Below are 259,783 nucleotides of genomic sequence, written 5' to 3'. Positions count from 1 at the left end.
AATTACGTCGGTACAAGAATGTTAAAATACTTTAATAAATATGTAAACGTGTGATTATAATCGCAAGGTAATGATGTATTGATGAGATCGATATGATCAAGAGATTAATTATAAGAATGCACTGAGAGACTTGATTCGAGTGGAATAACGGATGTACTATGTCGAGTGAAGAACTCATGACAATAGCGGTACCTACGTCTCGTGATGGACTTGATGTATGGAGTGTCGATTCATAGATTGTTCTTCTTATTTATATTAATGCAGCACATAATATATTACCATAGATATTGTCGTAATTCTCAATCATTACACTATTGGTCTAGTTATGATTGAGGAAACACTGTCAATTATTATTGCTACAATGTTTTGTTTTAACAACAAAACGTAAATATTAAAGTGGGTCATTGATGGTATGGTAGGATCATGGTATGATTACTACACATAATTTTTTTATCCAAAAATAAAAAAGAATAAAAAAACCTACTTTTTCAATGGAATTTTTGACATCAAAAAATTTGATACTAGTACTATGTTTGGAATATGTGTGTTGATTATTTTATATTAGTACTTATAATAATATATAGTAGTTATTGGTTGGTAGGTATTAAAGCCTCTCTCCTCTTCTGTTGAAGGTTCCCTTCTCGATAAAGTATGAAATTGCCATCGTCATTATGTATTGCAGTATTCCGTTTAAGTTATTTCTACGATGTTGTGTGGGGGAACATGGTGGAGAAAACTTTAAAAGAGAACCAACACGTGGCATTGATTCATTTACCGATATATCATACACTAATCGCAATTTAAGCATAAAACCAATGGGCACGTGGACCGATGGAAAAATGACCATAAACAAAATATAGACATACTATTACATTTACGGCATAAATGTAGATTACGATAAAAAAACGGAAGATTTATCACACGAGGTTATCACTGAGCATATTATTGCGCCTCGGGGTCGGAAGAGCAGGGTCGTTTCCGGGTTTCTAGACCATGTCCATATCGTCCGTAAGCACGTTTACTGACATCTATTAAAATATTATGAAACTGTTATGACTGAAAATGAATCCGCGTATTATAATTTATGATAATGAAAAGTTTTCAACCATAATAATAATTACTCCAATTTACATCGCTCATTGGTCATAAGACCTATTTAAAAATAATTAAACTATGTTAAACTATACTCCGTTTTGGTCATTTGTCATTTTTATTTTTTTTCAGACAATGCCTTGCCAATATAGAGATCCTATACTATAGCCTTATTGGCCAAATATAGGCTTATTGGCAACAGTATGTACCAAGGCCGATTATAATCAGGCCGCGACACTGAATTTCAAGTTACGATGGTAGTAGGTACTAGCCATTGATTATCTTCTAATGCGGTTACCCGTTTGCAATAAATGAAGATTTTGATTGCATAATTTCCTTCAAATTATTACTATTTATTTCAACATGAAACAATCATCATTTTCTACAAATAGTTTACTGTATTGTATCCGAAGTGTGAGAAATAACTATCACTACGATCGAAGTTTACAGTTTCGCACCGCGGTCAGGCTATTAGTGGGCCTTTTGTATGCACATAAGTACAGTAACAGTGATAATACGACGAAACGCATTGGTAATTTCGAGATAGTTATACAGCTTGTTGAGCTCTTTCTTATTGTAAATGTAAACTATTAAATTAATAATAGTGTTAATTTGATGGTAAGTTTTATAATTTTTACCATTTCAAACTCTAAAAGTTACCAAAGACCACAAATAATATATTGTAACATTAAATACACCCGCAAATTTTTTTATACAAAAAAAATAAGATACAAATATTTACGTTTTAATAAAAGCAAATTTTTGAATTTTGAATTAAGAAAAGTATTATAAGAAAATCTTTGTATGTAATATTTGGTTGCAATGCGAATATAAGGGTAAGCCACTGAGTAAATAAACGTTGGTGGTGAGGCATGAGATTCTAGTTTATCGCGAGCAAAATGATTTTTTTCTCATCCGCAGAGTGGCTGGTATGGTGATGGATGATAATGGAATAAGAAAATTTCGTGTTTTCCTTCAGTGATTATGAATTGATGCTGAAACAAAGCTCTACGTGGGATTTGAAATCATTATATACGTACTCGTAACTAGCCGTGTATAGGTAAGTTTATAAAAGAAAATAATAAGTTATGGGACTAAATCTAATTAAAAATAATGTGGTTAACAACGCAAGACATGAACATATTTCAGTTCTTATATTATTAGTAGGTACATACTAAACTTTAATACAACCTATACATCTACTTAATACATTCTATAACAATATAATTATTACCTATTGTTAGTCCTATGACAACGTTTTGTTTAAGATTAGATGGTCATGGATTTTTATGAAAAAAATAGTAGTTGGTATATGCATCAAAATTTTTCTTAAATGTTTTATATAATAGTGATTATACACAATATGATATAATATTATATATTATTATTAATAATAATAATAATATAATATGCTTATTGTTGAAAATACATAATTTTGAAAAATCTCAGAAACACACCGATTCGAAAAAAAAATTAAAAAAATATCGGATCGAGTGGGATTCGAACGCATCTATGAATATACCTGTATGTACCCGGATCTGTGTAAGAACACTCACAAGGATAGTGAATGATGTGAGTTTAAAGCCCGCTTGTTCCAATTTACTTTTCTAATTAACTATTTTTTTTATTCAACGAATAATTCACAAGGTTTAAGAATGTAATGTTCTAAGTATTGATGCCAATAGATGCAGGTTCGATTCCTGCGGGGGTGTCCATCGTTAATATAAAATTTTTATATTTACAAATAACATTGATAAAATCGGTCAAAAATAAATCTAGTATAATTTATACTATTTAAGACATTTATTGTTAATATTGTATACGTTCAATCTTGGAAATACATAAGTTTAATGGAGTAAATAATATTGTAATATAAATATTAATGTGAATTTAATATGAGATTGCTGTTTCTGATAGTAAAAACTTAATGAATGGGTTAGCGAGATTTAAAATAGTAAAGCAAATCATGGTGTACTTATTGAAATCCCTAGTTATATAACACATTTTCTCATGTGTTTTCAAAATTATGTATGTTCATTACTTTTCAAAGAGTTTTTTAGTACACTATCCTAACCGATTTTTTTAAACGGTACATGTTCAAACACGCGCGTTAACATCATTTTCATATCATATCACCCTACTTCAATTATAGTTTGTCAATTTATGGCTACGGCCGTATGTTGTAGCTGAACCACTGGGAAATGACAAAAGTAATGGCGTATTTAAAAAAAACACTACCTTATTCTTAGGTCAATAATTATTATAAAGCAATCATTATTCGTAGGATGTCTATCACACTTGAATGGTCAAAGACATAGCTTATAATTACTATCTTTAGAATTATCTTCAAATGTGTTAATCTTGCCCATTTTTTTTAATAATAAAACGCCTAATTCTTGTCAAATTTGGGATCACAGAGATTATCAATATAATTTTTTATCGTAAATCTTTCACTATAATAATGCCAACATAAATTATAATGATGGTTTTATAAATGCGTTTAAAAATTAATAAATGTAAAAAATCTTAACACCACTGCACATTTATGTACTGAAATATGACTATATTCTAAAACATTAGAGCGAGAGGTTTAAAAGAATACTATTTTATGTAATAAAAATACTTTATGCAGTCATCAAATGTTTAAAATAAATATAAAGGATAATAATGCTTCAAAATTATATAAATAGATTATCTACGACATTTAAGGAATGTCCAGGATCATGCTTTGAAAATAGAACAAAAGCTCCATTTTGACATACGTTGAGCATGTCCCCCCTTAATATTACTTTTAGGTGTAATCTTTGCTAATATTTAAGTATTATTAAGATTGCATACGTATTTTTATTTAATACTATTACGAAAATTATTTACGATTTGCTTTCTTTCAGCGTGTACTTATAAACTTAACTTATTAGTTTGAAACTAAACTATTAGAAATGTATCATACAGAGATATTATTAGCCGAATCGGGTGGGTAAGCATCCCTTTAACGACATCCGCGTCACTTTTCGGACATCCTGTATTATCGTGCCAAAGAATTGGTGTTCCCGCCAGATGGGCGCAGATAGGTGCGCGCCATTATGAAAAAGGTCCTCCCAGGAGAGCCCTTGTCGAACGGAGAGGGAAGATCCGCGATAGGTCCTCCTCTGGAAGATAGGCTGGCGAGACGACACAAAGGACGTGATGGAGAGGCCCTCACCGCAGCTTAATGCCCGAGGAAAGTACCTCCACGAGTCTGTGCCGGCTGAGAAATCGTTACACCATTGTTTTTATTTTATCTGCTAAGCTTTATCTCTGTGTTTTGTTGTTTTTTTTTGCGCCGTATCCGACGTAGGTAATTGTCTTGATAATAATGTCTTGTGGTGTTTTGTTTTCGTAATATTTTTCACGCAAAATGTTTTCTTTTAAGGTTTTTTTGAAAAATGTTATCTGACTTAAGTGGTGCTATGGTGGGTCTCTATAGTGATTTATTTTTAAATTACACTTTTTTTTCAAAAGATTGCAAATCATTGATAAAACGATTTTTGTAATACTTTTAGTTTTCAATGAATGCGAATATATTTTCATCATCATAAATTATTATTTTAACTCCACTGGGATGAAGGTCTCTTCAAACACTTTACAACCAACTTAGTTGTAACGGTATTTTAGCATGTGTAATTAATAGCATTTTAAAATCTTAAGTATGGAAATATTTAGAAAATATTACTTAATTTACAAATGATAATTTTCATTTCTTCAATTCTTCATTACCTCCAAAATTCCTATTTATCTTAATTTACCTCAGATTCTCTTCCCCTGTTCTAATATTATTTATTAAATAAATAATTTAACGTTCGAAGGCTTTATGAATTACTTATTTTCAAGTTATCCAATAATTTCAATCAATTCAAGCGTTTAAGTCAATCACTACATAGTAACACCATAGGCGATTCACGTGTGTGTTGGTATTATTTGCTGCAATGCCTGTTTCAATACTAGTTAACAATACCACTACAATAATTATTATTACTGCTAGTCGCCTTTACTTTGACTATGGTACCACTGTATACTGATTTGCCTACAACGTGGCATATCTGGATATACCAAAACGATAAATTGAAATATATTATTGAACAGTACAATAAAAATTATATTACTTATACTGAAATATCGCTAAATATTGCATGCAGCACGCGTGAGTATGTATACTTACAAACAAAAATAGTTAAAATAGTTATTATTATGCTACGAATTCTTCAAAAAAATATTTAACGTTATTTATTAAACAACCCAATACATTTAAAGTAGGTAGGTACTATTAAATACACGAAAATCAAACATTATGGCTAAATTATTGTCATCCCAGTTCCAACTTAAAGAAGGATGCAATTTGTTAGCTTTGAGGTAATCGAGATTCAAAATTAATAATCACTAAATGAGTTAATGGCGAAGTTATCTTGTGAGATGAGTGTCTATTTAAAAAACACATAAAGCGTGCCAGCCAAAAAGATATATATTTTTCTGATACTACTCACCGTAACAAGTAAGCAAGAACAATAATTATATACATTTCTACTTCACAGTGAGATAGGTACTTTATTTTGAAGACATCACAATTTATACACAAAAATAATTATACTTCTTCTTCTTTCTTTCTTTCGACCATGTCCGATCCTAATAGGATCATATGGGCCTCCACAGAGTAGAGGTTTGTATTAACAGATTTTGTTTTTTTACGAGAAATGGATGTCAGCCACTTTCACAACCTATTAGGTCCATACCCTGACAGACACAAATTGAAAAACAATATGTGTACTTGCCAGACCCAGGATTCGAACCTGGGACCCACAGCGTGATGGTCCAACGCTTAAGCCGCGCGGCCATCGTGGGTATTCAAGGATATTAAACACATTGGAGTATCATAGTATGTACATTAATACGAATCAATAAAAAATATTTAAATAAACCTTGTTTTAATAATTTACGTTGTGCATTCAGGGTACTTATGTGTTTTTACAATTAATACTATACAGGAGACGTAAAAACATCACGATATTTAAATAAAAAAATTGTGTGTATTTAAAAAATATTAACACACAAGCTAAATTGTAACACAAATGTATGTAGTACCTAGATGTTAAATATTGTATAACACAGTTGCATACACCGTTATTAAAAATGCGTTAAATATGAATATGTTTCTAGGTAAAGCGTAGTCAAAGTAGAATATTCTCATCTAAAGAAAAAAAATATTTTTACCTATCAAAGTAAAAGTAAATAATTTCAAAACTCCCGCGAATTTTCCCCGAGTGCCGGTATTGTGGGCGGATAGTATTATATTTGGAGTAGTGTGTAACGCAGCGGAGGCACAATGAGTTTTCCCGCGGTACGGTTTCGGGGCACTTCAGCGCTAGATCCGGGGAATCCTGGGAGGTGTCAGGCCAACACTGGCGGGGAGGAACCGAACCGGAAAATGGAACTACTTGTTAGCTAGTGCCAAGGCTTTGTGCTGAGCCGCTGCACCGGAGATCCGGCCGCCTCTCCACCCCGTCGTATTATGTGCCATGTGCTCCGCTGTTTGGTGAATAACTTTCTAAAGTTTTTCCCTTGACACAAATGAAAGCTGCGCGGGTACATCACGTGGACCATAATGCTAAACCACTTTTGATATTACTCATAGAGTTCCGCGAAATTTCAAAATATTATTGTGTTAATAGTTTCAGCAAAGTTTCACACACTAAATTTCACCAGTAAAGGTGAGAGACAGGCCAATATTTTACCTATACACCAAACTTATACTTTATGTTTTAACCTGTTAACTGAAAATTTAAACTATCTGTATACATGTTGATAAATAAGTAATACTCTATGTCTTCAACACCAAATAAAAAATGCTAATAAAAGTGCTAGTAAACAAATTTTAATTAATCACAATATAATAAGCTTAATAAAAATGAAGATATCTGATAATTAACGAATACCAATAACTCCATTGTAAATATTAATTATAGCCATAGATGACCATCGAAATATTAACCGCTAAACCTTAATGGAAAGTTAAAGTGATTGAATAAACAAAACAAATTTTGTTTTTATTACCTATTTTTTTCATTATTTAAAATGAAAAAAGTACTAATACGTTTGTTATTTTTTTTAATTACCATGGAACAGGTATAAACCTGTATTGTATGTTTAAGAGCAATGTATTGTATGTTTATCATTTATGGTTATTATTATATGGCATTTTAAATAAATATATTTTTCTAATCTCTATTTAGTTGAATTGTAAAATACATAAGTTTATACTAATTCTGTCATTGTCTTACTCAACACTCAATCACCCGACCACACAAACATGAAGAGATGCGAATTAGTCATTATATGAAATCATAAAACCTATGAAAGTTACAAAATTCATTTATATTTTTCATAGGTAGGTAATCAAAAGAAATTATCTTTCATAATAAATCATGCAGCTAAAGGCGTCGGGTGGAAAATACGTGAGCCGAATAAGATTTTTTGCATAAGCAATCAGCAGAAATTCGTATTTTTTTGGGATACTGAAGAATCTATGTGACACAGGCATAGAACAATGAAGTGTATTGTATTTTACTAGTATTATATTAGTTTTGCTATTTCCTCTCACCAACTTCCCCCCATCACAATACGTGCAAAATAAACTGTTATTGCAATGTGTAAGTTCCATTATCTCGAAAAACATATTTCTTATGGAAACCGTTTTTGAAGAATCTACTGTTGAAGGTTTCAGATCGATAACGAAATTAACAAAAAAGTTTATTAAAATTACTGTACAGAGTTTCAATGTTTGAAGTAACAGATCGCCTCCAAATTAATGATAATAGAATATACCGCATTAGCACACGCATATCTAATTTAAAGTCACTGGGTATACATGGAATAGGAGATAATTGAGCATGACAGAAAAACTTTGCAGATTTTAGAGTATTTTTTATAGTATAAAGTAGATATAAAACGGAATCGGAAGAAGACGATAATTACATAAGTAATAAAATTGATATCATCGGGGTAGGTCCATTACTAGATGAATGCCTCCCATTGTTTAATCTACTCTTCTCGGTTCGTAGTTCTTTGATGCCACGTTTACCATGAATTTTTATGAGTTCGTCTATTCAGCGGGTGTTAGGTTGTCCCTGTGGTCGTTTAATGGCCCTTAGGTACCACTGTATGAGCGACACGTCTAGCCCATTGTCATGATTACCCATACAAATAATTATATTTTAATCTAGCACGAAACGACGATAATATGTACGACTGTAGTTATCATCTAACTCATACCATAAAATAATTATAAACAATTTATTATGGATAAGTATTTTTTTTAAATATTTAGTATAGAAATTTTATTACGAACTTCATGAAAAATTGTTATTTATTGAAAACAAAATTTTGTTGAGCTTTTAAAGTTTTCATTTCATATTCAAGCTTAGAAACTTTTTACTTCTTAAAACTCATGTAAAGAAAAGGAGATTGAACATTTTGTGTGGGCTTAGAGATATCGATAATAGTAATTGAAATTTGTTCAGAAAGGGAAAATGTCTGTCTCCGGAATATATTATTATTACCTAGACTCTGAAAGAGAAAAAAAAATCAATTTCTTACTAATGGTATGATAATAAATTATCGGTTTTCATTAATAAAGCGGTCAGAGGTGATCGGTAACGTAATATTACGTAAGTGAAGAAAATATATTTCTAATAAAATAAGGTAGGTTTATTTGATTACATCGCCAGGTGTCTTTGACGGATTAAGGGATTATTCCAGAGGTTTTCAAATTGGTAATCTCTTTAACAAAAAATATTGATTCTATGTGAACATTTCATTTTACAATCGAAATTAAACTTAATAAATTATATGTATTTTAATATCGTCGTTTAAATACAGTGACTAATTTTTATTTATGATAATATAGCCACATTTATAATATTGAAATCAAATAATGTCATTAGATGAAGCCAGTCTTGATATATTATAAATGTGCAACATTTAGGTACTATAAGTAAATAAAAATATTTCTTTTCAATCGCAACATTCCACCAATATACGAGGGGGGGTCAATAAGTCCTTAGAAAAGCCGACAGGTGGCGCGACTAGTACTGTAAGCGGTTTGTTTTTATGCAGCGGCACTACCGATTCAGTATGCTGCGAAGTTTCAATCAGGTTGGTCGGGTTGTTGTGTGTTTCTCGTACATTTAAAAAAAAAATTTGCTTGTGGAAAATGGAAAAATGGAAAATGGAGAAAATTGAGTTTAGAGCTGTTATTAAACATTTTAATATAAAAGGGTTAACAGCAAAGGAAATAAAAAATGAGTTGGATTTAGTTCACGGCATATCTGCTCCTTCACTTGCAACTATTTATAACTGGTTAAATGAATTTAAACGTGGTCGTACATCAACAAAGGATGAACCACGCTCAGGACGTCCTGTAGAGGTGACTACACCAGAAATGATCAATAAAATCCACGATATGGTGTTAAGTGACCGAAGATTAAAGTTGAGTGAGATAATTGAGGTTACAGGGATCTCAAAAGGTAGCGTCATTTCTATTTTACATGACAAATTGGGCATGAAAAATATTTCTGCAAGATGGGTGCCGCGTTTGCTCACAGTCGACAATAAACGCAATAGGGTGGTGGCCTCTAAAGCCCTGTTGTCGCTCATGCAACGCAATCCGGATGAATTTTTTCGTCGCTTTCTGACTGTAGATGAAACATGGATACACCACTATACTCCCGAGACGAAAGAACAGTCAAAGCAGTGGATTGCGAAGGCAAACCATGTCCAAAGAAGGCGAAAACCGTAAAATCAGCTGGTAAGGTTATGGCTATTGTATTTTGGGATGCACGTGAAATTATTTTCATTGACTATTTGGAAAAAGGAAAAACAATAACAGGGGATTATTATGCATCTTTATTGGACCAGCTAAAAAACAAAATTGAAGAAAAACGGCCTCATTTAAACAGGAAAAAAATCATCTTTCATCAGGACAATGCCCGTGTTCACACATGTTTACGATCAACGGCTAAAATTGAAGAATTGAAGTTCGAATTGGTCGACCACCCACCGTATTCGCCAGATTTAGCCCCCAGTGACTTTTTCCTTTTCCCAAACTTAAAAAAATGGCTAAGTGGACAACGTTTTTTTTCAAATGAAGAAGTCATCGATCGGACAAATGCTTATTTTGAGGACCTTCCGAAAACTTATTTTTCTGACGGTTTAAAAAAAATTGAGAAACGTCTAACCAAGTGTATTGAGCTCCAAGGAGATTATGTTGAGAAATAAAAAAAAAATACAAAAATAAAAACTGTTTTAATGCTTTTTTCTAAGGAATTATTGACCCACCCTCGTATATAGCTAAAATTATTAATTTTATTATGCTTTGGTAAGAAGTAAACAATACAATACAATGTAATTTCTTTATATTTATGTTATTCTTACTCTCTATCTTGTTAGGCTTAACTATATTATAATGTATACATGGAAACTTTGCTGGTTGCAATAACTTTTCATTATCATATTTTAAATTTTTTTAATCAATATGTAACTGTTTGTTTCCTTAATAAATTAAATAAAAATAAATAAAAACACCTTAAAAATAATTATAATTGTTATTATAATGTTATAAGTTATAAGATTCCATAAGAATACTTGTACACATTAACTAATCTAGGATATCATTTATTGTCCGGTGGCTTCTACTCTGTATAACTATTCATCGTAATGATGGAGTGGAACTGTTTTATTCTATTGCCCCTTTTAAATTAAATTTCTCCAAAATTTGCCACTCATAACAAATAGGACGACTGTATTTTTCAATGTATTTTTTCTTATATTGTCTGTATTCTCTTCATACTTACGTATTATTTAGTATATTTTATTTTTTTATATGTTTTTCTCTTTTAATCAAATTTTCATAGTACTCTTCACTGTAAATGTTTGTTTTAATTTTGCTTTCTGTGTCCGCCTGTTATTGGCGCCATAATTTATTATTTAATTTTATATCTCATGTTAATCTTATTCTATTGTTCTATAATTATTGATCCTGTTTGTTGATCTAAATAAATAAATAAAATAAGAAAACTTACAAAAAAGTATACAAAATAGTGCACGCAATGGGGGCGGGACGGTGGATATAGTTCTGCTACCTTATTTTTATATAGAATCCGTTATATAATATTCACATAATATTATGTATTATTTTTCAATGTATGTTTAAATCAAAAGCAAAACAAATAAGCAAATGACTGAAAAATAACACATTTATAATTGGAGTTAAAATGTTAATTTCCGATTGTTATCATATTGCTTAAAATATTGATTGATGGAACAATTTAGATTATGTAGATGTTTAATAGGTACCGTATTATACCGATGTTTATTGATTTATATAATGATTTATTGTGCCTGAAGAAGAACTGTGAGAAAGAGGTCAAAAAGTATGATGAAAAAAAAATATAATAATTTGTTTTTCAACCATAATTGTATTGAAGCCTTCCTTAGATAATATATATTGTTCTTTTCGACTTCGACGAAAAGACAACAGAGAGTTATGAGTTGTGATTTAATTTAAGCAATGGTGCGGTAAATAATAACATGTAAGCAATTTATGATTTATTTCTAGAATTTTTATATTAAACAGAAACTTAATTACAGATAAGATGATAGGAGATTGGTTGCATATAACATTTTTCAAATCATTACGTTTTGTATTACTCAGACATTAGCTAGTAACCCGATCCCGGGTAGTAAGCTTAATTCAAGAATAATGGCTTAAATAGCATTTAACCGCGCGAAATACAAAATTTACTAAAAATGACCAGAAAGGTTTAGGTAAAGTTAAGTACTCCCAAATACAATAACACATTGCTAAACTATGCATTATTTTGTTGGTTACAGTACGAATCTAAATGTATGCAAATTGATATAAATAATGATACTGACCATTTGGCAATGCCAATTGGGAGGGCAATAACTGTGTTCACCCAAATCACCCAGATATTGACATATTCCACTTGTATGAGAATGAGTATAGGTTGCAATTGTTTTATAAATTCTTAAAATAGGGTCTGCTTAGCTCATTCGGTGTACTTCCTTGTATCTAATTTTTGTATTTACACTTTTCTACTGCTTAACTACTTAATACTGATCTATTTCTTTTTTTAATTGTAATGGATTCTAGTTATAAAACGTAATGGACGTTTTAAATTAATAATTTGTAATCTTCACTATATGTAAAAATAGATAAAATTTGAATTTGAATCTGAATTTTATCATGAAAAGATATATATTATAACATTATGAAACATTTAACAAGAAAGTACTTACATAAATTTTAGAGATGGAGTCCACTGGACATTATTGAAAAGTTACATACTTAGAAAATTATTCGCTCACCGATGTAAAAAAGCAAGCTAATTATTTTTATGGTAATCTAGGGAAAATAATTGCTATTTTAATAAGATTATATTATTATTCAGAACCTCTGTTGGAAAATATAAGCGTTTTCTTTATTCAGTTATCTGAGCGACACGCAGGGATAATGTGATACGCGGAAGGGGATGGAATGAGACGAAGGAAGGAGGATGGGAAAAGGGGTAAGGGCTATCAAAATAGGACGTTTTGTTTTATGGAGTTGGATGATATGAGGTCCACTCGATGAAAACTGTTCAAGCAATTTTCTGAAAAATAAAAAGTAATGAACTAACTAGTAAATGATTCGGATCACCATTGAAACTAATTACAACAATACAAAACTATTATCAATAATTATTATAAAGAATAATTTTAAAAATTGGTTGGTATTATGCAACAAGGAACCAACCCTCAACATGTTAAAATATGAGTTAGTGCTATAATGTGGTGCCCATAGGAGTCAATTTAATAAACTTTCATTTATTCAACGAATAAGACACAAGATTTGAGAACGTAACATTCTAGGTATGTATTGAATATACATAATTTGAAAACATCTCATGCATATACACACTAGACAACCAATGGCACTTGAACCTGTATCTGCTGAATTCGCGCCACTATGGTTTTTCAATTAAGCTACGGGCATCTACAAAATGATTTTTTCTAGTGTGTATATGCATGAAATGTTTTCAAAGAGTCAAAGAGTTTAAGAGTCAATTCGTTAGGAAAGAAAATCCACGCGTATTGTGAACGTGACTGCCATCTATTGTTGTAAGAACCAACCAACATTCATCTATGGACTGTTTCAATTTTGCAACAAAGAACCAATCAACATTTTTTGTTAAAAAAATGCATTAATTTCCTCAGAAAAAGCAAAAGTTAAGTACTTTCAATATTTCTGAACTCGCAAAATATTTGTTCATGAATACCACATTGTTTACCAATCTCAGAACTAGATTGGTTTTTTGTTGCATAATACGGTCCGATTATTGATAATTACATTTGTACTTTATTTTTTTATAATTCAGTTACAATATTATGTAGATTATTTTGATATAAGAATGATGAGATAAGAAAGTAGAACGGCGACTGGTTCGGCCATGTGCTACACATGCCTTTGTGTGGTACGATACGGTGGACCTACGGGATGTTGACATGACCTGGGAAGATGCAAGAAGACTGGCAAGGAACGGCGTCTTCTTTGAAATGCTTTATAGTATCCATATATGTCCCACTTAAGAAACGGATACAAATAAAGGAGACGAATAAATATAACAGTTTCTATTTACTAATACTATACCTACCCGCAGTTATTGATAAAAATACATGGGTTGCAGGTTCGAATCTCTAGTCAGACAATTTCACATGTTTTTTTTCATATTTTCTTTGGAACCTGAGCCAATAGGTTACATGTAAGTTGTACGTATGCAGTTCATCGTGGGGCACTTATTCGTGCGCCGCAGTACGTGAAACATGAGTTCGTTTAACATTTTATCAAATTACGAGTTCTTCGTTGAACATTTCACCGTGGAATACATTTGTACGTATCTTACAAAATGCGGCGATAGTTTGCAAATAGTACTGTTCCAATTAGATTAACCCAAACCTAACCTAAACCTAAATAAAATTCGCCACATGTAGCATACGTACAAATATACTCCACGGTGAAATGTTGAACGTAGAACTCATCATTTGATTAAATGTTACACGAACTCATGTTTCACGTACTGCGGCGCACGAATAAGTGTCCTGCGGTGAACTGTTTACGTACAAATTTCCGGATACGGAGCCAATAGGTTAGGCAATGGCTAATGATCATTTCTTGTTAACTAACATTATTTAAAATATCTTTAAAAGGCAACGAACATCCACATTCAGATTTTAGAGCAAGTTAAAATAAACTACATTGTTATACGAATTTATAAAATACAAAACATACAAGGTTTTAAAACAGACAACCCATTCATAACAGCCCAATTGACGGGTCGACGAGGCTCTGTTAGCTGGTGTGAAAATATCTCACGACGTTTTGGAAGACAGTCAGTCTCCAAAGAAATTGCTCATATCAAACAAACGTGCTGGTAGATCAGTCAGCCCAAATTGTATTATACGAGTTTCATATGGTACCTACATGTCCCCACGTATGATTTTCATAATATAATATTTTCATCCGGCAAGAAAAAAATTACCCTTTCTTTTGTTTCGGGCTGGTTATATTATGCATTCACAGTTTACACAGACCGGCATTTTTCAAGTTTGTTAATGGTAATGTAGTTCTGAAGTGATTGTGTGCTATTAGTTTCTTTTGAATTCAATGGCGTGCACATATATCTTTCATATGTTGTTACGGAAAATAGACTAGGAACAATATTAAGAAATTCTTTAAAAAAATGTTTTCATTTATACCACTCGGTTTCAATAATAATAATGTCAGTAAAAAAGGCCACGGTGGCCGCGCGGCTTGAGCGTTGGACTATAACGCCGTGGGTCCCAGGTTCGAATCCTGGGTCTGGCAAGTACACATATTGTTTTTCAATTTGTGTGTGTCAGGGTATGGACCTAATAGGTTGAGCAAGTGGCTGACATCCATTTCTCGTAAAAAAATCTGTCAATACAAATCTCTACTCTGTGGAGGCCCATATGATCCTATTAGGATCGGACATGGTCGAAAGAAAGAAAGAAGAAGAAAGATTTAGGAATTTTGTCGGAAAAATTATTTGCCAAAATCCTTTTTTATTATTCACACGAATCGTAGATGGATCGGTAGCTTAGAGGCGAAATCACTGACCCAGAAAGTCAAAAACGTGAATTCGAGTCTCACTCAGCCGAACTTTTTTTATAATGGGTATGTTTTTGATTTTTTTTCAAAATCATCATCAAGCATCACCAAACGAATTACTCCATACTTTATGTAAGTATATCTTACACTGAGACTTAACAGAAAGGTATACCTGAGTCATGCGCAATAGTTAGGAAAATAGGCGTTGAATTTGAAGTACACGTGGACGCAATTTATATAAAAAATACCATTTTTTCCCCCGAATATTACTAAGGGGCATAGCTCTCAATTTTTGGTAGGAATAACCTCCTCCAGCCGCCATCTTCAATTTTATAGAGGCCATCTTAAAATATCTATATTATAAATAGCTTGGTTTCCAAAGCACGCAGGCTTACAATCTTTGTATGTCAATATGTACCTATACATTTTAAAGGTCAGTGAATGTGTCTAGTAAATTTTGGTACTGTTCGGTTATACCGGAGGCAGCGGAAAACGCATTTTGAAAATAGCCGATAAACTGGATTATTTGTTAGGTTAACCTAACCAAACCTAACTTAACCTAACCTAACCTAACCTAACCCAACCTAACCGAACCTACACTAACCCAAACTAACAAACAATCCAGTTTATCGGCTATTTTCAAAATGCGTTTTCCGCTGCCTCCGGTATAACCGAACAGTACCTAAATTTTTAATAGCATCAGAAATCAATTTACCTACAAAATAATATTTAACTCGTGTACCATTTAGAAACTATTCACCAATGTTTAAAGACACATCATTTAAAAGTTGTCATTATGGTGCCATTATGAAAATGCCATTGTTATTTCAAGATGGCCGCTGAAAAATCCAAGAAGACTGCTGCAGGAGGTGGTTTCTAAAAAACAATGAAAGCTATGCTTCTAATTAATAGTGTGTAGAAAAATATAAAAAAAACACATTTTAAAGCTAAGCTGAGTCCAAACAAGATTTATTTCGGTTGCAATTTTTAGTCATCGTTCCAATTAAAAATAAATAATTTGATATATAACGTATCCTTACGCCTCACGATAAGTTACAATGAAGAAAATAAGTTATAAATTTAATACATTTGAGGTATGTAACCTATTTTATATTTAGGTTATAAACACATCAGGGCTCGAAATGGACCGGAACACACCGGAGCGCCGTTCCGGTCCATAAAATCTCCAAAATTATCGCTCCGTCTCGTGGAAATATTAATTTGACCGCCTGAGCTAGATATGTCATATAATAAAAAATCTAACAGGCTTATTTTTATAGAATACATATAGGTACAATTAGATAACAACGTTAATATTTTCATTAAATTATCGAGCTCTCGGGTTCGTAAAATTTTCCATTTCGAGCGCTGAAACACATACGTAGTAGGTATATTAAGTCCATTATAATGACGGTATAATATAATGCTCCTATCAAAATGGCTTGAGTTTTTTTGAAAGTCGATAATTAATTGCTTTCCTATTATAATGAAAATACACCCCACGTTTTTTATTACAATGTTTTATCAATAATATTTATCGATTTAGAAATGTGTATGCAGAAAAAATAAATAAATTCATGTTGGGTGAAATTTCGGATCAAAGAATGATAATATTTCATGTTGCGCTGCCAAAAAAGCTTATTCACGGCGCAATAATTAATCAAATAGCGATGTTTTAAGCTTCACAAGCTTTTAGTGAGAATGGATTTTTGCAATATTATTATCTATTTTAAAAAAAAATAATGTCTCGGCAGTAGAACTGATTACAGAAAATATTTCACGCGACGTCTAGCTTTCTAAACTATTTGTGTTCTTTTCGTCCAAGTATTTATGTCTCATATAAATCACAAACAGTAAGCCGTTATCAAATTAAAACAAAGCCCAAATTCTATATCTATATTCTAGTTTTGATTTAAAGTTTTATTTATCTCTACCATACCAACTATATTTTTATTTTTTAGCTCCACAAAAATGTTTTATCCAATAACAAAAGTTGCAAAGTTTATATATAAAATTATCCATGTCTATTTTGACATTTCGTAACCCCATTTCTAAGTTTTTGTAGGGAAAAAACATTTTTTCACTTGATTTCAGCTATTATAAATGTACATAACTTTGGTCTCTCATTGGCATTGACATATTATTCTATCAATCGATATTAGTTTTTGGCATTCAAAAATCTGCTCTGTAATCATATCGTATATGTATATTGCATAATATTTGAATTCAATCTTCAAACTCGATTAAGACTCATAAATCACTCTTACTTACAACTTCGAAGTGAGGCCACGATTTATTATAAATTTAATACTAAGTTTCTTTCATTCTTTTATATAGTTTTAGATCGTTATATAATAAAACAAATAAATTTTATTTAAAATTTCCATTAGAATGAACCGGTTCTGCGTAAAAATTATAAATTAATTGTCGAAAAACTAAAAAAAATATTTTTTAAGTATTATAATCTTTCCGTCTAGTATTCACAGTGAATAAAAATATTATAAATATACCATTAACTGCTTTTATTAGTAAACGTCGGTGACCATTATTGATATAGGTACCTACCTACCAATTAATTTTAATCAAATCAAAAATATGTATAACAATATTTTCTAATTATCAGAATACAACATTTTTAACGTTATTACATTTCGCTAATTGCATTCTTAATTATTTTATATTATATTATATTTACCAATATGGATATTATATTACCCCTCCCGTGCGTCCAACGCAACTACTGCGTTGCAATTAGATGGGCATTTGATACCATTAGCATTTGAATTAAATGTGGTAATAAAATAGTAATTAACTGGTTCGCAGTGGTATGATGGAGCTTTCTGTGATTATATTGGAATAAAAATTGATGAAAGTAATCAACTTTGCAACCAGCAGCCTCGATAATCATTGATTATAAATTAATTATAACTATTACATCAGGCTAATTTCAACTGAATATTCTGAACAAATTATTTAGATGTTGATTGGGTAATTATTATGTTCAACAATAATATTTTTTTGTCGATAAGTAGAATTTATTATAAAATATTGTAGGTATACTCGTACCTCGTACGTATTTGACTTGCGCTATAAAGATTTTGCAAGGCAGTTTTATAGGTTCTGGCCAAATCTGGCCTCGAATACAAATCAGTAATACCCGATGCGGGTAGACGAAATGTTTTCAACAAGGCATTTTTCTCATCAGTACAACGTTCATTTGACTTAGCTCATTACAGTAGTTAGTAGTACATTAGTACTTAGTTTGCGTGCCAACGTCCTTAAAGAAACCTTGAAACCTTGATAGTAAATGTGAGGGATCTATAAAGGCAACTAGGAAAAAAACTATATGAACATATAATACAATTTGAAAAAAATACGGGAAAATGTGCATTATTAAATTGCGCTACCTACGCTATATCTAATTAATATGAATTAACTAGTGTTCGTTTATTTTTATAGGAGTCATATATCTGAGGTGTTTTCAAATTATGTATGTTCAATATAGAATATTACTTTCTCAAATTTTGTGAATTGATCGTAGACCAATTTTTTTTATGAAATTTAATAATTATTGGTTTCATGAATACGACACGTCGTGTGGAGTTAAAAAATGTTTGACGTTCGATATGAAGAAATATATAACTCCGGAAGCGCAGCCGTAACATAAATCGATAGATAATCAAAATTAATAGTCTCATCATTGATTTATTGAAATAGTTCTGTTTTTTATCACTTCGACGGCGCATTCATAGATGCCAGTGTCTGTCAGTTGTCGCAGTAATTTGGAAAAATTGTAGACACTTTCTTGAGCGCACTTAATCCTCCCGCCGTCGTTCAGGGGAAGTTTCGCTGAAATATCTCGACAGCTCCTGATTTGCGTCGTTGTTTTTCCCGGCTTAACGACTTTTATCAATACAAATGAGTTAGCGGAAGGCGCTAACAGTGGTATCTCACTAACAACGGCAAGTCAAGGGGCGGATAAATTGACTTGGAAAATTTTGTAAACTTTAAGTCGTAACAATGGGCGAACAAATCAACACACAAAGAGAAATTTACCTCGCTTAGTTCATTGTTGCATTTAATAGCATAAACATAACTTTTACTCTCTCATAAATATAACGATTATATTGTATTCATTAAAAAATTACATACCCTTGTACCCTCAATTTGCTTTATCCATTTTTTTAGTAATCATAAATAATACCTATTAGTAGCAAAAGACGATTATTGAAAGAAGGTAGGCTGTGGTAGGTTACTGAAAAAAGTTTTACGGGACTTGGCTATCTACATAATTTACTGAACATAAAATTTTACTTTTTTAAAAAAGTGAAAAAATACAAATTCACTAAAATAAATATTTTATAAGAAAAAGAGATACACAACCAGGAATCAAACTTGCGCTATAAATTATATGACCTTATTAGTCGGCCCTCTTATCCAGTAGGCTGCTGGTAATTCAAATTACTGTATGTAAAATAACAGCCATCTTACAATATGCGCAAAGCAACGGAAGCCTCTGTGAAATCAAAAAAAATCGATTCAAATTACATACAAAAAAAACTTTGAATTATCTGAAACCTATAATTGCAAGAAAAAGATTCGATATTGGTACCTGCAATATTACCTGTATGAATAAATCATAAATGCAATATTTAAAAACAGATAATTGCTTTTTGAGATTTAAAATACATTATAGGTTATTTAAATTTATTTGTTTTAAGAAGGTAGGTAGGCCTTAAATATCCGCCTAGTACAGAGTCTGCCAGAAGCATGTCCAATGTATTTATCACGCCATATCACAAGTCATAAAACTGTGAAAAATGTGTACATTCATAATATAATATGATTCCATTGAGGGAGAACGCTTGATTTGTATTCGTACAATCACGGCTTACCACAGGGGTGAGAGAAAGAGAAGATGTGAATCTCCGCGATTTCAATAGAGGCGTAGTTTTTCCTTACTGTCACGCAGTAAACTCTTTGCACAGTATGATAATAGTTTGACGATGAGTGCTATGAGTGCCTAAAAGAAGACCAGAATATATTATCTTCATGATGAATGAGAAAAGTACTTATTAATTAATAATTTATAATAGGATTTAGAAAAGTTTCCTGGATATGCCACTGTATTATTGCAGAAACTATTCCGCCAATATACGTGGTCATCAAAGTAGTGCTTTCAAGTAATATATCGACCGGAAAGCTTTTCAAGATTCTTAAGCAAAGAAACAAGCTACACAGCTTAAATTCTATAAGTCTGACACGAAAGCTTCCAGTTTATTACGGACATAAAATCAATAGATTATTTTCAATATACTCCCTACCTATAAACATAGAGTTGTGATTATTATTGGAGTTTTTTTTTATTTGCTTACTGTTAGTAAATAACGTATAGAGTCAATGTTTGAAAACGATAAAGCCAATTAGTTGGCATACATTCCTCATTAAATTTTACTTTGATCGTGAATGACACCGCAATGCCCTGGGTGACATTTACTGCGCTTAAATAGAGTGACAATATGACGTCTGGCATGATGCAAATTTAATGCCACAAAGCAATCTATGGCATTCGTATTAAATACTGAAAATTATACCTACTGATGCAGTTTAGTTATTATAGTGCAAAGCATATTTGGTTTAATTTTCTTTAGTTTTAGGGTAATTTATGCCGTCTATAGACTATTATCGTAAAGTAATTACCTATGAAACAAACCCACACATGCACACTATCCGTTAAATAAAGAAGTGTAAATATTGTTAGATACTAGTTCACCATTTCGTATTAAATGCCTGGTAACTTATATTCAATCATAACCAAATCCTGCCTATTCACAGCTAATATTCTTTATGGTAGCAAGTCATAGCACCTTACAAATACTCCATGTGAAGTAATAATATGATTATATCGGAGACAAGGAAATTAGATCAGATCATTAAATCTCTCATCGTATAGAATATGAAGATGCAACTCTGAATTTGACTCAGCCACGGGATGCGGTTGCATCAGGAAAATATTATAACATCATATGTTCCTAATAGGTATGATTTTAAGTACATATTCCAAATTGTGAGTAGGTATAATTTTATAAACGCATAAGTACACAATTGAAGAATATCAGATTCTTATTGTTGAAAATATTTATTTTAAAAACCTCAGAAACATACCTCCTAAAAATACTAGAAAAATAATCAAATCGAGTGGTATTTGAACTCACATAAAAAATAATAATTATTCACAAGTTCAAGACGTCATATAAAAATTTGGTTAAAAGCTGACACTATCTATAAATCATATCTTAATTTAGTCACAAACCTCGTTGCCTTTCCTTGTCAGAATTTTAAATAATCCGATAGTGTAGATATCAGAATTCATTCGCGTGGGTCATGATCAGATCGATAGTTCAAATGATAAGAACAATTACCCTGACTGAAAGTTGTGAGTTTGAATCTCAATCGAGACAATGTTTTTCAAACTTACGTATTTGAAAGTTAATTGTCCATTTTTTTCATCGGTTGTCACATTTGTTATCTGATATCGGTAATGGTACCCATCAGTCACAATCATCTGGAAAGTATTCTGTTTTAAGTTTTTCGGTGTCTTTTGAACGATTTTTTATATACGTTCCGGCGAATAGCAGCGGATAAGATGCAATGCGCAATTATTAGAAAATATTATTTCCACTTTGGATTAACAATCATAAATGTGTCAACATAAAAAGCTACGAATTATTCTGTAGATTGCAAAAACTGTCGAAATATTAGACTCAATTTAATAATAAATTATATTAAATTAAAAAAATGAAGCGATGTTAAGGAATTATAAATAATTTATCTATTTAATTTAACTTGCTTGAATACTAACCAGTTCCTTTTTAATTTAATTGTCATGTTGTGAATATCTTAAATTATGATATGTACCTACACAAACGTTAGTTTTAAATAAATAAATAAACAATATAATGTATGGCAATTTCATATTATGGCTAATCGTAAGTAATCTCACTTACCTATCTCAATATTAACATACCTACTTATTTATCTTTAATAGAAAGCAACCATACATAAATAATATAATATATGAGCCGGAATATTTACTTTAAAACCAATACCTGTTTCCCTGCTAATCAAATAAAAAAAAAAACTAACATACCAGACTTGAGTTAAATATAAAATCAATAGAATAACATTAGAAGAAAGGTTATAATAATATTACGTATGTCAACTCGCAAATGTTAAATTTGTTTATGAAGGGATTATTTTTCAATTACCTACGTTAAGTCTAAATCATATTATAAAAATATCCACATTTTCCCTTAATATTTTCAGCTTCAATGGAAACATTCTGGTTAGTACATGTACATTTTCCATTTTGATCCAGGAATATGCTTGTACGAGCGAGCTTTAGGCTTGTTTGGCAATTAGCTTTAACGTATGTCGCTTAGAGTGTATTGTTGTTCCGGGAAATACAACATACACGTCAAAAACAGTCGCAGAATCTGGCACAATGATGCCGAACCGATGACACGTGGAACGTTTTTGGGAAACTCACGAGAAAATTTCAGTTTTGTGATACCCAGAAAATCTTTTATGAATTCACAAATTGAGATATTCAACTAGAAATAAATCGTCTTTTGTTAGCAGTGCTCTGTACGTAAAGTGTAATAAATATAATGTAGTATTTTAATTCGTGAAAGCTTATATAAATATTTAAATAATAAGTTTTCAAATAAAATATTTTTTTATTTAAATATACCTATAGGAACTTAGTACACAAGATTTAAGAGTGCGGAATTTATTTACCTAATAATCATGTTTTAAGTAGTAGGTACATCAAAAACATACATATGAAAAACTATTGTAAACAAATATTACTTTAAAAAGCCCGAAATACGATATTAATTTGTGGTTCAACTCTCATTTGGTATAAATATTTTTCTAAGTGTGTGTGAAATAATTAGTAAGTAATCATTAATCAAAGACAAACATTTTTTGGTATTAACGGATACCGATATTAAAATATTTTCTATATTCGTATTTGCAAGACGTTTGTACCATTCCATAGAGTAATTTTTTTGTGACAGGTTTTTTTGCCTTTCGATTATTACAGGATTTACGTATATATCTATGTACACAAATGACCACAGTTTTGTATACGTATATACTATATACTTGGGTGAATTGTAAAGCCCATAATCGTTTAAAATTATATCTATAGAAACTAAAAAGTTTTTATTGGTGAAAAAACAACACGTGAATTTGAAATATATACAATTCGACCTCAGAAACTCTAGCTTCAACAGGCTTATTCTAATATATCACTTACCTAATATCAAAAAAAAGCTAATTGTGATAAAGATATCACATTTATCACTTTACGTATTCTGGCGGTTGTTTATGTAAAAAAAGTTAACCATTTGAACTGTCAAAAGGTGATATCTTTTAACAGCCCCTCTCTTGGCCGTGATAATTTTAAGAACGAGACAGAACGTCAATTTTAAATATTGAGTCTCAAGATCCGACTATTCTGCTGCAATCGCAATGACATGACTAAACAATTTGTAGGTTATGTTGGTTTGTCAGAAGTGTCAATATAAAATATAAATAAAATAATAATATGTAACAATACATATAACGGAAACGTGCTAAAGTGATAAAGCGTACATTTTTAAACTAGAGCGGATGGTTTTCATAATAAATTGTTTACCAAATAATAGTGTTTTTAAGATCTTATTTTCAAAGACTTTCTGAAAAAGATTCGTCGTCACTGATTAGTATAAGACAATGACAATGGTAACGACGAGCAAGTTGCTTATTTGGCATAGTATTTTATTGACGTAGTTTTAGCATTGTTAATGAGCCACAGAAAGTTTTTTTAAACTGTCGTATAAAGGATACGAGGCTAATGACAATGTGGAGGATTGTTTTATTTTATGTTATGTCATGTTATTAGATTTATTTCAACCCAGCCTTAAGGGCGGACGTGCTCAGCGTGGGTCAAAATGGAGCTTTTTTTCTATTTTCAAAGCATGATCCTGGACATACCTTAAATTATAAAATGCCTAATTCATGTCAAATTTGGGATCACAGAGATTATCAATATAATTTTTTATCGTAAATATTTCACTATAACAGTGGCTCTATAACACTTTTGGCATTCCCCAGTGGTTAAGCTACAACATACAGCCGTAGCCATAAATTAACAAACTATAATTGAAGTAGGGATTAAAATGATGTTAACGCGCGTGTTTGAACATGTACCGTTTTAAAAAAAAATCGGTTAGGTAATATTAAATATTTCACTATAATAATGTCGATATAAATTATACTAATGGTTTTATAAATGCGTTTAAAAATTTATAAATGTAAGAAATCTTAACACCACTGCACATTTATGTACTGAAATATGACTATATTCTAAAACATTAGAGCGAGAGGTTTAAAAGAATACTATTTTATGTAATAAAATACTTTATGCAGTCATCAAATGTTTAAAATAAATATAAAGGATAATAAGGCTTCAAAATTATTTAAATAGATTATCTACAACGTTTAAGGAATGTCCAGGATCATGCTTTGAAAATAGAACAAAAGCTCCATTTTGACCTACGCTGAGCATGTCCCCCCTTAATGTACACCAAATTATTTTACATTTTTTATAGAAATTTATCCATTAAAATAAAAAAAATTACCCCGCATTAGGATAGCATATTCATCAATCGGTATCAGATATCACGTGAGTAATCATCACTCATCACTATTCGTGACGCATTTTGTTCTATCTCCCCCCATACTCCCCCAAATCAATTGTATTATAAAAATATAAAATAAAAACGTATAATTTAATACGGATGGTCGACATTTATTGCAAGGAAAACAAACGATGTGCAGAAAGGCCGATAGTAATACGGTTTTCTGTCATTTCGAGGATATTATACCGTATTCCGTATAATATAAAGAATATTATTTCCTCTTTATATGGTAGAGCTCGGTAGGTTTAACCAGTTTTAGCAGTGGTAATAATATTAATAATAATTTTATAATATAGGTAACATGTTGGCTGTGATAATGTCGTCGAGCTCAAATTCTGGATCTGGAAAATTCACATGTTATTTTTCAACGTGTGTTAACAGTTAAAAGGTTTTTAAAATTAATTTATTACGAACCCTTGCTTTTTCTTACAAAGTGGTTTAAAGAGACAATTGCTTATAGTTATTTACATATTCGCTTTAACGGTAAAGATATTTAAAAAATGCTTCCATATATTTCTTTAATTTTCTTAGTCTGGATTATTTTGTGTAGTGTTTTTGTGTTATTTTGTATTTTGTCCAGAATTACATATTATTTATATTATATTATTTTGTGTAGTGTGCTTGTGTTATTTTGTTGTTTAGTATTTTGTGAGGTGTTTTGAGGTCAATTTCAGGTTTATGTTGTCTACAAAGAATTTCGAGAGCCCAGCGCTCCTTTTCTAATATTGGGCAGTCGTTGTAGACATGCCACTCTATTTGAAACGTGTAGCCGTCATATTCACAGCAGTTATTGTTCCTCAATTTAATTCTAGGTATCTAATTATGCTTTCAGTACTCTGTGGCCTGTATAATCTATGTGAGTTCGTGTGATGTCTTTATGTTCCTTGCAAGAGTGGTGGCTGACATTATGTATGGCATTATTAACCTAATAGGTAAAACAAATGGCTAACATCCATTTATTGTAAATTAATATCGTTATAATCTCCTCACTGTGTTGACGCCCATGCCTTTTAGGAATATTATAATAAAATATGTGTATTTAAAAATAACTATGGAAATTACTATTAACCATGAAAAATGTATAAAGTTAATGTATAACATGTATATAATTTATGAAACAAATAAAATGTATAGAGCCTGTAAAGATACTATATGCAGCGGCAAACAGAAAAATTTCTTAAAATCGTCGCCGATGTTCTGTAATGGATATGGTACGAAAAGAAGATAATCGTAAAGTATTAAAACTAATCATTAAAATGTATTATGACGTGAAAATAATATTTGATAATATAATGTATTAAAATATATTAACACCAATTGGTAATTTTTTAAATACAATAATGAATACTTCCTTGATTACAATATTTTTTTAGTGTGAGTAGTTCATCTCGAAATATGTTTTTCCTCAATACTTAGACCTTTTTAACTCTAGAACCATGAAATATATTGTACATAAGATAACAACTACAGTTTAAAACGTAGATAAAAATATCAAACCAAATAGGTTTTCAAATAAATATTTTTTTTGCATTTTGAAAACACTGAGACTCATGCGAAAAATTCGTTTGTTCCCTGAAAGAAGAGGGTTTAGGGAAAGCCGGCCGGATATATTTAACACCCTTAGAAAAAAGGGGCCTTTATTTTCTAGGCTTACTATTATCCGAAAATCCAGCCCCCTTCGCTTGATTTATTGCTTTACAAGAGTAAAAAAAGATATGTTACCATGTGTCTGTCGATATTCGATAATAGCATTCTGGTTTATAATGCAGGTCTATATATAAAACTATAAACCCGCAAAGAGGATTATTAGTACTTACAATGATTGATAAAAAATATTATCAGCAATAATACTTTTTATTGCATATTATTGAACCTATCTAAACTAAGTGATATAGTAATTGTCTTTCTTAAAATACGACTATTGCATATACATTTAGTATATTATACTATATATAAATAGTAGTTTCGGTAGATTAACTCTGAGTCATAGATATTATCATATAAAAGAGGAGGTCGGATTATTTATAGGGAATACATATATTATGTATATTAATTAAGAACCTTGAAAGACTGAAAAATGTATCTATCCCAGTTTTCTTTTTATTCAAACTTTCAGATATTCTGAATACATTAAACCATATCAGGATGCACGTTTGCATATAAAATCTTAATATTTTAATTCAAACAAGTACTTAAAAATGTCATGTGTATGTTACGACATTATACCGGACACATGCAACCGCGTTAGCAGAATTGGACAACAGTATTGTGAAAACATGAATTCTGATTAATAACAATGAACCATCATTGTATTTTTCAATCACATTTATCTGTATTTATTTCTATTTGGAATGATAATTCTATTTAACATGTCGTATCCACTAGTAAGGTAATTAATACCTTGGACCATATTAATTTACATGATGACTTATGAAATGTAGGGGTGACTTGGAAAGTATCCTGAAAAATAACATAAATACCCGAAGGCATTTAGTGGTGGCCATGTGCTAAAACTAGAGGACTGTACGTGGTATGAATTTTAAGATTATGAAATAACTAACGTTCGTCGATGAATAAAATTTTATCTGTGTTTTATTCGTTTTAAAAATATGTTATATAACTAAAAAATACAATAGATAAATACAGTATTTGGCGAACCATCATTATACTCAGCCTAGATCAATTCACTGCCACACGTAAGCCGGTCCTAGTAGATTCCATTCCTTTTGTTCTTGTGCTCTGTGTGGTGACTTACCTATTTCAACAGATCTTAACAAGCCTGTCAATTTAGCGACCACTACATAAGTTTTACCTTTCGGATTTTTTATGTGTTAGATATGTCTGGATGACCACATTTTGAAGAACTATTATTACCTAGGGAAAGAACAATGGTATGCAAATGTATATACTATACCTATTTCAGTAAGAATCTTGACAGTAAAAATGAATTAATTATCAAATTTTATTTATTAATGGAAATTTTCAGCATTTATAATTATTATCTCGGAGAAATAAATAGGTATTAATAAATTATTTATTCTTTACATAAGATTTTATGTATGCATATTGCATATTATGTAAACATGGTGAATAATACATTTTTTTTTAAATATAAACGAAGCATATATCTGCCCTACGTTCCATCCGATACACAATTTGAAAAGAGAGGAATAAATAAATGCTCATTGATTCCTGCAATGATGTACCTACCATAATGCAGATAGGTGAAAAACCCTGATTGGTGTTGAATCGAAACGCCGACGAAGAAAATCTTTTCATAACCGTTTGGCTTTAGAATATATACGCACAGGAAATTCTTTCAAAGAAAATTCATTTTCCGAGATGCAAATAAGATTTCGGAAGCCAGAGGTCCCATGGGTAGTTTGTCTATCATGGTAAGAATTTGATTTGATTCGCCTTCCTTACATTTTCAAAGATACACATATTTTGTTTTCCTCTTGTTTTGGCCAATGTACAAAGTTGAATCTATTTTTAGTGGCGTACAAACAAGAAAAAGATATTACTATAATTTTCATATATGTAAGTGTCGAATGAAATTTATGTCATTTTAGACAAGCAAGTGTTTGACATTCTTATTTAATAAATAAATAAATTTGTGGTGAAAATTTAACCAATCGAATATTTTATCATAAACAGTCTATTGTTTATAGGAACATTTATTTCTTAGTCAGGCATGTCTTTTTACTCAGTTTATTCCACAATATCACTAAGAAATTTGACAAGCTTGCGAGTAATTCATCTTCAAGCTACAGTCACGATCAATAACTACGACTTTGCAAACGTTGACGAATTTAAATATCTAGAATAATAAATCAGTCATCAAAACGACATCAGTTAAGAATGTAAATGTAGAATTACACTGGCAAATACAATAGCTGGCTAGTGACTATGGTTTACTTTACAGATACATTTCAGACCAAGACTTAATATATAACTAAACCATATCTCTTTAAAACCCTTCTCAACGCCATATTTACTTAGTCAGATTATTGAATTTCATTCAAGAAAAAAATTCTAGATCATCTAAAAACTTAGCTATATTTGAAAGAAAAATAGTGAGAACGGTCTTCAAAGATGGCACATGCCGAGGTTGTAGAGTGGAGTGACTCCATTAGACAGGCCATGCTTGAAAGATAGAGAAAATCCAACCACCCTTAAGGCTTCGCTTCAATAGGCCGGTAGGAAAAATGAGGGTGTAGAGATATAGGATGTGGTGATTCGACTGTGCAGAAAGCGACACAGTATACTTGGGGCCAAGGCAGTGGAGAAAGCTTGTGGTATACCGAAGGGAGTCGAGACGTTTCCTGGAGGCGGCTATTACTCACATTAGATTCCATCATGCAGTGAAAAGTTAAATAGTAACACAAGGCAGGTTTTAAAATTTCCTTTTATTTTTAGGTATCTATTTAGATGAGTTAGGTAAATCAGGAAAAATGGTAATAAACAAAAGTAGTATTCACCTTTTTGCAGTTAGCGAAATTTGTATTAAAATGAGAGAGTAAGTAAATAATATGAAATATTTTCCATAAAAAGCAGATTCGCCATCGCATTGAACCAGCTGTTTTTATGGTTGATTTTAATGAAATTTCCGTTCATTTCCATTCGACCCTTCAGTGAAATTCTACAAGCTCGCCTATGTATGTCGATGTTCATACATGATACTTGTAAATTGTGTTCTCTTTGGATACACGTACGTACATTCTTACGAAAAGTGGAGTGCTTATTATTAACATTAAAAAAAATACATACTAAAATATTGTTCTTCTTTGTTTACTTTCTTGACAAAATCTATCTATATTATCTTTCTAATAATATTAATAAACTGTTATTTATATAATGCTTACCATATTTTAAAACACATTACGAATGGTACTTTTTACGCTTATTTTTACTTTTTATAAAAGTTGACATACAGCCACGAGTGTTTTCGGATTTGGGTAGAAACTCTTCAATGCAAAACATATTCTAAAACTAAAAAGCAGTTTTAAGGATATGAATGTAATAAATAAAATATGACATATAAAATGCCTAATCAATAAAAAATGCATTCAAAATATGTACCAAAGTCATCACCAGTGCTTATTACTAATCGATACATCAATAATTTATTATGTGGGTTTTGGTATTAAAAACTCCGATTTTGTCTTGCTTTCAACATCTATAGGCTTCCTGCTAAAAAAGGTTTAACTTTCTGATTTCTCAGTCTGCATAATGTTATTTTTTTAAACTAATTATCTACAATGGTTCTTGAAATAAAGTTTTTTTTAAATTCTACCATATCTTCTCACATAGAAATTCCATTATACCAAAAAAACTTTATTCTCAAGCCAATATAACGGAGTTCTACCACATAAACCCCAGTTTTTCGCCCAATCAGAATTAAATCACAGTGTAAGCACAATGTTGTGCAATTTGCTTTAGTCCATCACCACGAACCGGGCCATTTATCAAGTGATCGCTTCTGTAGCACAGCTTAAGGCTATACCTCAGTTGAGGCATCGTCTAAAAAGATCGTGGCTAGGTGATGCGCGGTTTGTGCAAATGACGCGTGCCGAACGAATTATAATTTGTCATATAAATCCAACACGCGTCCATTTAATGTTCTGTTTATTATTCTATTAGTAACAATAATAATATATTCATTGACATGTTTTCTTTTTCAACTAAATGGGTAACGTTTTTTAGTCATCTTTACACGATTTAAAAATTAATACCGCCCGTCGCCATCACGAAACAAATTGACGTGTTCACAGCTTGACGTTCGCTCTCCGGTTGCCAGTGAACCCAAAATTTCGTCGCACCTATAGTTGAAAATTATTTGCCGTTTCACTGCGTCTGAGTTGCGCGCGCTGCTCAACGCTCCACCCACCGCGCCTACGCTGGACGGGGGCCTAAGGGTGAGGCAAGTTCAGCCAGTGCAGCAGAACTCATAAAGTGCGGATACAGTTGCATCCGGAACACATGTTTAAGGCACGAGTAGTGTCTTTACATGATTACATCCATTACTAAAGACTGACGTGTCAGCTGGCGAATTCGGGTGTTTGTATCGCGATCGTACCAGTGTACCTTTCAGATTTGATCACGTCTCATTGTCATATAGGAGCACAAATAGTAGGTAGCTGTGGACAAGCAATGTGCGGGAGTCACAAAGACAACAATAACATCGATGAAATCATCCTTGACTCGACAATTGAAAGGTTGAAAGTAACGGTGACCCGTGTGAGCTCTCACGTGAATGCGGCTTAGATCAGCGCATCTATTCTATACACAAGACTGCTTTCGGCCGCTACAATTACAATAAGTTAGTTGTAATTGTTACAATAAGTGCTATGTTTTAACAGCAACTCTCTTGGCTATGCTAAATTTTAGAGCGAGATAGACAGTTTTGACTGTTTAGACGGCTAACTTATTGTAATTGTAACAATAAGTGTTAATATTTTTATGACTGATGATTGACAAACCTACCCTAGATAGCTGCCGTAGCGGCTGAAAGCAGTCTTGTGTATATAGTCTTGTGAATACAATGACATTATGGACGAATCATCTGGGAAAAAAATGACACTCACTTTATTGTCGGGTCTGCCGAATGGCATAATCTGTTCTAACGCCATTACAATAAAGGTGATATTGCTATAAATTCCTGATGCTTTTTGTTGGGTCTGCCGAATGGTTCGGTTCGAACGGGTTCGCTCAAATGAACATTGACATTAGAAACACTGCTCTAACGCCATTACAATAGAGGTCATATTGCTATAAATTCCCGATGCGTGATATCGCATAATGGAAATTGCGTGACGTCTACCTATACATGCGAATGCGCGAATTTAATTGCTAGCTACTGTATTGAGTGCGTCGTCCATTAATAATGAATGTTATTGTGTGAATACATGCGCTGATTCATGTTCAGTGCTACATGTATTAGCGCTGACGCTAGTTTCTTGGTGAATAATGGCGATCTCTGTAGTGAACTTGAAATCCGCACGCCATGGCGGAGTATGCATTCAGTCAACTTAGAGTAGAAAAAGATTATAAACATTAAACAAATAATTTATAGATGTCTCTAAGTACATACTAATTTGTTATAAATATTTATCTATCAAAGAATAATTTAAAATTTTAAGATTTAAAATTTAGTTAGCGCTCAAATATAATATTTTTTTCTTATACATATTCCTACATGAGACTTGTGACTTTTCCCGGCATTGAAGATTCATGAGCGTCGCTTTTCACTCAACCCAACCTCAACATCATTTATTTCTTTATACAATTAATCAACAAGCCACCACATAAAACCTACATATATGTATGTACGCGCATATGAGTGCATATATTTTATTTAACATTGCGATGAAATGGATCCACAGCACTGTCTTTTGAATGAGAATTAAAACGTCAGCACATTATTAAAATATTCAAGCGTCTACATAGATAATAATATACTACCAAGGTATATTATGAATACCCAAAAGGAACGAACACATAAACTGACTTAATAGGGACTTTGGATTATAACCAACATTACCGAGGAAAAATCGAATGACATTTATTTAGATTATAATAGTGTTTATAAATTACCAAAAAGTCAGTTAACATATTGTTATTAATTGTTCTTGCTATGAGGTATTCGTATAAAAATCATAATACTACTTTTATCAACCGTTTTAAAGTCCAGAAGTGATAACATATTTTATAGCTGACCTGCGTGAGTACATTGATAGTATTAATACAAGTTTAAAGTCCATGATTGTCGAGCGGGTCTATGATGTCGTGGCTCCCACGTTCGAATCCTGGATCTAGCAAATACATATAATGTTGTTTTCTAATGTGTGTTTATTGTCAAAGTATGGACGTAAAAGGTTGAGCAAGTAACTATCATCCATTTATCGTAAAATCAAAAATTTTGTAGTACAACCTCCGTTGTGTGAGGGCCCATAATATGATCTTCTTAGGATCGTTAGGTTGGTTAAAATATAATAAAAATTCAGTTTAAAAATAATTACAAGATAAAAAGAACTTTTTATATACCACGTTTTTAAATTTTCGGTTGAATCATAATATAAACTTGACAATTCTATGTATTATTAATACTCTTTTTTGTACTTGATAGAAATACTGAATAAATTTTAATATAGGATACTGAAATGTCATTTTGACATTTCATATTGATTTTCATAGTAACGTACGCATATATTAATAATTTAGTTGCTAGGACCCCCTTAGCAACCAATAATAGTGTTTTACTTTTTACCAATTTTTTCCGAAATAACTTTCCATAAAAAAACAGAATTAACTGAAAATGATTTTCAATTCTGCTTAAAGATGGCTAAAAGTATTAAAAGAATGCATTTTCGTCGTGTTCTGATATATTCTAAAAGTTTCAAATGTCTAGCTAGTCGAAAAGTTAGTTTAAAATCTTCAATCATCCCATACAGATCTTGGACAAATAAGAATACGAGCTAATAAAAACGTGGTAATAATAAGTGACTGTCTGTGATTTTGAAATATTTGTCTATTGGTTAGCGTTTTGACTATTTCTATGGACAAAAAATGTTTTTTTTTTAATTTTCTTATTTGTTTGCTACTACAGTATTGATGAAATGTAATATGTAAAATATAAATACGTTTTCAAAGGCTATTATGTAATACTGATTTGACCTTCGTCTACGATCCACGGCGTCAGACGGCTGCGGTATTATTGGATCGCGTGGCATGGGAAGAGTTGGCCATCGTGTTTTCTACGAAGCGCGTCGTGTGGTAAACTCCTCACTCCAGCACCAGCATCGTGATGGAAAGTAATCGAACTTGATGTCGCCTAAACCAAAGTCAAACTGGAAACCATTTCAAGTTTTAATGGTGTTTGTTGCCGCGGACGTGATCCAAGTTTATGATTAGTGATCACCGATCGATGTAATACTGTACTGTGTGATATTTGAGCTGGCTGTAATAATTGTCTACTTCATAATGGTGACATGCTTTAAGATTGAACTCTGAAACACTGAGTAAACTTTAAATTATATTATACACTATTTTATTCAACAGTGGTGTATCTTAATAAGTACCTATGTATTAAAGAAACTTTACAATTTTCATTGGGTTGATACTAATTATTATTAAAAAAACCATGTCACTGCCTATTGAATCATTGACGTAATAAAAATAAAATTACTACAAAATTATAATAAACCATATTTTATTAATACATTAAACGAGTAATTCACAAGATTTGAGAATGTAACAATCTTTATATTGAACATAAATAATTTTAAAATACATCAGGTATGTACCTCAGAGAAATAAAATAAAGAGAATAGGCGGCGCTCGTGGTGCAGTGAGTAAGACGCTGGCCTTCCACCCGATTCTGGGTTCGATTTCCGGTAAGGACACAATATTTATGTGATTTCCTCAAAGCCTGGGTGCTTGTGATTTTTCAAAATTACTAACAACCACCTTGTACGAAAAAGCAAGTACATGATTATTAATAATTCTAAATATATTATATGTATATAAAGAAAGTGTGTATTATTCAGCAATATAAAGCCGTGTTTCTTGCATATAACGCACAGTAGAACCACAATTTTATTATTATTAACTTAACTATGAAACGTTATACTACCATGTTGCTCCTCAGTATGGCTACCAAATTTGAACACAACATAGTTAACCACATTTTCTACGAAATTAACTAAAATAATTACCACTAACTTTATATTTAACACAAAAACAATACATTATAGCAATACGTGCTCGCAGTTTTTGATGAATGGTGTTATTCAAATTAATATTTCCCGGCGACGTATACAAAAAATATTTAATTCAGCCGTAGAAATTCTATCTTACTCTAACGCATATTGCGGAGAATATAAGCAAGCCGAATGATTTTTCACTCGCACTTATGGTTCGTTTTTGTTCAGGCATTGTCAAGTACCTATATTATACTTAAAAGAATAGAATCTTATCAAAAATTTGAGTTGAAGTGCTTATTAAATTGCGTTAATTTTTGGCTTTTGTGTTTTTAAATCAAGTAATCAATTATTTACTAACCTCTCTGATCTCAGTAAATTTTACATCCTTGCACTAGCCAAACATTTAATACTTACACTATTTTTTTTATTCAACGAATAGGTACTTCACAAAATTTGAAAATGAAACATTAACTTTATATAAATACCTCAGATACATAAATTGAAAATAGTACCTCAGATATATTATCTGCTGCGAATCCAGTGGATATGGGTTCATATCCTATCTGAAATCATATTTTGTTGAAATAGGTTTTCTAGTAGTTAGTCAAATTATGTGTGTTTAATACAAATAAGTTTTTCTGAAAAAATCGTTGGGTGAAAATGATTCTATCATAATAAACATATTATAAATACAGATGAAAATGACAAAAAAATGAACGGTACTGTTCGGTTATGAGGAATACAGCGGAAAATACATTTTTAAAATACCCGATATACTGGATTATTTGTTAGTTTGGGTAAGTATAGGTTAGGTTAGGTTGGGTTAGGTTTGGTTAGGTTAACCTAACAAATAATCCAGTATATCGGGTATTTTAAAAATGTGTTTTCCGCTGTATTCCACATAACCGAACAGTACCAAATGAATTTTACCTGGATTTTAATAAAAAAATAATTTCCAAAATGGGTTAATACGTATATCTACATTAATTTTATTGTTACTATAATTTAAATAAAAAAAAAGATAAAATTTTCGGTTACTTTTTAAGATAATTGTTAAAAATACAATATTATGTGTACTCAATAAAGGTGAGTCTTATAGTTTTTTGTCAAATGATTTATTTGTTTCTAAACAAATCAGGAAATTGTGAACAGCAATAAAAATTATTTAAAAAAAATCAAGATTGGAACGTTATATAGAGTATGTAGAATAATTCAAGGTTGAATTAATATTTATCCATAATATCTTTACAATATAAACAATTGTACGGAGATTCAGTTTTCAAAGAAATATTGTGGAATGAACAGAAATTACAAAGGATTAAGAGGTCTTAACCGACGAAGATTCCATTTTAGATAGAAAAATGCACAGAGTCTGCAAGAAAATATTCAAAGTGGCGTTAAGATAAGAAATTAGTGTAGATATTATACAGAAAATCCTACAGTAATAATATGAAGGGGTAATAAACTCAAACGTAAAATTTTGTTGCATAAAATATATGTTATTATGATAATTAAATGTTCATATAAAATAAAAACTTTTCAATGTTGGATGGTACTAAATGATTTATGAAGAGATTGTAAATGCGCAACATATTGAAAACAATAAAATCAATAATAATATGTCATATTAAATCTTTATTTGATGTAAATACTTAATAGTGGTATCTCCATAAAATAAGGAACCTATGTGATAGTTGTATATAATATGGGGATATAATTATATATCGTTAGTAAAAGTAATCCTTATAGTTTAACTATTCCCTAAATTCGAATGTTATTGCACCTAAATAAAAATGTTTTTTACTGGCTATAACTGATTAATTGCTTTCTTGTCAATATTCAATGAACAGAAAAACTTACTGCTAATGAATTTCGAAAGCCATAGTAATTTTATTTATGGCATGGCATAGTATGCAAATAAAATTGCGAATAATGAATACTAAATTAAGCTTTTATTTACTGCAAAGAAATTTAAAAAAAAAAGTTAATTTTTTGGAACTATGAAAAATAGGACATAATAGCAAATGCGTCATTCATAATATATAAAATAAATTCATATAAGAATATTGTTATTAAAAGTATTCAACTTTCAAATGGATCTAAAATGTATAACAAAAAAAAAAATTGGATTGCGTGGGAATCGTCAAGTTGCCCTTCATAATTTTACACTCCAGTTCTACAATGAAAATGATGTAAATTACTATCAATATGAATATAATTTGATCTAATTTTATGCGAGGTAATCATGCAAAGAGGCGTATCAGTGTAGTTAAAAGTACAAAAAAAGTTATAAAGCGTATACTCTACCATTTGAGGTATTTTTGAATTGCGTCACTTCATGTCTACCAGTTTTGTAATTTAAATTAAGACAATAATAATAACATTAACGGCCCACGTGCTCGTCGTAGGTCAAAATTGAGTTTTTATCGTATGATCCTGGACACTCCTTAAACGTTGTAGATAATCTATTTATATTTATACTTTAATTATAGTTTGTCAATTTATGGCTACGGTCGTATGTTGCAGCTTAACCACTGATGGTTTTATAAATGCGTTAAAAAATTAATAAATGTAAAAAATCTTAACACCACTGCACAGTTATGTACCGAAATATGACTATATTCTAAAACATTAGAGCGAGAGGTTTAAAAGAATACTGTTGTATGTAACAAAAATACTTTATGCAGTCATCAAATGTTTAAAATAACTATAAAGGATAATAAGGCGTCAAAATTATATAAATATATTATCTACAACGTTTAAGGTATGTCCAGGATCGTGCTTTGAAAATAGAACAAAAGCTCCATTTTGACCTACGCTGAGCATGTCCCCCCTTAAGGATGGTATGGAATTTCTCCAAATTTTATTAATACGACGGGAACCCGTGGTGAGATAGAATTTATAATATAAGAGAATATCTTTGGACAAATAATCTACGAATTTGTACTCGAGAGGTATGGGTAAATCTGATAATTCGCATCTAATGTCAATGTTTCAATGCTAGCAATGAATACTACTATAAGAGCAAATCGCTTTTTCCGTACCCACGCTGCTACTGTAGTACTGTAGATAAATTATTTAATAGCTTAAAAAATAAAAATACCTACCCGAACAGTAAAAACGTATTCGAATATCATTTTTTTTCTAGAATTCTTTATAATATGTATGTTTCTGAGATGACACAGAAAGTTGAAACTTTTAAGACGTGACTGTATAGACGCATCCTCAAAATTCCCCGGACTGACCAATTGACAAAATATTTTGCTTTCTCAAATAAATAGGAAAGGACCAAGTAATTCTGCGTAGTATCATCATTATGAGAGGACAATAAATGGCATTCATCCACGTGTTATCTAATAAAAGCCCAAGTAGAAGAAAACGACGCAGTATTTTGTGACAAGAAATTCCGTGATTAGTATGAGTGCACCGAATTGTTCCAGGTGACAGATGATATAAATAAACTCGGTCTATTCATGGCTGACTTCCGTTAGAGCAGGGTTAGTCAACCTTTTTATACCTACCGCCCAATTTTGTATCTCTGTTAGTAGTAACATTTTATAACCGCCCACCGGTTCCACAGTATTTGTGATTTATAAAGCAGAGAAGTAACTTACAGCAAGTTGAAGCATATAATAATAATTACTTAACAAATACTTATAATAAATAATATAATGAATAAATCTTTATGAAATAACTTAATGTATTTAAATCTATCTTTGTATTTATACATACTTTGCATACATACACGATGTCTGATTTTCTGAAATTTAAATTGTCACGGGGAATTTTTTGAAAACATAATGAAAATGCTTTAAAACCCTTACCGCTCACCATGAAAGCTAGTGGGCGGTAGGGACCAGGTTGACTGCCCTTGCGTTAGAGGATGGCACGATAAGAAGAATGTTTTTCTGAGGTTTTTCTAAATTATGGATTCGAAAAAAAGATTTAAATAAATTGAAAACAACTCAGATATAGGTATACATACTAGAAAAAAATCATTAAAAAAAATACGACGCACGACGGGACTTGAACTTGTGGCCATTCGTTGTAGGATTCGCGCCAATGTGCTTTAAGCAATTAAGCTACGGGCATCCTACTTAATTACGACGAATTTGACTACTGTCCTTAGATGAAATACTTAAATTAAGGTATAATTAATTTGCCCTAATTACTAACCGATGCCTTGATCACTCCAAAATTATTATAACGTATTTGCACTTTTAAATAATAATACCTATAATAAACATTTTTTTTAATTAACCAATAATTTACAAATTGACATTCCATATTGAATATACATAATTTGAAAGAAGGTAAAGAGTTAAGAATTTTGAATTATAATGAATGAAGATTAAGAAAGAGATATCCAAATAAGAAAATAATCATAAAGTTTCCAATTATTCGTTGAATAAAAGAAATGGTTTATATGCCTACATTTCCGACAAAAATCTAGAAATATTTTTTCTAGTAGTAACAAAAACGTAATAATAATGTATATCTCTAGAAGCATCATAAAACCTTTTTGTATCAATTGTGTCCTTTAAGACGTTGTTAGTCGGGTTAGCAGTAGAGAGTTTCATCTCTGGCTACATTAGACTTCTTGTTGGAGAATTTTCATGATAATTTATCTTGCGCACATTTCAGCGAGTTATTTTGTAATAACGTACAACGGTTTTACCTTCGCATAATTTGTAACGTAACACTTTTCACTTGGGTCGCGCTGCTCTTTTCATTATAAAAGTTGGCACATAATGCTCGTGTATCTAATATGATACAAACTTGATACACGGCCATATCGTACACCGTAAAAGATATTACAAACAAGATCATTATAAAGGTACCTTTTTAATATCAAAAATACAAATTACAACCTTGTTAAAATATAAACCGCTAAATAAATTTGCTTAGTCATTTATTTGAATAAGTTTTACAGCTTTTGGAAAAAGCTCTACCATCATCATATCGAATAGCGACTGTACACGTGCATGGATTTACTTGCAGCAACAGTATGACGTATTTTAAGCTATCGCGATAATAACTGTTTACACGTAAAAATGCTGACTGTCTCGCCAATCTCATTCTTTAAGAGTAAACGAGACGCGATGTTGATGGTACTATTTGGCAGTCGAAAAAATCGGTTAACCTAAAAATGAGTCTACGTAGTTTGTTTGTTTCGTTCTACCGCGCAGGCGTAGATATCAAACGAATCACAACTGTCGCGTGAAAATTCAGAAGCATCTAATTTTTTTTGATTCATGCATGCAATCTTGCAACTTGCAGGATAATACATGTTTACACGTGCATTTTCTTGTTATGGCCTCGATAATACGTACTGTCAACATTAAATCCATGCACGTGTAAACGGGGTATATTTTATTCTACTTATATAAATATATATGTACTTTCTATAATTGGAGTTACCAGACATTATCTAATTATTCTTTTTTGCCGATTCTTATGAGTAAAGATTGAAAACCGGATGATTTTGCCGTTTAAAAGCTTTCTCTAAGACCCAGGGTCTATCTACATCAGTATAAAACCCATAGCATTTTTGATTAGGTCCGCCTTAATAGACTAAAGCATTTGATAATTAGATTATTTGAAACATAACACAGATTATTAACGTAACGTAGACAATTGCCGTAGACTAAAACTTTAACAGACGTTTTAGTTTATAATAAATTAGAGAGCAAGTCATCAAAGGTAAAATATACAAAGCACAATGAATGTCTTGAAATATTACCATTATTAAATACAATTCTTTAACATGTGTTTAAATTTTTCCTCATATTTTCCCACACTCAAGAATCAAACCTTTTTACAACAACGCCCAGAAAATAACGTATTTCTCATTATTTTTGTATTACTTTATTAGAATGTAAATTTTCAACAGACTATATTATCATAATCAGGGATTGAAATACAGAATGAAATAGATAATACTAGTATGTCGGTATTTCATATTAAATACCGGTATTCGTTGTAAACACTTTCACAATTTTCGCTGCACCCAAATTTTAAGACGTTACTTAGCAACAACGTTTCCATCATGAAAACCATATCGAGAAAGAGCCAAAAATTAATATGTGGTAGATATTATGTTATTATTTAATTTTTGTCGGTTGATTCGATCATTTTCGTTTTAAGATTTTCCAATTTGTCTATTTTTTTAATACCAAAAATACCGGTATTTTGGATTAATTTAACCGGTATTTTAGTATTTCAGTATTAATTAATACCGGCATTACAATCCCTAATCATAATGCTTTCACCCTTTTAATCGTGTCAGTAGGTACCTGGTACATGGTACATGGCTAACAATATTCTTTCAAGTCCCATTGAATATAAAAACCTTATTGGCCGTAATGAGGGTAATGGTTCAAAGACCGCTAGTTTACTGATATTCTGCTATATCCTTTCTTAAACATACTTATGAGTATACATATGATAGTATTATTTCTCCCTGTCATGTGTGTAATTAGCAAACTAATTATAATAAACGAGCTATTATGAAAATCATTGAGCCTAATGCGATGGAATTTATCAGGTTAGGTAGCATACATGCTGTGCCCAAATGACTACAATATGGTAGGTAATGAAGTAATTATTTTATCACTATATGTTGTGCAAAATATTTATCTTTACTATTGATACAGTTTAATCGTTTGTCTGTCAATATAAAATATTTACCTTTTGATCAGTCTTTTGATTTTTTCTCACGATAAATAAAAATAATATACATATTATAGTTGTTTTGGACATGGTATGGACGTGCTATTTAATTATGAAAAAAAGTACAAAAAACAATGTTGATGAAACTTATATTGCTTATATACTGCATTGTTAGTAGGTATACATTTAATATAGTTTCATATTGATATTTCAAAACGTTAATATAAATCGCAGCCACAACACGAACTTCTTCACAATATACGTCTTATAGAAACTCGTACATAAAGTAGATTTTAAAACACTTCTGAGAAATCTATAACCAATAGAAAAATAAAATTGAAAAAAATTACGAAAAAGAATTTTTTTTTCCCGACCATGTCCGATCATAATAGGATCATATGGGACTCCACAGAGTAGTAGTTTGTATTAACAGATTTTGTTTTTTTTTTTTACGAGAAATGGATGTCAGCCACTTGCTCAACCTATTATGTCCATATCCTGACTCACACACAAATTGAAAAACAATATGTGTACTTGCCAGACCCAGGATTCCAACCGGCGTCATAATCCAACGCTTAAGGCGCGCGGCCACCGTGGGCGCTAAAGCGGCGAAAGGCGCGAAAAAGAATGTTACATTCTTGAATATTGTGAATTATTCGTTTGGATAAAAAAAATAGTTAATTATAATATATAAAGTGATCAGATAAAAGCGATAAATAGTGGTCAAGTGAAGTATAGGTAGAAAAGTGCGCCAAGATCCAACTGTTTTATTCAAATTTTTTATTCTAAAACTACAAATAATAAACGTGTGTTAAAGTGTGTGTTTTGGCCGCATCAAGCAGTATCCTCAGAGATATCCACTTTTTCAGTTTATCATTTAAGGAAGATCTACGGTAAGTCATGCCCTGGTAGAAAAAGAACGTTCTGGTTCAAGAACCTCAAAAACTGATTTAAGCTCAGCACTCCATCCCTATTTAAAGCAGCGATGGATAGGTAAAAGATTGCCAATAGCGGATATGGCACAAAAAGAAGAAGAAAACGTATGCTAGTGTAAGCAAATGTGTATTGTTTCAAGCACAACTTTTGAATTTAACAATTTTGATGTGTCGCAAAAACTTCAGAAGTTTTAAAGTGTGTGGATTACTCAAAAGGGTTACAATATACCTTCGTACTGGTCTATCTAATTGAGTTGATAAAATTTAAATCTAATCATTTTATTTCTAAATTCTGTTTACCTGTCTGTTTTTTATTTCCGAATATCATGCGGGCTATCGCTTATAGTCGACTTGAGTTAACTCACAATATTGTATAAGCTCATCCATTAACTTAATATAAGTATAGATCCTCGAAAGTTTAGACCTCTGCCTCAAGGTTTGGTTTATGGAATTTTTCAATTTATTTTTGGGTTCCCGGCTCCCTATCAATTCAAGGGTCCTGGACGTTAGCCCACATTATATCGAGCCCTGTTTGTGTTTATTAATGTTTGAAGGCATTAAAATAATAATGATATTATATTGAAAAAACCATTAAGGCGCCCCGCCCCACATGCTCAGCGTAGGTCAAAATGGAGCTTTTATGGTATTTTAAGAGCATAACCCTAGACATTCCTTAAACGTTGTAGATAATCTATTTATATAATTTTGAAGGCTTATTATCCTTTATATTTATTTTAAACATTTGATGACTGCATAAAGTATTTTTATTACATAAAATAGTATTCTTTTAAACCTCTCGCTCTAATGTTTTAGAATATAGTCATATTTTAGTACATCCATGTGCAGTGATATAAAGATTTTTTAAATTTATTAATTCTTAAGCGCATTTAAAAAATCATTAGTAAAATTAATGTTAACATTATAATTATGTTATACATTATATTATAGTGAAATATTTACGATAAAAAATTATATTTTATAATCTTTGTGATCCCAAATTTGACAAGAATTAGGGATTTTATTATTTAAAAAATGGGCACGATTAACACATTTGAAGATAATTCTAAAGATACTGATTATAAGCTATGTCTTTGACCATTGAAATGTGATAAACATCATACGAATAATGATTGATTTATAATAATTATTGACCTAAGAATGATGTAGTATTTTTTTGAAATACGCCATTTCTATTGGCATTTCCCAGTAGTTAAGATACAACATACGGCCGTAGCCATATATTGACAAACGATAAATGAAGTACGGATTAAGATCATGGTAACGCGCGTATTTGAACATGTACCGTTTAAAAAAAATCGGTTATGTCCAGGGTTATGCTCTGAAAATACCACAAAAGCTCCATTTTGACAACGGTGTTTTGACTAAACCCTACGCTGAGCATGTGGGTCGTTATTGTTTTATTCAGTGTAAGGAATACAATAAGCACTTCTCAAACAACGTACTTTGAATCTTAATTATGTGAAATGAAATTAAAATTGCTCCCATTGCATTTTTATGATGTTACTAGTACTCATTTAACCATTAAAAATATCGGTTATGGATACCTAAATAATGCCAATAATGTTTTTCAATTTCAATGGAATAGGCTTTGAGTGGTATCTACAATGATGCAATCATATTGAAATTGTTCAATATTGGATCAATTTGGACAACATGACCGTCTCAACCCAGGGTTATTCATCTCTCTTTATTCGTCTGCCATTTGCAGGGAGATAGTGAGTACGTAGCAACAACATTGAACGCGCGTCCTTTTATCTATATTCCCCTTTCATTCGCGGCGATAGTAGTTATAGATTTAATGAAAATAAAGGCCCCGTTTCCTTACGCACTTTCTAGTATATCTCGTCGCTTGGAACGTCTGCCTACAGTCAGCATCCACCGTGCCAAGGGAAAATAACATAACTGATTTTATTTCTTAGTTATTATTATTAATGACCACATGACTTAGGCGTATTCACATGTTGTTTATTAAATCAATATATATTCTGAAATCAAATGAGAAAATAGTTCATAACAAATTCTTGTCAAATTATGTTAAAATACCTCCCTCCACAAAATGTTTGCGTTATGTTTGGAATTGAATTGAAAATTGTGCATTACTTTTTAACTTATGAAAGCAATACATTATATCACGAAGAAAATGTAAATATCACATTTTTAAAAAGACATATTGGGATTTAAATTATAGACATACCTATTTCAAAATAACAAAAAAATTAATGACAAAATTATTAATCGTCTTAAATAATTATCTTTTTATGCTTATAAAAAGTAAAAGTAATGTGCAAATATACCAAGAATAATATTATTTGTATATAGAAAAATACTAGGCGGTAGTCTCACCTGTATGGATGTAGCTTTCATCAAAGATCATCTTAATTAATATCACATTTATACTACTTTATTACTGAAAAACCTCTCTGAACATAACATTTCGATGTGTCAAATGCGGAGACAGAGAGATAGAGATTTCCTGTGTGTCATGTGCTATGTTATGCATATTTTTGGCATAAAGACATAGAAGAAGAGCGTATCTGTGCTGTTATGTGTTATACACAGTTAAATCAAGACAAATATTCGTATATATTGTAATTACCTATGGTCACTATGACCAATACTATGTACTTCTGTCGTATGAAATTCTCGCATTCGCATTCCTCTTTCTGCTCTCTGTTATATTACCTATTCCAAATGCAAACCTTATTTATAATATACCTACCACCAGCATATAATAGTAAGTTACATATTGATAATACGAATTAATATGGTTCATTACATTCTATATCATTACAGACATTATGAAATATTAATTTAATTACTTAACTCAAAATAATGTAGGTAAATTATTGCTTTAAAAATAATTTTCACCAGTAATAAATAAAAATCATTTTGAAATAATATATGAATACAGAAATGAGATAATGAATAACATTTTAATTGATGGAGATGACAATGATTATTCTTTGATTATCTCAAATAGTACTTGTCTTAATGTAATTTATTTTACCAATACTTAAAAATAGGTGGCTAAGATAAATATTATCAGCCACATCAGGGACTTCTGGCCTGCAAACAAGAGGCCCAGGGCTCCATTCCCACCCCGGAAATGTGTACTATGATGTGGTTTGTTTGCTGCCACCTCAGACACACTCGCACCAATCCCGATAGTCTGTTATCAACAGAAATGTTTGACAATGTCATATAGTTTACATGCGTTTAGTATTTGTTTATCTATACATTTTTCATTGACAAATACGCACGACAAAATAGATTTATTGGTATTATAATAAAATATTATATTATTTAAAATGTTTAGAGCTATAAAGCAGTGGTGAAGGGGAAGGCTGATAAGATCCGACATAAATAGTGCATACTAAACTTTGGCAGTCATGCGTATTTATTTACATTAAACCCTTCGTAATCCAAGCCATAGTACATAACAATAAAAAATATTCGTTTATATACTAAATATCTAGAATTATGCCATTAAACCGTACACCTCTTTAGATATTTTATAGATAAAGGAATATTTTTTATCGATTACGGTTGGGCTTAGGCAGGGCTTATAAATTTTACATAACTAACCAACATCATTATTTTGTAATATGTATTCTTAATTCAACGAAAACAAAAATAAGTATGACTGAAAAATATTAAAGATAAAATTACTATTCTTATAAATTCCATTTATATAATATTATTGTAAATATTTTGTAGATATTATTGCAGTCATGATCTTTTTATTTTGAAAACTTATAACAAGCTGTGGCCAAGAGTAAAATCCTATTTAAAATATATAAAAAACAGTATAAATCTGCAAACAAAAACATTGAACCTATAGAAAAAAGCGCAATCACGCTTTTTAGAACTTTTTTTCTATAGGGAAGCCTTTCAACGAGATTTCTATAAATAAAGCTGGTTAAATTAACGACCCTTTTTTGCCATAGCACAAAAGTATTTTCAACGATATTTGCGCGCGTTCGTGTGACAGAGAACACCATAATTTTCCGCCCCTCCGTGTGGTCCCTTCTCGCTCCCACTCACTTGGTATATGTCAGAGAGGGTCGGAGCTTTCCTTAGTTACCGCCAGTCGGCGACATGTTCGCGTCGAGAATTGATGTGTGAGAGGTTATCTAGTGAGTTTTCCGAAAATAAAAGATCGTATCGTCGTAATATTGAGACAATAAAAATGATATTAAAAGCGAAAGGACGCCCTTGGCTCTCAAGTGCCAGAAACAGTTGATTTCTTTGTGAATATTTCTATTGAGAATTGTGAAAAGTTTCTTTTTGACAAGACAGTGTATATTCAACAACTGTAAACAAGCGTGCGCGATTCATTTTGAAAGTAAAAAAAATACACAATGTAATTAATTCAGCTATACATGTGCTATCAATGAGTAATTTTATTTTACAGTGAACAATAATACACTTCAAGATTCGCGCATATTTTGGTATTTATAATATATATATTTAATATTTTTAATTATTATTAACCTATTTACTGTCATTGATATTTTTTGGTATATTATAATATATTCATCAACATGCAACGCCAATAACGTATTACGATAACTGCTAATGACATCATTTCATTGGTTCTAAATACATCTCTGTAATATTAAATTATATTAGCATTAAATATTATATTGTATTATATTATTATTAGGTATACTAATTTAAAAAAATTAGAAAGATAACAATATTATATAAGTAATTCAGAATATATACATCCGTCACATACCTATCTCTTATTTTAATTTATAAAATTCGTTTGAAAGTATTGAACATTATAGTTATATTCTCTTGAAATACGTTTTTATTATCCCATTCTCTTTATTTTTCTTACCGTCATTCGGTTAATACCAAAATATGTATATATTCTTACTTTTAACTGGCTACCTAATGCTATTTTTGTATTTACGATTTCAAATTTTATGTTTAATTTTATTTGTGATTTATTTATATTATGCATATATATTTTTATTACATAAACATAACAGAATATTAATAAAGCATAAAAAACGGTTTCACCATCTGTAAAGTAAATGCCTAGCTTTCTAAATCCGATATATTGAAATACAATAAAAATTAATTTGAATATTTTTTTTATTGAAAAGAGGTATTTAAGATAGTTTTGTATGTATAGTAGATTATTGTATCAATCACTTGGTATATTATAATATACCGCATAGGTACAAAAAATACTTTACCGCAAGAATTTCATTCACATGTTGAGCTTTATCAAGTATGTATGCTTTAAGTATATCAATAAACATACTTGATAAAGCTTGATATGTGTGCGAAATATGTGTTATTAAATAAATTGTATATTATGTGATGAAGTTATTGTATAAATTATAATGAATTACGACAAATTAAACGCTGAATCTTCTAAAAATATACTTAGCTAATTTTTCTTGATATGAATGAATAAGTGAGCCAAACAATGAATGATTCATTTTTTAATTATCTCATTATAATAATATACCAAGCGATATTATATAAATAAAAATAATGAATATTACTCGATACAAAAGAAAATAATGATTCATGAAAAAGATTTTTCAATGAGATTGACCGAAAATGGAATGAATAGAACCCATTAAATGTTCTTCAAGAAATTTAGCATAAAAAGAAAATGAAGACAAAGGATACATTTCTTTTACGAACACCAAACCATACAAATACATTCAATGCTCTTTAGTATCATACTATTATTGTATAATATTCTGCGAGATTGTTTTTTTTAATAAGTGAGTAGGTAGTCAGTATTATATTTTTGAACAGTTAATTTAAAAAAAAAGAATACTTTAAATAGCTTCAAACCACTTTAATTACTCTGCTTATAAATATATAGTTACTTACCTTACTATGCTCCAGCCTCTGAGCATAGGACAGTAATAATGTCGCGCTATTTTTCTTAGACCAGCAACGTCTCTTGTTGTGGTAATCCTGCATTGCGTAAATCGGTTGTGTAGTATCGCTACAGAGTGAGAAAGGGTAGTTTACTTAAACTGTTCCATGAGACTATTGTGTAAAGGCGCTGACTATAAATATTGTACTCTTGGACGGCATTCGTAGCACAACTACGTGAAGTGCCTTTTTGCGATCACATCCATCACTAGGAATTGACGAAAATCCTCAATAACGTAGTATAGTACCATGAAAACTATATTCGTTTAAATTAAATCGATATACTCATATTTTTATTTATGTATGCTCCGTAAATACAACAGACACCACACACCGCCTCTTAGAAACCCTGTCACTCACCAGTTTTCTTTTATCTTCCAAAGACATATCACCATCTCGTAACTCTGCCGTATATACAATATAAAATATAGATAATATTTTACCTAAACCCAAGATGCCACTATCTGATTAGCTCGGAAAAAGACAGGTCTAGTTGACGTTACAGGTTCAATGTCACAACTTCACCATAGATATAATGAAATACTGCTTTCGGTTCGCTTTGTTAGTTTTAAAGTTATACAACATTCAGTATCCGCATCGAACATCTCTTTACGAAACTCAGTATATCGTTTTTCTGAGCTTTAGAAGCTAACACAAAGCGGTATTAACAGAATGCAAACGTTGAACATGCAAATTTTCATTTGAATATTTTCCAGCCATTCCCATTTGGTATATAGTGATATTTACCATCTGTAGTGATGTGCACTTATAATAAGTATTTAAAGCTGTCGACACTCACTATTCTATCTATCACTGATTAGTAATTATAGAAAAATCTGTATCCTGGTAGCTGCTATTGCACATGTCGTTGGTTTTTTTTTTTTTTTTAATTAAATCAATATATTATAAGAGGAATGAGGAGAAAAAAGTGGATCATGCAGCCTATCTTTATATTGAAGGTATGAAGGTAAAGACGGGAAGTTGGACCTGGCTTGGAAATGCGTTCTGAATGCTTCAAGAAAAAGTCTCAACCTGGTTTACCTTTAGTTCAATCGTTGGTTTCATATGCTTTTACTATGGAGCGAACATAGAAGAAGAAGATAATATATAAATCTAAGAATAGAATATTTTATAAATTATACTACACAAAATATTTAACCATGTTTCAATAATATATTGTATTATTATTATTTTTATATTAATTTACATAGACTAAAGTCGGAAGCTTTTGATTCAGTGGGAGGACTTGATAATCTAATATCAACTTAAATTTCTTTGATTATGATACTCTTGATGTCTCTTGAAAATATTATTATTATCTCTGAATAAATATCATGTATATATATTATTGTATTAATTATTATTAATATTTGAAAAAATGCAGCTCGGTAGATATGATAAATTATATGTGTACTATCTATTATGAATGTATTTTAATTGGCGTAAAATTTCGACCGATTATTTCGTTCGAATATATTATTAATATGGCGTTAATTTTCACGCACTGAAAATTTCAAATTGAATATTATTTATTCATGTATCATGAACTGATAGCATTATTAAAATTATTCAATCGAACGATTTATCGAATGTCTGGAGAATTTATCCAATGAAACGTGAATAAAATCGTGTAACTTTTGAATTGAAAATAGAATTTAATATCTTCTAAATTATTTGATAACAATGAATTAAATTTTCATATAGCCAGTAATTTATTAAGACGTATATTATAGACATTAAAATTAAAGGCTGGTATATGTTATATTATACTTTTAAGTACCTACTTAAGTAGCATACTTAGAATAACGAGATAGAATGTTTATAACGATATAATATTAAATTTGTTTATTATTATCATTATGAACTTGATTATTCACAGTGGGTAGTAGTCACTATTCCACCTAAGTATTCAAAATGGCCGTTTTCTAATTTAATACCTTATAATATACGACAGTCGTCGGTAGCTCCAATCTGTTGTTGCCTTTTTCTTCTGCGCTCCATTAGACTGTTATATTATTAAATAATTATTTATCATATTGATTTTCAAAAAAAAAGGCTTTTGTTAAATCTACAATATTTGGTTCACAACTATTTCAGGCTATAAAATCATCACTAAAATGTTCTTAATATTGTATTTAGAACATTTTTACGTTAGGTTTGTATCCCAAAATATCTATCGACATAAATACCTTATTTAAATATTGTAGAAATAACAAATGTTTTATGTTAAAATCATTGTATGCTTTTTCTTAATATGGATATGGTTAGTGAATATTTCTAATTTAATAATATCCATCCAATAGGACTCTAATCTGCACTTCCATTTTATTTATGAAGATTTGTAACCAATTCATATATTATGAATACATCAATTTAGGATCATAGAAATAATATTCAGTATTTAATAGTTCATTTTTTATATCAAATATAGTTTAAGAAATTAAATAGAATGCTAAAAATGTCGGAGTAATAATATTTCAGTCCGGGCGTCGGTTAGTAACTAAAGCACTTATTTTATGTAAAAACTACTAGATAATTTCGTCGTGTTTAGATAGAATGCACAGCTTTATTTGTAAAGCACATGTTGTAATTTTTAAAAAATGATTTTTACTAGTAGGTATATAAGATATTTTCTAAGGCAGTGATTCCCAACGTGGGTGTGCGCCCCACCGGGGGGCAATTTGAATGTTTTGGGGGGCATTGCGCAAATCATTAAAAATGGGTAATGACTTAAATGACAGATTTCCAGATTTAAAAGAAATTGCTTTCCCACCTTGGATAATTCATCCAATGTTGCAATGTTGTATCTAACAACTGGTGTGACCATGCAGTATCAATTTCAAAATAATGAATCTTTTAAAACAATATTCAACATAAAAAATTCAATGGCGTGGCTTTGTATCGAGACAGAAACAAAATACTAAAATTACTGTTGCCATTACTATCATCATATTAAGCGCTGTAAATGATTTGTTACTGAGAAAGAAATCGTTTTGATATCACAAGCCTTGGAGATTTAAGATTAAAATTGACCAAACTGATACCTCACATAAAAACTCTTTGCACCTCACACGAAGCATAAGGATCGCACTAATTTTCTTCTGAGTTGTACATGCAATATAATATAGGTACATATTTACTTACGAAAGTTAAATTAAAAATAGTACCTGTTGCCTGTGTGCATTTTTTATTTGAATGAATTCATTCTTTCAGAATTTGTTAGGTAACTATAAAATTATGATAGGCATGGCACAAATAAGGTTGGGAAACACTGCTAAGGTGTTTTCAAATTATGTATATTCAATAATATATTATAGACTATGACATCCTCGTATCTTTTTGAGGATGAATAATTATTAATCGAATAGAAGATATAGTTTATTAAAAAACTAATGAGTTTAGAATTTGTAAAAGAAATGCCTAAACAAGAAAATAATCATAAAGTTTCTAGAGTGTAAGAAATGGATTCAAATCTCTTCGTGGATTGTGATCAGACATGTAATGAATACCACTCGACGAAATCTGCATAATCAATAATTTATACCCTACACCTATCCGGAAAACGCATACCAGGGGAGTGAAAAAAACCTCTTTTGTTATTTAGATTTATTATTTATATACATCAAGACGGTATATTTTATTTTCCAGGGATTTTTCAATAACAAATATTCAAATATTTTTTTTATTGCGTCTTTTATTCTATAAAAGACGGGAATTATATTTAATCAGAAAAATTAAATGTTTGATTATAATATTATATCATTACCATAGAGGTGTAATCGATGATCATCTTGATTCAGAGTAAGGTAAAAATTATTGTACGAATGGTTAGCGAATATTCATTGTAAAAAGTACGTTCGTATAAACTTATTAACAAAAATGGTAGTTTACTTTTTAATATTAATACCTCCTATAAGTCTAATTATTATAAGTAACAATAATTTTATAATTTCCACATATCCAAAATTTCTACCATTTCAATAAATACCCAGTGAAGGCTACGTTAAGGAACGATAAATTAATATATTAATATTAGTTCATTAAAATTAAATTGTTATTATTAAACACAAATAATTTTGAAAAACACTTTCTGAGAGAGTATATAGACAAAATCTTTTTTGAAAAAAGTAACCCCGACGGGGAATCGAACCCTGTATCTTCCGGGTTTACGCCCCATCCGTCGCATTTACCAATATGCTACGCAGTGACATACTAATTGCGACAAATTTTAACTATTGGTCAATTTTTAATACCTACTCATCAGCGCTGTTCCAAATCAAGCTACTTTGGCAATCGATTTTTGTTTCTTAATTCAAAGTAGATACCTATTACTTCGATTACTAACCGACGTCGTGGATTTCTCCAATATTTATTCCTCCATTATTATTAGTATCAGAATGAATAAATGAAAATAAATTCATTCATTTTTTTCAACTGGGTAACCACATATCTCTTTTTTATGGATTGATTTTTATTCTACTTATTTAGACCACTTTAATTGTTTTGATCAGTGAAGATTTGACCAGTGTCTGCCATACTATGTGGCCCGACATACTAGTGTACCGTAAGAGGTTTTAGGTGTTCCGTGAACAACAAAGTTTGTGAATCTGTCCGTATTGTGTATTAGAACTCTATTTATTTAAGAGTCTCATCACGTAATCTTAAATTTCTGCACTGTGATTGGTTGTTCAGTAAAAATGATGCATTTTCACATATGTGCAAAGTAATATTTAGTAGTACCTACTACTACTAGTGTCCAGCCACTCCCAGAAGTACAAAAGACAGTAGAAAACCTATCTGCATTTTCTAAGGAGGTATTTTACATAATCGATTATTAAATTTACGAGAGAGTCATCAATCTTTTCTTAAAATACTACGATATTATAACCTGACATTAATAGTGCAATCTAATATACCTACTTGAAAACCGATGTTTTGCATAAAGCCTCATTTTCTAAGAGTTGTCAAAATTTTGGACTGAAATGTCCTCAATTAGATACTATAGCCTTTCATTTTCCATTTCCATTTGGATAGTTGTATCTAGCAAATTAGGCTTCTTAGCACCATCAAAATTAAATAAAAAAGAGGACAATTGCAGATGGTAGATCAGGTTCTTTTTTTTTTTAATCTATTTACATAATTAATTACATCCTTCTTACTAATGAAATTATTGTCTATATTACCTACCTCTGTATATACGAGTATATATATATGTTGATAAAACAATATTATTTTATTTTTATCTATATTTTTTTTATTTATATCATTTAAGAATATTTAATTGCTTAAGGGGTTTTAATTTGGTGTAACACGAAACAAATTCCCCTTCCCCAGTGTGCCGTCAGGTAAAAAAGTTTGCCAGTGCCTATATCCCAATTACTGCCATCCTTACCATGCGAGCTTTCAAAAATATCTACTGTTATCTTCTTATATAATGTTGAGAATTTTAAAATAAAATAAGATATTTTTCTGACACAATCATTACATATTATGAATGTGGTTGAATGTTAAACGTATCTAGGTATAGTCATGCATTTACCATAAAATGCATTTGTACCTCAACTCTTGCTGACTGGAGAATTAGATTACGCAAATTCAATGGTGGTATTCAATGGGGCTTATCGAATAGTATTCGCCGTCAGAGCCAGAACTTTAAAATGATTATAACTTAATCAACGCTTCTGATTTCACTTTTATGAACAAAAGTGGTTGGTATAATAGTTTTCTTTAAAATACAAGTAAATGAGTACGTAATAATATGTAGTCTCCCAAGTCTAAAAGAATATTAATAATTGAAAATGTAGTCTTCTCATATTTAATAATACGTTATATAAAGATTATCAATATTTTTTTTGTTAATATATTAAATTATTTTTAAATAACAAAGTATCTGAATTATAACTAGATATTAAATAATGCCGTTTATAAGTTAATGAAAAAATAAAATCGCTAAATATGTATCAATTAGTTATAAACACTTTTTAATTTACACAATATTGCAAGGATAATGAACAATTCAGAGCAATTCTCTTAACTATAAATGCTTTTATTTGACAATGCAAAATTAAAATGTATACCACGGTCCTAAAGATTCATAGTTATTATATTAACATGGTATCTAATAATTGTTTTTAAGTACATAATAACGTATTTAATTTACATTTAAAAACTATTTAGGTAAGTAGTTAACTATTTTGTACATAATTTTAACTTAATCCACGGATTCTAACTACAACCAAGTGTGACGTAATGCTAACACTCCAAGTGTGTAAATGAATCCAAGTATTCAGGTGATTTTACAATAAATAAAAGTTGTATTTCAGTATAATTACAATGGCCATCAATTAAAAGAACATTTATTCACTCATCAACCCTATTCGAATAGTGATTCGGATTACTTCAATTACTAACTCTTTAGTTTGTAATCGTTTCGAAAAATAGCTTTTCAAGGGGAGAGTGGAGTTCATTTTATGGCAATAACGAAGCTACTTTTCTGGGCGTTCGGGATCATTAGCGAGTGGAGCGAACTGCAAAAGCTCCGAAGGATTAGAGCCTCCTAGCGGAAGCCTTTCAACAAAAATATCTAACGCGATAATTCTGTTTTTACACATAACTGCCTCAAATGAGGGGGGTGCATTTGGGGGCTTTTAAAACATGCTTAATTTATATTATGTGTACTTCATTACAAACATTTTTGTACAAAAAAGTGTGTGAGTGATATAAATAACAAAGTCTATAAACCGTAGTATAAATTAAAATAGGGAAATAATATATATTATTATTATTTTATACTCGTAAAAATAACATCCTAATAATAGCAATTGAAGATAATTGATAAAAATTAATTTAGAATATAAATATATATAATTCGTATAGATACATTACCAGAGCCGCACGATGTGGCAGAGTGTCGTAGGTTTCTGTTAAATTTCGCATCTGGAAAAAATAATATGCATTTCATCAATATTTGATACAGACCGATAATGAAATAGGTTAGCAAATGGCTAATAACCATTTCCCGAAAAACAATATTTTAATATAAACTTCAATCAGTAAAGGGCAATTTAACTGTTTTATCATCATCTTCACCATAGTTATCAGTCAGATCCGTTCATTACTGGATGAAAGTATCCGTTGGGTCCTTCTACCATTCTTTGTTTCTAATTTATCGCTACCATGTACTTCTAGCAAACTTGATCACTTCGTAGGTTCAACAGGATTTAGGATGGAACGTCGACATTGTGTACATTTCAGCCTTAGAGGTCGCTGGATTGACAAGATAATTTTATTCTACGCGAGTCCATGGCAACACAGCGCACAATGATGAAATTAGCTTAGAGAGAGAATAATCCAGCAGTGAATTGATCCAGACCGAAGATGAGGTCTTGCAAAAAATTATCCAGAGAAATTTCTATTTAAATAAAAAAAGACAAATTTATATCGAAACTACATGGTACGAAGTAGCCACAATTCGTATATGTTTGTATATTCTACGAAACGTTTATACGAAAGTTTTTTTTTTATAAAAAAAACTCTGATTTAAAATAGTCACGTAGTGTAAAAGAAAATCACTATCTCACGCGCGAGAATGCTGCCATGCAGAAAACTTTGATATATCGGGCATTTTTTTTAGTTTCAGAAATAGGGCGAAATCAGGGCTGTGATGATAATATATAATGTATCCTTAACCCAGAAAAAAACTTTTTGAACATATTCTGAAGAGCTAAATAAATATTATAAGATAGGTATTGTATTTTACACAAGTAACGACTAGTACTAAAAAGATTTATTGATATACGCCATACATTATTATTAACTTCACTCCCACTTCTTCTTAGTTAAATTACGCTCCTTGGATGGAGCATACGTACACGCCGTGGCACGTTTAAGAATCTTTAACAGAAGTCATTAAGCGTCTTCTCAGGTCATACCAGCATCATATGGCTATAGTGTGTAGGTAATTGTGAATGGTATTTACCGGCCTTATATCCAATCAAGATCCAGAATGTGAGCGTAGAAGGACGCGTTATTCCCTCGGTCCATCGTCACGTCCCGCGGCACCTACCATGATCTACAGCGCCGTAGGATGAGGAAAAGTCGGTCACTACGATGAAAACCGTGCGGCTGTGCAACAAGCGTGCGTAGTGTTGAACTTTGGGCGCCTTCACTTGTGTGGCTTCATCTTGGGACAAAGAAGTAAGGCATTTTTTTATTCAGAGACGTTGATAGTATCATAGAAGGTGGTCGTGTACAAATCATGACTGCATACATATATATGACGGGTAGAGATGGGGAAATTTTAAAGCATTGGACCCCTTCATTTTATGTTCCTAACGAGTAAATACTATTATTGGTACCTATGTCTCCGGCATGCGTTGGACATGGATTTTCAATTAACGAGAATTTGAATGATATACAATTGAAATTAGAACTAATTCAACTTAAAAATCTACACGGTTTTCTAAATATTTATCAGCCGTGATTATGTTAACTATCTATATACAATATCGGGTCATTACTGAACAGTTCCTTCTGAATCCATAGTTTATTTATTTTTTAATGTAGAAATTGTAATATTCTTTTTTTAAATAATTTATGTCGAGTAAAAATTAGTATTGTTATAAATTTTAACAAGTTTATTATAAAAACACGTTTTTCAATGTATATATTTTTATAATCTTAACATAAAATACATTTTATTTCCATCAAAACGTGAGCCTTTATGGAGAGTTTCAAATAATTATTTTTAAAGAAGCGAAAACAACTGACAAGCCGCGGTCAAAAACATAATATCATCTGAGAGATGTTGCTTAACTTTCTTTTAAGTCTTGACTAATTAAAATATAAAATCTTTTAAAGAGTTTATCCTTCAATGTCAAATGGTGTTAGGTATCTACCTCAGATTTACTACAGACAGTCTGCAGGCCACTTTCTTTCACATAGGAGAGAGTGCCAACACACCGGTGATAAGATATCAAAATTATTGCATAACGTAATTGGAAGCATCAGCTCTTACATGATTTCTACTTCAACTACACTAGTATCTACTTATGCACCATCAAATCCAGAACGTTTTTGGAACGAAGTATTATAATAAAAGCTGTAGTTAGTGTATTCATACAGAACAATAAAAAGCTAACTCCATACTAAGTCTTATTTTGACATATTTAATGAAGTCTTCATGATTACTAAGGAGTGTATCCATCAAACAGGCAACCTTTAGCAAAGCCGAGTTTAAGTTTAAGCTAGTAAGTAATTATTAAAAACGTCACTAAAGACATAAAGTAGACACTACATGTTACCGATCTTCTATGAATCTGTATGTTTACTTTTTGATGCATAGGTCCTAAGCTGATTGTAAAGAAAATATCAAATAAACAATTATAAAATGAAATTTCATAAATATGCAAATTATTGACTTGGCAACGGTGATTGCCAGAAAATGTATATCACAAGTAAACCACAGTTAGATACACTGCATTCTCATAGTGGATTTGAACCACATTATGCATAGACTATTCCTTGTTAGTTCACCGCTCTCTGTGCCAAATGAAATATTTTATTTACTATTCAATACTGGTTGACCGCTTTAACGCTGAAAATGTTTTGTGCATTTGGTGGAATGGATGGATTTATTGAGGATGCAGTGTACATACATATAATTAGAAAACATTAATAAAATAAAATTTAAACAGCAAACAATATATATAAAGATTGTGAAAGAATAGCAAGAGTTTATATCATTATATTACGAGTATAATATAACAATAAAACATGATTATTACTATTAATATATTATTATATACCAAGTATATAAGTTTTACTTTGACCGAAATTTTTCTCTGGATTTTGTGTATGTTAACTCATTTTTTATTATTAAACTCTTTATGGTATACGTTACTTTAATTACAGTTATAATGTATGGTTACTTCAAATATATATATTTATTGTGGAAAATATATACCAAGATAGTTGCATTAGGACGTAGTTTGCTCATAGAATCTTCAGTAAAATTGCAATTCGCCAGAGCTTACTGTGCAACTGAAGCTTAATGGGAAACAAACACAACGAGAAACATTAAAATTGCTAGTATAGATTACTACTTAACTGTTCAGTTTAGAAAATATAACGAATTATAATAAAACTTTTGACTTGTCGAACTGTCTGACTTATTAAAAGTCAAGTTACATTAGCATAGGTACTATCTCTGTATACATGACAAGTTAAGGATGTGATTGGCGGAAGTAATTAAATGCTATTTAATAAAAAACATTTTCACATAGTTAAGTAGTACTGTACTTTAACTTAAAAAAGAAAGAATTTATTACTTCAAACATCATTATATTTTGATTTCTGATAATAATTATTGTAATATATTAATTTAAATGAATGTAGAAATGCAATCATCTTCTAAGTAATCAAGACTCTTCACCCCTCATTCTTCTATTTATATTGGGGTAGAGTGAAGGCTACTCCAAGTAAGCTCCTTTATTTAGTCACTTTAGTCCATCGACGCTCTTCCTCTGCTTTGCCTTCCCTAAAAGCTACCCAAAACTAACATTTTCTCCAGGCTATCTGATCCACGCTGAAAAATATGTAAAAAAAACTGCAGATTGCGTTTCAAACATATTTTCGAGAGCCGTTCCTTTATCAGGAGTCTCTGGATGAACTAGTTTGTCTTGTGCTCTTTCCAAGAACTATGAAATATTTGACTACAATACATACCAAATTTTTGGTGGCATCAATTTCCTTCTACTACCTCACTCGATGACTTGACACCGTACAAAAACACGGATAACATTAATGATTGGACAAGCATCATTTTCGTGGCAATTAAAATATCTCGATCTTTCCATATTATAGTGGTAAGACGTGTCATCACATTTTTTGCAATGTGTGTGCGTCTTCTAATTTCCGCTTCACATCCGCATTTTCCACCAATAGTCGATCACAGATTTACAAACTCGTCCTATATTTATTCATCTCGAAGTGTAAGTACTTGCTAAGGTTATCCAGATCGGTAACAATTTTATACCTATATAAATCTATTTAGACTCCACTAATTTACGATTTACTATGCAGATACACTTTTTATCATTTACGCCAGACAAATATATTTTTGGGAAATATTGTTTTGTCACATTTTGTCAGAGTTATATAAAAGCAATTCAATAGATCAACAAATATGACAAAAGCAATGCTACAAAAGTCTATTATCATCAAATAATATGAGAGTGGACAAAAGGAAAAGAAAAAGTCCCGCGCATTAATTCCGCCATAACTACACAAACACACACCCGAGTACAAAGGGCAAAACACTGGGCGGGAACATACTAAAGATAGCTTCTGATAGAGCCATTGTAGGTGGAATAAGGGCCGAGAATAATAATATTATATTATATACCACGAAGATCCTAGTAAGAAAACTGCTATGTCATCATAATATTATGTTCACATACATAATATTATATAATATAATATTAGAACTTATTGATTGAAATTAGATTGTCTTATATTATACTCCAATATGGATAACGACGTTACGAGTACCTTTATAAGATGAAAAAGTTTACTTTTCAGAGGAGTATAATAAATGATATAAGTATGTTATTTATTTTACTTGCAGATGATGAGATAGGTTTTATTCTGATCTATGATGCAATGTTGAGATCCGGCTATTGGGAATATCTTTCTCAATAAACCATATTTTTAACTTTATAAAATTCGCTGACCTGACTCTCAAACTCTCGTCTTCAGTCCGATTCTCAGTTGGAGTGTCTTAATTTATATGCATCGCAACATACATTTATGGCATTTATTTTGGCTGTATCTACTTTAGTATCAGTTCCATATTATGTCATAATTGATTCTAAAAAAAATAAAATAATAAGCAATCTTTAATAATGACAACCTATTTAAAAACTATTATTGAAATAGTAAAATCTGTTCTATTTAAAAAATAATAATAAAGTATATACAACTATTTTTACATAATTATGACTGTGAACAGTTTTAGCTATTTCTTTTGGACTGTAATGACTAATGAAAAACTCCAGTTTCAACCCGTACTAGAATCTAAGTGGGTTTGAGTTGTACTTTTTGTAATCAATGATTAATAACTTTTTATGCATGAATAATATTCACTTTTTTATTTGACATATATAATAATAGTCCATATTTTAAGAAAACTCAAAAACATAATATATATAATACGTATTTAAAAAAATATATCTCTAATGGGACATGAACCTCGCTTCGATCACATTGTTCGGAATGCGATGCATGCGGATTCAAGACATGCTCGGTATAAACATATTATTCGACGTCACACATTACGCAAGTTCAAAATTAGTTTAATTTTCGGAGAGTAGTAGTTTCAAAGTAATCACAAAAAGCCGTCAAGCACATTTAGGGTAGCAAATAGAATATTTTCTTTTTCGAACATATTAGTGAATAATAATAAAAAAGCATCTAGCTACATAAAATAACTTAAAAGTTAATACAATTAATAGATAACCATGTTTAAATATGGCTGAGAAACATTATATTTAATCGACTTCGTAATATACTTTTGTTTTAATACTATTTTACCAATCAATATATCGGAATTTGATATTGTATAAATATACATACAATGGTAAAGTGATTAGAGAACTAGAATCAAAAAAATATAAAAACAAATAAAAACGGAGGAAACCGATTTCAAAACTAATAGCCTTAATTAAAAGATTTTAATCACATTTAATAAACTATAATCCACGTAGATTGTAAAGGCCCCATATTGCAATAATTATATCACTATTGCTATTATGCTATTATGGTCGTTAAATATTATAATAAATAATATACATATTTTTTATAATAATGTATCTAACCAAATAAACTACTAAATTAAAAATATCATGAAAGTATTATTTCTTTTTATATAACTGTTTTCAAAGATAAAACGACAAAGTTTGACCGTATAAGTTTATTTTTAAATGACTAATTCATCTGTCGTTGGGTTTTTACTGCCATATATTATATACTATGATATAATCCCCTTACAACATGAGTGACGTAGTTGTGAATGTCTGTCCCAACCCACTACAGTCCCAGTTTTAACCCCTTCAGTTGAAAGGGGAACTTTTGGTACATGTCCCATTCTTTGGAAAAGCCACCTTCTCTCGTGTCTCAAACAAAGATGTTGATACGGTTCAAATGGAAGACTCGCAAAGTTCTCTTTCTCTCGCTCTGTTGGTGACATTCGGAAATAATAATAAAAATGAACGTTGTCGATAGATATCTAGGTCTGTTGCAAATGTGAAAATGTTTTCTTATAGTGATACAATGCTGTTTGTAAGTTCAGATATTTTTGCAAATAATTATCCACGTATCCACTGGTCATTTAGACAAATAACATTAGGTTAGATACATTTTTACGAAAACACTTCAGTAATTTGTATGAATTAAAGCAATGAGGTTACATTAATAAATGAATTTGAAAACATTATGAATCAGTCTTGATTAATTTTTTTTCAGCATTAAATTTATCTCGACTATGTGCGTTGAGTTGCCATGTACTTAAGGCTATACTTCAGCTGAGGCATGGTCTAAAAAGATCGTGACTACGCAACGCGCAGATTGTGCAAACGACGCGTGCAGAACAAAACATAATTTGTTATAAAAATTCAACATGCGTCCATTTAATGTTATGTTTATTGTTATATTAGTAATAATAATAATATATTCATTGACATGTTTTCCTTTTCGGGTAAATGCGTAACGTTTTTTAGTCATCATTACGCGATTTAAGAATATATTCCTCCGTCGCCATCACTAAACAAATTGACGTGCGCACATCTCGACTATCGCTCTCCAATTGGCAATGAATTTGAAATTTGGTGCCACGTCTTGTTGAAAATTATTTGCCGTTTCACTGAAGTATGCTCTTAAGAAACTAGCGTATAATGTAACTGTGTCGTTAGTCTAGTGGCATTTAAGCCTATCTTCCGCATGTTTTAGTTATCACCGAATGATACTATATGTGTATTCAACGCTTATGTCTTTGTAGAGTTAAGTTTTTTGCTCATTTTCAAATAATAAGACATTTGCACATTTTCTTAAAATAGTACAGATTAATGCAAGTCGTTTTAGAGACATTAACCTAAAAACTATACCTACCTAAATAATCCGAGGTAAAATCAAGAGGAAAACTACGCATCTCATAGTTAAGCAAATAAAAAAATGATGTAATAAGTAATATGAGCGAAAAACGAATGTTTCATTACCTAAGATACATACATATTATATACTTTATTAGAAAAATATGTTTTACCAAAAAAATGGGACATGGAATTACAATCATCGCATCGGCGTGTACTTTACGAATGAAGCTAATACAGTTATTAATCACGCCGAAATTTTCAAACAATATTCTAAAACTAAAATCAAAAATAAAAAAAAAATAACTTAAGAAAACTTAAATTTTTTGGATATAATAATATTATGAACTAAATACAATGAAAATGACATACTGACGGTTGAGTCTAATAATGCAATGGAAGATCATTTGTAAAAGAAGTTCATGATTAAAAAAGAGAATATTTCCTTACTGCAAGTATGAACAGTGTGCTCTAGGATTGATATTGACAAGATGATTCCTGATATTCAATGAAATTGCATACGAAGTAGGAGAATATATAATATGAAACAGTGCATTGTATATGTATTATGTTCGTTTATTTATTGATTCCATACATAGGTACTTATTTGTTTATATTGAAATATCATTGTCTCTTTACTTGAAGGAAAAAACGTTTGGAAACAAAATGTGTCAATTAGTTATTTTTAAAAGAATTTAAATGTTAAATTATTACCAACATTTATTTCTGTTGAGAGTATTTCGCTTCTCACTAATGAGATTTGGTCTTAAATTTTATCATTGGTAAAACAATTTACGTTAAACACTCTCTAAAATATAACAAAATGTGTTTTTAAAAAGGAAAAGCCAATAACTTAATGAAACGCTTCAAAAAAAATTCAAGAAGGCTTCCTACAAAAGTCACGAATCTTGGCTGTAAAAAAAATAATAATGACAACAGCATAATGTATCAAAGGGAGAAAAGTTTCTAGATGATCGAGTATTAAAAATTCATTGTTTTATCTTTGTATAAGAAATAGCTATGAAGGTATTTATAATATATAATTGATAAAAAGCTTAATATATTTATTATCTATACAGAAACTGCAGAACTAATATAAGTTTGTTTCAAGTAATTAAAGTAATTATATTATTACAAGACATTAAATGATTTTAAGCAAAAGAAGGTATCTATCTTATAAATTCAATCAATAATTTAAGACAATTACTACATACTATATAACACTTTATTGATAGTATTAGCTGTACAAGAAATAAAGTAAATTTGATGACTTTTTAAATAAAACATTTATTATACAAATCTAATACAATATCAAGAGTATGTAAATCAAAAAGGAATACCTAATATAAATTTCATAAAACAAAGAAACCCACGAAAGCTTTCACTACTAACATTTTTATGTTATTTCTTATAACACAGGTAAATAATGAAGGCGTATGTATTATAGATCCATACACTACTATATGATATGTGGGGCTTGGCCTGTCAGAATTTATGAGTTAATTATTGCTAATATATTTTATGACCGGAAAAGGGGTATTTTTTACGATTTTATTTTTTATTTGAACATATTACAACATTGTATTAACAAATATTTCAGACGCGAGGATTCAATCTGGCGCTGTATCGTTACTCTCTTGCAGGGTCAAACAATACTTATTTTTAATAAATTAATATTTGTAATTGAAAACAAAAGAATTACGTATCCTTATGTGATAACGGCTACGCTAACCATAACAATTTTCTCGTAAAATGAGAGCTTCAACATAACCGTACAGATTCGATTAATTTTACACCCAAAAATCATATCCAAATTTATAATATAATAATTGCAAATGAAATTTAAACCTCAATAGTAGTATCTATATCTTAAAGTCTTAAATCACTTTTTTTATTTAAAATATTGATTAAGTATACAATAACTTTTATTGACAATTAGAGTATTAGTAAGTACATTTACATTTAAAATGGCGATAATTGAATTAAAATAAACTTATATATATATATATATTTTATGCTACTCGTATAATATTTTATATGTTAAAATATGAATATAATACATATTATTATGACATCCACTAAACTAACGCTCCTTCCAGAATTAAGTCAGTATCAGTTACTGGCAGTTTTATATATCGGATTTAGTTTAAATTTATTAATAATAACATTAAGTTTTATTTTGTGTTTGATACTAAAGATAGTTTTAATAATTGTAAATTGTAATATTTTACCTATCAAAGGTTAGCTGGCCAAATTAAAATTCGCGGGTACAAGGTTATGCTATTTTAACCGTGGGATCGCTAATAGGCGTCGATAGCTGATACCTGGGTCATTCCAATTCAATATGCTACCGAAACCGGTGGATTGCTTATCTCTTGCCCAGCTTATACCTTCTTAAATAATGTAAATAGTTATATATCGCTTTAACTGTCTTCATCATCAAATAAAAACCGTTCTTCGCCACAACTTATATTATCGGACTCTCCCTAATCACGATTGTCATAATAAAGTCTCGAGGCTTCGTCCCACGGTGTTAAGAATACTTACATGATGCATTATAATTATTAGTACCTACTCATAGATTTATTATATGCCACCAACCATATTTATATCGATATCATCAATTTTAAATATGTATATAGATAAAGTTAGAATATTAAATTTGATAATAGTTAATTAGCAAGGTAGTCATTTTCAATAACTTTACGTGGATAATGAAATGATAAATAGCATGCACAATCGTTAATCATGACTCTAAACGTCTTAAAAATTGAAAAAAAACACGCGCGTTACCATGATCTTACTCCCTACTTCAGTTATCGTTTGTCAATTTATGGCTACGGCCGTATGTTGTAGCTTAGCCACTGGAAAATGCCAATAGAAATGGTGTATTTCAAAAAAATACTACCTTATTCTTAGGTCAATAATTATTATAAAGCAAACAATATTCGTAGACTGTTTATTACATTTGAATGGCCAACGACATACTGTCGTATGCATGAGATTCCCAAAAACCTTATAGGCTATATACTGCACGTTTGTATGCATGAGTAAAAACGTAATTAGCTGTTAAGTGACGTCACGAATGTGACATATCATGTGTCATGGTGTTCGTATTATAAAATTTCATTCCCCGATAAATAATTCAAAATTTTGAAATTGTAAATGTGTCTGAAAGTGTGCGAACGGTACCATATAAATTTGATAATTATACATGAATAATTATTATGAAATTTAAATAATTTATCAGCTATTTTATCACATGTATTTTATAATTATTCTACTGTACGAAAGGTTGTATTGCCAGTAAATTTTTCCATTTGGTGGCAACACTGAATACATTTGGTGGCAATACTGAATATTATTATGACTAACTTCACTTCAATTATTGAGATCTCAAAAGAGAATAAGAATAAATGACAGAAAATGCAAATGATTTAAGACAATAATATGTAATGATCTCTGTATAATATTATCATTTATACCAATCACCGTATGATACTATTGATGTTTCCAGTGTATTTGAGAGTTGTGCCTTGTTTATTACAGTTATCTTACTATAATTAACTAGGTAGGTAGGTGGTACCGTAATATTTTGAAGAACGCAGAATGCTTACAATTGTATATTTTAATGCCAGATACAGCAGTAGATACATATTTTTGCGGTGGTTTAGCGGAGATATTTTATCGTAATCTTACGTAAGTCCATCTTATGTCTCCATGAGAAATATTGCAAGCGAAATAGGCGAAATAAGCGAGGCATTTATCAGTTACCTATTATCTAGATTATAGACTAGGGATCAAAATTATACGTATTTTGTAAACAGCACGACTAGGAACTGTTTTTAAAGTTCGCAAATGTTTTACAGAATCTACAAAACGAATAAGGGCCTCAAACAAATGTTTTTTTGCAATGAATGCAAAATTAAAATGACATTTGAAAGTGACAGCTAGCTGAGGCAGCCATTTTTAATGGCGCGTGACGTCAGATCGCTTACGTCACAAAGAGTGTTATTAGCTATTCGATGGAAAATCGGTTAAATAGCTTATAAAGAATTTGGGAATCTCATACATACGGCCCTTTGCTTATAATCAGTATCTTTAAATGTGTAAATCTTGCCCATTTTTTGAATAATAAAATGCCCAATTTTTGTGAAATTTGGGATCACAGAGATTATCAATATATTTTTATATTGTAAATATTTCACTATAATAATGTCGACATAAATTTTGGACAAAAAATGCTTTTAAAAATTAATAAATATAAAAAATCTTAACACCACTATACATGGACGTACTGAAATATGACTTTATTCTAAATCATTAGAGCGAGAGGTTTAAAAGAATACTATTTTATGTAATAAAAATACTTTATGCAGTCATCAAATGTTTAAAATAAATATAAACGATAATAAGGCTTCAAAATTATATAAATAGATTATCTACAACGTTTAAGTAATGTCCAGGATCATGCTTTGAAAATGGCATGAAAGCTCCATTTTGACGTACGATGAGCATGTCCCCAATTTTAATCCAGAAATTTTGGTATGTGTTTTGATAAAAATCTTTTAGATAAAGTACAACCACTCGAACGATTCGTTATGTGTATGGAGAGCCGTTTGATTTATTTGCAACGCATTTGGCGTCGAGTGTGACATGGGTCACTTGATTTCCATACCTTTAAAACAATATCTCCACCCCAAAGGCCCGCTGCCCCGACTGGGTAAATGGTGTCAACATTTTAGTCAAACAAAAGAGGTATTCCCTGATTTTAGAAGCGGTATAATATTATAATATTATAATATCATTAATCATTATGCAACATAAGCAAATTTTTTGTATTAATTGAAATTTAATAATCGTTTTTATTTTCTTCTATTTTATTATAATATAGTAATTAAAATTTATTATAAACAAATACCTAATCAAAAAAATACATAAGTGTATTTTATGACATCATTAATTTTATTGTATGACACCAAAATAAAACTATATACCTATCTAAAAATAGTCATAGTGGGTTAATTACCAGCATTCTAAGTTCATTGAGTACCTACATAATATAAAAAGTGCAATACTTTTTGATTTTGTTTTTTTCATACAGATACGTGACTGTTGATAAAAAAGAAAAATATATTCAATGATAAAAATGTGACAAACATTGATAGAAATTTTGTCAACAACGACATATTATGACCTTTCAGTATTTGAGTAACATAATATTATTGGCAAACCCCTATCAATATTAGACGTACAAATCAATTCATTCTTTTCAGGTATCGACATCAACACGTCTTATATTTTATTTGTTAGTGTTAACAAACATAGGTACGATTACTATCGCAATGATATATTATAATATTTGGTATCAATCTGTTTCCAGCTTTATTATTATCTACCTACTTTTGTCCGTTATTATTGAATGACTTCCAAATAAAAACATGTTAAAATTTATATTTCCTTAATTTATTTTTTAATCATTTTAAAAGCATTTTTTTGGTTAAAAATATCAATCCTAACTAAGTGTTGGTACATGATAAAAATCAATATAAATGTGTTATAATTATATTAGTAGGCTTTAAGTTTTCACTGAAATAATGTTTCATATAGCAGCACACTTTTCGGTTACTCATTTTCACAAACATGGAAATGTTTTCAGCTGTGGCTTCTTTCAGAAAATAATTATTCTACCGTATGTCCATTTGTGACTGGAAGTGGGTCCAAAAAGGTTTAATTTGTTTTTAAGCATGTGGCAACTCTGGATATGTAATTTTCGAGCTTTTATAATCAACTTAAAATGAAATATTTTCACCTAAAATACAATGTCTCTTCTATAATATTGCGATATTTTCACCTAAAATATAACGCATTTTCTTTATATGATAAGAAAACATTTTTGTTTGGTCTTATCTCAATATCAAGTACTTATTACAAAAACGAACAATTAAAATAATATACATTAGTGGCCTTTAATAATCTAACCATCTGCCATTTTGTTTAAAGTGCTCTTTCGATTTGCTCAATCAAAAAATCACAACGTAACTGATAAATAATATTTGCTTATCCATTGATTAAGTCTAAGGCATAAAGCCCACCAAAAAAGCGTTCGGTGCGCTCACTACTGAGTAGGCCCCCTCCCACCCGCGCATTACCCTTCACCGATGTAATAAGGGGCCCAAGAAGCACAAAATAATTATTATTATCAGCGTCTCTCATAACAAAGCAATAAAAATATTATATTATATCTCGGGGCTTGTAATTACGCAATAACTAAACAATGAGTTCTCTGTTATTAAATAATGGCTTCTCGCCGACGACGACGGCTTCTATCGACGACGCTACCAGAGCGTAATTTTGCTCGCCGTGTTCAATGAATGGACTACGTTGTATTTTCGTTAATTTGTCCGGCTGAAAAGCCACCAACGGTGACTCATGGGGCAGGCGGGCACAAAGCGTCGTCAAATCCAGTGTGCGCTGGCGTATTTGATTACGTTGTATTTTCAAGGATTTACACGCCACTTGTGAAATTTTGCGCGAGAGCCCCACTCGCTCCGTTAAGTGGGTTTTACGCCTAACGATACAATTTTGAAATATTTTTGTATTTTTAACTCAAATTTTGCTCGCTATCTTTGAACAGAGATGTCCACGGTAATGTAACGGGAACATGTCCGCTTTTAATGTCGTAGGTCTCGGAATTGTTTTCCAACGTGTTATTGGACCCAGAGTATGTATCTTATAATTAGTTGACGACTAAGTATCTCTAGCACAAACTTCTCCTAAAAACAAAACAATGTTAATGCAACTCTACACTGTGGGGCCCCATATGATCCTCTTATGATCGGACATGGTGATGTAATATAATGTAAATATTTTAATATTGGTCATCGTTATAAAATATATGAACAATAATACAATATATTATTATTCTGACTGATATAAAATGTTTATCTGAAATATTGTCATATTCGAAAATAATAAAACATTTTATTTTTCCGTAAAGATTATTAGCGACTTTGGATTCAGCTTTTGACATGTTAAAGCTTTCAAAACAAAAATAAGATCAATACTCATAATGTAAAAGTACAAACATTCATAACTTCGAATTGAACTTCTTTCATGTAATCTCACATTTTTTAAAAATCTTATTCATTGAGTAAAACAAAAGGTTGTATGTTGTTATGTATAAAAATGGATCAGTAAAATTTCCGCACAAGTATATAAATACATAATATAGAATATGATAACAAAAATGGTTACATGTAAATTGTACATATTAAATTTCACCGTACCGGTGAGATAGCCGTATAGGGTTGAGAACAGAAAATGGCGCGTTGTTCGTCAAATTGTATTAGATTCAGTAATAACATTCATCTGATATCGATTGATATCGATTGATATCTAATATGTGATAATAAAGCTGTTATTATTATCGGATACTTATTTGATTTGAGATACAAATTAATACTTACGAGCACCTACTTGCTAACCTACTTTTGAATCATTCAGAAGTTTATATAATTAATATATATGATAATATGATTGTATTTCTAATTAACTTATGTACTTCAGTCTTTCCTTTCTATTTCTGTGGTTTTCTATTAGGTCTTTAATTTAGACATGTATTTGATTTAAATGTTATATGGCTATCAGTTTCGGATATAAAATCTTATGGTGAACTGTGATACGATCAGCTTAATAGGTACACATATCCAGAGACGATTAAAAGTATTATAAATTAATTATTTTCGTTTGGTATATTTAGATTTTTTTTAAATATGATAATAAGAACTTACTTATCTTTTTACATTAATTAACTTTGGAGACTATTAATCAAAGTAAGGTTTATTAACACAAGTTTCTATGTTTTTTATGTTAGAAATATATAAAACTAAAAGAGTTCTAATTGCACTCCTCCTTTTTCTAGCATTTTTACACGTCGCGCCTACTAATGCGACTCGGTAGACTCAGCGAAAGTTTTTAAGCAAAGAAAAAACTTTGTAATCAAATCACGTATTCAACAACATTTTCGCTCTAACGTTATGGAAATAAGTTATTTGAAGCTTTGGCTAAAGATCCCCGTAAGTCTTTGCGCGGACTGCTCTTGGCAAGTCAAATATAAATGCAGCCTTACTCAAAAGAAGTCAGCCGAATCGTTTTCACAACAACTAGGTATATAAATACTATTATACTAATATTATAATATCCACTACAACTCATACCAAACAAAGATAAAATATTATATTACTTTAATGAGAATTTACTTTATAGGATTTTTTTTTCTTTCTTGATCGTGACCCTATGACTAAAATCCTTCTATACGGCTTAGCTCTACCCTTTTCGGCATTTAGCGGCAAGCAGGGCTAGTATCCATAGAAAACCCGTGGCATTCTCAATACGGTTTATCTTTCTGAAATGAGCTCTTCCTCGGTCTTCGATCTTCTATTTTACAAAAATATAATGTAGATAATTCACAAATTTAGTTATTTTATAAGTCGATAACTAGTTCGGCTGTAATATCATTATCAAGGCTATATGAATAAACAATAATTTCTTGTATATATTATGTTATGTTACTTACAAAATAAAACGATATCTTCTTTTAATTTAGTAATAGTTATAACATTTACAACCTAAAATAGCTTCAATGAGTATTTTTCTACGTAACATTTTTTTGGCATGAAAATACTTAATGTGGATAATTATTTTGTTAATTTAAAATAAGCTTTGAAAAATAGTATACATTTACAAGTTTAAACTAAATATAACATAGTACTTTTGAAAACAATTTGGTCTCAATTTGATACCTAAGTATATTAAAAATACACATTTTTTTAAATTTCTGAAACTTACATATTAGAAAAAAAAAGAAAAAAATTTGAACCAAGTAGGACTCTAACTAATATTAGTCTCATTTGGTCCATTTTTTTAGAATTATTTCTAATAAGTATATTTTTGAAGTTTTTCAAAATTATTTTCTTTAATTAAGAATCCAACATTTTTATATTTTCTGTAAGTATATTAACCATTTTTGTATGTAGTATTAATCAGTTAATAATTTTCGATAAAATAAATGTCTATGATAATATTAAAACTGATATGATTCAAAAGCATTCATTTTTTTCAGGTCAACAGTTTTTTTTTAATGAACTGATAAATAATATATTTTTCATCAAACAACTAAAATACATTTTGATATAATATAAAACATCTTATTTTCCTGTGTTTTTAAGTATACAATATGGTATCATACATTTAGGCGCCTTCTAATAATATGAAACATTGAAGATAAATAAAAACTTCATAAAATAATATAATATCAGATCTTGATAACGCAATAATATTGTGAATAAAAAATAACAAAGTAATCGCATACTCTTCTGAATAGATACTGTTTACAAAGCTATATTCGTAGACATGCCGTAGATACTCGTAGCAGCCCTGCGAGACTATAAGTGCAGCTACGGAGGGAAGTTTACTTCATAACGTGCCCGGCAGTCAGTGCGTGTAGACCCCGCCGTAGCCAGTCGTAGCAATCCGTAGCAGTCTTACAACATCGCGCTTTTGTTGACTGTCAATGAAAACTTCTCATTCTTAATGTGTAGAGGTTTATAATGACATTACAGTATTATTTTTATTAACAAATCGTGTTGAAGTGGTTTTATTCTATGCACAGATAATATTTAATTCTGGTAAGTATTTTTAATTTGAATCACATCAACTTTTATTGTTCTTAGAATATATAAAACACTTATAACTTTACTTTAAAATGGATTTAAATAATATTTAAAAATTCTTTTTTTATTAGTTTATTTTGCTAACGTTTTTTTTTAATTATAAAGACAATTAATATTGTTTATACAGTACTGGATGTGTAGGTAGGTACATAAACGATTTATTAGACAGACATTTGATTGTTATTAATCCAAAGTTCACCAAAAATTTCAATAAAGAAAATAGTGCACTTATATTATAATAGTTATAATATATCAATTTTTCGCTTAAAAGCATAATAAAACTACTTACATTTTTACTCCAATATTTAAACGAAATAAAAATTGCGTTTGCAAATTATCCACATTAAAAATGTAGTAAAAAAAATAGTAAATATAATATTAATAATTGTTTAGCAATACTTAAGCTATTGTAAATGATCTAGGTAAGAGTATATTGTAGATGTAGACAATAATATTGTGTAAATTGTATATTAGATACATTACAATATATAGTTAACTCAATTTTTACACCCTTTTACTATATTAATATGTTATATAGAAATAAATTCTAGGTAGGTACATTTTACCATGTATTTTTATTTATATCATAATATATATGATGAAAAACAATCTCGAATTTTATGTTAAAATAGGTATGCTATCTATTATGTGGAACAGTTAATACAATTTTTAAGGACAATAATCGATTATTAGATTAAGTAGAATGATCAATGTATTTTACAACGTTTTTATTAGTTCGTATTCTTATTTGTCCGGTGGTTGTTTATCCGGTACAAATCTTGCATTCGATTTTTAACTAACTTCCCGACTAGATAGACATTTGAAACTTTTAGAATATATCAGAACACGATGCTAATGCATTCTTTTTATACTTTTAGCCATCTTTAAGTAGAATTGAATTCATTTTCAGTTAATTCTGTTTTGTATGAAAAGTTATTTCGGAAGAAATCCGTAATCCAATCCACTATTATTGGTTGCTAGCGGTCTGGGGTCCTAGCAACTAAATTATTAATATATACGTGTGTTACTATGGAAATCAATATGAAATGTCAATATGACATTTCAGTATTCTATGATCGTTTAAGCTAGTCAAGTCAAGTTTATATGATTCTACAAAAAATTTAAAAACGTTGTAAATAAAAAGTTATTTTTATCTTCTAATTATTATTTATTAATAAAATTGGCTATAATACTTATAGTTTTTTATATATTAGATATTATGATTATTTGGCTGAAAGTATTTCTATAGTTTAATATACTAAGTATAGCGATGGACGAGAGATAAAGTGTGCGCTTATGAAATTGTGGGTTGCTGATTCGAATTATGTGTCTGGAAAAAATATATGTGGTTTTTCAATGTGTGCTTTAATCCTCAATATGGGTCTATTTTTATCAAGTAATTAACATACTTATATTTATCGTAAAATAATCTTCAGGAGGCGGCCGAGAATAATATTGCAATATTGAGTCAAATAAAAAATAACTTCCGCGAAGGATTACTTGATCATACTAAAAGACCATAATTCTTGAATGAATCACCTTAAAATCAAGTTATCAGAACTTCATTTACCTCTATAAAAACTTTGCTGATAACTTGATAACGACATTGGCGGAACTTCGGCGAGCATAATCGCTCGATGCATTTTAGTCGCCGGCCAGTAGGTCGGTGTTGCCAGTGAAGTCTTTGTCCGCCGCAGAGACGTTCCCTAGCGCGGCCGGAATATGTAATTTGTTCTCCGTGCGAGGCCTAATGGGCCACTTCTACAAAGAGCCTCGCTGACAAAGCGGCGCCATGAAGAAGTCCATCGTTAACCAGGGCATAACTGACTGTCCGCAAACCCCACGGACGCACTAAATCACATACTTAGGCGGCAATAGAAATTTATGTAGGCTCCAGACGTCTTTAATTTCAGGCGTTTCTGAGAATTTTTAATAAGATAATACTATCATAAAAGAAAACTTGTAATATGACATAGCTGTTATGAATTTAATTAGTTTCTCAACAGTAGCTATTTCTCTAAATTGACACAAAAATACATCGATACAATCTTAAGGAAATAATGGATTTAAAATAAATGAATTTAAATAATCATGACATGTTTTTTATTTAAACAAATATATTTAACGAATTTTATCATTTGTTTTAATCATACTATGATATACTTGAAACCATATAATTTAAAAAAAATATATGGATATTTACACTAACAATTAAAATAAACTAGCTTTGCACAGTTTTATTATGATATCGATCTTTTATAAAGCAAGAGTTTTAATTTAATGCTATATATAATGTTAACATAATATTAAGTATATTATTTATAATATTATTATATTTCGTTCCTAATTTTTAGATTTTTATACAATTATAATAAAAAATATTTATACATAATTCGCACCGTGAGTGTAAATCCAAGGCATCTGCAAAAGACATATTTTGGATATATTAGGGTTTGAAGTCTTCGTTTTGTTAGGAGAAATAGAGTTTCTAAAAAAATCATAATATTTGGTTTATACCTACATTATATTGCATGTTCTTTCAGTTATTTCACTTTTACATTATCAAGTTCACGACTTTTGCAGTTGTTTTGCATTTAATCTCGAAATTGAAAAATTTGCAGATGCATTGGTTTTACACTCACGGTGCAAATTGTCTACTAAATTATGACTGTCTACTTTATTGGTACCTAAATCATTTTAAGCATTGCATTTCCAATACTTATATTATTAAATTGGTCAAAAGATTTTATTACTGGAATTTCTTTGTAAGAGTCATTTAAGGATAAATATTACTATTTCACAATGTTCGATCCTTAAAGGTTTATATGGGCCTCCACGGAGTAGAGGTTGTATTAATTGACAGATTTTGTTTTTACAAGAAATGGATGTTAGCCACTTACTTAACCTAATAGGTCCATACTCTGACGCCAAACACAAATTGAAAAACTATATATGTATTTGCTAGACCTGGCACATAGGTTAAAAGAACTGTATTACTAATTTATCGGATGAATAAAATATTAAAAAACAAATATGATTACCTATGTCCTATACTTTAAATAAATATAAAACAAATATCTTGAAATATAAAAATTATTATTTTTGGAAAATTAATTTTTTTAAATGGTGTTTATTGTCAATTCAATGTGGAAAGAAATTTGCATTGAAAAAATAAAGCCCTACATGTAGTAAGTACTTATTTCACATTCATAAATAAACATCACGACCAGTTTCATTCGCCTTAACCAGACATTGTCGATTAATGTATATGTAATAATACGTAGTTACCATCTTTACAGTAAACTATCAAGCTGTAAATTTTTATTGTATTGTGTGCTGTATTAATTTTATTCTACAGTAGCACAATACAATATCAAAGTGTAATGAATATGAGGAAAAATATTTTTTTCCAAAACATCTGATTTTTACTATAATATAAATGATAGTTATAAATAATGGTACAATTTTCATGAATGAATTTTATTTAATTAAATCCATTGAGTCCATTGTCAATTTAATGAAAAATCCTTCTGTTTATTACCGCACTATGTGACGATATCATTCAAAGGTGACCATATGGATAAAGTTTTAAATATTTACTTTTATAATTACTTAATATAATATTTTTCCATCAAGAATTGACAAAAATTAACATACATACATTATAAACCTGTTGTTTTTTTTTTATCATTTTCATTGTGCTTTTTTGAAGCATTCGTAAAGTTATTTTAATAATAAAACTCTAATGAGAAACTTAAATAATGATGTATATTGATGATTGAAAAAATAATTCAATATACCTACTCGTATGTGTGCATTTTCGTGTGGTCACATTAAATTATTTTACTGAATATTTCGATAAACTTTCACCAAGATGGGATGGGATTATGATTTACGAAAACTGATTAAAAAGATGAAATTAGAGAATAATACTTGACTGATATTCACTCGCAAAACTGAGTTTTCAATTATATTTTTAACCGTTATTGAAACGGAAGATATTCATTTTTAGTTATATAAGAATTTATTATTAACGGTAATATGGTAGTAATATTATACTAAACTAAACTATAAAGTCAATATAATATTATATTATTAGGCATGTTTAAAGAAAAGTAGTTTCAATTGTGTTTATATTATACTTCACGGCAGTCATTTTATAATCGAAATTTATGCTGCACCGTCAATCGTATTAAATAAATGCAAACAAGCTGAAAGCTCGCTGTGTAATCCTCTCGTAAAATCTCAATTCACTCTGCCACAGCAATATTACGTCACGTGAACAACAGCTGATGTACATACATCTAGATTCCTTGTGTAAATATCAGTGGTAGTAGGTAAAACATACGTAGGTAAAATTAACCTATTATACGCATGGATAAAGATGGAAAATAAATTCAACAAAAAGTAAACATAATTTTACTAAAAAAAATATTTCGCAGAGAGTGCTACTAACTAATATCATCAATATCGATCCATTACTGAAAGAAGCTTTCTCCTTTTTATCGCCAATGTTCTTGATTCTCTGTCGTTTATAGCCCATACTTATGCTAAACTTGATTATCTCATCAATCTAACGGGTTTTTGGCAACCCTTTAGATTTATCCTGCGCTGATTTATTTTTATGGTTATTTGGACTGCCCATCTCCATTTCAAAGCCTTAAATAATATCTTGTTCTTCTTCCTGACGCTACAACACTTTGTAAGTCTTAAGCTTCTTCTATCATCTGCTTCTCTCCATTTTTGGATACTCAAGATTTTTAAATCTAGCTCGACACAATCACTCTATCTTGTATGAGGTTGACTACGACTACGCTTTTTAAGGCTACCTAAATGTCAGTTTATTTATCATGTTTTATTAGTCTATACCATACAATAATTATTGTGACTTTTTTGAATGACCTAATTATATATCTCAAGCGACCCCTGCATTTCACAGTTCACATAGATGAAAGTATCAAGAGCCCTAGCCTCCTTCCAAAATAATCTAATATATACCTGATACTTATTTTATATACTTTAATAATATGAGCATGAAGTCAGTCCTGATATTTGTTAAGTAGAATAAATATTATATATTGTATTTTATTTTGATTAATACAACGTCTTTACACCAATAAATGTTAATTGACACCATTAATGTGATAGTATTATCATTGAGAAAAGGGTTCTCGATTATTTGAAATGTGTTATTTAAAATTTCATTGGATTTATTTTTATTCATTAATAATGAATTAGTATTTTACTTACCCTACTTAAATACTTACCAACGTATTGTCAACGAATTCAGCATTTACTTGGATATAACTTGTGATACGAGTACTTTGGTAATGTAGTTGTGTAACTTTGTATTCACCGCGTATGAAATTGTTTTAATTTGACAAGACACTTCATTTACATTGTAAGCTTTATCAACTTTGTTATGAATTATGAAGTGATACAAGAAAATTGAAAAACATGTTGATACGTTATTATTACCCGGTTTTACCAGTTATGACTGGTAAAACCAACATATATAGAATATGTGGTTTCAACATATTCTTCAATTTTACTATAATAATTATTATAATTTTTTTTACAAATTTTGATTTATATATGAGTTTGACGGTAAAATCTTCTATGGTATTGTTTTATAAAGAGATATTTTCGGTCGTTGGTAAGGCATTTAACTTGGCAAGAATTTCGTTTTGTTTTCTTTCAATGCGTGTGTAATTCAGAGTATGAAACCTAAGTATTAATCAAATGCCCTGTAAAAAATGTTAATAAACCATAAGTACATTTAACCCTTTATAGGGCAAAGGTCCAAAACGGTTTATTTATCGACCACCTCATTTATGAGCTATAAGTCATACACTAAATATGGAAATATCAACCTTAGTGCGTCAAGACGTTGTCGAGAACGTTCTCTGGTTATGAAATAAACCATCTAATATGAAGTGTACGTCAATCGCTCGCAAAACACTATTTCAACGAATGGTCGATGTATCAGCCATTGCGCGTTTACGGTCACGACTCGACGAATTCGCGAGTGACACTTGACTTTGCAAGTCATTTTGTTGCCATTTATATTATGTGTTGTGAAAAAGGGTATGTACATAAGTATTTAATATGCATTTATTTATCGATTTACATTATATTTTTTACAAATATATTGTGATAGAGTACTTGTTTCATCATTCTATTGCCAAGCGGGAAGTACATAACCTCAAATTTGCGATTCGCACGGCTGACTTCTAGAATTATTTTAAAAATAAAAAAGCAGCTTAGGCAGCTGTGTATAGTTATATTTTATTGTGAATATAGTATACTATCATAAATATATTTTAGTTTTACTCAAAATATTTGGGATCGGAAAAGTTTTCAAAATATCCGCAAAGAAATGGTGTTTTTCTGTTAGTTGTGACATCAATTGAATGCTAAAGTACTAAATTACTATCAATATCGCAACTTTAATGGGTTTGTATTGTATTATATTTGACTGTTGAAGTCACATCATCATCAGCTGGGGTCTATCCGCTGCTGGATGAAGGCCTCCCCCATCATACTCCATTTTTCTCGGTCATTTCGTAATATGGTAATGTTGTAGGTTGGTAGGTACTGTTACGATAATATGTTTTATTTTTGTTTCAGTTCATGAGTAAATCTAAAAAAAAAGAGCTGTCGATGTGCTTATTGTAGTACGGCTAAAGAGCCAAAACGCATATCTTATTTTTGTAAGCAATGTAACGTACCGCTTTGCATACTATGTTTTGAAAAGTATTACGTAAATGGGTGTAAAAAAATAAAAAATAAATTGTAACCTTTCTTATGATTAAATAAATAATATGTACAACCATTATTTATTTGTTTTATTTGAAAAAAATATATCAAAAAATCAAAAAAAAAAACACCTGAATGGGCACTGGTTGATAAAAAAACCATCATAAATTATAGTTTTTCCGAATTTCTGATAGATATTTTTTATTTTTATATTGAAATTGTTTTAAGATATTAAATATCTGATGCAAAATGATAGAGATCGGTTTGAAATGAAGAAAAAAATGCTTTGCCCTATAAAGGGTTAAGAGTGAAAATTTTATATAAATTTAATAATACAAGTAAAATTATAACAATAAAGATATATTTATCTACACTTTAAAAAGTATTATTATAATAATAGAGGTAACTAAAATATGAAGTTAGTGCACGTATTTAATGGGAACGATTATTAATAAATTAATAAAACAAAAAACCACTTATAATTTTCAGAAGTGTAATTAACTTTGTCTTGCATCCCTGTCAAATAAATCCACGTGCAGCGTGCCAGCACTCCACTGATTATGTGGGGTAGCCCGGTTGTCGCGGTTCGCTGAATGACTGCGAGCCGGCTCCAGCTACTTCCATCTAACAGTGGTCCAGCACAAAGCCTTCTGCATTACGTCTATTTCTATTATACATAACTCCTACCAGTGTTTTTGCCTAAGAGGAACGACTATTGTTTATTCAACCTGCATCGACGTATGACTTTATTAAAAATATATATTTTTATTTTAAACAGTATTATTCATATGGGTTGTAAGGTATCGATATTCTATGTTACAACTTATTTGCAAGAGATATTATATCGTAGGGGAGAAACAAAAAACGAAATAATAACTCACTTTCAAATTATCCAATACATAAAACATATACTTACTATACTTATGAAGATTCGACAATAATTTAGGAAGAAGTATGTAATTATTTATCTTATTATAATCTAATCACATTAGTTAAGTATTCTTCTTTTTTTATTTTACATAGAGACAAACACTCTCGTATTTACCAATATTAATCCAGCATTAGGTATAACTGGGAAAATCCAACAAGAAAGCAAAGTTTTAGAAGATATAAAACATGTTATACATTTAAAACAATTGATATTGTCACCATCTTGGTATTTCATAGACTTCAAATTACAAAATATAACGTTTAATTTAGAATTAGTATTTAGTACCATAAAATATATTTTAAAACAAAAAATCAAACGCTGATTATAGAAAATTCAATTTATGTCCACCATTTTGGAATTTCGAGGCTTCTGGAGAAATTTGGAAGTAGATCAATAGGTTAATAACTTCACTTAGGAAATGCCAATTTATCATATTTCATGCTCTAACTGTTACTACATTCAGGAATGTGTTTCTCCTGATGTAATCCGTTATTTAGTATCTTCACAATGCTTTGATATTTCATTAAATTCTTACATTCCTTTATTTTGCATCGATAAACTTCTCTACTGACTTAGCTGACCCACTAAATCCTGGGATGTGATGGACGATTTTCGTAGATTTTGTACACTAATGGATATATGCATTTCTAATTTTATCCTTCAAAGAATTTTTTAAAATTGATCATTTTATTGTTGGGCTATTCAATTCTTAATTTATATACTAGAGTATCTGTTTTCGATACATCATCACGGAGAGCATATATTGAACGAAGACTATGATTTAGAGGTGGTAGATTGGTGTACATTACATAACCGATGATATCTGATAAATCAAATACTAGAAAAATACGATAGGCATAGTTGTATCAAAAATCTATCAGGAAAGTAATCCAAAGAAGTAGTGAATTATATAACAATTAATTAAATATATTATGTGTTTACTAAAATAATAAAACAATAATACATCATACTGTGTTTTTATCGCTCACGTGTTGTATAAAAATCTACATCTGAGACATGGCGATAGTCTGAAAATGATGTTTGAATATGCTCATATAAAATGAAAAATACATAAACCTTGTCAGTAAAATCTAAATTCAATAAAACCATATTAATTGAAATAAAATACAAACACTATATTATAAAATAAAATTGCAAATGTTAGTAATATTTTAATATAATGAATGCCCTTTGATCAGGAAATATCAAAGGAAATAATATAATCTAAATTTAATTTAAATCTTATTACTTCAAATAAAATACAGTGAGCATTTACTTATTCTATATACTTTGGCATATCAGAGCTAGTTGAATACACTGATAGATACAATATTTTTACAGCTATCCTACTAACAAATTAGTGATATCAATGATTATTTGTTTAATATATGAAAAAATACAGTGATAATTGCAAGAAAATCAAACATACTAAAGTAACACCAATCATTAAACATGCCTTGATTTTAAATTAGCAGTATTTGTAACGATTTTTTTTTAATTATTACTCATTAGTAAAAAAAATAGTATAATAACTTTACAGCGATTGGGCAGTACGCATAATCTAATAAAAAATACATAGGTGCCTTCATTTTACTTTATTGTATTGAAGAAAAACACGGTTACTGTATTATAAAAACAGAGAAAACCAAAAGTTATAATCAACAAAGATTCCACAGATAGTAGATAATATAAATTATTCTAACATGATGGTCAATGTATATACGGAATAAAAAAAATATTGTTTATACAATACATATCAACATCTTGTGTACAGAGAATTTTATTAATTTATTTATGTCTATTTGTCTTGAATAATTAATTATCAGTAACCCGATAGAAAACATATGAAAATGTGTTAAAAAGAGCTAAGTAGGAAGAAAACATAAGTATCATACATACATATTACGTAAACGCAAATTGTAAACTTGAAGAACCGTTTATTTTAATCGGGTTGTAAAAAAAATGACACTCTCATCATATAGAATGATTGGAGTATCATGAAATTATTGTATTAAACAATAGATTTAAGGGTAATTATAATAGGGATATGGTGCTGTAACTTACTGTCACCTTAGGCAGGTAACATAAACAATCAATAAAAAAATAGATTCATTGTAAATGAGGTAAAACCAAAGTCAGTAGACAATATAAAGTCTCCGCCAGGCTGATGCAGCAGCTCACAGATAAATAATTGAGTCTTAGATACTAGAACAAAGACATTAAGACAGAACATATACGTAACAGTATGAAGTAGAGGAAACTGGGAGAAGACGTATGAGAATCTAGACAGGTAGTACCGTCACCTGGTAATATTTGCTAGTATATGATAATTAGTTTTCATGTTTTCAATACAATATTATTTTATCAATAATTTTTCCCTGCAGTGACCGAGCGGCTTATTAGTCGATTTATAATGTCGTAGATCCCAGGATCGAATCTTTGGTCTGGAAAATACACATATTATTTTTAATTTTGTATTTGGAGTCAGAGTATGGATTAAGCAAGTGACTAACATCAAATTTTAGTGAAAACAAAAATCTGTTAATACAAACCTCCACTCTGTGAAGACCCACATGATCCTATAAGGATCGGACATCAAAAGAAAGAAGAAACTTTTAGTATAAATAGCTGTAAATTGTATGTAATCAATTGAGAATAGTTTGCTATGCCGATGAAATTTGTCATGATCTTTATAAATTAAATTTAAACAATTCTTTGTTAATATTTCACATGTCTATTCACCAAAAATTTTGTCAGTTCACATACAAGAGAAGAGAACTTTTTCCGTGAGGTTTATTTAACGATATAAGCCAAAACCAGTAGTTGATAAATTTATCTCAAAATATAATATTTATCAACTTGATCAATGGTTTTCATGCTAATAATATTGTATAATATTATGATCACGGTAGAAAGATTTTATCTTTATTGTGTAAAGTATTTTTGATTCATAAATAATAATAGAGATACGATTCTATATTTAGTAGTTTTTGATTTAGAATCGCACACAAACTTTCTGTTTCTATCGAGTTTTCAAAAACTTGTTACAAAACTGTCGGCGTGAACTTTTCCTGAAATAAAACACATCTTCTCTTATATAATATCGGCCGCTATCGATTTTTAAAAATATCTTGTATGGCCAATCTACGACGTCTTCTTTGAGAAAATTTATATGCCAGACGCGCAGTGTAAAATTTCTTCTCACGATACCTAATGTATCAATATAAAATGTGATACTTAAATAAAAACTTGAGGAAAAAAAAGTAGGAAACTGTTTATCCCTTTCAAGGCGTAATCATATGTAAAGTGTTTTTTTTAAGAACGCTAAGTTTCTTTTCGATAATGTAAAAGTTTTACGGGATTTTTTTTATAGGTGTTACGTCTCAAGTAGATTAAAGGGCGTTCGTTGTTTTTCTTGTAGTTTTGTTTGAGTTTAGCGCAAAGAAACCTTTTCGTTTGATAAATTATACATATTTTTCACTTTGACGAGCGGATACAGACTCGAAAACATTCCGTAATAAAAATAATAATTCACAATAAATTTGCTTACATACCGTACGCGCCGACTGGCGCTTGTAAAATTCAAAAAACTTATTTGATTTTTACAGATTGAAGATTTGTGAATCTTATATTTATAAACCAGTTTATAAATCACAAGATTCATCATATTTTTACTGGATACATAAGTAAATATCACATTCAATGAAAGTACTTATAATATACATATTGAAATACCTTCTTTGAACTGACATAGAGTGAATATAAGTATAACTAGGTAAGTACTTATAATCATTCATAAAATACATGAATTTTCAAGTTGAAATGATATTAATTCATGATTAATCAAATAAAAAAAGCTGTGTATTGTAATGTTTAATTAGTAAATATTCACATCAGCTGTGACCAATTCACTGCTGGAAGAAAAGTTTCCTCTAGCTAATTCTATTAATCTTATTCTCTAGTTATTTGCTGCCATGTAGATTCACCGAAAATTGTAAGTTTGTCTATGCAGCGGGTTTTAAGGTCATATAGTGTCCTTTCGTTACTACTGTATGATTACATCTAGCTATAATTGTCCACTCGCCAAGCAACGTTTTCAGCCCATTGCCAAGTGATATGTTTAACGACCTCATTCATACCATGATAATTATTGTTCAATATAGACTTAGTTATTGACTAACTTTATTTGAGTGTCATTGATGAAGATTCGAGACATTTATCTTTAAACCAAGTTTGCGGCTTTGATTTTCAATATTCTGCATCGAGTAAAATATTGATTAACTAAAATTAAATGAATATGTTTTCGTAAAATTGGTACTTTTACAATTTATTTAAAAATCCGTACAACTGTAAATGAATAAAATACATTAGTTCACCGAAAATTTAACGCAAATGATCATTTTTTGTCAACTTTGTGGTTGCTGCGTTATGAAAAAATGAATAAAAAAAATCGTCGAAAGTAATTCTTTTAATTGGCTAAAAAACTTTCTTAGCAAAACTATAATTATTATATTAATATAGTATTAAGTAAATACTCCAATCCATTTTATTCAACGTAAATAATTATGACAAAGAAAAATATTGAACACGAAATAATTATTATATTTTTCTTATACAATTTTGCGATGAGTATACGATCGTTTTTTTCAAGAGGCTTATGATTCTATCTGTGCGTCCAATTATCCTAGTACCTACTCTCTATAACTACATGTAATCCATAACTCATATCGAAGAAAGAAGACAATGATATGGTTTCATTTATGTAATATTTAAAAATCCTTCCGAGCCATATAAAAATAATTAAAAATGACTAAAATATCTAAGAGGATATTAAACAAACTATAATGATATAGATAATAAGAAAAATCCGTTGTACCCGTTGAACATTATTACCCGTATTACCTGCTGGTAATGATGAATTTTTATGACTAATAATTTTTCAGGTGTACTTGAAAGTTTGCTTTTTTATCAAGATTGCTATAAATTTGAGTAATAAATTTCTTATATTATCATGGTTTGATAACTGCGTCGTAAAAGATTGTTTGAAAAATTAACAGTTAAAACGTGAAAATGGCTAAACAGCCTTTCTGTTAGTTTCCACAGTGCTGTGGCAGCACATTTATTTTATAAACGTACAACTTCATCCTGTAAGAAAAATGTGTATTTTATTATTATTAGGTATTGTCAATTTTTAAATAACGCAAAAAAATAATTATGCCCCACATTAGATTGTTATAAACTATTTTTACTCAAATAATTCACAGTATTTGAGAATTTAATATTATTTATTGAGCACACATAATTTTCTAATCACTCAGAAATTTAACATAGAAAAATCTTAAAAAAAAAAAAATATGATGCTGGATTGGACTCGATAGGATTTTTGTGTTTTTTCACTAATCACGTGTACAACAATTCATATTTTTTGTATTTTATTATGGGTAATCGCTGAAGCTACTTTGACATTATATGTAATGTTACATCATTTCTTATTTTTCTATTAAATTCACATATTAAACAAAACAGGCATTTAAAATATTGCACCAAAAAAAAATTCACATATTTAAGCTTATATCCTGGTTGACAAAACTTTGGCAAACTTATTAATTATGTTTTCTTTATATTGTCATTATTATAATATTGCAGTCATCACATTATATTGTGATGGTGATAAATTAAAAAAAACATTTTAACAAAATTTTCACATCGGAAGTTTTAGCAGCTCTATGAAAATATAAGAAAAGCTGATAATACTTTGAATATTTTAGATTTTTTCCTGTAGGAATACACTAAAGTCATGTACCCACTGTGGTATAATATGTTTTCTTTCTAAATGCTTATTCAATAGATATGTGTCGAATTCAATTTGATCGAATAATAGAATTGGTTTTCAACATACGTAAAAGATTCAGTCAAGCAGAGGTAGAAACGTAATGCGATTGCTTTTTTGTAATATCGTTTTGTTGATTTGATTTTTGCATTGTTCAGCCGAATTGAACGCGAATAATCCTTTAATCTATAAAATTTTCAAATCAATTAACTGTTTTCGACTATAGTAATACCATTCTTGATTATGAAACGAAATATCATTACGGCAGATTGGTTTTTTCGTGCAATTAGATACAGTTACTTTGTTGATATAAGGGTCCATACATTTTCACAAGATTTTCGGTATTTCTTTTACCTGTCCGGGCATCCGGTCTAAAATACTTCGTATATTTGAACCCCTCCTTATTCGGCAATAATGATCGATTCAGTGTGGTATTCTCATGGAATATTTTCTTTTGGGATTTATTTGACGTCACATTTTTTACAGTCCTCCACTTATCCTTTCATCACAAATCATCACATTCTATCAAATGTTGTCATCCCTTAATATACGAGTATAAATACATATATATATAATAAATATTAACATATATAATATATATATATATATATATATATATATATATATATATATACAAGGCCAAGGGGCCTAATGGCAGGAATGTAGTGATGATACTAGTGTATTTAAAAATCACACATATATATTATGACCATATCAGGAACCAGATAAAAGGCCAGCACCTTACGAACTGCATCACTTGAGGGCATGATTTCATATATGGACGACCACTTAGCTACTAAATTTTCTTTAATTATTCACACTAATAAAATGTATAATTTTATTACTTACTAGACGCTATTACAATTGTGTTAGTCGTGAAGTTTTTGGCTAATAAAAATAGTAAATAGGTATAATACATCGGCCAGATAATATAACAATACCTTATAAATGGCTTATATCGTATATGTTTATATTATATTATATAGGTAATAAATGTTGTATTAGTGGAATGGGTAACTAAGGTAAAAACAAGTATAATAAATATACAGAACTAGAAACGTAGGTAATATAAAATCTATAAAAATGTTTAATAATGAAAACCGAAATCAGGAGAGAAAGTTTTTATTTTGACATTACATTTGCATTAGGTATTATTTGATTTATTCATAAAAATCGGATTAACACAGTTTTGTTATTACCCAAACTCATCAGAACTTTACAATACCATGTAACATAATATAAATTACAATGAAACCACGTACAAACTTATTTAATTATTTTCAATCGGTTACTTATCAATTGATTAATTATTATTTTACATGGTTTTCAACAAATACATACGTTACGATTTGATTAATATAAAATTCAATGAAAGACCAACATGTACACAATAATTACTGAGGATGTCAGTTGCAATGCAATATTTAAAAAAATCGGTGTGTGTACTTATGTACACGCGTTAGAAGTTATACTTCTTTGGCGTAACAAAACAAAAATAAAACTTGTGATAGGTACACTAGATTCTTTGACTAGCTCTTAATTATCTTGTTAAATTACACACTCAAGAAAAAGAACCGCTTATTGGAACGCCGTTGGTTTATTTCTATACACTTTAACTTATATTATTTAATTATATAATGGTATCTCGTTGTTTTTATTTTTAAAGTACCAACTGTCACTCTGACGTTTACTAGTTTGTTTACGTAAAGAACTACAAATGGCCGACAATAATAAATTCGCTGCCTAGGCAACGGAACAATTCTAAACTATAATATTATACTGTATAATCGTCACGATCGCAGTATCAAACTGTGGCGTAAATGTAGTGCATTCGGCTGATAACCGAACAATCGGTAGTTCGAATCCAATCGAGTGCGTTTTATTTCGTGTAAAAAAATAAATTATGTATTACATGTCACACGCCAAAAATACACTCTGATCTGATTTCCCAAACGCGCCAAAAGAAGTATAACTTCAAAAAATTCTACTGTGATATTATTATACTCTGGAAATTTTTCAAAATAATATTAGATTATAATACATATTTCTTACGGTGCCCATGATGACCGAACGGCTTACGCCTCGGCTTATAATGCCATGGGTTGCTCGTTCAAATCCCAGGTCTAGAAAATACACATATTGTTTTTAAATATGTGTTTGGAATCAGAGTATAGACTTAATTCAAGCAAGTGGCTATGATCCTTATCTCGTAGAAACAAAAATCTGTTAATACAAACCTACACTCCACGGAGGTTCATATCGTGGTGATGCTGTCAAAAGTTGGTAAGTTGATAATTTAGGTATTAAGAACCAACAATGGATTGTGCGTTTATATTTAATATATTATACGCTAGAAAAAAAAATCAAAGTCTTTCGATATATTATAGAACATACATGAAGCACAATGCAATTAGCATTATGCCTGATTTTATTGAGCATGTCAAACTTAAAATTGCAATTACTCCATAACAAGATTTCGAGACTTACGAATTTTTAGCAGTAACCTCGCTAGTATGATCTTTTTAAGATCAGACAAGTGCAAAAATATGTCTTACAATTATTTTACGCCATGAATAGAAGTTACTTTAATTAATTAACTATAAACTAACTATAATAAATTAATTATAAATAATTCTCGTAAACCATCTATTAACGTATTTATCAAGTTGACAAATATTTTAGTTAGGTATATCCAGTTTTTACTGAACTTCATACAGTTATCCTTTGAGTATATTACACGTAAAAATTAGAATAATATATTATATCCATTTCTCCTAAGATCTTAAATCCAATCGAATTCCTTCAAATTAAATTTGTGCAAAAAAAAGTAAAGTGACATACAATATTTGTGCACAAACTCATCGATATGTTGGATATATTTTTTTGTTTGCGAGCGATCATGGTGAAAAATTTATACACGATAAAAGAATCTGAACAACAGAGTCAAGCGTTTCTTTATAAAACGATTAAAATAAACCAACGTTAAAAGTTTTCTAAGAAAAGACTTGGAATTGATTGAGTTTGTCGTGCACAAGAAGGAAGAGTGTAAGGGGTAGAAATAAACACCAGCTGAAATGGCAATATTTCACACTTACGTGTTTAACTTCACACTGCTTCCGTGTTCAGTCCCCACAAAAGTAACTAACAAAGAAAGTGTCTATGTCTTTTTTTACGAATTCCCTCGTCGGTCGACTTTCGAAAGCTTCGCGAGTCTAATTCAAATTTCTTCAGCAATACAAACAAACAACTAGAAGTCTTGTCTATATATTAAATAGGACTTAAAATATATTCATTGAATGAATTTATTATATATTAACAACATATGATATTATTAAAAGTGTATGACATCAAAAAGAAGACATATAATGCGTATGTTTTCTGCGTCAATATATTTTTAATATCACTGTTAGAATGTTTATGCAATGTTAAAAAAATATCAATAAAAATATATATTAATACTTGAAAAGTTTTTTTGTGTTTTAAGTATTTAAATTGTAAAGCCAATGTAAAATAAAAGAAAGCTACGAATAAATAAACTGCAGACGAAAAACAATGTTTTTTTATTTTACAATTCTGTTGTTGATCATACATAATTTTGAAAAATACTTCTGAAAAAATATATTATAACCAATAGAAAAAATCTTTTTAAAAAAGTAAGACACACAGTATTCAAAAGGAATCAAACCTGCATCTCTTGGTTTTACGCCCCGTTTGCGCATTATTCACTATGCTACGAGGTGACATACTAATTATGACAAATTTTAACTATTGGCCTTTTAATACCTGCTAAACAGCGCTCTTCTAAATCAAGCTACTACTGGCAATCGGTTTTTGTTTATTAAATCAAAGTGGGTACCTACTTTTTTATATTGCTTATAATATATTTTCTCAGAAGTGTTTTTAAAAATTATGTATGTTCAATAATTAGAATGGTACATTCTTAAATCTTGTGAATTATTCGTTGAATAAAAGAAATAGTTAATTAAAAATTCTGTTGTTTACTTTGTGATTGCTGCATTATTCCGAATGAATACAAATACACTAGTATTACTTACATAATTGACTAAATACTCTAATTATTCAAAATTATAAAGGAAATTCTCCAATATTGATTGCTACTATTAAACAATAGTAAATTTGCTATGAACGAAGTTGTAAAATGGTTAACTTCCAATCACCGTATTGTAATAATATATTATCATAGTGAGTATTCATTTTCTTCAGTTATCGTAATTTTTTTAAGAATCTTGTGAATCCGTCCGTGCGTGTAGTTTTTTGAGGATATCTATTAATTTTCCGGAGACACATTTTTTATAGTATAAGTGAACTGTATCACTATATTTTTTTTCTAGGGACCCCCAAGATTTTTTTAAATATAATTTTCAATGTACTTATTAATGCGGTGAGGTAGAAGAATGTTGTTATAAATCCATTCATAATAATATTAACGTGTCAAGAGTATAAGACGTACAGCTTGCTTTGTAATTATATCTACCTACAGTTGTTTTTTTCAGTGGATTTATGATAACAATACATACTAAAATAAGTAGAGATATAACCTACACTCTGTAATGGTGAATTAGTTTTACAACCACACTTCATGTTTTTACAATACTTATAGATAGAGCTAAGAGCTCAGTATTGAACCTATCAATATATCGACAGTCGATACCAGTGGTGTTTGGTGATATTTTCTTGTAAAGATTCTGTTAAAAAATAATATATAACAACCATTAGGCACAATATTTCTACTTAGGATTTCTAACTGACTAAATTTTGGTGTTTACTAACTATTGCAGCGTTGGAAGTTCTGTTGTATTATTAAAATATTTAAGTAATATTAATGATATAGAACCTTAAGAAGAAGAAGAGTTAAGTAAAATATACTAATCAATCGAAATATGTATATATTACGAGTATTATATCGAATATTTTTGGGGATGGTCCTCCATACAGAATAAAGCTTATTAGTTATAAATAAATATCTTTAAAATCTCTCGTATATTATGGCATATAATCAAATAAGCCTTTCTGGAATTAATCTGTATTTTAATTCTATACTGAAATATCTGTGTAAATGTTTATTCAACTGAAAAATCATTGTGCATTGCTAAATTCAATTAAAGTGAATGAAAAATAAAAATTTAAAAATTGAAATAAAAATTTGGTACAGTTCGGTTATGAGGAATATTAGTTTGGGTTAGTTTAGGTTTAGACGCCCACGGTGGCCGCGCGGCATAAGCGTTGGACTATAAAGCCGTGGGTCCCACGTTCGAATCCTGGGTCTGGCAAGTACACATATTGTTTTTCAATTTGTGTGTGTCAGAGTATGGACCTAATAGGTTGAGCAAGTGGCTGACATCCATTTCTCATAAAAAAAAAACAAAATCTGTCAATACAAACTTCCACTCTGTGGAGGCCCATATGATCCTATCAGGATCGGACATGGTCGGAATATTATCAGTTTAGGTTAGGTTAGGTTGGGTTAGGTTAGGTTAGGTTTGGTTAGGTTAATCAAACAAATAATCCAGTATACCGGGTGTTTTCAAAATGTGTTTTCCGCTGTATTCCTCATAACCGAACTGTACCAAAAATTTTTGCAAAAAATTCAAACGCCATTATTTTAGAACAATGTCGTTTTTCAACGATTCAAAATAGTATTACAAGAAAGCATCTGTAAATTGTCATTTATGGCTGGGTACGTTCATATTAATCATTTTCTTCAGAAACTTTACAGAGTACGCGGTTGCATCGGAAAGCATTGTTACTTTTATCTTTGTTTTCCATCATCTTTATTTTCCGCTGTCCCACATTTCTCTATTTTTCCCACTCCACTGGCATATGTTTTTAATTTCAAAAATAATAAATACTAGAGAGCGTTAGTTGTGGCAATGCTCTGCTAAATTGCAGTGCAGTCGGAGACTATAATGCAAAAGAAATATCAGAATATTGCAAACATTCCTTTCATGATTTTATTTTTCTCACAACAAAATTTATTACCTTTTTATGGTGGTATCTTTTACAAGTAATAGCGCAATATTAATGGTTTTGTAGCTATATAATGATACAACTATCAATTATTCTAGAATATTTTTCCCTTTCAGTTAAAATTTAAAACATATTATAAAACAATCAATATATAAATATATATTATACATATTAATATTGTATTCCATCACTTAAGTCCCGTTTACATGATTCATTTTTGAGAATCATCGCGGAGGAATCATTTTCAGTGACCGGTGTATCGCACATTCATTGACATTTTATTGAATCAAAAGTGAATGAAGTTAAACTGGTTCTACTTTTTAATAATTTTTTGATCACTACGGATGATAAAATGTTGCGCGCGCGCACCCGCGCTATAACTGCCCACGCTCGTACCCGGAAATTTGTACGTAAACAGTTCACCGCAGGAGACTTATTCGTGCGCCGCAATACGTGAAACATGAGTTCGTGTAACATTTAATCAAATGACTAGTTCTTCGTTGAACATTTCACCGTGCAGTATATTTGTACGTATGCTACAATATGTGGCGATAGTAGTTTGCTGTTCCAATTAGACTCAATACAAATTTTATGAGATGTCTTTACTAGGTTAGGTTAGGTTAGGGTTAATCTAATTGAAACAGTACTGTTTGCATACCATCGCCGCATTTTGTGGAAGAGCGCTGATGAGTAGGTATTAAAATTGACCAATAGTTAAAATTTGTCGCAATTAGCATGTCACTCCGTAGCATATTGGTAAATTCGACGGATGGGGCGTAGACCCGGGAGATACAGGGTTCGATTCCCTTTTGGGGTGGCTTACATTTTTCAAAAAAAAAAATTTCTATTGGTTATAATATTATACTCTCTCAGAAAGTGTTTTTCAAAACTTGTACTTTCAATAATTAGAATGATTCTTTCTTAAAAACTTGTCAATTATTCGTTGAATAAAAGAAATAGTTAATTGTAAGTAAGGACCTTATTGGAGGAAATTTTGAGTGAATTCTATACAAGAGACGTAGGTACGTAATAATTTTATTTAACATACCTACGAGTGAATAACAAAATTATTTTTTTGTTATTTATTTACATCATTTGAAATCAAAATAATGAACAATTAAAACAAAAATAGTAAATTACTTCAATGTATCCTAATGTTTTAATACAAATATACAGATAACACTTTTGTCGCATACCTACTAATAAACATTTTTTGTGACATAGGTACTGAGTGTTTTTGAAAAACACATTAATATTAAATGACTTTTTTGAAATATAAAATATGCGAACGTTGCAAATATTATTATTCATAAAGAGTATGCATAATCTATTTAAAAGGGTTGCCGTTGTATATATTATTTTTTTAAATGTCATATACTCGTATACGCTTCGCATATGATTTTTACGCTAAAAAACTTTCTAATGAACAACACAGACGCGAATCGTGACCAAATGGGGGATACGGCAAAATACAATATACATGTATTTTAAATGCGTTTTTTATTCCGTTTTTATAGTTTAAATTTAAAAGAATATTTAAAAATATATATATAAAAATTTGGGAGTGGGACAACTGGGCGCCATGACAATTGGGCGCCGCACTGTCGAATGAAGTAAATAGATGTTCGTTACGATTTTATACATAAATTAGACTAGAAATTTTAATCAGTTTCTATTTACTACTTAGTAGTTTTAATTTATTTAAACATAATGTTTTTATTGCGGTTTGAAAATTATCATGCCTGAGGCGATACTGGTAAAAAAAAATCTCTTCTTGTTAGAGCTTAAACACAGTATGCATAATTATATCATTATTTACGTGTGCATATTTAAATTCTCACCAAATATTAAATAATTATGTAATAATTAAAATATAAATAATAATATTTAACATATATTTTCAATAATTTAAAGATGAAAAGAACTTTTTATATACAACGTTTTTAAATTTTCTGTTGAATCATATAAACTTGACTTGACTAGCTTAAACGATCAAAAAAAATTCTACTTGATAGAAATACTGAATAGTGAAATGTCATTTCATATTAATTTCCATAGTAACGCACGTATATATTATTTAATAATTTAGTTGCTAGGACCCTAACCTAACCGATTTTTTTTAACGGTATATGTTAAAACACGCGAGTTAACATCATTTTACTCCCTACTTCAATTATAGTTTGTCAATTTATGGCTACGGCCGTATGTTGTAGCTTAACCACTGGGGAATGCCAAAAGAAATGGCGTATTTCAAAAAAACACTACCTTATTCTTAGGTCAATAATTATTATAAAGCAATCATTATTCGTAGGATGTTTATCACACTTGAATGATCAAAGACATAGCTTATAATGAGTATCTTTAGAATTATCTTCAAATGTGTTAATTTTGTCCATTTTTTGAATAATAAAATGCCTAATTCTTGTCAAATTTGGGATCACAGAGATTATCAATATAATTTTTTATCGTAAATATTTTACTAAAATTATCTCATCATAAATTATACTGATGGTTTTATAAATGCGTTTAAAAATTAATAAATGTAAAAAATCTTAACACCACTGCACAGTTATGTACTAAAATATGACTATATTCTAAAACATTAGAGCGAGAGGTTTAAAAGAATACTATTTTATGTAATAAAAATACTTTTTGCAGTCATAAAATGTTTAAAATAAATATAAAGGACAATAAGGCTTCAAAATTATATAAATAGATTATCTACAACGTTTAAGGTATGTCCAGGATCATGCTTTGAATACAGAAAAAAGCTCAATTTTGACCCACGCTGAGCACGTCCGCCCTTAATAGAATGTCGATGTCATGTTAATCTAACTTATGATGAAAGTTATGCATATATGAAAATGGAATAACATAATATTATAACAAAACCTTCACTAACGTGACAGCGTAACTTCTTGCTATTAAAACTGACGTCTCTTTTAAAAATAGATTTTCCGGAAATTATTAAAATATTTTATAATTGATATACCATGAGAATATTATAAAAACTGCCCAATGTAAACGTACAAATTAATACTATTAAGACTATCGACTGACGGTTTTTGATCAAATTGGAATATAAATAATTAATAGTTAATGTTACAATAAATATAATAATATGTTTAATAGTAAATGCACGTACCATAATAATTAAATTATTGCAAGCATGATTGTATTCAATATAAAAATGGCGATATTCTAATCACAAACGTAGTTTTTGAAAATCCATGGACACCAAAAATTATTACAAATTATACATTCCTTTTTGTTTGGTGTTTGCGTAGATAACCGATAATCCAGACAATTAAAGTTTCGTCAAAAGCTATCTTTCTATAATATACAAAACGTAATTATTTAACAACTGTCAATTATTATGTTTTAATATTTTGCCACCGTCATCGTGTCGTCATCTGCGCTCACCTACTTTCGTCTGCGATCAGTTAGTAAGAAATTACATAGTCACCAAAACTTAAGGTACCAATCCAAATATCGACTAACAAGTGTAAAGGCGACTGCATATGTATGCTCTGTCACTACATAACAAGCAGGTGCATAATTATGATTGAATGCACTTACTTTAAATTATCATGGTTAAATTTACCTATAATCACTATTCGAAAGATTTATTTTTCATGGTTTATGGTGAAATTCTTGATACTTTAATTTATGTGTGACAATACTTAGATAAAATAGAAAAAAATAATGAGTACGCCTTTCATACCAACATTGAAATAAAATAAAGAGTGAAAGCACTTGAAATCTAACATTCCGTGTTTGTAATGTTTTAATAATAGTTTATATGTTTTTTTTAATGTTTTGTTTGGTACCATATCCTCTCCATTTTCTCAATTATATGAGTGTAGCATATTGTTATTCTGGTGCCCGCTATGAGTGGAAAATATCCGGCCGCCTGAGTTTCGTTTTTGTAGAGAAACAAACCTCAAAACAAACGTTCAAAGCAACTTGTTAGTGACACTGGATATATTTTTGTTATTTTAAAACTTTTATTCTTCTGCACACGTGAAATAAACCAATAATGTTACGAAGCACAGTTTTGATTATCAGACATTTCCTTTTTTGACATTCCGTTTTATTCAACGCCTGTAATACAAACAATATTGCTTTGATAAACATAGCGAAACAGCTGTGCTGTGATAAACAAATATGATAAATAACTATTGAATTAGAATGAGAACTGTAAACCTCGCAAATATCTATAAATGTCATAGTTGTCATCACTATTTATTACATTAATATATTTACTTATATCATATGTGAGTGAGTCCTCATTATTATTCTGATTATACGGAATAATATTTGTTTTACTTATTATAACACTAGTATTTTTATTTTGATTGGATAACTCAAAATATACGAAATTTCTATCTTTATATAAATACTTACATTTCTTGACAATAAGTTATCCCCTGGATAATTCCCCATGGTTAGTAATTCTTCCGCGTCAACATTCCATAAAAATAACGTCAATGTAAAACCCTCATGGATATTAGCCCCCCTTATAAAATAAAAGTTAATTAAAAAAATAAACAACGGATAAAAATGAAAAATCATTAGTTAAAGAGACTGGAAGAAAAATTAAGTAGGTACCTTCTCCAACTAAAATTCTCAAATCACCAACACAAAATATAGCTAAATATAATTATTATTTAAAATTAATTTTATTAAAATCATACACAGCGTGTAACAGAATTTCATGTACATCTAATCCAAATATTTTAAATTTTATTTACAATATGTGAAATCTGTTTTTCTTCGTATTTAATTTAATCTACCAATATTCAGAATGGGGTTTAATATCCAGAATTATTTTTACACATGAGATTTTCACATGAGTGTTTTAAACAGGCGGATTATTGTCTAGATATCATACATATAATTTACGTAATGAAACAAGATTAAAAGTCTCCATAACACTATATGTTATCAAATTTTAAACAATATTTGAAAATAAAATATTAATGTACACAGAACAAAATGATATATGTAAAACAATCCTTAAAAATGTAATTACAATTATGTTTCGTCAAAAACATTCTTATCAATACATATTACCTATATTAGGGAGTGAATAATTTTTCATCCGAATAATAAAATTTTGGTCGAAGACTGTTCCAAACATAATCTCTCATATTATAATATATATTATGGATATTTCCATTTAGAATAGTTACTAATTATTTTGTTTAAACAAAAACACACAATATTATATACGGCGGTAATAAATAATTTTCTTTTCATAAGAACATTATCAACAATGCAGTGGAAACTTGTTTCCACCTGGTCACTCCCGGTTGCATGGGGACAATAATATGTTTATAAACAATGCACCGTTTTGTAGGGAAAAATGCTACATTTAGTCGTCGGTGTGGCGAAAAACGCGAAAAACCGACGCTATTTTCCAACAATGACGCCGTATCCTGGAATTTACGACGCGGCGTTTTCATATTTTCAACGGGCGAATAGCTTTCTTTCACGCTTGCCAGAGGGCGCTATATGTTTTACTAGCTAAATGCTAGTTTCTGACGTATAAAGTACGTGCTGACTTGTTGAAAATGTGAGACAAATTGAATTCTATTTTAGTGTAATTAATCATCGATAGAAAACCGGTCTTTGTGTCTTTGACATTGAAAAAAATATGGTTTTTTTAAAAAAATATTAAAGAAAAATCGTCTTATAGACAAATTAATAATGGTTTTAAATTTATGTGTATAATATGAATTTAAAACTGTTAAAATGTTAGTACAGCTAATAGTTATATTATTGCATGAAAAAATCATCTGTCGCTAGTTCACATGCGTATTTTGAGCCGTGCTTTACTATTAAAAGCTTAAAATAAGTTTTTTTTTTCATGATAAACTACGCTTTTTACAACGTTTTTATTAGGTCGTATTCTTATTTGCCCGGTACAAATCTTGCAATCGATTTTAATTAACTTTCCGACTAGCTAGACATTTAAAATATATCAGAACACGATGTCAATTCATTTTTTAATACTCTTGGCCATCTTTAAGTAGAATTAAATTCATTTTCAGTTAATTCTGTTTTGTATGAAAAGTTATTTCGGAAGAAATCCGTAATCCAATCCACTATTATTAGTTGTTAGTAAATTATTAATATATACGTGCGTTACTACAACATGAGTATCAAAATGACATTTCAGTCTTATTTCTATCAAATACAATTTTTATTATCGTTTAAGGTAGTCAAGTCAAGTTTATATGATTCAACAGAAAATTTAAAAACGTTGTATATAAAAAGTTATTTTTATCTTGTAATTATTTAATTAGCAGTCATGCAAGTAATAGTAAATAAATAACCAAATAAATACATAAATAGCAGGCAGTCATTTTAATTTTATTTTATTTTCGAACTACGCTGCCAATGCAGAGAATAATACCTTTTATATAGTTACTAGTTCAACGAATGTAAAAACACTCTGGAATTCATATTAGTGATATACAAATAATTCGATAAGGTTTCAATTTAATAGTCCAAACTCTTACGCACTTGTTATTTCAAATATTGTCGATGACGATATTATATTTAATAAAATACAATTAAAAAATACTACATGAACTAGTTTAATATTTGTATCTAGACAGTATTTTATATAATTGATTTTAAGTGTAGGTTATTTCCATTTCATCCTCAAAATAACTAAGAGGTTTAGTTCGAAGTAGGCTTGAGAGTGGGTCTATTGTTTGGGCACCGCATCAGTTGAAGTATGGCCTTATGGTTGAGAGGGTTCAGAAGAAAATTTTGAGACTCCTTTACATGAGGTTATATGGATACTATCCGTGGCTTTATCCAACTGACTTTCTCTTAGCTATGATTACATACTGCAGTCTGCAATTTAGAAGAGATATTTATTTAGCTACGTATTTTTTTCGACTTATAGGAGGTATAAATGAGAACTCTACCATTCTTGGCAGTATTGACCTGTATGTCCCTGATAACTATCTTAAAAATAGAGAGCATCATTGGTTTATTATCCCAAGGTGCAGAACCAACCTGCCACTGGTAATGCCAATTGGGAGGGCGATAACTATATTCAACCAAATTGCTTCGGGTGTTGATATATTCCACTTGCGAGAGAGTAAGTTTAGGTGGACGCTAATTTATAAATTCTTAAAATAGGGCCTCCTTAAGGCGAAGTCTTCACTGAGCCTTTTTTAAAGAGGCACCTAGCGGAAAAACACGAAGCTTGCAATTTGAGACATTTTTTTGATAATTTACAATTTCAACTGTATTAATGAATAAATATGTATCTGAAAACATTAAAAATAAAAATATTTTTTATTTTAAGTCAAAGACAAACTTACAATTGTAAAAAATGTAATAAAATGTGAATTTGTTCTATCGGTCCGCACCCTATTATTACATATATTTTATGGTCATATTTATTATTAAAATTTAGTTTATTAAGTTTTCTAAGCATCACCTAAGCGATTTTTGACAAATTCATAGTTTTAATATTTTTTATATCTATTTTAAAAAACATCGATTTTTATAAAAAATATAAATGTGTATAACTTGAAATCCTTTTTATTTATATCAAATCAATTATTTTTATAAATATAAATAAAATACACATTTTGTTATACACATTTATATTTTTTATAAAAATCGATGTTTTTTAAAATAGATATAAAAAATATTAAAACTATGAATTTGTCAAAAATCGCTTAAGTGATGCTTAGAAAACTTAATAAACTAAATTTTAATAATAAATATGACCATAAAATATATGTAATAATAGGGTGCGGACCGATAGAACAAATTCACATTTTATTACATTTTTTACAATTGTAAGTTTGTCTTTGACTTAAAATAAAAAATATTTTTATTTTTAATGTTTTCAGATACATATTTATTCATTAATACAGTTGAAATTGTAAATTATCAAAAAAATGTCTCAAATTGCAAGCTTCGTATTTTTCCGCTAGGTGCCTCTTTAAAAAAGGCTCAGTGAAGATTTCGCCTTAACAAACTCGGTGTACTTCTTTGAACTTCTATAGATGTATAATTGTATTGTCAGTATTGTCACTGCTTTTGTATGTTTATATTATGTTCTCTTTTTATTTTTTCATTTTTAATGCTTTAGATAGATAGGTAGATATATTTTAGTCATTGTTAAGATGCTTCTATTTTTTATATCTTTTCCAACCATCACATTATCTTGTTAAATAAATACTATATATTTTATATAAATAAGCGTCGGTCTAATAGCATTGTGGGTCCCAGGTTCGAATCTTGGGTCTGGCAAGTACACATATTGTTTTTCAATTTTGTATGAGTCATAGTCGGAAGATATAAATAATATACTATATTATATAAATAATAAATACTATGTATAGATACTGAAAAAACGTTATTATTACATAAAGCAAAACACTTTAGAAGTAAATAAAGGAGCTTTTAAAACCTTGAGATATTTTAATGTTAAGTACCATAATAATATAATTATTATTATTTAGAAAGTATTTTTTAAATATTTTGAGTAATGAAAAAGTTCCCATGAACTTGGAATTTAAATTTTCCTGAAATATGCTGGTGAAAGCTGACAGCGGAATTTTCCGTAAAATTTCCGCACTTTCATATACACGTGTTGTGTTTGTGAAGATATTTTGTCGAAGTCTGTGCAGAATGCAATTTCCAAGAAAATTACTTTCTAACAGGTTGAGTACCTACTTAGGAGAATTTATGTTTTTTTAAGCGATACAAATATCTTACAAATTAATGTAAGTATTTTTGTATGAAACCTGCATTTGATATAATAATAATGCGACATACTATTGCAACCAACGTTATTGCATTATAGCAAAAATGAATGTGAATAAAAATACTATGAAATAAAAACCAATTTGTGGAAACAAAGTGGAATAGTGAATAAATATAATAATACACTATTTCTTTTTACAACGAATAATTCACGAGACTTAAGAATATAAAATTATTTATATGGAATATACATTATTTTAAACCGCTCAGATATACACATATCTATATAAAATTTGGAGTGATCCCGGCGTCGGTGATTATTTTAAAAGTACTACTTAACTTCATCATAATTAAGTAGGACACCCGTAGCATATTTTTATAAAGTACATTAGCACGAATCTAATGGTAAGGTGAGGTAAGTCTCGTCGGGCGTCGTATTTTTTCAAAAAAGATTTTTTATAGTGGGTCTGAGGAGGCTTTATATTCCTAAGACTCAGTCACTGTTACCTTGCTTGCATAGACGGATCTCTTTGATAAACAGCATACCTTGACGGTTGCCGCTCGGACGGCATCCAGTTTAACATTTACGACAAGTAGCTTCATTTGGAATTTATATAGAATCGGCGAATACCGAAAGACGTACCATTCCATTAATATATAATGTTTTTTATATTTTTTTTGTATCTCCGAACATTGATCACGAGTCTCCATTGTTAGTAAATACCATGTCTCAACTCTTCATTTATTTTAATTAGATTAATATGTATTTTATCTTTTTCTTAATTAAATCTAAATTACAGTGTTTCCTTTACACCTACAGTATTTCATCATATACATAATTTAGATCACACTTGGCGCCCTATATTATACTAATATAATAATAATATATATACCTACAAGGTTTTCTTATATAACATCTTTTATATTCTACTGATATTCATTTAATTTTTATATATTCTATAGATTCATGTTTCACTGATAGTCAATTTCACGAGACAGCGCGATCACACGCCTCGATATTGAGAATCAATTTAATTAATCTAGCTTTACCATTGAGCATTGTCAATCTTTTCTACATTTCTCATTTCTCATTTTATGCCTTTACATTTCTTTCTATTTTTGTACCAATATGAGTACTTGCGATTGTACTATGACATTACGTACTCTCGTATATATATATTTAATACTCCACAAACTGCTTTTATTATTTAGATAATAATTTAAATGTCAAATGTTTAAGTGTCATTATTAAAGGATTGTATTTTTTACAGATGCTGTCGAAGACGTATTAGATTAGTCATTTATTTTAACAGAAGTTTTCTTACGATTTAGAATAAAAGAATTTTCCCATTTAAATTATGTAAGAATTATTTTGCTCAAGTAAAAAGAACTTCTGTCAAACTCGAAAAAATTCTCTACAATTGACACGAGTTAATATTAAATTTTCAAATGTAAATTTGAATAAAAAACTAAAACAAAAGTTTTGCTTTAAAAATCGTGGATTAACTGCCAAAAAAGTAAAATTTAAAGTTAGATTATACGTTTAGAACAATGAAAAACAAAAAAGTTTTCGAAGTAGTCGCTTAAATCAACATTTTTGTGAGCTGTCAAGGTTCTGGAGTGATTAAGTACGAAAATAAAACTTTTGAGTAGAGGGGAGAAGGAATTTTGAGTTTGTGACGTCATGGGGGAATCAAGAGAGGCGGTTCCTCCTTCCCCAACTCGCACATGTTGCTGGTCAGCCAACTACAGAAGAGATAAAGCCCAACAGCAGTTTTACCACGACAACAGGGGAAAGAGTTGCAAGAAACTCCTCAAGCACAATGGATACCCAAACAAGGTAATTGCATATTTTCATTCAATACCTTTTCTATTTTTAGATATCTAAAAATGTGTAAATGTTGACTGATTTACATTCTTTGCTGAAAATATCACAAAAACTTGTGCAGTCGTTCTAAATACTTGCTTACTTATTAAGCTGGCAAAATAGCCCATTTAGATTCATGGGGTCGACTGCACAATAATTCTCTAGGCAGGTCCGGTCTTAGGACTCGTGCTCTACGTGTGAAAATGAAAAAAAAATCGACAAGAGAAATTGAAGTTTTTAGTTATATTCAGATATTATTGATTATACTTATTGGGCAAGCGAATCGTATAATGATTGGGAGAATTGAACCGAATTCTTCATGAATATCTTAGACTTATTTTAAATAAAGACACTCGGGACCAATACTTAAAAAATACATTCCTTGTAAACGTTTGAGAATAGTGGGCGATGTTGATGTAATAATGAAATATAATTTCAAGAATCGAATAAAAATGAACTAGTAACATAATAAAACTAAAGCATTTTAATATGTAAAAACTGAAAGTTAGTTTCGTCGTAACTAGATATGACGATTGTAGCTTAATTGGTAAAACACATTATCGCGAATCAAGTGGATATGGGTTTGTGTTCATGGAAAGGTGTCATATTTTTGATAAGATTTTTGGTTGGTTGATATCTGAGGTATATTCAACTGATGTATTTTAGGTTATTTCTTAATTAATTTAATTAATGATATTGAAACAAATTATTATAGAAATAACAAAAGACTTTTTTTAAGAAGTGTATTTCTATAAAGGGCAGTACCTACCAGAGAAAACTTGTGTAGAGTCTGTAAGAAGAACATGAAAGATTATATAATTTGTAATACAAAATACCTATCTATTAATAAAATATGTTTCTGAAAAATATGGGTCCTGAGCGGGACTCGATCCTGTATCAATCAGATTTCAGTCACTGTGTTTTATCAGTTAAACAATCTGTATCATATCAAGCACATCGGATGATCGAAAAAATCGTTAATGTTGGCGACGATTTTTTGTTTTTGATTCCTAGGTGGCTCTTGATTTTTTATTTTTAGCATCCCCCATCTGAGAGTCGTCTTTTAATGACGTAACACTATCCTACAACTACCTTTCATCAGAATATATTTTACCCCTTTGTCTAAATCACTTCACATTTACGTCACAACTCCTCCCCGATTTGTTAATAACAAATTTGTTGAAAATGGTACTTTTTTCTCAGAATAAAATGAGTTCATCTTTTGTCCATTTTGTGTTTCCACTATCTCATTCTTTCCTAATTATTATCACATAACACCAGAGTCCACACTATTCCATGTCTATGAATCTTACTATGTTTCAAATTAAACTATGACTGTACCTATTCTTTTATGTTCCTGAGTGTGCCAAATGATGTGTGTACAATTTATGGAATGCTAAATACTAAAAATCTTATTTATTATTGTTAATTAAATATAGTTAAGCATAAAGTGTTAATTATTATTATTTTTTGTTTGTGAATTACATAATAATAATCATGGAAGATTTTTTATTTTTAAAATTTACTTACTTCAAACATTACAAGGGTAATTAATTGCATGAGAAAAATTCTTTCAAAAACTGAATCGCATTTATTTCGATTAATCGCTTTTCTTGCCGATATTTCGTGTTTGCTTATTCATGATAATTATTTACGAGAACCTATATCACATGGCTGCTTTTTGTTTTACGCCATTAAACTCTCTTCGTCTGAATGTGAAAATGAAAGTCCACTCCATTAAACTGCGAGTGTATAGTAATAATACAGGAAGAGAATAACGCGGGCTACAGGATGAGGGGGAGGGGAGCTCATTTGGCCATATAATTTGGCCCATTTTGCTCAATTTGCATTTCAAACGTGAAACCTTAAGCTCGCTCTGTGTGTATAAGAAAGACACATTTGTTTTGCTCATGGAAATTAAGCGGTTTTTTGTCAAGCTGTAATATATTACAGATAGTCGGCTTAAAAAGCTTCTTGAATGGGACGTAATTGTTTGCCTAAACGGCGATTCATCTTTAGGATGGTAAAATAAAAATACCATGTGCTAATTGTCCCTTTTAAAATAATAATAAAGAAATACAAAATTGTATAGATTTTTTTACAGTGTCTCCGATCTTAAGAAGATTATAATGTGGGCCTTCACATGGTGGAGATTATATTCACAGATTTTTGTTTTTACGAGATATAAATGTAAACCTCCTTGTCCAGCCTATTAGGTCCAAACACACATTGTAAAACAACATGAGAATTTTCCAGACCTGGAAGTGGGTGGTTAATAATATTATTGTTGCCATTTAATAAACATTGCTCTTTCCGATTAAAATACATAGATGTTTATATATTTTCATTTACCATTATAAAGTACCGATATAATTCATTACCTTTTGATTATTCAAGACTGAATAATATACAAGATTCAAAAGTAGTAGCATAATTCAAAATAAGTCATTTTGAAAAATTTAATCTAGGTACTTCAAGAACGATCTAAAAAAATTGACAGCACTAGATTCGAACACAAATCTTTCACAGTCCTCGCGAGTGGACAACCGATCTCTATATGAGTCACGAGTCTACTGGACTAGGTATAATAGGTTTATTATCTTAGAGTTTTCAGGATATGAAAATTCATTACGTAAAGTAGTTACACAGTATTAAATTTACAAAACATAGGAAAACATTTTAACCGTATATACTTACTAAATGATTTCACGTATTTTATAAAAAAAATACCTACTATTACCATTGTGATATTACAGCCTAACTAGATAATTGGTTGACCTAAATAGACCAAATTTAATTTTATTTATTCAAAATTACCGCCCATTCAGAACATAATTTCAAAATATAACAATAGAAACGTTAGCCGCCCGGCCACTAGATTGCTACTATTGCTAGTACAAAGTACCTGGACTTTTTGAAAAACGGCAATTGGAAAAAGGCAAGGCGCACGATTACGCCATTTTTATTACCAACCCATAACGTTAACTCATATTCAAACAACATGTAATCGAATAATATGTATAACAGGGCGGTGATGTCTTCGTAACCTCAATAGCCACATAACCTGTGACCGTATGTAATAGTTTATCTAAATATAACTTACTTCTACCCCACGTGCTAAATGCAGTGTCCAAATACATCAAACCCACCCTCCAAGAAATCTTGCTCGATCGTATGCTGTAATAAGTTGACCTAATGTCATTAGTTTACACTACTTAAACTCTTTCCAAGAAGTAGTAGCATTGGTACATTCGAACAACACAGAATGTTACCCATTCAACATTATTTATTCTATCTAAAAAGATTTAAATTGAGAAACGATTACTGTTGTCCATGTGACTGCTACACATCTCAAACTATGTGGCATTTCATCAACGACTGCCCTATACTAGAAAGGGAGCGATGGACTCTCATAACTCTATGTAGACAGCATAAGTATGAAATTGAACTTCAGAAATCTTAAAACAACACAAGAAATCTACAAAAAATATTTAATTCTGGCCATAAAGAAAAATAAAGATATAAATGGAGGAATATAATTACTGCCATCAATGTAACTAACCCTTCCAACCAGCTTGTACGAAAAAGCGAGGGTACAGTTATTTAAAAAAAATATTATTTATTTACATTCTAGTTTATTTCAGTTTTTTACTAGGTATTCCATTTTTTACTTTTTTAGTTATTTACTCAAAGTATAAAAGTTATATCAATTTAGATCCAAATTCTTATCAAGTACACTCATTCGATAGTTTTAATATTTTTTTTCGTTCATACTTTCTAAAATTGTATATATTATATGCACACGTTGAATTAATTGATTCCATATCAATATATTTTGCATTCCGGAAACGGTTACGGTAGTGTCCTTCGAATGCTGTTACTTAACGATCAGAGCTCTAACGACGGCTCGTAAACGGCGTAACGACGTCGCTAACGCCACTGAAACGCCGTCACCCTGCGGCCGCATGTTCCATTACTATATTCGTTATTCGTTACTCGTTACTACACTCGTACGAAAAGAGTTGGCGAGACCTCCAGGCGATGCGCTTTGTTATTTAGTATTTTTGCCAATGAAGCTGCATATTATATTAGTATTATACCTATATTTAATTCATTAAAATTCTTAAAGGTTTTTTCAGCTCTCAACCTACTGTTAGAAAAAATACTGTAAAGTGGTAGGTAAGTTTTAAAGACAACTAGTACATACATACTTGAGATTTTTTTAAAATATAGAATGGGTGGGATTTGTAATATAAAATTAAATATAATAAAAAACCATATTACATAGAAAATCATTTGTCCAGATTAAGAATAATTATATGATTTTTTTTTACCTGTGAGTCAACACATTTTTTTTGTTGGACTGATATGTCATCGTTGTTTGCGTACCTACGTATTGCATCAAAATCGACTTAAATAAGATATTGGTGTATCTTGGTTTTCAAAATGTCAAAAAAATATATTAGTAGGTATATTAACAAACATGCACCATGTAATTTAATCCCTCTATCTTGTAATATCATAGATTAAATGATTTTTTTATGATAAAATAATATATCTAATTTTCTTTCCATATTAACTAAATGAATAGTATTCTTTAAATCACCTTAAATAATATGCCACTGAGTAGATATTGCATTATAATATTATATATACACATTTAAATATCATTTTCTGGATAAAAATATGTATATAATTATGTTGTTTTTCAATTATTATTATTATGTAGCTATAAGGATCCATTCTATGTTTATACTAATTGTTCTTATATTGCTATTTTCTAGCGGAATCGTTTAGATTAGTAACAAAAAATCCAAATTTGAACGTTACATCTAGTACGAATTTGAATAAAAAGAACCACAAAAACAATTCACACGGAAAAGTACAAAACTTAAATTAATTAGAATTTCGTATAGTTATTACTTTAAATATAATATACACATTTATTTTAATGTAAATATAAAATAATATAAGCTATGTGCATTTGCTATTCATACCGTAGGCGTAACCAAATATGAAATAATCCAGAATAAATATTTAATTAATTGTTTGTATATAATAGGTATGAAATATATTTATTTCATTACTCTTTTCTTTATAAATCGTAATTATTATAACCATGAAAATTAAAACAATCTCTTACATTTCTTTTGTTTGTCAATTTTTTGTACTTCCATAGATCGATTTTAAAAAAATCATTTCGTGTTTTCGTCAGTCCATTTAAAATTCTTTATATTAGTAACTAATCATTTTCATTTTCAACACTCGTAGGTCTGCGGTCTTTAATATACCCCATCTCATAAAATATGTGAGATTTTACGATGCTTTATATCATACGGTTAACTTATTTGATAACATAATTTAAGGTTGTCTATAAATAATTTGTATTTTTAAGTATTTAACAGGTTGAGTAGCTAATTATTAACAAAAATTATTTTATATTGTATTTTATATTTTCTGTTACCTATATAGACCAATACTTAATATTTTTCGTACTATATTGTGTGAAATAACTTTATTTTTATATTTTCTATTCTATTAAATTATATTTAATTATATCTATAAAATTAACATTATTTATCCCTAGCGACAGCCTGCGACTATGGCCGTGTGAACTACGCAAATAAAAGATAGATATATTACGTAGAATAAAGCATTTTTCTACTCAATGAAATACACAACAGTTGGATTAAGGCACTCACTTTCTAGCCGCTTTTTACTTCACCACCCCATCGCTACTATCTGACTACTACCTACTCGTGATGATTTTTTGCATTTGCGTTATTTTCGAGAAGTTACTTTAGATCACAAGATATGAATCGAATATTAAAAGAAAAAAAAATACCAATAATGTTACAAGTTTCATCACGATTAGTCTAATAGTTTTAAAATTATAACAGAACAGACACACGACAAATTTTAAATGCTATTATTTGTACTTATCATGGAACTAATCAAAGACAAATATTTTATATCTATATTAGTATATCACGAACATTCACTTAATTATTAGTATAGACACCGACTGTATACTTTTCAATTCTTCGTTTGTAGTGTCCATGCAAGGTATGCGCATAGAATCATCTCAACCATGCGCTGACCACTTGAGGACGGAATATTTCCGATCCCTCCATAGATTCACCAATGCCAACTCCTGACTTCTCTGTTTAGGTAGAGTTTCATTATACGGGTGTAAAGGACACTTCACTTTGCAAAAGATAAATGACGACAGAGCAAGCTAAGTTTTTTAAAATTTATTTTCTAAACTCTTTCTTTAAGACGATACATCAGTGAATATTTTGGACTCGCTGGTATTCCGAGAAAGAACGTTGAGCTGGAAACACGTCAATTTGTTTCGTGATGGCGACGGGGGTATTCATTTTTAAATCGCGTAAAGATGACTAAAAACGTTACCCATTTACTTGAAAAAGAAAACATGTCAATGACTATATTATTATTATATTTCGTTCGGCATGCTTCATTTGCACCCGCAATCCGCGCATCGCCTAGTCACGATCTTTATAGACCATGCCTCAACTGAGGTATAGCCTAATAGCTCATTCGACGCGGACAATACGGCTGACCGTTAAACGGCCATTAGTTGCAATTAGCATGTTATTTACATGTGGAAATTAAAAATTAATTAAAAGGTACGCAGTGATTGTGTTAAGCACCAATGTGCATAGTTGCTGCATCAGTCCCGTGCAGCTTCCTATCAGAAAAAGGAAGTGTGGCGCTAAAATATTTTCTTTCTGAAACCTTTATACCGTCATGGAAAGCAGACGTGCACAAATCCCAACTGCATATATATGGCAAGTGGAGATGAGGTAACTCAAAATAAGACTATAACACGCTGTTTGAAAGATCATAGGATTATCCCCACTTCTTCGTGTTATTTTTTACATTGTATGATATTATGCATATGGCTCATATTCCAAAATATTTAATGCCACAATATAACATTAATAAATAAATAAACAATATTTTAGATATAAATAAAAAATAAACAATTTCAAGTTTAATCTTTCACTATCGCCTTCCAGATATGTTGAAGAGACTATACTCTATTCAGAATAATATTATATCGCAAAATTCACACGTTCCAATAGTAGTGTCAGTTTTCGCCAGTCATAAGGGTGTATAGGTTTTTGAGGAACGACTTCTGCATCTGTAATTAATTCAATTGGCACCTCGGTGTACTGGGAGAGCATCCCTTATTCTGTATCCCCCGCACATTCCGATATCCCGAGGCCTTTTGAATGCTAAAATTTACACCAGGGGCACATCCCGCTTTGTAACTCCAAATTGAAACAACCGACCAACCAAAGCGAAATTTGGTTTAGTTAGATAGGGCCAATCTGAAGCGCTTTCAAAGACAGTATAATCATTAATTAAAGGAAAACTAATAAACATGACCATCAATTATGGTCGAATGACTTTGATACAAAGGCAAGAATATTAATGGATTAATGAAATTGTACATATATTCTCTATGATAGTTAAATAATTAATTAGTAAAATATATTCACTAAGCAACAACAATTCGTTATAATACAAAATTTAAAAACATCTCAAATATAGACCTACTAAAAAAATCTTTATGCCAATGGACTTCAGCATCTTTTCTAATTACAATGATATTAACTAGTAGTTTTTACATTTCTGCAACACTTAACAAATCGCGTTAATTTTGCCAGTAGACTTTTGTGTTTAATTCAAAGTATCGGTTACCTTAATAATTACTAACCGGTGTCAGGATTGTCCAAATTTTAGTTGTAACGTACTTGCACTTGTCAAAATATAAAGATCAAAAATGAATAATTTGGAATTTATTTGAGAGTGAAGTCTGAATAATTAGTTGACTTTATAGGTAAGGCATGGTTACATCGGTACATGTAATTTCTATGTATTACATTTCGAGTAGCACAGTTTAAAAATACGCATTGTTTATGGAGCATTGCAGACAGCAATGTTCCAATTTTATTAGATTCGATATAAACAATAATATGATATTGATAGGTATGATTTAATACTTATGAGCACCTTCCAGAATTTTATATTAAATTAAACGATACTATGATTATATTTCTAATTTACTTACCAACCAATTTTCTTACGTCTTTCCCTTGAATTCCGCTGGTATTTTTATTACGTATTTTTCAAGTGATTTATTTATAATATAAGTGATTTATTTATAATAATATACGGCGATCTTATTTACGATACAGCATCTCACGTTGAACTGTGATACGGTCGTCTGTGTATGCATGATTTTTTGTACACGAATATTTAAATAATTATGTTATTTGTGTATGCGAAAGATAAACTTCAGTAAGCCCACATTGACATCTTTACAGGAAAGACAAATTAGTGATTTTTTTTGCGCATTAAGCATTTGGTAATTTTAGTTTTAAGATTTAATGTACCTACATATTCATTTTTTTTAAAATATATAATGCATGATTTTTGTTCTTTCGAGTTTAAAATATATTTTTAATTTTTGGTTTTTTTTAAGTTTACTTCCAAAGTTTTGCTTTATTTTGACTTAGTGCTATCTTTCATGTTATATTGGATAAAAATAAATTTTAAACATGTTAATAAGTAACTTTTAGTAAATTTGGATTAATCGCAGCTTACCTCTCGTATACAGATAAGTATGTCATTATGATGCCTTACCTTTTTTCTTCCAAGGGAATTACAATATAATAATCACAATTGTAAAAACCTATTTGGTTACATACGCGTAATAGCAGTTATTAATATTGTCTTTTTCAATGGTCACATAATACAATTGATTTAATGTTCTTTTAACATTATATTATTTATTATTATATTATTATTCTTGTATGTTCGCCTGTGATGATCGAGTTTGAAATGTTCGCTTCTTAAATCATGGGTTTCCGGTTTAGAATCCTGAGTCTGGCAAATTCACATGTTGTTTTTTGACATGTGTTTAGAGACATGCCTTATCCTTAGTTGAAAAAAAGGTTAACATCCGTTTCTTGTCAAAAACTGTTACGAAACCTCCATGTGGAGCGGCCAATTATCCACATAGGTTTTTAGATCTAATGGTAAACAATTTAACGTAAATTTACTTCCATTACTGGAAAAAAAAAATCATAATATTCAATAACATTTACATAACTTAACACTGCAAATGACAATAAGATAAGATAAAAAATAATATGAGATAAAAAAGATATATAATATATAAAAAGGATGCTTGAATAATAAAAATATTTACGTTTAATCGAAACTATGCATATAATATATTATAATTTTATCAATTTTCTTATATTATTCGCTGTAAAATTTGAAAACAGTACGTTTGATAATTTAACGTGATCGTTTTATTTTGGTATATACTTTTACGGGTACATAAGCCGAAAATATTGGTATAATTATTGTAATTACATATATGAATATTTTATTCTCACCCGAACTCGTAATATGTATAAGTAAGCGCGAGCTAGAAATAAGCTGTCCCAAAGCAAAGCCTCTATAAATATATGCCTTACCCTTCTTCTATTTGTGGTAGGCCGTAATATAGGTAAGCAGTATTGCGGTGGGGCAAATCCATTTCAGTTTCGTACAAAGGTAAAGTAAAAGCACATAATAATTAATATTTCTTGACAACTTTATGACCCATATTCGTAATGATTAAAATAACATAAATCTCGTTGCAAAGGGATTAATTTATTTTGTGACTAATTTCATTGAAATCATTTTAGTCGCATGTGAAAATAAAGTCAGATATGGTTTATAATAATTCTTTCTCTGTATTAAACAAACTCTTCCAGTTGTCGTCGATCTCTTCTGAGCGTATTGGCAACACCAACAAAGACTCTAACATTCTTGATTTCATCATTCCAGCTTGTGGGTGTTCATCATCTTTATTATTGTTTTCCCAAACATTCACCCTACGTTCAAGTCACATGGTTAAATAACTGAAAAGTTAATCACATACCCTTGGTTAGGACTGAGAGTTTGTCTTTTATCTAAACATTAACTTAGACTTAGTCTATTAGAGATTATATTGTCAAAAAAGTCCAATAACTTTACATAATATAAAGAGAAAGGGTAGTTTAAAACTTGGGTATTCCTACAACAATTTCACTAAACTAGTTTTTTTTTACTTAGAAGGGCAGTATTATACATCGATTCACATTTCCTATTGACGTATTTTAACGATGTTAATACCACTTACATGGCTTGTATAATATTAAATTAGACTGTATTTTAATCACGAATACGTTTAAAAGTTGTATAAATCGAATGAATATTATTTTACATTATTTGAGCAACAATTTAATAGTATATAATCCGATATTTTCATAACTTACAGTTATAAACAAGTACAAAATAGTATATCTATCAAATTGTTAAGTTATCGAACATGACAAATTTCGAAAATGTGAATTCAATAATTCACGAACTAGACGAGGAAGATTTCAATCAAACAAATTGTTGACAATTTTTGTGTGGCGCTCGGAAATAAAAGCGTCAATTTTTTGTGTCATTTGTCACGTTTTCGTTCTCAGCCATTTTAATTCATTAGGAGTTCGTTAACAGGCAGCTGAAGACTTTTCATGGCTCGCTATTTTTCGCTTCGTTATTGAAATTATAAAGTCCGCCCGTAGCGATGATTGTGTTTTGCTCGCATTTTTTTAAACATTAAAAACGGATTCTTATCATTTTTTTTTATTTATGTCATGAATTGTATTTTATTATACATGTTTGTATAAACTGCTATTAGGATTCTTTTTTGTTACATCTTTTATCTAGCTGACAATTCTGTTCCTATATAAGTATCTAAGTAGGTAACTAAATAAATGTATTTTTATTTCCTATAATATCTTAGTATTGGCTTATCAGTGATCGTTGCCTTCCATCGTCCATATAGCTTAGATATACCAGATATGAGTAACAAAACCAATGGTAATTTTTAAGAACCCTAAATATAACATATTTTTACATTGGACAGGGCTACGATCCCTCTAATTTGTATATTGTCTGTACGAATCATAAATTCATCTAAGTAGTAAATTTTATACAAAATCATATATGTGCAAATATTCTCCAATATTTGTGTAGATTAATGAACTAGTGAAATTATTATATCGCAAAAAAGTGTTTTCTTAATAACAACCAAAATTTTGGAAACCCATACTATTTTTTATTACATTAGAAAGAATTTGAGGAGAGGGAGGGATGACAAATTGATGATACTGACCATTATTAACCTATTACACAGTGCATTGACGCTGTATTGATATTTTCCGTGAAATTCTCTAACTTACTTTATCTTGGGTATGCTTATATACTGTATTTTACAGTTAGAAAAGATTCGTATTTTGTTTTATCGGAAATTATTTAAATTTATTCAAAATTCAATTTATATAATTTTGTGATTGCCTATAAAAATTAGTCCTGTGAATACTTAATTTATATAGTGGCAATATTTTAGAAAATCCTTCAATTTTTTTAAAATTTAGATACATGATAATATAAATCCTAACGCTAACGATGACCGAGCAACTTACGAGTTGGCTTATAATGTCACGGGTCTGGTTTTCAATTTGTGTTTGGAGTTAGAATATGGACCTAATAGGTTTTTTTTTAAATTTTTAAAACAAAAATCTGTTAATAAAAACTTATTAGAATCGGACATTTTTTTGTATTAGTATGGTCCACATATTCAAAATATTTTCCACTGGGTATCTATATTAATTTATTCTTTTTATTGGATAGGTAATGAATAAATATAATGAATAAAAATGATTTCAAAAAAATATATGTAAATTTCTACATTTTTTTAAAGATTTGCATGGCACGTGGTAAATTGAACGAAACAAGAATAATGAAACATTATTAAAGGTCCAATTATTTTCAACAGCTGCAACTTTTCAGCAATTGTTTTGAAGTAGGTGGTACAAAATGCCTCTTCAGACAACATTGTCGAAACTGTTTTAATGAATTTTCAAATCGATGAACAATTCGGAAAAGTGAGTTTTTGGTATCGAAAACAGGTGAATTAAAAAGATTTTCATTGTTACTTTGGTATATTATTCACAATATAATAAAACACAATATGGCAATACTGTGTCAATGTAGTGTTTATACTCATGTTTTATTTTATTTAAATTAAATGAAGCTCGGGGTCGACTATACAATAGCGATACATTTGTTTAAAATATAAATGTAGAGGCTTCATTACATTATTAAATATCATAGATTGATTGATAATTTCAGTACGTTTTAATTGCTTTTAAATTGTGGCATAATTTAAATTATAGAAATTCACACGACAACACTAATACTAATAATAGTATTAAATACAACAAAACAGTATTTTTTAGTCGCCAGCTATATGGTTGTAGCACAATCAAGAGCAGAGCCTTGGAGGTGTTGAGAGAAAATACATTATGTATAATATTTAATATTAATCATTAAAAATGTAATTCACAAAGCATTTAATTCATACGCTGACACTTATCAATGAATGGACGATCTAAGAATTAGCGCGAATTGTATTGAACTACGTTAATAATCAGATTTATCACATGCGATGCATCACAGCTTTATAAAAAAAAAATATTAAAAACATTCTTTTACAGTATAAATAGAACAGATCAATGTCTTATCAAAATATGTGTAAAATATTTTTACAAAAATGTAATTGCCAGGAAATTAACCGAGTAAATAACCTATAATATTTAAAAGGGCAGTAATATAATAAATTTATTTAAAAGATTGAAAATAAATAGCTTGCGGCGCAATTTTTGTGTACATTATTAAACATGATAATATACATAATTTTGATAAGAATAAGATAATAATTTTACTTTCATTTATTCATGTTTCCATTAAAAATATTTTTGTAAGCAGATTCATTATTTATAAAATGTACTTATATAATCTGGTATTTGGCACATAGTACCTAAGCTTTATTAACGACATTGGGTACTTACTTAGTTTATAATAATAACAATAACATTAAATACGATATGTTTTAAAGTTTTTTTTAATATATTGTTTTGTTTTTAAATTAATGACAAATTTATTTTACCATCTCGCTTTGCTATTTTTTACAACGTTTTTATTAGGTCGTATTCTTATTTGTCCGATGGTTGTTTGTCCGGTACAAATCTTGCAATCGATTTTTAACTAACTTCCCGACTAGCTAGACATTTGAAACTTTTAGAATATATCAAAACAAGATGCTAATGCATTTTTTTAATGCTTTTAGCCATTTTTAAGTAGAATTAAATTAATTTTCAGTTAATTCTGTTTTGTATGAAAAGTTATTTCGGAAGAAATCCGTAATCCAATCCACTATTACTGGTTGCTAGGGTCCTAACAACTAAATATTAATATAAACGTGCATTACTATGGAAATCAATATGAGTGTCACAATGACATTTCAGTATTATTTCTATCAAATACAATTTTTTTGATCGTTTAAGCTAGTCAAGTCAAGTTCATATGATTCAACAGAAAATTTAAAAACGTTCTATATAAAAAGTTCTTTTTATCTTGTAATTATTTCAGATACATTAGCCTTTCACATGAAGTATTAAAACCAAACATTAAAATTGTGTCATAATTTTCTAGCAGTAAGCAAACACCATTGGCAAACATCAATTTTGAAAAGTTATCGGTAATATTTAACGGTTAAAGGCGTGTTACACTTTCCAGCAATACTTCAGCTTATTTGATTTATGCAGCGGGTAAAACGTGCGGTCAGGTTGAAAGATAGCCCCGGAAATTTATTGCTCTTTAAAGGCAGACTAATTTATTTTCCACGTGAGACTGCAGTGTTGCCACAGACAGTACCGCAAACAAATTTTCATGATTCAATTTAATCGAGGGGTTACAAAAAAGACACACTGATTTATGATAGGGTGACTTAACAAAAAATACGCTTCGTAAAAATCACCCAATATCTATAATAAAAAAAGGATTATTAATTGACATTTTAATAACAAAATATTATACATTATAATATTAAACGTAAGTAAATTTTATATAAGAACACATATAAACAAAACTTTCGTCATCAACATAAAATTGGATTATGGTTTTCACTGTAGACTGTAGAGGTAGGTAGGTACCGGAAGAGATTTAATCGATGCCAGCGGATTTTCATCAGCCTAGTGGGCGGCAAAATATCTACTTGGTTTGGACGCAGGCTGAACTGCACATTCTGTGATTTAAATTCCTGCGAATTTACACAAAGAAGAGTGATTTGATCCATAGTTATCAATTTATACGCACATATGTGTGTCTATTCTATACACAAGTCGGCTATCTGCGGCTATCGATTGTAGTTTATCATATTTATGTATTATAATTAATTTTAATAAATAAGTGAGACATCTAAACTGTCAAAACTGTCTCACTCTAAAAGTTAACACAGCCAAGAGAGGGGCTTTTGAAACTTAGCACTTTTTGACAGTTTAGATGGTTAATTTATTGTTACAATTACCCACCTCAATGCATAAATATGATAAACTACCGTCGATAGCCGCCGATAACCACCTTATTTATAGAATAGACTCACTGGGATGTGGTTGATGTTTACGATGTATTTATGACATAGATTTTTTCTTCTTTTTACAACTAAAACAAGCTAAGTAGTAGTGATTCTGTAGTATAAAAGTAGTAGTTAAACAATCCAAGAAACATTCAATGTTTGAAAAAATCATATACTAAGTATATTGCGGTCTCACCGAAAAATTACCCCGAACACTCCGGATAAGAAATTAGTACCTTACGGTAGGGCCGCTCGAGTTACCTTATTCTAAGATCCAAAAAATCCCGATTAATCTTAAGTATCATTTGATTTTATCAAAAGGTATCATAACATCCATGATTGAGTATACATTATTAAGTTACAATTCTAGGCTCCTTATCTAAGAGCTGCGGATTTCAATCACATGAATGATTCAATTTTGATCCAGGGTATGGGCTAAGTAGGTTGAGCAAATGCTAATAGCCAATATTCATATTTAAATACTTTGCTTTAGTTAGAGCATAATATATTTTATAACCATTGTCTTAAGAAATGAAATTATTGGAATATCGCAGAAACATACCTACAAAAGAAATACTTATCTAATTAGATGTAAAAAATAAAATCTTTTTTACAATAAAATTTATTCTGCTTTCATTATGTATCTAATTATATTTATATTTCAAACACACATGAAATTATTTATAACGTTATATATCTGTACGTTCTATAGTGAACCACTGAAGAAACGAAAGAGTTTTTACTGACTACATTATTGAGACCCGTGCGAAAAAGCGATTAGCATTATTTATTTACAATGACGAATAGACAAAACGCTAGTCTTATATTACATACGTTAAGTAAGCTATTTTATGAATACAAAACGCTATTTAGAATCCTAGTACATTATTGCTATCAAAGGTTTTTTTGTTTATTTTTCAAAACAATTCCATAACTACTCTGATTATGTATGTACATAATATTAGGTTTAACATTGACATATTTATAATTAAGATAAATTATGTTATCTACATCGAAATGATTACTTATTACATTAGTATTTAAATCATAAATTCAAAATTAAAATATATTATGTTTCAATTAAGAAGTCACACATTATTTATGTCCTCGTGAGACTTATACATATATAAATACACATATATTAAAACCATCTGACATAACCAGGGAACACAGAATTAATGGGAATTGAAATACCTAACGGGTGTGGAGTAAGTAACAGGCAACCGTGGAAGATTGTGGGATAAAATTAAATACGTCATTCTAAGCCTGTCCTTCGTTCTGACAACTGCTCTCGGCTTATGCACTAACGCTTATTCAATATTGGTGTATTTAAATGTTGTAACACACACTACTCCACATCTATAATATGTGTTTCATTTTTGTAGGATACTCAAACATTCTAAACCCTGCTTCAAAATGTAGTGTATTGGGGTATAGCCTATCTGAATTATATTTATTAATCTGTTCTGTGGACATAACTATATCACCGCGTATTAATAGTAATTTAATTGTCCAATAACAGTAATATAAGTAGAAAAGCTAATTAATATGTTCGCTCCGAATCGGAGCATATGTGTCTCCAAAAGTGAAGTTATATTAACATAGTTTTTTTACCAGAAATAGTTGCTAGCGATTTGACTAATCCATAGTAATATTTATCCAGATAAAAGATAACTAACTATCTCAGTCGATAACAAAGTACTCGTCACAAAAGCGTTGACATAAGTTGAAGTGTCCACCTGAAAGTGATGTAAAACTAAATAACATAAATTAAATATATATCATCGAATCGAATAAACGATAAATGTAATTCTTCAAACGAATAAATAACCATAAAACATATTTTCGTGTTTGTTAATAAACATGACGTATCTATAATATGAAAACAAAATTTAGTAGCTGGACTTAGTACCGAATAATAATTTAGTCATAATTAAAACTACGAGAAACTACAATGCATTAAATAAATTTATATTAAAAAAAACACACACATTTTTGGCCCAGTCGTGGGGTTAAAGTCGCGACCCACGGGTTCATATTTTATATATAAACGGTCGCTTTACTAGCTACAGCAACCAGGTCAACGTGGGTGCAATATGTTCAATACGGTGGTAGAACCACAGATCACGAAAAACATATTTTAAAAAAAATCAAAAATGTATGCCATTAATGTTTTGAAACTAATATGGGCGTATTTCTGCATCAAAATAGCCTGACTTTGTTCATTTTTTATGCTCGGTGGCTAAAGCGCGACAGGTTAAAGTAATAAGTAAGTAATACATATAATTATCACGTATTACAGATGTCATTTATGTCTAAAGTTAATTGCTAAATTAGCTCCAAAGCATCCATAGCGTTTTTAACAAGGATTGGTTGTAAACTATTCATCCAACCCTGGAAGACTTTTTAAAATAAACATTTGATTTTTACGAACGTATGACTCAAACCAACACCTACGATTTGAGAGACGTGTTCAGAGTTTGAGCTGATCATGATATTATATATTAAAATAATAAGGGAAATTTTCAGATACATATATTTATATATTATTATGTATATAAATAACATTTATTTATCAATTTCGAAATATATTTATATAATGCTGATAAAAAAATTTAAAAAAATTAATAAAGACAGCACTTTCTATTATTCGCATTACGCAGTGGGTAAAGTAGTTTTTTTCACATATTTACAAAGATGTCTTTAATAATGGTATTTTCTGTTTAATATTTAAAACAATTTTATTTTTTACTATCAATAGCAAGCCCCACATTTGCTCGCATATAAAATATAGCAGTACAGGATATAATAATATGGTAAGTAGTCATATTGATGTGTATAGGTAAAAAGCACATTATGTAGGACATTTTATTTTCCGAATTTTGTGTGTCTTCAATACAGTATGTTATTTGAAACCTTGTTGTTTATAAGTACATATTTATATAATATAGTCATACAAATGGGGAATTACATACATACTTCAAAGAATGATATCATTAAAAACCTTTTCAAAGTCAAACGCTTGCTTGATATACATTCGACATTCAACCAGGCATTTGAGACATTACATTCCCTTTGTATGTGGTACCTTCCCATTTTCAGACCGTGGAAGGCGAATGTTTTATTCAATGAATTTTCCCGTTGGCGAAAAACTTTCCTCCCGGAATGCGCCTTTTGTTTTCAGAAAAGAATCGGCAGAATTTTTATGGTTAGCCATCAAGTGCCGGAATAAAGAATGGAGTTTAATCCAATAAAACTATTTGAACTATGGACAGACTGCTAAGTTGAAAATTTGATGGTACCGATAAATTCGAATATCTTTCATACTGTCTTATTGTTCCTTTTTATTGGATCCGGCGGATGCGGAAGTTTATTGAAACTTGCACTATCTGCATTCAGAGGAGTAAAATTATTATTGCATTCAAGACGAGTTATCTACTATGAATGCGTTATATAATAACATGAAATACAATAGCTACATATTGTGAAAATATATATAGGTAAGTAGTATCTTTATTGAGCATCAATAATTTAATATCTTTGTTTATCTATCTATTATCTATTTTATTTCAATGACTAGATCAACCTCGTCTAACTTCAAGCAGGCTATAATATACTCTCCTGATATCTTTTACCTTGTTACTGTAGATGGTTTATCCTCAAATTACAATCGTTGTCAACAATCTTCTTCAATTTAGAGCAGTGATTCCCAACGTGGGGCGTACGCCCCACCGGGGGGCAATATGAATGTTTTGTTTTGGGGGGCCAAAAGATCATCTTGAAAATCATTTGAAGACGAGACATAGCACAAGAATCATAATAATTTTCTTCTGAGTTGTACATGTAACGTGATATACATACTTATTTACTTACGAAAGTTAAATTAAAAATAGTAGGTATTGCCTATGAGCATTTTTTATTTGAAGCAGTTGTTAATTTTTTTCAGAATTAGTTAGGTGACTAAAATTTTGATAGGGGTGGCATGGAGATTTTTGAAGCGTTGAAGTGGGGCTTGGCAGAAATAAGGTTAGGAAACACTAATAGATTCTAAAGAAATTCTACGCTGATAATTTTGCTTCAGTTGACGCCATAAGAGATCACTTTTTTATTCATGCTGTTCAGATCTGTTCGTATTAAGTGGCCGAAGAATTCTAGAACGCGTCTCTTGCAGTGTGCAGTTGGCTGAGAGACGTTCTTTGATGTTTAGTTTTATCAGTACAGATACATTTATATGCCTGGCCGTCCGTATAATGCAAAGGTACTAGTAGCAGATTTAGCACGTAGAGCCCCAATGCACTGACTGATTTTGAAGCCCCTTCCACGAAAAAAAAACCACAAATTCTAACTATCAACGTAGGTATCCAATAAAATATCAAATATTTATATATATACAATACCTGTATTTTTTTCAGCACTACAACAGGCCATGATGTCCAATGACAGTAGTGTAGTCAGTATTAGAAGTGAAACAATCACAAACACCCAGGTTTTGAGAAAAGCACATTAATATATTGTGACCTGTGTGAATTGAATCCGGAGTACCCGGATAAAAGGCAGCGCCCTACACACTGGATTACGAGGGCTGCCTCTTTCATAGAATCACATCGTCTAACTAAATATAATTATTGAATCAGTGATGGCACATAACAATATAAGTACTTTTATGTACACAAGTGCGTTTTTGTTTGAGATGTTATGATATGGGCCCTTTGATGTTAGTTGCAGGGATTGTGTTATGATTTTAGTAATATTTTGTGAGTACTCAATTTGTGAGAAATACGCATATTTTTAAGATCTTGGATAATTTCATAAATAGGTATATGACTGGTGGCTTATACTGTTTTAAGGCACAATTTTAAAAACTTTTGACGAATCGATTTGATCGCGGCAGATGCGTCAAAGAAAATTGCCGTTGTGTTCAACCTATATAATATTACACATAAGAAAACAATAATGTGAATTTGATAGACTTGGGATTCAAACATGAGTCTCATGATACTATAAACTGACGCATTACCACTCGGCAATCGTGGACGTTTGTTTGTGATTGTTATGTGAATGAAATTTTAAAAAAAATTATGAAAAATGATAAAAATCCCAAGTAATTTTCATTCGTTTGAAAATTGTTTGAAATCAAAGTCATCACAAGATTTCAAATAAAGAAATACTTTAATATACCTACATGATAACAATTAATGTAATTAATTTAATTGTGAATTTATTAGTTTTATACGATTATTTTCTACATATTATAAATCTTTAAGAATTTATCTTCATTACTGGTTTAACACTTACCTACGTTTTTAACAAAGCAATACGATTTAAATATACACATATATGTATATTATAATATCTACAAAGTTTAATACAGTCTAAAATCCAAGTATCCAACTAAGTCATTAATACCTCACTGATTCATTAAACTGTTCGAAGTGGTAACTGTTTGACTAATGTTCTGTCTATAACAAAGTGACAGATCCGAGAAACTCAATGATAAATTGTATAGCCATCGTCGATGATTGGATAAAGTTTGAGATATTAATAATATCCAAATGTAATGGTTAATTATGTAACGGACGCATATTTAAACACTATAAATCTAATTTTTATCGTTATTAATTGACATCCAATATTTTAATTAATTGATTGAGCAGGCATTATCGTGGTAGAGTTACATAATAACATATTTATCGTAATTTACTTTAGACATTATTTTTAAATTAATACTGGTTTTTCGGTTAAACTGATCGATGTATTCGCCAATAAAAAATACTGGCCAAAAAAGTTAAAAACGTCGAATTAAGAGTGAATCAAATCAATTATATCGTAATAGAATTATATTATAAGTTGTGAGAAGAAAACTTATATTAATTCTGATTTAATAATATTACCCTTATAATGAAGAATCCAAGAATATACATTTCGATATTTCTACCTGTATATAAAATAACTAAAAATTATAATCTTTATTATTCTAATGATCAAATTAGTATGCATAATGTATTGTAACCTGGAGAGAGCCACTCGCCAAAGTTTGTATATACTGTCAAGCGACAAGCGAGATAAGTCGTGACTTCATTGTGAACATCATATATATTTTCCGTCTATTCATGTATATTTTCAAGACAACCCAATTAACAATATATTTATCATTTTTGTCTAAAAAGGTTCACTGAAAAACTCGAGAAACATACGTTTTTCATATGTGTGACCTATAAGGTACAATTTTTTTTGGTAGTAAAAGGTTAAAATTTATATTAGGTACATAACAAATTATTAGTTCAAGATGTTCACAACACGACATTTAAAATAAAATAGTACAGGTACATACATAAATGAAGTTTTTGAAAAATACAAAACAAAGCATAACCTTAGTGACGAATCCCACCAGAAGCAGCGCTCGGAGCGCTCACTACGAAGTAGGCCCCCTCCCACCCACGCATTACCCTTCACTATGTAATAAGGGGCACGAGAAGCACAAAATAATTATTATTATCAGCGTCTCTCATAACAAAGCAATAAAAATATTATTATATTTCTCGGCAGCTTGTAATTCATATTCACGATGACGTAATTCTACCAAGGAAATATCGGATACCCAGTAACTAAACAATGAGTTCACTGTTATTGAATAATGCATACTCGCCCGTCTATCGACAACGCGTCTAGAAGCGGATAAAATAAAACGGCGCGCGCCCCTTTTGCTTGCCGTGTTCAATGGGCTTTGTCATATTTAACAACGTAGTATTTTCGTTAATTTGTCCCGCTGAGAAGCCAAACAACGCGTGAATCATGGGGCGAGCAGACACAGTGCTTCGTCAAAGCCAGTGTGCGCTGCCATATTTGATTACGTTGTATTTTCGATGATTCACATTGAATATGCGCGAGCGCCCCGCATGCCCGATTATATGTGCACGACGCCTTTAGAGAAAAAGCAATAACCCACGGTGCGTCTTCCTGTAAGAATTTTTGGGCATTTCGATTACTTTAGTATCCAAAAAATATCATTCAATCACCGCAGTTTTAGTCTATCGTATAATCTATATTCACAAGACTCGTCCGTGGTAAAATAACATCTATTCAAGCAATATGACCTGACCATGAGAGTCACCTCATTTTCTGAATAGAGATATTATATTTTTTTACCTAAAAAAAGCTATGAGTTCCTAGTGCCAACTTCGTGATATGAGAAATCAAGAAAAATATAATATCCACAATAAATATCACTTACTTAACATATTATTATATCATATTAAGTATCTAACAATATTTAATTAGAGAACTAGAGACATTTCGTATTAAAATACTTGATTGCGAATCCTTATCACGTTTAGTGTTGTTGAATGGATACTCATAGACAAATTCATATTTTGTATATTGACGCATTGAAAAATTACAGACTATTCGTCATATTCAGTCTATTTTGATATTTCGTCATTATGTATGTATGGCATATAGTGATTATAATTATTAATTTTAATAATCTTCTAAAAATGGTAAAAAAGTTTTCTTAGCAATATTTTAAATTATCAGTTTAAGAAATTTACTGATTGAAGAATCTAAAATCAAATGCAAGTGATAAAAGCACAAAACGTACATCAAATTAATTAATATAATAATAATTGGCCAACTTATTTGTTTTCAGTTTCTCTTGCATAAGTATATATATGTTCCGTCAATATAAACAACGTTTTTCTTTCAACGTCTTTGAGAAATACATTTTAAATATAATGGAACAATATTATGTAATTTGTATTGACTTTCTGTTCATAATCTAGTCCCACATCCGGTATTGGTTACAACAGTAGGTGCCTAATATATAACCATTATCCCATGTAAATGTTCAAAATTAAAAAGGTATACCACAATCTTACGCCAAACTACTACAAAGATAGATACTTAATATAGATTTTATAATATATTCGTAGATCAAAATATCACAATTTTATTATTACACTTTTTCAAATATCGACTTTATGTACTGTCAACATAAAAAAATATGACAGCACTGTGCACTATAGTTTGTTTACATGGGCGCAAATTATTAGTAATCAAATCACTACTCGCACTAATACCACCACGTGTAAACGGCCTGTTACCACGTGTCGGTATTAATGCAAGTAGCGTGTACTTATGATTAGTACTAAGCCCGTGCAAACAGGTTACATGTAAGTTGTACGTATGCAGTTCATTGTGGGACACTCATTCCTGCGCCGCAGTACGTGAAACATGAGTAAATGTCGAGTTCTTCGTTGAACATTTCACCGTGGAATACATTTGTACGTATCTTACAAAATGTGGCGATGTTTGCAAATAGTACTGTTCCAATTAGATTAACCCTAACCTAACCCAGTAAAGATATCTCATAAAATTCACCATATGTTGTAGCATACATACAAATATATTCCACGGTGAAATGTTCAACGGAGAACTCGTCATTTTATTAGATGTTACACGTACTGCGGCGCACGACTAAGTGTCCTGCGGTGAACTGTTTACGTACAAATTTCCGGATACGGTGCAAACAAGCCCATATTCTAGTATTAAATACAGCTCTTGGTAAAAATAAAAACATTTTTTTTTGTACACAACCATACACACTTGGCATTTTATAAAATATTATACTACTTAGTAAAATTAAATATACGTCATAGTGACAAATGTTTATCCATATTCTCGTTTTATTTTACGTATAGTCAGAGCTGTTTCCTTGTGCCATAATTCAACAAAAACTTGAAAACTTTCCAGAGTGACTTTGCAGATTCAGAATTATTGCTCGCGAAATTTCTAAAGGCGAGATGTTTTCGGTAAAAATATGGATGATCTTGATTACAGGCACTCTGCATGATGAATTGCTTCCATATGTTATACGCATGAGCGCTTATAATATCAGCGTTATCGTTTCCCTCAAAAGTATACAACATGTTGAGTTTTTCCGTTAACCGAAATACTCTTAAGGGTTAAATTTAAGCGATAACCGAGAATGTTTTTCGTAGAATTTATTAAAAATATGAAAAAAAACAGTAAATCAAAATAATGAGACTGAATGTGTATACTATTTCAATGGGAATTTTATGGTAAATTTTTGGCTACTGGATACTAGCGTTGCATCTATAATAATCGGATTTAACAACCCAAACCTATTCTTTCAATATTTTTAGACTTATAAATGTATACAATAGGTAAATATACATACATATAAGCGAAGACAAGGTGGCTAAAACTGATGCCTATAGAATATTATGACAAGTCTTGCTGCAATCGTAATTTTAATTCAATTACCATAAAGTACCCTCTATGAATAGTATACGAAAATTGTTGTATTTTGTAATTATTACATATTCAACGTTTTCTTCTTCTTTTTATTCTTTGACCATATTCGCTCCTCAATTTGAGAACAGGGATGCCATAAGTCGCTTCCAGGAATCTCTATCGCCCACCTCCTCGTCTTCCCAGATCATGACTCCGCCGTATAGGTACACTTTGTGCATGGTATTTAGCAACCTTCCAGGATGCCAGAATATGAATAGGTTGAAGAACAAGCAAGCCAGTTTGAATTTATTATTGAAATTAATATACGAACGTGAATTCGATTATTAAAGTAATATGTTGTAATTAAATTAAATAAAGAGTTCTTTTAAAAATTAGTAACTAAATTATCCGGAGAAACAATAGTATCTATTCGTAAAAGGTATAGAGCTAACCTGCCATCGGGGATATCAATGGGGGAGGCAGTCAATAGCCATGTTCAACCGAATTGTTTCGTATATCGAAACCCAGATGTAAGTTACCTATGAGGATTTAGATGAACATTGTTTTATATATTTTTAGATGAATACTATATACCTCACTGTTCTCTTTGTCTTCTCTACATACTATTTTTATTTTGATTATTTACTTATTTCTATTATTATTATTTTAAATCCGTTATCAGAAGGCTGTATATTATCAAAATTAAAATAAAACAACTTTAGGCCGATAACATAAAAACTTTCTGACGTTCATAATATTATTATAATATAGTATTTTTAAAATATAAATATTACCGAACGCAACGGTGTGTAAATGATTTTAATCGAAAAATTATTGTAATACTTTCAGATAAAAAAATATTATTAAGTTGTAAAATTAAATCTTTGTATGTACCTATCTGAAAATTAATAATATTCTAATTGATTTAAGTTTTGTACTATTCCATTTGAGTATTTTTTTGCGACCCTGGGTTTGCCTAACTGAGTATTTAAATGTATAGTATAGATTATAGATTCAGTTTCAAATATAATATAATATGATATTAATTACATGAAACATTTTCTTCTTATCACACTATTTCGAAACATAATATAATATTATACGAGGAATATATTAAAAAATAAATAGATAAGTCTATAATCTATGGTCAAAATCTAACAAAAAAACACGTACATAGTTAATGTGTAGGAATAATGTTTAAGTTATAATTAATTACATACGGTACTCCCGCATATTATTATATAAATAACATACTATAGAATAATAATTATAGATGATCGCCAGAAAAGGTTATTTTACTAGCCGAAAGCTATTTTATTTTAGTTTAGAGAATAAACAGCTTTCTGTCAAGTAGACATTTTTAAGTAAACATGTTGTATAAATGTTGTTCGCGGGAATGAGATGACTTTAAGCCAACTTTAAGACCGCTGTCTAGCAAGACATACCGTCGTCGTACGAAATGTGTCGCATAAACATCTCGTCCGAGCACGAGACTAAAGCCCGAGATTTTTGCAAGCGTCTGGATATTTTCTCGACAAACACTCTCACTCCCCGAAGCCTTGGGCTAATGGAAAATTTGCCGCCCTCCCATTCGTGGGGACCCAGATGACGTCACTTCCGCAATCGGAAGAAGGCGCGCGACATAATCCGGGAACCCTTTGATTAAATTCATAAATATTAACCCTGCGATGCGGCCGTGGTATTCGAATTTCGCCCCTCAAGACGAAGACGAACTGGAATAATATTATTTCTCCGGCACCCGGTAGCTCTTAATAGTTTAACTTAATACCGTCCTTTGTTATTACGCCGCATATAAACATGGCGATGGTTTCACTGTTTTCGCGCTCTTTGAGGAGTTTTATTATCTAATTTCATAGCGGAAAATGGTTTTAATAATATATTAATCTTTAGAATTATTACAATCACATAAAACTCACATAAGTACCTTGTAAATGAATATTCATTTAGCACACTGCGTGATTTTATTGTTAAAATTTTGTAGGTACCTACAACATTTTCGAAAACATTATGTCATGATTAACAGTGTTACATACATGTCATTGTAATACTAGCGATGTTGAAATTCAATTTCGTAAACACACATCTCAGCACGCTACAAAATTATTGCCATATAAATAATCAAATATATTAATTCAGTTTACCGTACTAGGTATACTGTATCCACAATGGATCAATTGATTTAGTTAAACAGTGATTTAAAGTTTATAGAGTTTTTAAATTTATAATTAATGCATTTATACTGTGTATTATAGTAGTCAATGATCGATGTGTTGTATTATATCTACACTAGATATAAGACAGTAATGCATGGTAAATTGTTATAATTTATTCTGGCATATTTATTTTGGATAAACCAAATATTGCACTGTTTGAATGAATTAGGATATATACTTCCATGTTGTATCCAAAGAACGGTGCTAGTTATCTCTATCTCTATTTCTATGAAATTAGTTACGATTATATTCTTATAATTGTATAGGTAGCTACTATATATTTTGTTTAGAAATTCTCGTAATTATATTTATTGCCTACATCTCAAGCTAAAAGTGAAATAACTGTATAAGTTATTTTTTTATCATATTTGATCTTTTGGTAAGTTCTTGCCGCCTGACAAATTAGCACATCATACATTTTACCTTTCTATGCTTTCTTTTCACGAGTTTAATCAATACTATAATATGTTTTAAAATGCAGATAATATTAGAAATTCATTATTTTTGTTTTTTAACAATGATTTATATTATAAAAAATATACACAACAGTAATTAATTATCGATACATAAAGTCATCAATAAAAATTGTATCACAATGATCAAACTAATGATAATATAATCGTTTCGTATTGAAAAACATTGTAAACTTCCATGTGTCAGTATCTATTAGTTATATTGTTATATACGCAGTATGGACAAGCCAGGACAATAAAAATAAGAGTTTCTATAAAACTGGTAGTGGGTACACATCACACTCTGTTGCTCGGTCATGAGATTAAAAGTCTCCCATTTATTTCAATCACGCTTCCACGTTGCTTTGTTTCCTCGCTGAGAAATAAACTCGAAGAAAGGACAACAAATTCCGATATGTATAGTAAACAGTGACTACAATCTTGACATATATTGAATAAATACATACCTATGTACTATAACTACATTTTTTAACTAACTGTAGTAAGGATTACAGTCCAGGGCCGAATTTTTGATCCTGGGATTTCGGGACTATTTTTCTCGATTCAGATTACGATATAGACGAAAATATAATATAAAATATTGCACATGTCCTATTTTGTAAGTAGTACAAAAACATATGAAAATTCTATCACATTTAGAACCTTTTTTTTGTTATGATTGAGTAGTTGCATAAGAAAGTAGTTCACCATAAAACGTTGCTGATCCCGTAGTCTCGAAAAATAAATGGGTTAATTCGATTTTTTTTTATATTAATAGAAAAATAATGTAAATTAATGATCTTAAATATGATAAAGTCAAAGATATTTTGAAATATGTACTAAGTATGTCATAATTTCTGTAAATTACAATATTTTTATTATTATTTAAAAACGTTTTTGAAGATATATTTATATATAACATAATATCAGTGGCAAAAGGTGGATTAAGGCTATCGAGATTTGACATAAATAGTGCCATACTAAACATTTTTAGTCATAATTATTTGTTTTTATTGAACTTACAATATAAATTTCGATGTAAAGTTTTTTTTAAATACAATTAAACACTGCCTAAACTAAACCATGATATAGATACTTATATTTAGCTCACAGAATTATGCTATTAAAAAAAAACGAAAATTCTTAGATTTTGGTATTTTCAACCGAGCAGAATTCCGAGTTAAAACCCTAAACTAAGGTGTACAAGTATACAGGATTTTGTCTTTATGTTTTGCATGTATATTTAACCTAATGAATATTTATTAAGGCAACGATTCCTAATAACATTTATAGTTTTTGTGATATATGATTGACACTTCCGTGCATCACGAAACGTCAAAGCCTGTCCATCCTTTCTAAGTCCGTCTCAAACTACCATGCTTCCTATTTTCTATAATGATCTCTGAAATAATATCCTAACCACTACTTATAAATGCAGTGATTAATGCAATATTAATAATATATTGGGGTAGTTAATTTTTGATGATGTATATTATGACTTTGGATTTGAATGGGTCAGTCGGCAGACATGTTCATGTTGACAGGCAATAAATTATTGTCCCTTCGTCAAAACATTAATTTGACTAAACAAGTTAACGTCAAATCAGTTTACAGTTATATAGCTCAGTCAATATATATAATGCCAAACCTTTTCATCATTAAGTATGTCTTTTTAATAATATTAATGTTTGATAACAGATTTTTTTAACTTAATGTTACTTGATTTTCTATATATTTTTTTAAACAAAATTTTAAAAACCTTTTTAATATACCCAGTCATTAACACTATCTTCTTTTACATTAGTATACATATACGTAGATTTATACTTCTAGGCGTAGAAACGGTAATATTTCTGCAAAAATTGATGGAAAAATATATAGTTAAATAATTTAAATATTTTATAATTAAAATCATATGCAATATTATAGTGTATTGGGTATTCGATTCAAAAGTCTTTTTTAAAATTTAATTAAATTAAATAAAATTAAATTTAATTAAACTTAATTAAAATTAATTTTAATGCACTAAAAAGTACATTTTATGAATTTATTGATTTTTAAAAATTCGTGACAATTTTTGGTACTTTTGGTCGACAGTATTGGAGAATTTTCTTATAGAAAACAAACAGCTTGCCAATCTTGAGTTACCTTATATTTAGAAGTTATTCATTTCTATACCTTATAGTAAGATTATCATATATCCAAAAAGAACACTCCGTTTCCGGTTTATTTTTTGGTCTCTTTAGTTCTAAAGTACAGATTTTAAGATGGCTGAATATTTTATACGTAAGTATATGCATACATTCAACAAAATACGTTTAAAATATTTTCATCAAGATGTTTGTATGTCCGGGTTTCTGTGTTTGGTATGAAGATGCAAAATTACGGTAGCTACATAGAAAATAATAATTGGTTATCGGTTGTCCATTGACATGTTCAATACTTTCGTTTAACTACTCAAGACATACAGTAAATGTTGTGAAATCAACTCGTCTCGATACATTTTTTATAATTAGTATAAATTACTTTAAATTATATCATTTTGTAATATTTATTACTTTTTCTGTAATAATTATGATTAGTATTGTATATTTCATTCTTATTTTAACTTAAAACGTAAAATTTTGTTTTAAGGTGCATGCGCTGTTTGTAAACAAATAAATAAATAAATTATAAAAGTATATAAATTTAGAATCAATTTGAATATCGTGCTGTCTTTTGCGTGAAAATATTCTATGGCCCGCTTTGTCGTAAGTAATGTTCTTTTGTCGTTTTCTTTACAAATAAATTTTCCTGAATTATTTATGCCGAGCCCTTTTTTGTCATCTTATGGTCCTCCTCTGTCGCTTAAAAACAAAAAGATATAAACTGTTTGAATAATTCAAGCAAAATCGATATACCCGCGAGAGCTTTCTTCGAATTTCAAAATAGGATGAGTCAAATTGATGTTTTTCGCCATAATATAAATCAACGAGAGGCGATCTGCAGCATGCTTGCTCGTCAAAATGTATGCTGTAATTTTCTCGTAAAGCTAAATAATTATTTTTTATAAAATAATAATGAACAAAAATGTTGAGAAAACATGATAAAATAAAGTAATAATTCCTCGTTGAATCAATAAGTAAGATTGTAATCACATATTAGATTTATAAAATATTGGGATACATTTAAAATATAAACTAATGATTAACCCATTCTAAAGACGTTACCTTAGTTATGAAAACTTTGATATACCCATTTACTTATTTATCTTTGAGATTGTATGCAATTTTATTATCCATGCACTTATATATCACTTGTAATTTTAACCCCCTAGATACTTAATTTAAAAAAAGTTCTTTAAGTGGACATCCAAATAATTAATAACATGTAATAAGACACAATTGTTTTGTCAGTACATAATATTATTATGATCAAATTATTTAGAACTTCAGCAACTTCATTAACTGACTTTTTACGATAAGTATTTATTGTTAACCATTTCCATAATATACACACTTAGTCCTTTATCCAGGTCAAATACGCATGCGAAAAAATATATGTGATTTTTTTCAAGACGTTAGATTCGAACTTGTACCCAAGCCCTTATGCTTAGAGGTTGTCTTTCTGCTACTACTCTACCGTGAATATTTTATATACTACACATCAGTGGCGAGGGGTGGGGTAAAATATTGTAAGTACACTAAATTTTGTCAGTCATACCTATTTGTTTTAATTGAACTAAGAATACAATATGCAGATGGCGCTGGCTAGTTTTTAAAATTCAATTAAACCTTGCCTAAACCAAACCATATTAATAGTTTATGTATGCTAGGGCGATCCGACTAAAATAGTGCACACTTTTTCAGTCATACTCATTTGTTTTCGTTGTTTTAAGAATACGTATTACAGATGGTGATGGTTACTTGTTTTTTTTTAAATTCATCAAGCTCTGCATAGGTAAACCAAACCATAATCGATGATAAATATTTTTTGACTTTTATCTATTATGTCTTGTTTTCAATTAAATTTAAAAAGATAACCAATACTATCTGCAAGTTGTAGTCTTAGTTCAATGAAAATAAATACTTACGGCTAAGAGGCCATCCATGTACTGAAACCGTATGCGGTTTAGATCCGTGTGCCATACTAAACTTATATATTAAAAATATATTTTCACTAAATTTGTAAGTGTGTGGTATAAACGGATACGATCAGATGCTTATAATATACTTTGTAGAAATATATCGTCGCTGTTCTGGCAGAATACACTAATTCGAAAAAATGACATATTGAGTTAGTACCAAAATGTTCCTTATTTTAAACGTTACCGTCTGGAAACCTTCTTAATAAATAAACAGTCTTTATTTTAAAGTCATCCTTTTTACGATTACTTAATAAACTCACATGATAGACCATTATTTCAAACTTTTTAACAACTTCGAAGTCAAATTACTCAAAACTAGTATTCTCCAGTTAGTGTGTTCTGCCAGAACAGAAATATTATTTCCATGACCAGGAAAGATATGCTTAGTATATATAGCACACGGTTCGAAACCGCATACGATTTCAATCCATGGATGGCCTATAAGAAAGTTTAATGTGCACTATTTATGTCCAGTCCAATCTTAACAGCCTTCTTCTACTCTTCGCCACTGCTACACATATCTCAATCTATTTCTATGCAGTTACTTCTGCAATGAGCAGAAGTTTAATTATCGTTGAAATTAATGGCTCAATTACCTGGATCGAACGCGCATTGAACAAATTAAAACATGTATTTTTTTCTGGACTCGCGATTCAAAATTGTATCGACAGCCAAAGAGATCTCCTTATAGTTGATTGTGATTCCAAGCTCATTAAAGTATCACTAGAATCTCCCAGTCGAAAGACGTCGTCGTAATAATTAAGATATATTTTTATATGGAAATCTTTGTAAATACGTTAAGCTTACATGTGTACGTGAACTTAAAATATTGAAGGTGTGGTTTTCAATTCTGTTTTCATGCATAATAAAAGGCATAGGTTTACATAAACAATGCGTTTGCGAACTGAGAGGCGAGATTACAATCGGAGCTTGGGAAGAGGGGATTCCATTTTGTGACTGACGAATGGGGGTAGGGTCTTGATTGAAAAAGGATGAAACAGTGCAAACAGAAGGGGTCAAACTACCTATATAAGATGAAATTGAAAAAGAAAAGCTGGCCTAAGTACATATTTAGATACTGCCGTAAACGCAGATCTGATAAGATTTATATTGAACGATTGCTTTGTTCAAAAGTATCAGTATAGGAAATTCGCCATTTACATTCCAAAGCAAAGCATATGAGTAGCGTAGTGAGGTTTATCAACAGACTTTGTGCGAGTATTGTTTGCTTAACATTTTCACAACTCATATGGTATATTACTATAGTTCAAATATTCATATTAATTGAAAAAGCGATGTCTGACTCAGTCATGCAACCGATAGAAAAAGATGTTAGGTTGGGTTTAAATATATAAAAACAAAGCCATGTAATAATTATTCAACAAAAGGTTTAATTAACCAACAACAGAAAAAAACATAATTGTTTAAATATTAGAACTCATGTCTATCACTTTTCAGTTTCCAGGTGAGTGATTTCGCCTCCATAATGTTTGAGGTTTTTCAAAATTATGTTGTTTCTATAATAAAGATTCTACCATTCTTAAACGTTATGTAAGTATAATCAGTTTTAAACAAAATAATAATAATTTCATTTAACATAATATTATAATAAGTTTATGGTTTCGAAGGATTTTTTTTTTGTTAATTTGTCATATAATGGCTTTAATGGGGGTTAAGGAAGGATGGGATCAGGAACGGGATATAGGATAGGGATAGGTTTGGGGATATAGGATAGGGATAAGCATGAGACTCGGGGAAATAGGAGGCAGGGTCGTGGATGGTTTGACTTATTACCTCTATGACCTCAGTTACCTGTCCGGTTACTACACTCATTCGTTGGATGTTCCTGTATAATAATAAATTACATAATGATGGAATAAATATAAATATCTCGGATTGAGCGCCACTCTATGATGATGCATAGAGACAATAGTGAAGGATAATTAAATGAAAAGCAAGTAGAGAAATTTCAACAATTGTATATTAATAAATAAGATAACTTGCGGGCTACAGTGTATAAAAATGTATAATTACTTATGTGAATCACGAGCACCTAAAGCGATACAATATTTAATTAAATAAGAACAAAAACCCAAAAGCTAATTCGGTCGGTGGACCGTAACATAAAATAACAATAAATACCGATTACACAAAGGGCTCCTCAGCCTTTTCGCTGCCCTCGATTCCTTCCAGGACGGAATCGAGGAGTGCGTCTTCGAACGTGTGGGGACCGTGGAGTTCCTCCGATCTCCTGGCGTGGGGGGGCGTCCTTCAGATGGCCATCGTCCACGTCTCCAAAACGTCAGGAAATCGAAAACCCTGTGCCTCGGGTCCGAGGCTCGGAACTGGCCAAGACGTCTGCTTCCTTCGAAAGGTCAAGACTGAGAGATCGACTCCCGCTTCGCCTTCGTGTAAAAAGCCCGCTATCTCCGATAGCGCCGGAAATAATGTCACGAACTCCGTACAAACTATCCCGTGCGCAGGCGCGATTCGGTCGTACTTTTGCGTAGTGTTGCCCTCGTAAAGACTTCTTTGGCTTAGTGTGTTATGTTATAAAATAACATGACATTACCTCCAACCTCGGTAAGAGAAGGACAAGCCATAGCGAGGACTTCGACTGTCAACTTCTCGGGGGGGTCTTCTGATAGCATCAATCCTCCCAGGGGTTGGGCATCATGGACGGCATGCTTAGAGATAGCGCGGCTACAGGCGAAGCGAAGGAGACATATAGATGAAATTTCCACTCTGTTATTTGGTGACAGAGGGAGAGGCTTATGAAGAATCCAAAAAACGAAGAAGATTATTTGCTGAAGAGTGAAGAGCTGGGAGAGGTCTCGTAGATTTACCCTACCTAACCGGTCCACCAATAATTTATAAATTTTGAAAAAAGATCTAATAAATATAAAAACACCTAAGCTCGTGTATATAGAAATATATAAAATATTATAATTTATCACAGATAATTCACATCAAAACAAATAGTGGGGATTCAACCCAGCAGTGTAAAACCGCAATATTTAGAATATATAAAAATTGATTTAGATAAAGCTTCCAAAAAGATAGGAAGAGTTGTATAATAATTATAAGTTTGAAAAGATTTGATATCAGTATAAAAAAATTGAAATAATAGCCAAAAAATTTACATAAATGCACCTCAGATAATAATAATATATGAAATGGTATAATAAATTAATATATTGTGTATAAATGAATTAATATTTTGGTTCAAGAATTTTAATTCAATTCATTAAATTGATAAAATTGCAGAGATAGTATAATATAATAAAGTAATTAATAGAAATTAAAATTGCTTCCATAATTTGAGTAAGAATATAAGCATTGAGTAATTAAGTTGAAAATAATAATAGATCGGTGAATGGTTTAATAGATTAATTTCAAATAATATTGAGTTATTGAAAAAAAGATGAACCTTTAATAGTTGGCAAAAGTTATAAAGTGCACAAAGCAAAAAATATATAAATCCTCAATCGTATATGCCGTGGTTTTTTGGCAAGTATACATAATAAAAAATAATAAATACAATAAATTCACCAACCTGGTTCGAACAAATAACATAATAATAATTAATAATCAATGAGTGCCAGTTTGGTTTTGCGTGAGGGCGAGTCTGTCGGAAGTAATAAATACTGTGCGTCAAGCACCGTCCGAATATTTAAAGGAAAAACTACTAAAACATGACTACAAAATTCTAGGCAGATGACCAATCCGACCGAACTGACAACGTGGTTAATAACCAATCGCTGTGACGTGGTTTCTCTGTTGAGCCTGTAAAAAAAATAAAAAACAAATGACGTGTGATGGAGTTCCAAGCCACGATCCGGATTCCAAGCAGCGCTCCAACAAATAACATAACGCGAACAAGTAGGAAACTAAGCTAGAAAGAAATTCCTAGTACAAAATGTAAAGTTAAAATTAATTGACGACTTTAGTATACTAATTTAAGATCTACTATTGCGTTAAGAGGTATTCGTCCAGCCCTGGATACGCGATTCTTACTTCAAGACTACGCTAGAGCTAAACTAGCCTAACTTAATTCTAGATAAAATTACCACACCGCGGACCCCGAGATCAACTCCACCTCGCAAAGCAAGAGACCCCTCATCCGATGACGTACGTTCCTTTCCGGTTGCAAATGTTCCAGCCCCAGGCTTGCAAACTCTGAGTCCGGAACCCATCAGAAACGGACCTCCCAGATACAGGAAAAAAACAATTCTACGGAGCACCACAAGAAAGCGAACAAAGGCAAGGAACCCATGATCACATCGGAAGCTAAATGTAATTAAAATGAACCACACGGTTCGCAACTGATTTGACATTCAAGTCAAGGTTGCAAAAAAAATAAAAAATTGATTAAAAGGCTAACGAGCACGTATTATAACGACCACTTTCCTGTAATAGGAAATAAAAAAAACAAAAGGAATGGCTTCTCTCACTTCGGTTCAGGCACCTTCTCCAACAAAACTGCATAAAAAAACAACCCAGTAAGACCGGGTTTCGAGGTAGGAAACAACGTCCGCATTCGGTAGAGCATCGCGTTGAATCCATACCTCCCACCATACAACCAAAAAGAAGCAACAGAATCTCAGGCAGCTGGATTCCGTTACCAGTGGAGGCTTAGCCGGATACACCTTCCGTTCCGACCAGCGCTACCAAATAATCAATAATCAATATACTGCTAGAGAGAAAAATAAGGGGTACCCTACCAGATCACCTTCAGTTCTGGTAGCGGTACAAATCCCTAGCAGGTGGACAAAACAAAACATTGATCACCATCCATCTAGCCTGAACCGAATTGAGTTGAGATAAAAAAAATCAGAAAACAATGCCAAACTCTAATGTATATGATAAAATTAAAAAAACCAAATAGCAAACAAAACCGTCACGCAAAAACAAGTACAAAGGCAGCTGGTATAATTAAAGATCACATGATCCCCAGCGCGATGTACTTAATTAGACAATTGTAGGTAATTTTAAATATAGGTATTTTATCACTAGGTAGCTAAACTGACAGGCCCTTCCAAACGCCAAGACAGCGGTTGCGTCTTCCGGGAACACCATAACTCTCATCCTGGCACTATGGTAGTATTTAGAACTGTGCTTGTTTACCAAAAGTTGGTCCAGATGCTGTTTGTGTGGTATGAATTGAGTAGGCCTCCTTCCCGAAAGGTCTGCAACCACCACCTTTGCGATGGACGTTCACCGGAACAAGGGTGTATTGCCATGTGCAGGAAAGAAGTCAGTAGCTGAAATAGTTTACCATAGGTGAGTAAAAATTCACTAAGAAATTGACATATAGAAATATAGAATTTATAATAGAAAGTATTACTCAATGACATAATATATGTATAAAATTTTCAATAATTAATTTGATAATAAAAATCAATCCAAAAAAAGAAGCTTGTAAAAGAGCAAAAATAATAATTATAATTTATAAATATCTGAGGTGTGTAATAGACAAAAGACAAAACAGTACAAAATTCCTTCACGAAAAAATTGAATATTAATAAATAGGCATTATTAAAATGCGGCCCTGACAAAATTCAAAATAATTTGTTGAGTGTGACTAGCACGGAAACACACCTTTCCATAATAACAAAAGAAAAAATATTTGACAGAGTGTGTGTCATAATGAATGCAGGTTTGATAACTCCTAAAGGTTTCAAACATAGTTGATAATAAATTAAATATCAGCATTGTAAAATATTGCCCAGTAAAATAAGCATGCTAAACAAGCAAAAAAAAATAATCAATTATTAAATTCAAGTTAAATTGAAAGAAAAAATAATTTAGTTAGTTCAAATGTAAATGTAGTTAAATATCAAATTCCAGATTGTATTTGAAAGAAAAATATTTTAATACTCAAAGAAAATTTTTTTAAATATCAATGAAAGAGAATATTCAAAATTAAAATGTACTCTAAATGCATATATGAAATAATAATAATTTATTTATATAAAAAAATTGCAAAATCAAAAAGAATGTAATTAATAATTTAAGTGAAAGTAAATTGAATGTTTATGAATAATAAATAGCGGATGCTAGGATTTGAAAAGAGAAAAAAAGAATTTAAAAATATTAATTAATGTTAGCTTATATGCTTTTTTTTTTTTTTTAAATTAGGAGAGGACGGAAAGTTGCATATAGTTGAATGAAAGCATAGGTATAGAATGAAATCAAAAAGCTTTAAAAAAAAATATGTCTTTAAATTAGAAAGGATTGTGACAGGACAGAAAAAATTAAATTGTTTCAAAAAATATGTAGACGGAAGTTTTATATAGGAATTAAGAAGGAAAATTTTATTAAAAATATTCACCTGTAAAAATAATTATTTATGTATAATAACTAATCATTCTTACGAAAGAACAGAATCTTGAAATTAAATATTTCAAATAAATTCTACGAAGGTGTCATCTCGCGACCGCAAATGGAAGCGCGCTTGATGTTGTGAACAAAAATCAATTTGAAATATGAATAATTGAATAGGAATTAAAAATGACTAAATTTATTTTAATGAACGAAAGATTACTTCAATTTTATCAATAATGCACGCGAAATTAATGATTTCAATTGTCTACATTATAAAAAGAACAGATTTGAAAAAACTAATATCGAACTGTCAAACTAGTAAGAAAAACAATGTAGAAACATATTATCCGAAATAAATGTATTCTACCGTCGCAAATAATTAATTGTAATAGCAAAATAAAATGAATAGAAAGTTAATAATTAAGAAGAAATGAATTCAGAATAATTTAGTGTCAAATTTTAACAAGAATGAAAATAAATCACTGATAATCGATGACAGCGCGACTGCCGACTAAAATAGTGGAATAACCCGATAATGATTTTATTCGAGATATAGAAATTATTAATTATTCACAATATAGAAATGGAACGAAAGGACCTTTTGTAAACTCTATTCCATAATAAGGTTCATCCAGCTGTCCAATTGATTTGGTGTTACATCCACATAGTATGTTTCAATCCAATGGTTCTGTCAAATTTGAGGTTAATAATTCTTGTCATCCAGTAGGTATATAAATGTTCCATGTCGATCTCGTCCAAATCTGACATCCTTCCTTCTCCTTTGAACTTTATTAAATCACTTATAGCACTATACTATACATTAAACAAACTTTTTGGCTGAAACAATCAATGGTTAACACAAATTCCGATGCCCAAATATTGACATTTCGATACCAATAATGTGGGTATCACATAAATTATAGAAGAAATATGTATTGATGATAAATGTGCAAATTGTATTTCAAAATTAGGTGTAAACCATATAAAACACTCTTAATATTAATTTGAGAAGGAATAATTGTAGCTTACAACACAAAATTAAATAAATTCCACAAGGACAATAATGAAATTGGCGTGACGTATTGATCTATCATTTAGATCCGTCCTCCGCGTACCGCATGGACTAGTCTCACGTCTGTTGCATGTACCGCGTAAGTCAATAAAAGACTATATAAATATATGAAAAATATAACACACATAGTTACGACCACCGAACCAGAAAAATTTAAGAAAAATATTACGCAAATAATACGTTTTAATTTGTCATTAATTAATTTATAAGTTTAATAAGTACTATGGATTAAAAAAAAAATATCAAAATGCGTCTAAAATCACGCCGTGCGGCCTAGCTTGTACTACACGACGGTAAACCAAAAAATCGGTATAATTAGAACTAATGACTCTGAAAACAAAATACCGTTACGGTAACAATTATTGTATGAAATCGTGACTAGCAAAATTTAAAGTTTTTATTATCGGAACAAATTAAATTTAGAGCATTAGGACAAAATAACGAACGAGTTCATAATCCGAAACAAATAACTGGAGTCTTTAAGAGGTAAGTCATCGTGTTTTGGAAAACAAATATTCAAAAAGAAACACGATGCTTGTTGGGTGCCAATGTCATATAAGGATTTTTGACATGGGGATTTAGGATAGGGATAGGGATATAGGATAGGTTGGGGATATAGGATAGGGATAGGTTGGGGATATAGGATAGGGATTTAGGGAATAGGGATAGGTTGGGGATGAGCATGAGACTCGGGGAAATAGGATGCAGGGTCGTGGATGGTTTGACTTATTACCTCTAGACCTCAGTTACCCGTCCGGTTACTATACTCATTCGTGTAGGTTCCTAGATTAATAAAAAGGCATAATAAATGGGATAAATATAAATATCTCGGATTGAGCGCCACTCTATGATGATGCATAGAGACAATAGTGAAGGATAATTAAATGAAAAGCAAGTAGAGAAATTTCAACAATTGTATATTAATAAATAAGATAACTTGCGGGCTACAGTGTATAAAAATGTATAATTACTTAAGTGAATCACGAGCACCTAAAGCGATACAATATTTAATTAAATAAGAACAAAAACCCAAAAGCTAATTCGGTCGGTGGACCGTAACATAAAATAACAATAAATACCGATTACACAAAGGGCTCCTCAGCCTTTTCGCTGCCCTCGATTCCTTCCAGGACGGAATCGAGGAGTGCGTCTTCGAACGTGTGGGGACCGTGGAGTTCCTCCGATCTCCTGGCGTGGGGGGGCGTCCTTCAGATGGCCATCGTCCACGTCTCCAAAACGTCAGGAAATCGAAAACCCTGTGCCTCGGGTCCGAGGCTCGGAACTGGCCAAGACGTCTGCTTCCTTCGAAAGGTCAAGACTGAGAGATCGACTCCCGCTTCGCCTTCGTGTAAAAAGCCCGCTATCTCCGATAGCGCCGGAAATAATGTCACGAACTCCGTACAAACTATCCCGTGCGCAGGCGCGATTCGGTCGTACTTTTGCGTAGTGTTGCCCTCGTAAAGACTTCTTTGGCTTAGTGTGTTATGTTATAAAATAACATGACAAATTCTACAATATTTTGTTACTTATGTTGCCAGCTGTTTCGGTCTATAAACTCATCGTGAGAACGTCTTAAATATAGTTGAAACTAAAACAATATTTTAAATAGCGAGAAATTTTGGATACATATCTCGTTAAACAATTCTTTTTAGAAACCCTCCGCTACATAACTATGACATTAGCGTAGTCTAATCGCTGCAAAAATGCCGTATTATCGTCGTCCACAAGAGACTATAAACGATCACAGTGACAACCTAAAGTGCGCTGGATCGATGAACTAATGCAATTCGGTGGATGTACGTTGCAGCGAAGGAATAGGTACTGAAAAAGTGGAGTTAGATAGGGGAGGCCTTCAACCATCAGTGAATAGACCACGATTATGATGATATAAGATAATGGAATATAATAAACGTTTATTTATACACTATTAAACTAATTGATATATATATTAGGCTATCTTTGTATTTTTCAAACATACATATTTATCACAAACTTTTGAGGTTAATACATTGGACGCTAAAGACGCGCCTAGCGCGTAACGATTAGATGACCATTCTGTATAATTAGCATGCTATTTAAATTTGGTAATTAAAAAGTAATTATCTAGTCAGCAGTCAATGTCGATGACCCTTGTCACTATGAATAAATAAATTATTTTTCTTTTTGTATCATCAAATATTTAAGAAAAAAAACTTTTGGTAACACAGTAATAATATAAAATGTCAAAATGTCTGTCACGCCAAATCGTGATACATTGGTTACTTTTTTTTTTAATCCATAATGATTCCATTGACTTTTATAAGTACATAGTACTGTAATATTTTGCTAGATTCCTGGATAACCGGACAGATAGTGGCGGGTCCACTGGCAAGCACAAAATTAGTTTGATAACTAGAATATTATGATTAAAAGTATACTCGAGATTACAGGTATAGGAAGGTTCTTGAGGTTCCACTTTGAGTTTTTAGGCAATCGTTAATGATGTCGATGATGATGATGATGATGTATCATTTAATTAAATGGCATTATTGAAGCAAGAATGTGTTAAATGAACTAAATCTCCCTTCCGCTAGTTTGTATTATATTATGTTGTAGTGGAACGCACAAATTTTCACTTAGGATTAATATGTGAAACCATTGAAACGTTTCCAGTGGGGTAGGTTTGTAGGCTGCCGTCCGAGATAGTTCGGAATCGGGGGTGGGGGAGGACACCGCAGCGGCGCCTGATTGACAGGTCATCCCTCTACCGCAAGTGAATAGAATTCAACTACAGATTGTTTAGGGAATTGACTTTATCATACTAAAACTATTATTAATCGTATTGTCATGCTATTATTTGACCGTCAATAATTAATTGCCAAAATAACTTAATATTAGATAGTTTTAAGTTAATTAATATTAATGAAAACATATTACATTACTAGGACAGTTTGATAATTAAGACTATTAAAATCATAATTTATTTAATTCGTCAAGTTACAGTTCGGTACGTCATTTTAATTCAAATTTAGCAGTTTGTTAAATAAAACTATGGTCGTATTTTTAATCTAAAAAAAAAACTACATTTTTATTGTGAAATTGTATTTTTTTGCAAAGGAAAACGGTTGCCTTGATTAAAGCTTTACTCATGTTAATATAGTTTGATAGTCTAGACAGAAAACAGGATAATATAGGAGGGGTGCAGAGTGAGATAATTTGATTGAACAGATGCGATCTAAGCACTGTCAGCGATAACGACCATAGACAATAAACAGAAGGGAAGAAAAAGTTTTGAAGATCTGCGCATTGTGATATCACAATAATATAAGTATTTATTGTATTCAATACTTAACATACACATGCATTCTTCATCTAAAATAGGTACATAACTAAATCATTAGTTATTAGCAAAGTAAAAATACACCCACGATAGCCGAGTAATAACGTACCGGCCTATAATGTCGTTGGTTCAAATCTCGGATCTGGCAAACAAATTACGTGTTATTTTTTTGTGTATTGTAAGTGTATTAAGACCCAGAGTACAGACATTATATTCATTTCTGACAAACGCAAAAATTTGTTAATACAACCTCCACTCTGTGGAGGTCCATATGAACTTCTTAATATCAAACATGGTAAAATAATGTACAAAAATGTGTTACTTATAATTAAAAAAAATATATTTGAATTATTATAGAAATAAATTAAATTGTTCCATGGCAAGCAAGAACCATGCTGTATGTAGACAGTTTCGGGTTGTAGGGCCACATAACATGAACCACATCACCTTTGCCTCCGCTTGCGGAAGGGTTCATAATGACGAAGCCGGAGGAATTATTTATCAAACTTAGGGACATCACACTTCGATTTGTAGCTTGATAAAATACCCTTAGAACTTAATGTTTACAACAAGGTTGTTTATTGCTGTGTCGAGATTTATACAGCATTTGCTTCTAACTAAAGAAATAGGTTTTATAGAATTAGTTGTTTAGCACCTGATATTTACCGAATTTAAAAATTACCTTACGAAACGTGTTTCACTCACTTGTAAGTATAAGTAGGTATCGAGAGTTTCGTTTTAGTTTATTTAATATGATAAACTTATCTATTTAACATCAAATCTTTTGAAAAGAAATGGGAAATATATATTTTATTAAGGGTATCTATCTGTATATGATTCGAAATATATCAGAATAGTTATCAGATTGCTGTACACACTTTATGACATATAAAAATGCAGATACTGCGATGGTTCGATCACGTGCATATAATACTGGATGATATACCAGCAAGGCGATCTATATACGCAACTCCCAAAGGTAAGAAAAGACCTGGACAGTCGAAATTGAGATGGCTGTACTATGCTTCAGGAGATGTAAGAATGCTCGGTTAAAACAACTGGAGAGTGTCGGCGTTGGATCGTCCAGGATAGACATAGTTTTTGAAGGAGGCCAAGACCCGCCAACGTTTGATGTACCATAAATAATAATAATTATTATTATCAGATTAATTCAATTGCTTTTAATACAATGAATAATACATAAAGCATTCGTTATTAAACATAATACATATAATTTGGTATACCTCTGAAACAAACATATTTGATAGAATAATTAAAACATACTCCTACCGAACGGTACTTCAACCTACACCCATCACATTATGAAGATTAACAAATAGTTATTATTAAATAAAATATAACATATTTTGGTAAAATTATCGTAACTTTGATGGGATAGTTGATATCCGTTCGTCAGACAAATCTAGTTTCGTATCAAACACGCATTGAAAATTAACGTGGAATTTTAACCAGATTCAAACTCGCTCTCGCAACTTCAGATTGGTGCTCTTTGACTACTTCTCCACGAGTTATTAAAAATGTAAATAAAGTATAAAGTTTAACCAAGATACTAAATTTAGATAGTCAAAGTTCATGTGTTGCGCTAGTCTTTATATATGAGTTCATTGCCAAAGTATATTGAAGTATAGTAAATTATTCTTGTTGAATTAATTATAAAATGTAGAATACTTTTCGGATGATACCTATTACTTGTTAATTCATATAAATATCAATAAAATAGAGTATTGTATATTAATTTAGTATACAGTCAAAAGCACTATTAAAAAGATAAATTTACAATATTTTCTTACAAAATTCATTCATATTCATGGTTTTATCCGTTTCATCATTTTGGGGTTGCAAATTATTTTATATTTATTCAATAAATTAGAAAGCTTTCATTATTTCGAATTGTTTTTCCGTTATCTACTTTGACGTTTATGAAAACAAAGCACAGTGTTAATAAATCAAATCACAAAACGGCAATCTTACGTCCCTCAGGAAATTAAAATTTTCGAATAAAATTATGCAATCAATCATGCTGACCCGCTAATCGACGGATTTTCCTCGTCGAAAATATAATTTAAACAAAATATATTGAAATTAAAAGTTTTTTTGAAAAAAAAAATATATATTGAGATACAGACCATTTTACCAGCATCGAAGTAATTTATCATTTTTCATGCAATTTTCATCGGGACAATATTTTATTTTTTGTATAGATAACATAATATCAAACAGGTTAGCAACTTACTTTAAATTAGAAACATAAGTTGTCGGCGAAAATGTCAAAAAAAAAATACATAGCTGTAGTAGTGATTAGTATATCTCTTAGTTATACAAAAATATATACATACCGCATACATGAGGTGTCTAATTCCAAAAAGCGATAAGTCCACATTTGGTCAAAATCGAGAAAAAAGTACGCACTTATTCTTTGTATAATTTTACATAATATGTATTGATCTATAAATTCCAAAACGCGACATAACCCTACGAAAAAAAATATTTTAAGTCTCGATTTATTACAAAAAGCGCCAAGTCCGTGTTTCATAATATTTAAAGCTTGGTTGATTTCGCGGGTGTTTAATTCAACCAATAAGGCAATGTTCAATATTGAAAAGGGCGTCTCTCATGCTGTAGCATCTGGTAAACTCATGATAGTGCCACGGAATTATGTGCCTTATGCGGAATAAATTAAAATGTGAGATACAAATAGCGCTACGTCCAATTTTATTTAGCCTATATTTATTACATTTAAGAGTTTATCGGCTGAAAAAAATTGCCATTTGGTTCTAATTTTGACATAGAGTACAACGGAAAAAATAACCTTACGTTAAAACAAATAATTGAAGCTTGAAAAATAAAAACGTTGTTTCCGAAAATATTGAATTGTGGACTTGTCGCTTTTTGTAATTAGACGCCTCACATAAAAGATTGTCTATTTCTATGAGATCTCACTAATTAAAAACGTATTTGAGATGATAAAACCTCTAATGTGACAATTTTGTAAATATATGTTTTTGTATTTTCTATTCGTTTATAATTAGATGAAATAGTTCAGTAAAACACATTTTAAAAACATCATGGCTTCCGGCACGTTCAGCAAAATCTAATATCTGATATGGTATCTCTCTCTAGTTGTTACAACTGACACAGTAGGTACTCTTTTTCCCAATTTACTCTCAGTTAAATAGATCCACTTTCGAATCACTTAGAGCGGGGCTCGAATTCATATACCTTACAGTACCTTGTAGATATCAGAAGAGAACCTCAACTTGGCTTGTCTATTCTTTAAGTCAAACGTATTTCGGCCTTCTAGAAGGCCGCTAAATGCTTTCGGTATAGTGTATACGATGGAGCTATATGATCTGAATTGTCACAAGAAGACTGGTGAGCAACAGGGTTTCTTGGAGGCGCCGTGTGATGTCCAATATAATGCTCCAGCCAAGCGGCGAATATGGCCGAAGATAACATTATGTAAGTTCTTTAAGACAACAAAATAAAGATAATTTATATTCAGGGATGACAAAACGCACAAATGACGGTGGAAATAATAAAAAAAAACTAAGTATATTTGACGCTTTTTCGCAGTCGTTATGAAATAATAATACACGAACGAAACCAGTAAAATTTTCATGCAGAACTCATCGCTGAATCCACTCACAAAGGCTTGAGCCCCCTCTCTCAGCTGAGCCCCCCTCCCGTTTGATTGCGCCACAGCTTTGCTTAAGCTCCCCACGTGGATTGGATTACTCCGAAGGGTGGAATCAGTCAGGTGAAGGGTTGCTACGGTATTTTATTCCCTATACGCTGAAAAGTCGAGATTGTCAAACTTGATTAGGTTAAATTTAAAAGATTCTAATTAAAGTTAAGTGAATTCTAAGTTAAGTAAGATAATATTAATTTTTCTGTAAAAGAAATTGTTTTTTAATACTTTTTGAGCAATGTGCCATAATGGGGTACGTAATTTGTTTTAAATTAATCTTATATAGGATAAATTAAACATCAATATAACTTATTCGTACATAATAAGTTTTTTGGTTTGGTGTTTAAGTACTCACGCACTGGTAAACGGACGGTACACTTTTGATGGATGATATTTGAGGTTAATGAATGATGATGATAAGCTCAAACCGTATCATATTTAGCGTAACGAAGGTCAAACAGGTGCATTTTGTATGAAGCACTCTAGTAAGCTTAATCAAGCCTACACGCTCGGCTGTCTTGGAGTAGCTGAATATAATGACAATTATTAATGTGTCGCTACATTTCAAAATCAACCAAGTCCACATTTAGGTATTTTTGACTTTTTTGTGAATTGCTGAAGAACTACTGCTTTCTAACATTTCTGCATTATCAAAATGTGGAATTTATTTATTTTAAATATTATATACTCGATATAATATAAACTTTCACCCTTGTGACTGTGTATTTGAGAAAACAAAAAGCTGTTTTCCTCCTATTCGTCTATTATGGACTTGGCTGATTTTGAAATCTAGTGACACAAATAAGGATTCGAGGGTTGGTGGGAAGAAAAGAATGAGGGCTCGCATATTTGGCCCAACTACTATTTAAATGTGATTTTATGTAAATCATTATCAAAATAAGTGAAAAGTTTGAGAGCCGTCATTTACCAGTAAAGTGAATCACTCCAGACTTTGTGCCAGCAACTTATCGATACTTTGTTTAGTGGAGGCATGTTATTAAATTAAGTGCGTGACAAATAAATTTAGTTGATAGCTCAATAACAATGAGTATTTACAAACAAACTTTTATTGTTAGGGATACTTGCTTATCTTATTACAGTAGTAACATAATTATTAACATTATATTAATTTTAGGGACTTTAGACAGAGCTCAAATACCGCAATCCTGCGGGTCTATTCTATACACCGGCTGCTTTCACTACGCTACTACAGCTAAATAGGGTAGGAAAGTATCGAAGTATTAACAATTATTGTAACAATTACAATAATTTAGTTATAATTGTTACAATATATGCTATGTTTTAACAGCACCTCTCTTGGTCGTGATAAATTTTAGACAGTTTTGACAGTTCAGACGGCTAACTTATTGTAATTGTTACAATAAGTGTAAATAATTCGATACTTTCCTACTCTATTTAGCTACCGTAGCGGACTGAAAGCAGACTTGTGTAGACCCGCTGGTATTTACCATCTTTTTCCTTTCCGAGCTATTGAAAATGAGCCTCGTGGATGGTTAGGTGTCTTCCATCCTTGAGACATGGCTTATCAAACAGATTTGCCCCACTTTTACGTGTAAGATGTAAGAAAATTTACTGTACAACGTACACTAATATACGTCTAGTTATGTTTACTGCTCAAATATAATCAAAATTAACTTAATGTGTTGGACTAGGTGGGATTCGAAGTCACATTATTTTCTCTGTGTAAGTACTCTTACAGATTAAGCTATCAATTCGTATGTGATTCAAACAATCTATTTCTAATAACTACGCGTTTTACGTAGTAATATCAAATTAGGACACAAAGGTAGCACCCGCAGTACATTTTTTTAGTTTAATATAGTTTAAATATACAGGTAGTTAATTTTTATAATATGTCTCAATGTGCCTACAATAATTTATTGTTTATAAAAGGGTGTGTAAGTATATATACACCTGGTGACACGCATTTTCAAACATATACGTCTGCCCACGGGGATAAATAATTTGTCATAATCTATGAAGCTTAATAATTGTTGTATCTTTTATTATGTCGTGTGACTCAATAAACCATGACGACACCACCAAATATAACGTTTTCATTCTATAATAACCCATAAAAAAATCTTACCACATTGGTACCACCACACCTCTCTCTCCCATCCTTTTGAGGTAACAGTAGGTACATAATTATACGTACTTTGAACGTATATATATAGTAGGTATGCTTAACTAACAAAAACTATATTCTTCAATATTAAAATATATTGAGTTGAAATAATCTGTTCTAGCAATGATCCGTTTATATTTTCATATCAGCACTGTACGGAAAATTTATTTTACAATATTTTATTACGATAATACTCGTAACATCCTTTTTTTTAAATATACGCTGAATACTCACATTGTATAGATAATAATATATTATTTATCTTTCAGCACGTGTTTATGTTTTATGCCCACTGAGATTTAGGCGGGAAAATTTTCTTGTTAATATAGTATATTATTTCAGATATTTACGGATACAGATAAATAATTCCAAGAAAATTGAGTGTATCATTTTATAGACGCTTATAATTCATGAGCTCGATGTATAAGTTTCAGTACCGAGATTTCATAATTAACATTTCCTTATTAATAATATTCCGGTACACATTTTCCGGTTGGAGTTTCGACTCACACAAAATTTACTTCATTTAACTTTTGTTTTTACTCGGTATAAATTATCCTTCTACGTATAATGAAGTGTTCAGTGCAGCGAATTACTTCTAGGATCTTGGCGAACAGTTTTCAGTATTTTTACAGCCAGCCAGCAGTCTCGGAAACTGGAGTGGAAGGATCTCGCAAGAGCTGTGACAGTCACCTAATTAAAAAGTTTCGAATGGAATATAAAGTAGGTGGTTTTACTGTCTGACATAGGCGAATGAGTATTAATATTAAATGAGCTTCTGGTGATGACATTCATGTTTTATAGCTGACAATATGAAAGCATTAATAATATGTCACGGGATAGAGGTCAGTGTCTCCAAAATAATTTTCTACCCATCACCGCTCGCTGAGATGTCATACTTTTACAATATTATATGATTTGCGTTATAACGAGTTATATTCATCTTCATTGTCTTATGTTCTTTAATGCAAATATATTAAAGAAAATCTAATATGAATATAAGAAAGCGGAGATAAGGAAACTTACTAAATAGGTATGACTATTATTAATGAAAACTAATTTTTTGCGACCCGGGTGTCGCCTTCCGGCATCTTCAGGCACCATGTCCGCTCATAAAAATATAAATACACACTGACAACGAATGTCGAATACAGTTAATTCTAACTAGTATTATAATAAATTAATAAAATAAAGTTGGTAAAAACTTTATCACCTACCTATTAAGACGTTACTTCAGTGAAACGGCAAATAATTTTCAACTATAGGTGCGACGAAATTTTCGTCTCGCTGCCAATCAGAGAGCGAAAGTCGAGCTGTGAACATGTCAAATTGTTTCGTGGTGGCGACGGGGGTACTAAGATGACTAAAAAACGTTACCAATTTACTTGAAAAAAAAATATCAATGACTATATTATTATTATTACTAATAGAACAATAAACATAACATTAAATGGACGCATGTTGGATTTATATGACAAATTATATTTCGTTCGGCGCGCGTCATTTGCACAATCCGCGCATTGCCTATCCACGATCTTTTTAGACCATGCCTCAACTGAGGTAGGTATAGCCTTAAGTCAAGAATCACAATAAAAAAATAACAAACAAATCATGAATAGTTGAAGTGTGAAAAAAACCTCTATCACTAATAATACAATCAATAGGCATATACATCGTCAAAACCCTAGTAATAGATCATTAGATAATTATCAACATAATACTACATTCAAGCGGTGAAAAATTGACAGTACCTACTGGGAAAACAATGGCAACGTATTGGGAATTTAATGGGGTTGTCTAATGAGATATAGCAATAATATCAGTCTTTAAATACAAGTTATATTCGTTATATAATATTCTTACTTGCTACTTCTTTAATTTTTTTATCGTTATAACAAATCCACAAATAAGCCCACATATTAATATTATTATTGATGAATAAATTAGCTATACATATTATGTTGCTTAGAGCCTGAATATGGACCTAATAGGTTGAGCAAGTGGCTGACTAAACATCCATTTTCTCGTAAAAATAAAAATCTGTTAATACAGCCTACACTCTGTGGACGTCCATATTGTGATCTTTGTAGGATCAAACAAGGTAAAAAAAAACTTCATACTACACTTTTGCTAGGTATAATATCTATACCAAGGGAAAAATGCCTCGTAATTACAATAATTAATCGTCATTATTTAGATGAACATTCGCAAACATCGTGGTTGAGCTTTTGTGGACGGTTATTTTGAAGGATGTTTTTGGATTCCGGATCTGGGGGGGGGGTGCAATTTAAACATGATGCCAGGCACTGACCTTTGATATTGAGAAGGCTGGCGCGCAATGGAGCTTGTCCTGAGTCATGCAATCACGCACTCGTAGGTAAATAGTTTTGGAGTGTCGCTCTCACTGTTACACTTGGGTTAATATGAATGATGATGACGTTTGTATTAATGATGAGACACTCTGTGCCGGTAACACGGCTTGAATAGAGTATCTGATTGACTGAGCTCATACGGAGATTCGTATTGAGTTCTTGCTTGGACGACGACCGCACTGTAGCATGTTGACCCTGTCGTTTTCTACAAATAACTGACTGTTATTAAATCACGGTCTACAGATGACACGTGATTGTTAAGTGCCTGGATGATAATAATAATAAGGATGGTAGGTGTGACATATTTTTTCGAGTTTAAAGATGGGATTGGGATCATAATCAGCCCAACCACATCGCAAATAAAAGTATGTAAGTAACTTAAGAGAAACGTCAAAAGAGGTTACTATTTTCTTTAATTATAATACAAACATCGCAGGCAATATTAATTATTTTTTATTATTTCCGATTTAATCAAACTGAAATCGTTCTGAAACCGCTATAAAATAAATTCTTGTACAATCATAAGATTTCATTGACTTGCTTAATATAAAAAATATTTATTCTTAGACTTGTTTCATTTTAATTGGGTATCTACATAGGTACCAACGATAACTAATCACGTAACTATGTCGGCCTATTATGTCGTGGGTTCCGAGTTAGAATCCCGAATGTAAAAAACATCATGTATCCTTTTGTAATGCGTATTTGAACCCAGCGTATTGACCTAATAAGTTGGTTAAGTGGCTAATATCCGTTTCTTGTAAAAGTAAAAATGTGTTTATAATAATATAACCTCCATGATCTTCTTAGTATCAGACTTGGTATATATATATTATAATATGTATGTATATCTACATAGCAGTGGTGATAGGTGGAGGTAGGCTGTTAAGATTCAACATAAATAGTGCACATAGTAACCTTTTGTCAGTCATACTTATTTGTTTTAATTAAATTAAGAATACAATTTGCAGATAGTGCTGGAGAGTTTTTAAAATTCAATTAAACCCTACGCAACCAAACCATAATAGTTTATGTATGCTATGGGTGATCGGACAAAAAAGTGCACACTTTGTCAGTCATACTTTTTTGTTTTCGTTGAAATATCAATAGTACATAATATAGGCTTTTAATAAACCTATAATATGTATTAAAAGCCTTAAATGGAGATGGGCTGGACACATAGCTCGAAGAAGAGACAATCGTTGGATAAATCTAGTCATCCAGTGGTATCCAAGAAGTACAAAACGTCAGCAAGGTAGACCTAGAGGCCGCTAGAGCGATGAAATGATAAAGTTCTGCGGAAGTACGTGGCAGCGCAATGCACAGGACCTAGAGAAGTGGAAGCAACTTGAAGAGGCCTTCATCCAGCAGTGTATAGATTCAGGCTGATGATGATGATGATGCAGATGACATATTATAGATGATGTTGGTTAGTTTTTATTGAATTCATTAAGCCCTGCTTGAACCAAACCGTGCCATTAAACCATATATAATTTTAGATATTTTATGGATAAATGAATATTTTTTGACTATTATGTAATATGACTTGGTTTTCGCAGGGTTTAATTTAATTTTAAAAACTAACCAGAACCGTCTGCAATATGTTTTCTTAGTTTAATGGAAACAAATTAGTATACACTATTTATGTCGGATCTTAACAGCCTACCTCCACCCTTCGCCAGTTCTTCATAGTGTCAAAATGTGACAATACATAAAAAAAATATCGACATTTATCCTGTTTTTATATTATTATTTTACTAATTTTTGGTAAGCTTTATCGTGTTGTTCATTTTTTCCGTTTACGTTTGAGGAAGGAAGTGCCTTTTAAAATATTTTGGCATTTTTCCCAGTATGGACGTCTACGCAATGCTACGCTACTAAGTTAGGGTAGAAATATACGTCTAACAATATAAATATAATGAAATATTTGCTACTTATAGTATGCTAAGCTTCAATTAATTTTATAAATACAAAAGAGCGAAACATTCTTCGTACTGTTTTATAATTTGTATCTGAACCTACCATCTCCACAGCCTGGTACCTATAAGCGCGCGTGATATCAGATAAGAAAAACACTTAACACTCGGTTATACTAGTGGATCTAATGCTACGTCTTTCACATTATCTCCAACCGTTAACTGTACCAAACACCATGGAGATTTGTGCACTGTTTTCCTCTGCTGCCCAAAATCAAATAATTAATTTAATTCGTAAGGCATTAGTTTCTTATCCGGAAGATCAGGGTTTGATTCCCGATGAGGTCACAATACAAGTGCGCGATTTTATCAAAGCCCGGATATTACTGTGAATGTATTACTGTGACAACTTCACTCCTATTACACTAGTTTAATTGGGTCTCATAGCCTATTTTATTACTACGTTTTTATTAGCTCGTATTCTTGTTTGTCCGGTACAGATTTTTTCTTGTGTGTCCAGTACAAATTTTTCCTTGTTTGTTCAAGATTTGTGTTGGACGATTGAAGATTTTTCACTAACTTCCCGACTAGCTAGACGTTTGAAACTTTTATAATATATCAGAACACAACGACAATGCATTCTTTAAGCAGAATTGAATTAATTTTCAGTTAATTCTGTTTTGTATGTTTTGGAAAAATTCGTTAAAAGTAATATTTAGTACTCACTATTATTGGTTTCTAAGGGGGTCCTAGTAACTAAATTATTAATATATACGTGCGTTACTATGGAAATCAATATGAAATGTCAAAATGAAATTTCAGTATTCTATAATATTTCTTCAGTATTTCTATCAAGTACAAAAAAAAATTATTAATACATATATACATAATTGTCAAGTATATATGATTCAACAGATAATTTAAAAACTTGATGTATAAAAAGTTCTTTTTATCTTGTAATTATTAGTGTTAAAATTACATTATGATGAAAATTTAATAAGTTATGGTTTTTTTCCCCGACCATGTCCGATCCTAACATAATAATATGGGCCACCACAGAGTGGAGGTTTGTATTAACAGATTTTGTTTTTACGAGAAATGGATATCAGCCAATAATAGTTGGGGTCAGACTGTTCATAATTTATTTTTCAGCGACCAAAAATTGTGTCACCAATCAATGTATGCTGAAGCTATTTTTTGGTAGGTTAGTTATTAATTAACTGAAAATTATACCATTTTGTCACCCTGTAATGTTTCAAATATTCATTATTTACGTCCTTTCGACTCATCTCTTTTATTGTGGTTTTTGTAACCTTTGATTATACCCCTATTATAAATGCAATGACGTCCCGTGGGGGTAGGCAGATTGAGCGTCGCTTGGGGGCGGCAGATACTCGAAGGGCGGCAAATCGAGGAGAATCATTTGGTATTATATAGAAATAGCTACCTTAACTTAGTTAATGTTAACTTAACTTAATATTAACTTAATGTTGGGCTTCGTCATGCGTACTTCCCGGGTCTTTTCAGATCTTACGGTATTAAAACTTTTATTTAATTCTTTAGTTCGAAGCAGACTTGAGAGTGGGTCTATTGTTTGGGCACCACACCAGTTGAAGTATGGCCTTATGGTGGAGAGGGTACAGAAGAAATTCTTGAGACTCCTTTACTTGAGGTTGTATGGATACTATCCGTGGCTTTATCCAACTGACTTTCTCTTAGGCATGCTTACATACTGCAGTCTGCAATTTAAAAGAAATCTTTATTTAGCTACGTATTTTATTCGACTTATACAAGGTATAAATGAGAACTCTGCCATTCTGGGCAGTGTTGACCTGTGTGTCCCTGATAACTATCTTAGAAATAGAGACCATCAGTTGTTTATTCTCCCAAGGTGCAGAACCAACCTGCCACTGGTAATGCCAATTGGGAGAGTGATAATTATGTTCAACGAAATTGCTTCGGGTGTTGATATATTCCACCTACGTGAGAATGAGTTTAGGTGAATGTTGTTTTATAAATTCTTAAAATAGGGTCTGCTTAACTCATCCGGTGTACTTCCTTGTACCTATCTAATTCATCTACTGATATATCTCTTTTTTATGTAATACCTACTGTTATATTTATATATCTTTGTTTCTAAATGTCATGTTGTGAACGTCTTAAACTTATAATTTGTAATGTCCACAATATGTTAAAAAAATAAATGAAATATTATAACCAGAGCTTTGGAGATGTTTTGTTCCGGATGCTTTTTTTTATTATTATCCAGTCGGTACTCGCAGCGATTTTAGTATGATGTCACCACGCTCCGCTAGAGATTTTTTTATTTTATTTTTGACTGCTCGGTTTCGTATACAAATGCTAATAAACTTGGCGCCTATACACATTATGAATATTTTTATAAATGTAAAACATCACAAACGAATAATAAATCAGTCATAATAATATTATGTCATTCACTCAGATTAAAGAGTTCCTTTCATAACAGTGGTAGGTATACTGCGCAAAAGCCAATAATTATGTCGCGCCATAGTTATTAAAAGAAAATAATATTATATATTATATCAACGTTGGTAACGAAACAAGGAGAATTTATGGTAGAGATTTATAGGTAGGTACATACCGTATTTTTTAATTTATCCAAATATTTTTGCCAGTCATTCGCGAGATTTAAAAGTTGCCGGATGTACCTATTGCAAATAGATACCTATTCATAATGATTATAAATCCTTATTGACATTTGACATAATCAATTAGTATTCGTGCATATAATAGGTATTTACGTTAAGTACCTACCAGCTAATTGTAATAAAAATGTACACTAGTAGGTATCTACCTAGATTATATCATATTTATCGTGCTGTGAATACAGTACTGTGCAATACCTTCTTTTAAGTCGTTTTTTTTGTAAACATATTTTTTGCTGATAATAGTGTGGATTTGTACTTTATTTCAATCATCAACGCTTTAATGTTGAGACTATTAATTAATAGTGCATTTATGATTAAATTTAGGTATATATTTAAAAAAAAAATGAGGAAAATTATTTTGTTTACATGTGTAGGGTACAATAATAGCATAGAAAAAATGGTGTGAAAATAATACATCTGCGTAGGTATTACTAAATGATACAAACCAAATGTGTCAGACATATCAACCAAATGGCATCTCAGACTCTGGTGATTTGGGTAAGTGTCTAACTAATATTATATTTATTCGCTTATTTATTTATTGATATCTAAATTTAATTTTGTATGTTTTAGCTTAGTGGTAGGTGTATATTTTATTAGTAATGTATCCAAACCATGGCCCCCACAAAGGGGGGGCTGACAGGGCTCTAACCTGGGGTTCGGGCTCGATAAGTGAGATAAACACTTATCACAAATTTGCTCTAATAGCAAAAAATTCGCCTGCGGCGCTATTTTCCTTCAATAATGATATTATTTAAAATTATGTGGTTACACAATACAATAATTTATAATTGTGTAGCGATACTCAAAAACTCCACAATTCAAGTGTATGTATTAAAATATACAAAAAAACACTAAATATACACATCAATTTTAACGCGTACACCATTTGGAAAACATTACTGTAGAGCGTCACACTGCTTTTATCCTTAGCGATAGGTAGGGGGGGCAAAGATCCTAACATGGGGCCCGCTTCAGGATGAGGGGGCATGCTTCATACAACACATTTCTTAGATATTGGAGTAATGAAAGGATGATAAAAAAATGGGGCGGCATTTTGTCTAGGGACGTCACTGATTATATGTAGGTAAAGGAAGGAAAAATTCTTCTGGCATTGCGGCCACGACGAAATCACCTTGAAACGGTGTAAGTTTAGTATTATTTGAAAGTAACGATACTTAAATTAGTCGCCTACACTGTCAGAAGAATCTGACACCATTCTACCTAAACATTTCATTAAAACAATTAATTAATAATAACATGTTCCTATACAATATACTATTATCACGAGTCACAAAACATGTTTCTGTGGATTTCGCTTTCATTTAGAACTTCTCAAATAATATATATTAATATGGGTATGCGATAAATATATGTGTGTTGTATTTCGAAAAATCTGGCTTATTTAGCTTTTGACCCGTCACGCAAGAGGACCAAAGCACTCTTGTGTGCCAGCGATCCGTTATTTTGGATTCTGGGATTTCAGTAGCGGCAAAGTAAACAAGTTATTTTTACGCTTGATGTGGTCCCATCCGCAATTTCATGGTTGAATCATCCCTCTATCAGAGCAACAAAACCTGAAAGACATTTAAAACAAGGTGAGCAATAAATTGACCGTAAGTTCTTTTATAAAACAAAAATATTTTTCAATCTATATAATAATACATCAAAGACTATTTTGAAATGATTTTTTTTTTATTTCAAGAACTTTTTCCACGATTTATCTAAATATAGCTACTGATCATAGAATTAGAGTGATTGTCGGATCATTTATTTGTATAAGTATAAAATAAATAATCACATAACAAATTAAAATTCGAAAACCAGTGTCCATTGATCAAGACTATGAAGTTAGTTTTGGTTTATGACATAATGATGATCAGGCCATTAAACGCAATACAAAACCGCCCAACATTACCAATATCGAATGCCCATTGCATTTACGTGACAAGCTTTAATGATACAGGTGTTAATGTTGAAAATAAAATATTCTTCAACACATATCCCATATTTTTTCATTATCCCATTTCTTCATACATAATAATCGTAACTTTCTAAAGTTCTGGAGTACCTTCTTATTAATGAAACTTGTGCAAATTATAGAATACACTGTTGATAGTAACTCGATATATCAGAAGGTTCTGCAGTTTCAAGGTTAAAAAATCTAAAAAATAAAGCACTAGGTAACAGTGGCGAGGGGTGGAGGTAGGCTGTGAAGATTCGATATAACCAGTGCACACTAAACTTTGTCAGTCATACTTATTTGTATTCATTAAGCTAAGAATATAACCTCTACCTTTCGCCACTGCTAGATAAAGTGGTCAGGTAGCAGCGGTGAGGTGGTGAGATGTGGTTCAAATATTAGTTAACTACTTTTAAAAAGGTCCATAATATTTTTTTATTGATTTTTAAGTCGACGTTAACAAAATCCATCAGGTATCACTGACTTCCACATTTATCCCGCCCGCGGAGTACAGCTCTTTCCCAGGTACAATCCCCATACCCAGACACTCCATCGCATCCACAAGTGGTTATCAATTGCACGTAGCTAAATAATCATACTTATTAGGATTATTAATGTCCGTTTGTGTCATCCGCGCTGTCTTATCTGTTAAATGCAACAGGTAGCTTGTGTTGACAGGAACCTGATGTGGCGTGATGGTATTATCTTTCCTTCATCTCCTTACCAAAGACAAGACTTCTGTGCAACTCCTGATGTAATACTCACATATGTTACATTTAGAGACCGTCGTCTTGAAGGTAGCCGTCAAGTAATTTACCTTCAAGGATGTATTTAGACTAGATAATTAGATTATAATCGGGAAACAATAAGATTTCACGGAAGTTAAAACATAAAGTTTATTAAATCGGAAATGCAAGTACATACAATGGAGGATAGAATATACGCTTTACAAAGACCTTAAAATAAATGACAAGGGCGCAAGTTGCGTATGCTTTTTATATATATTTTAGTGATAACATTTTAATTAGTTGATTGACGTCTCTCGTATCCGTCTTCCGACGCTCTTTACATTGATTTGTGTTTATCAAGTTTAGAATATTATGTAAGAAACTTTATCATATTACATGGTTATAGTTTATTAACCCTTATAACTTGTAAAGTTTGGTAGCTATAATATACATATATAACAGTTCGTTGGTCGTTTCTTATAAGTGTAATATCTTCACTCACCTTCATTGAGTTGTTCATTTTTTCGTAGGTTGCGTATCGCTCACGGCAGCACCCGCACCATCGGGGGCGTCAATCAAGCGATATCAGACCTTCAAGCAATTGCCGAATATTCACAAAATTTGTGCCTCATCCAACACCGGCTATAAAAACAAGCCCCGTCAAATATCATATTCTTACTTCCTCTTCTGTTATCTTTGCAATGATTGACTACCACTACTCAAATGAAATATTGACAGATGGTATATTCTTTGAATACAATTTATCACGGCGCAACGTTAGACGTCAGTAGATATTTTTTACATTTAAAAAACATGATGATTGTAACAAAAGTAAAAGTATTTTTACGATTACGACAAATATTATAAGATAAAAATAAAGATCACAGAAAATACAAGAATATCATTTTTGAAGAAGATGGATTGTAAATACTATCTTATAGCAAAAAAAGGTCTTTTAGATAATAAAAATCATGAACAGTATAAATTTATGTAATGTCAGCTTAATACAAGGGAGACATATGGAATGGAAAACTATTTGTAAATGTCTCTAACTTTAAAACTTTCAGTCTGTGTATATATTTCGTGGATTGCGATTAAAATAAATTATGTGAAGAGCCGAAGTGAAATTATCAAATAATTACTGTACACATTGAGTAGCTTTTCACTATGGAAACCCAAACATATTCGTTTCTTTCCATCTACCGATTGTGTGACAAAAAGTTTTACGGGCGTAAAATGTTATATCGTCCAATTCGTAGACAGAAAGAAACAATAATATTCGATTTCGCGAGGTGACAAATTATGCTGTGGGTACTATTTATAACGATGTAATAAAATCATCAAAGAATAAGGCTTCATCGTTTAAAGTAATTGATATTGACAGAGCAATTATTTCGTGACGAATAGGTTATTTAATTTATTTACATAGTAAAAAAAATCCAAGCCAAACAATAAGGGATATTATGACTGGTAAATAAGATGACCAATTGATAGATCCCTCACAGAAGAATGTAATAATGGAATTTGGGAGACTTCTACTAAAGAAAAGGATAAAAGTATAGAACATTATTTTTTCATAATTTTAAAATGCTTGCAGGGATTTTAAAACATATAATTATTATGGAAAAAATTTATTATATAGAATATATTATTCAAAATGAAGACCACAAAAAATAATTTATTTTATTACTTAATTTGAATAAAGTTATATTAATTTATGAATTTTGAGTAATATTTTAATTAAGTATATATTTATTTTGAAATTTTTCAAAAAATAATCTATCGTAAAGGTAAATCCTCTTACTAATTTTATTAAAAAAGTTTTAGAATACTATATTTTTAAAACGATTAGAATCGAAAAACGATGAAAAATAATGTCTTAAAATGTTCATTTCAAAAGTTTTTTATGTCTTTCGATAAGAATCTATCTTTTTTTCTCTGCGTGGCTGTGGCTGAAATTCCAGGCTTCGTTTTTATAGGGCTTTAGTTTTTGCTTTAGAATTCTTTCTGGCTTAAACGAACTGAAAATTCCTGAAAGGTCCCACAGGCATTCCCATCCGAAAATGTTTTGGATCGTTATGAATATTTTCATAGTTCATAGCGCGTACCTGCATAAATATTGCCTATTCTGGGTGAAAACTATTGGAAACCATAGGAAAAGTGCGTATGTAGGGTAAAATATATATTTATTATTTAAGAATATCATAATATTTAGTACTTTTTTATTCCATTGAAAGATTTGTTAAGATTCATAATTCTCTATTATTACATTCGACAGCTTATTTATTTTATTGTGCAATGACTTTATCATGGACATCAATATAAAAAAAGAAATATTGTTAAATTAATTTTAGTACAATATTATATTCAATAAAATTAAATAAGAAATAAGAATACTAGTGATTTACAAATTAAAATAAATATTTACATATTATGCAATTACAATATATTGGTCTCAGAATAATTTTAATCAAGATATATAATATTTTTTAATATAGACAAAATTTAAGAATCTTTTTGTTGAAAATACATAATTAAACCATTGATGCCTAGACCTATAACAATAGTGAAAACACCTCAGATGGCATAAATTATTAGCAATTATTTACAAATTCGACAAATATATCCACATTTTAATGGATACCATATAAATTTGAAACCCATTCGGTTTTTTTCTAGAATATTTTTCTAATATACACTTTTATAAGGTTTTTAATTTTAACATTGTGATTTTGTCGATTTTAACCCAATATATCTTTCAATATAAATTAAAATTTTAAGCGAAAATTGTTCAAATTGCGATATAGTCATGTCTGAAGATCAATATCACATCGAATTTACATATCCCTGTAATTTTGACCGCATCGAATATGAATTCGACGAAATTGTATTCTCGCAAAGGAGTCGCAACCACTACTGGCGGTCCCGCGGCATGTCCGGTCGGCCATAGCCGGAAACTGCAATATTTGGCGGTAAATTCCGTTTCCGCTGCGGATACGGGGGTCACTTTTGTCCACAATGGAATGCGAAATAGGGCTGAATACGTAAAGCATATTTAAATATTTAAACTATTTATTCATGTATTGGAAATGCACAGTGGGTGCATTTATAAACACTTTACACAGTTCGTTTCAAGTGGTCAGATGTGACCATTTATAACCAAATTGTTTGTGTTATATAAAAAGATACAAATACACGTTTTGTAGTCATTGAATTTTCCACAGATAGTACATAGATTATGTATATGTTATAATATTCTTCTCTGACGCTAAAATTCAGAACAGCCTATGGTTACTTCAAACAGGGTTCTCCACTCTTTCCAGTTCTCCGATTTATTTTTCCAATCGATCATTCTTAGCGCCAAATATCTCTGCTGGCCATTAAGTCACCGTATTGACAAAGTTGATGACGTCAGATCAGTCAAAGATCTAATAAGTTCATGATTATGGCTATGTCACCAGAAACCATGCTTTTAGATAGAGTTAAGGATCTTTATCAAGATTCTACGACCAAACATATATAGCTTCTATGAATCACTAAAAATAAATGTACACGTCTTAACAATGTGTTTTATGATTATTGAAATACATTAATTTATATAGTATAATTATGAGTAGGTATATAAATATATGCAAATGGTTTTATTGATAATGTTTGTGAATCAGTAGTAGTTGCCATTGAGGATTATGGAATCATTAAATTATTAATTGGAGAATATTTGTTTAATGTTTTTATAGCTTTTAAATTTGCAATAAACTTATTTTTGATAAAATATTTATAGGTACTATAACGTTAAGTATTTATTTATAATTAATGGATCTTGTTTACAAATACAATTTGGATGTATAAAATATACATTAATACGATATTGATACCGTATCCTTTCTTTCTTTCAATTGGTCGTTTTCAAAATGGCTAAAAACATATCTGCTGCTATAAACCTGCGATATTTGTACATTAGAAATAACAACTACTTTAGCTTCTATTAGTATTAATTCAAGAACTATTATATACCTACCAGTAATACTATTGTAGATTACTATATCGGCTGTAGAAAGGAAAAATTACGCAATCCACATAAATCAAATTTTACAGGAGGCACAAAAACGTTTTTGTTATGGATTTCGTTTAAAGTTAAAATATAAAATATATATAACTGCGAAGTGCATGATTATCAATAATTTGTTTTATATATTCCTAATCTGAATTGTTTAAAGAAATTATTAGTTAAGTCGTTTTTCCCACTTCATTTCCTTCTTTTTTTAAAAATTGCCAGCTAAATTTTGATAATAAATCGACATTTGCAGCTTACATCCTTTGGACACAATGTGTATACCAATATTATCCAATAAAACCTATTTTAAAAAAACTGAAGGTTACATCCTTTTTCCTTTCTACAGTCGATATATAAACATGTGGAATAAGTAATTACTAATAAATATACAACCAAATCATTTGAAGTGTTTGCTATTTCTAATAGCAAAATCTTCCATCAAGAAATAAAAATGTAAAAAAATAGTATAATATTTTTATATTATATTTAAGTTATAGTATAAAGAGTAATATCAGTATTAAGCAAAGTTATGAAGGTTGGTTACTGAGTAAATTGTTTAATTTAGCGATTTTTATAGTCCGTGAGTATCATCATTTTAACCCATAGCTTACGGGCCGCACAAAATTTTATTTTGCTAATTACTTTTCAAATGCAAATTAACACGTTAATTACAAAATTAATTAAAAGGGCCCGTAAGTATTGTGTTAAAATTAGTTTATTACTAGAGTAAAATAGCAACGTCATATGCAGTCTTTGTTTTGTTTGGTGAAAACCAATCATCTTGTCTGGAAGAATTTTCTTTGATGAAACAAACAGCTTTCAGCAATTTTCACTCAGCTGTGTAAAGTTAACAAAGACTTCTAAATTATCTCTGAAAGTCTTTTACATTTTGTTTAAGTAAGCTTACTTAAAAGTTAAAAACAATGTCTTAGAAACAAGGAACCCTTTTAAGTAATACTCGGATATTTATTTTTTAAATTGTAAAGTTTAAACTAGACTAGATTTTTTTATTTCAAGTAAATTTTAAGTTCTCAGTTCATGTAATGCGGATATATACTTTTTCTATCAAATAATCAACGCTGTTAATTATTAGTCGCAAAAGTATTCGTAATCTACTTACGACGCACACGTGTAGCCATAAAATACACGTAAGCATAATACGGTTTGTTTAATCCCCGTTATTATCATTATTTTCATGATGAGATAACATATATTTATTGATATATAAGAATACTGGTTTTAATTCATGTTTATGTAAGTTTCCTATTATAATTACAATCAAATGTGAAACAAAATTAAGCATATGGAGTTGGCGACTTAATATCGCTGACGAATAATATGAGCGGAGTTTTGCAGAGTAATTTTTACTTGTAAAACTTTGCAAGTAGTATCGACAAATTGCTGTCATAATTTATTTATTTAAGAAAACAAAACATTGTGGACATAACAAATTTAAATTCAAGACGTTCACACCATGAGATAATGGTGCCTGATAAGCTTGGCACGGGGAAACGGTTCCGACCCAGAATAAATCGTGGCTGCGACCTCGTAGGTAATTGACAGATGCATGTAAATTCAAATTCTTTAGGACACTAAAATTGAAAACCATCCCTCGTGATAACAGGCAAAAATGTCTCAAGAGCAAAAGTGACCTACCAGATTAAAGAGAGTGAAAAGTAAGCATGCATTATAGAAAAGCAATCAGAAAATAATTATCTAAATATGTAATCGATGTAATTAAGTCTGAGCGTATTAAAAATTGTAATATCTTTATATTACATAATATATAGTATACTGTTATAATATAACATAAATCTGATGATTTTGGTATATTTTTCATCAATATTTGATATTTCGTTTGACGTTGTTGTAACAAAAACCTCTGAAGTTTAAAAAAATAATATTTACATAATTAGTAATTTTATACAACGCCGGACATGAAGATTAATTGTTTTATATTCTAAATTAATTCTATCATTTTAATCGATTGCTTTATAACAATTCTATAGTACATAATAAATTATATTTTAAGTGGGAATTTTGAAAGAATTAGGTTGTAAGCTCAGATGTATGTAAGCGGAAAAAATAATATTATTATTCTTTATAGGAAGAAATAAGTACATATAATTATTATTGTAGTACATTTTTGGGTTGTCATCGCGCGTTCTCCCTACTTATTTTCTCAAAATTTCAGGATCTTTGTAGAGGCCCTTCTCAAAAGAACCCGAAACATTTTGGTATCCGAGGCTTAACGAACCCGAAACGTCGAAGAAAGAAAAATGCGTTGGTATCCCAAAAGCCTATTCTGATAACAGATACACATGAAAGTCTCAAACAATATAATAGCATATATATATTTTTTACAATATATTATTATCAAAATAAATAAGTTGGCAGTATAATGTTGCCGGGCGCATTTCCAATAATTATTACCGATACAAATATTTTGGTATAAAAATAATTGCAGATTCTATGATAGAGAAAGAGAAAAGTATTTTCAGAGATCACATTTCATAAATATCCTACATATGATACTCCCTAGGGTGATAAATCTAATCAACTTCCTCTGCAGTATGAGGTAGTGTTGTTTCGTATGCCATTAATATAGAAATGCTCATTATAGTTTTCTAGGAATGATTACGAAGAATCTTTTAGTATCACATAGTCAACATGTGCTATTGCTCCACTATAAGCCATGTTCTAATACCGATGTTGTGCTGGGAGCGTCTTGGTAAAACTTTATAGAGTTATTGATAACATGGTATCTAGGATTATTCTGACTAATTTCATTGTAAGTCATAACGGAAAGAAGAAATATTGTAACACTCACGTTGATATGGTTTGTCTGCGTGAATAGAGATGCCATCGCACTGAGTCTTCAAGAATACAACTAACACTACGTCTTATGTAAGCGACGTCGGCGAAGCGATGAGCGGCGCTCAACATTTTCACACACGGTTATACGTTTGAGTTGCGCATGCCGCTCAACGCTTTGCACGTCTTCGCCCACGTATAACACCCCGTAACAAGCACCAATAGATATTCTGACGGTGGTCAAGCTCCATACCGAATTGTAAAGAGAATTATAATTATGATTGTTGCCTTGATCATGTTTACTTATTGAGAAAAATCAAGATTAAAAAAATGTAACTTGTGGAAACCAGGCTATTAGAAGTACCTTACTCTTCTATTTCAACCAATATTATGGAATACTTCTAAAATATGTGATTGTCATTCTTCGACTTACGACAATATAATCATTTGCCTTTCCACCATTGACTGTACGATTATAAACAGATTTTTTTTAAAATATATAAATATCTTATCGAAAAAAGTATGTAGGTATAATCCGACTATGTCCGATCCTAATAACATCATAATATGGGCCTCCACATAGTGGAGATTAATTGTATTAACAGATTTTGTTTTTACGAGAAATGGATGTCAGCCACTTGCTCAACCTATTAGGTCCATACCCTGACTCAAACATAAATTGAAAACCAATACGTGTATTTGCCAGATCCATGATTCGAAGCTGGGACCTACGACGCTACAGGCCGACGTTTAAGCCGCGTGGCAATCGTAGTCGTTGAATACGTAGGTATAATACAAGCTTTGCAAGTTTCTTATTAACATAATAATTCACTTGAATATATAAATGAATAGTATAATGTTATAATAATTATAATATTAAAATAACAAAATCTCATAATATACCTACAAAAGTACATTAAAAATGTAATTGTTACTAATTCTCAATTATTTATGATTACGAATATAAGTAATATAAATACTTTAATAAAAACATAAATAACCAAGCCAAAAATAATATTAGTTTCATAGCTATGTTTAGGTAGGCTATATATTATTCTATAAAAGCTTTATATTCTAGAAATATTTTTTTTCCATTTCCACATTAATAACTGAAACATTAATCCTGTAGCAAACTTTTATTAGTAACGATAAAAATATTTCTTTTTCGATGTTACCTATAATACTTAAATTTATTCAATCGATAAGCTTCGAGAGGATATTAATTCCAGCAATTAGCTTCTCACGAAAGTTAAGCTTACGAGGGCATGTTTCCTTGCACCGCATGTGGTGGAAATCTCGAGCCAGGAAACAAAAAGTCTATCGAGTTGCCAAGTCGACCGATTATTTTTGGCGAAAACTTTCTGCGCCACTCAGTGAGAAAAATAAAACCTACCGGCTGCACACATGCCACTGAAGAAAAGAGGAAACCAGTATTAATACAAGTGTACTTCTATACAGATATATTTTTATTCAATTAATTATGTATATGTACTATAATCTTATATAAATGATGAATTCAAACTGATTAAAGTTTTACATTATTCCATTCGAGTAATTTTTGGGACCCGGTTTTCATATTTCAGCATATTATTGAAGTTCTACGCGCACTCACCAATTACAGCTGAATATACTGGTAGAAAATGTATTTATTTTTTGTTTATTTAAGTAAAAAATTAATACTATATACGAAAATCAAAACTTTATTATTAAGTAAAGAAGCAAATAAGTATAGCAAAATAGCAATATTATTTATTTCAAATTTAAATTAAAATTTATTTTTACATATAATTAGTGAACTTTACAAATTATTAATTTAAAACGGTCACAATATGACATTTAAAAACAAAGAAATGGTATGAAACAGTAATATAAAAAAAGAAATAGATGTAGTATTAAGTTATTAAACAGTAAAAAGAGTAGGTACTTAAATACAAAAATTATAAAATATTCGAAATTTTGAATTGTTTGGAAATACCGTAATGGGGGTACATTAGATACTCACATGATAGATAGGTATCTTTTTTGTTTCACTACCCCCGAAAAAGGTGTTAAATAATATACACGAAATTAATAAATATCCATTTAGATACCTACTTTCATTTTACGATTTGTACAATGAGAATCCTGACATTCTTGATTTAAAAAAGAATCAATCTTAAACTAAAAATATATTCGGAAAACTTTCCTTTAAACATTGCGATACGTTACGTGGTGTATTTTCCGTGATTTATGGAGTGTATGATGATTGAATAATAAATGAAATATTATTATCTCAATGGTAATGGATAGTTAGCCAAATATATACTTGACTATAGTATATATACCTACAATTGAAAAATTGAAGATAAATGATAACGAATTGACAAAATAATAATTTTAAAAAGTGCTACAACTACGGACTTCTGAAGTATCAAAATATGACTATATTCTCAATTTAAAACGACGATGTTTACAATACTTCCTTTTTATGCTAATCATAATAATATGTTTTATATGACCATGAAATAATTCTTTCTAATTTGGGAAAAAAACTAAAATAATTACATATATATTTTTATACAAAATCAACATTTATTTTTACTTACGAGTAGCTCTCGAAGATAACTAAAATTCTTATACGATACGTAAACCTTTAAATATGTATCGCCATGCACTTGACAAAAAATGATTTTGCTGTAAGTACGCTAGTACGCTTTTGAATAGCTTTTGTATAAGGGGTTGGCACTGCCATTCATTTGTTAAATAATTGCATTGCATGAATAGATAATGCTTTCGCGATTAATGGAAGAAACTAAATGGGATAGTTAACATCGTTTGAGTTACAGTTTAACCATTGTTAATTTAAAACACTGCGTCGCTTTCGTGTTACCTATTTGTTAGAAAAATAGTTTTTATATAAATCAATTTTAATGATTATATTATAATATTATTCTATCGATACCTCATTTTAATATGGAAACAACTCAAATTTCCAAGGTTTTGAGAAATTAATCGAAATCAATTCATCGAAAAAAGAGTCAAAAATTTGCGTCATTAAATCAAAAAACCCTTTCTAAGATTAATCATTAATTCAGTTATATAATGGAATTTCTGGGTTAATTCCTTATTAAATTGTTAAATTACTTAGTGCACTGCTGAATTTCAGTAAACTAATTATAAAATAATTACAAGATAAAAAGAACTTTTTATATACCACGTTTTTAAATTTTCTGTTGAATCATATAAACTTGACAATTCTATGTATTAATAAATACTTTTTTTGTACTTGATAGAAATACTGAATAAATTTAGAACACTAAAATGTCATTTTGAAATTTCATATTGATTTCCATAGTAACGCACGTATATATTAATAATTTAGTTGCTAGGACCCCCTTAGCAATCAACAATAATAACTTTCCATACAAAACAGAATTAATTGAAAATGAATTCAATTCTGCATAAAAACGGCTAAACGTATTAAAAGAATGTATTGTTGTCATGTTCTGATATATTCTAAAAGTTTCAAATGTCTAGCTAGTCGGGAAGTTAGTTAAAAATCTTCAGTCGTCCAATACAAATCTTGGACAAACAAGAAAAAAAATGTACTGGACACAAAAGAAAAAATTAGTACTGGACAAACAAGAATACGACCTAATAAAAACGTGGTAAAACACACACATTTTCCTCAAAATCAAGGCTTTAAAATTAAAATGAGAATATCTGCAAACAGTTCAAACGCCATTATCATGAAGCAAGGTTTTTTGAGTGGTTTACACATTGAAATACCAATCGATATATACAACAGTTATTAAATATATCGCACGTTTATATTCTTGTATGAAAATATAATAATAATTACACATGCAAAACTACACTTCTGTCATTAATCATTATATTTCTTCTTATTCGTTATATTATATTTCTCAAACGTAACGATGATTTTAAATTATCTGGTAAGTATGCACGTAGCATTATATTTGCTTATACAACAGGTTCCTACATTATCAAGAAATGTGATATATTAGTGTTGAGTTAGTAGTTAGGTACGTGAATCCAAATAATTAAATTCGATGTTAGTATGTGGTACAAGGTGTTCAATGTTTTAACAATTTTATTTCATTTTAGGGCGCTCGAGAACTGCTTTAATCTACATCAGTAGATATTCGATCATTTTGACTAATAAATATTAGGGATGAATATAGTTTGGATAGCGATAAATTCGGAACATCGAATTCTAATAAAAAAAAAACTATTTCACGAAAACTCTTTTAAATTTCAATTTTTTTTTTATCATTAATTACTTATAATATTTTTTTACATCGTACCTTTTTCATAAAATCGTATGGCTGACAATTGAAAATAAAGTAGATTAAATCAGTAAAGCTAGCAAGGACAGTTGATCCTGGAATACTCTCACGAGAACTTTGAAGAACGCCTAACATTCGTTACGACAAAGTATATGCCCGCAAAATGGCTGAAAAAGTGGCAGATGGTGGACGTATAAGCAAATTGGTCAGAAGAGACTTAAGGAGCAAAAACTTAAACCGATTGATAACATATGATTCTTCTTCTTATTATTCCATCCCCTAGCGGAGGTCGGCCACCATCAAGGCGATCTTGGATTTGTCGTCTTCTACTCAGAACAGTTCAGTGGAGCTGCACTCGTACCAATCACGGAGGTTATTAAGCCATGAAATGCGGCGCCGTCCTCTGCTACGCTTACCATTGATCTTTCCTTGAATGACAAGTTGGGGAATGCTGTACTTTTGTCCTCCCATAATGTAGCCGAGATACTGTAGTTTCCTGGTTTTAATACTACGTAGAACTTCTCGGTCCTTCCCCAGTATACCTATCTCATAATAAACATATGATAAGATAGACCAAAACAAGACATGTTAATTTTAGCTACATAAACAATTACCTAGTTTTTCCATTTCAACTAGTTAACATGAATGTTAATAATTTTATTGTCTAGTATTATTTAAGTAATAAAAATACCCTTAGTTATACGTAGATTTTTAATATAGGTTTGCATCAAACGTGAAAGGTTACTTTGTATTGTTATGATGAATAATATCGAATTTTAAATACAATTTAATTAAATAATTAATAACCTTCGATACATCTAAAATCTCTATAAGAAATTAACGGAGTGGTGGCGTTTTTGGAATTATTTGAACCTGTCATTTGGTACAAGTATCGATTCGCAATTTATTCTTTCGAACAGTTGTGATTTCGTTAGCTTTCTTTTGGCGTAACAAATACTTAGTTTGGCAGCCAATATCCCAGTCGAGTTTTCAAACTAAGTTTCTCTCGTGAGGCGAACTTACGAATTTCGGTCGAGTATTGTCGCCTGGGAAACTGAATATACACTCACTCACAAATTGATATAATATTGTAAGATTTTCTTATACTCATGAGCGCTTCGAAATAATAATTATAAACTATTAAAACCAATTGTAATTATTCGTATGACGGTAGTTTGTCATTTTTTTTTAAAGTAACAGAAGCACTCACGAAAACACCATAGTAAAAAAACACATACAACATTACTAAAGTTATGCTTGATGTAACCAAGTTTTTGCCATACAATCAGATTTTTCTTACTATGTATTCCTTTTTACACTGCTGAAAACAGATAATTTATCTTTGCTTTTTTAAGAATATATTTGAAGAACAGAAGAGAAGAAAAAACTATATCAACAGTATTATTTAAATTAATATTAATTGTTTATGATCATTTTATGATGTATATCGGATGATATCTCTACATTGTAAAAAATACATCCATAACGTTCAAAATATTGCTAACTGCATATTCTCCGCGTGTCTTTTTTGAAAACCATACATCACCCGTATTTGATTTAACAATCAATAGTAGCGCCGTTTTACAAAATGGTAAACATGTGGTTATTAAACCTTAGTTTACTCTCATAGCGCCAAGATCCTGTACTAATGATATTAATAAACAATCTTGAGGCTTTAGTAAAAAAGATTACATTGACTAATATTGAATTTCAGTTGTTAAATCTGTCTCAATCTAATATATCACCGTCCAACGTAAAAACTACCAAAAACAGTTTCAAATCATAATAAAAAACATAGTATTTTTAAAAATATTTTATATATGCCCTAAGTTTAAGCCCTGAGGAACACCAGAATATGACATAATATCTGTATACCAGAGATAAACTACGGTAAATCCAAAATGACAGGAGAGACGAATTTGTGATTTTTGGAACTTTCAACTTGTGGCATTCGTGAATGGAAAAAGATAAAATTTATCTATTTATCAAAACCTTTTTGTTTGTTTACCGCTGTAGTTCGATTATAAGTTTTATCAAAAGAATTGTATGTTTTCTTACTGTTGTTTAAATCTAATAGTTATGGAGTTACAATGACATTTTTAATTTTTAACTTTTATAATAAGAGTAATATGAGTTACAGCTGTTTACCACGTATGCAGGATAAGTAATGAAGTAACAATATAACAATAACTCCATTTCACGAATTTTGGAGTTACAATAGTTTACCTCTGGTATACAGATAAATATACGTATATGACTAATAGAAACCGTACAATAAAATTCTTGTTATTGATGATTCATAAATTTAATAATGAATGATGAAGATCATACTTTTAAAGATAGTTTTACTGCGATATATGAGTACCAATTGCGTTTTTTATTTAAAATTATCACACTATCCTAAAATGAGATTAGCTCATGTGCAGATAAATTTCCATTTCATTTACACTCGGTGTTATTGTTTCAAAATTTTCTATGGAATCGGTTATGGGTCGTGAACTTTCTATGACATATGCTTCCCGCACGAGTGACGTACATAATATATTATATTATTTTGAATGATTTCCAAGCAAAGAAAGTGAAACTTGACGAAATATATTATATGTCTTTATCGATAGTATTTATAACATAGTAGTTAAGGAGTATCAATATATAATATTAAAATATTGTTATTATATATACAAGACTGACGGTTTCTGTGATTATTTCACTACCTACAATTCTGTAGTTGTGTACTGTTGTATGTACATAATAAATTATGTATATATATCTAAATTAACTGAATGTTAAGGCAATACTCACATAAATTACTAAAAACCATTCAAAGTTGTAGCATTTGGCGTAATTTTTATATATTTTTCGATTCGATTCGATTTATATTTGCAATTATGAAAATTTCATAAATATTTTATTAAACGAAATAAAAAAAAACTATATATTTCGGGCTATATGCTTAAAACCTGTAGCCATATTATATTTCAAATATTTACTAAACTATTTTTTAATTCAATCAATAATTTATAAGATTTGAGAATGTAATACAATTTGAAAACACCTCAGAAACATACATATTAGAAAAATCATGAAAAAATATGGTGCCGGAAAGGACTCGGACACGCATTCACCGGATTACAGTCAATATGATATATGTACTAATTTAGCCACCTGCACCCTACATAATTACGACGGTATTAACGAATAGTTATATAACTTAATAAGCACTTCTCAGGCTTTTGTGGTTTGAACCAATAATAGCTTGATTTTGAATCTAGGCATCCACCACTAAGAGGTTATTTTTTCTGGTATATTTCTGACGTGTTTCCAAATCATATATGAAAATATTATTATTTTATTTTATTGCAATAAAATCTTTGTTCATATTATCAGAATTCTTGTCATATACTACGAGCATTTTTATCTATTGGTCTATAAATATTTTTTTCGCGATGTGTTATTAAAAGTGTGTTTTTCAAATTCATAAATAAGCATCAACCATCATACCTATTAGTTCCAAACTAGTCTAAACATACATTAAAAAATAACATGTACATTCGGCAGACGCTGGGTTCTAACCTCGGATCCACGACATTATATGCCGAGGTATAGCCGCACGGCTATCGTGGGCCATAGTCGCTATCATTAGCTATTTCTCGTAAAAACAAAAATAATCTTGTAATACAACCTCCGCTCTATGGAGGCCCATATGATCTTCTTAGGATCGAAAACGGTAAAGAAATACTCATACGAAAGTAAGCAATAATCATACGAAATCCATATTTTGTTTAGAAATTCTTTGCGGATTCATATTCCACATGAGTTTTAACGAGCATGCCTGGGCCTGAAATTTTTCGAGAACTTTCATTTCAAAGGGAATTTCATATATAATTTTTTAAAGAGAGAAATCTCTTTAGAAGAGTTCTTCTTAAAACTCTTTTCCCGTAATAAGTTTGGCAAGTAATCACCCGCAGGCATCAGCCGTCTTTCTATTTTCTTCTTCAGAAATGTAATAAATTTGCATGGAATTTAAATGCTTTCTTCGGTGACGTTGTTTAAAAATGGCTCAAAATATAATTTACCATTATTAAAATACGTGTCCATTACAAGATGTTACAACGGCTTCCAAATTTAAAAAAGAGGAAAAATTTTAATCTTACTATTAAACTCGTCATCAACTTAACCATAACATAATATTATTATGTTGCAAACAATAAAATTATTATAAGAATACTGAAAAGTTGGCACACTATTAGTTTTTTTTAATTTTTCTATCCTTTCCAATTATTGGACATCAATTTTACTACATAATAAAATGAAAAGTATTTTAGAATTAATACGATGTTACATTTTGACGGAACTATTTTTTTACTGAAATATTTTTCTTTTTCAGGTTCTTCTATTTCCTGAGGAAGGTTGGGCTAGAAGTGCTTCATCATCATACTGGACTCTTCAACCTTCGTGGTGGAGTCGAACGCGATGCAAAGTCGTGGAAGTTGCCGGAACAAGGAGGTACAATTATAATCAATATTTATATTATTTATCATTATCACTGTTTGTGCTTCAAAAAAATCCAAAAAATATGCTTTAATTATAAATATGATGAAAAATAAATACGTATCTTTTTGTTTCATTCAAAATATTTGTAAACATCTGTGACAGATGATCTTTTTGAAAAACATACAACGCCTAGCGGGATTCGAGCCCATGTGGCCTGACCACTAAGCTATGTGTGCCCTGTCTTATTGTGCTGGAATTAACTAATGGCTCTTGCGAGAATTCTCACTGAAGTGCATTCTAAATTACGTTACTGTTTTGGAAATCGACTTTTATATTTTAAATCAAAGTACCTAGCTATTAATAATTTACCTACCAACCAATGCCAGGATAATGTTATATCTTTCATGTTACGTTTATTAAAATATTTGTACTATATTTATGTAAGAATAGCAAAAAATATTTACAAAACATATTATATTCTATATTATACCTACAAACTACCATACATTAACGATTGGTATAGTTAATTATTGTCAAAAAAATAACCATTCGGATATAGAGTGTAAAAACATAGTATGTGCAAATGACATACTAGGTTCAAAAATTTCCTTTAGTACAAAACAATACAGTTTCTAAAATATTTGATTATAGTTATATTAAATGACGTATTTGTTTATTAATTTATATATATATTTACATGTAACATAAAATAATTAGTTGTTTCTCATTTAAATCTGGAATTTTGTATTTACTATGATTTTACACTAACAATATCAACCTAAATGTGACACAAAACAAAAAAAAATCAACGAATATTTCTTATATAGAAGTATATTATATTATTTTATCATTTTATTTTTAATGCGTTCTTATAAATAGTACTATGTATAGATTTTCTGCAAACTCATATACTTTTAAAAACTGTACATAACATTCAACGCATTTTAATAAGGAAGTTATGTACGATTAAATTAAATTCAAATGAATATACCACTTAAAGTATAAATGAGCTACGGGCATGACTTCACTATAAAACTTTATGAGTACCATTTCAATGTACAAGAACGTTTTATACATTTTTGAAATACATGCAAATTATGTGAACTCACTCTGAATATAAAGTATACAATGCTAATTTTAAATAATAAACGTCAAGGGCAAAGACTATGTTTTATATATTTTGCATTGTATAATATAAAAAAACGATTTAGAGCTTTGTATGATAAAGTATGCATACAAAATATTGTGCAAAGGGAGAGTGGAGAGATTTTTGTAAAGCGTACAAGACAATTATGACCTACATAGTTAAAAATATATTTTTGACCATGTTTGATCCTAACGTCATATAGGTCTGATTTTTGTTTTACGATATTAGCCATTTAGATTAGCCGATTCGATTGACACATTGAAGAAAAAATAACAATTGAATTCCCTACATCCACGACATTAAAAACTTTAAAATTTAGAACATAATATCGATTAGTTAATAAAATTTTAATAATATACTGAACCAGTTAGCATTTAGGTACTTATAATTCTAATACGTAGATAAAAGTATTATTATTGTATAGGAAATTAGTCTTGTATTATATATCGTAAGGATTTGGGTGGGACATACACGGTATAGGGGTGGGGAAAGGGTAAGTATATACATACTAGGGTTTATATTGTATAAACCTTATGATATGGTCTTCTTCATTGAATTTAATATAATGAAGTAGCCATGACCCCCATAAGGGGGGGGGCTGACAGGGCTTTAGCCTGGGGGGCAGGGATATGGGGGGCCCTGCATGATGTGTCTACCTTATAAGTGATATAAACACACATCACAATGTTTTATAAGAATTTTAAAAAGTCACCTACGCTGCTATTTTACCTTAAGAGTATTACAATTTTAAAATATGTCGTTGTGTGATGGGATTTTTGATTATTGTGTGTCAAATCCATAATTCAAATGAGTATATTCAATAATACAAAAAATCGCTAAAAATACACGGAATACCCTTAATTTTACCTGGAACATCGCGTTTGAAGACGGTCACACTGCCTTTAACCCTACTATAGACAGGGAGGCCTGCTTCAGGATGTGATGACCATGGAAGTAGCCATCAGTCTTCGTGGTGCCAGTAGATTCAATTAAACATATTATAAAAATTTTAAATTTCCTTAATATTGGAATAAAAATATAGTTTTCCACGGAGCAACTACATTATACGGTACATGTGAGATTATGTTAATAATATTACTATGTTTAGCTTTATGGTAGCATGAAATTAAAATAAGTACTCGAGTAGGTTGCAAAAATTGGTACGTTGTAGGTTAGATAGTGCTTAGTTATTAGTATATAGACAGGAATGGATAATGACGCCACATGTGTATATTAACTCATTCGCTGCTGACTATATAATGAGATTTTAATTAGCACCTTTAAAATGCACGTTAATTACATCGATCGGCCGCCTGGTCATTACGCGCATGTGCGTCTTCAGCTTCCAAAGTATTAAGACATATAAAATAATTCTACAGATCAATAATATTATTAGGTATATTTTAACATACATAAATATTGTATAGTTAGATATTTTTAATATAACGTGCGGAATTTATGCAATGTAATAAGATGTTAGATAGATTTAGACACGGCCATGATTCAGTGCCTTAATTCTGGTAATATTTGAATATTTCACTTTGGAATATTTCGTAGGCGTCTGTTTGGCGGCGACAGCGACGCCGAGGACGCCCCACAGCGCAGTGCACCGCCTCGAAGTATCTCCGTCGCGACGCACTTATTTATTGCTGAACCCGACTGACTACATCTGACGCAATTTCCATATCCGATTTGTCGGTTCGAACTCCTCGCTTCTGGGTCTGCACTATATGTTTTGCATTAGTTTATCGTACACATGCAGAGTTATTTTGATTCTATCGTTGTATTAGCCGTTGGGGGGTAAAGGGATTATTCAGTATATTTAACATACAATTTAAGGCTGAGAATAATTCAAATAATATGTCATTATGGTAATTGATTAAAAAAAAAAATAGATACCTACTATATAATTGGGGTGCTTAGGAATGAACGAATATAGTTATTACAATACTGTGGAGAAATTTGCGCGTACCAATATCAAAGTTAAATAATGCATAATACGAAATATATATCGGTATCATAGTTCAATAGGGGAACAACTCAAAATTTACAGGTTTTGAGTTAAGAATGCTATTCGATGTAAAAAGGTCTTTTCTTTATAATTCAGCAAAAAAAATAGTCAAAAATTTCTTCAATGTGTCATAAAATCAAATAACCCTTTCTGAGATTAATCAGTAATTCCGTTACATAATCAATACTATTGGTTAATTCCTTATTAAATTGTACAATTTCATTGTGCATTGATCAATTCCACTAAATTAAATATAAAAAACATACACTTTCATCGAAATCAAGGCTTTACAATTAAAATGAGAACTTCTGGAAAAAATTCAAATGCCATTATCTTGGAATTTGTTTTTTTGAGTTGTTCCTCTATAGAACTATGGTATCGATATATACTTACATATTAGTTTTTATTAATATCAAGGCCTTTAACTCAATGAAGTAATTTAATGGAGATGATTACTTAATTAATAATTTTTATAAAAAAAAAAGATCCCTTATGCTGCCTCCTTACTATGGTGATATATTGTGAATCATCTTGAATAGATGGATTGGATGCCATGTGCATATTTTCGAAAGTTTTTTTAGTTTCAAATATCAATTTCTATCACCCCTTGACATTTACTTTTAGTATCAATATGTCCTAAAATAATAATAGTACCTAATATATCTGGTATAGTGTAAGAGCATGCAGTATGTATATCCATGTATAACTGTAATTACGGTTTGACTTTTCATTTCAATTTCACAAATTACATTAATATAAATTATATTACATTCTACAGGTCGGTTTATTAATCGATAGCTATTTTGGTTGTCACACTATAATCAAATCTACAAAAATGAACGATAAATCTTTGCTTAAATATTTTACAACATAATTAAGCGGAATTTCCTATTTTTAATGTCATCAACTATTCAATACAATACTTTGAAAACCGTATTCACTTTACTCTAAAATAAATATTATATGGTTTGCTGGAATAGATCTATTTTTATGATGCATGTAAGACTCAACATAATATTATGTACATATCTATGGTTTTCGTTTCACTTCACGTCGTCTTGCTTTTGCGCATAATGATTCTCATTCAACAAGCGGGAGCCAATTTGAATCTACAACTATTTTGCTAGACGTCTGATTACACATTATTGTTGGTATAATTTTCATATTCCTCCTTTGATCTTTAAATACAAATAATGTAAGTAGACTGCCTTCGTATATTTAATTATGTTCTGCTATAAACCTAATACAGTTATAATATATAATAATGAAGTGAAATATATATAATATAAATAATAATTAAATCTGAGCAAAATATGACATAAAGACGAATAAATTGCAGTATTAATTCCACAAAAGAATCATCATAAAAATTTTTAAATTACTATTTTATAATTTAGTTATTATAATATCATAATTCCAAAGAAAATAATGTTTATTACTATTATTTTAGTACACATTTTCACTTATTATAAACAGCAGTGATACTTGAGTGCATCACAATTTATAAATAAATTATGAAATGTATCATTGTAGTATATTATCATGCCTGCGGAAATCTTAACGGACATCTGTGAAATTTCAAACCCACTCGCTCTTTCACGTACATATTTATCCCCGGCCAATGGTTTACTGCTGTACTAACTAAGTCATTTCAGTCACTTACATTTTATTTTATTTTTAAACTACAACAAAATTATTTCTGTGTTTTTAAAGATTAAAATAATAACTGATCATTAACATTTTATGGGGTCCTTAAATATAATTTATTAATTATTTCAATTATCATACAAACTATAATGATTAATGTGGCTCGTAAGCCTGAAAAGAATGCTGATTCTTGTTCTAAATTACGATGACTATATTATTCTTAAAATGATCTTTATTGTATTATCATTTTCTGTTTATTTTACAATGTACTAAACAATTATTAATATAATTAATAATGACTATTACTAATCCTCTTGATTAGTTTCGTTAAACTTATTATTTTTTATATCAAGCGATAAATAAAAATTACTTAACTGTATTTATGTACTTACATATTTTATATTATACATTATGTACAATATTGAGCTGAAAGCTTGATGTCGGCCAGATATGGTGCATACACGTGATTCGCGTTACGCACATACATCGTAAAAAAGCAGGGAAAGCATTCGTAAAAAATAATAATACTTTGAAATGAAATGCAATCGTTGTGCATAGGTACGCATTTCGTCACAAAACAAAAATTTATTACGAATTCCTTTTGTCCTCGAGAGAAGTGGGTGAGACGGTATTCAATCATCATAAAAACTTTAACTGAGCACGTCATTCTTGTTTTTCTATAAACGTAACCATAAATTTTGAAGACTTCGAATGCTTAGAGCCTCTTCCGGTAAAAAAAGTTTAGCGGATGAACTGCAAAAGGGCTTTCCAGACAATTGTCTAGCAGTACTTTTAAAAACTTTATTCTAACTTCAGTTGAGCTCTATAGCATCTATATAATATGCATACATATACGTGGTTTTTGTCAAATTACGATTATATTATACGAGCATTATAATCATACGAATAATATATCAATGAAATCATTTTTTTTTAAATGAAGTCTAACGTCTAAGTATATAGTATCTAGTCATTTATTTCTATTATTTTCGTAAAAAAGTTTATGTTGAATATATGATTCAGAAAACTACGAAGTAAATTAGGTTAAGAGGTATATATTTTCTTAACTTAGCATTTTTAATAACTACCTACTGTATTAATTTAATATAATCATAATAATTGTATTGGCAGAATTAATTTTCCATAATATTATGTTGTCGTATTGAAACACAGAGTCTCTTAAACCCCAGTGTATTTGTATAATATTTTGTTATAAAAATAATGACGGTTTGTGTATCAGACTATAAAATTGTTTTATAAAAATTATTATTACGCTTAGAGTAATAGAGTTCATAAAGTTTACAACATATATTTATACATTTTAAAATAATATTCTCATTTATATGGTTTGAATAATATAACAATTATATCAGTTATAGTGGTATTTTTTCAGCTTCAATTTCTTATTATATTTAGGCTCCGTCTTCCGGCAAAGGTTTTCTCCAACACCTAGCTGTTAGTATGGTTCATATATCAAAAGTAAATAAAAGTAGTATTTCATTATTTTATGGATACTCTTCGATGATGCACTTCTCTTGTTGACGAATATGTAGGCCTCGAATGAACATCACTGTAGACGAACTTTGGAGGCGGGCAATAAGAGCAGGCTCACATCCGGCCTGAAGGCCTCGGGACATAATAAAATTCGAAAGGCGAAAGAAACGACTGACAAGTAATATCGCGGAAATCGAGGATTTTCCGAGCGAGCATGTAAATCATATTTATAGTATTGCGTTGGTTTTTATCTCGCTCTATAAACGGTTCGCGGGAAATTTAGGAAAAACGACGAGAGATTCGGATATGCCAATTTATGCAGCAAAGCGAAATAAAATATGGCTGACTCGTGTTATTGCCAAACTGGAATGCACACAAATAGTTTCCAGTATATCTATATACTGTGACAATATTTACAAATAGTTGATATTATCATACAATATATTATTCGGTGCATATTTGTCCCAACTTATTATTGGATAATAACTGCGCATATAACATGCAACCTCAAATGATTAATTAAAATTAAATACAATATGGTAAATCTATTATATTACATAATTTTAATAATGATCAAGACTGGTTCTTTCCGCCTTAATAAGACATTTCCAAATCAATATTATTCAATAATAATATCAGCTGGTTCTGTCTAACCGTCAGTTACTGATATTTTCTAGTAGCCTTAGTAATTATTACTTTTCTCAAGTATTTGATATTGTCTTGTTTTTTAATTCATAAATTGATTTATTTTACGATTATCATTTTCATATCATTATTTTATAAATGCAGATACGCATTTATGTTTAAAACCTCTCAGTGATTCATCTCCTAATAACATTGTATGGAGTAAAAGATATGTATTTATTGAGGGCAGTATTATATTGATCATTTATTTAGGTTATTCATTCAATAATTATATAGTTAATGTTACTTTTTTATATTTTCATGATTTAAAAAAAAGTAGTTTCGTTAATAATAATCGAATATTCCTAAAGCTTGTATATAATAAGTTTAAAAAAAATGGTTAATGGTTAACAGTGATATAAAAAAAACTTCATATTATATGATATTTTCAGTATTGGTTATTTTTTCATTGACAAAATTTGAAATATCTCGGATGACGTAATTGTTAAAATTAATTCGCATGCCTTACAGATGGATCAGTAGTTTAAAGGATAAGTACGCTCGCCCGGACAGTGAGGCAACTTATGCTAGATTTTTTTCTGATACTTACGTATGTTTCTGGGATCCTTTATAAATTATTTACATAATTTTATCTTACCTGTCGATGTTTACTATTATAAACGAAACATGTGTTGTATTGTGAAAAAATAATAGCCAAATTGTGGTGATATTGTATCAATACATAAAGATATTCGGATTTGAATCATTTAAAAAATTATAAGAATTTTATTTGATTAAGAAGTTAAGAATAATATTTAAGGCTTTCGTCGTTATGTGTTATCGTATTTTTGGGTTGTTACCGTGGATTCTTCTTCCTATTTTATCTTAAAAAATATATACGATAAAAACGGTTTTCTGGTACTTATGAACATAGTTATCATAATATTCAATCATGTGCTTATATAATATTAACAATAATGAAACATAACTATATTATAAGGTCAGCATTCGATGCTTTCATTTATTAAGTATTATGTTATAATAAATAGTGCTCCGTATGTTTTAATAATATCGTGAAATTTTATAAAAATAATACTTAAAAACATAAAGTACCATATACACACTAATAAAAAAAACTTTTCATTATGTACGTTAATTTATTATGAGCCTATAAAACAGCAGGACTCACTGTCCTACTTGACCTTCCGAGCCGTAAAACTTTACTTCAAGTGAAAATTTGGCTAGTTCTGTGGGGAAGATCGCATCATTTTATAGCCTCATTTAAATATCTAAGTATAAAGGAGTCCAAAGTTTAGTTTCTGTATTCACTCCCCGCTAAGGAGCAAGATGTAATCTTATTTTTATTTGATCGTCCTCGCAAATTACTTCCAATGCCCGAGGCAGTTTCTCGACCGAAATTCGAAACATAAAGCTATACAAGAAAATAGCCAATTTTGACCGATATTCTTATAGCGTATTTCATCTTAACGAAAAAGAAAATTGTTTCAATGTAAAAATAACATCTTTAGTATAACGGGAAATGAAATTTTCCATTTCATTTTTATGGAAAGATTATTCAAAAACTGATTGTGTTCTATATAATGATCATCAACCGAAAGTCGCCTTATGCCCGATTTCATTCAGTTTTTTACTCTACTGAATCTAATTAGTATGACGTTGATCCATTTAAAGTAACATATGGTATGTAGGTAACGCTATATTTATGGCAATTTATTCATTGAATAATATTGTACACTCGCCGAGCGACATATTCGGCGTACTGTAATTTTACTAACATATATTATATTGCACACTCCTTTCAGCGATATTATCCATTGGTTTATTTTTTGGACTTTTCCGCATTGTATTTTACATTCATATAGTGGCGTAGGGCCCCTCTACGATAAAACTGATGATTTCACGTTCACGAAATCTACTATCAAATAATATGTAAGTAGGTATATACAATGTCAATCTATACGTTAATTTGATGTCTCTTAGCAACACATGGTTTGCCTACTCTTAAAGGGTGTCACTAATTTGAGCATTCTTGAAATATTTTTTAAACAGATACTTAATATTAATAAAATAAAATCATCAATTTACCACAAATTTGCATCTTTAATAGATTTTGGTATAATTTAATAATTCTATAAGTGATTTGACCAGTTTAGAGGCCCCTTATAATTTTTTTTTGGCGAATCAGTTGCATCATTTGCGTCAAATAAAATCACCGCTGCATTCATACGATAATACGTATATCACTCATGGTTGAACAGTTAACGGATTAGGCATAGTGAGAGGTCATTTTTGAAAATACTATTCAGACGGTTCTTCTATTATATACATACATCCATTCGAATATAGGAATTTGCTGTAAACGTATTACCATGTTCCATCCTAAAAGGATCATAATATGGGAGTGGAGATTATATTAACAGAGTTTTATTTTTACGATAAATGGATATTAGTCACTTAGGTACTTAGGCTATTTTGTCCATTCATCGGAATTATTGGATAGAAAAACATATATAATTATGTAATATACTAAATTACATAAATATATCGTGACCTTACCGGGAATCTAAAGCAAAGCTCTCGAGTGTGTATCCAGTGCCTTACACACTACATCATGATATGTTACTGTTCGGCTATCGTAGACATATACATATTTGTTAACCTACTTGACTTGAGTGATAGATATGCCATTGAAGAGGTAATATTTTTTTTAAATAAGTTTTCATATCTTTCCGCGCGTGCAATTATCCGTATAGTGAAGTATAGTCAATTGAAATGGTACGAGTAAATGTGAAATCAGTAATATTTAAATAATCGCATATTTTTTTTGTTCAATTGTGTTTACAATGTTTCTTTAGACTCTTGTAGATGTAAATGTAATTAAATAAATAGAAAAACAATGCGGATGCTAAATCTTGCATAAACATTTTAACGCTTTCTTTTTACAAGTAGAGCTTTAAGCTTTTTTCGTGTCGGGACTGCATCTCATTGTAAAAACACTTGCAGGGTACTTTAAACGCATTTGATGAAGCGCGACTGAGTAAAATCAAAGCCTCCCTCCGTGATGCGATTTGTAAGAAGCCCTTAAAAGCACTGAATAAACAGACCACGAAACAATTGTGAATCTTTATTAGGGTTTGCTGTTCTACCTACTGAGTGAAATCCTCGAGGGATGTAGCCTTATAAGAGTTGAATGACCTATTTCAAAAGAAAATTAATTAACATCAAGTAGAACTTTTTGTTTTAATTGTAGTTTAATGAACATTAGGGTATATATTATTAACGTTGGTCATTTAGTTATTAATACATTTAATGATATATTATAAAAAAATTATAATTATTACTGACACCCAATAATAACAGTATACATATTTACAACCGACGTCAGTAGTTATGAATAATGAGGTAGATCACACATTAAAACAATATCCTAAAGACCGAAATATTTAAAAATATTATTAAACTCTTCAATTATGATTGAAAAGAGTTTTAAATTTTTTATAATAGATGCATTTGTGATATCTGTAGTCTGTACCTATATCACAAAATATATTGAATAAAATAGTTTTATATTTCTACATAGAGGTCGGTATTAGTCAACTGATTTTGATTTTTTTAACATATACAGGCTCTATAATATCGTCTCTGTTCTGGCAGAACACACTAACTGGGGAATACTAGTTTTGAGTAATTTGACTTTGAAGTTGTTAAAATGTTTGAAATGGTCTATTATGTGAGTTTATTAAGTAGGTAATCATAAAAAGGATGACTTTAAAATAAAGACTGTTTATTTATTAAGAAGGTTTCCAGATGGTAAAGTTTGAAATAAGGAACATTTTGGTATAACTAACTCAATGTCATTTTTTCGAATTAGTGTCTTCTGCCAGAGCAATGACGATATACGCTGTACGGATATGTAATAGTATAATATATATATACATATGATACTCGACTACGTGTCATAATGTATATATATATGTTCATAAAACATGAAGATGGTCGAGTCATGTCGCGATAATAATGTGTCTTGGCTTCTTTTAGCATCTGCTTCTATTCAGGTCTGTCCTAAACCATTTCCATCCAGTTTAGCATGTCCAAGGTTTTTAAATCTAACTTGGCGCTATCACTCCATATTGTATGAGGAGACTTTTGCTTGTTTTCCGATTTCATGAATGTCAGTATATCTATCATGCATGACCCGTTCATTATATGTATATGGCACTCACACACGATTGTAAAGCCGATGATATACTACTACTACTTCACTATCCTTAGAGGATCATATGGGCCTCCACAGAATGGAGGTTGTATTAACAGATTTGTTTTTACAAGAAATGGATGTTAGCCATTTGCTCAATCTATTAGGTCCAAACACAAAAAAACAATACGTAGTATTTTCCAGTAGCGAGGGGTGGAGGTAGACTGTTAAGATTTGTCATAAATAGTGCACAATAAACTTTGTCAGTCGTACTTATTTATTTTCATTGAAATCCGAATACAATTTACAGATGGTGTTGGTTAGTTTTTAAAAATCAATTAAACCCTGCCTAAACCAAATCACAATAGTTTAGGTATGCTATAGACGATCTGACAAAAATAGTTATATAATATCGTGATACTTATGTTGTATTCGTTGAATTAAGAATACATACTACAGATGGTGATGGTTAGTTTTTTTTTGTAAATTTGCCCTGATATTATGAAGCCTTGTCACACCAAACCATAATCAATAAAAATATTCTTCTATCTATGACATATCTAAAATTATATATGGTTTAATGGCATAATTTTAGATATTTTGCAGATGAATAAATATTTTTTGACTATTATCTACTATGGTTTGAATTATGCAGGGTTTTTTATTTGAATTTTAAAACTAACAAATACTATCTGCACACTATAGTCTGAGTTCAATGAAAGCATATACAATTATTGACTGACAAAGTTTTGTGTGCACAATTTATGTCGGATCTTAACAGCCTACCTCCACCCTTCGCCACTGGTCTTTTCCAGACCTAGTATTCGAGCATGGGACCCACGACATCATAGGACGACGCTTAACCCGCTCGGCCATCGTGGCAAAAGTATTAAGTCTTAATTACCCCTCGTGTATTGATTAAAAAAAGTTCGATACTGTGGTACAAGTTGTATCAAGTTGATTGACAGTAAACTCTCACGCCGATAGTCTTCTCCGATCACTCCCGATCGTGAACTGTCACTTTGAATCGTTTTCTAGAGTTGTGGCCAAAATATAAGATAATAATTCATATTTTTCACTCATGACTCTTTCAATGATCGATGACAGTTGGGCCAATGATTGTCGAAAATGTACGGTAATCATCGAGCTATGAGCCACAACAAGAAACGATCTAAAAATTACATTTAACGATCGGGGCGATTGGCATGAGAGTCAGAAAGTGTAGTTTGACCTTTAGTATAATATATTATACTTCGTAGGGTCTTAAAACATTATAAAAGTTTTACAGAAAATCTACACTAAAAATAATACTTTATACTCGTAATATTATTCTGAACGCTCTGCTGTGTTATTTTTATGCACTGAAAATTCACCGTCATATTAAATTTTAATATATTTATCCGTTTGTTTGTGTTTTGAGGCACACTTCCATTGTTTATGAAAACGTAGGTAAAACAGAATGTGGATTGTGTGCACTCACCTGATAACAGTGACATCTGGCGACTGTGGCAAAGCTTTGCGAAAGCTGCACGTGAAATAAAATTAAGCCATCCCGAAATTGCTCTTTTTCATCAGCCATGTAAAATAGCTCATACGTTAATTCGCATGTCACCGGCTAATACAGCTTTAAGCCACCTAATAGGAAATGCCTCTAATGTTTTGACAACAAAGATTTTGATGTGAAAAGCCATTCGTTTCATATTATGTATATATATTTTGATAAAAAAAACATCTAAACGTTGATACTATACCTTTTCAACATAGACCAAGGTATTTCAAATTTTGATGTGTTTTTTTTTTTAAATAAAGTTAGTTGTGTAAAATATCATCACCATAAGCTAGAGTAGAATGCTGGACAAAAGCCTCTCCTAGCTCCTTTTTCTATTTATTTACTGTTATATACGACCACCGTAATTTATGATTTCATCGATTCATCGGGTTTTGGGGAGTCCCTGTGGTCATATAGTGTTCTTAGGTATGAGTATGACATCATTTGTCCAGCGGTTTTCACTTGTCAAGCGACATATCGTGCCTATCTGCTTGGTGATTTCTATCATATCACGAACTCTTGTCGGCCTGATTAACCATTTGTTTTTTTTTTTTTGGTTTCTTTCTTTCTTTCAACATGCACCCTTTTGTACCATATTACGCTACTCGTCCATGTTTCATACAAATACGTGAGCACTATTAACACACATTGGTTGAACACTTTACGCTTAAGACACAATAGGAGGTCATTGCTTGCTAGTTAGTTTGGTTCTGCGAGCAATCTCGTCATACCTACCACCATAAATTGACTTTTTTTATTTCATATATTTCTAATATACTATCAGCTATTTACTTCTAGGTTTATACTCAATTGGGGGTGTAGTTGTTGTACAGAGTCAACTACCTTGCTAATATAATATGTTCGGACAGATTGCGTTTAGATGTGTAGATGTAATATTATATGGGCATTTGCAAAAGGAAACGGGCGTGGGCATTTTATAGTGTTGTATTTCGTATAAAGCACAATTACACTTCAGGTGATATTAGTTGGCAGGGTATATAAAAATATATTAATCTATGATGTACATGTACAGGTTTATAGTGATAATTTTAACTTGACATTTTATGAACGGACGCGTGTCTCGTAATGTCTATATATTGAAGCACCCTTGACAACTGCGTTTCCGTCTGATTTTTTTATCTATGCTCTCAAAATGACCATATTATACAATATGTCAGTTGTAAACTTGGGTAAAATCTCTACCACTCTCCATATATATTTATTTATATATAAACATTAATTAATTTTTTTGTTTTTTTTTTTAAATTCAATTAAACGGAACAAATTTCCTATATTTGGATGCTTATGGTAGTGTGTGTGAGTATTTGTAAAATTTCTAGTAGGTAGTGCATAAATAATTTAGCGACCATGCTTTACAGAAATGATTATTAAAAATATATCACTACTTACATCGCATCCTTCGCATACTTATTGAAATAATATTGCAGTTAAACCATGTTTAAATGAAATATGAGCATTCCTTATAAATAACATATTTATTATTTTAAACATTTCTACAGCTAATATTACGTATGATTTTGAAAACTTTTAACATTCATTAACCAACAGGAATTCTCACAAAACCAATATTTTCAATTCAACGATTATTTTTACACGGTTGAAAGTAAAACAAAAGTTGTGATTCCGTTCGAATGAAAAGTTCCAGCGTCGATGAAAATTCTCCAAATTAAACCTCTATTTTACAGCAAAATCAATGATTCGATGAAAGTTTTACACTGAGAAGCAGCGTCTGTTTTACACACCTAACTTTTATAGAACCAATTTTACATAATATCTATATGTATATATAATGTATATTTGGTTACTAATCAGTTAAATATCACCACTATTATTGAGTAGAATAATCTGTTAGATACTTTTTAGTGCATTAAACAAGTTATTACTTTCTTTTTATTTATTGTTCTTAGTATTATTCTTCAGTTTCTAGGATTTTCCTTTATACATAGGTACTTTTTAGTTGTACTCGAAATATGTAATCCACGTATTTCTTTGTCTTAATCAGCGTTGCCAACCTAGCGTTTTTGTTGCCTGCCTAGCATTTAAAAAAAATAGACAATATCTAGTTTGCAAAATTTGCATCTGGCGTATGCCGTTAAATCTAGCGTTTTCCGACGCCGCAAACCACTTAAAACTTACGCATAATAAAGCTAGAATATCCAATAACCAGATTTTATTGAAAATCAGTATACCAATTTTTCATACCTCATTCATACGTTAAAAATGAAATAAATATATTTTATTAGTTAAAAATTCTTTTTCGATCTTTGTTCTCGTAAAATCAATATTAATAATTGTAACAAGGCTATATCTCAGTTGAGGCAGGGTCTAAAAAGATCGTGGCTAGGCGATGCGCGGATGACGGGTCGCGGGTGCAAATGACGCATGCCAAACGAAATGTAATTTATCATATAAATCCAACATGCGTCCATTTAATGTTCTGTTTATTGTTATATAAGTAACAATAATAATATATTCATTGACATGTTTTTTTTTCAAGTAAATGGATAACGTTTTCAGTCATCTTTACACGATTTAAGGATGAATACCCCCGTCACCATCACGAAACAAATCGACGTGTTCCCAGCTCGACGTTCTCTCCCCGAATGCCAGAAAATTTCGTCGCGCCTATAGTTGAAAATTATTTGCCGTTTCACTTATGCGTCTTAAAGCTATACCTCAGCTGAGGCATGGTCTAAAAATATCGTAACTATGCGACGCGTGGAATGTGCTAATGACGCGTACCGAACGAAACATAATTTTTCGAGTACAGAATAACGTTTTTTAGTTATCTTTACACAATATAAGAATATATTCTTACGACGCCATCACAAAAAAAAATCGACATGCTCTCACCTAAAACGCTGCTCGGTGTTTGGCGATGATGCGAAATTTCGTCCCACCTATTGTTAAAAATTATTTGCCGTTTCATTTATATATGCTCTTAAATGACAGTTTCTACATACTTTTTGGATTTTTGAGAAAATCTAGCGTTTTTTTCTGCCGTACAGTTTATTTTCTGACTATTTTTATAAATGACAGATGATAATACAGGTACCTACATATATATTAATTCTCTAAATAATCTTATTATCCATTATGTCTATATTTTTCTAAATAAAAAATTCTTCACCAAATTATTAGTATTATTCATAATTCACTCTTAACCATTATTAGATACAGCATTATGACGATAACTGTGCTTGTATAATAATTGTGTTCTTCGTATTTAGATTTGATAATATTCCAATAATTAATTAATTCCAACCACTAACTGGTTTGTTTAAGATATCAAATACGCAATTGTATTGATAATACTAAGATATAGCATTAACGTAAGCCGGTGTGGTAGATGTTATATTTTGGTTTCTCATACTCTCTCATATAACTAAGATTATTATCTAGACTAGATGGAGCAATAACATGATCGCATAAAACTAGGTTCCCTATGTCTAAAATTTCATTACCTAATATGATTTAACAGCAGTATGTTCAAACAACCATGTTATTAAGACAAAGATAATGAACGCCTTAACTTTATGGAATAATTTTACTACCATGAAATTGAGTCATTCCATGTTATATTTAATACCCAACTATGAAACTATTCGCTTCATTCAAAAAGATTTTTCTTATTATTTCTTTTATTTTATATTTACACTTCTTCAAATGTTCCTTTGTAAAAATTTACAAAGTTAGAAGAAATAAATAATATTATGTAGAAATTAGAAATGAAAATGAAAAACATCGGTGTGTGTACGCATGTACGCGCGTTAGAAGTTATACTTCTTTGGCGTAACAGAACAAAAACAAAACTTGTGATAACCTAGACTGTTCGCTTAGCTTATTGGAACGCCGTTGGTTTATTTCTATACACTTTAACTTATATTACTAAATTATATAATTATTTACGGTTGTTTTTTATTTTTAAAGTAACAACTGCCACTATGACGTTTAATAGTTTGTTTACGTAAGGAAATGCAAATGACCGGCAATAATAAATTCGCTGCCTAGGCAACGGAACAATTCTTAACTATAATATTATACTGTACAATCGTCACGATTGGAGTATCGTACTGTGGCGTAATGGTAGTGCGTTCGGCTGATAACCGAACAATCGGTGGTTCGAATCCAATCGAGTGCGTTTATTTTTGTGACAAAATAAATTATGTGTTAAATGTCACACGCCAAAAATACACTCTGATCTGATTTTCCAAACGCGCCTAAAGAAGTATAACTTCAAAAATATATAATAGACAATGGAACAGACAAATGGATAGTTTCTTTTCATATTATTTAACACTTATTACAATGAACATAAATAACATAAACAACTTGAAAACACCTATCTAAACACACCCACTAAAAAAAATCATATTTGAAAAATATACGATACTCGAAAGGATTTGAACCCGTATAACTGGTATCGCGCCAACTGTGCATTAGCCAAATGTGATAGTCAATAATAACGCAATTCGATAATCATTATTTCATGAATGACGTACTTAGTTTAAATTGTCGTTATTAGATAGGAGGCTCGTAGCATAGCTGGTTAATGCGTTTTTGGCGCGATACCAGTGGTTATACGGGCTTAAATCCCGTCGAGCATAGTATTTTTTTCAAATATGATTTTTTTAGTGGGTATATTATTTGAGGTGTTTTCAAGTTGTGTATGTGCAATATATTATGGAATGTTACATTCTCAAAATCTTGTGGATTATTCGTTGAATAAAATAAATGGTTTATTAAAAACTTAATACTATATTTGTAAAAAAATCCAATGACGGGTATAATAAATTAAATGAGTATTATAAACCATTTTATTTTCGAAATATTAATCTATTATAACGAATTTATCCCCACGGTCAATTATGCATTAAATCATGGCCATATAAATAACTAAACAGAAATTCGTATTTCCCTATCATAGTTAAATTAATGTAAATTAGTTTTTTATTACAAGGAAATTAATTAAGTAATAATAATTTATAACTGCACAAAAGAGTATATAAACTATTTTTTTTTTCATTAAATGAACTATTTATAAGATTTAAGAATGTAACTTATCTACATAATTAGAAAATAACTCCAAATATAATATTATACTAGTCTGTATGTGGATTAGTATCAATTATTAGTATAAACAAGTACTTATCCGTATGTCCACAATGAAAAATACCCTTTTAAGCAAAACAGCAAATCGTTTTATATTATTTTTTCTTGACAACGCTGTTCGTTTCCAAGTCAGACCTTTGGCAAACAACTCGCTGGAGAGCGGCGTGTATTTGAACGACCCCTCATTATTCCGAGAACCAAGCAAAGCTCTTCTACAACAGGTGAATAACATTTGAATCCCTTTGCAGCTATGACGTATGCATGACGTCAAACAAGAAATTACACAATATATTCACGTGATTTTTTTGTACCGGAGATGTAAGATGTCATAAATAACTGAAAAGTTGTTAATTTTAATAAAGAAAAATATTATTTAAATTGTCGTATATTCTTACTTACTCGGAAGTAGTGTATACGTATCCATATATTTTTAAGCAAAAAAATCATGAAGATTGCTATGGTGAAATGCACTGTTTATTGGATTAGAATGTTAGATCTTCAAAAAATATCATCTTCAGTATCCCAAAAGAGTATCAGCAAGAGTAAAGTTATTCTTCCATAAAGAAAAACAGTTTTTTGATAGAGTAGTTATTGAAAATTATATGAGAAACCATAAAAATCTCATGCAAGTAATCACTAACGCTATTTTGGCTTAGTATGTTGATGTGTAGATATGATAAGCTTGAATATTTTGAGATATTCTACAATTTTAACCGTGATGAATAAAGAAAACACTTGTTGAAATTATAGTATTTTCATGAAGTTTATAATTTGAGACATTTGTTCCGGATGCTGCCGGAGAATGCGTCAGTTCGTACCCTTTTTGGCACAGCCTTGAGGGTTCGGTTGCCTTTTGTGGCTTTTCCTCACCCTGCAGCGGTGCTACAAAAGCGACCTACGCGCTACAGGTCTGACATGGCGAGAGGCGCGAGAGTTGGCGATGCACCGAGTGAAGTGGCGCGAATGTTGGGGCGTAACAGGGTGAAGTAGTAGTAGTAGTAAATCAATGATTTGTACATAACATGTCAAATTGCACATTTTTTTTTTAATTCTGAGAAATGAAATTAAGACAAGGAATAATCGTAATCATTGAATGAATAATAAAAAAATATTACATTCTATTAGATTTGTCATGATTTATATGAAGAAGAGAAAAAATCATTTACGAAACTGTGCAGGAGATAGCGAGAGAGAAAAAGAGTGAGACACTATATATTAATAAGGGTAAGGTAAGAGAAAAAATGCCTAAATATGTGTAAGAAAGGGAAAGAGATTATATTAATAATATAGTGGTTAGGTAAGACAGAACATTGCATGACATATATTCAAATGTCTGAGAGAAAAGGAGAAGACGAATTAAAAGGGGCAAGGTGAGAGAGAAAAAAAATCGGTTTCCAGTAATTTTGACAGGTGACACTGCTACCAAGCACTTTGCTAGTTTTAATATAATATACATAAACTGCAGCAGTTCCACATAAACCAACCGTTATATTGTTTAAGTGGTGCAGTAGATGGCGGTATGAAAATATTACGCTGATGTAAAACAAATAGTAAATTAGGTACTCGAGTGCTTTCCGGCAAAAGCTATATACTAAACTTTTACAATAAAAATCCACCAACATAACTAATATTACACAGTCATTCTTCATTGCAAAATAATATGTATTACATGACTGCTGGTAGTTGATGAGCGGTATTGAAAGTCGTTCCTGTACTAATGATTTTATATTGAATTTTGTCATCTAAGTTTGTATTAAATGGTAAATCACTATCATATTTTATTTTACTATTACCATTGATGGGTCATAATATAGCATACTTCAAAAACTTACTCATCTTCTTCAATCCTATATGAACTAGCGATCGATAGTAAATATTAGTTACATTAAAAGTTTCTTTAAAACACAATTAAGGATTAATCTGTGGATATTTTGAAAGCTTGTGCAATACAGTAGCAGTGTAATGTTTGTTGAAACATATGAAATATTAATGCGTTTCAAGCAATTATTTTGAAATATCGCGACGGTTCGTGATAATATTGACATGAAAAAGCACACCATCGACACGAATATTTGCAGTAAGCGTTATATCCCGTTTACACGTGCATAAATTTACTGTTGTCAGTACGTATTATCGTAGCCATAACAAGAAAATGTACGTGTAAACATGTACTATCCTACAGTTGGCAAGATTGCATGCATGAATCAAGTAAGTTTGGAAGCTTCTAAATTTTCATGCGACAGTTGAGAATTTTTCGATCTGCGCCTGCACAGTAGAACGATAGTGGCAAATCTGCCGGCAAAAAAACGAACTACAAACAAATTTTGAGGTTAACCGATTTTCACTACATGTCAAATAGTACCATAAAATGATAACACCGCGTCTCGCTCACTCTTGAAGAATGAGATTGGAGAGACAGTCAGGACTTTTACGTGTAAACAGTTATTGTCACGATAGTTTAAAATACGCACTATCGCTGCCAGTAAATCTATTCACGTGTACAAGCGCTATTATAAACGTAGCATTATTAAAGTAGATGATTTATATAAGACTATCTTACTTAACGATTCAAACTGTAATCTACTCGAACGTACATTTCATTCATCTGTGCAGCGTCCAGTTGTAGTGATGTTTAGTTGGTGTCGTCCAGGTGGCGGCGCCAAATCGTCATACGTCATTCAGATACCAAAAGGCAAAATCGGCGTGTCAAAAAACGATAGTTATTGTAGTTTATAAAAATAAAATGTAATATATGTATGACTTTAAAGAAATTTCCATTAAGTGTTAGTTTGATAATATTCTACAAAAAAAAATTTAAATATTTTATACATGCAATATTGTTGCTATACACAAAGCCTGAAAATAATGAACGACAAAACCTCTGTGCTTTTACTTTGATTGTCGTCTCCTTTACGAAAGCGATCTCCATAATTGAGCGTACTAATCGCAGCAACAAATCTTTGCTCTTGGTACTGTGTTCTTAGATTCTACAGTCATGATATTTGCGTTCTGTCCAGACCTATTTTTATCTGTTATCTATATATAGCTCTTATAAGCTCTTTACGCATCGAATCTACAAAATACTCAAGTTTTCACATTAATGTGTGTCTCTAACTGCTTTTTCATTATCTTTAATACCGTGTCGTTTCTTATCTTATCATTCCACGATATTTAATCAAACATATACCCAAACCTGAAACGACTGTATCTATATACAATATAACCTTTCCATAGTACATACATTTACACCTGCGCATAGTTTATTTCTTATATATGTTACGCCGAATGTGTGAAATTGCGTATTACATGAAATCGGCAAAATGTTGCCTATTTCATGAAAAATGCACTCCCGTTGCCTTATTCATGAATTAGGCAAAATATCTGCTTGAGTGCGTGAATTTGGCAGTAATTTTTCTGCCTAGTTCATGCATTGGGCAAATTACATAGTGGCGCTCCGGTGGTATTTTTTGCAACCAAACCAAATGTGTCAAATGCTCATGCATTGGTCAAAATAGATGGTGGCGCTCCGGTGGTGTTTTTTGCAACTAATCAAACTAACCAAATGTGTCAAATGTCATTGATTATAATATAAAAATAAACCAATCAATAAATACAATGACGTTCATATCCATTCATGATGCCCAAAAAAAATCTAGAACTATAATATGATAACGGAAGAATTTTATTAAAATGTATTTTCGCGATTTGATTCTTGCTTGGGTATCAGACAATGGTCGAGTGTTTGTTTGTGATTGTATAATTCGATAGTATGTTGACAGTTGTTAGCTAACCTTAAAATGGGCATTCAGTTGAATTCAGAGATACAAAACCTAATCTAACCTAACCTAACCTAATAATAATATTATATTATGTCCAATTATAACTAATAAAACCATCCGTATTAAATTTACTTTTTCTGTCATGTTGACAGTTTAAGAATTCCATACCCTGCCGAATTCACGCAATGGGCAGATAATTTACCTAATTCATAATTAAGGCATCGGGCTTGCATTTTTCATGAATTAGGCAAAAATTTTCCGATTTCATGTAATACGCAATTTCACATATTCTGTGAAACATATACATATAACTCTGGAAAATCAAAATGTAGTAAACATAAGAAATATGTTGACCAGTTGTACCCCTGAGAAATTTAATGAAAATATGAAGCAACGTTTGGCATTTAAATTAATTTTTGTGTAGGTCTCCCCCATTAACAAAGAAGTTAGGAAAAATATGACATCATTTTTTTTAAATAATGTGAATATAGATTATTAAAAAATATATTAAAAATAATAATAATAAAATAATTACGTCTCAAAATTCACGTTTAAGTAAATAACGTACAAGGTAAATGATTATTTTTTTCCAATTTTTGAAACAATTCTTTTATCGCTTGTCTTTTGTTGATTTCCTTAAATTTGAACGAATAATATTAATTGGAGGTAAATAAATGTTCAGCGCTGTAATGTTCAAGTAGGTATACATACTTGATTATTGAGTTGAAAAAACGCTTTCATATTTTTTTTATTCACCGGCTTCAAAAGTACACAAAGCAAGCACTGTGCTTTTAAAATTTTCAGGAAAAAAACTACCCCAGGTTGTTGACATTGTGCTAGAATTTATGAGATTATTTGTTTTATTAATTTCTTTTGAAGCTTTTCTGCTCATTGCGCTCAGATTGAGCTGCTAAAATCATAATTTATATTTTTATCATTGGTGAGATGTTTGATATTTAGAGGAAATAACACATTTTAGTATCTGCTACTTTTTAATTGTTTAACATTTACAATAAAAATATTATTAACTCAAATATTTTTATAATAATAAATATTATTTAATTATAATAGTAGAAATATTATAAATTGGAAAATTAGACAAATAAATAAATTTATTCACTAAAAAATTAAATTATAACAAAGTTTACATTATTATGGTAAATAAAAACGCCTTATAGTATTAAAACAAAACTATAATTATTTACATGAACAGTAGCATTACATCACAAATAACGTAAATTGTATAAGTATGTTTTTTCTTCTCCCTTGTAAGGGTAATATTTGTTATAATGTAAATTAAATAAATAAATTAACATAAAATAAGTAACCAACATAAAATATCAAAATACGCTGATATTTTCTATTTACAAGCATCAGTATAATATATTTCTATTTCCGGATTTTCAATGTATGTTTGGACACAGAGTATGGACCTAGTAGGTTGAGCAAGTGGTTAATATTCATTTCTCGAAAGAAAAAAACAAAAATCTGTAAATACAATCTTCACCCTGGGGAAGCCCATAAATGATCGCCTGAACGGTTTTCATTGAATGATGAGAGATTTCAACCATAACCAAATCGACAAAAATGTTCATATGTTTTCCTTCAAAATATTGTATATTTACTTTTATATCAAAGTTTATAATGAGATAATATTATGTTTAATTAATGTTTACTTATTTATCAAAGATTCCACAGTCAAAATCTTTCAATTTTACAATACGTAATTTGCTCAACAACAACCACATCACATCGCTTAGTTAAATGAATCAGACACTTACTTAGTTATCCAGCAAAATCCTATACATCCATATAATATAATGATGTTTCGATGCACTCTCATTGTCAGAGCTTAAAGCCAATCAGTAGCGACGTAATAAGGCTTAATTAACGGTCGGGGACCGATAGGTGTTTTGTGACAGGTTGAGGCGAAAGCTCGTGCACTGAAATCATGTCCATTTCGACCATGCAGTATTTCGTGTTGGATTTGTGTCAGGATTATTTCTCATCACGCATTTCGAATGATAGCTTTTTGTACCTAATATAGTTATCTTTAAAGAGTTTGGTTTATAACTAAAGAGATTTATATGATTTTTTTTTCACTATAACACTTACTTGATGGGTTCCAAAACTAGGTGATTAAAAAAATATTGCAACAATTTAAAAATAAAAATAAATTAAAATAATGTTTTTTCCCTTGCTTAATAATTTATGAAAATATAGATATACAATGAAAGCATGTTTTTTCTTTCTGCCAAAAATATACCTACATAAAATTTAAAAAAAAGTCATTACATCTATATTACATAATGAACTTTTACTTATTATAGTCCAGAAAAGTGTTCAAAATTATTTGCCGGTCATCTGCGACCCCAACATCTAAACATGATACTTTGATTAACTATTTTTTATTCCACAAATAATTCACAAGATTTAAGAATATAACATTTTTTTACCTATTGAACATACACAATTTGAAAATACAAATCTCTAGTCTCTACAATCCGACGTGGTCTCGGCCGCCTCATAAAGGGGTTTCGTAATAGATTTTTAATCAGAAATAGATCTTAGTGCTACTTGGTCCACCTATTAGGTTCAAGAACACCTTGAAAACCAACTGTCAGACTCGGGATTTGACCTCAAGATTTACGATTTACTAACCGGATACGTAACCGCTCGGCCATCATGGAACTGAAGTTGATGAAATGTATTTTTTATTAATATGTGTATATTATCTTGGAATATTGTTGCCGACAATTAATTTCAGGTCAGCTATTCAACTGTTTCAAATATAATTACATTCTAGACTCTGAAATAATGATGAATTATAAATGCATGTTTCATTCTTCAGAATTAAAAAGATTAACATCGTAGGTATATGATTCAAGCTATATTATCATTAAATACATATTTTTTAATCAATTCTAAGCAATTATTAACTAGTAAAATGTTTATATTATGTCTGATGTCTGGTATATAATATGTGGTGAATACTAAATTAATATTTTTTTTCCATCCAAAGTTTATCAGTTTATCATACGAAATTTAAATTTGACCGAGTAATTTCAAGCTTTTATTTTCATTAAAAAATCATACGCGGATAAACTGAACCAACGGTACATAGACAAACAATATGACGTATTAAAATAGTATTCATAAGTTTTTAATTGTGTAGACACAAAGGCTTTGCAGGATTGTTAATTAACTCGTGTTTGTTTTATTTCATGATTTAAATCAAAAATAGATATGTGCGTATTGAAATGGCCTGAAACGAAAATGCGAATAAAAATAATATAATATTATATTATTTTCAAATTGCTGCTAATGTAATATTTATTGCGCTCTGTTATTAATTAATATTTACTATGCAACATTGCTTATTTATGTACAATAAAATAATATGAATTAATCATGCTTTAATTAAATTAAGATAATATTATGTTAATATCGCTTTTTCTAAGTTTTTTAATGATCTTTTATTTCAAACGACTAGATTTCAATAGTAATATTTAATATAAGTATCATTTTCTTATGAAACATACTCGTAATATTTTTTGTTTTAAAAAACATTATTGATTGGTAACAAACACAACCAGGCTTGCATTATTAAATAATATAGTTTCAAAAAATACAAAACACTTTTAAATCTTCGCTTTCATTTATTATTGATCTATTTTTGAATTAATGTAGATGTGAACCAATTTAATAGTCTTATCTTTTTAATTTGTACTCTTTATATGCGTAGAACTAAATCTTTATAGTGCAATAAAGTATTATAAAAATAATTTTATTAATTATGGCAACTACGCTACTGATGGACGAAATAATAAACATAGATAAACGCATAAATGCACGTTTTTTTCTAAATTTTGTTGGATGCTATATGTAAGTATTTAGTTTTAAGTTTATAAAATTAGTTGTCTTAGTATCATTTCGTAAACAGGTTTATTTCCCGAAATAGATGTCAACATAAATAACTCAATTATAATAGAATTAACAGTTTTTAAACGATTAAACTGTACGTTTCCACGACGGGGCATTAATTCGACACATTCCTTTTCTCCGTATGGTTCATTTGACATAGTCAATTCATACTCACATAGAATTTATAAAATAACAATTTACTACGTTCATACTAGAGAGCATAATATGGGACTACACAGAATCGAGATTATCTGAATATTCACTATTTTTAAGAATAATGATTTCTTATTTTTCACTATTTTGATTTTATCTACTGAATCTAAATAATAAACATTGAAAAACAGAAAATAAATTTGATTCGTCTGTGGAATTCGAACCCACTGATTTAGAGTCGGTTACTCTGTCCGCTACTACACTATGGTGAACGATAAAGTTATGCCATCTTTAAATCAAAGAAGTCGAACATATTTGTAATAAGAACATTTTATAATATTGTCATTTAATAACGTTTGAGTTCGAACAAATGAGAGTTGATAGATCGATTATATGTGTTCAAAATTTAAGTGAGAAATAGGATAGACCGCTTTGCGCAACATGTTTCTATTTGAAACCGTTAAACTTGACTATACAACGTAGTCTAACTCTGGTTGAAATGGCAGGGAAAATGGATTCTTAGTCGACTGGAAAACTATCTCGTCTCTGTGTGATGTCTGTGGATGTTCATTCGAAAAAGTTCTTCGTCGTACAAAAATAAGAATTTTCGAAATAAATTAAATAATATAATAGGTATACCTATTATATTATATTTTCTACCACAAGCAAAATTACAATAGTTTATTCAAATATATACATAAATAATTCCACTGTGCCTAAAGCGCAAAGTGTTCAACCAGTGTGTGCTTCCCGTGATGACATATGCGTGTGAAACATGGACCCTAAGTAAAAGAGAGATCCAGAAACTTAGAGTAGCACAACGTGGTATGGAGAGGTGCATGCTGGGCATAACGCGAAAGGACAAAAAGAGGAATGAGTGGATAAGGAAGCAGACAAGGGTTTGCGATGTAATAGAGTTTATTAAAAGCCTTAAATGGAGATGGGCTGGACACATAGCTCGAAGAAGAGACAATCGTTGGACAAATCTAGTCATCCAGTGGTATCCAAGAAGTACAAAACGTCCACAAGGTAGACCTAGAGGCCGCTGGATCGATGAAATGATAAAGTTCTGCGGAAGTACGTGGCAACGCAATGCACAGGACCGAGAGAAGTGGAAGCAACTTGAAGAGGCCTTCATCCAGCAGTGGATAGATTCAGGCTGATGATGATGATGATGATGATACATAAATAAATGCATTATTTTTACTTTCATTTCCTTTAAAAAAAGCTATGCAAAAAAAATAAGAATTTTTCAGATAAATTATATCACACACAATACAATAATTAATTCAAATATATACATAATGAAATGCATTATTTTTACTTGTATTTTCTTTAAAAAAAGCTTTGGAAAATAGTTGTAGGTGCGTACATAATTTTTGAAGATTAACTTTGAAATGCTACCTTTTTGGCTTATGACCGTCCATATATGACGTCATTTATTTCATCACCAAAAATATAACCCCCCTCCCTCCTCCAAACATTAAAAAATAGAAAAAAAAATCTTATTCATCTTTAAATCCTCGATTGACGATATAAATAAATATTTTATATTTTTTGTTTATTTTGTGACGTTACATTTTCTCTGACCCTCCCTCCTCCCTTCGTCACAAATCATCACATTATATCAGACCCACCCCCTAGAGTGTGACTTCATATATAAACGACCCCTTATAATGTATAAACATGCATTTTAATTGATAATACTATTATTAAACATAATTTCTAATCATCTAATACGTATGAGATAAGTTTATTGTAAATTTACAAATATTATGTTACGTATTATCCACATTCAATATGGTTTTAAACAAATATTACATTCCCCATTTCTAAGCCTACATATCAGACAGATTCTTTATTATCCATAATGTAGTTGTCAATAATAATTACTTATATTACGATGGGAATTATTATTAACTAGGCAAGGTTTTAGATAAAAATATGAATTTTTTGGTGTTTGTGTTATAATAGTGTATATTACCTACATATTTTATCGACTTTTCGGGATTAGTGCAGAGAAGTTTCTGAAACCACCCCTAAATACCAAGAAAGAAAAAATAAACGACACTCGGTCATAACCCAAAAACCAAATACATTAACACTATTAAATATTACAATTTATTTCTGGGGGAGGAATATTTGTAATGAAATAAACATCTAGGCAGTCAAGTATCGCAAATCGGCAGAGAGTTAGACGGAGTTATGTATGATGGCACAAATTTGCATCAGTGTTGTGAGTGAATTTGGAACTAGGAACAAATGTGGAAGTTCCCGAGTTTCGTAGAATTTAACGCTAAATCCTTTTTAGTGATAAAAAAATACATAATATATTATATATATATACTATTTTTAGCATGATATTTAAACGGCCATGGGATGGTCCTTGTTTTTAGAAAATAAATATAACGTAACACAAATTGGTTTAGCATTGTCGATTCTTCGGATTGGCTTCAATTTCTATAAAACCTATGTTATAGTGTTTCTTTATGAACATACTCCATATATGGTTTTAACTTCAAAATATTTAAGTATGTATTTTAAAGAAAAAAAATAATACGTCCATTACTGTAGGTAGCTAATGAAAAGCTCAGAAAACGAATTACAAAAAACAAAAAAATATTAACTTGATGAATATTTAAAAATATGTTATTATATATAATTTAAATTCCGTATGTAAAATGTATAAATACCATCTATTGGTTGATTTTCAAACATATATATCAGACTGAAGGATAGTAAAGTTTATATAAGATTAGTTAAGGTCAGAAATAGGGAACATGAGGTACTAATCGAATAATATCGACTGATCAAACTAACTGTATATAAAGCAGTATTTCTCAACATTCAGTACTCACGGTATACTTTTAAACGGAATAATAAAAAATATGTCGTCACACGTCTACCTTTCACTTTTTCTATGTTATAATATATGCTTTTTGCATGCTAAATAATTATATTTTATTATCAATACTAACTAAGCCCTTTTAAAATATTTGCAATCATGATAAAGAAGATAAATTAATATACCAGGATCAAAGTTTTATTTTTTTAAATAATTTTATCGGGTTTTACTAATTACTTAGTAATATTGCATAATTTACAAATATAATGTTTGAAAATTTTACTATTGTTAGTTATCATAATAGATTTTTCAGTTTTCACCGCGTATTTTTACTTAGGGCGGCGTTCGCATTCATACACATTAATTTAATAATATCTCTGCTATGAACCCGAAACGTCAAAAAAATTATGAGGAAGAAGACGCGATGAGAACGCATATATATTACGATAATTTACTAATGTTATCACAATATAACCCTGAGATTTTTTCAAAAAACTCATCTTACTCTTCCTTATCTAATTGGGGATGCACAATATTATTTATATGAAACTGTTATCGCATCGTGTAACTTAGCATTTTACACATGTTCGGCGATGGAAAGTTTTTAAAACGACCAAATTATTGCGGTCGTTTGACTGGAAACTCCTTTTAATAAAAAAAAAATAACAAAAACCACAAAGGACAAAGTGGGGACAAGCCAGTAGCGAAATTCCTCTGCAGTTTTAAATCGAGGTAAAAACTTTTAAGCCAGTTTGTGAAACTTGTAAGCACTGGATGCGAAAAAAACCAAATTCAAAAAAGCCAAAGAGGTAAATGGACGTGTCATTAAAGGGTTACTGAATTGGAAAAGTTTACGCTATTATACGACATTTAATTTTTATGTATTAAGTATAATTATTGTCTTGTATTTTTTTTTTTGTTAATAAAATGCTATATAATATTATGGAATATCATCAAAATATACACTTGAATATAAACTCAATTCGGTTGAATTGGCTTACGCTTGAAAGTTTATGATCACAGGACCTATCTACAATAACATAGTTTTAAGATAAACGCAAATAAAGATTTTGGTGCTATAAATTTCGTAAAATAAAGCACATTTTACACAAATAAATTTTTTATTAACGGAACATCTTATTACAATACTAAAAATACACATTTTCAACATAGCATCTCTTGAGACAGTGTTTCCTTAAACCCTTAAATGCACGATGCATTTTAATGTAAATAAATTTTACATTTATAATCGATCACATTTAATGTTTAAGACTATGATTGTATATTAAAAGTGACACGTATGAATAAAAACTATAACTAATCTGTCAGCATATTTTGTCCACTGCATAGAACTGCAAGTTATAAAATTTCATTTCCACAAAAAAATATAAAAATGAATACAGTTTGTTGCTGGAAGGCAACACCATGGAATTAAGGGCATACCAATGTTTTTGTTAAAGGTCGTAAATGAATAATAGGTTGTTTGCTTTTGTGCATATAACTTTACATTTTCGTTAATAATTTTAGATAGGTATGTCTAAGCACATCTTGTAAATAGATATATGTACGACACAGAGCTTTATGTTAGCAATAAATATAATTATTATGGCATTACCTAAACCGAGTTCGATACAAAATACAAAATTTTGTAGTTCTGTTGACAGGTTTTTTAGAAACCTTTTTGATAATATACCTTATAATTTTATTTATATAAAAATAATTATAAATAAAGTATATCGTATTGTGGTTAATATATAACTAAGTAAATCGTTGCAAATGTCGACTAATAAATTAATAAATAGCGCTTCAAAAACAAACCTCTCGATAATTCAGAAAAAATTGGTTTGCTTTCATAATATTATAATTTATTTAAATATGTATCAGACAAGTTTAGTGTTGTGTACATCGCGAGTACAGACGTCTATGAAAATATCCGACCTGGAACTAAGTGAATTTTTGATTTATCGCTTATGCATGGCAACACCTTTATTACTAGCAAAATGATTGATAGCTCAAACTTAAAAATGATACATTATCAAGTCACCTTAATAAGATTTATAATGTTTCTATATTGTTAGCGGCGTAAGCTTTTATATTCATTCGAACTCTGATTGTAATATTTTGTATCATAATCTTTTCACAATTTGCACTACAGAAAAAACAAACCCTCCACAATATGCCAATATTAAAATCAAAGATATTAAAAATAACTTTCCCTAGAGATGTATGAAAGCCAAACTGAAAAAAAATATGACGGAAGCTAATGATTAAATTCGCTGAAAATTATTTCAAATTACAGATTTATTTAACAAAATTCACACTAGTATCACTTTAAAATTCAGATCAATCTCATAAGGTTTTAAATATATAGATATTACAAGAATAAAATCTAAAACCGCAATGCACTATGAATAGATAATATTATTATTTTAATAATTATTGCGAATTATAATCGACTTGTACCGAAACTAAAAAAAAAAACACATTACAATGCAAAAGAAGATCGTTTCAAGTATTATCGTACATACCTACATAATAATAATACACCTAACCCATCATTATTTAGAAAACTTAGATGAATAATCATAAAATTGGTTATAGTATATAGCCGCCTTGTATCAATGCTTTAAGGTACAAAATATGAAATTTTCAACCACACGTAATTTAAAATAATATCAAAAATAAACTTAAATAAATAAAACAAAAAAATGTGCCAAAATAATGTAACTTCAAACCACATTCATCACATTCCGAACGCTGATTTTTATCGAAAACAAAAATATTAATCTTACATAATTTTCTTAATATCCATATATTTGAGAGATAATTTTAAATTTGTGACTATTGGCAACCATATTTTGAAATGTTAAAACAACATTGGTATCTGGATTCAACTTTATGAGCTATAATACTTCCAAAGAAATTCTAAAATCTTTAATTAATATGTATTTCAAGGAATTTTGAGAATGTATCTATAAAGCCTCATATCGAAAATCTCAACTCTCCATGACATCTCCTGGTTTAGTGTCCATACTATAGAAAATGAGTAGAGGACAATTTCGCTAATTAATAACCTCCGTGAGTGCAGCTCCACCCAGTGACGTCCCGTGGGGGTAGGCAGATTGAGCGTCGCTTGGGAGCGGCAGTTACCCAAAGGGCGGCAAATCGAGAAGAATCACTAGGAATATATAGAAATAAGTGGGTATATCACTAATAACGGAAATATCTTTCCATTAAAAAATTTAGCTCACTGGTTGGAAACAAACTGTATTAATTAGATACTATAAAAGTTTTAACAGGATTTTTTTGTCGGGTTAGCGATGTCTAGTTTACTTCCGTTGTCCTTGAACGTCACGTTCTTGGTAAACAGCAATGACGCGTGTATACCTAATTTAAAATTTATCCAGATATGTTTGCCAGTCACTCACTAGTTTTGAAAGTTGTTAAGTGTATTTTTAAATGTACCTATCTGAAACCGAAGACTCGCTATATTGTATAATATTAAAGTAGAGATGGCATTTAAATTAGATTTAGTGGTATAGGTATATCTTGTTAGTAATGTATCCATACAACACATTTCTTAGATATTGGAGACATGGAAGGATGATAAAAAGTAATGTAAAAAAATGTGTCGGCATTTTGGCACTGCCTAGGGGCGGCATTTTGTCTAGGAACGTCACCGGCTCCACCAAACTGCCACGTTGAAAAGAAGAAAATTTATTCTGTGTTTAATATAATATTTAATATTATGTGTGTCGTATCGTCTAATAACCAGATTACGCTTCAATAGTGCGCCCATTAACACGTCTAATGGGTGCATTTTTACACTCTTTTATATCCCGCGCGATTTGTCATTTACTAAGGCAGGAGACACACAGGGATCGTTCGCTGCGCTCGGTGTTTCATGTTTGCGGATAGCTTTAAACTCACCCGGTTCTACAATACTTACTATAGATATCTCTAAAGGCGTTAACTAAAGCTCATATTATTGAACCGAATCAGTTTTAGTTGTAAGAATTTTTTTGTTCAGAATTTAACAATCTTTATTTTATTTTAAAAAATCCGTAGGTTAATAAAATATTATATTTGATATTCACAAGGATGCCAGAGTATCATCCCGAAAATTTTTGATGAGCAGAAAAAACTGAGTCAGAAACAGACAAAAAAAAATTGTTCCACGACAATAATTAATACCACGTCATTCTACGTGTATATGAGTAGTCGACCTTACTACTTGCTGGCAGATGTATTAGCTTCCACTACTTGACTCTTGATTTTCAAATTATCACGTATAACATAGATACCTACGTCATATGAGTGTGCATACATCAATCACTATCATTTTTGATCAGAATACAGGCGTACGCAAACAAGAGAAAGTCAATCAAAATCGCATACGCGACGCCTGTAGCCACTTACCGCCGCACTCAATCATATCTGAAAACGGCCTTATCAAACGCGCGCGGTTTTTTTTATTATTTGAATCTCGTATTTTCGAGATGTGTTTTATTGAACGGAACGGGAAGCGAGCCCATTTCAGGCTATTGCGCCAGCGACATCTGTGAAGGCTTCGCGGGAATCCGTCGTCATGGCAACGAGGCGCGTCTATTTTCCGACAGAGCGCTCCGGCGATAAAATCAGATATCTTCTCGGCTTGCGATGAAAAGGTTCTATTCACGCGTCACTAATATAATCACAATACTTTATTATTGCATAGAAAGAAAAATGAAAAGGAGATATATATTTTTTGAACATGTTATAAAAAATCCTGGAAAGATATGTTGAGAAAAAAGAAAAGAATTATATAAAATTTACCGATTAAGCAAGCGATATAATAAATTACAAATCACGCAGAAATTTCATAACAAATATTTATTTGAGTTGTAATTTCAAATTCCGCAAATGTCGGTGATCTTATTTTATAATTTTAAAGGTATTAAGATGAATACTTCACCTACCAGAGGTTTTAAGTGTTTTAATAAATAAATACGTATATTTAAAGTCAAAGATATTGTAATCATGACAAAATTATATTTGATATAAATAAAAAGGAATTCAAGTTAAACATAATATGTACGTTCTATTATATTATAGAAGTTGGTGTTTTAACTATGAATTAGTATTATTGTGCATCAATGAAAACTTAATCGACTCCATTTTAATAATAAACATGACCATAAAATAATGTCTAATAATATGATTGGATCCTTAAGAACGAATTCACATTATGTAATGCTTTTCTTTAATTGTAAACTTATCTCTGACTTAAGGGGGGACATGCTCGTCGAAGGTCAAAATTGAGTTTTTATTGTATTTTCAAACCATGATCCTGGACACTCCTTAAACGTTGTAGATAATCTATTTATATAATTTTGAAGCCTTATTATCTTTTATAATTATTTTAAAAATTTGATGACTGCATAAAGTATTTTTGTTACATAAAATAGTATTCTTTTAAACCTCTCGCTCTAATGTTTTAGAATATAGTCATATTTCGGTACATAACTGTGCAGTGGTGTTAAGATTTTTTACATTTATTAATTTTTAAACGCATTTATGAAACCATTAGTATAATTTATTACGAGATAATTTTTGTAAAATATTCACGATAAAAAATTATATTGATAATCTCTGTTATCGCAAATTTGACAAGAATTAGGCATTTTATTATTCAGAAAATCGGCAAGATTAACACATTTGAAGATGATTCTAAAGATATTTATTATAAGCTATGTTTTTGACCATTTAAGTGTGATAAACATATTATGAATAATGATTGCTTTATAATAATTATTGACCTAAGAATAAGGTAGTGTTTTTTTGAAATACGCCATTTCTTTTGTCATTCCCCAGTGGTTAAGTTACAACATACGGCCGTAGCCATAAATTGACAAACTAAAATTAAAGTAAGGAGTAAAATTATGTTAACGCGCGTGTTTGAACATGTACCTAACCGAATTTATTTTTTATTTTTTTTTAAACGGTACATGTTCAAACACGCGCGTCAATATCATTTTACTCCCTACTTTAATTATAGTTTGTCAATTTATGGCTACGGCCGTATGGTTGTAGCTTAACCACTGGGGAATGACAAAAGAAATGGCGTATTTCAAAAAAACACTACCTTATTCTTAGGTCAATAATTATTATAAAGCAATCATTATTCATAATATGTTTATCACACATGAATGGTCAAAGACATAGCTTATAATAAATATCTTTAGAATTATCTTCAAATGTGTTAATCTTGCTGATTTTTTGAATAATAAAATGCCTAATTCTTGTCAAATTTGCGATCACAGAGATTATCAATATAATTTTTTATCGTGAATATTTTACAAAAATTATCTAGTAATAAATTATGCTAATGGTTTTATATATGCGTTTAAAAATTAATAAATGTAAAAAATTTTAACACCACTGCACAGTTTTGTACCGAAATATGACTATATTCTAAAACATTAGAGCGAGAGGTTTAAACGAATACTATTTTATGTAACAAAAATACTTTATGCAGTCATCAAATGTTTAAAATAATTATAAAGGATAATAAGGCTTCAAAATTATATAAATAGATCATCTACAACGTTTAAGGAGTGTCCAGGATCATGGTTTGAAAATACAATAAAAACTCAATTTTGACCTTCGACGAGCATGTCCCCCCTTAAAAAAAACGTTTTATTGTTTTTAGATATACGTATTATTAAATAAAATACTTTTAAGTGTAAATTGTCAACGTTCACGATTTTGACCTGAATTTTTAGACGGTGTTGTTATAGATTAATTAATAATGTTCAATAAAGAATGTTGAATTTTTAAATTTATATAAAATTATAATTTTCTTCTTTTCTTATAACACATTTGTGAGGACGATGATCACTGAAATAACAGCTTTCGCCAATAATCTCGCTCCACTTTTAACGATCTTGCACTGGTTTGGTTGTTTTAACGATTATGAGTTCTGTCACTTTCTTTCTTGTTGATCTGAAATATTCACCTCTATTTTTGTCGAGTTCTCAGTGAGTCAAGATTTTGTCACAGTAGAAGAAATTTGAGAAAATTAGTCTTTGATTTATTGCCATTTTTTGTTTTTAATGTTGCGGTTTTCATATTTTTATGAAATACCGGAGATATTGAGGCTTTAACTACTTAATATAAATCTTTCTATTTAATAGTAGCTAAGCTTAACAACATTATTATTTTAGTTTTAGATTTATTGGAACGGTTTTCTTTCGCAATACCTCTAAGAAGATTACACATAATATTATCAGTCGTATGAAACCGCACATCGTAAGAATTCTTTGCAATCATATAGGAAAAATGTTTACAATATTATGTTTGTTTTTTTTCAAAGAGAAGAACATTAATAAACAGAAAAGAAAAAGTTTATTACAATATTAATACAACGAGTATGAAAAATATATAGCAAAAATAAGAGAAAATACAGTAGAAATAGTGAAAAGCTTATCAAATGAGTTCAAAAAACCCTATTTTAAGAAATCAAAAGAAAACTTCTACCTAAATCGATAACTAAAGCATTTTGATTGAACACAGCTATCACTCATCTAATTGGCGTTATCAATGGTAAGTTAGTTCCCTACCTTATAAGTACAAGTGGTATCGATTGTTAAAAAGTGGCGTACTGAGTATGCATGTTTGATATTAAAGGATCTGAACTAACTAATACCAATATGTCACCACAAAGGCGGCTCTCGTGGTGCAGTGGGTAAGGCGCTGGCCTTCCACTCGAGAGTTCTGGGTTCGATTCCCGGTCATGACAAAAACATTTATGTGTTTTTCTTAAAGGCTGGGTGTTTGTGATTGTTCAAAATTACTAACAATCACCTTGTACGAAAAAGCAAGGACATGGTTATTAATAATTCCAAAAAAAAATGTCACATTAAAATCATTATTGTGTAATCCGTTGTACTTATTAAAAAAAATATTAATTACCAAAATTTTGTTTATTTTTAAAATAGTGCCATTTTTCCATACAGTGAAGAGATTTGCGTAACTATATTTAAGAAAATACAAAACCTTTGTAGCAATTACTTGATGACGCAAAAACGGCGAATAATCTATATAATATACATTTTCTATTTAATTGGTACCATTTCCAAAATCATGTTTTGCATTTGTGCTAGTATTAGTGGTTGTCAATAAATAAAGCCAAAATGTACGAATTGAAACGTTTCAAAGTTACCCCTCGTTGTGGCGCCATTGTCAGAGTCCAATCGAATAAAGCCTTCCTCGCCACAATGGAGAGTGAGGATTCATTTTCCTTACGGAAGACGCAGAGTGAAAAGTAAAGATTTCTTCGCTTATATCTGGAATGAATCAATTCACTGAGCGGATAGAGCCACCACTGTCTTGGAAACATGCAATTATTGTGAGCTTTGCTTTATAAAAGCCTGATCGCCTTTGTCGAAAGCTTTGATGTTTTATTTAAACTTTGCCAAGGACAGAATTTGAAAAGAATTTCCTCAACATCTTTTTGACTTTTGTACTACGTTATATGAATATAAATTGTAATGAAAAAAATATACCTGTCATTGTTATCCTTCATAATATATTTAAATTAATTATAAAATAATAACTTATTAAAAGTAAATCATATTAATTTCAATGAAATATATAATTCAATAAACTATTTTTTTTATTCAACGAATAATTTACAAGATTAAGAATGTAGCATTCTTTTATTGAACCACTAGCAAATTATAAGCAAGTTTTTTGAAAAATTTGTAGTGATCCTGACATCGGATAGTAATTAAGGTAATTTAATACTTTGATTTAATTCATAAGCCGATTTCCAATTAGTAACGCAATTAAGACACCGCTTCAGACTAATTGTAAACACCATTATTTAAATTTTCACAATTAGGTATGATACCTATAGCATAGTAATCTGTGCATATTTACACGATTCTCGAGGACCGCAGGTTCGAACTTGCTGGGTGTCGTATTTTTCCAAAGAGATTTTTTCTAGTCGTTATATATATTTTCTTAGAAGTATTTTTAAATTACCTATGTATAATATATCTAATTCATATTAGAATACTTTATATTAACTATGAAGAGATGCAATACATTGTCAAAATATCTGAGTTGGTGTTGGGAGACATTGGGTAGTATAAATACTCGTACTTCACTAATTCATATCATGTTTATTTATTTATGTATTAATTTGTTTATGTATTAATTTGTAAGAAAATAAAACAATTGGACATAACAAATGAAAATTCAGGATTCAAATAGAAAACATAACAATTTTTATACAATAAAATAAAGTTTCAATACAAAATGCACAGCACATCATTGAACATGTCTTTGTCTTTAGGGAGCGCATTGACTGATCTTGCACCCCTTGCTATTGGTGCCTGATAGGCTTGACTTGAGGAAACAGTTCTGACCCAGAATAGGTCATAGGTGAAACATCATAAGGACTCCAGATAATATACCCATATTCAAGAATACTACGCACTAACGAGACATAGAGTGTACGACAAACCTGTGGATATATGTAGGAGTCCAGTAATCAAACTCAGTAGAATACGATTCATATTTTACAGATCAAGATAGAGAGGGTACAGTTTAATATTATATTTTTCATTGTTAACAAGAATTAAAATCAAGTAACTCGTCCCGGTAAGGAACGAGGTCTGACTGTCCTCGTTTGCTATTCCGGCGCACGGCATTCCCTAAGCCTTAATTTCTTAGAATATGGGATCAGGTAACTCCTTGTTATAAGACCACCAGAATCCGATTTCAGTCTAATCCTCAAGAGTCACTGTAGAAGGATATTATGCGGTGGTTTGTTTCATGATTTACGAACAAAATTATAAAGACAATAATAAATTATTCATCGCGCATCCCAATGGCTGTAAAAATAGATACTTTATAAGATTATCGTGGTTTTGTTTCCTCAAACTCTTTATCTAACGATCGTTATTATTATTATTGTTAATGTTCTACTTTACAAATAATTAGCAACTTAATACTATGATGTATATATTAATCTAACAAGACTACGAGAAAGATAATTGTAATAATAACATATAATTGAATATTATTATTTTGTATGAATCTAAAATAAGGCAATAATTACACAATTAAATACCTACAATTAATTGTTACTGTAAGATACTGATAAAATTAATTAAATATAGGTATATATATATATACTTGATAATATATTAATATTGTTATGCTATCTACGTAATTGAAGGATCTTATAATTTGAGATAACGAATAAATGTTTTTGGTTATAATGTAATGTATTTGACATACGAAGGTATCTCTTTCATGTAATTATTAATAATGCTAACATACCATGTTTGCCTTTGAGCGGAGTATAATAACATAATATTATGTACATTAACAGGGCTTTTTTACGAAGACTGGTTGATAATCAAGCGACCAACTCATTAAGTTCTAATTATAAATCATGTACTACAATCGTAATATAATTATATTGCTAGTAGTATGTATGCATTATTACTGTGGCGTACTTTGTTCTTTTGAATTATCTAATTTTATATATTACTAGCTGACCCGGCAAACGTTGTTCTGCCATTTAAATTATTTCTATTGAATATTTTGGTTGTTAAATAAAAAATAACGAATGTATTGTAAGTGTGTGGGGATGGGATCTATGACAGAAAGAGAAATGGAGCGCTGCAGACGATGACCGCCGATAAAAACAAAAAACACCAACCATTCATTTTATGTATGCATTTTGGTATTTTCTGATGCCAAATAAAAAAAAATACAAAAAAAAAATTGTCTGCCTTATTTAATAGCCTATATAATAGAATACCCTAATCACCTAGAGCAGGCGTCGGCAAACTCTTGGACCAAAAGAGCCAAATATGAGTATCACAACGGTTAAAATTTTTTTCGAGAGCCATACATATATTTTTATAAATATGATATGTTACATTGAATGTTATTGTTTATTTATCAAGTGAAGAAGATTTTGCGAATAAAACTAACGCAAATATAAGCAAATATATTTTTTATTGTTGAAATTATAAATATAATTTTTACAGAAAATAAGAAACATACAATTTTCACGCATTCCTTAAAACTAATATGAACAATGACCTTCCTTGCATTTCTTTGGAGAGTGTCTGTATGTTTGGTACCTATGTAACTTGTAGTTTTAAGTTTTAGGCGCGACTCCAAATTCTCATTGGTTATTTGGCTTCTCTAAATGCTATTTATATTGTTCATGTTTGAAAATGATTGTTCACATACATATTATGTAGACTCGAATCTGAGTTCGGAAAGCTATACCATGTATTACAAATCGTAGTATCTACCTTTTATTATATAGATCTTTTAGAGCGCTCCGCTGTGTTGTGAAATTAAATTGCATTTTTCTCTCTCCAAATCCTCAATTTTGGTAGCAAGACCTAAAAAATTGGAGCTACGTCTCTTTGCTTGTTAAATCCACCAAAAAATCTATTTCAAAAGTGCTCGCGTCAATATGAAATGAAGAAAAAATTAATTTGTCGATTTTTGCAATGGGCGGTATTAAAACGACAACAATTATACCTTTTTGTAAAAAATATGAATTGGGAATTTGGCAAAGAGCCGCACGCCAATACCCAAAGAGCCGCATGTGGCTCGCGAGCCACGGTTTGCCGACCCCTGACCTAGAGGTATGAAATATAATTTATGTCGTATTCTCATACCTAACAAATATACATAAAAAAATCGTAAAATTTTACACGTAAGTCACGAGATTTTTATATATATAAAGATTAGTGAAGATTTTCCCCCCTGGCTGCACTCAGTAACCCAATTTCACCCCGTGGTAAACGACGATAATAATATTTTCCATTAAATAGAAAAGTAGGCCGATGAGGTCCATATATTTATATCTGGAAATTATCCATGAAGATCCTGTTGGTAAAGTTTTCAAATCAATAGCGTTAATAAAAAAAATACAAAACAACTTAACATTACCCAGAGCAAACAAGTTTTCTGACTAAGGTGGACTATTTTTATTTCCAGCAGAACGTCCAGCGGGTCTATTCTATACACAGGCCGGCTTTCGGTCCATTACGGTAGCTAAATAGGGTAGGAAAGTATCGAATTAATTACACTTATTGTAACAATTACAATAAGTTAAAAGTCTGAACTGTCAAAACTGTCTATCTCGGTCTAAAATTATCACAGCTAAGAGAGGTGCCGTTAAAACATAGTACTTATTGTAACAATTATAACTAAATGATGGTAATTGTTACAATAAGTGTTAATAATTCGATACTTTCCTATCCTATTTAGCTGCCGTAGCGGATCGAAAGCAGCCTTGTGTATAGAATAGACGGGCAGATAGTTTTATGCAAAATCATCTAGTCGGGGGTGTTTTGGGAAGACTAAATTGCGGTGGTTGTAAAGCATAACCCAGATACGGAAGCAATCGATATTCTCAAATTGGAGAAGTTAATCAGATTAATGATCTGAATGGGAACATGAAGTAAAAAAGCCAAATCACACTACTTATATTCTTTTCTACCACGAATATGAATGATGATGATGATGAATTAAAATACTTTTTCGTTTACTAAGTATACAAAAAAATATTGTTTTATCAAAAAAAAAACTCATAAAGAATCGTTATAATTATTTTCACATGGGCTACAGGTGTTTATTTTCCCTCTCTTAATCCCTTTAAAATATTTTTATGAAGCCTTGTTTATGTGACAGGTGAAAAAGCTGGAAGAAATCTTATTCGCGTTGTCTAACCATTTCTCTAATATTCATGTTATATCTAAATGTAGTCCCACGTGATATAGCATTTATAGAATGAATTTATGTTTTCTCTTTTACTTGTTTCGTGTTGTTTATAATAACGTCGCTTATTCAAAAATACAAGAAAAATAATTATTGAAGTATTTCCCAAAATTACCTGAACTGAACAACGTTATTTGCGTTGAAATTATCCGACAAGAGAATTCGGTAACACCTTTTTTGTAAGACTTTGGATATGAGCAGACAAAACCATTAGCCACAGGCACTGGTATTTCTCACCATTTGTATGTGAACGTCTCATATAATACAAACAGTACAATAAATACGCCCGCAGTACATGGTAACCACCGGTGGCTATGATTAGTGGTTGTATCTGCGACTATCTCTGGTACCTATACAAGCAGCCATAATATCGTCTGTACACGTGCATGGATTTACTGGCTCCAGTAGTATTAATTTTAAACTATCGCGATAATAACTGTTTACACGTAAAAGTGATAGCTGTCTCTCCGATCTTATTATTCAAGCACAAGCGAGACGCAATGTTGTTATTGTATGGTGATATTTGAAAGGTTCGGACAAGTAGTTAATTGGTAAACGTCAAAATATTCTGTGCTGTGTAATCCGTATTTCTTCCGACAGGTTCGCCATTGTCGTTCTGCTACTCATGCAAACCGCTATGCAAGTACCAATTATTGCGTGAACATTCAGAATCTTCTGAACTCTTTTGATTCATGCATGCAATCTTGCAACTTCCACGATAATACGTGTCTACACGTATTTTCTTTTTATAGCCGCGATAATACGTAGCAGTAAATCCATGCACGTGTAAACGGGGTTTACAAGGAGTAAACAAGTTTTTGCAGAGAATACAGAAATGAAGGGAACAATGTCATTGACATACGTTCATTAACAAAAATAACAATTCAGGGGATAGAGATATTTCGATAATTATCAGCTTTACCCTCTTTCAGAAGCTATTTAATATATCGGACAATTCTCTGTTTTGTAAATCTACGCCAACACTGAATAAACGAGCATGTTAGGCTATTATCTATTCCTCTAATGACATATAGTTGATTTAATTGGGACATACCGGGACTAGATCATTTTGACAAACAATATTTTTTTCTTTTTAAAAAATGGTTTATTTTAATTCCATAGCCATGAGGACAATACATTCTACCAGTAGCGAAAGGTGGAGGTAGACTGTTAAGATTCGACATAAATATTGCACACTAAACTTTTGTCAGTCAAACTTATTTGTTTTCATTGTACTAAGAATACAATTTGTAGATGGTGCTTGTGAATTTTTTAAATTCAATTGTAACCCTGCCTAAATCAAACCATAATAGTTTAGGTATGCTATGCGTGATCTGACAAAAATAGTGCTCACTTTTTCAGTCATACTCATTTGTCTTCATTGCATTAATTACGAATACATAATATTACAGATAGTTTGTTTTTTAAATTCATTGAACTTTGCCTATACAAAGCCATAATCGAAACCAAAATCTTCTATCTATAAAATATCTAAAATTATGTATAAATCATGCTATATTTTATAGATAGAAGAATATATTTTGACTATTTTGACCATAGCTTGGATTAGGCGGGGTTTAATTGAATTATAAAAAACTAACAAACACTATCTATACACTATATTCTTAGTTTAATAAAAACAAATACGTTTGACTGACAAAGTTTAGTGTGCACTATTTATGTCGGATCTTAACAGCCTTCTTAATAGAATTTTTCAAAAAAAATTAATTCCGCAAAAATTCATCAAGGCGTAAATATTTATAGTATAATCTATCGTCAAAAAGTATAACTAATATTCAGTTGGCCAGGTACTGATCACCGCCGATTTACTTATATTAGATTGTAACCAGCGAGTGATTCACCGCAATTTTATTTAAAATGGGGTTGCGATTTAACTTTTACTAAAATATCAATTTCTCTATATTAAAACCATACACTCTCATTAAAACATCAGAAACATAACTATTAGCAAAATCATGAAAAAAAAAAATATATTGTATGGTGATTCTGTATCGTACCCACTTTTGGTAAAGTTCTGAGATATTTCCAAATTCTGTATGTTCAATAAAGTATGGTACACACTAAATCTTCTGAATTATTTATTGAATACAAAAGTAGTCTGTATTCGTTGTCAACAACAAGAAGAGGTAGTTATGTATATGTATAAATGAAAAGCTTGAGTTATACACAATTAATGTTGGTTGTCTTTTGTTTAATTTTACTTTATGTCCTTGAGTATTTCATAATGAGGTATATAACATTTTCAATTCGTTATGAAATGACATAATTTCAAAGTCAACAATCATTAACTGAAAGTTTAAAAGAGTCGCCAGTCGCTAAATTAAATCCAACAGCGATTCAAACGAGGATAAATAGTTTTAATTGTGAAGAAGCCTACGCTTTTATCTTTTGAGAGTGTTAATTAATGGAGGCGAACATTGCAAGAGATAAACCTTTTAGCAAGCATTAAAACATTTGTATATTATCCTCTCTGCGAGGAGTTTCACATTTCCCGCGCGATTTTTGAAAAAGATAAGGCTTGCGGGAAAATTACCGCCCAAGCCAGACCTGCTGGCATTTCTTATTTCCTCACTTTGATAAAATAAATTGGTAAAAATAGTTTCTGTGTGCGGTAATGCTGCGTAATTTATGTGCGGGTGAAATGGTGTACTTAGTATACCGAAATTGTTCATTCAACCAAGCAAAATATATCTTTTATTTATGTTTATTATCGTGGCTTAAAAGGTTTAACTTTGCCGCTTTTCCATTTTCGAAAAAACAGATTTTCTTTTCTGATAAAGCTTCTTACATTTCAATTATCATTATGTATAACATTGAAATTAATTTACATAGTACGTAGGTAAGTATCCTAAATAAATAAATAATTAATTATGATCATAGTTTATCTTTGTATTTAAATTCAACATATTAAATGAAACTGAAATATTTCTTGACATAGTTAAAATGCCTAATGCGTTGACTGATACTGAACAATATACGCCTACTTACTACTAACTATACTATACTATTACTATAATGTGACCCTAATCGGAGAATGTGGACCTACATAGAGTGAGAGTTATATTAACAGGTTTTTGTTTTTATCAACATACACCATGTGAATTTGCCGGACCCGGCATTCGAGCCCAAAACCTATGACCAATTAGAGACTGTCACGGTTCTACTCGGTCTTCACAGATGTCAGCATAAACATTTTTCATCATTTAATAATTATTGATTAAATTTATAAAATTACAGGTATAAACATACATATATAGTAACTAGTGTCCTTTCCAAAATTCTCACAGTGTTCATTATTTCTGGTAGTGCAACCCCTGACGTTTCTTCGTCACCTGCAAAACTTTTTTCCATCTCGATCGATCCAGCGCTGACTCTTTCTTCTTGATTTGGTTGAACATTATTAAATCTCCATGGCCAGATCTTCTGCTGCCCTCAAATGATGCGTAGCTACACAGTTCGCCTTGCTGGTGATTGCTCTAGCATTAGACATGCAGTAACGATCGATCCAGTACTGCATTTACATTATCATATACCTTTTTTCCGATCTTTTCGCTCCCATAAAATGTGTAGGTACAGCTCCTCCAGCTTCGATTCCAAAGATTTTTCTTAAGACTCTCTTGTCAAAGATATTCAGTTTTTTCTCATCCAGTTTTCTGACTGCTCAACATTCTGAAAATTTCTATCGTATCACCAAAGAGTCGTACTACAATAATATTATGGTACCTAAGTATAACAATGCTTAATGTAACTATTACAAAAGTAATATAACTTGAAAAAAAAATCTTTGGACGAGTGGGATGCCTCTCTGTAATCTCTAAATATCTGTAAAGTTCATACTTGAATAATTGATAGCATATTGTAGACATACTCAGTTCAATACATATTTTTATAGTATTTTTCTAATATATATATTTGTGAAGCTTATAAATTAATGAGTTTTAAATAAATAATCAATATTGTGTATATATCGATAAAAAATAATTAAACTAATATATTATGTTATATCTCATTAAATCTCTTCTGAATTACGACAGTATGTACCATACGTTATCTTTATTGCTAACAAGACATTTTGAATCCTGAAATTTATAAGAGAACATAACGCAAAGATTCTTTCACCAGAATAAGGGAAATCCATTAATGCGCAAGTAGTCAGTAGGAGTTATTCCAGGCAATAAATTAGCATCCGCTTAATTTGGAATTTTCGTTTTCATAAATTTCGCCATTCAATTTTTAATACAAGCAATAATATTATTAACATATTAATATTTTAGCTAAAATTTCAGAAAAATATTTATTTGTAAAATCGTGCATTATTAAACATATTTTTCTTTTTTACAACAGTATGTTATGACAATAAAATAATGATATAATTTTTTCAAATATTTATTAAAAGAATACATATAGAAAAAAAGTATTTGAAGTCAGAAGGAAATACATTAACTGGGAACTCATGGATAGGGTAGGATAGTTAAAAGTGGAGGAATCATATCCCATGATAAGGAATGGAGAAGAAACATCGAAAAGCTGAGTCTGAAGAAAAACAGACGTGGTCAAAGATAAAATATGACTATAAAACCACCCAATTGATTATTTATTTTATGATAATAAGCATCAATTTTATATAACCGAATCGAGTCTTTTAAAGTAGGTAAGCAGTACGATTGAAATATTTATTTATATAACATATTGCGTTTTAGACAAAAAGTTTTAACTTAATTTTTATGACTGAAATATACTTTTTACGAATAATGGTTGTTAGTTATTATTTCAACTTATCCTCCTGGATCAAACACGAATTGAAGTGATTATTATCAAATGTAAAATCCTCCCCATCACCCACTGCTTCAAAGATAGGCACTCTACCAACTACCCTACCATAGGCTACAGTATTATATTTATATAAATTATTTTCAATTAATATAGACACTTTTGATACAAACTTACTGAATGTTATTAATAATTAGGCTATGGTTACAGTTAATTAATATTAACATAGACTGTTAATAGATGTATTTATTATTCTTCCTTAAAATTACAATATGTACTCCAATTTGAATATAGAATTATTTTTAATTAACATGATATTATAACATTAATAATAGCTGAGAATATATAAATACCTTATTCCTAAACTATATTATAATAGTAGATAATTCAATAGTATTGGATATTTTGATCATATGATTGTCACGTTTCGATTTTATTACTCGGTTTCTCGGAAAGTTGTAAGTTTGACAATTACTTGAAAACGATATTCGTAATATGAAGGGAAACAAAGCAAAATTATCATCGTTTAATTATTCCACATGCACGAGTCAGTTATTACTTTTGAGAATTCACCTACGTTCGTAAGATGGTATAGTTACATTACTAGGAAATCATTTCGGAATATTATAATATCTAAGACAATAAATATACTTGGTATTTATTGAGCAATATTGCGTTATTAAATATTGTTATGCCGGCTTGTTAATATTAATTTAATCAATCAAATTGATGAACGATTTCAAAAATAGTATGCATTACGATGAAATCAAATATTTAAAACAAATCCTTACTCATTGCAATGATACACATTATAATGAACTGAGAATCAGTTAATGCGAGATAAAATAAATTTAACGTTTATTAATTTATCTTTCCTTCTATCTATCATCTACAATATAGTAAATATTATAATGCTCGAATTTTTTACATTAACTGGGGGTTTGAATTTAATGACAGAGTCGTATTTTCTTTCAATTACTAAAATACGTGGCTCAATCTAAAATATGTACAGAGCTACTTAGGTGAACAGTGTACATCCAATTATTTATATTAATATAATAATTCTAAATATACTACAAAATAATACAATTAGTGGTGTGATTTCTTGATCATGGATTGAAAATGATTATTTAATATGTTTACGTATATCTTTTTATAACAATATCATCAGCCTATTTCAAAGACCTTCTTAAGCTTTTTCCCACACTTATCGGCTTCTTGTTCTTACCTGTTATGCAATTTTATGGTTCATTACTACTTTTTCAATTCAGCGTAGGTTCTTTGAAGAATGTTGGCGTGCAGTGACGTCCCTAGACAAAATGCCACCCCTAGGCAGGGCCAAAATGTCGCCTCATTTTTTATAGAGTATTTTTTATAATCCTTTCATGACTCCAATATCTAATAAATCTGTTGGATAGATACATTACTAACAAAATATAATTACCACTAAATCTAATTTTATTTAAGTAAATGTCATCTCTGATTTAATATACAATATCACGAGTCCATGGTTTCAGATGCATTTAAAAATACACTTGGTAACTTCCAAAACTCGCGAGTGAAATAATTCGGAAATCTGCACGTGTCATTGCTGGCGATCAAAGATGTGGCGTCCAAGAACAACGAAAGTAAACTAGACATTATGAACCCGAAAAAAATTGCAGTCCTGTTAAATCTTTTATGTTTATTAATACATTCTGTTTCCAACCAGTGAGCTGAATTTTTTAATGAAAAGATATTTTAGTTGTTACTAAGTTTAGGTAGCTGTTTCTACATATACCTAATGATTATTTTTTATTTGCTGCCCTTCGAATAAGTACCGCCCCTAAGCTACACTCAACTTTTCTACCCCCACGGGGCGTCACTGTTGGCGTGGAATGAATTTGAACATCTGTACATGATCTTGAAAACTGACCCCCATTTTGCCTCAAGTGCCTATCTATTGCACACTTCCAGTGCATGCTTGGTCTTTTCGTAACAGAGAAAATTACAAATTAAAAGTTGGACAACGTGACATGGATAAGTGTACATTAGAAATCACGCGTATAGATAGCAAAATGTGAGAAGTAAAATGAGAGTATACCAAAACACTAAACAGGATGGCTACTGGACAAGTACGATAATCCAGTGGTACCCGAAATATATTATGTAATATATCTATATGTAATACTACATACACGCTGAATCGGGAAAAACACAACAGTATCTAATTTTTAATACTTCAGTGAGAATAATATAAATACATCAGTATCTATAGAATATTTTATTCGACTACGACTATAAGAAGATGAAAGCGTTTTTTTATTTAAATAATATGACTGCCAGTTTGTTATACTGGAATAATTTCCTTTAGCAATCACAAGGTTCAAGGGATTTCAAGATTCAATCATGTACGATCCCTTATCGAAATATATATCAAGGATTTTCCAAGAACTCATTTCAAAATAGCACAACTGTGAGATACGCATTGGTATTATAACAAAAGTATAAGTGAATAATTGTGATATTATAAAAGATTAATATAATATATATTTATGTTCACGTAATTTAGATCATAATATGGACCTCCAGAGTGGAGGTTTTGTATGAAAAGATTTTTTTTGTTTTTACAAGAAATGAATATTAGTCACTTGTTCGTCCTATTGGGTCCATAGGCACTCTGAAATTGAAAAACAATTAATTCGCATTGATACACACTAAAATATAAAGGTTACGAACTCTAGTTTCTGTATATGAAGCGCCTAGTTTCAAAAGCCCCTAAAATGGTTTTTGAAAATTTTTGAGTTAGATGAATAGTTTTGTTACATATATGGCCAAAGATTGAACTTTAAAAAACGCCAAAAACCGTCAAAACGTATGATCAAAAAAAAGGGTAAATTTCAAAACCCGCTAAAATGGTTGGAGGTGCCTTTCAAATACCCCTAAAATGGAAAGCCAAAATACTCTTTAGAGTGTAACACATTAAAAATAAATACATAAAGTTCACAGATTTAATAGATATGATTTTTTCGCATTTTTCTCAAAACAATCTAAAATCGTTTTTCTCATTTTTTTCAGAACTACCTAAAATCATTTTAGGGGTTTTTGAAACTACGCGCTTCATATGTGTGTACGTGTTTTTTTTTCTATGGAACTTTAATGGAATAGAAGTTGGACTCTTGTCTTCTATTTAATATGACACTGGTTTGAATCCCATGGTTAGGGTAAAATTCATTGTACCAGTAAAACCATTATGTACTTTATATAGATAATCACTAATCACATATGGAAGAGAAACATAGAGACTTGCGTATTATGTGCAATGCATAGTGATAAATAACAAAATCATTAGATACCTAAAATCATAGATAATAGAATAATAAAGGGTGGGTTTGTTTTTTTTTTGAATAAAAAATATTTGGGCACTTTGCTTAAGAAAAGGCAGGCGTTGGAATAATCTAGTCTTTCAGTATCAATCAAGATGTAGAAAATAGCGGAAATGCAGGTATAACGAAGATACTTAGCTAAGTTTTACGAAAGTATGTATCAACGAAAATATACAAGACTGATAGGAATCGATTCAGACGAAGAAATTTTAATGTCTTCACCGTAGCAGTGGATTGTCGTAGACTGGTGACAATTTATTTCGGTGTAGCAATGGGTTAAGGTTAAACAAATGGGTGACAAAAAATCATGATATAAATATGTTTTTATACCTCTCTATATTATGAAGTTGCATAATATGCTACTTATTAGAGCGTAAATCATCATCATTTTTCCATAATTGTATAAATTTCTTTCTTTTTCTCTCACTGTTGAAGAGTGTGATTCCTTTAAAATATCCTAATTATGTCTTGTCCACCGATCTCTTCATTCTGCCGCTAGGATAACAGAAATAATTATTGATATACTTGTAGCATATTCACTGAATGGAACCATAGTGTATTCCGAGTGATGACCCCTGATGTTGAGTATTTCCAATGTTTTCCTTTTTTCTGTATGGCCAAAGAACTGAAGAAATCTCTAGGGATATATTTTAGAGTACTGGTTTTTAAGCTTTATTTCTTTCAGTATAGAACTATTAGTCTGCGTTGTTGCTCAAAGGCATCAATATTTATTTTTCTCTTTCTTTCTCTCTCGCCACCTTTTTAATAGAAGATATGCAAATGACTAACCACTAATAATTAAAACACCGCTTCATTCAAATGTTCCGTATAATACCAGCACAAATGGGGATAAAAAACCTTAATACAAATTTATAATGCATAATTATATGCTTGATATTTTAGCACGTATATTACGTTGAAAACTAAATGAGATCTTTTCATACAATTTCAATTAATTATTCCAATACTGAGAATTCTAAATTCAACCTTTGTCCTGAATTTTCACCTGACTCATGAATTAACTTCCAGTCTATCGTGTAATTATCGCTACCCCTACGCAGAGGGGTGTTTATATTAAGGCGATAATTATCTCCAACAAGTCGGGAAGGTTAATATATGCGGATAACCCGTCGATACATTATCCATTGTCATCAAGGTATCTAGTTTTACCCTTAATTTAGCTCCAATGAAAAGGTTTCGCCTACAGCCTTTGCGACAGAGGTGAAGAATTATTACAAAACTATGCGTTTATTGTTAATAAACACCCATTATTTCCAACTGAAATTAACGTCACATACCCTTTCCTTGTATATAATTTGTTTGTGCTTTTATTATATACATTATAACTTTACAGGATTATGCAATGTAATACTACTAAAATAATGTAATTAATTATACAACATGTAATTCTATTTTAAATTATATATCTTAATTTATTGTAAGGTTTCGTGGTGTACTTACTAGCCAATTATTTCAATGCTCATTGCAGTTTTAGATTATGTAACTTAATAATTTAGTATTGCTTGCTATTCCTTACTAAATGGTCATATTATAATCAATACTACTCTCAAAAATCGCAACATTCTTTTCACAATATTGTTCCTATATGCTTCAAAATTAGTATAAGTTTTAGAGCAAATTAAAAATTAGCACCGTTCAAATATATAGCTATAAAAATGCTTTACTTTTCAAGTTCAAGAATAGATTTTCTTATGTCATGTTTTTGTAATTTTACTACACCAATTCTTAAAGATGAAATTCTGAGAAGTTTTTCGCATGAGAATCTTTCCCTCCTCAAGCATTGTTCCAGAATATTGCAAAAATGCATGTGTTATCAATCTAATTTTGAAGTAAAAAAATAAATATTACGTATATGTAAACAAAATAGACGATAGTCGCAATTTTAATATTTTTTCACCATGGCCAATATTTTTTTATTGAAGATTGGATAAACACCAACATATTTGAAGATAATATCTATCTTTCCAAAGATTCATATTATTATTTTGTTTCAATCGTACTATAGGATGTTTCTTATGAAAAATGGTGCCTTTGTATTATTTCTCTCAAATTATCTCTTAACACTGACAACAAAAAAGTATATTCGGCCTGAAGATGCCGAAAGTCGATACCCAGGTCGCAAAAATGACTCAAATGTAATACCTAGTAGAAACCTCAAATCAATAACAATTCAAGTGAATTTATTTAAAAATACAAAATCTTCATTTCACGCCACGAAGCCCTAGTTTTCGCGGAATACCAGTTAAGGAACACAACTATAGAGTCTCATAACTGCAACAACCTTAGCGATAGGGGGTTAGCCATGGAAATATTCATCTAGCAGTGGATCTGCCCGGATGATTATTATGACCTATAACTTCTCAAATATGATTGTCAATAACTATTAGAAACTTACGCCTACGATGGCTAAGCGATTACGCGTAAGGATTATAATGTCGTGTGTCCCGGGTTAGACTCCCGGATCTGGTAAATCCACATGTTTTTTGGACCATAGTAAAGACCTAATTTATAGGTTGAGCAAGTGAATAACATCCATTTCTCATAAAAAAACTGTTAATACAACCTCCACTCTGTGGAGGCCCATTCGATCTTTGGATGGTAAAAAAAATATAATTTTTACCAATTGTTTATAAGTAGTACCGGTAGTAATATCTACTCGGTACTACTCCGTGTGGGAAGAATTAACGCGGTGTGATATTTTGTAATGTAGGTAATTAATATTACATAAAAGTGTTCATGTGTTGTAATGAACCAAAAAAAATACCAGGTGACAGTGTCACCTGTCAAAATTCTTGTCGATGCGCTCAATTATACTATTTAGCTAACAATAATCATATACTTTATAGAGCAACAATATTCACAGAAACGTCGATTAGAATACCAATATATATCTGTTGGTATATATTTTGATGAAGAACGCGTCGATTTGAATACCAATATGTATCTATAGGTATATATTTCGATGAATCCGGTGTATTTTACATGAGTTTCATGAGTGAGAGAAATGCCAATACGTGACTAAGTGATTAAATGCAGCGCGCTTGTGGGAGATGCATCGTGGGTATTCTATTTATGCGATCGGGCAACAAAGTGGCAAAATCTTTTGCATGTTAATTTACATGCACCGGAGAGAGACCGCTTATGGGCTACATACAGAGTATTCAGTAGAAATAATGTATTTTAAAATTGGAATATTAGCATGACAAAAAATGTTCCATATTATCTCAAAATATACCTACCTGATAAATTTAATTTGCATATGGTTTATTATTTTAAATTTTTATACTATTGAAGTTTGTGAGAGAAATCTGTTGACTAGTAAATTACTATCGACGATAAAATGGTTTATTCAATAGTTACGAATCTCTGATAGATATTTCAATACAAGATATCAGCACGACTCCATACAGGGATGGGGTGGGAAACAATGAGCACGGGAGCGCATACAAATCGACATATCAGAGATCATAGTTTCTTAGATAGGTACACCGAAGCAATATTACTTTGAGAGGTTTCTATCGAGATAAAATCTATTATTTGGTCATGATTTTACTACAACTTCCATACAGAATACTATATGCGAAAGAACCAGTTTAATATTGAACGGATATAGCATATTATCATAATATCATGTAATATGAAAACTGAAAAAGAAGAAACGGTAAATTTCAATATTATTTTAACATATTAACATAATATTGTAATTTCTGAAGGAAGGAAAGTTAAAACGTTACTATAGCATATTAATATAATTTCCATGTATCTATATAATGTTCATTAAGACATCAAACAAATAAATTAATGTAGGTAATATATCTCATATTCATATTCCATACAAAATTATGCTCCTCAAACACAAATTTCAAAGGGGTTTCGTATATCCTGGGTCCAGGCTTTACAAAGGAAAATCTACAAGAGGTTAGAGCAGACTTCTATTAACTTGACGATAAAATAGTTTTCTGTACATAGTTATGACAATTGTATACGCCGTTCAAAGTTTTTGAATCATTTTGCACGCTAAATTAATTATTAATATATTAAACGATATAGTTAGTACGATGACCATAATTTGTTTATTATAGAAGACAGTTCTTTATTTTAGGATTTTTTCTCAGTAATATATATTATTTTGTTATGTATCATTAATTTTGCCATTTTAGATTCAATTCTGGGATTTGTCAACAGTTTTGCTGGTTTATTGAACTTCAAACTGTGTATATAGGAAAACTGCTTTCGTCATATGACTAAAATTTAAATATTACTATACCTACTACAGGACCTACAAGACAATTTCATTATATTTAAATAAAAACGTTACCATATCTAAGAAATCGTTAGGTCAGTTTAATATCGTAGGTACTATTAAAGTAACAGAGTCACAATTTATGCAACATTAATAAATAGCAAAATACAAAAAGCTGACATTACCGCTTCATTAATTACCTATCCTCATTGTATGCCGGTTTGTTTTTTTTGGTTCGTAATACTGTCCTAGTTATGAGTGAAAACTGCTAATAAAACATTTAAATGAAAAATAAAGAAACTATACACCTATATGATTTTATGAGTGATTAATGGAGAGAAGATATAAACATCGAATTCAATATTATCTCGATTTCATAAAAATGCTGCTTAAAATATCTATACATAATATGTATGCGAAAGCAATAAAGAAATAATGTATTTCAATTTTAATTTTGGGTTTATACGACTTGCTATATATTATTAAACTATGTATAATCTACTATTTTAGCAGTGTTAATTATTCTGCTCATTCATTTTATCCTTTACGTATATATATATATAGCTTACAGTTCATTCGGTATATTCAACACATTTTTCATTTAATCAGACTTATCTTCTTGTTCCTTGCATACACAGATATAAATGCATCATTGATGTTCATTTGTCATGACTACATATACACATTTAAAATACTTTTAAATTATCTGTATACCTTCTTTCTATGACTTACAGGACGTATATCACAGTGCAATCGATTGAATATTATTTTGTTGCAATGAAAGGCTCAAAAGCAATTACCAATTACAATTATTAATAAACGATAAAAAACATAAACAATGAAAAGCTTCTATGATCCACTCGCTCTCCATAAGATGCCGCAAAACATAATATCTATTCATCTCTGGTTATCCGCACTATACACATAGCCCCGGTATCATGAGAGGCAGGGGCGGCGCGTGCAAGACTAATTTCCTCCGCGCGGGACGATTAGGACGGTTAATTAAGCTACAGATCCCGGCGCCCCCCGCGCCAGCCCACCGCTACGTGCGCCACCCTCCGTCAAATAAATCACGAGGCGCCTCTGCGTGAGGGAGTACACCTTGCGCGAATAATGTGGACGTAAAAAAATAAATAAAAGTAACACCTCGGCGCAAAATGTCGCCTTCTGGTTGATATCGTTTTATTATACAAGATGTCAGACTGATAACACTTCTGAATAAGATTATTTAATGAGCGAGCTTACACTTCGATAACTGTAACAGATTGTATGTGGATATAATTTATATACAGTGATCTACAAACGAATACATCAGTAAGGAATATTATTTATATATTATCTATTACTATGATTGAGAATTAATCCAACTCAGCATAACCCGTTTACACGTCCATTGATTTACAGTTCACAATAAGTATTATCGCGGGCATTACAAGAAAATGTATGGGTAAGTATTATCCTGCAGCTTGCATGCATGAATCAAAAAAGTTTGGAAGCTTCTGAATTTTCATGCGACAGTAGGGATTTTTTCAATATTCGCCTGCGCAGTAGAACGATAGTAGCAAACCTACCGGCAAAAAAAAACGAATTATACTCATTTTGAGGTTAACCGATTTTCACTACCTGTCAAATAGTACAATAAAATGACAACATTGCGTCTCGCTTACTCTTGAAGAATGAGATTGGAAAGACAGTCAGCGCTTTTACGTGTAAATAGTAAAGTAATAAATAGCACTCTTGCTGCCAGTAAATCCATGCACGTGTACAGGCGCTAATAACTCGTATTATATTTTCAACGTCACATTTTTCACAAAGTATTATCAATAAAAAAAGTTTCACATAATTCTCATAGATGCCGGCAGATACGTTTTTGTGACTAACTAGTATCTATGGTTTGAAAATTAGTGTAAAATAGTCGCGGTCTTCAATAACCTCATTACGAAAAACGGGATATTATTATATAATTATGATGAAGTAGGTATATAAATTGATTTTCGGGAACTAAAAAAACTATTCTAGCTGCCTAGTTATATATTTGAAAGTAATTTAATGAACTTTTTAAAATGGTATTTTGAGGGTTTTTGTCTTAATGTAAAATCGCTGAAATTATTTAAGCGATTTTACATTTGTATTTAAGTTAAATACATATGTCTTGCAGGGTCGGCCTACCACGTGGATTTTTTTATTGTCATTCATTGAACATGACCGCTAATTATTAATCTCGAGTTGTAACTATCTGTCTAATAGTGGAGGGTAACCGTGAAGTCAGAAGATTATTTTATGTATGCCTACAGTTACAATAGGTTACTAATATACAAATATTTTGTCACAGCGATTTTTTTATTATTATTCTTTGTCTGTAGTAGTTAATTTACCTCGTGAGCTCTCTACACAGATCAAGTTGTTTTAATATTTTAAATATTCCTATAAATTCTGTTAAAATGTAACATTATGTTACGTGTCCGTTAATTGTTTATGTATTCATGCAGGTGTCTGAATATTTTCATTATGTATTCTTGACAAAAGTTGTCAAGAATACATAATGAAACAACATTTCATTACAACATTTCATCTAAATATTTCTAAGGAATACTGAGTTACCTATTATAATAGTCTACTATTATGGTAATTTTATAACAGTATATTTTTTTCCAATTATCAATGATTATTATTCATTACTATCTCAAAGACGCCACTGCATTTCAACTCAAACATTGGTGAAAATCATTATCAAACGTAGGTAGGCATAACTCCTTATAATTATAAAATGTACGGGTATGAAATATTTTATGACAAAATTGTTTTTAAATTTTCTTACATAATTTAAAAATATCTCGGAAATTTTTTACCTAAAAAGAAAAAAACCTAAAAATATTATACTTTATATAATATATTATGTGTCGCTTGATTTCAAAATCAGTCAAGTCCACCTTTAGGTATTTTTGACATTTTTGTGAATTGCTGAAGAACTCCTGCTTTCTAACATTTCTGCATTATCGAAATGTGGAACTAATTAATTTTAAATAAGTATTCTATACTCGAAATAATATAAACTTTCACCCTTGTGACTGTGTACTTGAGAAAACAAAAAGCTGTTTTTCTCCTATGCATCTACTATGGACATGGCTGATTTTGAAATGTAGCAACACATATATAATAATTTTACAATTACCAAAAATTTGACATTAAATAATTATAATTTTACTCTCGGAATTCGCAACCCTTTATTTTCATTTCAGCATATTAATAAAACACTTTTAATAATATTTTTTGGGATTATTTTTCCAATCTCCTCTTGTTTAAATAAGTTTTACTTACCAGTAGCAGCCTGTAAAAGCGGTAAAGGTGGGGTGGAAAATTGAGTTATGTGGGTTATTATTGCAATACCTCCTGATAATAACCTCGTTTGCCAATTAGGGATGCATAGAGGGTGCGCAGGTAATGTTTTCATTAAATCAGATATTTTGCTTACTTTGAACGTAAAAACGGCTACCAATTTATGAGTCAAAAGAATAAGATACTAATAAATCGGTGAAGGTTTTCTGAAATAATGTGGGCTTTTGGAAATATTTTATATATTTATTATACTATTTTTTCTTTATAATTGGTAGGAAATATGTACTTATTATTTATACTTTATGACATGTTTCATCTGGCATTTTCAGTGGACAATACTAATCGCTTCTCTTCTTGGTCGTACACTCATGGCTTAGTGCAAGAACGTAGTGGTCGCGGGGGGAAAATGTGCGTAGACAGTGTATTTTTTGAGGCATAATACACACGATTATACGTTTGAGTTTCGCAAGACGCCGCCGCGCCGCGCCCGCCAAATGACTACGGCCGAGCACTTAGGATTGTGACCACATTTGAATTTTGTCATCCTTTGAGCGACCATGGCTTGAATAATCACTTACCTAAATGGTTCAATATAGAGTATATTATTTAAAATGAAATACAATATTTATTACAAGGTTCAAAAACCAAGAAGTTCACGATTCAATATATTTGTTTTTATGATTTTACCGAGGGTTTGACTACAATTCGCTGTCATATCACTTCGTCTCAACTGGAAGAGGATTCGCCGATCAGGCCCTCACTCCAATTCTGTTAAAGAGCTTTACAATTCTGCCGAGCTCTTCCATCCTATCCACCGCCACGGCACTTTTCTCAGCAGCTGTACTCTATGTCGTTCATATTTAGGGAATTGTACTGCTATTTGTACAATGTCCTCCAAAATATCACATTCATCGCAGAGCTGCGAATTGCTTCTTCCCACGAGGACATCAAATTTTTACCCATTGTGTGTCATATTTTTAGCCTCAGTATCAGCTTAAGTTCATTTCTCTTCAAGGGAGATTCTACAAACCAGGACACTGATTGTGGGGATGGTAGAATGTTTTATTTATTATTAAACCAATATTAGTTGTAAATGACGCTTGAGTCAAGTGTAAATGGCTGGTATTTTTTTTTTATCGTATATTATTTTCAAATAAGAACAATATACCCATAATATTCATCCGATAAACATTTTTTGCAATAAATATATAAAAAATAAATCGAATATAATATTATCAATACTTCTTTAAGTATATTCCTTTAAGTAATAGATGAAATTCGGTAAACTTCTGGGCGACCAAGACTATTCACCCCTTTCGGTCCTCTGTTTCTCTCAGGGTAGAGTGAAGGCTGCCCTTAGTAAGCTCCTTCACTCCGACGCTCTTCATCTGCGTCGTCTTTCCCGGAGGCTACTCAAAACCACTAGTCTCACCAAGGTATCCGGTCCGTACCAAATAATATGTCCAAAAAAAATACAGAATACGTCTGAAACGAATTGTCACGCATAATACGTAACAATAATCGTACGTAAATACAAAGCATTCGGCAATAACAATTTAATTTAACATCAGCGCATCTATTCTATACACAAGACTGCTTTCGGCCTTCACGACAGTTAACTAGGGTGGGAAAGTATCGAAATATTAACACTTATTATAAAAATTACAATAAGTTAACCGTCTGAACTATCAAAACTGTATATCTCACTCTAAAATTTATCACAGCCAAAAGTGGTGCTGTTAAAACATAGCACTTATTGTAACAATAACAACTAACTTATTGTAATTGTAACAATAAGTACTAATACTTGGATACTTTCCTACCCTAGATAGCGGCCGAAAGCAGTCTTGTGTATAGAATAGATGCGCAGGTTTAAAATATTTCTAAATATATTTATATTATTGTTAATGGCCATACATATCAGAGTGGTTGCTAGTCGCCTCCAATAATGACCTTAACTATTGCCTTCTTTTCCACTACATCCAGCCGCCATGATATTTACATAGATGTAGCAAGCATAAAGCGCTTTGAAGATAAATAATCATCCATTCTTCCACATATGCCTGCTCAACGGATCATTGTATATTTATTTGTTTCACAGTAATCTTATCACAAATTTAAAATTGTCAACTTCGTGATTAAACCTGAGATGCATCAAAGTACTTGTTTGCCTTTGCTATCTTTAAATATTTAAAATAAATCTACACTATTCATATAGTATTTTATTACCTAACATTGATTATAAAAAAAAAAATATTTATATTTCAGTATTTTAAACAAACATACATGTCAGATTGCGATTCATGTAAAATACGGTAGGTATTTGTAAATTGTATTTGTAGGTATATATAAACGCTGTCTTCTGTTTCATTTTACGTTGTAATATACACAGAGCCGAATATGTTTAGGAAATGAGAGTAGAGTAATTCTCAAGACATTTCAATGAAATATATTTAATAAAAATTCTTGAAACTGATTAGGTACGCATTTTTTTAAATTAAAATCTTGTTAATGTTCAGTTTAAATAACTGCCTACATATTTAACTAATTCTAAAAAGGGAAACGTTTAACATGGTGTCACTTAAAAATCATTAATATACTTGAGTTATCTCTTCTTCTTGGTCGTGCACTCATGGCTGAGGATCGTGACCACATTTAAATTTCGCCATTCTTTGAGCGACCAAGACTTTCCATCCTTCTCAATCTTCCGCTTCTCTCAGGGCAGAATGGATGGTGCTCTCCAGTCAGCACTTTCACTTGGTCGCTCTATCGCGCAGACGCTCTTCCTCTGCTTCGCCTTCCCTGGAGGCTACCCAAAACTACCAGTCTCTCCAGGTTGTCCGGTCCGCGCCTGACAATCTGTCCAAAAAACTGCAGAATTCTTCTCAGACATATCTTAAGTTATAATATCAGAAAAAAACTAACAGAGGTATTCTTATATACACTAATATGTAATTATTAAATCACGTTTTTCTATATGACATAATATAATAATATGAACTAGGTATCTAGTCTAGGGGTAGCTTAGATGATTTTTACGAAGATTGATTGTTGTGTTAAGGTTCCATCTCTACCCACCATGTATATCCAGTCAGAATTTGTGCACGTCCACGGTAATAAAATAGATGTTATTTACTATTAAAAGTATACAAACTCCTTAATAGTACGGTGAAATTTGATAGAATTTATGTAAATGTTTGTAAATACTTGGCAACTCCACAACCTATTAACTTCTACCAGCAAAATTAATCAACTTTAATTATTTATTAATTAAACCAATATTTAAAACCTTTAGTCCGTTAAAATTATACCTACTATCTTTTTTTAAACCATATTCGATCTTAATTTATGGCCATGGTAACAGATATTTTTTGTTTTTACGTAAAATGGAAGCTCTTGGCCAGACCCGGGATTCAAACACGACATTATAGGCTGAATGGTTACATTCGAGTTTACCGACATTATAATGTATGTATATTAATTAATTTTCATTCATTATTTTTGTGTACTTATTACCTAATTGTCATGTTGATAATTAGTAAGTGGCATAAAATAATTAGAACATTACAAAAACTACTAAATTTGAAAAAAAATACGACGCTCGGCGGAAATAAAGACATTTTACGTGTTTTTAAATAATATTTGTTCAATAAAGAATGCTACAATATCAGATCTTGTAAATTATCATGTATTGAACAAAAAAGAAATATTTAGTTACAAAAAATATTAATTACGTATGTCACTCGTTAGATAATTGAAAAAGAAAAATTCTATACTCTACATACCCACGGTTTTTTTAAGATAATTATTATAATGAGATTCATAAAAAACATGTTTGCCCTTTCAGAATATTTTCATGCTTTACTAGGCTTCAAAGTTTGACAGCCGATAGATGGGTATATACTGTATATACATATTATTATCTAGCAATGCAATCGTTGGCCATTTATTAGCTCTAACGGACATTAACAGTTATGAAAGTAATTAATCTCTGTTCTAATTAAGTATGATAGTGTTCCTAAAGTCAGCGACCGAGTTCATGCACGTTTGGGAATCGCCATCATAAAGAGACCAGAAGGTTTAATTCCTTTGTGAAAGACAAACAGGAAATTACGAAAAGCTCGTTTCTCTCCAACAACGCAAGATAAAGATGATCGCTTGGATTTAAACTTATTCCCGAGGAAGCTATTTGCAGTGGCGTGCGGTACCATCGGCCATTGGGGAAATTATGTACCTTCATACTCTAACGTTAAATTAAATGTATGTGTATGTGATGGGTATTACTATATTTTGATAACGTGTTTTTCGCAGACTTAGTACCTATTGTGTTTGATGAGAGATCATTGTTTAATATTATGAAAGTAGTTTAAACGGATTACGATGCATACTATAAATACTTATACAGGTATATGTATGTATAAATAACAACTTATACATACACATATATATTATAATAAATCATAAGGTCATTTTGTGAATGTCTTCAGTCTTCAGTCAAAGATTTTAAAAAAAATGAACATTGACATATTATTTACTGCAAGGTTTTTAAAATTATTAACCTAATTTGTAATACCAAAAGAGCATAAGAACATGATATTATAAATGTTTTGTGATGATTGAATACATACGTTAAGAGGGGACATGCTCAGCGTAGGTCAGAATGGAGCTTTTGTTCTATTTTAAAAGCATGATCCTGGACATTCCTTAAACGTTGTAGATAATCTATTTACATAATTTTGAAGCTTTATTATCCTTTATATTTATTTTTACTGAAATATGACTATATTCTAAAACATTAGAGCGAGAGGTTTAAAAGAATACTATTTTATGTAATAAAAATACTTTATGCAGTCATCAAATGTTTAAAATAAAAATAAAGGATAATAAGGATTCAAAATTGTATAAATAGATTATCTCCAAGTTTAAGGAATGTCCAGGATCGTGCTTTGAAAATAGAAAAAAGCTCCATTTCGACCCACGCTGAGCACGTCCGCCTTTAATTAAAAAATGATTAATTTTTAAGACTTTCGCGGATGTTTGTTATCGTATTTATGGATTTATGGATTTTCACATATGTACCTCTTCCTTCATTCTCGAGAATGGTTTCTGCAACGAGCCCGAAACGTCAAGGAAAGAAGAAAAAGGTACCCTCGGTGAAAACCTAGTAATTTATAAATACAATCGAAATTGATTCTTAGTGATAATGATATTAACATGCAAAAAATACGATTTCTTCTAATGCTCACAAGTACTTGCAACTAATTTGAATATTTAGTATGATAGCTATCGCCGACAGTATTTATATCATTTATGTTTGTCTCGTTCAGCTTCCTTCTCGTTATTTCTTGTAACCCACATCAATCATTAGGTAGGTACTTACAATGTGGTACATTAAACCTCAGAAATATATCTATTTGATTTTTTTAAATGCGAATCTACAATTACTATTTAAATTTGGTTGCTATATTATAGTTATTTAATAAATAGAAAATAATTTTATTTGAAAAATGTTGTTATCTTTGAGAGTAACTATATTTTTTTCATTATTTTTTCGGTATATTTTGCTCTTTTAAATTTGAAATAATAATATTGTACTTAATTTAGTATGCGAACGATCATCAATTATTGTAAACTCATCGTTAGTTACCACGTCACTGATTTTTCAGCGTAATATAAAAACCTCTCTTAGATTCAAACGAACTTCCAAGAACATCGGCAGCAGTAAAGCACTAAGTAGATATCTCGCGGAATGTCATTCCACCGTCAACTTTGCTTTATTTCGATTCCTATGCAAAAACCCTTTTACTTTATTGTTTTGCATTTTGATTAACTAGTCAAAATTACACCGAGAGCTGCTTGACTAATTTGACAAACTTTAAATGAACTTTGTGTCCGTCCAATTTTCAGTAATAAATCGAAATTGTAATATTCCAACACCTGTATAACTTCGCTACTTGATGTATTTGTACGCTTTCCAGTTGAGTTTTACTTCCGCCTTTTCATTTTATTAATATGCATTGTCACAGAAAAACTCCTGAAAAAGCAACGAATAATATGCAATTATTATTATATTATGTATTCGTAAAAGAATGAAAGGATATCGAATGAATAATTATAAATATAATAAATTATTGTAGTAAGTACCTAAATAATGACAAATTTAAATTGTTAATACTATTATAATAATTGGTAATATATATATATATATATTTATTTGATTCATGAAGGAAGTAATATCATTAAAAAATATAAAAATTATTTGTAAAAATTTCACTTATTTTAAAGCAAATACAACAGAGTTCTTATTTCTACTGGATTTCAAGATTACTTTTTTGAGTAATTCATTCTACTATTAAATCACTTTGAAAGAATTTACTACGCATATTTTTCTTTTTAGTTAAATTTAATATTAATGTGTGTTTAAATAAGAAAAATAATATTTCAGCTAGATTATAATATTAGTTACCTTCAAGAGCTAAGAATAAAATATGAAAAAAGACAAAGGAAAGGGTTAATATAACAGTAAAACTAATTGTAATACATAGAAATTGTCATAATCTTTAAAATTGTATAAGTACTTAATGTAAACATTTTATTTAGATAATTTCTATAAATTCTCAACGCGAGAAAAATATACCGGAATTTTTAAACTGATTGTATACACTTGCATTTAATTAATATTAGCAGCTGAATAGATATTACAGATGCACTTATAGAAATGATACACATCAGATTTACCGCTTTGCACAAGATTCTATTTCGTTTTTCTATCTACTCTCGAACATATTGTCGTCCACTTTTAGACGTTTTATTGATCTTATGAAGCAAAGATTTTTTCGCACATACTTTTTTGATCGTTATGTGGCTGATTTTGGCATAATTGTGTAGGTGAAACTCAATAGTTAACATAAAACTTTGTTTTGCGTGGATATATGAGTATAACCGCGCCATGCGTATCGTCGATAAATTTAGGCAGTAGGTATCTGGAAGTTATGAGTTGTCGGGACTTTCCGTTGAGGTTTGAGAGTATTTAACGACTTTTAAATTACACATCAGTGAGATTCCCTTAACCGCCAGTAAGATAGCTTCACTTTTTTACACAATTTATTTTTCTAATATGTATTACATTACATCACAGCGCTCGATCCACCGGGTGGAGGTTGTATTAACAAATTTTTGTTTTCACGATAAATGGATATTAACCATTTACTCAATCTATTAATCATATGCTGTGGGTCCAAACACACACTTAAAAATCACATGTGAATTTGCGAGATCCTGGATTTGAACTCGGTTACTCGGTCGACACGTTACCACTCTGCCATTGTGGGCACTTGTACAAACGACTAGGTTGGAGAACAGATTCTTTACATCTATGCTTTATAAATAGTACAGGGACTAATTTGTCCTTCTTACTATCAATCTCAGTGACTAAATGATTCACTACATCGTTAGTAAAAAAGGTTTCACTTAAAAAAGTCAAATGTGCAATACTTTAAAGACATCATAAACATACACCCCTCCAAACCAATCCGCCCCGCATCAAACTCGGTCATACGTTTAGTGTGAACCATCAGCATTTTTTTTACGCCTGGTAATATCTCAGGAGCAGATACCTAAGACGGAGGTCACCACGCACTCAAATTTGCTTTGACTGAGATTAAACAGAATTTCTAATGCGTGTCCAAGCATTGTGAGATAACAAAAATAAATGACTCTAATTAATAAATATATAGTACAAAAAATAAAGCTAAAATAATACAGACATAAAAAACTATATGAAGAGATCATTACGTTCGCAATAAGACGCCGCAGTTTTTTTAACGCAATTAAAATTGGCCTTTGTGGCGACCAGGTCGGATGGCCCGACGGACCCATCAGCTGGTTGGACCGACTCGAGCATCGTTTCCCTTTAAGAGCATAAATTGTCGGACATTTCCTGAGGATGTGGTTTACATCCTGTAGTTCTCCGCCATTTGTACATGTTGGTCAAATGACAATACAAAATACTATGTATGTATATAATTATATTTCTCATAAATAATATGAAATAAATAATTATACTTATATATTATATTTAATGATTCTATATTTCGATATGGATCTTGACACCTCACAAAGACATTTTTTAAAGACATGAATGTTATTCACTTGCTAAGCCGATTAGATATACGTGTGAGAAACGAGATCTTAGTTTACCAGATCCGGGATACGAATTTCGACATCCATGATTTTATAAGACGACACATTACCGCTATGCTATCCCGGGCGCTTATATTACTGTTCTTAATTAGTTATATACGTCTAAGTATTCTTGAAATTTGAGAACGTAAGCAGGGCACTGTGTCGCCTCCATTTTAGCCTCTCATCTAATCTTTATGAATTACCCACGCCCCCAAATTGCTATTAATTATTATAGTTTCACTCTTGTTTTCAAGCGGCGGTGTACCACGGACAGTGGTGTGCCTAATTATTAGGGTATTTTGGGGTTGATGAAGGATACTTTGTTATTTTGTATTTGATTGTATTGCATTTTTCACATATTATTGTAATAATGAACGTGAAACTTATTTGATAACATAATATACGCATATATAAATAAATTTGTAGAAGTTTTTAAAGGAATATTTCACTTGGAATATAAAATACAATAATTTAATTCTGTTGATTATTAATACTTTGGACGCTGAAGACGCACCTGGCGCGTAATAACCAGGCGGCCGATCGATGTAATTAACGTGCATTTTAAAGGTGGTAATTAAAAAATCATTATGTAGTCAGTAGCGAATGAGTTAATTAAATACCTAATAAACTATTTAACGGCTTATCAACACTTTCGATAATCACGTTAATTAATTATTGTAGGATTTTTAAAGTACAATAAAGTACTTATAATTGTGAAAATTAAATTTTGTGTAGTTTAAATTCAGGTTGAAAAACACATTGGCTCCGTTTTTGTGGACTGTATTAGATGGGGTAAGGGGTTATTTGGATGCTGGGGGGAGGGATTATATTAGGATGCCAGGCAATGACCTTTTGTGATGCTAAAGCTGGCTCCGTGGTCCTGGTAGTCACCTACTCGCACTTATATTATCACTCTAGCGCGATACTGTTTATTTTTAGTCACTCTGTAGCTTTGTTATATATTACTGATTGATGAACAGATGCTTCGTAAGCGAATTGTTTCTTTTTGAACATTTGACCGCGGTTATCGTTTTGAGGTAACGGAATTGCTTTATACCATGCCTGAACGTAGGGTGGGTACTTTAGTAATTTGGCTGAGATTGCGCTGCCATAATTGGGCCAAATAAATAACCTTCTAACAAATTGATACTACAAAAAATTTGATGAAAACGTACTAATATGCAAAAGAGATAAACCAAGTTCAACCTGAATTAAAATATACTGGGAATATTATATTATGTACGTAGTACGCAGTACGTACCTTACCATGCATAGACATGGCTTAGAAAATGCGTAAGTTTTAAGTGAAATGGCAACGTTGTTAACTTTTTCATTGATTATGTTTTTTCCAAGCAAGTAAACCTGTCAGATTCACAATAATTATTGTTTCAATATTATTAAATTCATGATCAGTTTATTACTCTGGGCTCCGGTTTTTTTGTTTCGTTGTCACGTACTTTCGACCGGCAGCTATTGCTTTTTGCGTATATCCTACCGCTTGGTTATAAATAGTGTAGGTATGTCTTAAATGTCTAACGATTGTCTTTTCTTCTCGGCATGTATCTTTCCAATTTTTTTTTTTTTTGAAAACTCCATTATATTGATATGTAATTAGTCTTGGAAAAGTATATATTTGTGTTGCCTAAAAAATATTACTTTATATCTGTTTTTCCAACCGCTGGTCCGCAAATAGTTGTCCCCCATTTTAAAAAGCATATGCCAAAATTCCAAGCAAATAAATCCTTATTAAAAAAATTCCTCTCAATATAATTACTAGTCGAAAATAAGGGAAACTAAACGAGTTGTCGTTGGATGTCACTGTGGAACCGGATATAAATACAAAAATTTTAATTACAAAACCATTTAATTATCGTCCGCATCTTAGACTAGGCTTACCTATGCATATGAGAAGATTTTTGAAGTTATATTTCTTTAGCGCGTTTATAAAATCAGATGAGAGTGTATTTTTGGCGTGTGACATGTAACACATAATTTATTTTTTCACACAAAAATAAACGCATTCGATTGGATTCGAAACACCGATTGTTCGGTTATCAGCCGAACGCACTACCATCACGCCACAATATGATACTCCAATCGTGACGATTATACAGTATAATATTATAGTTTAGAATTGTTACGTTGCCTAGGTAGCGAATTTATTATCATCGACCATTTGCAATTCCTTGCGTAAACAAACTAATAAACGTCATAGTGGCAGTTGTTACTTTAAAAATAAAAACAACGATAAATAATTATATAATTTAGTAATATAAGTTAAAGTGTATAGATATAAACCAACGGCGTTCCAACACAAGATAATTAAGAGCTAGTCGAAAGGTTATCACAAGTTGTTTTTGTTTTTTTACGCCAAAGAAGTATAACTTCTAACGCGCGTACACACACTGATTTTTTTTCTACTATGTTAGAAAAAAACGGAATTGAGAAACCCAATGGATGTCAAGCCAACGGTTCATCTCCCAGAAACAACGCCATGGTTACCAACTATTCTAACGAAGATGCAGCAGCAGATTTCGTACTATTTTATAAGACTAACTTTATTAGATTTATAGAAGTACCTACTATTAATAACAAATTATTTCCTGAACGGTCTCTAATTATTTATATTAACAATATAAGTTTCATCTTATATTTTTTGTATTCGCAATCAGATTGTTATGTATTTCTGTTATAATATTATATTTCAAAACTAATAAACAAAATACTATACCTACTAATAATAGTTTTATCGGTTATTGTCGTCTTAATGGAAGCCAGCGGCAAAAAAATTTTGAAAAGAGCCGATATACTGGATTATTTGTTAGGTTTGGTTAGGTTAAGCTAGGTTAGGTTAGGATAGATTGGGTTAGGTTTTCATTCTTTAATTCATGAATTTTTCCAAAATTGGCAATGGAAATTCGCGCCGTTCCCGCCTGTCTTCCCACAAACCGACTTGTACCTTTTTTTCTGCTGTAACGGTCCCCGAAACATTTCTTCTATACATATCCGGTCCGAATGAGTAAAAATGTTGAGAAGCACTGTTCTATACTATAAAATTATAACGTTTATTTCATAAAATCATATGTATATTTAAAATAAACACATTCACGTAATTATCATTGCCCCTTCTGACAAAAAAATCTAGTGGCATCACTGCCCATGACATAGTTCGCAAAGTGGCCTATGAGGCCGCCCCCTTGATTTATGACATCGCGGCTAAGTCCGACCTCTATACCAGACGCCACTAAAACCAGCAGTCCATTTTAATTGTATGTTTTGTTATTATGTTGGGCGTAGGACCTGGCAGTTTGGGCGCCGTCTATTGTACTCGTCGTAAAGTTCACCTCTCGCGGTCGCAAGCCGAAACTTTTCAGAGTCAGTTGATTTTAATTAGTCCCGCAGCGAAGGGGGCTTTCACACCAGTGATGCTGCTAAAGGCTCTCGAGTATCACGCTGAGAGAGAATCCTCTCCAGGTAAGATCGCTGGGCTGAATGACAAAAGGGAGACAATTTAAATTGTTCGAAACTTTTACTAAATATTGTAATCTTTATATTTTATTCTCTTCGTGTCTGCTTTATTCTTTTAATTCTATATTATCCTCAAAACGAGTATTCTTCTTCTGCTTCTTCTTCTTCTTAATTGCCGTCACTTCTATGAAAGTTAGCAATCATTAAACCACCACCTCTATCATTGAAACCGCAGACGTGCTATTAGGATCAAATGCAAAGATATCGACGTTATATTAAAATAACTATTTACTTATCTATATGCATAGTTGGAAATAGGAAACGCCAGGACAATTGGACGCCGTACTGTCGTAGACACAATACAGAACATAGACGAGAAATTTTAACCAGTTTTTATCTACTACTTAGTAGTTTTAATTCATTTTATTCTAATGTTTTTTTTTTATTGCGGATTGAGAATTACCATGCCTAAGGCTTTATATAAAAGTGAAAAACTCTTTTTTCGTTGGAAGAACATATGCACGATTAAATCATTATTTACGTATGCATATTTAAATTTTCACCAACTATTAAATCAAAATATAATAATTTAAATATAAATAATAATATTGAATATTTTTTTAAAGTCCCTCAAAGTACATGACGTCTATTTATTTTCGAATTGCGTGGCGTCCATTTGTCCCGGCGCCAAATCGTCCTAGACCCGCATAGTTGGCAGTTTATAAAAACAATACATAAATATGACAACGTTGAGTTTAGCGACCGAAAATGCTACTATTTTAATAATAATTCAAAATTTTCATATTTTTAGAGGTATTTTTTATGGTAAAAGTATAAAAACGATGGCTGAGGGTGAATATTCTGCTTATAAAGTTAACTAAATCGAATGGTTGCTGTATCAGTCATTGAATTAAATAAATAATAAAAAAACTGATCCTTGCATTATTAAAGTAGATAATAATCGATACTATCGAAAATAAATGTAGTAAATTTACTATATTTACTTGACTTCTGGTTTCAAAACGGATTTATTCTTTCACCTCGGTTGCAATATTTTCTCCGCTATAGTATGTTATATGCTCGTTTCCGGACAGTTTTTATACTTATTAAAAATGTTTAAAAAATGTCGTCGATTTCATTTTCGAGATAATATAATTTAAAAATTCCATTAGTGTCTATTATCGTTTTTCACGTGCAGCGAAAGGATAGTAGCAGTTACGTCCAGTAATTTGGCCGCTTCATTAGTAACACCGATTTATATTAGTTAAAAGTTAAAAATAATGGAACCGAAAAAATTCTGACAACATAGTAATTATTGTTGTAGTGTAATACATTTTGCAACGGCAATATTATATTGCACAGGCAACATGTTCGCGAGGGTGCCTCCAAACATGTCAGTGCCACAAACCTCTACATATAATATCCAAAACTACTGCTGTTTGCGGTAGTTATTTCGTAGAAATGCTCTGATAATCTAAAAATAATAATAATAAGTACCTAACAATTTGGAAACAATTTGAAATTTAAAATGAAAGGTTGCGATATTATTTTAAGTCTAATTTAAGTCCTCACTTTGTCTAGGAACGTCACTGGAAGGTAGGAGTTTGTTGAAATGGAAGTTAGTGCCGAGAGGTGGAACTCCGCTAGTATTTCTATAATATTGTGAATGATTTTTTTTTTAATTTTACAGCGACGAGCTACTATTTTACAACGTTTTTCTTAGGTCGTATTCTTATTTGTCCGGTACAAATCTTGTAATCGATTTTTAACTAACTTCCCGACTAGCTAGATTTGATATATCAGAACACAATGCCGATGCATTTTTCTAATACTTATATAATATATATATATATATATAGCCATTAGAATTGAATTCATTTTTAGTTAATTCTGTTTTGTATGAAAAGTTATTTCGATACCATTATTGGTTGCTAGGGGGTCCTAGCAACTAAATTATTAAATAATATATACGTGCGTTATTATGGAAATCAATATGTAATGACATTTCATTATTCAGTATTTCTATCAAGTACAAATTTTTTTGATCGTTTATGCTAGTCAATTCAAGTTTATATGATTCAACAGAAAATTGAAAAACGTTGTATATAAAAGATATTTTTATCTTGTAATTATTTAATTATTAACTAAGTATATTAATCCATTGAACACACATTTTTCTTTTAATGCCTACCTACATGAAAAAGTAAAATATATTTTTAATATTATTTTCACGGAAAACTAATAATAAAATATTTGATAAATTGCACCGTCCAAAAGCTGTCCACTTTTTCAATTATGTTACAATTTCACGTGTACACACATTTCATTTTTTAATGTCGGTTCGTACACGTATTTCGGGCTGATGCAAATTTGATTGGTTTAATTTGTAGCAAATTTTCTGTTTTGTGTTGAGTATATGCCACGGACCGAGTTGAGTGTTACGCGCGTGTGAATTTCAGAGGACACGGAAATGATCAAAGGAATGAATATTTATGAGTCCAGAAGAATACATATAATAATATTTTTGGTGCTATTCTTTATAATACTCTACTCGCGTCTGCATTGTATGATGTTTGTTTTTATTAAAAGTATTTACATGATAATCAGTGTGTCTATTATGTCGTAAAATACAGAATACAACGCTACAAGTCACAAAACTGTCGAGTCGGAGTCGTGATTTATTGTATTTTGGCGAGAGAGTCGAGTCGTCAAAAATCTACCAACTTCTACACCCTTTTCAAAAAAAAATTTTTTTTGAATATAGTGTTTTGATTATTAACGAATAATGTACATATCTACATATACTTTAAATAAAAAAATACACTTTTCACAGTTAAAATCGCATTCTGATATTTTTATGTCAAGCTTAGTTTAGTTTTATCTCAAATATATTACAATAAAAGTATAGTAGGTATACTTATAACTTACTCACGCAATTTAATAATGATCAGCGCATCTATTCTGTATATAAGACTGATTTCGGTCGCTACGGCAGCTATCTAGTGTTGGCTTGTATTGAAGTATTAGCACTTATTGTAACAATTACAATAGGTAACAGCATAACAGCATGTCTCTTGGCTATGCTAAATTTTAGAGCAAGATAAACAGTTTTGACCGTTTAGACGCCTAACTTATTGTAATTGTTACAATAAGTGCTATTACTTCGATATAAACCTACCTTAGATAACTGCCGTAGCGGCCGAAAGCAGTCTTGCGTATAGAATAGATGCGCAGGACCGGTTTTATTACCGTTGACAAATTTTGTCAAAAATTATATACGATGAATCTGGAAAAAAGATCGTTATTTAATTATGTCAGTTAATATTATTAGTATTATTTCTATTTGTTTTTACACAGTTTAACTAAACTTAAAAATCGTTTTAAATATAAATAAAAGTCAAGAAATTATTAGTGTGAGTGTGTAATATATTATTATTATGTCATGATAATTGGCAATTAATGTCGAAAATGAAATTGTTGAAATCCATTTACCTGGGATAATAGCACAATATTAAAGGATATCTATTTAGCTTTGTAACATACTATTATTGTAATGATACTGTTACCATAAAAATGAATAATTGAAATAGTATTCCTATGATTGTGTTATAATATTATATGTTATCTAATAATTATAATAACAGTATAATATTAAACCTCAGTACGGCGAAATAAATTGCGTAGAAGAATTCTTGTAATTAAGTGTTATTTTTAATACTATCATTATTTAGTTTAAACAGTAAAGTTAATTGGTGAAGTGTTAATATTTTATTTGTTTCTATTTGATTTCAGACATACTACACAGGCTAAAATGGTGGATAATGGAGCTGGGGCAATTTATATTGTTGGATCATTTAAAAGAATGCAAACGGATCCAGATTTCAAGGTAAACTAGACCTTATTTATTATCTGAATCTAGGTTTACGTAGACTATAACAGTTTTAAAAACGAATTCTGTTATATTTGAGTTATCTGTTGATAGCTATTTCGGGTTATGAATCCACCTTCAGTAATGTAAGAAAGTAAATACTTTTAAAATATTAAGATTTCTCTAATAATCTTAATTGGTGTACCAAATTCAAAATAAATGCAGATTATAAATATCACTATATTTTGAAACGAGATAAATATTATTATGAAATCATTGATTTTTCGAATCTTGAGCTGTTTTCAGTAGGTACCGAATATTATGGAAATTTCATTTTGAAGTTTTCTTAGCAAGCGTACTCTGAGCCAATAATCAATCATTCGTACGAATAAATAGTTCAGTCGACTTTTATTAATCATGTAACTATAATTGCATGGAAAGTAGTTAATAATATGTTAGAAAAAATTATTATTACATTTTCATAGGTTCAAACGAAATATTTTAAGTTTGCGTCGATATTGTAGAAATAAAAGCAGGAATATTTTTAGAATTTTTGTATTTATTATAAAAAATATATTATATAATTCCTGCTTTCATTTCTACAATATCTATGCAAGTTTTAGATATTTCGTTTGACATGAGTTTTAAAAAACCTATGAAAATGTAATAACTTTTTTATTAAAAATATTATTTAGTTAATGTGTACTGAAAACAATTTCTCAGAATAATCATGTTTTGTTTTATTTATTGTTAGACGTCTGTCATATCAAAAAGTATTTTGAAATCCTGCGTTTTTTCCTTTCACTAAAGTCCATTTAATTAAATTTCAGTCGAGGCCGAAAACCAAAAAAAGTAATATTTCTATCTAGTTTCGCCTTTCAGTGGGTCTATTCTATGCTTATCGACCGCTAAAGTGATAAAGTGAAAAATATTATCAAACTTAGGGTAGGTTTGTATCAAAATATTAGCACTTATTGTAACAATTACACGAAGCCGGTTTTTATTGTTGCAATAAGTGCGATATTTTAACAGCAGCAAGATAGGTGCTGTTAAAATATAGCACTTATTGCAACAATAAAAACCGGCTTCGTGTAATTGTTACAATAAGTGCTAATATTTTGATACAAACCTACCCTAAGTTTGATAATATTTTTCACTTTATCACTTTAGCGGTCGATAAGCATAGAATAGACCCACAGGTATCATAAAACGTCATCTAGAAAAATCCACGTCACCCATATAAAATTATACCATTAATCTAATTTGCCGGCAGCAAAACGCCAGGCTACCGCAAAACCAATATAATCTTATTATATCGCCCGCCCTTGCCATAAGCATGGTTCATTTGGGACAGTCTAAGCGTAAACAAGTTGAAAAAACGCCAAGGAGGGGAATTGGAATGGACGTTGAACCGTTTCCTTTACTTGATTAGGCCCAGTTCAGGTTAAATGCCGGAAACTGGGAATTAAACCTTAGCCCCCTCTAAGCGATTTATATTTTTTTGTGTGAGTGGATTTTATAAGGTTAATTTTGGCAAGAAATAACTTTCAATTAAGCATTGAATTGTTTTTATTTTGCAGGAAAAATACTATACATTGTGCTTTGTTGTCAATTACAATAGAATCTTTTTAATAGAAAATAATTAGTAAATTTACAATGTAATAATACACAAATATAATAATTATGAAATGAATAATCATGTACAAAGTTTTGACGACTCCATTTCCCGGCATTGCATACAATGAATACGGGGAATATGGAAACAAAGTATTACTAGTTTGGTGGAAAATTATATGTCAAATTACTACATACATATAAGTACTCAAAAAGCGCGAGAATGGTTTCGCATTTCAAAATATTTTTAATTTTATCCCAGTTATGCGAAAAGTGGCTAAGTGACACAATAATAATAAGCTTATGAAATTTTACCTTAATAAAAAATGTTTTTGATACGTTTATAAAATGACTATTTTTTAGAATTATTTGGTTTTTATAGACAAAAACCTCATTTCATTTTATTGCTGTTACTATTTGTCACGAGAAAAGTGAACAAGACTTAGTTACTTATTCAATAACTACTACTATACAGAATAATACGAGTATACCTGAGTAAAGTTAACCAAATTTAAAATTTCGTTGTAATTTTTTCCATGCCCAAAATATTACTTAGCCACTTTTAGGACTGATAGAGAACATGTAGAAGAACACACTTAGTAATAAATAACTCACTTTTTGTCTAAATAAATGTTAGTTAGTCACTTCGCATAACAGAAACTATAATATTATAAAAAAAATATAGTAAGTATTATTAAAATATGCAGTTACTTAATATATGTATTTGGCAATATTATATATTGTATAGTCTGCCAAAAGAAAATTGACTAAACTGATTACCGTTTGAACGCTAATGATAAAAGCAGCATTGCACGAGAAATCACTGAATACGTAGATACTGCGCACCATTTGAGGATAAAAGCTCATGCATTAAGGTATATTATATGAATAATTTCACAATAGCTTAAAAAGGTACAGCAATTCGCATAATTATTAGTTATTTTCAACGTGATACAGGTGGTTTAATTGGTAAAGCTCATTGACCGAAATCCGATTAATGCGGGTTCAAATCGCGCTCGTTGCAAATATTTTTGCTGATATATATATTTCTGAGGTATTTCAAATTATTTATAAATACTTACATATAATATATACCTATATATTATACTAATTATTTACGAAATTTTCGTGTAAATATTTAAGAATATATTGTTAATAATATTAATTTACTTGTGTCTTGGTGTGACATGTAATACAGCAAACATAAATTCACCGTGCTAGCATTGTATCAACCTTCAAAAATAACATAATACATTATCATAATGGTACAATATTAAATTATATAAACGAGATATGTAGTATTATTACGTTATTCTTTCTACCTTGGCTATAATATAATAACATTATAATATCCACGGCAACAAACATAATAAAAAAAAAATAATAACCCTAGATAAACAGCTATATACAATAATAATAATATTATGGAAAATATTTTTTTCGCTGCGCAGTACAACTAACTCGTACGCCTTATATTATGTTTATTTTGCGAGAAAAGAATTTCGATATAGGCCAAAATTCAAGCTCAGCTATTCCATATTTATTTTTCTCTTAGATAAGGCTAAGAAATGAATTATCGTTATTTATTATTTGATATATGAAATAGGGGTAGGTGTGACACTCTGGAATGTCCAATGAAATTCATTTGTCAATCCATATTAATATGAGAAAGTCTCAAAATAATAACACCCTTGTCATCCCACGTAATTTATGTACACATCCACTGAGCCAAACGAAATCGAAATACAATTTTATTGATAGGTAATATCTAATATAAAATTTAAACTTATATTATGTATATTTTTAATAAAATTGATTTATTAACAAAATTATATTATTATATAATATTCAGGATCGAAAAAAGTTATAAACTTTTCCAGCCCACACGAAGCGTATTAAAGTCTAACAATGAGCGAAATGACTTGACACGTTTTTACGAGTAAATTTTATTAAAAACGCCAGAAAGCATTGGCCTCAGATATACGGACAAAAAACATTTTAAAAATTATATGTCATGGTGTATTTCACCCAGGCAATGGATTACAAGACATGGACATTTGTATTGTCTCATTGCAGTGAAAAGCTAAGCGATTCTATACTATACTAACCAGATAATATTATGTAAATTTAGAATAACTTTGATTTTCATTCATTATAAAGAAATGAGGCGTCTAATTTACAAAAAGCCACAAATCCACAATTCAATATTTTTGGGAAACAACGTTTTGATGTTTCAAGCTTCAATTAGTTGTTTTACCGTGGATTATTTTTTTCGTTGTATTCTATGTCGAAATTAGAACCAAATGACAATATGTTTCAGCCGATAAACTCTTAAATGTAATAAATATAGGCAAAATAAAATTGGACGTAGCGCTATTTGTAGCTCACTTTTTAATTTACTCCGCATAAGGCACATAATTCCGTGGTACTGTTATGAGTTATGCGATGCCATAGCATGGGAGACGCCCTTTTCAATATTTAACGTTCCCTTATTGGGTGACTTAAACACGCGCAAAATCAACTAAATAATATGAAACACGGACTTGGCGCTTTTTGAAATAAATCGAGACTAAATATTTTTTTTCGTAGGATTATGTCGCGTTTTGGAATTTATAGATCAATAGATATTGCGTAAAATTATACAAAGAATACGTGCGTATTTTTTCTCGATTTTGACCAAATGTGGACTTATCGCTTTTTGGAATTAGATGCCTCAAATACCGCTTTAAAATATAAATATCTAAATACATAATGAAAAATGAAAACTTGTTTCCAAAAACATAATTATATTTTTATATCATTATCTGTGTGTGCTATATGCGTTACTAGACGTTGGAAATGATTTTAGCAATATGTTCCCTGTCTATCACTGCTCTAAACCTTATATTATGGAGATATCAAATCGAAAGCCTAAATATTTCAAAATAAATTAAATCAAGATATTTAAGATGTAAAACAATGATAATATTATCATTAATAAATCATCGTCGTTGTAGAAGATTTTTTTTGCACAGTACATCAACGTCATCTAATTAATAGAATATAGCGGTGTGGCACTTATTTGCATAATCATAATATAGCGAAACTTTTCAAAGAATATATTTTCAACACATTAGTATCATCAAATTTCAAGCTTTCATATTAATTTACTTATAATATTATGCTGTATATTTGGTTATATATTTACTAAAATATAAAAAAGTCAAGATACAATTTACAACGTTTTCGTGTTAAGGCGAAGTCTTAACTGAGCCTTTTTTAAAAAGGCACCTAGCGGAAAAATACGAAGCTTGCAATTTGAGACATTTTTTTGATAATTTACAATTTCAACTATATTAATGAATAAATATGTATATGAAAACATTAAAAAGAAAAATATTTTTTATTTTAAGTCAAAGATAAACTTAAAATTGTAAAAAATGTAATAAAATGTAAATTTGTTAAATCGGACCGCACCCTATTATTACTTATATTTTATGGTCATATTTATTATTAAAAATTAGTTTATTAAGTTTTCTAAGCATCACCTAAGCGATTTTTGACTGAATGTGTAAATTTGTATAACTTGAAATCCTTTTTATTTATATCAAATCAATTATTTTTATAAATATAAATAAAAAGGATTTCAAGTTATACACATTTATATTTTTTATAAAAATCGATGTTTTTTAAAATAAATATAAAAAATATTAAAACTATGAGTTAGTCAAATATATCTTAGGTGATGCTTAGAAAACTCAATAAACTAAATTCTAATAATAAATATGACCATAAAATATAAGTAATAATAGGGTGCGGTCCGATACAACAGATTCACATTTTATTACATTTTTTACAATTTTATTGTAAGTTTGTCTTTGACTTAAAATAAAAAATATTTTTCTTTTTAATGTTTTCAGATACATATTTATTCATTAATATAGTTGAAATTGTAAATTATCAAAAAAATGTCTCAAATTGCAAGCTTCGTATTTTTCCGCTAGGTGCCTCTTTAAAAAAGGCTCAGTGAAGACTTCGCCTTAAATTAATAATTTATTATTTTCTGTCACACAATTTTTTTGTTTATACCCGTATACCAAGAGACTTTAAATTCGGTACATAAGTGCTTAAATGGTAACAATATATTCTCTTAAAATTTGGGGGTAGTCCTGTACTCTAAGCATGGGGTCTCCACATATCTGAAACCTCCGCTATTAAATTCTTTATGAAAGATGTTCGGACAAGGTTTTAACGAAAAAGATGAATTTTGTCGATATACTTTTCGAGATAATGGATCTTAAGCATTGTAGTCGTGAGCGCCGTTGAGTTGTGCGTATTGAAAAGAGTTGGTATAGGCAAGAAGTGAGGGGAGAGTATCGAAAATGATTAGCGGGCGAAGCCTCTAAATGCGGTTGGGCCGCCGAAGTAGGCTCACTAATACATTGTAAAAAATAAGAATTCTACATTTGAAATGTAAATTGAAGTTTCGTACGTTGTATATTAAATTGTTTTGTTTCATGTTGTACAACCATTTAAATTAATATATTAGTAAAAAATACTTAATTATAATTTTTTTTTTGATAAAATGAAGTTTAATTAATTTATTATATTCCTACTGTACGAGATGTAGAAATCGTAAATTGTCTATTATTGACATACAAAAATTTATAATTTAAATATATATTAAGACATGCTTAATTGGAAAATACTTTTATTAAATAATACATATTTAATTGTTTACAAAAGTAAAATATAATTAATGTCTTTATAAGGTTGTTTGGAGTATTTTTTGCCTGAAAACTTTTCCAAATAAGAAATATAAATTAAAATTTCAAAATCGTCCTCGTTGTCAATGTATTTTGATTAGGAATAAATTTGTATAAATTTGTCAGATTACGTTAATGAATTAAGGAACCATCCAGCCAGATTTAATATCTTTTGACATTAATTATAACTTTATAATCTGAAATCTTTGACAAATTTTCTTACAATATGAATATTTTAATCACAAATTGTTATACCCATATCAAACTTTACAGATCAGCATCTTTTAGTATTAATAATAATAATTCTACGTATACTGATAAATCCATTTTCAACCTTATATTAAGGTCAATAATTGTAGAGTGTATTGTGAATACGGGAATTTTTTGATAATTACGGAATTAATAAAATGCACAATCTCAAAATATGTTCAGTTGATACCGGCCAATGCAATCCGCAAACGCATTAATTTAAGACAACGACATATTTATTATGGATACATATTTAAATTTATTTATTTTAATAGATAAAATAATTAATTTTTCACATCCTTTCAAATAAGCTACCACAAGTCAAATTTAGTTAAACAGAAAAATCAAGTTTTAAGTTTTTACCTAGTACTAGTCATTTCGAAATACATGCATATCGAACGTATTATACAATATATTATGTTGCATTATTGCTATTTAAAATGATTATTTGACGTATCGCTGTTGTCTTGCCTTTGTTTATAGTACATGACCACTATGAAATGCTTAAAATTTAATTACATATAGGTACATACAACGAATTAAATCATTTGAAATTTAATATTCTACGCATCTGAAAACACATTTTTCTTACATTGTGGGGATGGGATTCAACATTTCATAATTGATTTTCAACAGTAAGAATATAATCTTTGTAAAGCAAAATTTCTTCAATAGGACATTTTCACGGAAATAATATTATCATATTGAACCCGAGAAAACTGGACAAACAGTGTTGTCCATTATTCAATTATTTTTAATTTCGAGTATTTGTTAATTGAATGTGCATTTACGTCGTAGAAGTTAACCTATACCCAGTACAATAAGCATTACCTAGATCGATGTTATAATTTATTTTGATTAATAGAATGTCTCTCAAAAATATTTCACAGTTAACACCGTCAAAATAATTGTAATCTTATATCCTATTTACATGTGCATGGATTTACTACTGGTAGTACATATTATCGCGACTATAACAAAAAAATGCAAATGTAAACACGTATTATCGTACAAGTTACAAGATTGCATACACGGATCAAAAAAGTTCAGAAGCATCTGAATTTTCATGCGACAATTGAACTGTGTAATATCTGCGCAGTAGAACGATAATAGCGAACTTCCCGGAAAAAATATGAACTAGACCACGCAGAGACTAATTTTCTACGTTTATTGATTTTCATGACTAATGAGATTAATGAGACAGTTAGCACTTTTACGTGTAGACAGTTATTATCGCGATAGTTTATAATACACACTATTGGTGGTAGTATATCCATGCACGTATACAGGCACTAATAATATATTATTACATATAATGTATTAATATTATATTAATAAATAGGTACCTACCTATATCACAGAAAGTAACTTTTTGTTATTAATAAAACATGATTATAGTCATTCTTTCTAAATTAAATTCTTTAGACTTACTAACGAAAAGAAAATACATAGGTATATTTTTAATAATATATCAACTTCGCAACTAACTACCGGTGAGACTACTTCATGAATAACTTAGAAACGACAATCAATTTTTCATCATGTAACATAAGTAATAACGTTTTCAAACTTTTAGGCCCTCGAAAGGGTTTCATGAATAAATAATAGGTAGGTATTGATTGCTACAAATCCTCGGTTTCCGATCATATTTCCAAATATTAAATGGGGTTTTTCACTGGCAGTTATTCTTTTTTTACATTTTTTAACTACTAATGGTCATACAATATTGATGTTACACTATTATAATATAATATTGAATCAATATTATATATTATATAATTGATTATGATTTAAAAAAAAATAGTTGTCTTACAGAAAATTACAAAATATTCACATTTTTGTATTTAAACAATAATATTATGTCAATGTAGAACGGACCATGAAATAGATAAAACATTTAGAATTTGGAGTATCTTTATGAATCAACTCTCAACAATCAGTTGACTGTAGGAAAGATTTTTAACTAAGTCATTATGATCCCCATCTTTTCATCCAACTAAAAGTTTGTCGAATATTTTATTTTACTATGTAATTCTTACCACAGCCGAGCGGGTGACAAGTCTACCTATAATGTCGTGGGTTTCGGGTTCAAATTTTGAGTCTGGCAACTAAATTTACATGTTGTTTTTTAATGTGTGTTTTTACCCATAGTATGGACTATAAAAGTTAAGCAAGTGGCTAAAATCAAATTATCGTAAAAAACAATAATATGTAAATACAACTTTCACTCTTTGGGGAACATAATATTATATATGCTTAGATCGAATATGGTATTCTTCTTTTCTTTTGACCATGTCCGATCCTAATAGGATCATATGGGCCTCCACAGATTCTCCACAATTCCTTTATGTATAATTTTCGCGTTGTTAAAGAATAATTTTAAAAAGTGCTTGAACCACGGACATCACATTATGTACCCATTACTGAAATATGTTTTTATTCTCATGTTGAAAACCAAGATGTCTACATTAATACTGTTTTATGGCATTAATATATTTTATGTAATCATAAAATTTGATCCCTAGAATGGAAAAAGAATGAGCATTATAATGATATATGCATATTTTTTATAAATTCAACAGATATTTCTCAATTAGCTCCGAACTTTTTTTGTTGAATTAGTATTGAATTTAGAAATAAAATCAGTAAAAAAAACTTCAAAAATAATGCTATCGTTAAATTATGATAGTTTCCTACATAGTATGTATTGATTTTAATCAATGTATATCAAATTAATTACACTGCACTGTCAGTATACATTATACAATATTTATTACACGCTTTTGTATATTTCTAATAAAATAAAATTAGAAATAGAATAATGCCTCTTTATAATATTATTAGTTATGAAAAATGGATAATATTTCACGATCACGTCAGCATTTCTAAAAAAATCTTTTCAGAAAAAAATATATATATTGTAGGTAGATTCGGTTTTTTTTCTTATCATATTGTTCTTTAAAAGCTCTCAGATCATTAAATATTACAATGGTTATAAGTTATCATACAACCTATTTTATAGCTTATATTTTCGGTTCTTATTTTAGAATAGAGTGCTACCAAGAAGTATTTAATTCAAGACAAATGGATTTAAAATAATAAAATCGTGGTTTGAAAGCTTATTTTTTTAATCACTTGTAATCATTTAATAAAACACAATATTTAAAACATACGTCATTTTGAAAAACACTCTCTGAGTGTTTTCAAACACTTTTTGAAAAGAAATAGTTAATTATAAATTATAAGCAAGTTCAAGTAAGTTACATCATAAAAAAATATTGGAAAAATCCACGACGTTGGTTAGTGATTGAAGTTTTAGGTATCTACCTACTTTGATTTAATATAAACAAAAACCGATTGCCAAAGTAGCTTGATTTGGAAGAACGCTGATGAGTGGGTATTAAAAAGGCCAATAGTTAAAATTTATCGCAATAAGTATATCACTGTGTAGCATAAAGGTAAAAGCGATGGACGGGTCGTAAACCCGGGAGATGCAGGGTTCGATTCCCGGCCGAGAATTTTGAAAAACACTTTCTGAGAAAATATATTATAACCAATAGAAAAAATCTTTTCGAAAAAAGTAGGGGTGGCTTACTTTTTTCGAAAAGATTTTTTCTATTGGTTATAATATATTTTCTCAGAAAGTGTTTTTCAAAATTATGTATGTTCAATAAATAATCAGAATGGTACATTCTTAAATCTTATGAATTATTCGTTGAATAAAAGAAATAGTTAATTTCAATATTTAAAAAGTTAATATTTATTAATAATGCCGGATTTTACAAATAGTTATTATAAATATTGTGACCTTTCGATACACTCAATCATATACTTTCAGGATGAATAGTAAATAATTACCCACCATTTTTATTATTTCAATAATTATGTGTTTCGTGCGACACTTGAAACGGCACACATCAGATTTTGACAAATGTCCTTTACCAATCAAGCAACATGATAGATACATACTAATCATGCCAAACAATTATTTCGCCTAAAATAACGTTAGTTTAGTCGAGCATCGTTTATCTGGATTTTAGAATCTAGATGGCGTCAGTATCTATCCAAATTATAGTTTTAACGTAATAATAGTGCATACTAATATAGTTTTACTTTTACCATTCGTTATTTATCATATTATTTTTTTAATACTATACAAGGTTATGAGGCCTAATGACAGTAGTGTAGTGAAACACTAATATAGTAGTAGAAACGAAACGATCACATAAACACCCAGGCTTTAAGAAAACCACAAAAATATATTATGACCTTTCCAGGAATCCGGAGCCCCCGGGTAAGAAAGAGCCCAGTGCTAAAAAAATCGGTTAGGTACATGTTATGTATGTGTAACACGCGCGTTAACATGATCTTACTCCCTACTTCGTTTATCGTTTGTCAATTTACGGGTACGGCCGTATGTTGTAGCTAAGCCACTGGGAAATGCCAATAGAAATGGCGTATTTCAAAAAAACACTACCTTATTCTTAGGTCAATAATTATTATAAAGCATTCATTATTCATAAGATGTTTATCACACTTGAATGGTCAAAAACATAGCTTATAATAAGTATCTTTAGAATCATCTTCAAATGTGTTAATCTTGCCGATTTTTTGAATAATAAAATGCCTAATTCTTGTCAAATTTGGGATCACAGAGATTATCAATATAATTTTTTATCGTGAATATTTTACAAAAATTATCTCGTAATAAATTATACTAATGGTTTCATAAATGCGTTTAAAAATTAATAAACGTAAAAAATCTTAACACCACTGTATCGAAATATGACTATATTCAAAAACATAAGAGCGAGAGGTTTAAAAGAATACTACTTTATGTAATAAAAATACTTTATGCAGTCATCAAATGTTTAAAATAAATATAAAGGATAATAAGGCTTCAAATTATATAAATAGATTATCTACAACGTTTAAGGTATGTCCAGGATCATGCTTTGAAAATAGCATAAAAGCTCCATTTTGACCCACGCTGAGCACGTCCGCCCTTAATTTTCAATTAAATGAATCTCGGATTTTTTCATGTAGTTATCATGTGTAGGTTACACCTGTGTATGCCAAAATAATCTGATTAATTGATTTTTCTCATTTTTAGTTGTACCTGACATCCAACGTTACTTCGTCAGATTTCAACATGGGATATTCGATGACTGGGACGCTGGAGAGGGGCTGCAAGAAAACCAATACCTTCCAGATGACACACTTCGCTGTCATCCGGCGGAAGGACTTTGAAACGGGAAGAGACCAGAAGACATAGGGAAAACTACCGGGGGAGTGCGGCAGTTGCGTCAGCTTCGTAGAGTGCTAAAACTGGCGTCACTTTTAGACGCTCATCCCGCATCCGTTAACTTTAGGTGAACACAGTGTTTTATAATATATTCGTTTCAGACCTCGAGATAAAACCGTTTGCACTAAAATATTTATCTTTTAAATTTATAATCTAACTGTTTCTATACATATAAATAACACTCACGTTGGCCTATAGCGTAAAACTGTGTTTGTCTTTGTATAAAAACGAAGCAGCGAGTCACGGGTTCAGACCCGTGGCTGTTCAAAAAAATGTAGTTGTTTTTTACAATGTATATTTGATCCAATAAAGGTGCCAATAGGTTGGGCAAATGGCCATCAAATATTTCTCATAAAAATAGTCTGTTAATACAACGTTCACTCTGCAAAGATCCTTATGCTTCCCTTTGGATCGAACATGGTAGTAAACTTTTTTATATACCTAGAAAGACAGTACTAGGTGACCAAAAT

The 259,783-nt window shown here is 30.3% G+C and overlaps 1 protein-coding gene across 1 annotated transcript; it reads left to right on the top strand.

Moving 5' to 3' along the window:
• The first annotated feature begins 102,119 nt into the window (after window positions 1–102,119).
• LOC147068321 (uncharacterized) lies at window positions 102,120–259,283 on the top strand. The gene is made up of 4 exons (XM_085952767.1): window positions 102,120–102,275; window positions 174,692–174,810; window positions 247,325–247,418; window positions 259,122–259,283. The coding sequence occupies exons 1-4, from the start codon at window positions 102,120–102,122 to the stop codon at window positions 259,281–259,283; spliced, it is 531 nt and encodes a 176-aa protein (XP_085808893.1).
• Window positions 259,284–259,783: the final 500 nt, after the last annotated feature.

The sequence above is a fragment of the Rhyacophila brunnea genome, unplaced genomic scaffold, assembly GCF_057557595.1.
Source record: "Rhyacophila brunnea isolate RB1 unplaced genomic scaffold, BYU_Rbru_1.0 scaffold_3, whole genome shotgun sequence".
NCBI classification, from domain to species: Eukaryota; Metazoa; Arthropoda; class Insecta; order Trichoptera; family Rhyacophilidae; genus Rhyacophila; species Rhyacophila brunnea.
Note: the sequence above shows the minus strand (reverse complement) of the source record. Positions and strands in the feature narration are given on the sequence as shown.

What these genes read in the sequence shown, in the direction of transcription:
- LOC147068321 (XM_085952767.1), top strand. Translation starts at nt 102,120, where the DNA reads ATGGGGGAATCAAGAGAGGCGGTTCCTCCTTCCCCAACTCGCACATGT. An exon ending in ACAATGGATACCCAAACAAG is followed by an intron (nt 102,276 to 174,691) that starts GTAATTGCATAT and finishes TTTCTTTTTCAG; the next exon opens with GTTCTTCTATTTCCTGAGGA. An exon ending in GAAGTTGCCGGAACAAGGAG is followed by an intron (nt 174,811 to 247,324) that starts GTACAATTATAA and finishes ATTTGATTTCAG; the next exon opens with ACATACTACACAGGCTAAAA.